Source organism: Trachypithecus francoisi, unplaced genomic scaffold (genome assembly GCF_009764315.1).
Source record: "Trachypithecus francoisi isolate TF-2019V2 unplaced genomic scaffold, Tfra_2.0 Lachesis_group1, whole genome shotgun sequence".
Classification (NCBI taxonomy): Eukaryota; Metazoa; Chordata; class Mammalia; order Primates; family Cercopithecidae; genus Trachypithecus; species Trachypithecus francoisi.
In genome coordinates this window covers 140164669-140453026 of record NW_022681454.1, presented here as the reverse complement: position 1 = coordinate 140453026, position 288358 = coordinate 140164669, and the positions used below count along the sequence as shown (strand labels likewise).

Sequence of the window (288358 nt, the reverse complement as noted above, 5' to 3'; positions counted from 1 at the left end):
ACGTTAAAAGAACTGACAGAGATGAAAACCATAACACGAGAAATACGTGACAAATGCACAAGCTTCAGTAACTGACTCGATCAACTGGAAGAAAGAGTATCAGCTATTGAAGATCAAATGAATGAAATGAAGTGAGAAGAGAAGTGTGCAGAAAAAAAAGTAAAAAGAAATGAACAAAGACTTCAAGAAGTATGGGATTATGTGAAAAGACCAAATCTACATCTGATTGGTGTGCCTGAAAGTGACAGGGAAAATGGAAAGAAGTTGGAAAACACTCCACAAGATATCATCCAGGAGAACTTCCCCAACCTAGTAAGTCAGGCCAACATTCAAATTCAGGAAATACAGAGAACACCACAAAGATATGCCTCAAGAAGAGCAACTCCAAGACACATAATAGTCAGATTCACCCAAGTTGAAATGAAGGAAAAAATGTTAAGGGCAGCCAGAGAGAAAGGTCGGGTTACCCACAAAGGGAAGCCCATCAGACTAACAGCAGATCTCTCGGCAGAAACTCTACAAGCCAGAAGAGAGTGGGGGCCAATATTCAACGTTCTTAAAGAAAAGAATTTTAAACCCAGAATTTCATATCCAGCCAAACTAAGTTTCATAAGTGAAGGAGAAATAAAATCCTTTACAGACAAGCAAATGCTTAGAGATTTTGTCACCACCAGGACTACCCTACAAGAGATCCTGAAGGAAGCACTAAACATGAGAAGGAACAACAGGTACCAGCCATTGTAAAAACACGTCAAAATGTAAAGTCCATCGATGCTAGGAAGAAACTGTATCAACTAGCAAGCAAAATAACCAGCTAATATCATAATGACAGGATCAAGTTCACACACAACAATATTAACCTTAAATGTAAATGGACTAAATGGTCCAATTAAAAGACACAGACTGGCAAATTGGATAAAGAGTCAAGACCCATCAGTCTGCTATATTCAGGAGACCCATCTCAAACGCAGAGACACACATAGGCTCAAAATAAAGGGATGGAGGAAGATCTACCAAGCAAATGGAAAACAAAAAAAGCAGGGGTTGCAATCCTAGTCTCTGATAAAACAGACTTTAAACCATCAAAGATCAAAAGAGACAAAGAAGGCGACTACATAATGGTAAAGGGATCAATTCATCAGGAAGAGCTAGCTATCCTAAATATATATGCACCCAATACAGGAGCACCCAGATTCATAAAGCAAGTCCTTAGAGTACTACAAAGAGACTTAGACTCCCACACAATAATAATGGGAGACTTTAACACACTCTGTCAACCTTGGACAGATCAACGAGACAGAAAGTTAACAAGGATATCCAGGATTTGAACTCAACTCTGCACCAAGCAGACCTAATAGACATCTACAGAACTCTCCACCGCAAATCAACAGAATATACATTCTTCTCAGCACCACATCACACTTATTCCAAAATTGACCACATAGTTGGAAGTAAAGCACTCCTCAGCAAATGTAAAAGAACAGAAATTATAACAAACTGTCTCTCAGACCACAGTGCAATTAAACTGGAACTCAGGATTAAGAAATTCAATCAAAACCACTCAACTACATGGAAACTGAACAACCTGCTCCTGAATGACTACCGGGTACATAATGAAATGAAGGCAGAAATAAAGATGTTCTTTGAAACCAATGAGAACAAAGAAACAACATACCAGAATCTCTGGGACACATTTAAAGCCGTGTGTAGAGGGAAATTTATAGCACTAAATGCCCACAAGAGAAAGCAGGAAAGATCTAAAATTGACACTCTAACATCACAATTAAAAGAACTAGAGAAGCAAGAGCAAACACATTCAAAAGCTAGTAGAAGGCAAGAAATAACTAAGATCAGAGCAGAACTGAAGGAGATAGAGACACAAAAACCCACAAAAAAATCAATGAATCCAGGAGCTGGTTTTTTGAAAAGATCAACAAAATTGATAGACGGCTAGCAAGACTAATAAAGAAGAAAAGAGAGAAGAATCAAATAGACGCAATAAAAAATGATAAAAGGGATATCACCACCGACCCCACAGAAATACAAACTACCATCAGAGAATATTATAAACACCTCTATGCAAATAAACTACAAAACCTAGAAGAAATGGATAATTTCCTGGACACTTACACTCATGCAAGACTAAACCAGGAAGAAGTTGAATCCCTGAACAGACCAATAGCAGGCTGTGAAATTGAGGCAATAATGAATAGCCTACCAACCAAAGAAAGTCCAGGACTAGACGAATTCACAGCCGAATTTTACCAGAGGTACAAGGAGGAGTTGGTACCATTCCTTCTGAAACTATTCCAATCAATAGAAAAAGAGGGAATCCTCCCTGACTCATTTTACGAGGCCAACATCATCCTGATACCAAAGCCTGACAGAGATACAACCAAAAAAGGGAATTTTAGACTAATATCCTTGATGAACATCGATGCAAAAATCCTCAATAAAATACTGGCAAACCAAATCCAGCAGCACATCCAAAAGCTTATCCACCATGATCAAGTGGGCTTCATCCCTGGGATGCAAGGCTGGTTCAACATATGCAAATCAATAAACATAATCCAGCATATAAACAGAATCAAAGACAAAAACCTCATGATTATCTCAATAGATGCAGAAAAGGCTTTTGACAAAATTCAACAGCCCTTCATGCTAAAAACGCTCAAGAAATTCGGTATTGATGGAACGTATCTCAAAATCATAAGAGCTATTTATGACAAACCCACAGCCAATATCATACTGAATGGGCAAAAACTGGAAACATTTCCTTTGAAAACTGGAACAAGACAGGGATACCCTGTCTCTCACCACTCTGATTCAACATAGTGTTGGAAGTTCTGGCTAGGGCAATCAGGCAAGAGAAAGAAATCAAGGGTATTCAGTTAGGAAAAGAGGAAGTCAAATTGTCCCTGTTTGCAGATGACATGATTGTATATTTAGAAAACCCCATTGTCTTAGCCCAAAATCTCCTTAAGCTGATAAGCAACTTCAGCAGTCTCAGGATGCAAAATCAATGTGCAAAAATCACAAGCATTCTTATACACCAATAATAGACAAACAGAGAGCCAAATCATGAATGAACTCCCACTCACAATTGCTTCAAAGAGAATAAAATACCTAGGAATCCAACTGACAAGGGATGTAAAGGACCTCTTCAAGGAGAACTACAAACCACTGCTCAGTGAAATAAAAGAGGACACAAATAAATGGAAGAACATACCATGCTCATGGATAGGAAGAATCAGTATGTTGAAAATGGCCATACTGCCCAAGGTAATTTATAGATTCAATGCCATCCCCATTAAGCTACCAATGACTTTCTTCACAGAATTGGAAAACATTGCTTTAAAGTTCATATGGAACCAAAAAAGACCCCACATTGCCAAGACAATCCTAAGTCAAAAGAACAAAGCTGGAGGCATCATGCTACCTGACTTCAAACTATACTACAAGGCTATAATAACCAAAACAGCATGGTGCTGGTACCAAAACAGAGATATAGACCAATGGAACAGAACAGAGCCCTCAGAAATAATACCACACATCTATAGCCATCTGATCTTTGACAAACCTGATAAAAACAAGAAATGGGTAAAGAATCCCCTATTTAATAAATGGTGCTGGGAAAATTGGCTAGCCTTTAGTAGAAAGCTAAAACTGGATCCTTTCCTTACTCCTTATACAAAAATTAATTCAAGATGGATTAGAGACTTAAATGTTAGACCTAAAACCATAAAAACCCTAGAAGAAAACCTAGGTAATACCATTCAGGACATAGGCATGGACAAGGACTTCATGTCTAAAACACCAAAAGCAACGGCAACAAAAGCCAAAATTGACAAATGGGATCTCATTAAACTAAAGAGCTTCTGCACAGCAAAAGAAACTACCATCAGAGTGAACAGACAACCTACAGAATGGGAGAAAATTTTTGCAATCTACTCATCTGACAAAGGGCTAATATCCAGAACCTATAAAGAACTCAAGCAAATTTACAAGAAAAAAACAAACAACCCCATCAAAAAGTGGGCAAAGGATATGAACAGACACTTCTCAAAAGAAGACATTCATACAGCCAACAGACACATGAAAAAATGCTCATCATCACTCACCATCAGAGAAATGCAAATCAAAACCACAATGAGACACCATCTCACACCAGTTAGAATGGCAATCATTAAAAAATCAGGAAACAACAGATGCTGGAGAGGATGTGGAGAAACAGAAACACTTTTATACTGTTGTTGGGACTGTAAACTAGTTCAACCATTGTGGAAATCAGTGTGGCAATTCCTCAAGTATCTAGAACTAGAAATACCATTTGACCCAGCCATCCCATTACTGGGGATATACTCAAAGGATTTTAAGTCATGCTGCTATAAAGACACATGCACACATATGTTTATTGTGGCACTATTCACAATAGCAAAGACTTGGAATCAACCCAAATGTCCATCAATGACAGACTGGATTAAGAAAATGTGGCACATATACACCATGGAATACTATGCAGCCATAAAAAAGGATGAGTTTGTGTCCTTTGTAGGGACATGGATGCAGCTGGAAACCATCATTCTCAGCAAACTATCGCAAGAACAGAAAACCAAAGACCGCATGTTCTCACTCATAGGTGAGAATTGAACAATGAGAACACTTGGACACAGGAAGGGGAGCATCACACACCAGGTCCTATTGTGGGGAGGGGGCTGGGGGGAGGGATAGCATTAAGAGATATACCTAATGTAAATGATGAGTTAATGGGTGCAGCAGACCAACATGGCACATGTATACATATGTAACAAATCTGCACGTTGTGCACATGTACCCTAGAACCTAAAGAAAAAAGATAAATAAGAGTCACCTCATTAGCATAAACTCATATATTGTTAACAGGGGTCTATTAGGAATAGCAAAAGACTCTTCACTTACTTCTATCACTCAGAAATTCCAAAGGTTTTACTAGCTCTATGACAGGAATCAGGAACAAAGACCTTAAATGATATTTCTTATTATATCACAATATCGCACTAGTAATTTCAAGACTATAGAAAAAGACTCCAAATTTGGAGCATGACTAGAGAATATATATATTCTCTCTCTATATATATATATACACATACACACACACATATATTATATATACACACATAAACGTGTGTGTCTCTATAGATAGATATCCCTTCTCTATATATTCCTCTATAAATCAAAATAAAATAATGATCAGATAAAGAACAAATAAAATTTGTTAATAAGAATCCTTATACCTTTAAAGAGTATTTTCAGAGCAGGGTCCATATATCCAGCTGTATCTCCAATTTTCCTTTTGTCTTCACTTATTCACCAATCTCACTTCTTGACATGAAGTTCACACTGTCAGTTGATGGACCAGGGCCTCAGACTCCTCCATGGTTGGTATTATGGCGTATCTTGACACTACAGTAGATCAAATGAATTTTAATTCAGAGCAAGCACAGATGTTGGACTTTTTACAAAGCTATGTCCTTTGATTCTACAATGGAGCATCGACAAGAGAAAGGTATGATAGGAAGTTATGAATCATCACAAGAGCTTACCTTCTCCACCGTACCCCCATTAATTTCATACATTTTAAATATTTTAAATGTAATAAAATATACTAAAAATCATATATATATACTTCCCTGGATTAAGCACCAGGACTATTTTATCACATTGGATTTGTCTCATTCTAAAGCTCCAGTTCTTTCCGGGTCACTCTGGTCCTCAATATTGTATTGTGCCATAATAAAAACCAAATGTAATGATGTCCCCCAAGTACTGTAAGATCCATAAGTGCCTTCTTATGGATAATTTTTATTGCTCTTACAATATCTGAAGCAATATATATCTCATGTATATTTTAATATATTACATAATATACAATATGCATATTAAGAGGTATCTTGAATTGTAAAAGTATCTGTTTTGAACAGAAGTGCTTAACTTAAATAGACAAATGCTATATTATGTGCTAAAATATATTAAGTGAGGAAGAACTTTGAAATTAAGCAACTCTTATACTCATTCAAAGAATGTTAAAGCAAAGGTATAGGCACATCCCCCCACAGAATGCACTCCTAGTGTCGCTGAGTGAGGTCGACAGCAACCTTTTCTAAGACAGAACACCCCACTGGTGAGACAGGGCCCAGGTCAGAGCAGAATGGGGTGGGGCTGCCAGTGAGGAGGAAGCCTGTGCTAACATTCATGAGCCCTAATGAATGTTTTTCACTGGGTCCAGACCCTGCCTCAGCTCTCCCCAGCTGGCTGGCCATGGTAGACACTAAGTATACTTGAGCTTCCACTTCTTTATTTTCGTAGGCCATTCTGAATAAGTAAAAATGTATTGTATTTTTTAACATAATAGTTAACAAATATGAAATAATTTCACTAAATATGTGTTGTGTGCATGTGTGTGTGTTTATGATTTTTTATGTCCACAATTACATCTTCCAAGGACTAAAAGAAATCTCATCAGAGGGTCTCCTAAGCACAACCATTGAAGGAAGAGCTCCACATGTTTTCACCTTGTTGAAGCAACAAGAAATTAGGCCACATTTGAACAAGGAGTTTTTTGAGAGAAGTACATGGATATCTCAAAAATCAGTAATTGATTATTATTAATCAATTTATTCCAAGTCTTTTTCCCTTATAATATAGAAGTCAATAATTTACAGAGATAGTTGTGTCAAGGACTCAGTTTTTCGCCTGCAAAATGAGAACATCTCCTTCATAGGATTATTGAGAATCAATATGATGAAATATGTATACTAGTGTTCACTAGGCACTCAGCAAACTGTAATTACTGTCCCTTGTTTTATTCTTATTATCTTGGAATGGCCAGTCCCTTATGTTTTCATTAGCATCTGTTCTCCCAGATCTGTCAGCCTCATCTGTCTGACACAGTGGGAGCTGAGCCTTTCTCAGCCAAGATTCAATATATGGTGCCCGATGATACGTTTACCTCAATTTTATCACAATCACTGTGATGATGCCGCACATGAATGATAGGTGTTACCACAAGACAAAAGGCACAAGCATGCATTCTCTGCGAGGAGAAGGGGGACCTCAGGGCCATGCCTCAGGCCACTGGAAGAACTGAAGATACAAGTAGGACCCAGTCACCCCATCCCCAAGCTCTGCCCTAGGCAGCCTGTCTCCCTGGGTTCCCAGAATGCTGCCTGTCATGTCCGCATGGCCTCTTGCCAATTTTGAGCTCCCTCTCAGCCCTGATGGCAGGCCATGTAGACACTAAATATACCTGAGCTTCCTTCTCTTGGGCAAACACTAAGTATATTTGAGATTCCTCCTATGTGGGCAAACCCAGTGCTCCAATCTTCTGGTGACAGCAAGCTCCACACCAAGGATGGCTTCACCACAAAGCATGCCAAGCACCTGGAAGTGCCCAGGCAGAGCCCCCCACAACAATGCAGTACCTCCCTGAGACCTGATGGCACCCTTTGCTTTCACTAGAACCTCAACCTGGAGGCCTGCCCCTGTGAATTCACCAGATATTATGACATGCCCAAACTGCTGACTGAGTGTGCTCCAGTGGCTCCTTTGGCACTGATGGCCAGGTATGCTTCTGACAGGAGGACTGATGGGGATGGATGGTGGGGGACAGCTGGAGCAGAGCAGCAATCCATACTTATTAAATGGGGACAGAATAATCCATTAAAGGCTTAGAGCAATCCTAAATGTGAGTGTAAATGTGAATGAACTCCAGATAAATCAAGTAATTGAAGAGGCAGCTCCACATCTGAAATTTCAAATGGAGCTTTAAATACCATCACATTCACTTTCAACAGTTTCCTTACTTGGAATTTACAAGACGCCTTCATATCCCTTTCTCATTTAATCGTCCTTTGTCCAATATGAGGTGTTTATTAATATCCCATAATAGAAACAAAAATACTCCTGAGTCATTCAGGTATCAAGGGGTGGAGCTAAGATTTGAGTGCACATCACCTGACTCCTAATTTTACATTTCTTCCACATCTTGCCATAAAAGCGTGAATTGAAGTACCTGTGATTTGTTGATGTGCTTATACTCATAGCTGGTAAGTATAGAATGATACAAAGAACCATGGAACCTGAGGAAACAGAGGCTTGAGTTGATTCAACTGAAATGTACAAGCAAAAGTGCTTTAAAATGATGAGCCCCTAGCTGAGTGTTGTGACTCACACTTGTAATCCTAGCACCTTGGCAGGCCAAGGGAGAAGGACGGCTTGAAGCCAGGAGTTCAATAACAGCCAGGGCTACAAACCAAGACCCTATCTCTACAAAAAAAAGTAAAAATTAGCTGAGTGTGGTGTTGTACACCTGTAGTCCTGGCTACTTGGGAGGCTAAGGCAAGAGCATCTCTTGAGCCTGGGAGTTCAAGACTGCAGTGAGCTATGATTGTGTCATTTGTACTCCAGCCAGCCTGGATGAGACCCTATCTCAAAAAAAAAAAAAAAAAAAAAAAAAAGATGAGCTCCTGTTCCATGTCAGCAAATTATTTTTCCCAGCATCACATTGGCTGTGATAGGGCTGAGACTATGACTCTATTCTCCTGACTGCTAGCTAGCCCAGTGCTTACTCCACCTAATGGCGGGTGATTTGAAAGATTTTTCCTAAGGCCTTTAAATTCCTTCCTTCATTAATTACCCAGTTTCAGGTATGTCTTCATTAGCAGCATGAGAATGGACTAACACAGTAGTAAAGCTTTCTGATGGGTTCAAGTGTGAAAGTCAAATGGATAGCCTCACCTGATCCAGAAGTATCACTACTGACGTGTACCTATGAGCATTAACATGAGCCCAAAGTTTCTCTATATCCTCCTTTGGGGCAAATAAGAAGCAGGTTAGACAGCTGTAGAAGAGAAAACAGACATATAGCCAAATGTAGAAAGCTTTGAAAATTGCTGTCTTAGTCCATTTGTGTTGCTCTAAAGGAATACCCGAAGCTGGGTAATTTATAAAGAAAAGTTGATTTGGCTCACAATTCTGCAGGCTGTACAGGAAGCATAGTACCAGCATCTGTTTCTGGTGAAGCCTCAGGAAGCTTTCAATCATGGCAGAAGGTGAAGGGGAGCTGGTGTGTCACATGGCAAGAAAGGAACAAAGGGGATGGAGGTGCCACACTCTTTTAAACAACCAGCTCTCCTGTGGAAAAACAGAACAAGAACTCATTCATTCTGTAAGAAATGCACCAAGCCATTCTTGAAGTATCCACTCCATAACCCAGACACCTTCAACCAAACCCTGCCTTCAGCACTGGGGACCAAATTTAAACATGAGATTTGGAGGGAACAAATATCCAAACTATATCATTCTACCCCTTCCCTCCCAAATCTAATGACTTTCTCACACTGCAAAAAAGAATCATCCCTTCCCAACAGTACCCCAAAATTTTAACTCACTCCAAGCATCAGCTCAAAAGTCCAATGTGAGGATGAGCATGGTGGCTCACACCTGTATTTCTAGCACTTTGAGAGGCTAAGGTGGGCAGATCACTTGAGGTCAGGAGTTCAAGACCAGCCTGGGCAACATGGTGAAATCTGTCTCTACTAAAAATATAAAAATTAGTGAGGTACGGTGGCATACACCTGTAATTCCAGCTACTTGGGAGGCTGAGGCAAGAGAATCACTTGAAACTGGGAGGCAGAAGCTTCAATGAGCTGAGATCATGCCACTGCATTCCAGCCTGGGAGACCAAGTGAGACCCTTTCTCAAAAAATAATAATAATAAAAAATTTAAAAAGTCCATCTGAGACTCAAGGAAAGTTCCTTCCATCTATAAGCCTGTAAGATCAAAAACAAGTTATGAGAATTAAAAACAAAAATAGTGTGATCATCTCAACAGATGCAGAAAAAGCATTTGACAAAACCCAGCATCCCTTTATGATCAAAACCCTCCACAAAATTGGTATGAAAGGGACATATCTCAAGGTAATAAAAGCCATCTATTACAAACCTACAGCCAACATTATACTGAATGGGGAAAAGTTGAAATCATTCCATCTGAGAACTGGAACGAGACAAAGATGACTACTCTCACCATTTCTATTCCATTTCTATTCAACATAGTACTGTAAGTCTAGCCAGAGGAATCAGACAAGAAAAATAAATAAAGGGCATCCAAATTGGTAAAGAGGAAGTCAAGCTGTCACCGTTCACCAATGATATGATCATATACCTAAAAAACGCTAGAGACTCAAGCAAAAACCTCCTAGATCTGATCAATGAATTCAGTAAAATTTCAGGATAGAAAATCAATATACACAAATCAGTACCACTGCTATTATACACCAACAATGACCAAGCTGAGAATCAAATCAAGAACTCAACCCCCTTTACAATAGCCACAAAAAAAAATAAAATAAAATACTTAGGAATATACCTACCAAGGAGATGAAAGATCTCTACAAGGAAAACTACAAAACACTACTAAAAGAAATTGTAGATGATACTAACAAATAGAAACACATTCCATGCTCATGGATTTGAAGAATCAACGTTGTGAAAATGACCATACTGCCAAAAGCCACTTACAAATTCAATGCAGTTCCCATAGAAATACCATCATCATTCTTCACAGAACTAGAAAAAACAATCCTAAAATTCATATGGAACCAAAAAAGAGCCCACATAGCCAAAGCAAGACTAAGCAAAAAGAACAGATCTGGACGTATCACATTACCTGATTTCAAACCATAGTACAAGGCTATAGTTACCAAAACGGCATGGTAGTGGTATAAAAATAGGCTTGTAGATCAATGGAGCAGAATAGAGAACCCAGAAATAAAGCCAAATACTTACAGCCAACTGATTTTCAACAAAGCAAACAAAAACAAAGTGGGGAAAGGACACCCTATTCAACAAATGGTGCTAGGATAATTGACAAGCCACAAGTAGGAGAATGAAACTGAATTCTTATCTCTCACCTTATGCAAAAATTAACTCAAGATTGATCAAGAACTTAAATCTGGCTGGGTGTTGTGGCTCATGCCTATAATCTCAGCACTTTGGGAGGCCGAGGCAGGCGGATCATGAGGTCAGGAGATTGAGACCATCCTGGCTAACACGGTGAAACCCCATCTCTACCAAAAAAATACAAAAAATTAGCTGGGCGTGGTGGCAGGCGCCTATAGTCCCAGCTACTAGGAAGGCTGAGGCAGGAGAATGGCATGAACCTGGGAGGTGGAGCTTGCAGTGAGCTGAGATCGTGCCACTGCACTCCAACCTGGGTAACAGAGCAAGACTCTGTCTCAAGAAAAAACAAAAACAAAAACAAACAAACAAACAAAAAACAGGAAAAGAACTTAAATCTAAGACCTGAAATCATAAAAATTCTAGAAAATAACATCAAAAAACTCTTCTAGACATTGGCTTAAGCCAAAAACCCAAAAGCAAATGCAACAAATAGAAAAATAAATAGGTAGGACCTAATTAAGCTAAAAAACTTCTGCACAGCAAAAGAAATAGCGGAGTAAACAGCCCCAAGAAAAAAAAAATACTCCTATCAAAAAGTGGACTAAGGACATGAATAGACAATTCTCAAAAGAAGATACACAAATGGCCAACATGGGAAAAAATGCTGAACATCACTAATGATCAGGCAAATGCAAATCAAAACCACAATGTGATACCACCTTACTTCCGCAAGAATGGCCATAATTAAAAAATCAAAACATAACAGATGTTGGTGTGGATGTGGTGAAAAGTAGAACTACTGTTTGATTCAGCAATCCCAGTCTTGGGTATCTACTTAGAGGAAAAGAAATCATTATATGAAAAAGACACTTGAACATGCATGTTTATAGCAGCACAATTCACAATTGCAAAAATATGGAACTTGCCTAAATGCCCATCAACCAATGAGTGGATAAAGAAAATGTGGTATATAGATACCATGGAATACTACTCGGCCCTAAAAAAGAATGAAATAATGGCATTCACAGCAACCTGGATAGAATTGGAGACCATAATTCTAAGTGAAGTAACTCAGGAATGGAAAACCAAACATCATATGTTCTCACTTGTAAATGAGAGCTAAGCTATGAGGATGCAAAGGTATATATAAAAGTGACATAATGGACTCTGTGGACTTGGGGGAAGGGTGGGAAGAGGGGTGAGGGATAAAAGAGTACACCTTGGGTACAGTGTACAGTGCTTGGGTGACAGGTGCACAAAAATCTCAGAAATCATCACTAAAGAACTTTTTCATCCAACCAACCAGCACCTGTTCCTCCAAAACTATTGAAATAAAAAAAACAAAAACAAGCTGAGCATGGTGACTCACATCTGTAATCCCAGCACTGTGGGAGGCCAAGGTAGGCGGATCACGAGGTCAGGAGTTCGAAGCCAGCCTGATCAACATGATGAAACCCTGTCTCTACAAAAACAAAAAACAAACAAACAAACAAAAACAAGTAGTATCTGTTGATATTGTAAAGAGCAAATCAAACTACCGTTATAGCACATCTGGTTTTCTAATGAGAAAATGCTTATAAAGTATGTCTAGAGGGGGAATCCTGCTCACTTAAATAGGATAAATTATATCTTCTAGAGGTCCTAGTAAGAGTGAGTGAAGAACAATGAGTCAGGGACCCAAAGAAAATACTGAGTTATAATTACAATGTCCATATTAACAACATACAAGAACACTTATAATTTTGATGACTAATAAGGCCTTTCATTCTCTCCTACCACTTTCAGGTTTCTCTTACTGTTTCTAGGGTGATAGTGTTGAAAATAATGACTCTTAGGTACTTTTACAGAATAGCAATATTTAGTAACCACGATTTGGTATAAAAGGTTAATTTTATACAATTTTACAAGAAAAGTGTGGTAACTTACTGATCTTTTTCTGAAGCATACACCAGCCACAAGAACTGCTAACAATTCTGTATAGTACAGCAGTCTGCCTCTCAGTTGTGTCTTATGCACTGCCATGTTTATACATGGGATCCTAACCTTTTAGACTGAAATACATTTAAAAAGTTATAATCTTCAGGTCTCAGAAACTATATATTTAGTTTACATATTTTCATTCCATTAAGAAAAGGTTTAGCATTTGAGTAAGAACATGACACATTCTACTTTCTTAATATCATATTGTCTTTAGCATATAACCACCTTTAGATTAAAAACTTGGAGGAAAATGGTTATCTGCCAAAAAGTAATTTTCTTCCCTCAATATTTAGGTGAAAACACAAGGGACAAAGTGATATACAGCCTGGAAGAATATGGGTTATCTTCAGGAATTAACTACATAAATATCAAATATCTATCTTACTTGGACCTGTGTAGACATGGCTTTAGATAAATTTAATCTTTCATCTGATATGATATGAAAGATTAAATTTGTAGAAAGACAGAATTGTATAGCAAGGTATACAAAGACAGGTATAGAAAGACAGAATTGCCTGACATAAAAATTATTCTAGAATATAAAACATAATTTTAGAAAATGATAAATATGATGGGGTATTATTTATTCATAATTCTGAAAAGTAATAAAAATACATTCACTATAATATTTAACCAAAAGCATAAACATTCTTTTAAAAAGTGGTACTTGTTATTCATTATGTGCCTTTTTAAATTAATTCAGTTATCTTTACTGTGTATGATTTTCTCTATATAGATTTTTATTCTGTATGTTACATTCTATTTTTTACTTATAAGCAAATCATTTTTTAAACTTAAATGTGTTAACTCTCTTGAAGTCATGTGCTATCAATAAATAATAAATAATATTGAGAATATTACCATGAAAAATAAAAAAAACAAGTTATGTTCTTCCAAGATACGATGATGAAATAAAGATTGATAAATATTTCCATTCCAAAATGGAGAAATAGGCCAAAAATAAGGGGCAACAGGCCCCACAGAAATCTGCAACCCAGTAGAGCAGACATTAAATCTTAAAGCTCCAAAATAATCTCCCTTGACTCCATGTCCCACATCCAGGCCACACTGGTGCCAGGGGTGTGCTCCCAAGGTCTTGGGCAGCCCCACCCCTATGACCTTGCTGGGTGCAGCTCACATGGCTGCCCTCATGGGTTGGAGTCGCATGCCTGTGGCTTTTCAAGTCTGAAGGTATAGCTGGCTCTTCCATTCTGGGATCTGGAAGGTAGTGGCCTGTTCCTACAGCTCCACTAGTCACTGCCTCGGTGAGGACTCTCCATGGGGGGCTTCAACCCCATATTTCACCTCAGCACTGCCCTATCGAGTCTTTCTACAGGGCCTTGACTCCTGCAGCAGGCTTTTTCCTGGGCACCCAGTCTTTCCACTATATCCTCTGCAATCTAGAGGAAAGTTGCCAAGGCTCCACCACTCTTGCCTTCTGCCCGCCTGCAGAACTAACACTATGTGGAAGCCTACAAGGCTTATGGCTTGTGCCCGTCAGAGCAGTTGCCCAAGCAGTATCTGGGGCCCTTTGAGCTGAGGCTGGAGCCAAAGCAACTAGGATTCAGGGAACAGTGTCCTGACTCTGTACAGGGTAATGAGGGGCCCCAGGCTTGGTTCCCAAAATCATCTTTCCTCCTAGACCTCTGGACTTGTGAAGGGAGAGGCTGCCTTGAAGATTACCTTCAATAATGTATAATATAAACAGGATTCAAATTTCTTACTACCTTTCTTCGTGGGTTTTCTGGCCTCTAAAATGGAAGAAAGATTAATTCTGTTCCTAAAGATATGTATCCAGCAAGAAGATCTGAAACAAGTCAGATACCAAGCAGAGTTAACCACACAGTAGAAAAATGTGCCCGTACATGCTGTCATTGGGTGCCAACATCAAGCTCTAACGTGAAATTTAAGTAATAGAAAGAGGAAAAGCATTTCTTTAAATGTACCAACACATGCAAACGTTTTATTGACTGGCAGACGTAAAGTTATAGATTTACCAGAAGGTAGGAATACTAGTTGAGGGTGTTGTTTCCCCCACCCTCCTACAAAATGCTGCTTCCACAGTTTCTCCAGAATTTGCAGTTACATTCTGACTCTACATATTCCCTACTCCCTGATTTCAGAGGAGGGTCCAAATCTCTTTATTTTCCAAACTGATCACTTTGAACCCTGACATTTTTAGGCCCCAGACTTTAACAATAAGCCTCAGTCCTCTTTACTAGCTCAATCATTTCTGCCTGCCATCTTTCATTCTTCTCAGAAAAAGCTCACTTTATGGGCTGATACCTGGAATCCTAGTGGTCATCAGAAAATGGGTTTTAATACTTGGCAGTCACATGCATGCTTGATATTTCCCAATCTCAATGCCTAGGATGGCATATCCCCTTTGTCTTGTAACCAGAAAAATGTCATTTGTCCTCAGACTAAAGAGATCATGGAGAACTGTTTCAGCAATAGATATGGAGCAAGGAAGCATTATTATTTCCTATGCCTGCATGGAACAGCAACTGAGGTTACAAATAATACTCCCTTGTTTTCAATCTTTCGATGGCTTTCTATCACAAACTATTTTGTGGACTTAGGGAAAAATCAAAACATATTTCCTGTCTACAGGATTGCAAAAGCTCTATTCACATGATGTGGCCCTCACTAAGTCTCCATTATTATTTCCCACCTCTCTCTCCCTCCCCCACTACACTCCAGCCATGGTGTCTTACTGCTGTTCTTCAAACATAACAAGCATTTTCCCATCACAGGGCTTTTGCACTTGCTGTTCCCCCACTCCTCCTAAAGATCTTCACACAGATATTTGATGGTTAACTCTCTTACATCATCCAAATGTCACTTCCCTGGAAACAATTTTGCTGACCACCCTAAGGCAACAACCCAATATCAGTATCTGCTTACTCTGTGTTGTCTTCACAGCAGTAATGACTTTCTGGATTTTTATATGTGTTTGTTTATGCATATGTGTTAGCATATAAACTCCATGAAGGCTGAAGTTTTGTCAGTTCTCTTTATTGTTGTATCTATGGTACCTAGAATGGTGTCTGACACAGAAAGGTTCTATATAAATGTATGTTAAATGAAGGATTTGACCAAGGAGTATCATCAAAATTCCTGTTGCCTGAGGTCAGCCAGTAGCTGACTTCTCTGTTGCCCCTTGCTTTCAAGCAGCTGGTTGAGTAATTGCAGTATACACATTGGGTGGCCAAGTGCCATTCTGAGAACTAATTTTCTAGTTCTAAAGAAACTATAAAATTGATCTGAAGAAACTACTAGAGCCAACAGTAATTCAGGAATTCATCCCACCATCTGAGCACTAATTTCTTGACTTTCCTCTGAAGATGGGTGCTAGACCTTTGGCAAACAATGGCAGCAAATGACAGCAAGAGTTAAGACCTATCTTGCCTTATCACTGCTATATTCCTATGGTCAAAAGTGTTTCATAGTATAATCACATCCTCTTGTTTAAGTGGCATATACTTAGGTTTGTTATTTTTCTTTAGCATACACATAAACAAGGGCCAAAATTGAACTCAACTGCTGTATATTGGCTACATCAAAGAATGTAGTAAGAATCTGGACTTTGTGGGGAGAGGCAGGGGGTTTGAATGGACAAATCTATATTACAATTTTCCTCTGATATTTTACAAATAAACTTTTCCATCGATGAGTCTACACACACTGGTTCTACATTTTTTTACCATCAAATTCTGTTTTAAACACTACCATGCCATTGAAGAAAACTGTTCTCTCCAAAGTCATTCTTCACTCACCTGTATCAGTCGTTAAAACCAATGCCTCTTTCCAAATTTTCCACAGCAACTTTCAAAACCTGTGACATTCTGGGTCTCCTCCCATAACTGACTGCCACTTTACAGGCAGTACAATGTAGAAGAAAATGCATGGACAATAAAATCATTCTGGATCAAGCAAATCTGTTCCAGTTTTGAATTCTCACTCAGCCACCTATTCACTACACAACTTCAAACTAGTGGGTTCACAAGCCTCTAAGCTTTACTTTCCTAACCTATATAATGGAAGTCATCATATCCACCAAATGTTGTGGTTATAAAAACTAAATAATAATATTGTCTTTGGCATATGGTAGACATTAAATGAATGTAAGTTTTCATCTTTCTTTTGTATCCTCTATCACTTCCTTGACTATTTTGTCTTCTTTCAACAAAGTCTCTCCTGTTATTTTCATTTATTCCATTAACTATCACTTTTTGAAGGGTTCATGTAAATATTCAGCTCCACACTTCTCACTGAAAATTTCTTAATTACTTACAAAATTTGTAAGTCACTGATATGTTCTTACATCACCCTAAAGTAATGCCCCACGGGGTGGGGCAGGAAGGTGGGCGCATGTGGTGGAGGCAGGATGGTACTCACGTGGAGGTGTCGGCCATGTCGAGAATGGTCCCTGGTGGCAGGGTGGAAGGGGTGAGCATGTTGTTGATGGTGATAGTGATGCGGAGGTGGGAGGGCAGGGGCCCCACCTGGAACAAGCTGCTGATGTCGGTGTCGAAGGAGAGATAGACCCCTCATGCTCTAGCGCGTCTACCCCATTCACCTACACAATGGCATAGGAGTGGGCACTGCCAATCCTCAGCACCACTCTTGTGTGCAGGTCCTGGGTCCATTGCTCCGGCAGGGTCACTTCCCGTTCGTACCACATCTGGCCTACAAAATGCCGCAGCCACCAGTCCTGGCCAATGTCGTTGAAGCTGAGGGAACCGGCATGTCCAGGATGGGGTCCGACTCTCCCAGCAGACGCGGATACCACTGCTCCTAGAAGCCACGACACTGGTTGTCGAAGAAGGCGCAGAAGCTCCTCCAGAGGCCGTCCAGCTTCTTGCGCTCCTGCAACGGCCTCTCTCGGGGGCACAGCATCCCGCCCTGCAGCGCCAGCACGTAGCCCCACAACAGCGGCCAGAGCGCCTACCAGGCGTCCGCCGCCCCCCAGACCATGCTTTCCGCTCCTCCGCTGGGCCGCCGTCTGCGGGGCTAAGAGCAGCGCAGGAGGAGCCCTGCGGACTGGTCGCGCGCGACGTGATGCACCGGTCGCGCCGAGGAAAAGTATTTTTTAAAAACCAAGAGATGGCCAGGCGCGGTGGCTCAAGCCTGTAATCCCAGCACTTTGGGAGGCCGAGACAGGCGGATCACGAGGTCAGGAGATCGAGACCATCCTGGCTGACACGGTAAAACCTCGTCTCTACTAAAAAAATACAAAAACTAGCCGGGCGAGGTGGCGGGCGCCTGTAGTCCCAGCTACTTGGGAGGCTGAGGCAGGAGAATGGCGTAAATCCGGGAGGCGGAGCTTGCAGTGAGCTGAGATCCGGCCACTGCACTCCAGCCCGGGCGACAGAGTGAGACTCCGCCTCAAAAAAAAAAAAAAAAAAAAAAAACCAAGAGATTTGAACTGAGGAACAATTACAAATACCCAAAGGGATGATTTGTCCTCCTGGGCTAAAAGTCTTGGTGCTAGACAATCAAGGATGTTTCCAACATGTACCTAGAAGACTCTGACCTTCTAGCACCACTGTTCAGGTGTTAAACCCGGCCCCGTCCTAAGTGACTGCCTGCACCTCTCCGTATTCTAGTCTTTCACTCCCAGCTGCAGCTGGTAGCTGGCAGCGTTTGAGCTGCGGTGGGAGCTGCAGCTCACCTTTGTTCATAACACCGCCATCCGTCTGCAGGCGCCAATCAGAGCTTCAAGGTGAGCCTGGGGAGACCTCTACAGGTGCCTGTGGTTTCACTGTAACTACTTAAACTATTCATTATCTTATCAAGCACCCAGTCCCAGTACTGTCCAGGTACAATAAGGAGCCCAATGATAATTTTTTAAAGATTAATTCCTGCTATGAAGAAACTAAACTCAGCGTGCTCTTGAAGGAGCTCCCTCTAACTTACGACTATTATGGGTGAGAAGAAAGCACTGTGGCATCTGCAGCACTTAGATTGGTAGGAGTATTCTGCAAGACCTGTGCCATTAATTTTCTCAAGTTTGCTCCCAGGGAAAGAGGTGGCTGGGGAAGAGGAGGAGCACAAAAAATAGGGGGCTGGGGGAAAGCCAGTAACCAGAGAAAAGACCTTTCTACAACTGGAAAGCATACTAAGAAAGCAAACCTATCCATCTGCTGGGATTAAAGGGAATATAAAATGAAAAAAAAAAGTTATTCCTTGCAAAGCTAGAATGACCCCTTGCCACCTCGTAGAAAGGAGTCTGAAAGTCAGCTAATCACCAGCCTGTTTGTGAGGAAGAGCCGTTAAGAACTCCGCCTTTGCACAGTAAATCTGTATCATCTATATTCTTCTTTTTCCCTCCACTCAGGATCCCTCCACCCAGCCAGCATCTGCATCTTTTTCCCTCCACTCAGGATCCCTCCACCCAGCCAGCATGCGCATCAAGGAAAGCAGGCTGGTGGTAAACTTCAGGGCAGAGATCCGCTTCTGAAGGCAACTAGTACTGTCTCACTCAGCTAAGCCTTGCTTCTAGACACAGCACTGCCTCACTCAAGAAAGTATCACTCTGCATCAGGCCAGACGCAGTGGCTCACACCTGTAATCTCAACATTTGGGAGGTCGAGGCGGGCAGATCATTTGAGGCCAGGAGTTCGAGACCAGCCTGGCCAACATAGTGAAACCTTGTCTCTACTAAAAATACAATAATTAGCCAGGTGTGGTGGTGCGTGCCTGTAGTCCCAGCTATCCAGAAGGCTGAGCCAGAATTGCTTGAACCTGGGTGGCGGAGGTTGCAGAGGTTGCCGTGAACCTAGATCGCACCATTGCGCTCCAACCTGGGTTACAATAGTAAGATTCTGTCTCAAAAGTCACTGGTCTGCATGAGACACAGGAGCTTTCCCAAAAATTCAAACAGCCATGGAGAAATACCTATGGTCTACAAAAGCAGTGCTTAGTCCATGCTAGAATTCTCTAGTTTTGAAACATGGGAAGAACTAGAACTTCCAGTGTGTCTGATGAGTAACCATGGTGTTTATTGCAACCGAGCTCTAGAAAGAGGCTGCTGTTGTCTATGATCTATCCTTTCCCCAACCACCCAGGCATCTCTTTGTCCACTCCAGTGATGTCTGCAGACCACTCTAATGTCACCTCTCGAGGGGTGAACCAACCTTCCACTGGCCAGCATAATAGCCCTGGGGTTTCATCTCAGATTTCACAGTGAATTCTGCTTGCAGGCCAGGATTTAGTTAGGGATGAAAAAGTGTTTCCATTAAGTATTGTATTTGAATCCTGGGTTCTTCAATGATCGAGGAAGACTAATAAAGAAAAATTTACAAATAATCACATGAACTAAATTAGGACTTCAAAAGTTTAATGAACTGAAATAATCTCTACTTATCTCTATTTCTTTTCCCAATTGATTCACCATCTATATACATCAAAACTCCTTTGGGTTGTATCCAACATCAAAAACAAGAATTTCTATAGTAAGCAAACTATATGCATAATTATTAATATTTTTGTCAATGTAGTGTTTACATTGTTTGTATTACAAAGTTTCCAACATTAACTAAATTCTGATAAACTTCCTTCTTGTACTGGAGATACATGATATGCAACATTAAATATTGGTGTCCTAGAGATAAGAGCCACACACCTTTATGCTGTAGAATTAGAGGCAAGCACCTAGATCCTCAATCTTCTCATAGCCTCATTACCCACCCCCTAAAAATCTGTCGTTAGAGCTAGGGAATCTCTCAGGACACAAGGGAATCTCAGTGATAACAAATAATGGAGACCCATGCTGCCAGTCTTGAGTATCTCAGGTGAGGTGCCAGTCCACTTCTGAAACAATGCTTTGCCTCCTATGCCTATAGAGAAACTATTCCACTTCTTTATTTTTTTCATTTAGAATCACATCATTTCGGTCTTTGTTCTTCAATTTTCATTCTTGTAGCATAGCTTTTTCTGGTAACTACTGTGAAGTTAATCCTGCAAAAGCCTATTGAATCATTCTAATGAAAACCTTAACAGATCCAAAACGATTCTGGGATGTACACAGGGAAGTTAATTCGGCAGCACTGCTCCACACCAAGAATATATTTTGCCCATTATCTGTCATTTGTGGGATGCCATCACCTTTGATCTTCATGTCAGATTCCAACAAGTAAGGATATATTTTGGTAACAGCTATGTACCTCAAACTTTCTACTCTGTTAATACTTGTCTTCTAGCATTCCATTCATTAGGATTTATGAGTTCATCAATCCTTGTGTCATTAATCTACTTTGTTTAAATTACCCTCCTTAGTACCTGTTTTTTTTTTAGCAATGTTCTACTCCAAAACAACTGGCTTGAAATATAGTAGCACATTCTTTCAAAAAGATTTGTTTTTAGATTAAAAGGGATAGGCCGGGCGCGGTGGCTCAAGCCTGTAATCCCAGCACTTTGGGAGGCCAAAACGGGCGGATCACGAGGTCAGGAGTTCGAGACCATCCTGGCTAACACGGTGAAACCGTCTCTACTAAAAAATACAAAAAAAACAACTAGCTGGGCGAGGTGGCGGGCGCCTGTAGTCCCAGCTACACGGGAGGCTGAGGCAGGAGAATGGCGTAAACCTGTGAGGCGGAGCTTGCAATGAGCTGAGATCCGGCCACAGCACTCCAGCCGGGGCGACAGAGCAAGACTCCGCCTCAAAAAAAAAAAAAAAAAGGGATAGAACAAGATGAAATTTCATTTTCACTCAAAATTTTCTGGAAAACTACAGGGGTGTTTTATAATGCTTTTTAAAATTGAAATTTTTAAGAAAGGCACTAAGCCAAAGATCATTTATGTAATTAAATCCAGATCAGTTTAAACAATCAGCATATATTAAATACTCAAAGAGCACACTGAGCAATCATCTGAAATGCTTGGATCCAGCAGTGTTTTTAGCATTTTCCAGACTTTAGAATACTTGCATTATACTTATCAGTTCAGCATCCCTAATCCAAAAATCAGAAATGCCCCAATAAGCATTTCCTTTGAGCATTCAAATTTTGGAGCATTTCTGATTTTCAATTTTTTGATTAGGGATGCTCAACCTGTACTCTATGCTTAGGATTTGCTTCTCTCAACTTTATGAAAAAATTAAAATGTAGGCCAGGTGTGGTGTAGGCTCACACCTGTGATCCCAGCATTTTGGAATGTAGGCTCACACCTGTGATCCCAGCACTTTGAAATGTAGGCTCACACCTGTAATCCCAGCACTTTGGGAGGTAGAGGCAAGAGGACTGCCTTAGGTTGGCATTTGAGACGTGACTGGGCAACATAGCAAGGCCCTATCTCTACAAAAACTAAGAAAACTTAGCTGGGCATGGTGGTGCACATCTGTAGTCCTAGCTACTTGGGAAGCTGAGGTGGGAGGATCACTTGGGCCCTGAAGTTTGAGGTTGCAGTGAGCTGTGATCGCACCACTGCACTCCAGCCTGGGTGACAGAGCAAGACCCCGTCTCTTAAAAGGTAGTAATAATAATTATACTTTATAATAGCCGCCAGCACTTTGTCAGATGTACAATTAAGCAATCTTTCATGCTTTGTTAAATAAAAAAAGAAGACATATATTCAGTATCATGACCAGATTATTAAAACATTTAGCAATCAACAGCATGGGTACAAAACAAAAAATGCTGCACTGAAACCCTGTGTTGGAATGCTTTACACTTTCCACAGAACAGAGACTAACCTATTACATAATTAGTCACAAATACAGTCATCAAGTTCTGTGATCGTGGTAGCTTTGGTGGCAGCCATGGTGGTGGTGGTGGATATGGTGGCAGTGGGGATTGCTATAATACATATGGTAATGATGGAAGCAATTTTGGAGGTGGTGGAAGCTACAAAGATTTTGGCAATGGCAACAATCAGTCTTCAAATTTTGGACCCATGAAGGGAGGAAACTTTGGAGGCAGAAGCTCTGGCCCCTATGGTGGTAGAGGCCAATACCTTGCCAAACCGTGACACCAAGGTGGCTATGGCAGTTCCAGTAGCAGTAGTAGCTGTGGCACTGACAGAAGATTTTAATCACTGCCAGGAAACAAAGCTTAGCAGGAGAGGAAAGCCAGAGGTGACAGGGAAGCGACAGGTTAAAACAGATTTGTGAGCTGAGATCCGGCCACTGCACTCCAACCTGGGCCACTAAGCAAGACTCCGTCTCAAAAAAAAAACAAACAAAAAAAACAGATTTGTGAACTCGGTCAAACACAGTGGCAGGGCCTAGCTGGTTCACGCTTTTTTCAAGTGAGTTTCCCTTCACAGTTTCCATTTGAGTCCCTAAGCATTCAGGGCTAGCACTACACTTGATTCATTTTGCATTTCCGTGTATCTCCCTCCCAGTTTCTCTTCTTCTTGAAAACATCACTTTTGTGACCTCCGTTTAAGTTTTCTTCAGCCTTACATTTTTTCAATTTCTTCCAAACTGAGGTCATAACTCGTACAAATTCTTCCTTTCATGAAAAAGGTAACCATTCCTCACACATTATTAGACCTTTAACTGTTAAGAATCTAACACAGTATTTAAAAAGTTAATTTTGAGGGAGCACTAAATTCAAATTACAATTGAACACTACGTTTTGCTTGATATTAACAGCAGCAATTCCACATTTCAAGAAATTAAGCAGTATTAGTAATACTGCAGGTATCAAAATTTTTAAAAAATCTTCAATTACATGTGGGCAGATGAAAACAACTACTAATAGAAATTTAAGGGAAAGATATCCAATTAAGGGAAAAGTGTCCTAAAGGAAAAAGTGAATAAAAATTGAGAAAAAAATTAAAGAAATGGAAAGACCACTTTACAGATTATAAAAGTTATATTTATTCACGATGCTACATTTATTGCATTCCCTTAGAAAAATGGAGAACTGTTTATGTACCCAATCTGCACATATAAAATTTTATACAAATTATGTGTAGCACATAAAGGCCTCTGGTACAGCTAAAATCCTGACACTATAATTTGGGTATTCCTGCTTTAGGGTCTCCAGTTTATCAAGTCTGTCCATAGAAAACAGAAACTGGAATTACAGTCAGTCTTGCTAACACTTAGAAATTACTTTAAAATACAATAAAATTTTCATTTACCCTAAAACTCAAAATGGGAGGGGATACATTTTGTTACCAATTTCAATGTAACAGTATGACAAATTCACACCTCATTTTGGCTGGCTCTTTCAAAATTAAAAAAAAAAAAAATCACCTTAGTTCTGACATTATCTAAGTTGTGGCTGCTTCAGAAGGTCATATGACAAAATATTTACCAAATAATTAAAAATAATAATAATAATATTCCTTTTACAAAATGGTACAGTAATACCTTAAGGAATCGTAAAATACTAAATGTCTTTGGCTATACAACTAAAAGGCCATTCTTTCAAAAGAATAGGGCGTATTCATTTCAGAATCAACTAAAAAAACAAAGCGTAACAGAAATATGCATAGAATTTAAGTATACTTTGTCTTGCCTTCTTTTCCCATTCTACCCACATAAGCAAGGAGAATGCAATTTATATAATCTTTCCAGATGAGACTCAATAGCACTACAAAGAAAATACCCAAATTTCTGCAAAGGCAAAGTGAATTAAAATAATTATACAACTAAGTGAAGACTGAAAGGGACAAATGTTATTTGCAATTTTCTTTTTAACTTGTTTTTAAACCTTACAAGTGTAGAAATTATAGCTAATAAACAAAAAGTCACAATCTTCACAAATGGAACTACAATAGAAAAATAAATCAAATGAAACACTTAGTAATAAATGAAGCCTATTTTATTACTTCAAGTGTTAATGATAAAAAAATTTCAGCACAGCTGTTGCATTTAAAAAAGTGAAACTACATACTATGTTTCTAGCTCAGTAAACAGATGAACCTGATGTCTTTAAATGACATAACAATTGAGCATTGTACAGTACATCTTATGAAGACCCGTAAATTAAAGAACTACTGGTTTAAAGTTAGTGATTATGAAACAAAAACATATTCATAGTTTCAGCTTCTTTTTTCTTCCTCGACCGTCAGGTGCTCCATCCATTTTACGTTTCTGTGTCTACAAACAGACAAAAGGATTACTTTTCACAAGACTCATATAAATACGAAATATAAAAAAAAATAGACACATTATAACACTTTAGTAATAACTACTACTACAAACTAATAGGTATATGAGATTTTTCTCCCAGGCTATATAAATCTTTCAAAGCAAACTATACAGCCTCCAAATAATCTTACCTACTTATTTTACTTACAGAATAAAAAAGTTTAATGTTAATAATGACATTATAAAAATAATGCACAATTAACAGTAGTAAATCAGAATCAAATAAATGCATGCTTCCCAAAAGAGTAATAAGAAACACCTGAGTTTTTAAAAGGCAGTTACATAAATATGAAATATTATCCAGAGATATTCATTTACTCATGACTTTATAAAGTAACCATTTTTTATTAAATTAACTATTATTAAATAACATTTTTTCCCTTAAAGTATTTGCCTTCACGTTGCTAAAACATCACTGAAACAATCAATCAAAGCTTAGAGACTAACAGTAAAAGTCATAATACCACTGCTTTTCCAATGTTTCCTATTCTAAAATTATAACTTGTATTCCCAATGAGATGTGTACACACTTGGCATTTACGAGACATACGTTCCCAGATTTTCATGAAGCCCCATATTAAGGACTACCATATCATCAAGATGTGATTTTTCCCACACAACCCAGTCAAGCTAAATTTGTACTTTTTAAGTATTTCAAGGAAGTCCTAGCTACAGCAATCAGACAAGAGAAAGAAATAAAGGACATCTAAATTGGAAACAGAAGTCAAATTGCCCTATTCGTAAATGACATAATCTTATATTTGGAAAAACCTAAACACTCCATCAAAAAACTATTAGAACTCAAACAAATTCAGTGACACTGCAGGATACAAAATCAACATACAACAAACAGTAGCATTTCTATGCCAACAGTGAAAAATGTGAAAAATAAAAAGTAGTAACTACACATGAAATAAAATAGCCAGGAATTAATCAAAGAAGCGAAAGATCTCTATGATAAACTACAAAACACTGATGTAAGAAATTGAAGACACAAAAAAATAGATATTCCATGTTCATGGATTAGAAAATTCAGTATTGTTAAAATGTCCATACCACCCAAAGCAATCCACAGATTCAGTGCAATCCTTATCAAAATACCAATGGCATTCTTCACTGAAATAGAAAAGAAAACCACTAAAATTTATATGGAACCACAAAACACTCAGAAATAGCCAAACCCACCCTAGGCAAAAGGAATAAAACTGGAAGAATCACATTACCTGACTTAACTTATAGTACAGAGCTATAGTAACAGCATGGTGCTGGTATAGAAACAGATACATAGATCAGTGCAACAGTGGAAAAGAACAGAGAATCCAGAGATAAGTCCATATATCTACAGAGAACTCATTTTTGACAAAGGTACCAAGAACATACACTGGAGAAAGGACAGTCTCTTCAATAAATGGTAATGGGAAAATTGGATACCCACAAACAGAAGAATGAAACTTGACCCCATCCCTAATCATATACGAAAATAAAAACAAAATGTATTAAAGAGTTAACTCCAAGGCCTCAAACTATGAAACTACAAGAAAACATTGGGAAAACTCTCCAGAACACTGGACTGGGCAAAGATTTCTTGAATAATACCCCACAGGCAACCAAAGCAAAAATGGACAAATGGGATCACATTAAGTTAAAAAGCTTCTGCACAGCAAAGGAAACAACAAAGTGAAGAGACATCCCACAGAATGGGAGAAAATATCTGCAAACTACCCATTTGTCAAAGGATTAATAACCAGAATATTTAAGAGCTCAAACAACTCTACTGAAAAAAATCCTAACAGTCCAATTTAAAAACAGGCAAAAGATCTGAACATATGTTTATCAAAGGAAGACATACAAATAGCAAACAAGCATATTAAAAGCTATTCAATATCACTGATCATCAGAGAAATGCAAATCAAAACTACAATAAGGTAACATCTCACCCCAGTTAAAATGGCTTTTATCCAAAAGTCAGGCAATAACAAATGCTGACAAGAATGTGAAGAAAAGGGAACCCTCATACACTGTTGGCGGGAACGCAAATCACTATGAAAACAATTTGGAGTTTCCTCAAAAAACTACAAATATAGTTACCCTACAATGCACTAATCCCACTCCTAGGTATACACCCCCCCTCCAAAAAAATCAGTGTATCAAAGAGATATCTGCACTCCCATGTTTACTGCAGCACTATTCACAGTAGCCATGATTTGGAAACAACCTACGTGTCCATCAACAGACAAATGGATAAAGAAAACATGGTATGTATACACAACAGAATACTATTCAACCATAAGCAATGAGACCCTATAATTTGCAACAGCATGGATAGAACTGGAGTTTATTAAGTGAAATAAGCAAGGCACAGAAAGACAAACTTGGCATATTCTCACTTATCTGTGGGAGCTAAAAATTATAATATTTAAACTCATGGAGATAGAGAGTAGAAGGATGGATACCAGAGGCTGAGAAAGGTCGTGGGGGTGGGGGAAAGTGGGGCTGGCTAATGGATATAAATAAATACAAAGAGTGACTTAAGACCTAGTATTTGATAGCACAACAGGGTGACTACAGCAAAAAATAATTTAATTATACATTTTAAAATAACTAAGAGTTAAACTGTAACAGAGGATAAATGCTGGAGGTGATAAATACCCCATTTACCACGATGTCCTTATTACTTATTGCATACCTGTATCAAAATATCTCACATAACCTATAAATAGATATACCCACTCATAACAACTAAAAATAAAAAATTTATACCACTACCTAAATTTGAAAGTGGAAGAATCTCAAATTATGACTTTGGGTTCCCCTTTAAGGGAAAAAAAAAAAAAAAGTAAAGGCAATGGATGGGGTGCACAGCAGGGACTAACACATCAATGACAGCCAAGCAGTGTTAAATACTTAGAAAGGAGAAATTTACATTATCCACATATTTACATATTCATGAATACTTACTGAAGGCTTTGGTCCTCGTTTCTTTTTCTCTGCCTTCTCCTTTTCTTCTAGTTCCATGTTTTCTCTTTCAATCAAAGTAATTAAGGTATTACATCTCCTCTGGAGCTCCTAAATTATAAACACACATAGTACATGTACTTTCCATCTACAAGTTTCATGATTTCAATTTTAAAACAAAGTATGTTTTAATAGGATAATATAAAACCACTAATACATCCCTAATTAAAAAAAAAAAAAGATTTTCATACACAATTCATGCTATGAAGATTAAAAGCAAGATATTTGTAAATAATGTTTTTACACCTTTAAAGCCAAACTACTGTGTATTCTTCAAAAATTCTTCCTTCACTTAGGAATTAAAGCAATAAAAATGAACAGCTCACAACATATGCAATACTGCTACTTAGTGTTTATGTCTGATAAGTACTGTGCTACTTATATCCAAAACTTAAATAGATTAATAGCGTACGTATGTGAGGGTCAAAAACAAGAACTTAATATTAATAGTGTACGTATGTGAGGGTCAAAAACAAGAACTTTAACAGGTGTGTATAATCTTTCCCTTCAAAGTATCACTAGAATTATGGTGGTCAATGAATCACATGGCACGTTTCCCAATTTTGGAAAACCAGCCACGGAAGTCTACGATAGGTTCTACCTCATCTCTCTCTGGCAAACTGGACATACAGTCTCCAGAAAAGATTTAAAGTATAACGTAGAAGTAGCAGATAACCCTGAAAGAAAGAGAAGTCCATTTGCATGGCTGCTGGTTAGCAGCTCCCTTTCTTATAGGGCAAAATTATTTTTTTCTTATACTAAGTGATACTACTACACACACAACTACAGTAAAATGATTTTAAAATACTACTCTATAGAATACACCACACAAGGCTTAGAAATAGTATATAGAGATAGAAAAATCATTTTTTGTGCATCTTAACATGGAACATGTTAAGAAGTAACAGAGTTTTAAGTTATAGTACTGTACTAGGTAAATTAACATGGCACTGTCTTGTTATAATCACTATAAAATTATTCTTTATTAACTCTATAAATTGTTCCCACTTAAGAAGAAACAAGCTTTCAGCAACTGGGTCTTTTCTCTAATTATATATTTACACAGTGTTTTATCTTCAAAGTAGCTTCATGTATTTAAGTTTAGTATATTTCTCAAACCTGGGTATCACAAAATAGTGATGTCTAGTGAAATAAAAATTTCAGTGGTCAAACATGAAAATACTGCTTACTATCCACTGTCTTACAAAGTGACATTTTACTTTAACTATAAACAAACACAAAGATGTTTAAACTTTGCTTATCCCAGAATATCCCAAACTTAAGACTACAGAACTTATTAGCATTATCCTCATCTGGCAGAAAACAAGTTGAAGCTCAAAGTTCAATGGTGGTGAAATAAGGAAGAAAAGGAGCAATCCATCAAAGCTAAACTTTTCTGTATTCAAATTTTAGGTTATTAGAAATGGGGCTATTTGGTCAGAAATGGTTAGCCAGACATTGGGAATAAAAACAAAACCTAGCATTAAATCAGTACAAAAATAGTGTTTACTACAATAAGCCATCTTAAAATAATCCATATTCAGCATTCTAGTATGCAGATGCCTGAATGCAAGGACCATTTTTCTTTATAGAAATATGTTCATTTGAAAAACCAAAAAGTCCTAACACTCAGAAGTTGAAACTGATACTTCCTCCCACTTAGAACTTGAAAAGCTAGTCTTATCATATAGTGATGTTTAAAGATGTAAGATATTAAAGGATGGGATCAATAAACTTGTAAGTTATCCCTGCTATTAGATTTTATGATACTAACAATATTGCAACAAAAGTCTACTTCATACATTTTTTTAAGGTCACCTTAAAGAATACCAAAAATGACACTTACTCTGAACTTGGCTACAGTACACAAAAAAGCCCTGAGCACTCACCATTGCAGTTCTGGACTTAAGAAACCAGTCAAATCTGAACTGAGGAGAGTTGCGAATACACTGTCGCAATTCATCATAAACATTTTCTTTGTCAAATCCAAGTTTGTGAAGCATACAAATCAGAAAACGATCTTCTTCTTCAGTATAGTTTTTTCCTTTGTTAGTACCATATGATATTCTCAGCTGATGAAAAGGTGCTTTGTACCGTCCAATCTATGAAAGTCAGATTTTGTATTATATAAAATACAAACGCTATATAATCTGTATTTCAAACGCAGCTTTAGTATAATTAGCTGAAATGTTGTATTTCAAATCAGAATTTTCTATCCAGAGCACCTCAATTGCTTTATATAACCTCTGTCTTGAAAGACCTTTATAGTCTTTATTATCATTATAAAGAGAAATACAGACTAAGACTTTCTGATTCTGCTTAGTAAAAAGCTAATCTTAGTGGCTCTGACTCAGATCTATCAGTCTAGCATACAGGTAAATTCTGTTGACAACACCATATTTGAATGCTACTCGAAGAAATTTTAAATTGTGAACTCTTACTTCTTTTCCTTTTATAAAAAGTCACTCTCTAAGTGACTGTATCACTGACTACAACACATTATATAAAAATAACTCTCAGCTAGGAGTTATTAACTACCCTAACTTATTAGCAAGCAAATTACCTTTGTGTCAAGTGCTTTCTTGATGCTTATTCTTCTTTGAATTCTCGCCTCTCCCCTTTCAATCTGAGCCATAATCTTCTCTATGTCCTGGAGCTCATTGCACCTTTCCCAGAACACAGCTGTAAAAATTGGACAAAGTAAACAAATCATGTATATTTTTATTTCTTTAGTGTAAAGAAAAATAGGGTCAACTAGATTATTTATCTTCTAATTCTTAAATTTCTGCTATTCTAAGCAGACTCACCACAGCATACCCTCATATATTAACCTGATAATACAACTGACTTCAGGAAACACAACACATAATACTTGAAGTTATGGAGAGAAATTAAGATAAAAACGCAAGGGCAATTATCCAGTGACTTATTCTGATTTTCTCTGCTGTGGCTAGAGTTAGCTAGGGTTAAAAATTTTTAAAAAGGAAACCATTACACTATTTTTGGGAAGGGGATATTTTCTAATTTGTAAAAAATAATGAAGAAGGTACTAACTACGTTGTGACAAAATTAGTTAATCACAACATAATTCAGAGTAAGAAAACAAGAACCTTCCAACAGCTCTTACTAAACTCCAACAGCCTGGTTAAAAGAATTACCTGAATATTCAATGACTTCTTCTGGAGTTTTGCCTTCTACTTCTCTTGCTATATTTTCAATATCATCACGACCCCACTTCTCATTAGCCTTGATAAACTGATTAAAATCTCTCTTATTCCAATTGGTAAATCCCTTCACAGGAACAGAAACAAAATATTTAATCACAGCACATTAAACTGGAAAACATGCTATTAAAACTTTAGCAATTCTTCTAAATATTACAACAACAAATTTTCAATTGCTGCTAGTTTATTTATTAAGTTCTTTTAGAGTGGTAACTTTTCGTGTACGTAAATGTACACTTTTGACAACACATTATACATTGCTCAAATACCCAAGCAATTAAATATGAGTGGGAGAGAGTAAGGAACACTGTATGAAAAGGTAACAGTTTCAATGAGCTTTGAAGGATTATTAGCAGTTGGCCAGAAAGAGTGAAAAACATAAAGGGCAAAAATATGAGCAAGTAGAAAAATGGAAGGAAAATAAAGCTTTAAAGCTAAGTCAAAGGCCAGATTCTGAAAGACCTTGATGAACACCAAAGGATGTTTAAAAAACACCAAGCCAAGATTTATAATTGAAAATGGTGACTGGGTAGCAAAGTGGAAAATTCATAGGAAAGATAAGAACATTCAAAGTAAGGTGATAAAAAGGATACCCACTCTACCGAGGCCAGAGTAATAAAATCTGTAGTCTTCTCAACTACCTCAAATAGTGACAATCAAATGGAGCATTTATTCACATGCCCATAATTGTCTCCAATTATTCCATCTTTAAAAGCACACACTTACTTATTTGTATGCCCCAACATAACCTAAAACAGTCCTTTACAAAAAACTGTTACTAAAGTTTGTACTGATTAAAGGCTATACCTGTGTTAGAAGCTTCTCTTTTTCCTCTAGCTCTTCATCATTAAGGGATTCAGCTTCATCAATTTTAAGCTGTTCTTCTTTTTGTGCCTGTGCTGCATTAGGCAGCTCAGGATTTCGAGGTACCTAAAAGATATTCCTATGCCATTAAATCAGTAAATTTTAAAGAGCATGTGATAAACCAACTAACTGACATTTCACAAGTTTCGATTCAACCAGGAAAGAAAATACACTGATACACTGCATTTATGACATTAAAAACAAACTAGATTGGTCATGAAGTCTTATTTTTTCTTTTTAAAGAACAACAGACCCAAGTTTACATATTTCACATATACAACTAGGCTAGGCTAAAGCAATTATTTTTCCTACTAGGTCCAAATTAAATAAATATTTATAACTAATGTTTATACCTTCCATAATTTCTGGATAGGAATGAACAGAAAGGTGGATAATTTCAATTACCTTGTACCCAATAGTTTTTCTGTAAAACAGAATTTCTTTTTCCAGTAATTCAAATAAACGTGGAGGAAAGAACTGGAAATCCTGAACATTGGGTTGTTTTGGAGGTCGAGGAGCCTAAAGAAAAAGAAAAATAAGCGTTATCCATAAAAAAGAAATTTTGTTTTAAATGTATTCTTAGTCTTCAGAAACCATGACAGCCAATTCTGCAAGCAACTGAATAATATCTTTCAATAAAACTGAATTGATATCTTTATTTTAAATGCACAGATTCAAAATTAATTTTTTTAAAATGTTAACTTAAAACAGAAAGGAGTACACTCCAAAGAAATACAAAATGTAGGCCGGAGGTGGTGGCTCACGCCTGTAATCCCAACACTTTGGGAGGCCAAGGCAGGCAGATCACGAGGTCAAGAGATCAAGACCATCCTGGCCAACACGGTGAAACCCCATAGCTACTAAAATTACAAAAATTAGCCAGGGGTGGTGGTGGGCGCCTGTAGTCCCAGCTACTCAAGAGGCTGAGGCAGGAGAATTGCTTGAACCCAGGAGGTGGAGGTTGCAGTGAGTTGAGATTGCACCACTGTACTCCTGGTAACAGAGCAAGACTCTGTCTCAAAAAAAAAAAAAAAAAAAAGACAAAATGTAATTATCAATCTTTTTGCAAGAATATAAGAAAAAAATTACATTTTCAAAAATTTTAGATATTTTTATGCTATGTCAGTCAACTCACCTTGGGGGCTTTAGGTTCACTAACACGAAGAGCTTCCCTGAAATATGCATCCACGGCATAGTTGGCTTTTCTTTCTCGTTTCGGTGGTTCAATCCATTCTGTGAATGCAATCTAGAACATGGGAAACAACTCAGATCACAGACTTTTATTCCACAAATCATCATTAACAAATCATCATCAAGAAGGATGTTTGTAAATGGAAAGATATTCACAAAATCCTAGGCTATAAGCTCTATGAGGGTGGGGAATATGATACTTTGCTCAATATTATGTATATAATTAACACGAGACAGTGTCCAGTCAACAGTGTAAGCATTCAGTATTTCTTGCTTAAAGGAACAACTGTTAAATGAGGGAGAAACGCTACTGAATGTTTTGTATAAATCTAAACTAGGAGAAAAGTGTAGACACAAATTAGCCTAGAAAAAATTCTGAAGATACAGACCTAAATGTTAACAAGAAAAACATTGGGTAGAATTATTTTTTTCTTGTACTCTATGGGTATTTTTCAATTTATCTCTATATTACCAAGTATTACTTATGAAGTTAAGGAAATTTTCCCTTTATTACCAGCCACTTCTGCTGTTTAAAATAAAATGAATCAGGTTACCATCCCACATTATTATTCATCTCATACAAGAATATATTTCACTGTAAACACAAACTTCATTACAAAAACTTTAAAAATAGTTCAGAGCTTCCCAACTGAAAAACCGGCATTACATTTTACATAATGATGAAAATATTCAGATGTGAATAAGCAAAAATGACTGCTGTTTTAAGCAAAATTACAAGACATTACAGTAACACTTAAAATTCCAGGTTTCCAGTAAAATAAAGCTTTCATGTAACCCAAACCTATTTCTAAATTACCTTTTGTTTTTCTCTATAGTCTTCTCCTTCGAAGTTATAAACACTCGACTCTGTATCCATTGTAAAGTTTCTAAGTGAGCTTTCGCCCATCTTGGAGAGCTTTTCATTCATCTCTGCAGTCTAGAGAACAAAACAATCAACTTCTTAGATTCACAACAAAGAAAGCATGAAACCTGCAGTCAAAATAAATTAACTTCAGGTACATAAAAGCTTTTTTGTTAGGGAAATAAAATTATTTATCATCAATGTAACAAATATTTCCTGTTTCTGGTCTAAAACATTCTATATTAAAAGCATTATTTAATCTACATCTCACCTTCTTTGCACCTCTTTCTAAAATACCATCAATATCTTCATCGGTGATCTCACTTTCCTTTGAAGCAAACACATGTGTTGCCCCATGTCTAATCATTTGAAGCATTTCATCTTTCCCAATTTTGTTCAGATTCTGATCCACCAGTCTCCCTGAAAAAAGATTGTGTTGTATAATGTCAACTGAACAGACTTTATTTTACTGGAAACTTGAAATTTTAAATGTAAGGTTTAATGCCTTATAATTCTGTCTCAAATGTCAATCATTTCTGTTTACTGTTTATTCGCATCTGATAATTTTCATTTTTGCACTAAATTTAACGCCAAATTTTCAGTTGGTAAGCTACAAAACATTCCTAAAGCTGATGTATTATATAATGAACCCTACACAGTATACTGTGTCAATGAAATATAATCTTTTGTGAAAGCTGCATATGACGAAGTTTTCAAAAACCTACAAGTTTCAACAGATGGAAGCATTATATACACAAGTTTCTGATGAGCAGAAAGGTGTTATTACTAATACTCCCCAAATCAGCTTTTTCTCCTTAGAAAAGTAAAGTGAAAAATCCTTCACACAGGCCAAACTTTACACAGAACTGAAATATGTAACATCAGTTTCTTTTTAAAGAAAACTTCCAGAAGAACTGAAACTCCTAAAAATTTATTTTATTTGTTTATTTCTTTGAGACGCAGTCTTGCTCTGTTGCTTAGGCTGGAGTGCAATGACAGGACCATAGTCACTGCAGCCTTCAACTCCCTGCTCAAGCCATCCTCCTATCTCAGCTTCCCAAGTAGCTAGGACTAAACGCATGCACTACCACACCTGGTGAGAAAATGTATCTGGATCATCAAAGAAACTCACCATTAATAAATTACTAAAGATTTTCAGTTGGCAGGAATTTGGACAACCTTGTAATTTGTGTTTTCAAAAATAGATTAAAAAAAAAAAAAAACCCAGAAAGACTTGTTTTCACCCACCTCAAGAGTCACTCACATACATCTAAACAAAGCTTTGATTTTTATATGCCAACCAACTTGTAATTAAGTGGAATAAGATCCAAGTTTTCAACAACTTCTTTAAATACTTGTATCATGGTTTGGGGCCCATAACAGAATATACAACCAAACATCCGTGACGTTGAAAGTGAGGCAATATCCAGAAAGTACGTTTCTTTGGATTGGATGCTGCCATTGCTACCAAAATGGTCTCATGCTTATACAAGCTACTTCCAAGTTGGGCAGAGAGGGAACCTTCAGATGTAAAGTGCTTGTGTACTCTCGTTTTCAATTATGTCTCTCAAATAAAAAACAGTAACACAGAGGTATGTACTTTAAGCCTTGCTGTTTGACTAACATGTCTACAAATGGCACAAGAAAGCTATTAGCCTGAAGGTTTGCTCCAAAAATTGCCACAGTAAATATGAAGTAAAAAACCTCAAGATTTCTAAATTTATGAATCAATTAAGGTTTTTTAATCTTTAAAAAAAAAAGTGTTTCTGACAGGCACGGTGGCTCTCACCTGTAATCTAGCACTTTGGGAGGCCGAGGTGGGTAGATCACCTGAGGTCAGGAGTTTGAGACCAGCCTGGCCAACAAAGTGAAACCCTGTCTCTACTAAAAATACAAAAAAATTAGCCAGGCATCACTGGTGGTGGGCATCTGTAAACCCAGCTACTCAGGAGGCTGAGGCAGGAGAATTGCTTGAACCCGGGAAGTGGAGGTTGCAGTGAGCCAAGATCGTGCCATTGTACTCCGGCCTGAGCAACGAGCAAAACTCCATCTCAAAAAAAAAGTGTTTCATGGATGAAAATAACTGAGAACAAGAAGCACATGGCAGGTGTTTTTCAAAACACATAGATGTGTGCAGAAAAATAAAACATTAGCCATTATATCACCCATGAGATAACCTCATGGGTTGGCAGCCTCAAGAAGCCCCCAAAGACCTTTCTAATTAAATGCTTAACAGTTAACAAAGTTCTTGATCCCCCTTGAGTCACTTCCCAGCTGTATGTACAATGAACTTAATTTAACCTCTCAAAAGCCTTTACCTCTAATGCTAACATCTCAAGCTGGCATGAAGACCAAAGGAGAAAATGAAATGTTCACACTGCCTGGCACAAAGTAAACACTTTATTAACGGAAACAATTTGTAAAAATAAGCAATAATTTATTGTCTTTAGGTACGCAAATGGCCAACACTATGAATAGCATTAGGGATACCAAAGACATGTAAAATACTCTCTTACATGCAAATAAGAGACTGACAAAATCAAGATACCTACATAATCAGTAAACAATGTAACAATATGCCTTTCAGCTTTATAGACAGTAAATATATGCCCACCATGCAGTTACAAAGGAAACTAATGCACATTTGAAGTTATTAAGTTTCCCACCCCTTTTCTTGAATTTTGTGTTTCCCATCATCAACTTTACAGTAAGTTTCACGAAAACATAAATTATGTCATCCTTAAAAGCTGATCTGGAATGAGAACTTAAGTTTCCTTCAATCGATTCAAAATAAAATCCCACTCTCACCCCCTACTCCTACTTATACCTTGTTTACTTCATCTGCCCTCCCAACTAAATTGTAAACTCTTTGAAAGTAAGAATACTTGAATGTTCCATTTACCACTGAATTCTCAACACCAAGAACAGTGCCTAGCATCTGGTGGGTACTCAATAAGTTGCAGACAAGAAAAAAGAATAAAATCAGGCTCTTTGATTTTTATTTCTTCAGTATTACCCACAGTAATCCAGAGTAATTAGTACATATAAATCATTAACTACCACACTGAATATCAAATATCTTATATATATTAGCCCCTTTAATCCTTTAAAATCCTTAAGTGTATTTTTATCCCCACTTAACAGATGAGGAAATGGGTTCATGTAACGAGAGAGAACTGCTAACTGGCAGTCATTATTCAAAACTCAATTGTCCTGAGCCCAAATAAATCTTCTTAAGGACAAAACTAAAGTTTACTGTATTTGCAATACAAGTCATCTCTACTGGCTGCAAGCTTGACTCAATGGATGCTTACTAACAAGAATCTTCTAAGACGATGTTCAAACAAAAACAGGTTGTGTCAATCCAACTTAGTAAAGTTTTAAAGTTCCATGGCTTACCTTGTTGAATGACTATTGAATCCAGTCTGAGTTTCATCTCAGCACGTTCTACTATTCTTTCTTCTACAGTGTTATCAGTTATAAAGCGGAACACCCTGACTGTCTTGGTCTGTCCAATTCTATGTGCTCGGTCCTAAATAAATTACCATGTTATTTTGAATTGAGTTTAAAAGTCACATAAATAACACTGAAATGGGTACAATGAGAAACAAAATTAAAATATTCTGAAGTACAAAACTTCTAAAAATTTGTAATAACAATGAATCTGTAAGGAATCAGATGAATTCTGCTAGGTTACAGAGATAAAACACACACAATGTCTCCAAACAATATACAAAATTGTAATTTTTAAGTCTGATGAGAAAAGATTTTAAGTCTTTTTCCCTAGGTTTAAATTCAAAATGTTTTTCTATCTAAATCAAACCCAAATTGTTACTGCTATCAGGCAAAAAAGTGACATGAAACAATGAACTTAGCAAACAACATAAAAATTCCAATCTTTAAATATTACCCAATTAACTACATACAAGTAGTCAAACTAGTTTGAATAGGAATTTCTGTTTCACTTTTGCTAACTACACTCCTAAAAGACTCCCTTATTTCGAATAATTGGTCAATTTTCCCCAGTCAACCTTAGTAAGAGCACAAGATGAAAGTGATTAATGGTCTGGGCGCAGTAGCTCACTCCTGTTATCCCAGCACTTTCGGAGGCTGAGGTGGGGGAATCATCTGAAGGTGAGGAATTCAAGACCAGCCTGACCAACATGGTGAAACCCCATCTCTAAGAAAAATACAAAATTAGCCAGGCGTGGTGGTGCACACCTGTAATCCCAGCTACTTGGGAGGCTGAGGCAGGAGAATAGTGTGAATCCGGGAGGCGGACCTTGTGCTCCAGCCTGGGCAACAGAGTGAGACTCCGTCTCAAAAAAAAAAAAGAAAGTGACTAATTACAGTTGGGTTTATAGTCACCAGTATCATGGATCAGGCCAATCTGCAGTATCAATTCTCTCAATCTAAAAATTATCTTCCTGATCTGACTGGTACTTTCACACAGGTGTATCTTTTAAATATCTAAAGTGGCAGACAGGCTAGTTGCTCATCAAACCCAATTCTCTTTCGTCCTGTGATACAACTACAATATAATTTACCAATTCCCTTGCAGTCAGTTATGCTACATGATTTGAGTTCTGTCCAACTGTCTAATCAAGAGGGTGGAGAGAAGGAGGCTCTTTCAAAGTCTGACCCATAAATTTCCTGGGAAATCTCCAACTCTATCCTTTCCCCTTCTGCCAATAGGATGCAGAGGACATAGCAGAGGACTCCAGGGTCCTAAGATATGGCAGATCTCTGAGATGGGAATACCCTTATATTTAGATGGAACATCAACTCAATATACTCTCACTGAACCACTGGATTGGAGAAAAATAAAATTCTATCGGATTAAGTCACTGATATTTGTAGAATTAGCTCACCTAACTAATTCATCTACTAAGCACAGAATACATTTATTTGTTATCTCTTACCATAGCCTGAAGATCTACTTGGGGATTCCAATCAGAATCATACAAAATTACTACATCAGCAGTCGCAAGATTGATGCCAAGACCACCAGCACGCGTGCTTAACATGAAAACAAACTTTGTGCTGTTTGGTTCATTGTATGCATTGATGGAGTCCTATGGATAAAATAAAATTATTGTCAAAAAATTTATGATTCTTTTTTATCTCCCTCCCCAAATTTTACTCACTTGTCTCTCATCATGGGGCGTCTGACCATCCAACCTGCAGTACTCATAATTTCTCCACATGCAATAATCTTCCAAAATGTCCAATACCCTTGTCATTTGACTGAAGATTAATACTCGTGAACCTGTTAGTGAATATATTAATATATTCAAAAGTAGAAAAATTTAAGGGTAACCAAAAGTAAGACTAACCAATTATCTTTAATTCCAAAGTTACCTACTTGGTTACGAGGGGGCAAAAAAATCTACACATTATTATCCAAGTCAGTCATTTCCCACTTTTTTCTCACCATGGCACAAATAAAAAAGGGTAACATTTGTACAGAAAAGCATATTTGCCTCTGGTATGGAAGGCTTTCCCATCTCAAAGGGTAAGATAATCATTATCTTGTTACCCCACATATGTTTAAAAATAACCTTCCACTACTCCACAACTCCTCTTCAATGCGTATGACTCCCCAAACCCCCAACACACACCTAATACTCCAGGTTTCAACCTGGTTCTGAAGACCCATTCCAGATCAAAGGACCGTTAATATGTGCCTCATATATCTACAATCACTATCCTTCACTTATCTGATGTGATTCAAACTATCTGACTGCCTTCCACTTCTTTAGGCAACTACATAATACTTTCAGTAGAATGCATCAAGACAAAGGATCATTTTGAAAAGTAATGATTATGAAATGATCCCGTCTTAGAAGCAGAGGCTGACAATCTGCTGTTGTCACACGTTCCTGCACCTCAAATGCGTAAGAATTTTTTTTTTTTTTTTTTTTGAGATGGAGTCTCGCTCTGACACCCAGGCTGGAGTGCAGTGGCGTCATCTCAGTTCTGCCTCCAAGGTTCAAGTGATTCATCTGCCTCAGCCTCCCAAATAACTGGGACTACAGGTGCATGTCACCATGCCCAGCTAAATTTTTTGTATTTTTGGTAGAGATGGAGTTTCACCATGTTGGCCAGGCTGGTCTTGAACTCCTGACCTTAAATGATCTGCCCACCTCAGCCTTCCAAAAAGTACTGCAACATGAGAACATTTAATAGTCTCCATTTTCCCTGCAGAGTTTTATATACTTTACATTAATATCTGAATATTCCCACCAAGTTCCTGCCACTCCTCCCCACCAATTCAATTCCTTTAATTACTTTGCTTTCAAGGAAAGCATTTTTTAAAAATCTATCTCTACAAAAAGCTATAAAAAGGAAAAAGTAAACCCATTCACTGACAACTCTTACAATATGCTTTTGATAGTATCATAGAGGAGATTCATCTACTGGTACAACTGTCATTCTTACTAAAATACAGAGAGAAACACAAACTTGAATCTGTACACTTAATAATGTATCAGTGATATTTCTTATCTTTAAGAGAGAGATAATTTATGAAATGCTATAGTGTCTGACGTTTGCTTCAAATAATCTGGGAGGAGGAAAAGTATAGTAGACTAAAAACATTTTTTATTAGTTAAAATTGGAAGCTGGCTTCTAAGTTCTTTCTACATTGGTGTAATTTAAATATACCCAAACACACACCACAGACATACCCCTTTTCATATAAAAAGTCAACATACTATAAATAAAAATGTTTCAGGTCCATGTACATAATACCTAATTAAACTAAACCCCACATAAATAATTAAAAAACAGTATCATGAACACACCACCACTGTCTAACAATGGATCTGGGACCCATGTGTGGGAGGGAGGTGCAATCTTCACATTTTATGACAGAAAGCTGTAATTTCTAGGAAAGTATATATAAAGTGTAAACTCTTCCCAAAATCAAGGGAGTATGGTTGCTCTAACTATTGCTTACCTTCTAAGAGACTTAAGGCCTAAAATCAGGAGTAGGGGTTAGAGCTCAGATAATGAATAGGTTTTTTTAATATTCTACACTTCAACTTTGGAAAGCATCAGAGCAGTCATTTCAAAGTATAGTGCTCCTTTGTTTTAACATGAGCATTTTAAAACAGTTTTGATAATTTGATACGGGTAACAGATACCTTGTTCTTTTAACTTAGGGAGCAGCTTGTCTAAAACCACCATTTTGCCACTGTTGGTTACTAGATGCATATCTGTTGTATAAGGTGGACCAGGTTCCGCTCCATCAAAGAGATATGGATGATTACAGCACTTTCTCAACTGCATCAGGATGTTCAATAACCTCATTTTGTCCATCTTGCCTGCTGAATTGAGTATATCTATATCCTTCATTAATATCCGAGTATACCTATTCAAAGAAGAAAAATATTTTTAGAGCTTAAACGTTTCTTGATCAACCCCTGCCACTTTACATATTTAACCCCCTTCCCCACCTGAACCCCCAAATATCTGTAAGAAACTACTAATCAACTTCTAGGGATGGTTAGGAATTTAACATCTGTAACCTCTTTCTTTTTGCTTCCATTTTTCTTTATTGTACATAGCGTTACAATGTTCACACTTATGCCTTGGGCCTTGAGGATATTATTTTAAAAGTACAAAAACAGTTCCCTTGGGTAGAATTAAAACGAAGCAGTAAGATATTATATTTTTAAGTAATAAAGCAAAAATTTAAAAAATATAAGTTTTAAACATAATTTTAGTTTGTAGTTTTTTGCAACAGAAAGTGCCACTACATTTTTATATACCCCATAGCTAGTGTAGCATTTAGGTAAGAACCCTAACATCTGAGAAGACAAGAAGACTAATGAAATGGTAAGGCATGATGATGAGAACAATATGAATACAACGTGATTTAAACATACATATAAATACATAGGGGGAGGGAGATACGTCTGTGAGGTAGGTCTGTGAAGCTACAGCCATAAGCTAAGGCCACATTATAAAAAGTCTTGAATGTACACTAAGAATTTAGACATTGTTATGAAAGAATGAATAATTTGTCTAAGCACTAAAGTTTTAGAGCCTTGGATCCTTTGAACAAAATAAGTAGCCTAAGCAATCTATGCTTAAACAACAAGGCAGACCTTTCCATCTCAATTCTGATATAAAGTTCACTCAAATGTTTAAAAAATATTTGTCTTCTCTTAGTACTGACTCATCTTAGTTCTGTTTCACAGTCATCCAAGCTAAGCCTAGTATCTGCTACTCTTTCAAAGTTTTGAGGACATTTAGGACCGACCACCTTCTACAGATAACCTCCTACCCAGATAACATGCCCAGTTCTCTATATGACATTAAATTCTTTAACCAAACAACTCTAGTCTCTTGCAAATACTTAGCAAAATTTAAGTATGCACTTAAATATACATGAAATATAATGAGACCAGTAAAGAAAAGGGTAAATTTATTTCCCCCCCTTTGAACACTACACTTACATAACAGTATCTTCTTCTGCAGCCACTTTACACTGCTGATCCAGTATTTATGAACTACTAAGTGAACTGTGTATTTCCCACACTGTGCTATCACAGTTTCCTTTTTAAAAAACCCAAATAGATGGCTTCATATGAAACCCATTTATTTAAATCCTAATTTTAATTTTGGATTTATAAGCCTTCCATCCTGATTCTGTCATCTAGTAGGTTCAAAATTTTCTATAACGAACTTCATGAACAAGCCCTCTACTACATGACAAGAAAACTCTTTTCAGGTTGAGTTCAATCCAGCAAACTGCAATTCCATGAAAACACAAATTAGGAAAACAAAATACAAATGAAATTTAGGGAAGAATCAATAGTGCTATCAAGTATATCTGAGAACACATACCATTCCCTTTGCATTTTGCTGAGGCCCACATAGATTTTTACTTCCTTCTTTGGAGGCAAACTCTTTTCAACATCAGCCTTAATTCGACGAAGCAGGAATGGACGCAAAACCTTTAAAAGGGACAAAAATAAATAGGTAATACCAATATTACACATAAGGTCATATTTCAGCATCTTAGAATTGTACATAAAATATATGAAAAAGAAATTTCTCTTCATGAGTATCAAGTGATTTCTTAGGACTTCTCCCTGCAAACAGTCATATCTCAGTATCTATGGGAGACGAGTTCCCGTCCCCTTCCCTTTGAATATCAAAATCCACAAATGCTCGAGTCCATTATATAAAATGTAGTATCTGCATATAACCTACAAACATCCTTCCATATACTTTAAATCATCTCTAGATTACTTGTAATAACAGTTAATAGAATGTAAATGCTATGTAAATACTTGTTACACTATACTGTTTAGGGAATAATGACAAGGAAAAGGTCAGTATATTTAACACAGATGGAACCATCCATTTTATTTTTATCTGTTTTGGGGGCAAATATTTCCAATCCATAGTTGATGGAATCTATGGATGTGGAACCTATGGATATGAAGGGCTAACTGTATATAATTTATTACTACTGGGTTCCTGAAGGGTAATAATACAAGATCATTACTTTACTTATTCAATACAGGCATACCTCAGAGATATTGTAGGCTCAGTTCTAGACTACCTCAATAAAGCAAGTCACATTTCCCAGTGCATCTAAGAGTTACATTTACACTATTAAGTGTGCAATAGCATCATGTCTTTAAAAAAGTACATACCTTAGTTTAAAAATACATTATTACTTTAAAAATGTGATACATCATTTAAAGCAATACATTATTGCTTTAAAAACAGGCCGGGCGCGGTGGCTCAAGCCTATAATCCCAGCACTTTGGGAGGCCGAGACGGGCGGATCACGAGGTCAGGAGATCGAGACCATCCTGGCTAACACGGTGAAACCCCGTCTCTACTAAAAAAATACAAAAATCTAGCCGGGCGAGTTGGCGGGCGCCTGTAGTCCCAGCTACTCGGGAGGCTGAGGCAGGAGAATGGCGTAAACCCGGGAGGCGGAGCTTGCAGTGAGCTGAGATCCGGCCACTGCACTCCAGCCCCAGAGAGCGAGACTCCGTCTCAAAAAAAAAAAAAGAAAAAAAAAAAACAGAGTAAACACAGGCCTTGGGAAAATGGTGTTGATAGACTTCCTTGACACGATTGCCACAAACCATTTGAAAAGTAAATTTTTCTTAAAAATACAGTATCTGTGAGGCACTGCAAAGCGTAATGAGATGTGCCTGTATACATAATGAGTATGTACTTGTTATACTACCATAAAATACTAAAAACAATAGTAAATTTTTAAAATGATGTTTTCAACAATTTGCTGCCTTTCAGGTCTAAAACTAGTTACTTGCATGCAGACTGTCTAACATTGCTTAAGAATGGGCAAGGGTCTCATTAAGATCTCTTTTATGGTTGGTCTTTAAACTTACTGTCCTAACTTACAGAAGGAATATACAAGTATACACTTCAATAAATCATGAGTGTACAGTTCTAGAAATTTTATTCAAGTACTGTAAAAGTACCCATGTTATTACCTAAATAGAACACTCTAGAAATCATTTTTGTGTCCCTTCCAGTCACTATCCCCTCTTCTCCTTCCTAAGGGTAAGCAACATTCTTACTTTTAGACACCATAAATTAATTTCGCCTATCATTTTTAACTTTATATACATGGACTCACTCAATAAGCACCTATTTATATCTGGTTTCTTTTATTAAACAATGAGACATTTCCACGTTATATATGTAATCCACGAAAATGAGTAGTTCGCTCATTTTCATAAAACAGTAAGTTTTAAAATTAACTATACAACTAAAAATACCCTTTTTTGTACCTCTGTTCTATCTACACTGGTTTTTAAAAACAGTGACTATATCACAAAACAAATTAGACATCACTGGGGAAAATATCATCAACACCTCTCTAATATCACCATGTAGAAAAGCTAGTTTAGCCCTAGTCGACAGGCACCAGCAACTGCCAGATGTGTTAAGTGAAGACCTTTAGCTCCAACTGGTTCTCTTCTAGCATTGTCCAGCTAAATAAATCTAACTGGATAAACCTAGGTGTAACCCACAAAGAAACCACCCGGTCAACCCATAAATTCTAGCGTTGTTAATAAACTATTAAGTGTTTTGGGGGTGGGGGAAATAAGGGAGTCTTATTTACCCCTAAAGGGGGGTTAAGGTGTTTTTGGGGGGTGGAGGGAATAAGGGGTTCTTTTGCAGCATTAGATAACTAACACATCAAATAAGAGTTATCTCATTCCTAAGCATATCCATACTGACTTCTAAACCTTCCTTTCATTATGAGACCACAGGTGCTACTCTAGAAACTTCAAAGTAAAGAGCAGGAGAAAATAGAGAGGTAGCTACAAGACCTCTTCTCCTTGACTTCATAAGCATTTTCAAAATACCCTATGAATAAAACAGTTTCCAAATCTGGTTGATTCTGCTCTGTGGGTTGTTCATTTGCTTTACCTAGATGTACCTACGTATTTACTACAGGAAAGCCAAGAGCAGAGGAATAAGGGGGAAAGAAAATGCATGAAAAAATTCACGTTCTTCTGCCTCCTTTTCTACTCCCAAGATTACATATACACTCCACAATCCTTGGTCTAAGTAAATACGAAGAGAGTGCTCAGACGCATGAATGCCATCTGAATTGAAATAAAGGTAGCTAGGAAATTACTACCTTCAAATATTTAACAAAACTCTCAGTATTTAAGAATTTTAAAGTACTTTATAATGAAATATTTGAACAATCATGAACTTAAATTTTTTTCCCTGCTCAAATATCCACTCTAACTAGGCATTGTGCCAGGTATATAAAGACAAATAAATATGTGCTTCCTGCCTTTGTGCTTACAATCCAGTATGGAAAACACTTGTGAATCATCTCAATGTCCTCTGCAAAGTCCTATAATGTTAGGGTGCTCAGATTGTTAAAGATGGAATACACAGATGGCTAGGCCAGCCTCAGCCTGGCTGGTTCAGTGGAGGTGATGTAACTGAGTCTTGGACTAGGCATTAGTAAAGAGATCAGGAAAAAGGATTCTAGATGTAGCAAAAATGATAAGCAAAAATAGATTAGAATTACCACAATGCATAGAGAAAACTGACAGTGGGGTCAGCAATCTATCTAAAGCTCAATATAAGTAGTAGTAAAACAGATGCCAAAGAACGTTAAAAAGGTTAGGTCATGGAGGGGCACAATTTTGTTCCCCAGGGGACATCTGCAATGTCGAGAAACTTTTGGTTGTCACAACTGGAGGAATGTCACTACTGCCATCTAGTGAGTAGAAGTGTCAGGGATGCTATTAAACATACAACAACACACAGGACAATCACGTTCTCCCCTCTCTGCTTACCCCTCTCAAAGATATACCCAGACCAAAATGTCAAAGGAGGCTGAAAATTCCTGAGTTAGGTCATTAAGGGCTTCATATGACATTCTTACAAGCTTCTGCTTTAACCTACTGACCAGGGTATTTTAATCTGGAGTCTGTTAGAGAAGTTTCTCTACCTACCAACTTTTACCTGAGAACCGTCCCAGGAAGCTGTATGTAAAAACAAAGCTATACAGCAAAGCAAAAACATACCAACTCTGCTCATTATGCAAGGCAGTTGCTTACACACAATGTCACTAGATTTAAGAAATCTAGTGCTTATGCCTTGGGCCTTGAGGATATTATTTTAAAAGTACAAAAACAGTTCCCTTGGGTAGAATTAAAACGAAGCAGTAAGATATTATATTTTTAAGTAATAAAGCAAAAATTTAAAAAATATAAGTTTTAAACATAATTTTAGTTTGTAGTTTTTTGCAACAGAAAGTGCCACTACTCCATTTTTATATACCCCATAGCTAGTGTAGCATTTAGGTAAGAACCCTAACATCTGAGAAGACAAGAAGACTAATGAAATGGTAAGGCATGATGATGAGAACAATATGAATACAACGTGATTTAAACATACATATAAATACATAGGGGGAGGGAGATACGTCTGTGAGGTAGGTCTGTGAAGCTACAGCCATAAGCTAAGGCCACATTATAAAAAGTCTTGAATGTACACTAAGAATTTAGACATTGTTATGAAAGAATGAATAATTTGTCTAAGCACTAAAGTTTTAGAGCCTTGGATCCTTTGAACAAAATAAGTAGCCTAAGCAATCTATGCTTATGCGCCTTGGGCCTTGAGGATATTATTTTAAAAGTACAAAAACAGTTCCCTTGGGTAGAATTAAAACGAAGCAGTAAGATATTATATTTTTAAGTAATAAAGCAAAAATTATTTTTTTTTTTTAAAATATAACAGATGGATCTTTAGCCCTTTCAAAAGTGAACTTGTTAGATTCTTCTATAGACTGTTAATTGAACTAAGCTTTAAAAACTTGTCTATAAGGCCAGGCGTGGTGGCTCATGCCTGTAATCCCAACACTTTGGGAGGCCAAGGCAGGCAAGTTGATAACTTGAGTTCAGAAATTCGAGATTAGCCTGGGTAACATGGTGAAACACCGTCTCTGTAAAAAATACAAAAAGTAGCTGGGCATGGTGGCGAGTGTCTGTAATCCCAGCTACTCTAGACACTGAGTGGGGAGAGACTGCTTGAGCCTGGGAGGCAGAGATTTCAGTGAGCCAAGATCAAACAACAAAATAACTTGTCTATATTAATTATTATGCAATTCTTCTTTCCCCCACTGTACTTTGTATAACTCTAAGAGATTACTTTTTCCCTTAAGTCAGGATTCCACTCTAGGTTCTAACACTGAAACAACCACACATCATCCCCTACATTGATTGTAAGATGTAACAGTTAAGTGTCAGAATTCAAGCAGATCTGATGCTTAAGCCATTGTGCTTTTTATTGGTAGGAAAATAATCTACTAGTTTAAACCTTTATCCTTTTTCCCATCAGAAATATGCTTTAACACTACTCCAAAATACTTACCATATGAAGCCTCTCAACTAGTTTTTGATCCCCAAGGCAGTTGTTTGTATCAAACCAGGAATCAAAGTCCTAGATTAACAAAAAAAAAATACTCAGATCAGAGATAATATTAATAAATACCCTATAATACCAGATATAGAAATGATTTCTAGAATTAGTAATTTTAATTGTAACCCACAAAAAAAAAAAACCACTTAGTCCAACCCCATTTTTCATGTGTCATTGTTATCAACAAATTTTAAAACAAGTAGATCAGAAATCACATTACCTTCTAAATATTCTTCTCAAAAACATCAAAATAAGTTTCACAGTAAAAAGAAAACTTGTAAAGCAAGTTCTATAGAATTAGAAAATTAATATTCTTGAAAAATCTTTCAATTTTCATAAAAGCTTGAAAATTAAAACATTTTATAGTTTGTTCTCTAAGACCATTCAGACTTCTCAAATACGAGTTTACAGAACAATGTCAATTTTAATCAAACTTACTAAATGAAATTGAAATTACCAGCATTTCATTAATATTTGGTTAGGATACAAGGACAGTTTCCCTAACCTCATCTCTTGAAAATATGTATTATATATGTGCTTTGTTTTTGAGTAAACATAACCTTAGAATTCATTGCTTTAACTAAAGTAAATGAAAGTGTCAATGTAGTGAGAAAAAAGGAATTATCTCAAGAACATCAAAATACGTAAAATCGAAACTAAAACTGCTTTTCGAGATGGATTAAATATCTTTTTACAGCACAAAATCACTATTCTTTCCAAATAATCTTCAACAGAAAAAAACAAAATTAATACCTTTTTATAACTTAACTGTACAAAAATATACTAACGTGGAGCTCTTCAAATCCCTCCAATACACACAAGATGCCAGCTATGCAAACAAAGCTTCAAAAATAAACGCTGGTCCAACAAAAAAAACCCCTGCAATTTCTAATAGCACAAACTCTTGACATAGCTATTATATTACTATTAACAGTTCAAATAGCTAATTAACCATTGCTATCATTTCTATGACTACAAATAATCCATAAAGATTAGGTTCTATTTGTTTGTTAGACTACAATAAAAGAAAAGCCAGACAGAGTTCACTAAATTTGACAGTCACCCTTGGGACTTAAAACATAAGCAGGCCGGGCGTGGTGGCTCAAGCCTGTAATCCCAGCACTTTGGGAGGCCGAGACGGGCGGATCACGAGGTCAGGAGATCGAGACCATCCTGGCTAACACGGTGAAACCCTGTCTCTACTAAAAATATACAAAAAATTAGCCGGGCGAGATGGCGGGCGCCTGTAGTCCCAGCTACTCGGGAGGCTGAGGCGAGAGAATGGCGTAAAACACCCGGGAGGCGGAGCTTGCAGTGAGCTGAGATCCGGCCACTGCACTCCAGCCTGGGCGACAGAGCGAGACTCCGTCTCAAAAAAAAAAAAAAAAAAAAAAAAAAACATAAGCAATGTGAGGTATACAAATCACTTCAGGAATACCTTGAGCAGCACCTTAAAACCATAACCAGTCAACCTAGAGCCACTGAAACAAAATCAGGCCAACATGACTTACCAAATAGAAGTGACACTTTATGCCATTTCAGATAGAGAAAACAATGATTTAAAGTAGACTGAGGCCTGGCGTGGTGGCTCACGCCTATAATCCCAGCACTTCGGGAGGCCGAGACAGGCAGATCACTTGAGGGCAGGAGCTTGAGACTAACCTGGACAATATGGCAAAACCTCATCCCTACAAAAAATACAAAAACTAGCCAGGCGTGGTGACACACACCTGTAATCTCAGCTATTGGGAAGGCTGAGGCACAAGAATCACCTGAATTCCGGGGGTGGAGGTTGCAGTGAGCCAAGATCGCACCACTGCACTTCAGTCTGTATGACAGAGTGAGATTATGTCTCAAAAAAACATAAAAGAATAATAATAATGAAGTAAGATTGAAACCAAAGGCACAAAAGTAAATTCCCATTATACAGAGACAACCTAGGAGATAATACCAGGCTAACTATGTAAATAAAAGCATAAAAAATTAATACTACTCTCAAGCCATGCTAAGACAGGCCACTTTCATTACAAAAATATATAGCATTAAGCAAAATATTATTATTACCAGAAAGCATCAGGAAATACTTACATCCGCTGAATTAAACACATCTGGCAACAGAAAGTTAAGAAGTGACCACAGCTCATGCAAGTTGTTCTGAAGAGGTGTTCCAGTCAATAATAGTCTATTTGTAGTCTTGAATTCCCTCACTATTTCTGACAACTGAAAGAAAAGAACCAAATACACCATGAGAATATTCTACATATTACATTATTTACAACAGCAAAGACCTGGAACCAATCCACATGCCCATCAATGATAGACTGGATAAAGAAAATACGGCACATATATATCAGGGAATAGTATGCAGTCATAAAAGAGAATGAGTTCATGTCCTCTGCAAGGACATGCATGAAGCTGGAAGTCATCGTTCTCAGCAAACTAACACAGGAACAGAAAACCAAACACTGCATGTTCTCACTCATAAGTGGGCACTGAACAGTTAGAACACATGGACACGGGGAGGGAAACATCACACACCAGGGCCTGCCAGGGGGTGGGGAGAAAGCAGAGGGAGAGCATTAGGACAAATATCTAATGCATGCGGGGCTTAAAACCTAGATGATGGGTTGCTAGGTGCAGCAAACCGCCATAGCACATGCATACCTACGTTAACAAACCTGCACGTTCTGCACGTGTATTTCATAACTTAAAGTTAAACGAAAAAAAAATCTGTACTTTAATCAAATTCTTACAGGAAAGCTTTTCACATCTAAGTATCATATTACCTTAGATTTTTCATTCTTGATCCTGTGAGCTTCATCTATTACTAAGTATCTCCAATTAAATTTTTTGAACACAGACTTCTCTTTAATAAGCATTTCATAAGATGTTACACATACGTCCCATTCTCCCGGTAATAAAACGTCTCTGACAAAAGCAGCCTGTGTAACGAGAAAAAATTACATCACACAGAAATAAACCACGCATTAAATTTACTGATGACAAATAATCTAATATGTAAAAGGAGGTGGGAATATCAAAAGGGAGTAGAGTAGCTATATTATGCAAACGTTTAGAATCAGTTTTCTTAACACTGAAGTAACGTCGTCAATCATTTAAATGTCAGAACCATTAAGTTTTAAAAAACTGACAAAGTTAACCCATGCAAAATTCAATAGACACTTAAAATGGCTTTCTGCAATTCCACTAGATATGGATATCCTTAGGAGACAGGTTTAGACAAAAAAGAGGGAGGTTTTAACATAAAGAAAGGAGGAGGGCGGAAAGATAGTTAGCAGTAGTAGGCATCTGCATTCCTTTCAGGTTTATAAATGTATTAACACATTCTTAATAGTATTATTTTAAAGGTAAGAAAACTGAAGCAAAGAGTGGTTATTAAGTAATTACCACTCTCTGGGCTCCCAAACAAACAAAAATTGATAATTTAAAATACCCAACGTAACTAGAAAAGGAACAAAAAAAATCTAGACTTATCACTCACAGGTAAATGAAGGGGAAATAAAAAACAAGTACACAGCTATTTAGTAGAGTCTGAAAAGATTTCCAAATCTGAACTTTACATACTAATGTTATTATTTCCATCTCTTCTTCCCACAAGGATGTTGTTAACTGATCGAAATTTTAACTTATTTTGTTAGATACCATAATAAATCACCAAATTACTATATATGACTCAACCGTCTTTAAAAATCGTAATTCTGTGACAATACCACTACACACGTTCATCTAAAAATGTGGCTCCTTAAATTCCAACCAACTCACATTTCAAAACATCTTTTAAAAACGAGAAAACACTTCTAATGAGAGCAAAACCACTGATTTTATACAACCACTCCCAAAAGGGAGAGAAACACAATATATTCTTACAGCTTTCTACAGTTTCCAGTGTCTTCTTCCCAGTATGATTTTCTTTTTTCTTTTTTTTTTTTGAGATGAAGCCTTGCTCTATCGCCCAGGCTGCAGTGCAGTGGCGCCATCTCGGCTCACTGCAACCTCTACTTTCCAGGTTCAAGCAATTCTCTTGCCTCAGTCTCCCGAGTAGCTGGGACTACAGGCCACGTGTGCCACCACACCCAGTTAATTTTTTGTGTTTTTAGTAGAGACAGGGTTTCACTGTGTTAGCCAGAATGGTCTCGATCTCCTGACCTCATGATCCGCCTGCCTCAACCTCCCAAAGTGCTGTTTTTTATCCACCAAGACGATGCTACATTTGTAAATAATATTAGCGAAGATCCCGTTGCTTTTATCCTTCCTTCTGCTATACCCATACTCAAGCCTGAATTCAAATTATTTTAGCATCAAAAATGCAATGAAATACTAGAAACTTACTCTTTGTTCTTTATCTCCTATCAAACAAACAGATCTAAGTGTTGGTACCCATCTCTTGAATTCACTCATCCAGTTGTGTAATGTAGACTTAGGAACCAAAACCATATGAGGACCAGGAATGTTTCTATAATGTTTCATGTACCCAAGAAGAGAAATTGTTTGAAGAGTCTTTCCTAGGCCCTAAAAGATTTCAAAATAACCGTGAAGCAATGAAAAACAAAAACATTATTTCACAATTATACCTCCCAACATACAGATAAATATTTAAGAGAAATACCACATATTTATAATAGTTAATAAATGGCAAAAACTTAACATATGTCAAAGTTTGTAAGTGTTATGTCATATAATCTTCGCAAGTCTCTAAAGGAGGTATTATTATCACCCACATAAGGCCCAGTTTAAGTGACATTCCCAAAGCCATCTAGCAGAGCTAGCATTGAAACACGTTTCTTTTGACTTCATACTTTCTTCAACCAATTAAACGTTTTAGCACTATAGCAATAAGGAAACTTTTTAAAACATTCATTACATAACTAGTAGTTAACAAAAGATAAAATGTTTTATAAGAACTGTACAAGCTACCACCTGGAAAAAATGCTTATCGTTTATAAACAACTAATGACCTCACTTGTGTTTTACAGAATTGGAAGGAAATAAAGCAGTGTACTATAAAAGTCATCCAAAAACATGTTTCTCAAATGTACTGTTTTTAAATTTATTATATTTTCACAGATGGAAATTTCTCACAATTAAAATATAGATCACACGCAATTAAGGCAAGCTGCTTATACCAGTTTCAGAGAGGATCCATTTGCTAACAGTTGGAGACTGTAAGAAACTGTTGTCAATTTAATGTATAAGATATTTTAAATACAAAACATACCCTTCAAAAAATCTACCAACACATACCATTTCATCTGCAAGGATACCATTGATGCCATTCTCATACAAAGAAATGAGCCAGTTTAATCCTCGGACCTGATAATCTCTCAGTTTACCCCATTTTACATCTAAGAACAAAAGAAAAGCACAATACGCATTTTAAGACAAGAAATACAAGGCAATCTCTTCATCTGGGCCTACAATACCTACTGACTTCATTTTCATTACTAAGGGATTCTTGAAGAATAGGAACTGTGCAAGTTCCAAAGTACTACAGGTAGCTGCCATGGTCTGAAGTGTATATGCTGGACATGGAAGATAACCAAGTGCGGGAAACATGACTGCAGGAATCAGAGTACCCACTCCAACAACTCAGTTCTTACGTTACCCATATACTGCTCCGAGAGACTCTTTGGCCTCTTGTCTTTTTAATGACAACCCAAGTGTTCCTAATCAAGTATTTTCGGCTTTCATAAAGACCAGATACAGGTTATCTGGGGATTTTATTTTCTTTCTAATAAAAAAAAGGAAATAGGAAATTCCTAAGTTACTTTTCCAATATATCTTACACATTCCAATGTGCTCTCTTTCAGGGTATACTACTTATTTTGCTCCCCAGAATAATTACCAAATATACATAACAGTCACCTGATTTTTCTTTTTTAATATGTACACAGCGTACCCCTCATTTCCTTTTGAAAAACACTTGAGGATAAAAAGCTAACCAATAAACAAATACATTTCACAAAATATTAAAACAAATTAATATAAAAACATCAGAAAATAACTAAGCAGATGTGTTCATGAAGTACCTTTTTTAAAATAAATTAGTTTTCTTATCTGGGACAAAAATAAAGCAAAATGATCCCTAGTTTTACATATACTTCAGGGCAATAACAAACACAATGACATTTTATATAACTTTGAAATACAGCACTACTGTCCTATAATACGCTCTCATCTCCATCAAAATCTGAAGTTTATTTCGCAACCAATAAACACCTAAGATTACTAAAAATTTGCTTCACAGATAGTAGCCTACACAAATCCAAAACATTAACCAAAGGATGTCTCAAAGGGCAATTTTTTTAAAAATCAGGTGTGTTTAACATACATGACGGAGAGTCTTCAAATCGAGTGCAAACATTGGTTGCTTTGGAGCTTTCTGTTAATAGTTCTTCATCCTCCTCTTGCTCTGTTCTACGGTGTCGGTAACTGTTAAGATGAAAACAAAATTACCTGATTTGAGTTTTGGCTTTAATTATCAGCTACTATTTCAACATCATAGTCAAGTGGCTGACCAAGATTCCACAAAATTAAATTTCTAACAGGCATCAACCAGTGAACAGTAGAAAATATGAGTAAATTTAAATCTGCAACATTTTAGATAATTATTTAAAATATACATTAGTTATTAAAATATAGCAGTATTATAGATTAACCACAACCCAATAAACTCAAATATGATAGTCAAATTTCAAGAACTATGTAGTCAGAAAATCTCAATATTTGAATTTTAAAGTGTACACCTTTTTAAAAATCTTTCTGCCAAGGGAAAAAAAGTTCCAGAAACCACATGTTTAAAACTGCAACTGTGAGCAAAAGGGGCAGCATGAGGACTCAGAAATTTAAGCAGTGACCAGGGATTAACCAAAAATATTTTTAAATACACATCTAAATTCTACATCCTAAGAGAATCAGATATACCCTCTTGAAAATTGATTTTCTCAAGTTTTAATACTGTCAATTAATCTCTAAAGGGCTCGGTTCAATAAAACTATTAATACTTACTCCCCAATTCTGACACTTTCAACAAATATTTTCATCTTATTTGGAAAAAGGCAGGTTATGCCTCTACTGAGACCCCTGAATCTAATTTGTAACTTCATTTCTACCAAAACTACATGCGTGGTAAAAGGATAACTGGCCTTCCAAGATAGAAGCATTCCTCAGAAATTCATGGGCCTTCTTGTTTGTTAGATATGCTTCTAATCATAATCAGTACATCCTAGTCTGTTATTCCTTGTACTTCTCTGCATTCTGAGCCTATGAAATTGAGTACAAAGATCTACTTCCATCCCCAACTTATTCTCCATAAACTGGGAGATAATTTTAACATTTTTATAAAATATCCTTTATAGTTACTCTCAAAATGCTTATTACAGTTGTAAAACTTAAAAGTTGAGTTGTCATTTATTGTTAAAAACTGAATATAATTGTGAATGCCTAAAAAAAAAAAAAAAAAAGAACAACGTATTCCTGGCCAGGCACAGTGGCTCATGCCTGTAATCCCAACACTTTAGGAGGCCGAGGTGGGTGGATCACTTGAGATCAGAAGTTCGAGACTAGCCTGGCCAACATGGTGAAACCCCATCTCTACTAAAAATACAAAAATGTGGCCGGGCGCGGTGGCTCAAGCCTGTAATCCCAGCACTTTGGGAGGCCGAGACGGGCGGATCACGAGGTCAGGAGATTGAGACCATCCTGGCTAACACTGTGAAACCCCGTCTCTACTAAAAAATACAAAAAACTAGCCGGGCGAGGTGGCGGGCGCCTGTAGTCCCAGCTACTCGGGAGGCTGAGGCAGGAGAATGGCGTGAACCCGGGAGGCGGAGCTTGCAGTGAGCTGCAATCCGGCCACTGCACTCCAGCCCCGGCGACAGAGCCAGACTCCGTCTCAAAAAAAAAAAAAAAAAAAAAAAATGAGCTGGGCTTGGTGGCGTGAGCCTGTTACCCCAGCTGAGGTACAAGAATTGCTTCAACCCCAGAGGCACAAGTTGCAGTGAACCGAGATCACACCACTGCACTCCAGCCTGGGTCACAGAGTAAGACTCTGTCTCAATAAAAACAAACAACAAAAAGATTTAAAAAAATGTATTCCTGATACTCAAAGACAATACTATCACCCTCATTACTTTAGGTAAATTAGCTTCCCATTTAAAATGGTTTGAAGAGTAAAGAAATCTGTTAACTAGGACTCTTTCTCCCCAGTAACAGTATATAACACATCAAGCCGAACAATGTATTATGTATTTCCAATTAGGATAATAATAAAATAGAAAAGAATAACAGAAGTGTTTCTTTTCGAGACATCATATTGACTATCTCATAACAATATTCATTACAGTAGTTTCCAGTTTCACGCCATGACACTAATGATATTTAAATATCTGCAAACTTCTGAAGTCTGAAATATTTTAATAAGTATTAAAATAGTGCTTTGATGGCCGGGTGCGGTGGCTCAAGCCTGTAATCCCAGCACTTTGGGAGGCCGAGACGGGCGGATCACGAGGTTAGGAGTTCGAGACCATCCTGGCTAACACGGTGAAACCCTGTCTCTACTAAAAAATACAAAAAAAGCTAGCCGGGCGAGGTGGCGGGCGCCTGTAGTCCCAGCTACTTGGGAGGCTGAGGCAGGAGAATGGCTTAAACCCGGGAGGCGGAGCTTGCAGTGAGCTGAGATCCGGCCACTGCACTCCAGCCCGGGCCACAGAGTGAGACTCCGTCTCAAAAAAAAAATAAAATAAAATAAAATAAAATAGTGCTTTGGTCACAATGGATGAGAAATAAGAGACACTGAATGAGTGAAATACCCCAAATAAAAGGTATTATGCTTACCACGATAACCCCTTCAAGATGAAGCTCATACTTCCCTTTCAACAAATTGTGTAGTGAATTTAACCTTGTTGATATTTCTTTTACACAATCTTTTGTATTTTAATTACTAATCACAGTTTTCACTTTGGGAATTTTACACAAAGCCATTTCAGGGAGCCAAGACTGCCCTAAATCTACTATTACTAATCAAACATCTTATTTATCCAACCAGGACAAAAATTCTAGAGAATTTCCAATTCAACATGTAAGAATTATTTTCAACCACCACCAAAGGACGGCATACAACCTGACACTTCAATTTAAATAAAAACAACTAAGTATGCAACAAAAAGTTTAAACAAGCTGCTGTGATGTAAGTCATCACAATATCCCACACACCACACTTTAGATAAAATACCGTCAACATCTGTATGTGATGGAGGAGCCTAGAGCACACCCAAGTCAGATTCAAATTCAAGTCTGGATCATTTTTCAATGTGATATTAAACAAGCCACTTACCCTCTGCATTTGGTTCCTCTCTGAGGAATGACATGACATCTAAATTCCATACTCAGTATGATTGTTACAATTCATAAACTGTGTAATGCTACAAAAAATAAGGCGTTATACAGTTCTATTGTTCTCTTTTTTTGTAGAGATGGGATCTCCCTACGTTGCCCAGGCTGCTCTCATACTCCTGGACTCAAGCAATCCTCCCACCTTGGTATCCCAAAATGCTGGGATTACAGGCAAGAGCCACTGTGCTCTAATCAATATGCATATTTTTATATACTTATACATTTATGGCTAAATCATGCCAAGTCAAGCAGGGCCAAATAAATAATGGCACTAAAATAATGTTTTAAGTTATTTATCATAGTGATTTTATGCTTCTACTGAAGACTATCAAAAATAAGTTTGGTTGAACTATGAAGTTTAAACTATTACTCACTCGCCAACTGATAGTAAGTTCTGCTTCTCATCTTTTTTTATTCGTGGGCGCCCTGGTTTCATCTTCAAAGGCGAAGTTGGAGTCTTCTGAGCAGCAGGTTGAATGAAATGTGCAAACAGTTCTGTCTGCTTTAATAAATACTCGAATCTATTTGCCCGGTCAGTTTGCTGAAAAAAAATTTAAGATACATTTTATCAGAGTATCCATTAAAACTTCAGAAATCATGCCTCCATACAATGAACTCAGCACCCCCCCCCCCAAAAAAAAGAACTACAGATACAGACAACAACATGGATGAGTTTCAAAAGCACTATGCAAAGTGAAAGAAGCCAAACACAAAAGACTACATGCTGTATGATTCCACTTAAATGAAATGCTAACTAGTGATAGAAAGCAGATCAGAAGTGGCAAGAAGGTGGGAGCAAGAACTGATTATAAAGGAGCAGGAGCAAACTTTTTGGGGATGATGGAACTACTCTGCATCATGATTGTGACGGTATTTAAATAAATATTTGCTAAAACTCATTGAATTGCAAACTTAAAATTATTTTATGTCAATAATACTTCAATATAGTTGATTGGAACAATTTTTAAAATATTAAGAGGCACTGTGCAACACAAGTGAATTTATTCAGAAGCTAGAAAAAATGTGACAAATTTTAAAACGATATTGGGCTTGATCTATTCCTTCCTTTTGTATCTGCCATCTGCCCCTTTGAATGTTCCCTATTATAAAACCGAGAGAATGAAAGACATTTACTTGGGCAAAAAAAAAAAAACCCTTAAGAGTCTTGAAGACAAATTTTCATAAAAATAATGAAATTGAGAGCCATTAGGCAGCCTTTATACAGAAACAATAATAGTTTGATGAAACAAAGGAGAAGCAAGACAAGACAAGCTCAATAAACAGGGAAACCAACTACTCAACATCTTCGTCTATAAATGTCTAAAATGTCAGTTTGGGAACGAATTACAAAAAGACAATTGCCTAGCAAACACAAGAAGTATCCAAATGCCATAATGTTGTAACAACTATGTATTTTTAAAAGGAACACAATCATTTTTTAAGGTCACACCAATGTAAAAACTGAAGCCCGACTTACTATTAGGAAGGCACATGGTTATAGTGTTCCATTGGGTCACAAATGGCAGTCATTGCAGCAAATGAATCTGCACAATAACAAGACTGAGAACATGCTAGAACCCCAGTAACGTCCTACAGATGACAAGCCTCCGCTATTTATGTTTCCCAAAATTACGGACTGTTTTTACAGTACTGAACAAGATACATATGTGAATGCAAATTTTACATAATTACATTTCTTAATTTATAGATAATGAAAGATAAGTCAAGAGCATGCATCTAGAAGATGTTTGGACTGAAAAAAATAATTATTGTGATTATGTTTGGAATCAAGAGAAACTGCTTGAGAGAATTAAAAGGTTAAAACTGAAATGTCTTGAGGGAGAAAAACTAACAGAACCTAAAAAGCAGAACAAGAGAGTATGATTAGCAACCTGGAAGAAATCAATTACAAAATCAAATGGAAATTAAAATGAATAGCTTTGGATTAGCTTCTTTCTCTGAGAGAGGAAGAAATGAGGTAGGACAGTAGAGCTATACATATGTTTGAAAAGAGAAAGAAAATAAAGACAGGCCTGCAATTCTTTGTGGAGGAAGACTGAAAATGAGGGCATGGGAGAAATGGAGAAGAAAGACTGATCAGAGTGGGCACATTTTAGAATGGCTAAATGAGATTGACAGGCAATAAATACTCAAAGTCCAAGAAAATAAAAACCATACACTTATTCTGGCACCAATCAGCACTAGTATTTAGTTTTCTGAAGTAGTACTCAGCATTCTGGGTTCAAGAATGAAGAGTGGATAGTGAACTTATCTATGGTTAGGAACTAGCAGATGACAAGGGAGCTTGCTGAGAAAAAAACTGTTCAGGTGAAGATGACGATGTCAAAAAACAAAATGATGCTGGGAGACTGAAAAACCTGGAAGAAATGAGAAGAGTTCCAATAAAGGCCACTAAGAAAATGAAAAGCATTGTAGAAAACCACTGAAAAACCTCCATTTCACAGTCAAATTTGTGTCCTAAATAATACTTTGCAAAACTGTTAAGAAACTCAGAAGGGGCCAGATCATAAGAAAGGGGGCAAATAAAGAAGCACAAAATAATCCATGCAATAATAGAAAAATACTGAACGAGGGTGATATGGAAAAAAGAATAAACTTGTAAGTAAACTTATTATTAAAAAGTATGCAGTAATGTCATGGACATCTTGAGTATACCTGAAGAGGAGTTTTCATTCATTGAGGTAACGCTAAGATATGTTAAGTAAAAATTATGAATACAGTTTTGGATATTCTCAAGTAAGAGGTATGAATAGGATTTTAAAGTAAATGAAAATATTGATAACAGGCTTCTGGGCTAGAGGTTAAGTATTTGAAAATATTCAGTTTAAATACACCAGGTAAAAACCAGTAAGAATCAAACTGTCTAGGAAGAAATGTTCAAATTTTAATAAGGAAAGACAAAGGAATAAAAAAGCAAAGAGGATATTATCAAGGGAAAAAACGTCTTCCAAGGCAAGTCAAGATTTTTGAGGAATGGTCAACAATATCAAGCACAAATCAAGAAACTAAAACTGAGCCTCAGAACTGGCAATTAGATTCACTGGTATAGTGTCAGAATCTAAACTATAAAGAGTTAAAGCAGTATTAAAATATGTAGACTGTATTCAAAATAGTATTCACTTTAAAAAACAGAGGCAAATCTATTTTCTCTCTAAATTTGATAGCAAAAAAAGTGACAGTTACATATATATATGTAAACTATGTAACAAATCAAACCTAAAGACAAATCATTTATAATTTACATAGTATTATATGCACATAGAATACATATCATAATTTTAAGATTTTGAAGTTAGATTCAAAAATATTTACTGATTTGGAAGAGAAAGTCAAAGGAAAAAAGTATGTTTTAAAAAATATGTAAGATCTGCTATGTGCCAGATATTGTTCTGGGTACTGAAGACAGAAAGAAAGATTAAAACACTGTTCTTACCCTACAGGAGCACACTGTGTAGTGGTATTCTTATTTAATACATTGTTATCTTAACTTTTTAAGATTTCAATACAATTAAATGAGTTTAATTCATATAAAGCATTCAGAACAGGGCCAGATATGGCATACATTCACTGTTAGCCACTAATATTATTATTAAAACTGAATTTAAATTTAAAGCTCTGTGTAGGTACCGTTTAAGTCAAGTCATAGTTTTGAGAAGTTTCTTAGACGGTACAGAATGTGAACTGGGACTTGAATGACTCCAGTATAATGTCATGTTCTTTTTGTAAAGATCGCATCTATAATATAAAAATGCTGTGAGCAAGGAGCATATTTCTTTTTTTGGTAACTAGCAGAGTATAATGCTAGCCAGGTGCAGAATAAACATACATTGAGGAACTATTCTGGTCACCTCACTTCCAAGGTTAAATTTTTAAAGGTGTTGTTAACATAACCAGATAATGACATCATATTATGTTAATTCATACAATACTTCCATTTGGTTTAAATAGACATATAAGATACGGAAGTTATAGTATTCCACATTACACATATTTCAAATGGATATCTGTGCCCTAATTACAAAATTGAACAGATGTTGCTATGGTTTGACTGTGTCCCTCTCCAAATCTCCCATGTTGTAATGTAATCCCCAGTGCAACAGTGTTGGGAGGTAAGGCCTAATAAGAGGTGATTAGGAAAAGATTACTGTCATTATCTCAGGAGGAGGTTATCACCAGTGGGCTTGTTATAAAAGAAAGTTCAGTCCTGTCTTGCTCTCTTCTCTTGGCCTTCCTCCATACAATGATGCTGCAAGAAGGCCCTCAGCAAATGCTGGCCTTGACCTTGGACTTCCCAACCTCCAGAACTCTAAGAAACAAATTTCCTTTCTTTATAAACTACCCAGTCTGTGGTACTGTTGTAACACAAAATGGGTTAAGATAGACGTTTAGTACATTTAATCACCTAATAAAAAGTTTTCTTTATAGACTCTATTCATAAGCCTAGAACATACCATTTTTTCTTCATAGGTAGGATCTGGTTCTTGGATTTCTTTTTGCTTTCCAGGTGACGCATCATCAAATAATTCCTGCTAGAAAGAAAACATTAAATAGAATTGGTCTTCACAAATAGTAAACTACCATTACAGACCAATTTCTGCCCAAACCACATCTCTAATAATATATTCTCACCTCAAACTTCCTAGAAACTTAAATGGTTGTCATCTAAACTAACAGAAAAACTGATAAAATGATATTAGATACTATGGGGATAACAACCTATTTAACCCATATAAACTGGATGGTTGTTGCAAAGATTAGAACACAAGATTATCTTCATCATCCTAAAAGAAAACTACATTTAATACAAACCAATCTGTTTCTCTTTTCTGTAATAACCATGAAACCAAATTAAACAGTATAAAATATGGGGAAAGTTCCCTTTTTGTCACAAAACTACAGTATCTACTGTGCTACTACACAAATGTATACAAAGAAATCAGGATTAGTCACCCTGATTTCCATCTGGAATATTACGAAAACTTTTTCTCCCAGCCTAAATTGAATACTCTAACTACAGTCTGAGTCCTAAACTAGTAATAAACGTTATTCTTGCAAATGTATTTATCCTGACATTCATATGTGACAAGCAACAAAATCAACAACTTCTACACTGCAAAGTTCTATTCATCCATTAAAAAAAATCAGCAGAAGTATAATCTTCATTAAAGATGCACAAATCTATGCTTAGCAATACACGCTATAATAAAACTATCTGTGACCAAGAGGTTGTGGGGAGGAGACCTGGTATGGTACTGGAATAAAAGGTAAAATGACCTTAAGTCAAGTATAACTTCATTGTAAGACCCTTGGCACTTGTGTGACCCTATGCTCGTCATAAATCTCTGGTCTCCATATGTAAGTGACAAAGCCACCTACCCAGTCGTTCACAAAATTCAAAAATGTCATGAAATGCAACCTACAAAAATAAATTGTGCTTTCCAACGGTAGTCATTATTTCTTCCATAGTTTAAAAAAAAAAAAAAAAAAACTGACTTCCAGGCATTTTGACATATTATTGGCGCATCAATCTAGTCAATAGAGATGAGGATGAACACAGAAGAGTTCCACATTGCCAAAAGGATAACTAAAAAACAAGTTGCTCCATTGACCTGTTAGTATCATGCAAAAAGAAAAAAAGTAACTGAATACATAGGGAGGCTATTTCTGGGAAAATCAGCTTTGCCACACACACACACACACACACACACACACACATACACACACACACAACAAATTCATGAATGCTGAGTTTATTCTGTGATTTTAGAAAAACACCTTAGATCATACTTCCAAACAAGAAAAAGGCATTTATAAAATATTCATTTTCCAAGTGCAAAACAGATTAAGTTGTGACATATATTAGGCATGTGTGCTCAAACTTAGTTTTTATCATGAATTGTAGTGATTCTGAATTTTGTTAAACAGGAAACTGACAGTACATTTTACGACAAAAAAATCACACTATGTCAACAACAAAAAAACAGAACAAAATGAGTCAGTCATAAGATGCATAAAAAATAAAATTCCTAATATTTCTATACTAGGAAGGTAAAAATAACTATGTTATTCAATAAATTGAACTGCCAAATATGTTTTTTTAGTAAGAACACGGCAGAGCAAGATGGGTGGGAAAAGGCTCACTCTGAAAGGCAGACCTGAGTTTTATCACAGGTTCTACCTAGCAGAACTCAATTTCCCCATCTGGCAAATGAAAATATCACTAATTTAATACGGTAGTGATAACATCTATACTCACATTTAAACTTAAAATCAATTTTCATTTAAAATAGCAACTTCAAGTCAAAAAAGTTGACTTGCTTTCGGCGTAACATTACTCTGTGTTCAGATATTAAGACCTCTGGTGAAAATTTATTTTTCCAAAGTTTGGATGGCAGACCCCCCTTTGAGAGGCTGAGGATAACTACAAACAGATTTTTGTCGAGAACTACACAGTTACACACAATTGCTTTGTATCAAACCCCTTAAGCCTTGGAACGGGAATTCAAGTTAAAGAGCCCTGGTAACCCAAAAGAACCACCTCCTTAAGGGAAAAAAAAGACAACACTGAATATATTTTAATTTGAAAGAAATCTTACCTTAATCACTCAAAACTACAGGAACTATCAGGAGTTCCTATGTCACTAAACCTACCCTCACACTAAAAGTTCTTTAAAAGATTACTAACATTAATGTTACTTAACCCCAGCTACCCAAATAAAACTACTGTGCCAAATGCCTCAATGGTAAACTACGCTCCCATTTCCTTACTGTACAATGTGCGTCAAGACTCATCTTCGGAGCAGTATTACTTTCATTCTAAGGATAGGAAAATCCCAGAAATCTTTGGGCTCCGACTTACAAAATATTTCAAAACAGGTCGAAGGCCAAGGATAACGATTGGAAGGAGTAATTACTTTTTCCCCAGATATTGCAAAGCCTGGAAGCATATCCAATTTACCCGCCTGGCAGTTTCCTCATCTTTCCAGCCCCTCAGTACTGTCAACATCCCCTGGCCAACCCAAACCCAGAAGTCTCGGCAGCCAAGTGGTACTATTTTTTTTTTTTTTAAGGCCAGAGGCCAAAAAGAGAAAAAGTGCCGGACTGAGAGCCAATCAACTGCGCCTGGTTCTCTAATTCATTCCTACACTTACTCATCCCCCCTAAATTCGATGGGGGATCCGAGACAGCTGCTGCTGCCTTGGTTGCTTCCCTTCCAGTGGAACAGTGCCTGGGAGGGGCTTCCTCTCCCTTCACAGAAGCAGCTGCGCCCCGCTTATCCCCACTGCGCACTCGGCCATCCAGCTCTCGCCATTGTTTCTGCCCAGAACAGATACCGCCCCCGCAAGGAACGGGAAGAAGAAAAGGAGGCCCAAGTCCTCAGATGCGCTGCTTTTAAATGCCTCCTTCACCCCGCCCGTGCATCCCGCTCCTAAGGGGTCATCTCCTCGCCCTTCCCCGAAGTTTGGTGGAAACTAAAAACCACATTCAGAGGTAGGAGAGGAAATTATGGGAGTCTAGTGAGAAAAAAAACGATGGGTCTCCCTGGGCCACGGTAACCAAGAACATCTGTTCATTGAGAGCGTTCAAAGATTTGTCAAGATTCACGAAAGAGACAAATAATTTCAATTTGAGGAGCCGGAAATCCATTTTGCTTGGCTCGAATAGGTTAAGAACAAGGGAGCAAGGGTGAGAGCATCATTTCGTATCCACAGGGTGTGAAGCTGAGTCTGGTACAGAGAGAGAAGCCCAGCTCTGCGTCCGATCGCCACGATCTGGCGAGGGAGCCAGCTCCTCCTCCCCGCTGCGCCCGCTCCCCACGCCGCAAGCCGCCCTCACCTCCATCTCGGCTTCTGCGGGACCCGCGCTGGCCGCAGACGCAACCGCCTGCGCAGCGACGCCCTCGGGGCCGCCTTTGTTGCTGCTGTTGCTTCCGCCGCTGGCGGTCGAGGCTGCGGGCTTGGAAGGCGCGCTCTCGGGAGGCGGGGGTGGCGGAGGCTCGGCCGCGGACGACATGATGTTCCGTGTGCGTCACCCGCTGCTGCCAGAGGCCGAGTCCGGCGGGGATGGACGCGGAGGCCTAGGCCTGGGTGGCTACGTCGCAAGAAACTGGTGGAGCAGCGAGACTCCCACCCGAGCGCTCCCCCGCGCCGCGCCTCCGCGACGGGCCTGAGCCGGGCCCAGGAGCTGCACACTCCCAGACGTTCTGCTCTTCCGCGGGGCTCTAGGTTCCACCGGCGCTTACCTCACGGCGGGAATCACGTCGACGAGGATGGGCGGGGCCAGACGGGTCACTGAGGTCAAGGAAGGCGGGCTGATTTAGAGAAGGGCGGAGGGTTGGGGGAAGGGAAAAGGAAAACGAAAGAGAGACTGAGGCTGGGAAAACGCTTCGCCGCCTCCTCCTCCTCTTCCTCTGGCAGATATCATCTATCTCGCCAGCATCCAGGACGACTACCTACGCCACCGACTTTCAACCCTCGCGAGATTTCTTATTGGCTCCCTGACTGGGTACCGAGTGCGCATGCGCACACTGTCCTCCTTACCCTTGGCCCCTCCTCCTCACCCTTGGCCCCTCCTCCTCCAGACCTCTAGCGGGTTCGGGAGAGAAGAGTAGGCGGGACAACGAGGGAGCGTTCGGAGGCGTAGGTTTGTGCGTCTGCTGCCTGGCAGGACGCGAGCTCAGTGTTTTAGGCTTTCGTAAGGGCTCACGGTTCTCGTTGTGTCTTCTGGGCCTGGCTGGGATCGGCGGCACGACTGGAAAACTTGCCCGAGTTCTGCGCTGCCCATTCAAACTTGGAAGTCTTGTGTCTGGCCCCAAAACTTCTGCCCTATCCGCTTAGAGGCGTGACGCCACAGCCTTGACGACGTTATGGTTACCCCAAATGACGTCTCAACTGTTTTGTTAAAAAAAAAAAAAAAGTCCGTTAGTTTTTTCTTTTTTGGTTTTTTTTTTTTGCCTTCTCATGTTAGCTGCGTCAATTATTTCTAAATATCCTCTTTAAGCACAGAGTTAAATGATATTTCTTCTGAATTCATGTGCTAAAGGTAAGCAAATAACATGCACACTACCATGTAAGTGAGAAACACAAATAGTATGTGGGGAAGATGGGTGGTATGATGTAATCTGTTCCTCAAGCATCAAACATTAAAATTAAAATGCACATTCTCCCTAAGTGTTCAGCACTAATTTTGTATACTGCCTTAGGCAGCCTTCAATGTAGCTTAAGGGCCTTGTGCATTCATCTCCTACAAAATTTAAATACATTGTAGTCTATTTGATAACAAATCTGCATACTACAGTAGATTATCTGCCCAGCATAGGGTCTTACTTATCTTTTTTTATTCGTCATATTCAGTATTCTATAAATGTTTGTTGAATAAAGGAGGCACGTTTTTCAAGAGTTGAGGTTTGAGCTAACTGGTTATGTTGAATTCCAAACAAAAAGAATCTCCTTTAAATATATAGCCTGCAAATTTTTTAACTAATGAAATAATTCCTTAATTGACATCTGGAAAAATGTCCCCACTCCACTAGAAATGCTAGTTCTTAGACTGTAAGGAAATGTCTAAGGATATATGCAAAGATAAATACCTACAATGGTGTTCATCATGCTCTTCATATGTAACTGCAAAAAGCTAACAGGAGTAGGCTGAATCCAGTATTTAAAGTTACGTCTTTAAAACTGTTGTACACACAGAAAATGAACTATTAACCTTTAACAACCGTTAATGTAGAATAATGGTTGTTTTGTTTTGAGACAGAGTTTCTCTGCCGCCCAGGCTGGAGTGCAGTGGTGTGCTCTCGGCTCACTGCAATCTCTAACTCCCGGGTTCAAAGGATTCTCATGACTTAGCCTCCGTAGTAGCTGGAATTACAGGCGTGCACCACCATGCCCGGCTAATTTTTTTATTTTCAGTAAAGACAGGGTTTTGCTGTGTTGGCCAGGCTAGTCACAAACTCCTGGTCTCAAGTGATCTGCTCGCCTAGGCCTCCCAAAGTGCTGGGATTACAGGCGTGAGCCGCTGCACCCAGCCCCAAAGAATGTTAATTTATAAAGTGTTAACTGAAAAAATTTTTTTAACAGTTCAAAAATGTAGGTAAAAGTTGGAAGCATATTTACAAAAGTATTGAAAGTGATTGTTGCTGGTATTTCCTAATTATTTTTTGCTTGACTGCAAGTTTTTCATTTGTATAAAATGAATTTGCCTTTTTTTTTTTTTTTTTTTTGACAGCAGCTTGCTTTGTCTCGTAGGCTGCAGTGCAGTGTCCCAATCATGAGTCACTGCAGCCTCAGCCTCCTGGGGTCCAGCAATTCTCCCACCTCAGCCTCCCAAGTAGCTGGGACTGCAGGTGCATGCCACCACGCCCAGCTCATTTTTGTATTTATTGTGTGTAGACAGGGATCACCATGTTGCCTCTACTGGTCCTGAACAACAATTAGAGCTCAAGCCATCTACCTGCCTCAGTCTCTCAAAGTGATGGGATTACAGGTGACAGCCACTGTGACAGACTGCTGAATTTGCCTATTATTAAGAAAACTTTTTTAAAAAAATTTCAGCTTTGCTAAGGTATAATTGACAAAAATTGTGTATATTTAAGGCATACAGTGTGATGTTTTGATATATAAACACGTTATGAAGTGATTACCACAATCAAGCTAATAAGCATATCCCTGCCAGCATGGTGAGCACATTTAAAATTTACTCTCATCAAATTTCAACGATGCAAACAGTATTATTAACAATAGTTACCATGCTGTACATTACATTTCCATAAATTATTCATCCTGTATAACCAAAACTTTGTATCCTTTGACCAACATCTCCCCATTTTTAGAAAACTTATTTTTAATTTTAAAAAACGTTCTTTCACCGAAAAAAAAAAAAAATATGTGAAAGGGTAAGAAAGTAGCATCTAGGGTGGAACCTGACACATACTTAATAAATACTTGATGAATAATTTTTTGTATTTACATTAAATAGACTGAAACATTAATTTAGTATTCAAAATGTTTCTTCACTTTTTATAGTCTTAGGTAGAAATCTTGGGTCTTGGTCTGGAAACCCTAAAGTTATACATAGGTATATAAATGGAAGGATCTTAAGTCTGATAACTATTTAAAGAAAGCAATGAATAGCAAGGAAAACAATGCACATAAATAAATAAAAATTGCATCCAAAATGGTGATTGTCTTTTAACATGTGCATTTATATGTGAGTTTCCCATATGATCATATGAAAGCTGTATTAGAATCATTTGGGGGGAAATTATAGAGAAAAGATGGAAACTAGAAAGGGGACACAGAATGTTCGGACTCAGTTATCTAGCATAAGTGATAGAGAAAAAGATTTTTGGCAGAGTTGAGAACCAGAAAGGAAAAGCAGAGAAGAGCTACGGAAAAGACAGGAAGCCTAGAAACAGCTACAGGGACATTAGCTGTGTTCCTCAGGCAGATAGCAGTACTAATATGGTGGCCAAATCACAAAATCCTGCTAAAAGGCTAAATCTAGCAGCTACTTGTTGAATTGATCACATAATATAGAATTCATGTGTTGGTAAAAGAGTGGGTTGGGGAGCAGGCAAGCCTAGATTCCAGTGCAGGTTCTAAAACTTAGTAGCTGTGTGAATGCAGACAAGTTATCTGACCTCTTTGAAATCAGTTTTCTCATCTTTTTATTATTATATTATCCTAGCTTTATTTTGAGTTAATATTCTTATTATGATGTCATAAAAATGAAATGAGACAGTACAAGGTTTATGATACACTGCCTGACATATAGTGAGCTCTCCGTTCAAGTATCAGATAGTCTTATCCTTGAGAATCATAAGCCTAACGTTCAGAGTCTAATTGAAAGAAGAAGAACCAAAGAAGGAGGAGGGTAAGGGGTTTGGTAGCAAGAAAACACCAGAAAGGATTAGAGCTTTAGCTATGTTCCCAGCAACAGAATGCTACAGTGTAAAATAATGTTAGTGTTCTATCTTCAATATCTATATACACAGTTTACACCTAAAATTTCCTCTGTTAGATTTAATGTGCTAGAACAGCATGTACAGTACAGAAATACAATGGAACAAAGAGATGTTGCCAGAGGACAAAAATGTGCCAAAGAGCCAGGGCGCTCTCAGCATTGTGTCCTTGAACCGTAACAGATAGGAATTAATGTTTTCTCAAGGACAAAGAAGAAATGCAGCACCTCTCTTCTTTGCAACTCCTTTTGTCAAAGCCTAAGAAAATAAAGTCTGATTACTGCAAGACAATAAAACCATATTGAGTTTGTATCTAAGAATGGGTATTTCCAACACCGGATACCAATGATTACACCTTGTATGTATCTTTTTTAGAGTTCTCCCACATAGGTCATTTGTCAGTGTACAGAGATTTCAGTTAAAGAGAAACAACAACTGTACTGTTAAATAGGTAAGGATATATTCCCTTAATTCCCCTCATATTTAGTCACCAACTAAATAGTGGGAGACTTTATAGCTGCTTGGTATGTACACATATGTTTATATAGTCAAAGTTTTTCAAGTTTTCTCTGCATTTCCTCCTGCTCATGAAAAAATAATTTCTTTTTTGTTGGACTGGTTATAGATAAAGTATTCCTAGAAACTCAAATATTATGATCCAAAGTTAAATTTTATCCACCATCTTTGAAACCTTTTTGAAAGAATAAACTACAAAACTTCAATTAAGAAATTAGAGATTTTTATTTAGTTCTTATCTCATTTATTAAAAGGAACTTCAGACAAAGGAAATTAGGCAGTCTTTTGCTCAAAATATTGAAAGTAAAATGATAGAAAAGATATATCATTAAAACATTAGTAAACGGAAAACAGGAGTGGCTATATCATCAGATAAAGTGGACTTCAAAGCAAAGAAAATTATGAGACAAAGAGGGACATTATATAATGATGAGAGTATCAAACCAGAAGACATAGCAATTTTAAATCTATATGTACCAGACAACAGCTGCAAAATATGTGAAGCAAAAACTGACAGAACTGAAATTAGAAATAACAAATCCACAATTATATGTGGAGACTGCAGCATCTCTCAACAGCTGATACTTACTAGGCAGAAAACCAGCAAGGGTATAGAAGAACTTAACAACAGCCAACAGGATCGAATTGACATTTATAGAACACTGCACATTTTTTTTCTTCTACGAAAGTAGGACTATACACATTCTTTTCAAGAACCCACAGAAAATATAGCAAGATAGACCATAAACCTTAACAAATTTAAAAGATTTGAAATCATACAGAGTGTGTTTTTTAACCACATTGGAATCAAACCAGAAATCAATAACAAAATGTTACCAGGGATATATTCAAACTAAATGACATGCTTCTAAATAATCTATGGGTCAAAGGGAGGTCTCAAGAGAAATCAAAAAGTACATTGAACAGAAAAAAATACAATATATTAAAATTTGTGGGACACAGTTAAAAGAGTGCTTAGAGGGAAATTATACACTAAATGCTTACATTGAGAAAAAAGAGTAGTCTAAAATGCAAGCTTTCACCTCAAAAACCCAAAAAAAGCAGAGCAAGAATAAATCCGAAGTAAATAAAAGGAAGGAAATAATAAAGGTAAGAGCAGAAGTCAATGAAATTAAATATGGAAAATAAAAAGCAAAAACTGGTTCTTTGAAAAGATACATAAAATTGGCAAATCTCTAGGAAGTCTGACAAGAAAAGAAGAAAGGAAAAGAGAGTGGGAAAGAAGGAAGGAAGGAAGAAACAAGGCTCAAATCACTAATATCAGGAATAAAACAGGATCTATCATTGTAGACCCCAAAAACATCAAAAGAGTAGTAAGGGAATACGACACACATAAATTTGACAACTTAAATAAACCACTTCCTTGAAAAATACAAGCCACTTTAACTCAAACAGTATAAAAATCATTTGAATAGCACTATAACTATTTAGGAAATTAAATTTAGAGATTAAAAACTCCCAAAAAAGAAATCTTCAGGCACAGATGGTTTCAATGAAAAATTCTACCAAATATTTAAAGATGAATTAATACCAATACTATGTCATCTCCTACAGATAATAGAAGAGGATGATACACTTTGTAATTAATTCTATGAAGGTACTATATCTCTAATACCAAATCAGACAGACACTACAAAAAAAAAAGAAAAGAAAATGACAGACCAGTATCACTGATGAATTCAGACAAATCCTTAACAAAATATTATCAGATACAATTAAACAATGTGTAAAAATAATTATGCAGCCTGACCAACTGTGATTTATTCCAGATATTCAACACTGATTCAATATTTCAGTATTAGTCAATGTTGTCTGCCATATTAACAGGCTAGAGAAGAAAACTCACGTGATTATATTGATTGATGAGGAAAAAGCATTTGACAAAATTCCAACACCCATTTATGACGAAACTCTCAGAAAAAAAAGAGAAAACAAATAGAGCAGAACTTCCTCCTCTTAATAAAGAGCATCTGCAAAATACCTACAGCAAACATTATGTTTAGTGAGATTGAATCCTCTCCCTCTAATATCTGAAACAGGGAAGGTTTTCTGCTTATACCATTGATATTCAACACAGTGCTGAAAAGGAAAAATAGAGATCACTGAAATTATCTTCAAACTGACAAAGTAAGACTTTTGTTGAAAATCATAATAATGACTCAATTTGGCCAAATACAAATTTATATTTTTCATAATCTTTAACCATAAAGTGGAAGTAATGCTAGTTTATTTGATCAATAAACTAGTATTAATTTAGGAAAAACATTCCCAACTAAAATTAGTATAGGATTGCATTATACTTAACATCAATAAATTAGATAAGACATAGATGACTTTATTAAAACCAAAAAATTAGTATTGTTTGCCAAAGATTCACCTAAACTTTGTGAACATGGCTTTTCTACTTGTTAGTTTCAGTAAGAATCCTTTTCTTTTAGATTTTAGCACACTTAAATTGTTAGAAGTTTATTATTTTCTGGGAATTTTTGGATTACTCAATCTGTGTAAGTGTCTCTATTAGTCAATCAGAACAGGCCCCTTTAACAGTTTGTAATTGAACTTACTGATAACATCCTGAGATGGAAAACATTACACACTCACACAAGGAAAGTGAAATTCTTTCTGAATTATAGACACATACACAGACAGACATAGATAGCACTTAGGGTTTTAATTCTAAAGTTTCAGCCATTGGTCAAGAGTAAATACAATATCACAATAACTTTCCAGTTCAGATACTAAAGAGCTGTTCTTTCCTGATAGGAAATTCTTAATTGATTTGAGCCCTAAATAGATAAATTGACAAACCAAAAGACTAACAAATCCAACACTTTGTTGTCTCGCACTCAGCAGAGAATAGATCTTTATTAGCCACAAATTCTTCTACAGAAATCAAATGGTCAGATCATAAAAACCAAATTGCCAGTTCTTGCTGCCACTAATGGGAAATAACTTACCAGCTGCAAAAGAACAAAAAACAAAACATAAAATTAGTAGAGAAGAAAACTAAAAATAGAAAAATATCATCAGCAAATTGCTATTGCTGCTTTGGATTTACCGTTGGAAGCCAAGACATGCTGGGCTTAAACTACTTATGAGATGCACTTCTCTGGTGACAGTTTACCTGGTGATATGGTTTGGCTGTGTCTCCACCCAAATCTCTTGAATCATAATCCCCATAATCCTCTCATGTCTAGTGAGAGACCTGGTGGGAGGTGACTGGAACATGGGGGCAGTTCCCCCATGCTGTTCTTGTGATAGCAAGTGAATTCTCACAAGATCTGATGGTTTTTATAAGGGACTCTTCCCCCTTCGCTCCTTTCTCTCTCTCTCACCTGCTGCCATGTAAGATGTGCCTTTTCCCGTTCCACCATGATTGTAAGTTTCCTGAGGCCTCCCCAGCCATTCAGAACTGTGAGTCAATTAAACTTTTCCTTTATAAATTACCCAGTCTCCGATATTTCTTTATAGCAGTGTGAAACAGACTAATACACCTGGTCTTGTTAAGTGAATCCACTGGACATGGTCGTGGAAAGCTCCCAAAACTGTTAAAAGAAATTTTTCAAAAAAGTAAAAGCATGATTCTCATACATATATAAAAAAGAACACTCGTTAAAGATATTATTTAACTCACTAATAAGGAAGTTAGTGAGGTGTTACAACCAGTTTAAAGATTAAAAAAGGAAAAACACAGATTTATATTGGGTAAAGAAAAGTTGAAATGAACGTGGAAGTGGAGGTAAAATTATCTTCCACACGAGGGGAAGGAGGTCAATTTACTTTCTAATGCATAGGACAACACTCACATATGTACAGACAAGAATTATTTTGCACTTGTATAAATTATTTACAATTTACAGAGTTGTAAAATAGCTCCCATAGAGTCAGAAAACCCAAAAGTTTGTCCTCTGGAGTCAAAACAATTCATGATTTTCTATTTAAGCAAATGTTTTCCCCTATGTGCTGTTGTTTTAGTTTTATTGTAAATGATTCTCATTTGGACTCTTAAGTAACCCACTAGTTAATTTGCCTTTGTTTTACGTCAAGTGAAAGAACTGAAATTCCACCCATATGCAATCTTGTAACCACTGCAGCATGTATTTTTGTCATTCTGCATCTCTCCAGAATAGCTTTCTTTGTTTTCTCTTGGTTTCTCTGCTTCTAAGTAAGTGCATTGTGTTTAGTCTGTTCCAACTCCAATTGGCTGTGCATTATGGTACCTCATAGACAACAACCAGTGTTTCAATTACAAATCTCAAGGTCGGAAGACAGATTAGTTCAGTTTAGGTCGGGTGCCAATTCCAGATTCAACAGGTGTGAATAGAGATCAGGACACTAGATATAAATATGGCTACCTAGGCCACCTCTTGAGCAGCAACCAAGAATGGTGGCTCTCTTAGAAGAGTAGATTAGTGTAAAGCATTGACTGGCATCTCTAGCATATGTTTATGGTCTGTTTATGTTGCAGAAAAGTAAACTATCTGTGATAGAAAAATTTATTAATGTTCCCTTCCCATTCAAGTATTATGATCCTTTTAATTTTCATTTCATGGTTCAATTTTCATCCAAGTTGCCAATTCTAAGCCCAGTTGCACTTGAAATTGAGGTACTCAGTTAAAATGTATTTGAAGTATGTTTTTGTGAGAGGTGGAGATTAATTTTGGCCTTTTGAAAATTTCATAACACTTGTAGGTGTGTAATTATTATTCTATAATAACTCATCATGAAAGATAATATGGACTTAGTATCTTATAAATTCAAAGAAACTTTTTTTAGTTTCTGATTCATCTCAAAGTACCTGTTCTTCACAACTGTTGAACTTAATCTTCTCTGAATGGTAAGTGCTCCAGAACGCATGTAAGGAGGAAGCCGTGTGACTCTGTTACCGGTCAGAAGACCCACTGAGTTGTGTTCTTAAAAAGAGTGCACTTTTGGTTTTGCCCTATCAAGACAGGCCACCTCAGGGTCTTAATTAGTGGAAAGAAGTGGAGATTTTGTAAGTCTTGCTTTCAGACACAAAAGAGAAGGATTTTAAGTCAATGGAATTTTCCACGTACCATTTTGTAAGAGAATCAGGAATTATAGACCAGAGACCTTGACAGTAAGAACTGTGTAAGACTAACCTTTGCAGCTTGCTCTTGCTTGTCACTTTTGTTACAGCTTGTGCTGAACATTTCAAACCTAAATTCCTTATCATTGAATTTTCTTTTATTACAGTTCTTTCAGTAATATGAGTTGATGAATAATGATATTTGGAAGTAGACTGAATTTTAATTCTAGATTTATAATTGAACTCAATGAAATATTTATGGAGCTGCAATTACCTTTATAAAACGAGTATATCTTATGCACTTTGATTCTAAACCAGAACCTATGGTATAGATTGCAATAGTATAATTTAGCTGTTTTGTGTTTTATTTACATATTGTGTTTGTGTCCCCACAGAAACAGACACCAAGACAGGGTCAAGCATGTGAGATATTTACTAGAGGGACTAACTGTTAAGAATAAAGGGGCTAGGAGTGGTGGCTCGGGCCTGAAATCCCAGCACTTTGGGAGGCGGAGGCGGGTGGATCATGAGGTCAGGAAATGGAGACCATCCTGGCTAACACAGTGAAACCCCATCTCTACTAAAAATACAAAAAATTAGCCGGGCGTAGTGGTAGGCACTTGTGGTGCCAGATACTCGGGAGGCTGAGGCAGGAGAATGGCATGAAGCCGGGAGGCGGAGCTTGCAGCGAGCTGAGATCGCACCACTGCACTCCAGTCTGGGCGACAGAACGAGACTCCATCTCAAAAAAAAAAAAGAAAAAAATACATGAATAAAAATAAAGGGAGGAAGCATGAGTAAGGAGGGAGCGACTCGAGACAGACAGGCAAAACTAACATTTGCAAAGACAAGGGAAGGATGGAGGATTGTGAAAGAAGAATTTCAGTTTGTAGCAGAGCTCTGAGAAAGTTTTGGCCAGGCAGATGGGGCATCTTTAAGCCAAAGTTGCTCATTACATGAGCAGTATGTTCCATGAAAATGTTCCTGCACTAGTACCACTGCCTGCTGGGTATAACCTGAGAAAAGTGGGCCCTAAGCACAAACATGGAGTAAGTGGGGAGTAGGGATGAGAGGATGGAGGGATGAGAGGTGGATCCAGAGGGGCTACCGCTGGGACTGCCATAGTAGATCTGAGTGTCATAGTTTCGTGGTCACCACAAGAATATATAGACATATTATAGAAAGAGACAGAAGTATAATTTCAACAAATTCATCATCTTTTAAATTTAATTAATTTCAGCTAATTTTACACACACACACACACATACACACACTATACAATCTTCAGGGTGAAAACTAAAATGTGTATTTATAATTGAACCCTGATTTTGGACTCACAGAGATCCCAGGTACTCAAATACAATTTAGATGAAAGAAGATTTGTATTTTGATGATCACAGTGATGATAATGATAATGATACCTAAAGTTTATTTGCTGCATGTAGTGTTTGAAGTTTTTTATGTTTTGACTCATTGGCACTCACATTAGCCCTTGTGAAGGGGATAATATTTGTCCCCATTTTGCAGACAGAGAAACAGACACAGAAGGTGGAGTGGCTTACATAGTATTATACAGTCAATGTATGATATGGCAGATTAATTAGACTAAATTGCATAAGAGTAAAAGACGAAACCGGTAGCTCAAGGATGGTAACTTACTGAGATCGTGGAAATAATTGAAGGTCACCCAGACAAGAACAAACAGATGCTATTTATTCAGAACTTGTTATATCAAGGGACTTAGCCACCATCACTTGCTCTCGGCAAAGTAGAACAGTGGTAGAGTGGGAACTGGAAAAGCTTTATAGTGTTGTGCTCTGAGTGGAGCTCATTGGCATGGAGGAACTGGAGGCAGGCTAAATACAAATAAGACATCTAGGATGACTGGTTTGGGAAGTATATTTGGCTTTCTCTAGTTGATCCTGAGTTGAAAGTTGTCCTGATGCAAAAAATAGGGAAGTAAGCAGTCATTGACCAAGTTGTGACCATACTGAGCTGTTGCTGCAGAGGTTGTGGTATAACTCCTGCTGTAGTTTGGGTGTCTGTGTCTCCTCCAAATTCATATATTGAAATGCTCACTCTCAAGGTAATGGTTTTAGGAGGTAGGCCTTTTGGGAGGTGATTAGGTCATAACAACTCCACAGAATGGGATTCGTTTTCTAATAAAATAGGCCCAAGGGAGCTCGTTTTTCTACCATGTGAGGACATAGTGAGAAGGCTCCATTTGTGAACCAGGAAGCAGGCTCTCACCAGGCACTAAATCTGCCAGCACCTGGATCTCTTGGCCTTCCCAGTCTTCAACACTATGATAAATAAATTTCTAATTTTCTTTTTTTTCAGTCTACAGAGTTCATGGTATTTTGTTATAGCAGCCCAAAGGGACTAAGGTAGTTTCTCCAACTAGTTGCTACAGACGTTGTGTGTCACAATTTTGTGGTCGCATAGAGTCAGTTTGTATATTCAGTCCCTCAAGGGGAAAATCACCCAACTTTTCTTAATAATTCTGCTAACAATAGTTTGCTTCTTTTTTTTTTTTTTTTTTTTTTTTGAGACAGAGTCTCGCTCTGTCGCCCGGGCTGGAGTGCAGTGGCCAGATCTCAGCTCACTGAAAGCTCCGCTTCCCGGGTTTACGCCATTCTCCTGCCTCAGCCTCCCGAGTAGCTGGGACTACAGGCACCCGCCACCTTGCCCGGCTAGTTTTTTGTATTTTTTAGTAGAGACGGGGTTTCACCGTGTTAGCCAGGATGGTCTCGATCTCCTGACCTCGTGATCCGCCCGTCTCGGCCTCCCAAAGTGCTGGGATTACAGGCTTGAGCCACTGCGCCCGGCAGAATAGTTTGCTTCTATTTAATAGTAATATCAATAAAATGCTATTTAGGTTATCTTAAATGCCAATAAAATTTAACATATTAATGTTTAATTTTTAATAAAAAGTTTAATAAAATATTAAACATATATAAATTAGATATGTATATGTGTGTATGCTGTACCATTTGTACATATGTATATATGTACTATATATACAATGTATAGACACACATATGTATATACTATATATGTGTGTGTATGTATATATAGTGTATGTAAATACAACAGTGAAGAAACCTGATGCTATGAACACTCAAAAGGTTAGTGCCTCTGCTAGTTCCTATATTAAATTTTACCTAATAAAGTGTTTTACATTGTGTGGTTATGACCAACTGAGAGCTGTCCTTCAACAACCATTCTCCAGTACTCTCTCAGTTAACCAGGCATCTGTCTATCCTGAATAAAGTCTTCATTTCTCATCCTCCCGTGTTGCCAGAGGTGGTCATGTATATTATTCTGTTCTCACACTGCTATAAAGAAATACCTGAGACTGGGTAATTTATAAAGGAAAGAGGTTTAATTGACTCACAGTTCCACATGGCTGGGGAGGTCACAGGAAACTTACAGTCATGGTGGAAGGTGAAGAGGAAGCAAGGACCTTCTTCACATGGTGGCAGGAGAGAGAAGTGTGAGTAGTGAAGAGGGAAGAGCCCCTTGTAAAACCATAGATCTTGTTAGAACTCACTCACTATCATGAGAACAGCATGAGAAAGCTACCCCCATGATCCAATCACCTCCTACCGGGTTCCTCCCTTGACACATGTGGATTATGGGGATTACAATTCCAGATGAGATTTGGGTGGGGACACAGAGCCAAACCATATTACCATGTGAGTGAAGGATGAGTGCAATTCCTCATGCAGTTCCTCAGTAATACCATGTTTAATTTTTCTCCTTTGAATAATGCTAGCCTTTGAGACTATGATTTTCAAAACTAACTGAGAAAATACTATTTGGAAACAGAGACTAAAAAATGTTTTTGCACATACAGCAGGTGCCCTTTAATGGAAAACAAAAGGACATCATTGACACATAAAAGTCATACTTCTCAAGCATCCAACAATTTTATTTTTAAAAATAATGCTTTATAGATAAATGTGTCTATGTCACCTGTCCAGACACAACGGCAAATGTTTGTTTAAAATAAATTTAATGTATCATAATTAAAAGGTTCATCAATTCCAAAAGTGACCCACTGTTTTTATATATACTGAAATCAAACTGTATTGACACTATATCAAAATATTAGATAACTTGCTATTTCATATATAATTTTAAGTAAAGATTACTTTACCAGGCTGAGATAAGTAGGAGAAGCTAAGCACATGGCTGGAAATCACCAATTTTTTAAGTCTTGGAGGGAAAAAAAAACAGTATAATGGCTTATATTAGCTTGTGAGCTTGCCCTGTGTCTGTGGCTTCTGTGGACTTAGAGATGGGGAAAATGGAGTTGGGGATAGGTGGACTTTTGAGACTGTCCCTTCCTCTTCTTCAGTAAATGATGGAAAGGTGTTAAATGACCAGTATTAAAGAGAGGAAAACAATTTTACCAGAAACCTGAAGGAGGAATGAGTCTCTGGAGCAAGCTTGTGCCTTCCTACTATGGGCTGGAGCTCCAAGCATGCTGTAGGGTTCCTTGCCCAGCTTCGTGCCACATAATTAGAAAGGACATGAATTAAAAGATGTGTTTCCAGGTTTTGGTGAGAGAAAAATTCAAGCACCAGAATGAGGAGGGTAAAAATACAGGCTCAGAAGAGAAATTGCTGAAAACAAGCACATTCACAAGGGCTTATCAACTGTGATCCAATGCAGAGTGAAGAGGGGACCCAGGAACCTGATCGCACCCTGGGAAATGTGAAGCTCTTTGTGAAATGACTATTAAAATGGCCTGAAAAGGCTGGGTGTAGTGGCTCAAACCTGTAATCTCAGGACTTTGAGAGGCTGAGGAGGGTGGATCCCTTGAGTCCAGGAGTTCTAGACTAGCCTGCACAACATAAGGAGATCTCCATCTCTACAACAACAACAAAAATTAAAAATTAACTGGGCATGGTGGCATGCACCTTTAGTCCCAGCTTTTTGGGAGGCTGAGGTGGGAGGATTGCTTGAGCCCAGGAGTTCAAGGTTGCAGTGAGCTATGATCCCCAGTGCACTCCAGCCTGCATGACAGAGCAAGACACTGTCTCAAGAAAGAAAGAAAGAAAAAGAAGGGAAGAGGAGGAGGAGGAGAAGAAAAGGAAAATTAATTGTAAGGGTACTGGGGCCTAACTAAATGTAGTGTAAATATTAAATTGCAACTGAAATATCCCATAATGAGTATGTATGGTTAACGTATCTTATGTTAATCCTTATGGAACCTAAGCAGTGTTCCAAAAACAGACCCACCACATTTGTTCTATTTAACTTTTTTAGATCAGGTTTTTTGAAAAGTCTTTGATGGCTCTTAATATCAATTAATACTTGATCTCAATTAGTTGTGTTTATGTATGCTAACTACTTGACATTTAACAGTGGAGCCAGCAGAGTAATAAGATAATAGATATCTGGATTTAAAATAAAGGCCTTGGAAACCATCATTCTTAGCAAACTATCACAAGAAGAGAAAACCAAACACCGCATGTTCTCACTCATAGGTGGGAACTGAACAATGAGATCACTTGGACTCGGGAAGGGGAACATCACACACTGGGGCCTATCATGGGGAGGGGGGAGGAGGGAGGGATTGCATTGGGGAGTTATACATGATATAAATGATGAATTGATGGGTGCTGACGAGTTGATGGGTGCAGCACACGAACATGGCATAAGTATACATATGTAACAAACCTGCACGTTATGCACATGTACCCTAGAACTTAAAGTATAATAAAAAAAAAAAAAACTTGGAATTCAACAATGCCACTAATAATAAAAGATAAACGAGAATATCAGTGTCCATAAAAGTAAAGAGTTAAATAAGAACTTAAGGCAAAATTTCAAAGGTTTGTTGCCTTTTTGGCCATTTCATTTCTATTTTATGTTAGTTTTATGGATTTCTATGTAAAGTATTGCTATGGTCTGAATGTTTGTGCCCTCTGAAAATTCATATATTGAAACTTAATCACCAGTGCAGTGGTGTTGGGAGGTAGGGCATCTGTAAGGTGACTAGGTCACGAGGTCAGAGCTTTCATGAATGGAATTAGTGCCCTTATAAAAGAGGCCAGAGAGATCTTGTTTGCCCCTTCCTTCATCTGAGGACAGACAGAAGGTGCCATCTATGAGGAATATGAGGATTCAGACACTGAATCTTCTGGCACCTTCATATTGAACTTCCCGGCCTCCCTAACTGTGAGAAATAAATTTCTGTCGTTTATAAATTACCCAGTCTAAGTTATTTCGTTATATTAGGTTGGTGGAAAAGGAATTGTGGTTTTGGCCATTGAAAGTAATGGCTTTACTTTACTTTACTTTACTTTACTTTCAATGGCCAAAACCATAATTACTTTTGCACCAACCTAATAGCAGCCTGAGTTGACTAAGACAAGTATTTTCTGTTTTTGAAATCTCCAGTGTGCTCTGTGGGGAGAGAAACACATTTTTCTATTTTAAAGTATGGGATGCTGTCTTTAGTTGCTAACAGAAAGCAAAACCTTGACCAATATGCTGAGAATCTGATTCCAGGATAATTTGGATTAAAAGATAAAAATGTAAAAAGCCTTGGCTGATTCAGGAACTAAGGCAGTAGCCTTTTTCTCCCTTCTCTCAACCTCCATTTCCTTGTTAAAAATAGTAACAAAGAACAGGCAGTTGAAACATTAGCGAAATCCGTATTAGTAAGGCCAAATCACATGCAGTGTATGAGAATGACAGATGAATTGATCTTGTTGGTAACATTTTAAATAATACTCTTGATTACATTTATGTTTTATGCCGAGTAGCTCTTTCTTGCCACCACCTCTGCCTAAATACAGATGTCTTCAGCCAAGTGGTACTGCTCTGACTGCAAACAACCCTGGGTCCTTTTTTTTTTTTTTTTTTTTTTCTGAGATGGAGTCTGTTGCCCAGGCTGGAGTACAGTGGCACGACCTTGGCTCACTGCAACCTCCTGCCTCTCAGGTTCAAGCGATTCTCCCACCTCAACCTCTGGAGTGGCTGAGATTACAGACTCCTGCTACCACACCCAGCTAATTTTGGGGGTTTTGTTTTTTTGTTTTTGTTTTTTTTTTTAGTGGAGATGGGGTTTCACCATGTTAGCCAGGCTGTTGTCGAACTTTTGACCTTCAGTGATCCACCCGCCTCAGCCTCCCAAAGTGTGGGAATTTCAGTCATGAGCTACCACGCCCAGCCAACGCTGGGTCCTAAATATAGTGAAAAGGCCCTTGGCTTGGTCCAAAACTTGCCCCAAACAAGTGTTATTTCACACATCATATTTCCAGAGTTGAGTACTGGCTGGAATATTGCACTGCCCACTCTCTTGTTAGAAGCCTTATTCTCTTTTATTATTTTCTTCTTGAGTTAGTGCTCCAATACCTTACTAGGTGATTTTTTGTAAGTTAGGCAACTGAGTGTTCTGGTAACCACCTCTCATTGGGAAAATAATCTATTGCTTTGAATTAATAGGGTTTAATTTCACATTACAGACAATTTTTATTGGAAGAGTGAAAACTGTAAATAAAAAATACACTCAAAGATACAATTGCAACTAAATCTTAAATTTCTATGAGTTTTCATGTTTTCCCTAACTCTGCTTTCAATTCAAGGGGAATAGGAAGACAACTTGTTTTATTTATTTTGTTTTATTTTAATCCTGACCTAGGCCACTATAATTTCATAAAACTAAATGAAATTCTGGATTTGTGCCCATGGTCTAGCTCATATGGATCAAGGCATGTTTCTTATCACTTCACTAGCCACATTCTAAGTCTGGGACCTAACTTCCTAGGTTTTCTAAGTATTTTGGTTTGTACTAAGCCACCCTTTTCTAAACAGTATGATATGACCTGTTATGAAGACTTTATTTTATAATTCAAGCCTCTAGATTTTCATCTCTAAATTAATTGTTTACATGTTAAATAGAATAATAGGAAAGACACTGTAGGAGTATTCCGCTTGCTTTTCAGCATGATTCCACAATGTTAGGACACTTAAGCTGACCTAGGTAGAGGCCCACTGGGTGAGGTACTGAAGCCTCCTGCCAACAGCCATGTGAAGGAGCCGTGCTAGAAGCAGATTCTCCAGCCCCAGTCAAGCCTTCAGGTAACTAGAGCCTAGGCTGACATCTTGGCTACAATCTTAAGATTGTAGCCAAGAACTTGCCCTCTAAGAGACTTCCAACTGCTGATCCTGAGAATCTGTGTAAGATGCTAACCATGTTGTTGTTTAAGTTTGCTAAGTTGTCAGGTAGTTAAGGAACAATAGATGACTGATACAGATATCTTAATTATTTCAGATGGTTTGTATAATTATAGTGATAATTTTCCAACAGATGGTACTAATGTATCTTATTCTAACAAAATCAGTGTATTATAATTTTCTAACAGATGGAAGGGCCATTTTCTAATCTGATTGATATTTTGCTTGTAAAAGAGGAACAATTTGATAAATGACAAATCTCACTGATTTAATATCTAAAATATCTAAAATAACCCATGCTTATAAACAAAGAGCTATTTTTCTGGCTGATGTAATGATTATCAAATGTCTTGGAAACTTAAAACAATCTCCTATTGGTACTGGTATACTGGCTAAATTTGACATTTTATATTGCAGCTCAGATTTTTTTCCATTTCTTTACTATACCAATATCCTATTGCTGGGTCCCAGCAGTAGTTTAAATCCATAAGTACTTCATGTAAAACAGATCATGTTATCATATTATTCAGGAGGCTGAGACAGGAGGTTCTCTCGAGCTTAGAAGTTCAAGGGCAAGCTTGGGCAACAAAAACCAGATCATCATTAATGAATCAAAATGTAACTATTATATCATTGATGGAACAGGTTAAGAATATATTTTCTGCTTTCATATCAACCGTAACAGAAGAATATAAAGAAAAACCTCATGGAGAAAAAAAGCCTCAGAGACTCTATTAATAATCTTTCTAGGTCATGGCCAATAATTTGAATGTTAAACAATGGTTCACTCTCTTTTTTTTTTCTTTTTTTTTTTTGAAACAGAGTTTCATTCTAGTTGCCCAGGCTGGAGTGCAGTGGCACGATCTCGGCTCACCGCAACTTATGCCTCCTGGGTTCAAGCGATTCTCCTGCCTCGGCCTCCCAAGTAGCTGGGTTTACAGGCATGCACCACCATGCCCAGCTAATTTTGTATTTTTTAGTAGAGATGGGGTTTCTGCATGTTGGTCAGCCTGGTCTCGAACTCCCGACCTCAGGAGATTCATCCGCCTCGGCCTCCCAAAATGTGGGAATTGTAGGCATGAGCCGCTGCGTCAGCCCTGGCCATTGCTGAAATGACACCAGCCCAGGCTCCGTGTGGTTCATGACTCAAGATAGCCCCTGGAACATGGACACACAGACCTTGTATCTCACACCACTTACACCTGCCTCCCATTCCACCTTCACCTTTTAAATCCCCTCTCCTCAGCCTAAAGTTTGGAATGGTCTTTTAAGGACATAAGCGTGGCCATTCCCCAAGCGCTGGCACTTGAATAAAGTTGCTTTTCTTTCACCCAAACTTGCTTCTCTTGTTTTTAGCCTCTGAGCAGCAAGTAGCCAGACTTGAGTCTGTTACAGTGTAAGAAATTTTAACTTTCAAAGGATAGCTCAGACTGGGATTTTTCAGAAACTTACTGTAGATACATTCTTCCTATTGGTGAGGGGACTAAGCAAGGATAAAATCTTGTTCCAAACAGGTTGAGATATCATGGATATGACAATGCCAATGCCATGTGTATTTGTGGGAAACATAGATTTCTTTTTTTAAATTTTAAAATGTACGATTAAGTTATTGACTATAGTCACCCTGTTGTGCTATCAAATAGTAGATATCCATTCTTCCTAAATTTTTTTGTACCTCTTAACCAGCCCCCACCTTCCCCAACCTCTCTCACCGCCCCAGTCTCCCACTACCCTTCCCAGCCTCTGGTAACCAATCTTCTACTCTCTATGTCCACCAGTTCAATTGTTTTGATTTTCAGATCCCACAAATATGTGATGTTTGTCTTTCTGTGCCTGGCTTATTTCACTTAACAAAATAATCTTCAGTTCCATCAGTGTTGTTGCAGATGACTGGATCTCATTCTTTACTTTTTTTTTCTTTTATTTGTTGAGACAGGGTCTCACTCTGTCACCCAGCCTGGAGTACGGTAGCATGATCATGTCTGTCTGCAGCCTTGACTTCCTGGGCTCAGGTGATCCTCCCACATCAGCCTCCCAAGTAGCTCAGACTACAGGTGTGCACCACTTTGCATGGCTAATTTTTCCATTTTTTGTAGAAATGGGGTTTTGCTATGTTGCCCAGGCAGCCCTTGAACTCCTGGGCTTAAACAGTCTGCCCACCTCAGTCTCCCAAAGTGCTGGGATTACAGGCCTGAGTCTGTTCATACTTCTGAGCCGCACCCAGCCTCATTCTTTTTTATGCCTGAGTGGTAGTCTATTGTATCTTTGTACTACATTTTCTTTATCCATTCATCTGTTGATGGACACTTATGTTGCTTCTGGATCTTAGCTATTGTAAACAGTGCTGCACCCAACATAGAGTGCAGATGTCTCTTCGATATACTGATTTCCTTTCTTTTGGGCCTATAACCAACAGTGAGATTGCAGGATCAGTATGGCAGCTCAAGTTTTAGTTTTTTAGGAACCTCCAACTGTTCTCTAGAGTACTTGCACTAATTTGCATTCCTACCAACAATGTATAAGGAAGGGTTCTCTTTTCTCCACATCCTCGTCAATATTTGTTATTGTCTGTCTTTTGGGTATAAGTTATTTTAGCTGGGATACGATGACATCTCTTTGTAGTTTTGATTTGCATTTCTTTGATGATCAGTGATATTGAGCACCTTTTCATATGACTGTTTGCTATTTGTATGTCTTCTTTTGAGAAATGTCTATTCAAATCTTTTGCCCATTTTTTGATAGAATTATTAGTTTTTTTCCTATAGAGTTGTTTGAGCTCCTTGTATATTCTGGTTATTAATCCCTTTTTTAGATGAGTAGTATTTCCTCATTTTCCCATTCTGTGCATTATCTTTTCACTTTGTTGATTGTTTCCTTTGCTATGAAGAAGATTTTTAACTTGATGTGATCCCATGTGTCCATTTTTAATTTCGTTGTCTGTGCTTGTGGGGTATTGTTCAATAATTTTTTGCCCAGACCAATATCCTGAAGATTTTACCCAATGTTTTCTTGTAGTAGTTAAATGGTTTGAGGTCTTAGAGTTAAGTCTTTAATCCATTTTGATTTGATTTTTGTATATGGTGAGAGATAGGGGTCTAGTTTTGTTCTTCTCAATATGGATATTCAGTTTTCCCAGCACTCTTTATTGAAGAGACCATCTTTTCCCCAATGTAGGTTCTTGGCATCTTTGTCGAAAATGAGTTCACTGTAGGTCTGTGGATTTGATTCTGGATTCTCTATGCTGTTCCATTGGTCTATGTGTCTGTTTTTATGCAAGTACCATGCTGTTTTGGTTACTATACCTCTGTAGTATAATTTGAAGTAAGATAATGTGATTCCTTCAGTTTTGTTCTTTTTGCTGGGACAGCTTTGGCTATTTTGGGTCTTTTGTGGTTCCATATAAATTTTAGATTTTATTTCTGTGAAGAGTGTCATTGGTGTTTAGATAGGGATTGCACTGAATCTGTAGATTACTTTGGGTAGTATAGACATTTAACAATATTTATTCTTCTAATCCGTGAACATGGAATATTTGTACATTTTTTGGTGTCCTCTTCAATTTCTTTCATCAGTGTTTTATAGTTTTCATTATAGGGATTTTTCACTTCTTTGGTTAATTTCTGGGTATTTAATTTTATGTGTGGCTATTGTAAATGGTATTACTTTTTTCACATTTTTTACTCTTGGCATATAGAACGGTACTATAATTGCTACTAATTTTTATATGTTGATTTCATATTCTGCAACTTTACTGAATTTATCAGTTCTGTTTCTTATGGAGTCTTTAGCTTTTTCTAAATGTAATATCATATCATCTGCAAACAAGGATAATTTGACTTCTTTCTTTCCAATTTGGTTGCCCTTTATATCTTTCTCTTGTCTGATTTACATCATTCTCTTGTCTTGTTCTCTTATACTATGTTGAATAAAAGTGATGGCAGTGGGCATCCTTGTCATGTTCCAGATTTTAGAGGAAAGATTTTCTTTCCTCTAAGCCTTCTAGCTGTGGGTCTGTTGTATATGGCTTTTGTTATGTTGAAGTATGTTCCTTCTATCCTCAGTTTTTTTAGGGTTTTCATCATAAAGGGATGTTGAATTTCATCAAATGCTTTTTCAGCACTAACTGAAATGATCATATGGCTTTTATCCCTCATTCTGTTGATACGATGTTTCACATTGATTGATTTGTATATGTTGTACCATCCTTGTGTTCCAGGGATAAATCCCAGTTGATCACAATGAGTGATTTTTCTATGTATTGTTGAATTAGCTTTGCTAGTGTTTTGTTGAGGATTTTTGCATCAGTATTCATCAGATATGTTGGCCTGCCATTTTCTTTTTTTTGATATGCCTTTGTCTGGTTTTGGTATTCGGTAACACTAGCCTTGTAGAATGAGTTTGTAGGTATTCCCTTCTCCTCTATTTTTCAGCATAGTTTGAGTAGGATTGATATTTATTCTTCTTTAAATGTTGGATCAAAGTTAGCAGTGAAGCCGTGAGGTCCTGAGCTTTTTTTTACTGGGAGAGTTTTTATTACAGCCTCGATCCTGTTACTTGTTATTGGTCTGTTCAGGTTTAGGACTTTTTCCTATTTTGATTTTGGTAGATTGTATGTATCTAGGAATTTGTGATTTCTTCTAGATTTTCCAACTTGTTAACAGATAGTTGTTCATAGTGGCCACTAATGATATTTTGAATTTCTGCAGTATTCATAGTAGTGTCTCCTTTTTCATTTCTGATTTTATTTATTTGGATCCTCTCTCTTTTTTTCTTAGTTGGCTAAAGGTTTGTCAATTGTGATTTTGTCAAGTTGATTTTCAAAAAATCCATTTTTTTCATTGATCATTTGTATTTTTTTGTTTCAATTTCATTTATTTCTGCTGTGATTTTTGTTATTTATTTTCTTCTGATTTTGGGTTTGATTTGCTCTTGCTTTTCTAGGTCTTTAAGATACATTGTTAGATTGTTTATTTGAAGTTTTCCCTCTTTTTTGATGTAGGCACTTATAGCTATAAAATTTGCTCTTAGTACTGCTTTTGCTGTACTCCATTGGTTTTGGTACATTGTGTTTTCATTATCATTTGTTTCAAGAAATGTTTCAATTTTCTTCTTAATTTCTTCATTGACCCACTGGTTATTTAGGAGCATGTTGTTTAATTTCCATGTATTTGCATAGTTTCCAAATTTTCTCTTGTTATTAATTTCTAGTTTTTATTCCATTGTGGTAAGAGAAGGTGCCTGATATAATTTCAATTCTTTTGAATGCTTTAGTGTGACCTAACATGTGGCATATTGTTGAGACTAATTCATGTGCTGAATAAAAGAATGTGTATTCTGCAGCTATTGGATGTAATGTTCTGTGATTATCTATTTCATCCATTTGGTCTACAATGCAGATTAAGTCTGATGTTTCTTTGTTAATTTTCTGTCTGGAATATCTGTTCAATGCTGAAAGTAGGATGTTGAAGTCTCCAGCTATTTTTGTATTAGGGCCTATCTCTCTCTTTAGCTCTAATAATATTTCCTTTATATATCTGGATTCTCCAGTGTTGGGTGCATATATATGTATATATATATACAATTATTATATCTTCTTGCTGAATTGACCCCTTTATCATTATATGGTGACCTTCTTTGTCTCTTCTTATAGTTTTTGTCTTGAAACCTCTTTTGTCTGATATAAATATAGACTCCTGCTCTTTTTTGGTTTACATTTACATGGAATATCTTTCTTCATCCCTTTATATTCAGTCTATGTGTCTTTATAGGTGAAACATATTTCTTGTAGGCAGCAGATCAATGGGTCTTTTTTTAAATTCGTTCAGCCAGTCTGTGACTTTTCACTGGAGAGTTTAGTCCATTTATATTTAATGTTATTATTGATAATTATGGATGTATTCCTGCCATTTTGTTATTTGTTTTCTGGTTGTTTTGTGGTCTTTTCTTCCTTCTTTCTTTCTTCCTGTTTTCCTGTAGTGAAGGTAATTTTCTCTGTGATATGATTTAGTTTCTTGCTTTTTATTTTTTGTATACCCATTGTATGTGTTTTGGTTTGGGGTTACCATGAGTCTTGCAGATGTTATCTTATAACCTGTGATTCTAACCTGATAAGAACTTAACACTATTTGCATAAACAAACAAGCAAAAAGAAAACTAATAAAAACTCTATGCCTTAACTTTGTCCCCCTGCTTTTTAACTTTTTCTTGTTTCTATTTATATCTTATGGTATTGACTATGTCTTGAAAAGTTGTTTTAGTTATTATTTTTGATCAGTTCATTGTTTAGTCTTTCTACTTAGATTAAGTGTAGTTTACACACTACAATTACAGTGTTGTAATAGTCTCTGTTTTTCTGTGTACTTATGTTTTTTTTTTTTTTTGAGACAGAGTCTCACTCTGTCACTCAAGCTTGAGCGCAGTAGCATGATGCTGGCTTACTTTGCCTCCTGAGTTCAAGCAATTCTCCTGCCTCAACCTCCTGAGTAGCTGGGACTACAGGTGCATGCCACCACCCCCAGCTAATTTTGGTATTTTTAGTAGAGACGAGATTTCACCATGTTGACCAGGAAGGTCTTGATCTCCTGACTTTGTGATCCTCTTGCATTGGCCTCCCAAAGTGCTAGGATTACAGGTGTAAGCCACCGTGCACAGCATAAAGTCAGTAACTGTTGGGGTCCGCGTGTTTCCTAAACAAAGGAATGAACACACAAGACAACACAAGATAAGACAAACATGGCAGCCGCCCCGAATGGCGCACTCTGTTTTATTTTATACAGTCGTTTGTGGAATGTTGCCAGGTCACAAGACACATTGTTGTTTTTCTGACCTTTCCCTGACTTTCTGGATTTTCAAGATGTTTACACATAAACAAGCCCCCAGGGTCTGCCGTTTGCAGCTGGCTCCTTTGTCCTCCCTGCAAACAGGGAAGGAACACCCTGCTTTGTTTGCAAGAGCAGGACTTGTCAGGAATGCCCTGCTTTGTTTGCAAGAGCAGGACTTATCGGGAACGTCTTGTTTGCGAGCATGTAGTCCTCTTATGTTTACCTTTTAGGGGCTATTTTCTAGATCCTGTAGGTGTGCTTCATTGTTTTTTATTCTTTTTTCCTTCATCTCTTCTGACCTATATTTTCAAATACCCTGCCTTCAAGCTCACTTATTCTTTCTTCCCCTTGACCAAATTTGCCACTAAAAGACTCGGTGCATTTATCTGCATGCCAATTGCAATTTTCAACCTCCAAAATTTCTGCTTGACTCTTTTATTTCAATCTGTTAAATTTATCTGATAGAATTCTGAATTCCCTCTCTGCGTTATCTTGAATTTCTTTGAGTTTCCTTAACACAGCAATTTTGAGTTCTCTGTCTGAAAGGTCACATAGCTCTGTTTCTTCAGAATTGGTTACTGGTGACTTACTTAATTCATTTGGTGAGGTCATGTTTTCCTGGATGGCATTGATGTTATTAGATGTTCTTTGGTGTCTTGGCATTGAAGAGTTAGGTATATATTGTAATCTTCACTGTCTGGGCTTATTCATAGCCATCTTTCTTGGGAAGTCTTTCCAGATATTGAAAAGACTTGGTTGTTGTGATCTAAGCTATATCTGCTCTTTGGGTCATCCCAAGCCCAGTAACTCTGTGGTTCTTGCAGACTCATAATGGTACCGCCTTGATGGTCTTGGACAAGATCGAGCAGAATTTTCTGGATTACCAGGCAGTGACTCTTGTTCTCTTCCGTTACTCTCTCCCAAGCATACAGAGTCAATCTCTCTCTGTTCTGAGCCACCTGAAGCTGGGGGTAGAGTAACACAAGCACCCATGTGACCAACCACTATGACTGTGTTGGGTCAGACCTGAAGGCAGCATAGCACTGGATCTTGCACAAGGCCTGCTATAACTACTCCCTGGCCATGGCCTATGTTTGGTCAAGCCCTAGGGCTTTACAATCAGCAGGTGGCAAAGCCAACCAGGCTTCTGTTCTTTTCTTCAGGGCAGCGAGGTCCCCCAGGTGCTGGGTGGGTCCAGAACTGCTGTCCAGGAGTCAGGGACTAGATTTAAAAACCTCAGAAGTCTACCAGGTGTTCTATTTTATTACAGCTGAGCAGGCACTCAAACCACAAGATGAAGTCCTTCCCACTCTTTCTTCCCCTTTCCAAAGACAGAGGAACCTCACCTCATAGCCACGGCTACCCTGGCCATGAGGAGTACTGCCAGACTACCACTGATGTTCCCTTAAGGCCCAAGGGCTCTTAAGCCAGTTTGTTGTGAATGCTGCCTGACCTGAGATGCATCCTTCAGGGCAGTGAGCTCTCCTGAAGCCCAGGGCAGGTCAAGAAATGCTGTCCAAGAGTTATGTCCTGGAACTAGGGACCCCAAGAGTCTGCTTGGTGCTCTACCCACCTGTGGCCAAGCTGGTACCTAAAGTGCAAGACAAAGTCCCTTACATTTCCCTCTGCTTTTTGAAGGAGAAGTTCTGTCCCATAGCCACCAAGGCTGGGAATGTTCTGAATCTCACCCAAAACCAGGAAGTCTCAGAGGCTCACCCAAGGCCCTCAATGTAGTACCTGTTTATTGCTACTGATTATTCAGGGCCCAAGGTCTCTTCAGTTAGTGGGTGATGAATGCCGCCAGGACTGGATCCTTTTCTTCAAGGCAGCAGATTCCTTGTGGCCCAGGGTGTGTCTAGAAATGTTGTCTGAGAGCTAGGGCCTGGAACAGGGGCCTCAAGACTTTGCTTGGTGCCCTTTCCTGCTGTGGTTGATTGAGCTGGTATCCAAGATGCAAGACAAAGTCTTCCCCACTTTTCCCACTCCTCAAGTGAAAGGAAGAGGTCTCTTTTGAAGCCATGAGCTGTGCAGCCTGGAGTTAGGGGATGGGTGATGCCAGCACTCCCTTGGCTGCCCTAGCTGTTGTCTCAGTATGTCGTGTGCTCCCCTCACAGTCCACTGTTTCTGGATCTAGTTCAGCACTAGGACTTGCTCAGGGCTGCAGTCCTTATGGCCTAGACTGCCTTTCAAATGTACTTGGAGACACAGAGTGCCATAGCCCTTGGTGTTGTAGTTTGCAGGAACTCAAGTTCAGACAACTGGGATGGGATTGGTGATTTCCCTTTGGCTAGGGCCTGGTTTAAATGCTCACTCCCTGTCAGCTGAGTTTGGTCTGGTTTTCCTTTCTGTTCTAACAGGACAGCACTGAGTTCAATGCCTCACAATTGCTGTATTCTCCCTCCTCCAGCACCCAGAGTTGCTGCTGCTGGGGGGTGGCGGAAGGGTGGTGTTGGCGACTCAGGACTATTTTTTTCTGTCTCTTTGGTGCCTCTTTCTGTGATAGGAAATTGAAACCAGGTGCTACGAGTGCTCACCTGACTTTTGGTTCTTATGAAGGAGTTTTTTCTGTGTAGATGCTTGTTAGCTTGGAGTCCTTGTTGGGGGAATGATCTGTGGAGCTTTCTATTCTGCCATCTTGGTCTGCCTCCCTATCAAACACAACAGAGTTCAAAGCAGGATCCTCCAAAAAACATTCTAGAGATTCTATACTCTTTGTTCTGTTCACTCTTTAAACTTGGTAATAGATGAAGCAGCAGAAGAATCTGTTTTGACACTAAATTTCTTTATTTTACCCAATAGCTATGCAATTATTATAATAAACAATACATTTTTGTTTCAACATGTTGAAATATGTCAGAGAAAACATTTATTGAACATAAATTTGAAGCTATTGTCAATATCTATGGGAAAATTGAGATGATGCCATCAGGCCACTAAGAACTGAATTGTAGGTAGTATAAAATCCTTTTGTGGAAAGTATTGATAATATTAATAAAGATGTAGAGTCTAGAAGTCAAGATATAGGCATACATTGAAAATATCCACTTTAAACCTACTTTCTTAGGACTAATTTGGCATATTTTAAGTCAAAATACAGGTATAATGAACATGATGCAGGACTAAGTTCAATGTAAATAATGGCCTTGAAAGCATCAAAGAAACTAAGAAATTCTATAAAGATAAATAAAGTGATAAACTTACAAAAGCACACGTTATTGTGCTTGCTTTGGCAGCACATATACTAAAATAGGAGTGACAGAGATGTTGTTTAATGTGTATACAGTTGCAAGATGAAAAAGTTCTGGAGAACTGTTTCACAACAATGTGAATATACTTAATATTGAACTATATATTTTAAAATGGTTAAGATGGTTAATTTTATGTGTTTCTTACCACTTTAAAAAACATGTTACACATTCTAAATAAAGTCCCTTGATACTGATACTGCAAAGACAATCTAGAAGACTAAGAAGTCTCAATTTGACTCCAGATGTCAAAATCAAGCCCTCTTTGATCCAGCATCAAATAACATGCTCTTTTCTTTGTTTCTACATTAGCTAAAACAGTATTATATTTAAAAAGAAGATTGCAATGGTGATTTCCTAGACGTGTACATACATTGAAACTCATCAATTTATATGCTTTAAATACATGCAGTTTCATATTCATGAATTATATCTCAATAACATCATTTTATTTTTTCAAAATAAGAAAAAACAATACTGAGGCATCACGACTTTTCTGTCCCGACCTGCAGGACAGTCGAACGGGCCCTGGAAGGGGGAGTGGGAATGGAGGAGACAAGAAAACACAAGAAATGGAGACAAGACAAGTAGCCTGATCAAGTCTCGTTTATTGAATGCAGGGTCATGCCTTATATAGGCTGGCAGAGGAAGAGGTTGGGCCAGGGCGGTGACGGGGGGCCGGGTCTTCTCAAATTACAACCGCGCATGCGCCGTGGGTTTGTACTTTTCCCGGGCGCGGGATCGCGCCTGCGCCCTAGGCTGCATATCTTCCTGGGCGGGAAAATGTTTACGCGCGCGCGGGAACAGTTTGGGCGTGCGCGGGAAAAACTTAGGCGCGCGCGGGAAAAGCTTTGGGCGCGCGCGGCAACAGTTTTGGCGCGCGCGGGAAAACTTAGGCGCGCGCGGGAAGGGTTTGTAAATAAAGAACCCGGGAATGTGCCGTCCTGTCTCCGCTTTGCGGAGATCAAGCAACAGAGGTCGGCTAATTCCGGGCCTCATGGCTCCGGACAGGTCCCCCTTTTTTATATATAATTACGGCTAGAAGATTGTCCCTCGGGAACTGCGCCTGTCTTAGGTTGGAGTAATGCATCTCATCACTGGTACCCGTCATGGGATTAGGCAGTAGCTTATGACGGCCCTCCTGTCTTAGGTTAGTGAGAGATGATGCTCTCTTACCCGTCATTGGCTGTCCAGTTCAGCGCATAGGGAAGGTGGTCATAATGGGTGTGAGTATGAACCACCGCGATCTTCTTGTTCTAGGCGATTATAATGGACCTGTATAGGCTTCGCTTGGATAGCCTCGACTTGTTGCTTAATGAATGTCATGAGCTTATTGAAGACCAAAGGTCCTACAGAGAGTAAGAGCAATAGGCAAAGCAGGGGGCCCAGGAATGGCATAAGATAGGGAAGGAGTCCATGGAACCCAGTCCAAAATGGGTTATCGGTTATTTCTTTTCGTTGTTTTTCTAGGTCTTCTTGTAGACGCCTGATTTTATCCCTGACGATCCCGGATTTGTTGGCATAGAAACAGCACTTCTCCTGTAAAGCCAAGCAGATGCCTCCCTGTTCTGCAGTTAGTAAATCTAGGCCTCTCCTATTTTGGAGCACTACTTCTGCCAGAGAATCTACCTGATCTTGTAAATCTTGTATAGTACTTGAAATGGCCTGCATATCTGAGATCAGTTGGCGAGACAATTTGGTGTATTGAGTAACAGAAACCCCTAGGCCTGTAGCCCCAGTTGCTACGGCAGTAGTTATGCCTAATCCTGCAAGTAAGGGGATAAATTGTATTGCCCTTTTGTTTCTTCCTAAAAAGTGATCTATAGCTGGGATAGGTACAGGTTCATCTCCAGGGATAATGTCTATGTCTGGCAAAAGTGTGGCTAAGACACAGCGTCCTGTCCAGTTAGTAGGTAAATAGGTATAAGCCCTATTATTGCCACATATAAAAACTGAACTGTTTGGGGCACACAGCGATTGGGAAATATTTACTATGGTGGAACAATTATTGAATTGATTGAATCCTACATCAAGGTCATAAGTGTTGTTAAGGGGAGGGGAGTAGATGCAAGAGGAACTAGGAAATTCTAAAGGCTGTACTTTAAGGGGAGGAATTATGGTGCAAGGGGTATTGGATGTATAATTTAAGTTATTACTGGGTATGGCAAGAGGAACAGGATCTCCTGATTGCAGACACAGCCAGCAGTCATTAGCCAGACTAGAGTTGGAATTGTTAAGCAGGTTATGAGTAGCCGTGAGGAGGGCAAAGGTCTGGGCATCATAATAGGGGAGTAATACCTTTTTGGGTGATGAAGGCAAGTGGACCCACATAATAGGGTTATTTTGCCAGAATAAACCAGTGGGTGTTAGTGTTGTGTTAAATATTAAAAGGGTTAAGGGCTGTGAATAGTCTATGTACAAAGTCTGCAAATGGCTCATCAGGTCCTTGTTTGACCCCCGTGAGCGAGGCTCCTGGATCCCCCTTAACAGGAAGTTTTCTCCAGGCTTTGGTAGCTGCTGCTTGAATTTGAGAAAAGAGTCCAGGATCATACTGCATCTGAGCATCGGTTTCTGTGTAATTACCCGAGCCAGTTAGCATATCAAAATCCCAACCATTTCCGGCTTGTTGGTTTCTCTTGGCCGTATCTCTACAATTCTCATAAAATTCTGACTTCCAAATCAGATGGTCGCCTCCGGAAAGAACTGCTCTAACTAAGGTATTCCAATCTATGGGAGTGAGCCAATTTTCGGCCACAGATTCGACTATGGGCAGGGTGTACGGGGCAGTAGCTCCATATTGCGAGACAGCGGTTTTTAGTTCTTTTATTACAGTAAATTTAAACCCATTGTGGTGTCTCCAGGCTTGGCCCTGCGCATCTGTAGTTTCAGTTACTGGAAAAATGTCTCGAGGAGAGGAATCCTCCCTATCCCTAATACCAAGCGACCTTCCTTTTGGGACATGCTGTCCGGGTCTTTGAGGGTGAGAGTGTTTCTCTATTCCTTTAGGGTATTGAACGCTCTTACTTCCTGTCCTTAATTTCTGCAATCTAGTGATTAAAGACTGATGTAGTTCTTTGAGCTTTATTTTCTCTTCAAGTTGTGCAATTTTTTCTCTAAGCTCCTCTTTTGGGTCTATTACTGCCATAACTGTGGGGGCAGAAGCCTTATTATAGGGAGGGGGATAAGTAAGAGTTTGTGGCCAGTCAGAATTATGATATTTTGCTGCCTCTTCCTCAAAATTATCCCAGTTTACTTCTGAAGGGTTAAGATTATTTTTACTTTTGCTTTCATTAGTTGTAGGTAAAACTGGGTATTTTTTAGCCTTTTCCTTATTTGATGTTTCTATGTTTGTTATTGAGGGGACCCCAGCCTCTTCCTCGTCGCTTTGTAGCGATATAAGGTCTGTTTCTTTATTAGGTATGGATTTTTCGAGGTCGGTTTGGGAACTGCCTCTTAATATTTCCTCAGTCTGAGTAACCACCGCCATTACCTCAGGATCTTTTTCTTTTTCCTTTTTATCTATTATATCTTTGATTAAGTTCCAATAGGAAAAGGCTGTCACCGGGACCTTCTCTGGTCCAAAAGTACTATAATAATCCTGAAAACAATCTCCGACTCTACGCCACCTGTTTACGTCAATGGTCCCCTCTTGTGGAAACCAAGGGCAGGTTTCTTTTACAAAATCAAAAAATTTAAACAAATCATTACTTTTAACCTTTACTCCTCGTGTTTTTAAAGCCTCTTTTAATTGCCCTACATAAATTTGATGCTGGCTCAATTCTTGTCCCATAATCAGACACTATTACTCACCTCTGGTTCCAACGCGGCAGGCTCCCGCGACGTCCGGAGGAATTTCTTCCACTTTCACTTTCGGCCGACTTTAGTGCCTTCTTCCTCACTATTTCCCCTGTGTCCAGGTCCCTGTTCGGGCGCCAGGTGTCCCGACCTGCAGGACAGTCGAACGGGCCCTAGAAGGGGGAGTGGGAATGGAGGAGACAAGAAAACACAAGAAATGGAGACAAGACAAGTAGCCTGATCAAGTCTCGTTTATTGAATGCAGGGTCATGCTTATATAGGCTGGCAGAGGAAGAGGTTGGGCCAGGGCGGTGACGGGGGGCCGGGTCTTCTCAAATTACAACCGCGCATGCGCCGTGGGTTTGTACTTTTCCCGGGCGCGGGATCGCGCCTGCGCCCTAGGCTGCATATCTTCCTGGGCGGGAAAATGTTTACGCGCGCGCGGGAACAGTTTGGGCGTGCGCGGGAAAAACTTAGGCGCGCGCGGGAAAAGCTTTGGGCGCGGCAACAGTTTTGGCGCGCGCGGGTAAACAGGCGCACGCGGGAAGGGTTTGTAAATAAAGAACCCGGGAATGTGCCGTCCTGTCTCCGCTTTGCGGAGATCAAGCAACAGAGGTCGGCTAATTCCGGGCCTCATGGCTCCGGACACTTTTCTATGTCAGTGCTTCTCAAACTTTAATGTACACATGAGTCATCGGGGGGGGTCATGTTATAATAAGAAGTAGGTTCTGATTCCATATATGTGATAGCTGTGGTTCATTGATGTATGAGTATCTGGAAACCTTATTTTCCAAAGACTAGTATTAATTCTATTTAATTATTGTGATATATTAATGGAGATAATTTACTGAACATGTTCCAAAATACTTTGAAATTCTCAAAGATGTATTTTCATTTCTAGTATCATTTTGTGCATGAAAATGTAGCCTCTCGAAATCAAAAATTTTTTAGAACCACTTAAAGTCTACAATATCACAAGAAAGACTGGCAAATCTGGTGATTATTTCTGAAGAAAACAAGATATTAGAGTAAGCACTGGAATGATCCTAAAGAACTTTACTTTTATAATTTTAACAAAGTTTTATTTTAAAAATTGATTCCTTCATAGTGACTTTGAGTTCCTGCTCATTATAATTCATTTTTATCAGTTTATGATGACTTTGAGTTCTCAATGATTTTGATAATTTTAAACTTCCTATAATTTCATGTTTACATCTGATACATATAATTTATTCAGATGCTATATTGACTTTACATATGACATTTTTATCATTGTTATTGTTGAGAATTAAATAACATATTGACTTAAAATTTATTGTTACCCAGAGGTGCCTACCCAAAGGCACCCAGAGGTGCAGCTCTAAGTGTAAGGTTTGAGGAAAAAGTTAATGAATGAATTGGATTTTACTTTGAAGGCTGTGGGAGCCTCTGAAGGGTATTAGGCAAGTGAGTTATGAGATCAGATTTGTGATGGAGAAGATTCATTTGGCAGTCATGAAGGTGAATAGAGAGCGTGGATTCAGAAGGCACAGGAGACACTGGGTGGGGAAATAATTAGAGATGACAGCAGTCGGGAGGTTACCAGCAGTGATATATGTGATAAAAGAGGTAGGAGCAAACTAAGGCAGTAACAGAAGAAAAGAGAGAAGAGAATGAGAATATTCATTATCTGAGGAGAAAGAAAAGACTGAGGATCATAAAAATTTATTAATAAGAAAACATGCACTGATAAGTATGAATGTGTCATTAATATATTTCTATTCTTGAATACTTTTCCATCTTCACCACCTCTCTGCCCATCAATCTTACCTCCCTCTGGGATCAGGCACCAGACTTGCTGTGTGCTGCCTAGCCTCCTTTCCAAGTTTTCTCCATCTTTTTGCTGGTGCAGCGTTTTTCAGCTACAAGAACAGAACGATCAGATCAGAAATGAATTGCACGTTCCTTAAAAGCTGTTGTGAAGATGAAGTAACACTATTCAACTAAAATGTCACAGGAAATTATCAAAAGCTATTAAATCTATTCCATCCAATGTGGAGTACAGTGGTAAGCTTTATTAATAGTAACAAATATTAAAGTATATTCTGCCAATTGTTCATTTAGTGAATTGGCCTGATTCCACAAGTTCTAGGGAAGAAACTTCACGGTGGCTGGCTGGCTGTAGTAGGTGGAGGAAAAGGTCATTGGAGTTCAAAGAACACGGAGAGGCTGGTGTGCTGTACACATTGCCCTGAAGGATGTTAAAGTTACCCAGAAAATTGCAAGAGATATAGAAGAAGGGAAGGCATTGAGGCATGGGGGATGAGAGAGAGTGACCTCTGAATGAGAGGGAGTAAACAGACGTCACTAGAATATAGCGACAAGGATGGTGGTGTCTTAAGCTCCTCTAGTTACAGTTTGGGGATGAGGATTGAGAACTTGTTTGAAGTAGTGTTGGAAGAGCAGGAAGGGGACTTATGTCCTGCTCTTAGGGTCTAGGGTATGACAGGAAAATACTTGCACTTGAAGGAGATGGGAAGTGGTATCCTCAGGAGAGCTCACGTTTAGTGAAGTCAGTGGGAATAAAATTGAGATATAGCTCTTCCTTTAGAGAACCAGAGGAAAGGCTTAAGGCTTAGGAAGAGGTGGGAGACTGTGGCAAGTGATGGGATGGTCATTTTGAGGGTAAAGAATTAGAGATGATAGATGACAGGACTTAGGTGAATTGGAGATGTGGGGGATACCACTGTAGTTGGAGTGCTTTTGGTAATGGTGGTGGCGATGGGCAAAGTCGAGTCCTCTTTTTGTGAGCCTGTGATCATCTCAGCTCAGGAGAGTTCCATCTTTGCAGTTGAAAAAGGAGGGCAGTCGGGCACGGTGGCTTACGCTTGTGATCCGAACACTTTGGGAGGCTAGGGTGGGAGGATCACCTGAGGCCGGGAGTTCGAGACTAGGCTAGTCAACGTGGTGAAACCCCGTCTCCACTACAAATACAAAAATTAGCTGAGTGTGGTGGCTCGTGCCTATAGTCCCAGCTACTTGGGAGGGTGGGGCAGGAAAATTACTTGAACCTGGAAGTGGAGGCTGCAGTGAGCCGAGATTGTGTCACTCAACCCCAGCCTGGGTGACAGAGCAAGGCTCTGTCTCAAAAAAAAAAAAAAAAAAAAGGCCAGGCACAGTGGCTCACGCCTGTAATCTTGGGAGGCCGAGGCCGAGGCAGCTGCATCGCCTGAGGTCAGGAGTCTGCGACCAACCTGACCAACATGGTAAAACCCCATCTCTACTAAAAATACAAAATTAGCTGGGCGTGGTGGCGCATGCCTGTAATCCCAGCTACTCGGGAGGCTGAGGCAGGAGAATTGCTTGAACTTGGGAGATGGAGGTTGCAGTGAGCCGAGATCGTGCCATTGCACTCCAGCCTGGGTGACAGAGTGAGATGGAGTTCATATTTTAAATGTGCTATTTGTGCCTAAAATGTCTTAAAAAAATAAAATAAAAAGGGGGCCAAATATCTAGAGCAGCGTTTATTCATACTGCCTTGAAAGTGGAAACAATCCAAATGTCCATTAACTGATGAATGGATAATTAAAATGTAGCACAGCCATAAAATGGAATATTATTCAGCAATAAAAAGGAAAGCAGTACTGATACATGCTACAATATACATGAACCTTGTATACAGTATGCTAAAGAAAAGAAGCTAGTCGTAAACGGCTATGCCACATATTGTATGGGTTCTATTTTTATTAATTGTCCAGAAAAAGAAAATCTATAGAACCAGAAAATAGGTCATGATTGCCTAGGGCTGGGGCAAGACTGGGGGAATTGGTAGTGATTGCTAATGGGTATGGAATTTCTTTTTGGACTGATGAAAATGCTCTAAATTAATTGTGGTGATGGTTGTACAAGGCTGCAAATACACTAAAAATCAGCTATATAGTTTAGATGGGCGAGTTGTGTGGTATGCGAATTATTTACATATTTCAGTGGAAAAGGAGGACAATAATTCAGGTTGTAATCAAACAAAATATTATGGATGTGAGAATGTTTTGGAGATCAAAAAACACAAAATATATGTGAAATTGGTAAGGCAAGTGTGGGGACACCTTCTTCTGAAGATTTAAAAGAAAATGACTAATACTTTAGGGCTGGCCATAACTGATTTATTGAAGGTAAGGGGGCAGACCATATGGCTTCAAGGAACTTTTACAATTGTAATTCCGTGAGAGAATATTCATGTAATTTATTCTCCTTTTTGTCAGAGTTCCCTTGAAAATTCAGTTCATGCACAAGAGGGTGCTGTCCACCAAATAACAACTTGTTCATGGCTGCTGGCAATGTGCATATATAATCTTAGAAGAAAAAACCAAAGAAAGGTCAAGAAGAACCTAAATTTAAAAGTCCCTTAATACATATGAACTAGTGTATATGAGTTTGCTTATGAGTGTACAGCATATCTCTGGAAGGACATATAGCATAGGCATAGGAGAGAGGGGGACTTTTTTCTGTAAAATTTTTTATGCTTTTTATGTTTTGAACCCTATGATTGTATTATTTATTAAAAACATTGTAGAATAGAATGAAATATATACCTTATAAAAATTATTCTGTGATGTTATTTAGATTAACATGTGAAATTGAGAAAAAGGATGTGGAGAACATACGCAACATATAGAGATATTATTCGAATCAATTTTTTAAAATCATTGCCAATTCATACTAATGGCTTATTTTGTTTACTTATTCTTCTAATGAATCCAAGCATTTTCCCATGTATTATATGTGTATTCTTTCCTTCCTTTCTTCCTTCCTGACCGCCTGGCTTCTTGCCTGCCTTCCTCCCTTCCTTTTTTTTCTCTTCCTCTCATTTTTTCCAGGTATAAAAAAGATAATTAAATTGTTTGACTACTTTTCAACTTTCTACTATAAAACTCTTCAATAGAAAATTTGAAAGAATAGTACAATAAACATTTACCACCTTGATGGAATAATTATTAATATTTTGATTTTAACTTATATCTTATTTTTTTAAAACACAGAGTCTCACTATGTTGCCCAGGCTGGTCTCAAAAACTTCTGGGCTCAAGCAATCCTTCCATCTCAGCCTCCCAAGTAGATGGGACTGCAGGCACATGCCAACTATTTTGCTTTATTTATCTCTGTACCTATATGTATATGGGTGTGCATTTTTTTCCAATATTATTTTCAGATGTTTTAACCCTACATAATTCAGCAGCCATATATATAAGAAGGACATTCAATTACATTGCCATAATGTTATTACACCAGAAAAATTATAAGTAATTATTTAATGCCATTTATTATCTAGTTCATATTTTAAATGTGCTATTTGTGCCTAAAATGTCTTAAATCACTTTCTTCCCCCATGAAGTATTATGGTTGCTATGCTTTTGTCTCTTTTGTTCTGGAGCGTTCCCTCACTTAAAAAAAAAAAAAAAAAAGACTTCATCTTTTTGTAGAGACCAGGCAAGTTGTCTTATATAGAATGTTCTATATTTTGTCTGTTTCCTGGTGGTGTCAATTAAATTGTCCCTCTGTCTTCTGGATGTTAGATTCAGGTCAAACATTTTTGGCAGTAGTTTATTTTTAATCTTTTCGTTATGAAATAAAACACACACAGAATTCACAAAACAAAAATATGCAGCACAATGAATTATTACAAAGTGAACACACCTAGGCAACCACCACCCAAGTGAATAAATAGAACATTGCCACCACTCCAAAAACCACAGGCGCCCCTCCCAACCTTTTACCTGTCCTTCCCATCCAGTGTAATTACTATCCTCATTTTTAGGAAATTAACTCCTTACTTCCTTTATAGTTTTGCCATCTAAGCATGTGTTAAACACCATGGTTTAGTTTTTGCACTGTTTTTGAACTTTATTTGGGTAAAATCATATGTTTTCTTTTTTATCTAGCATCTTTTAGTCAATCTTGTATTTGAGAAATTCATCTATATGCTTATGAGTGGCTGTAGTTTATTCATTTAAATATCTGAATTATTAAAATAAAACAATTCACTTATTCTTTCTACAGTTGATGGGCATTTGGATTATTTTGCTCATTTTGTATTTATAAATAATACTACCATGAACATTCTTATGTCTGTCTCTTGGTACACAGGTTGCATGCATTTCAGTTGGGTCTAACTCGGTAGTATGATTTTTAGGCCATAAGGTATTCATATGTCTAACTTTTGCAAATAATGACAGTCTTTCAAAGTGATCGTATTTATTTGACCCCTACTAGCACTGCATGAGATTAACTCTCACATTCTTGGCAATGCTTGGTATTGACAGTCTTTTTAATCATTTGAGTGGATGTGCAGTAGTATAACGTGGGTTTTGTTTGCATTCTCTTCTCTCCTGCCCCTTTTTGAGTACTGCATTTTTGTTACTGATCTATAGGAGTTCTAAATATAATTAGTTTATGAATCCTTTGTTAATTTTCCCACTGTGTGTTTTGCTTTTGGTTATTGTAACGGTATCTATTGATGAGTAGATGTTCTTAACTTTGATATAATTCAATTTGTCAATCTTTTATTTTTTGGTTAATTCCGTTTTTGTCCTCTTTAAGAAACCTTTTTTTTGAATCATATGATTATCCTGGATAAGCTTTGTTATTGCTTTGCCTTTCACAGTTATATCTACGGTTCACTAGGAATTGATACTTGCTTATGATGTGAGTCACAGGCCAATTTTCTTCTTTTATTTATATGGATATCCGTGTGGTCCACATTGCTTTTCCACTGCTCTGCAGCTACTATGTCATAAATCAGTGTCCATATATATGTAGTTCTGTTTCTGTGTTCCCTTTTGAGTTCCATTGGCGTACTTTTTCTTCCTGGTACCAATATTACTTGCTACATCTTTATAATAAGTTGTAAATCCTGTAGAATACTTCTTCCACATCGTTATTTTTCAAGAATATTTTGACTATACTTGGTCTTTTGCACTTCCGTGGACACTTAAGAATCAGCTTCTCAGGTTCATTTAAAACAAAAACAAAATAAAAACAAAAAACTAAAACCTCCTGGGGTTTTGAATGAGATTGCATTGAACTTAAAGATCAATTTTGGGGAAAACTGGTATCTTCACATCATTGAATTACCCCACCCATGCACATCATATACTCTTTTTTATTCCTCTGTTTTGACTTTATTCTTAATATTTTATAGCAGAGGTTTTGCACATACTATTTTAAATGTATTTCTGATCGATTCTTTGATACTATCAAAATTTCATATTCAAATTGTTATATACAAAAATTGATTTTTGTATGTTAACCTTATTTCTAACAACCTTTTACCTGTATATTTGTTTCAGCTTTCTACATACACAGTCATATTGTCTGTGGATAACAGCAGTTTTATTTTCTCCAATTCTTATAATTTTCCCTGCATAGGTCCTTCAGTACAATGCTGAATAGAAGTGGTGATAATGGACATATTTGTCTTGTTCCAGGTCTCAAAGAGAAAGGTGTCAATATTTCACCATTAAGTGTGAGGTTTGCTGATAAATGTTTAAATATTTTTTTTCATAAATTTCCCTTTTATTTCATGTTGCTAAGAGTTGTTCTTTAAATCATGAATAGATGTTGAAGTTCATTAACAATTTTCTGCATCAATTGAGATCATGTGATTAATTCCCCCTTTTTATTGATAAGAACCTTGCATTCTTGACTTATCAGGATTTATTTATTTCTTAAATATTTGGTAGAACTATTTGTTTCTTAAATGTTTGATAGAACCCATTGAGATGTTACCTAAGCTCAGAGTTTTCTTTGGAAAAAGGTTTTTAATTATAAAATTCATTTTAGCTGATACAGAACAATTCAATTTTTTTTTCAGTTTTAGTGAGTTGTCTTTTCTAGTGATTTGTTCATTTTATATAGTTTTCAAATACATTGGCCTAAGGTTGTCCATAATTTTTCTTGTTATCATTTTAATGTCTGCAGTATCTGTAGAGATATCCTGCTGTTTTAATCCTGTTAGTTATATGCAAAAACAGGATTATACTCAGGTTATATAGTCTTAATTTTTACACCAATAGTCTTGAAGAACCATTCATGACATCAAATATTCTTTTATTGCAAGAGTTAGCATTTTTTTCAAGTAGTAAAACCTATTTTCCAAATAAAATCTTAAACTTATCTTCCAGTGTACAAACAAAAATGTGAAGGTAGTGTAATTTAAACAAGGATAAGGTGGGACTGGATCTCTCAAATACTTGATCTACCTTTCCTTTTTGAGGTCTCCTCTGTTGGAAGGACATGCTTTTAAAAATTATTATTCTATATTATAAATTGCTATATACATGTGTATGTACAACTTAATCGCCTCTCCATTGTTGGATAAGCCCCTGATTCATTGGAGACAATTTTTTGTGATTAATTCTTTAATGCCAATTGCTTGAAATGTAATTGCTAAGTTAAAGGCTAACTACGGTTTCAAGACTAAAATCATGTGTATAAACTGCTCTTTGAAAAAGTTGAGGCTGGGCGTGGTGGCTCACGCTTGTAATCCCAGCACTTTAGGAGGCTGAGGTGGGTGGATCACCTGAGGTTAGGAGTTTGAGACCAGCCTGGCCAACATGGTGAAATCCCATCTCTACTAAAAATACAAAATTAGCCAGGTGTGGTGGTGCATGTCTGTAATCTCAGCTACTTGGGAGGCTGAGGCAGGAGAATGGCTTGAACTTGGGAGGTGGAGATTGCACCTTCTGTCTGTGAGATTGCAATAAGCCAAGATCACGCCACTGCACTCCAGCTTGGGCAACAGTTAAAGTTCCATCTCAAAAAAAAATAATAATAAAAATAAATTAAAAAGTTTTACCAATTTATGCTCCTAGTGGTGTAGATGATAGTGTTTCTGTGTTCCCTTTTGAGTTCCATTGGCGTACTTTTTCTTCCTGGTACCAATATACTTGCTACATCTTATAATAAGTTGTAAATCCTGTAGAATACTTCTTCCACATCGTTATTTTTCAAGAATATTTGACTATACTTGGTCTTTTGCACTTCCGTGGACACTTAGAATCAGCTTCTCAGGTTCATTTAAAACAAAAACAAAATAAAAACAAAAACTAAAACCTCCTGGGGTTTTGAATGAGATTGCATGAACTTAAAGATCAATTTTGGGGAAAACTGGTATCTTCACATCATTGAATTACCCCACCCATGCACATCATATACTCTTTTTTATTCCTCTGTTTTGACTTTATTCTTAATATTTTATAGCAGAGGTTTTGCACATACTATTTTAAATGTATTTCTGATAGTGTCCTATCACTCACATCTATATCAATATTTGATATTATCACTTAGTATTTCAAAATATTTGAAGGGATATTATGCAATCTTTAAAAATAATTCAGATGCTTAACACCAGGAAAGCATTTATGATAATAGTTAATGCAAAAAGTAAAGTTCAACTGCACATTTAGGCAAAGGTAGGGAAGTAACACGGTTTGTGGGCATTTTTCTTGTTACTCTCCCAGATTGTCTTTAATTAGAGTTTTACAATGTGAAAGTAGAAAAAAAAATTCAGAATGCAACAAGCTTGGCTCAAGAGAATTAATCCACGCTAGTCATTTTTAAACAACAGATAATTTAATGCAGATTAAAATCACACCACTCACTGGTAGGTATGAAGGCTCTTTAGGAAGGATTCTCAGAACAATGCTACAGAACTGCTAGACATGGGAACAATCAGGAATCTGGGTTTAGGAAACCACTGAACCAATGGTTGAAACCGTAATACCTTCAGGGTACAGTAATCTACCATGGCAAGTATTGGCTTCAAGCATACACCACTGCAGGAATTCCTTAGCAGGAATCCATTACTTCACATCCTAAATGCAAACTGCGAGATTTAATATTGATGCCTCACAGACTTCTGTCTCTCCACTGAACTCAGTTTCTGAGTTTAAGCAAGTATCACTGGTGAAAAGTTCATTACAAGCAGTGCCCTAGTTGCAAGGAAGTCTGGGAAATGTAGTTTTTATCCTTACAGCTTAAGTACAAGAGGGTACTCCAGAGAGAGGTTGGATCAGCTGTTAAGCAACCCAGTCTTCTACAGATGCTTTATTTCCATGAGGATGATCAATAAAAGATTAATTGACTTATTGGTTTGACATGATGACAGATATGAAGATTGTTAAGTATTTTCTCTGTTTGCTGTACCTGATGTGTCCTCCACCCTTGTCTGCCTACCCATGTGCCCTGGGAGACTGACTTCTATGTATTACATATTCTGGGTTCCCAGGCTCTCTGGCTGCTGGTTGATTTTAGCCAATGGCAAGCTGTGAGAGAGGTACCCTGGTTTCTTCACTGCTGGTCAGCATTTGATAGTGTGTGTGTCCCTTTACCTAAGATTAAAGTGTCTGTTGGCAAACTGTCTCCACCTGCTACAGCGCTTGCTGGGTATAACAGCTTCCTCCACTTGCCTCCGTAGTTCTAGAAGTGGTAATGGCTTCTCACTGCTGCTAGTCACTTACCGTTGCTCAGGATTTTATTTTTTAAGAGCTGAGGTCATTTTGCTCTGTCACCAAGGCTAGAGTGCAGTGGTGTGATCATAGCTCACTGCAGCTTTGAACTCCTGGACTCTCACAATCCTTCTGCTTCAGCCTCCTGAGTAGCTGGGACTATAGGCATGCACCACCACATGCAGATTACTCAGGGTTTTTAACCACTCTTTGTTGGTTCCCTTAACCTTGCCAATGCAATAGTCCCTTCATTCAACTGTCCTCAATTACTCCTTTGAGTGTGCCATCTTTTCCTGCTGGGAAAAGTTAACATAGCCAGGTAGATGAGATATAAACATAGCCACAAGCTCAGAATGTGTCAGTTTTTTTGGAGATAGGGTCGTTAAAGAAGTAATTAAGGTAAAATTATTCATTTTACCTAATCTAGTATGACTGATGTCTTTATAATGAGAGAGCAGAACCAGGGGTGTCAACACAGAAAAAAAGACCATCTGAGGACACACTGAGAAGATGGCTATCTACAAGTGAAGAGACCTCAGAAGAAATCAAATCAACCCAGCCTTGATGCTTGACTTCTAGCCACCTGACCTGTGATAAATTTGTAGTATGAGGACTACATATGTATTATATTGAACAGCAACTGTTCAATAGTTTAAAAGCACACACAGTGAAACTCACAGACCTAGGTTTAGAACTGCCTCCTGACTTCTTGTGGCCTACTCTTTCCATGCTTTGGGTTATTGTTCTGACATTTTCAAAGGTCTGCCATCCTTGGCCTCATCTCTCAACTCTTAATTCTGCCTTTGTGACAGCTAGCATCTTAAATGGCTCCCAGTGATCCTTGCTTCCTGGATTCATACCCTTGCAAGTCTCCTCCCACAGTGAATCAAGGAGTGAACTGTAAAACCCATTACTGCACAGCAGAGATGACAGTGTGTGACCTCTAAGGCTAGGTCATTTGTTTGGTCTCTGGGATCACTAGCTTTGGGGGAAGCCAGCCCCTGTGCTACAAGGATACTCAAGCAGCTCTGTGAAGCAGCCACATGAAGAGGAACAAAGCCTCCCAGCAACAGGCGGCACCAACTTGCCAGCCATGTGACTAAACCACCTGAGGCAGATCCTTCAGCCCTAGATAACTGCAGTCACAGCTGACTTAACTGTAATTTCAGTAGAGACTCTGGACCAAAACTGTTTGGCCAAGACACTCCTAAATTTCTGACCATGGAAACAATGAGAATAGATGACTTTTTTTTTTTTTTTTTTTTTTTTTGAGACAGAGTCTGGCTCTGTCGCCCAGGCTGGAGTGCAGTGGCCGGATCTCAGCTCACTGCAAGCTCCGCCTCCCGGGTTTACGCCATTCTCCTGCCTCAGCCTCCCGAGTAGCTGGGACTACAGGCGCCTGCCACCTCGCCCGGCTAGTTTTTTGTATTTTTTAGTAGAGACGGGGTTTCACTGTGTTAGCCAGGATGGTCTCGATCTCCTGACCTCGTGATCCGCCCGTCTCGGCCTCCCAAAGTGCTGGGATTACAGGCTTGAGCCACCGCGCCCGGCCAAGAATAGATGACTTTTTAAAGTCACTACATTCTGATTATACAGCATAACTGATACAATATTTCATAAGCCTCCACCCAATACATAGTTCTCCATATTCTGCTTTTGTCTTTTTCTTTACCTCTTCTCATGAAACAAACCAACAGCAAGCTAACCTTCTTGCAAATCCTCCCATGTCCAGCTCAATCTCCATCTTTATGAAGGTTTTCTTGACTATAGAACTTTTTCTTTGGTAGCTCATAGTTGGTACCTCAGAAATAATTACTTACCGTCGTGTATTATTGTTTCACACATATTTGTAAAGATAAAGATGAGGTAGATTTATTTCATGTTTCCCAAAGCATGTTGAATAATTCAACATGTGTAGCAGCTACCTTAGTGAAATGACTAAATTATTAATAAACCACCATCAAGTAGAAACAAAATTTGGGACAACAGTATTTTCTTCTTAGTGTGACTTCCAAAATTACTGTTTTGTCTAAGGACTGGAATAAGCAACTTTCAAATGCAGTGTTTTAACAAGGCTGACAAAAAAAACAGCTTTAGAGGTACACAGGGTAATATATTTTACAAACAAAATGGAAATTTAAAGCAGGGAAAACTAAATGTGTAGGGTCATAGCATGTGACAAAGGTGAAGAGGTGAAGACTACATCCCAGTGTTACAAATGAAATTCTGTCCTTAATAGTATCCTGTACCCTATGTGACGAGAATCCAATAATCTGTGTTCTTCTTAGAATACTGTTTTCCATCATTGGAGGTGTTAATTTGATGGTTCCTAGAAGATAAAAAGTTATGGCCAGAAGTGGAAACAAGGTTCACTGTCGGTAAATGGCTTCAAAAGAAACTTTTGGAGCAGACTGCTAATACATTGCAAATTAAACTTCAAAACCATTGCTTGGTATGAGAGGCACACAGATTAATGATTCAATGTTTATCAGTCATGTTTCTCCAGAAAAACAGAACCAATAAGATACACTATCTGTAAGATATCTATATATTCTTACATACCTATATGTTTTATATGTGTGTTTGAAGATATATACATACACACAGACACACACACACACACTTGGGGGAGACAGAGAGAGAGACAGAGAGTGAATTAGTTTTAAGAAAGGCTCCAGGATTGTAGGAACTGGCAAGTCTGAAATTGGTAGGGTAGGCCAGCAGACTGGATCAGGTAAGAGGTGATGATGCAGTCTTCAGTTCAAAATGTACAAGGCAGGTAGGCCAGCAGGATGGAAACTCAGGCAGGATTAATTTGTTATGATCTTGAGGCTGAATTACTTCTTTTGGAAACCTTGGCTTTTGCTATTAAGGCCTTTAGCTGATTGAATGAGGTTCAACAACATTATGGATGAGAATCTGCTTTACTTAAAATCAACTGATTGTAAATGTTAATCACATCTACAAAATATATTCACAGCAACATCTTGGCTAGTGTTTGACCAAACACATGGGTGCCATAGCCTCACCAAGTTGACACATAATATTAACCATCACAATACCATATCTGATAAAGTGGGATTTTTTGGGTATTATTTGAATTTTAAAATTTCCTATACCACTGTATGTCCCCCGCACAAAGTACTCCAAATGTTCCAAGCACCACATGGAACACAAAATCAGAGGAGATACGTTAAGTGTTAATCACCACTAATAACCGTAAGGAATAGTAATAAAATCTTTTCTAATGAAGTATAGAAACATCTTAGAAACTTAATTTTCTGTAGGTGTTCCTTTGTTTTATCAAAAAATAGTTATTTTGTGTAATTTTAAATCAGGAATCTAAGGGGACATGTTACCCAATCACAACAGTTAATAAAATGCCTCCCATTACAGACTCAGCTTTTTAAACATTCAATAATATTCACAGAATTGGCAAGTTAGTCTCCAAAAAATTCTAATAGAAACTGCGACTCAAAAAGTGTGTCTATATCAGAGATGGTGTTAACTTCCTCAAAGAAGTTACATGCAAATACCCAGAAGTCTCATGGTTTAGAAGGTGATAGACGTATGAGAAAATAATCTTGAAGAAAGCCTCACCCTACCCAAACTTCCCAAGTATGATTCAGTGACAGTCAGAGTTGCAAGTGGGCTGGGTGGGCTGAATGGACCAAAGTGCTGACTTACAGCAATTGTTGAGATTTTATAAAGTACTGGAGACGTTTGAAACTCTCACAGAAATGAAAAATCCCAGCCAGTTAATAAACAATCATTTCCCAAGTTATATTTTACATATAAAACCTAGTTTCTGAAGATAAAGGTTGCATGCAGGCCCTTATTTATTTGGCCTTTTACTCAATAACACGCTGGCAGCACTGGCTGGCTGGAGGAGTAACAGGGCATGTGCATGTGGCAACAGAGTTTTTCCAGGGAGCTTTTCCTATTTAGTTAGAGAGGATCATGACTTGTGTTTCAACATGATTTAGTGAGATCTTTGTTGCAGAAAATGAGTGACATATAGAGGTGGCACTGGGAAGCACAGTTAATGGCAGAATTGGGTTTTTGATGCAGACAAAGACTCTAAGGAAGGGTTGGAAATACAAATTTAAATGTCCTTATCAGTTCACAATCTTAGTATCCAAACTGTCTATTTAAGGTCTTGAAACCAAATTGTTTGAAAAGTTTTATTTGGTAGCAGAAAAGATCTACAATGGACCTTTACAAAAGATGATGAGCAAGAGGGGAGAAATAAATTTATACATATGATTTTGTTGTCAAAATTTGGGATGATCATCAGTAATCAAGAACTTACATAAAACCACATCTTTTTAAGCAAAGGAAGTAGAAGTTATGTTAATACCTTGACCAATCAGTTTGCTGAAACTCTGTTAACAGAGATTACACTGAACCGGAATAAAATTAAGTCTATAGAAGACAAATTAAATTATTTTTAACTGTAGTAATGCATAAACTATTTAGACAGATTAAAAACAACTATCTGAACCTGACAATTGATTTCTATCATATCAAGTCCATGATGTCTACAATATTCATTTATACCATGGCTTCTTATAGTTCAGTTTTTAAAATTATACATATAAAAATGTGCATGTAACATCAGATGTTATTGACAGTAGTTGTTACCACAGAATGTATGTATCTTTCTCACTGTGTGTATCCACTTAATTTGTTCCTATGTCCAATCCCTGTCACGAACCTGATTGCTTACCTGACAGTGGAGGAGAAGACCTACCAGAATGATCCGAAGACAGAAACAGGAAGGATCAGCCCACCTCAGCATTATTAGAGGGCCAAAGGCTCTGTAGTGAAAGTAATAATACCAACACTTTCAATGGGCTAAAAAAGAGGCACTAGGAGTGTTTGTGAACACCCAAGAATTATGATCATTATCTACAGCATAGTGTGTAGGCATAAAGTAGTTAATATTTTAACAAAATATAAAAATACTGTTTTCTCTAAAGGGGGAAGCAGACAATGCCCCATAAGTAGAAAAAGAAAAACACTGGTGTTCAATTTCCGGTTTAAATGCATTTATGAAGGAAGACTATAATCCCCATTAATTAAATATAAAAGAGTCCAGCAGAAATTATGACCTTAATGTACAAGTAAAGTAATATTTCTATATCAAATTAAATTTAGTCTATGATAAATACAATGCTATATATACACACACATACAGACACACTCATAGTACCTTTATGGAATTCTCTAAAATGCTCACAGTAACTTATATAGTATTGATAATGATAAAGATGTATAAACTGAAGTGTAGATTTAAAAAATCTTTTACATCTTACTAAATGATATCTTCCATGGGTTAAACAGCTTTTTCAAGTTTGAATTTTAATGTTTGAAAGCAGAACTGTGCTTTGGTATTCAAACCTTCATAAAATCTTACAATTTTTCAAAATAAGGAATTAAGGTAAAGAACTCTAATGTGGAAGAAAGATTTCCAATCTCCAACATCATAACTGTCACATGGTGAACCAGTGGTTTTTAGCCCATTCTTGGCCAAAGTATAGCTTCTTGGAGGTGAGTTAAAAGGGTGTGATTCAAATTTAGTTTTTATACTTGCATATTTTAAAACTTAATAAAAATGCACATCCTGATGTGTTACATACCCTACTTTACCATACTGGAGACTGCTTATGTATTAACTTGCACTACCAGGATAATTTATCTTTGTATAGATCTTGAATAACTTTAGCTATCTCTAATTTAAAAATTTCCTGAGATGTATGTTTAAAACCTATTATTTTTGCTTACATTTGTGTGAATCAAAATTTTCTTGATTAAGTATACATATAAAATAGGGCACAGCTATAAATTGGCTGCTGGTTTCATCAACTATGTATAACTCTACATTTGTGTTATTCAGAAATAATTCAGAATCTTATTATGCTTAGTAATGAGCCAAAATGAATAAGCATCATGTGAACCTAAAATACATTTATATTGATAAAATTGAGTTTTCAGGCTTTATGTATTGGAGTTATACATAAAATTTCATCTAAAGAAGATTTTAGTGCTAAAAACTTTTGGAAAATACTGCTCTGTAAGAAACTTTTAATTTAATTCTTGAATACAATGTTCAATGCGATTTAGTTTTCTAAAGCAAACTGCCTTTCTAATACATCACCATTTAAAAATTATTCAGAATGAAAAATTTTCTGAAAATAGGAGTGCAACAGATCTTCAAATATGGTGACTTGTAAAAAGTCAATGATAAATTAGACTAAAAACATTCATAAGTGCTTTAGACCCTTCTGATAGGCAGCTGTAAAGATTTTTATTTTTGAATGAATCATGTACTTATTATTGTGTTTTAAGTCTTAAATATTTCATCCTCCAAGTAACAGAATTTAGTATCTTTACACATTAGCTGTATCGTGTGTTTTGATAGTTTAGGCACATTTCAGTGATTTTAGATTTTATTTTGTGGTTTCATTATAAAACAGCTTGCACACCAAACTCAATCAATCTTGTTTATTTAAAAATCCACCTGAAAATTCACTTCTGGGTTTTAGTTTTTGTTTAAAAAGAAGCAAACATTTAAAAAATTAATGTTAAAGCAAATATAATATTTGATGTTAAAACATCAAATGTTACTAGTCTACAATTCATCTTGTTATGAACATTTTTAGTTTGTGGATTGGGAAAATAAACCTATTACAGTGATTAGGCACAGTACTATGGCCAATGGGCCAGAAATCAGGGCACATCTGTGTACTCAGGCAACAGTTAGAGGTCTGAATGGAGGGAATCATGCCTCAACTGTGGGCACTCCTTTTTCTGTGCCCCCTCCAAAAATTGTTGTAAGTCTCAAATCAGTACATGACATTGTATGTAACTTGGTTAAAAAACAACTATATGTGCTTTCTAAATTAGGTTGCAAAGCCAAGACACATGAATATAATTGTAGCCTCACTATAACTTGTGGTCTTAATATCTATGTCACAGGACCATGTTATAGGTGAGACAGAATTATACCATCCCTCTGGTGGTTTCAGAAATCTGGTTGGAAGGAGTCCATGGCTAATATTTCACATTGTAGCAAGGCTCCAATATTTCTTGAATTGGGGCAGTGAATATAAATCACAGTACAAAATCTGTAATTCTTTTAGTGGAAAAGCAACCGGTGCTACATATAAGAATCACTTATATAACATCTATTTTTTTTTTAAAATGCAGATATAAAATATTAATTGCATAGGGATTTAAATATAAGGCCAAGAAGAATATTAAGTAAAAAAATCATAGAAAGGGCACTATGGTGTCAAGACAGAATTTCATAGAGTAATAAATCTGAATTACTATCTAATTAAAAATCACAGTATGTTGCTGTAACTAACAGTGAATGTCAACTGCTTTATTAATTCCAAACTGAAAACCAATATTAGGACTAACAAGAACACAACCAAAGCTCATTGTCTAAACCTGATCCGTGTATTAGCACATCACTGCCTGGTACGTACCTGATTAGTTACATAATCTACCTTTTGCAAATAACACTTAATACATGTTAACAAGTGTGAGAGCACATCATCACTGCATGCCATCAATGATTTGCAGGCTTCCTTGGTAGTGTAATTATTCAGTCTTTCAAAGGTGCAAGATCCCACCTGGCGGAATCTTCACTCAATGAACCAAAAACACTGTAATTAACAAAATATAACAAAGTTCCACCATTAAAAACTAAACGTACATTAACCAGAGAACTAGGTCCTGACACCAGTACATACATTATCCTCAGCATTTTGGAAGGCAACAAATGATGAGTCCAAGTATAAGCTAATGGTTATCACCTGAAGCTTCAGGTAGAAAGCTAACTTGTGAGTCTACCTCTCATTTTAATGTAGACTGTAGTTTAAACAGCAATTTCCAAATCTAAAAGTAGCTTAGTTGACTTAGTATTGTTATATAGAGTAGTGTGACAACAAACAAGAACTCCCAAAGGAATTATGGTAAGGTACATTGGGAATACCCAAAACAATGTTTTAGATGAAAAAGTGCATAAATACAGTAATACTACGAGTGTGTTAACTATGGAACAAACGTTTCTCTGGGAGCTAAACAATACTATTTTCCCACATTATTTACATGTTATGAATTGTTCAGATACCACAAAGCACCACTTAAGTCTAAATTGCTTGATTATGTCAGAAAGGTCCTTTGACTTCAACTCTACTCATTTGAGGATCTACCTACAGTAGAAGTGTCAAGTCATTCTTCAAAAGGGATTTATCTTTACAATTCAGTTTTCTTTTGTTCAGAAATGGCAAGGCAATATTTTCATTTCACACTCTTTGTTGGCGTTTCTGATTCTGTGGACTGTCTCCCGTCTGTCCAGGCTTCCCGGGTACTCTTTAGGGCCAAGGTCTTCTGTTGGTCAACAACAACATAATCCACTCTCTCATCTGCTACACTGCTGCCTGAGCCACTGCTCTTTTGCTAAAACACAAAAGAAAAAACAAAAAGTCCAACATATAAAGGAGTGTTTCTGAGTACAACTCAGTCTTAAAACACAAACACACATGCACTGTGAATACTTTTTTTTTTTGGAGAAGGAATTTTGATCTTATTGCCCAGGCTGGAGTGCAATGGCGTGATCTCAGCTCACTGCAACCTCCGCCTCCTGGGTTCAAGCAATTCTCCTGTCTCAGCCTCCTGAGTAGCTGGGATTACAGGCATGTGCCACCATGCCCGGCTAAGTTTGCATTTTTAGTAGAGACAGGGTTTCACCATATTGGTCAGGCTGGTCTCGAACTCCTGACCTCATGATCCGCCTGCCTCAGCCTCCCAAAGTGCTGGGATTACAGGCGTGAGCCACCACGCCCAGCCATGAATACTCTTAAAATTCTTCTGGGTCATACACAAAAAAATAACACCAACTACCTCAACTTAAAAATGTCTCTCTCCTAACTATATACTATTTTTGCCTTAAATTTAAAATTATTATATTTAAGAATTCAAACTAGGCCAGGTGCAGTGGCTCATGCCTGTAATCCCAGCACTTTGGGAAGGCGAGATGGTTGGATCACGAGGTCAGGAGTTTAAGACCAGCCTGGCCAAGATGCTGAAATCCCATCTCTACTAAAAATACAAAAATTAGCCTGGCACGGTGGCATGCGCCTGTAATCCCAGCTACTTGGGAGGCTGAGGCAGTAGAATCTCTTGAACCCGGGGCGGCAGAGGTTGCAGTGCGCTGAGATCGTGCCACTGCACTGCAGCCTGGGCAACAGAGCAAGACTCCGTCTCAAAAAAAAAAAAAAAAAAAAGAGGCTGGGCGCTGGTGGCTCAAGCCTGTAATCCCAGCACTTTGGGAGGCCGAGACGGGCGGATCACGAGGTCAGGAGATCGAGACCATCCTGGCTAACACGGTGAAACCCCGTCTCTACTAAAAAATACAAAAATCTAGCCGGGCGAGGTGGTGGGCGCCTGTAGTCCCAGCTACTCGGGAGGCTGAGGCAGGAGAATGGCGTAAACCCGGGAGGCGGAGCTTGCAGTGAGCTGAGATCCGGCCACTGCACTCCAGCCGGAGCGACAGAGCGAGACTCTGTCTCAAAAAAAAAAAAAAAAAAAAAAAAACAAACTAATGCTTCCATGACAGATGAAATTCATATAAAATAGGGACAGCAAATGCCGTTTCATCTTAACATAGCTTGATTCTTCTGTCGACTTAAGCTTGACTTTCTCTCAAGCTCTGAGAACATGAATCAGTGTTTACTTTGAGAGCTAACAAGAAATGTATTTTGAAAAGTTATACTTCAAGAATGACAAACTACATAAGCTGATGCCTTCTTATTCCTAAAATTCAACAAGACATAGATACTTAAATAAAATTATCAATGCACTGCTGCACTCACTAGAAAGTGAAATGTCTACAGTATAAGAGAAGCAGAGGGAGTGGTGAGCTTCTAAATGTAAACGTGGTGTTGGCTTTAGGATGAATGTCAGTCTCAAAAATGCAATCAGGATTGGAGGTGATGCTGAAACTGAGACTATCCCATCAAGCTAGGGACCCCTGAAGGGAAGTGATGTAGTCCTAGGGTGGTAGCACCTCCTGGTCCCTAGCAGAAGCAAATACAAATAGTTTATGGAGGAAATTTAGGTCCTCAGAAGATATGTTCAACAAAATGAGTTTGCAATAAAAATACATAAAACGCACAAAGAAACAAGCTGTAGAGAGTGTGAAGAGAAACAATATACACAGACTCAGACCTCCAAGGACTTCAGATATTAAAAGAGGAGCTATTAAATTGGCCAGACATATTTGAAAAAGACCCAAACCGAACTTCATTTTAGAAATGGAAAAGCAATATTTGATTAGTGACAGATTTTCCCAGAAATGATAAAAAATACGAATCCAAAAAGGGAGCACTTCTAAGCAAGATAAATAAAAAGGAATCTATGTCTAGACATATTGTAGTGAACCTGTAGAATACCAAAGATATAGAAATGACCTTAAAATCATCCCGTCAGAAAAGACATTACCTACAAGGGAATTACAATTAGACTGACAGCAATTTTTCCATAGGAATAGAAGCAAGACAGTAGTGGGACAGTATCTTCCATGGGCTGAGGGAAAATTATTGCTAAGAACTGTAAACTCAAGAAAACTGTGTTTCCAAGAGTGAAGGCAAAATAAAGACATTTCAGTTATACAAAAACTGAAAAAAATTATTACCAACAGACCTCCACTAAAGGCACTTCTAAAGGGAGGCTATGTGCTGCTCACCACGCTGCACTTGCCCACAGCACAGAGCTCTGTCACCCCAGTGCAAGCACCACCTTTTAATAATTTGCAAAAAGGTTCCATACCAGCTATTAGCAGCCTTGCTACGAATGAGGGAATACTGTCAATATTTCCCTAGAAGTGTCCGTTCACCTTCCTTTCAGGTGGAGGGAAAATTATTGCAGAAAGAAAGTCTGAGAAATAGGAAGGAATGATAAGCTGGTAAACATGTAGGAAATGTAAATAAACATTGTTATATAAGAGCAGTAATAATACTGTCTAATTTGTGGTTTTAACAAAAAAGATAACATTAAAATTTTGGACAAAAATAGCACATAATTTGAACATTTTAAGGAGAGTAAAGACACTATACCGGTTAACGTTAGAATTCATTAAATAATGGCTGGATGCAGTGGCTTCCGCCTGTAACCCAGCACTCTGGAGGGCTGAGGTGGGTGGATCACTTGAGGTCAGGAGTTCGAGACCATCCTGACCAACATGGTGAAACCGTGTCTCTACTGAAAATACAAAAATTAGCCAGGAGTGGTGGTGCACATCTGTAATCCCAGCTATTTGGGAGGCTGAGGCAGAAGAATCATTTGGACCTGCGAAGCGGAGGTTGCAGTGAGCCAAGATCACACTACTGCACCCCAGCCTAGGCAACAGAGCAAGACTCTGTCTCAGAAAAAAAAAAAAAAAAAAAAAAAAAAGAATTTGTTAAATAATTATTTCAATGGTAACCACTAAAAGAGTAGAAAGTATAAAACTTCTAACCATCAGAAAGGAAAAAAAAAAAATCACTTTCCATAACTATGTTATTTGTGATTTATGAGACAGCATCAAGTAGCAGACCAAACTAAATTTATATTAAACATAACTTAATAAAATTATCCCAAAGGAGATAATTCTTCAGGTTTGAAGTGTGAACTGTGTACACAGAAGAGGCATGTCACATGTCACTCACCTTACGTGGTGGTGTGGATTTCCCAGAATCCAAGTCGAGATCTAGGTATTCCACCTGTTTGTCTCCTTTGGGCTTGATCATAGGGCTGCTTCCTCCATCAAGACTGTTACTGCCAAAGAGATTCTGAAAGTATTAGACAACAAAATCAACGGTCAGACATTCACCAGACATACCACTCATACTGTTGGACATCTACGGAAGCCTAAATCTTTGCTTTCAAGAGGACATAGCTTAAAAAGTTAAACAACCTTTTAGGATAGAAAGAAAATAAGTAATATTTAAAAAACTGATTAAAGCCTAGCTTAGAGCAAGCTAAACGTAGTTTCAAAAGTTAAACTTGGTTCACACTAAGATTGAGACATCAAGAGATAGTTCGCTATGATAACCCAACTTGAACATTATTAAAATTATATCTGTACTCAATTATGCGTTTACAGGATCTTTATATTCCTTGCTTTCAAATTAAATTTTTAAAAAACTTTCTGCATTTTATTTAAAGGCTTTCACACTAAAATTGTTTGACTCCATTGGCTAAGTCTATTTTGTTTCAATCATCTGGATTTTTTACCACTTAATTTCCTTAGCCTGATCTTTTCCTTCCTGAAAGGCACTCATTTTAAAGAACGTATTTAAGAGAGAAGGAAAATTATTACCTAAGGAAGGCCTGAGATACAAGAAGAAGTGATAAAGAAGCCGCTAAACATGCAGAAAAAGGTAAATAAGCATAGTTTATATAATAAGAGCACTAATAATACTAACTTGTGGGTTTAAAAAGAATTAAAATTTTGGACAAAAATAGTGCTAAGAGTTTAAAGAGAGTAGAGTGAAGACAACTCTGGAATTTGTAAATAACCATTTCAGATGATTGGTACAGTAGGACTACTCTCTAAAAAAAAAGGTAAAGAAGGTAGGAAGATAGATGACAGCAATAAACAACAGGAACAAAAAACTTGAGGCAGAAAAATGAAAAATAGGCACTTGAAGATCAATGCTAAATAGAAAGGAAAAACTGGCATGAACCTAAGTCCCTATATATTCCCTCCACTCTAATTACAACAGGGTTCTATTATATATGTGCTCAAACAAGTGACTTGTTTCCATGCCTTACTCCTTTTAACCCAATCTAGAAATGTTCTTGGCTTCTCATATGCAAGACTGTATTTCTCATTAGGGATTTTCATCCTTGTGCACTGTTGATATTAATGCTTATATATTATCTCATACTTTTGAAGAAAACCATAATGATTTAACAAAGTTAAAAATTTGTACATGTTATGATGAATAAAACAGTTTGAAAACTGCATACATCTGGTGGTTCTGTTGATTCTTTTTATGTTGCTACTTCATTTCTTTTTGCTTAGGTTAAGCAGAAAAAACTGTGCCTTAGGGAAAAGACACTTTAGGGAAATATTGACAGTATTCCCTCATTCGTAGCAAGGCTGCTAATAGCTGGTATGGAACCTTTTTGCAAATTATTAAAAGGTGGTGCTTGCACTGGGGTGACAGAGCTCTGTGCTGTGGGCGAGTGCAGCATGGTGAGCAGCACATAGCCTGAATTTCATATAATCAGGTATGCAGTATGTTTATGCAGTAAACAACCTGCACAACTAAATGTAATGTTCTTATTTGAAGAAACAGATTTTTTAAACCAAATTTATCAATTACTGCAAATAAAACATTAAAAAAATATAGAAAACGGTTAAGTGCGGTGGCTCAGGCCTGTAATCCCAGTACTTTGGGAGGCTGAGGCGGGTGGACCACCTGAGGTCAGGAGTTCGAGACCGGCCTGGCCAACATGGTGAAACCCCATCTTTACTAAAAACTATAAAAATTAGCCAGGTGTGGTGGTGGGCGCCTGTAATCCCAGCTACTTGGGAGGTTGAGGCAGGATAATCACTTGAACCCAGGAGGCGGAGGTTGCAGTGAGCCAAGATCACGCCACTGTACTCCAGCCTAGGCAACAGGGAAACTCTGTCTGAAAAAAATAAAAAATCAAAAATAACATGTAGAACACAAAAAATGTAAGCAAGTTTTGGTCCTTGATATAAATAGCAATCCCTCCCTTTTTTCTAATTCATGGAGAAACTGAAATCATCATGAAATTTTTTACCCAAATGACTCTATATATCATTGTCACATAAAATCAGCCATGAGTGTGTGAAAAATTCTATATTCAAATGTGATCAATGAAAGACCCATAACCTCCATTTCTCTGATTAGAAATATCTAGAAGTGTTCACAGTATTCAAGGCTATAAAAGAAATGCATAAATTCAAAAGACCTGCATGCATTATACCAGTAAGCTGCTCCTAAACAGAATTTCTCAGGGTGGCTAGTTAATCTATTTTATGTCTGCTATTACTAGAGCTGAACATTTTTCCATCTTTAAGTATTGTTAACATTTGTGTGTCTACAAGGAAGTCTATTTGCTCTTGATTTAATCTCCAGTGGGAACAGTCTGTCTGTATTCTAGCCTTTCACCCAGTATTTTCCCAAAACAGTTTAGAGAAACTCTAAGATTCTATAAGGTATTATAAGTGCTCTTTGAATTAAATAACAAACCAGTAGTGCTAGATTTTTTTTTTTTTTTTTTTTTTTTTGAGGTGGAGTCTTTGTCGCCTGGGCTGGAGGGCAGTGGCTTGATCTTGGCTCACTGCAATCTCTGCCTCATGGGATCAAGCAATCCTCCTGCCTCAGCCTCCTGAGTAACTGGGATTACAGGCGTCTGCCACCACACCTGGCTAATTTTTGTATTTTTAGTAGAGACGGGGTTTCACCATGTTGGCCAGGCTGGTCGCACACTACTGACCTCAGGTGATCCGCCTCAGCCTCCTAAAGTGCTAGGATTACAGGTGGGAGCCACCACACCTGGCCTAGATTTTTAAAAAATTATATAAAATCATTTAACATATTTTTGTTGTTATTATCACATAACAATATGTATGCCTTTAGTTATGGTTTACCATCATTTGAATTTCAGGTGTCACATTCAGAATTCACTTGATAATGCATGAGTTTTGATGCAAAATTAAAGAAGTTTGTTAAATATTTGCTATAATTCTCATATTCTTTTCTAAGGGAGAGTTGAATGGACTATGATGAGTCCTTGTATTTGGCAGCATGAGGAAATGGAATTGGCACTGTTGACTTTTCTGTTGTACTTGGTAGATAGGTATGTCCTCCTGGGTCATTTGTGCTTTTTTCTAATACATAGGACCTAAGTACTTCAGAAATTCATCACAGGCCAGGTGCAGTGGCTCACGCCTGTAATCCCAGCACTTTGGGAAGCCAAGGCAGGCAGATCATTTGAGGTCAGGAGTTTGAGACCATCCTGGGCAACATGATGAAACCCTATCTCTACCAAAAACACAAAAATTAGTTGCGAGTGGTGGCGCAAACCTGTAATCCCAGCTACTCAGGAGGCTGAGTCAGGAGAATTGTTTGAAACCCAGGAGGTGGAGGCTGCAGAGAGCTGAGATCACGCCACTGCATTCCAGCCTAGGTGACAGAACGAGAATCTGTCTCCAAAAAAAAAAAAAAAAAAAAAAAAAAAAAGAAATTCACTACATTGTGTTTATTTAGACACCTCTACTGGTGGCAAGTAAAAGTACCTTTGTGGCCAGTGGCTCAAGCCTGTAATCCCAGCACTTTAGGAGGCCGAGGTGGGCAGATCACGAGGTCATCCTGGCTAACCTGGTGAAACCCTGTCTCTACTAAAAAATACAAAAAACTAGCCGGGCGAGGTGGCGGGCACCTGTAGTCCCAGCTACTCGGGAGGCTGAGGCAGGAGAGTGGCGTAAACCCAGGAGGCGGAGCTTGCAGTGAGCTGAGATCCGGCCACTGCACTCCAGCCTGGGCGACAGAGCGAGACTCCATCTCAAAAAAAAAAAAAAAAAAATTGTATTTTGATTTCCTTTGATTTCTGATTGTAATACTCTTCTTTTTCATCTTTTCCCTTCATCTAACACTTACCTATGACAAATCACATTTTTAAACTTTCCTATTATATGGGCCTTTCCAAATTTTTTATGGCTATTTACTATTTTGGGCAAAAAGACACAGTCTTTAGTACCTCCGAAAAACTACTTTACAATAAAAAACAGTTCACTTAACTCCCCAAGGTTGGAAATAGGTGACAATATCTACTCTGAGAATTTAGGATCTAGTTTTACTAGAGTCAACTTACTATACTGAGGAAACTAATTAACTTAAATAATAAACTGAAAAGTAGTGAATACAAAAGCAAAAGTCAATAAAAATTACCCTGCCTTGAAAAATCAGTGAAAATATTACTGATATATTGATTATATTATTTTTGAATACTTTATAAATTTGATATTTAAAAAAGTTTTATAGACGAGGTCTCACTATGTTGCCCAGGCTAGGTGTGAACTCCTAGGCTCAACAGATCCTCCTGCTTCAGTCTCCTGGGTAGCTGGGACTACGGGCTCATGCCACTGTGCCTGGCTAAGATTTGGTAATATTTTAAAGTTAAGTAATTTAAGCACAAAATCAAGTTGTTCATATCACTTAATTATGTTTCCTGACAACATATAGTTGTAAGAAACCTGGTTCTGCCTAAAGTCTATAAAGGATGAAAAACCAATTCATTGATAGAATTGGGCTTTCTATTTTATACCTCTAAATAGGGCTATTTTAAATAATATAGGGCCACTAAAATGTTACTCATTCCAAATTTTGACATTAAGTATTTGCTTATCCTGGTAGATACGGCCTGACTGTCCCTCAATACCTGCTCTCCCTGCTCCCATATGCATGGGATTTTCAGGTGGGCTCACTGTTCCTCGGATCTAAGGCCATGTTTTCTAGCTCCTTTGTGTCTCAGTGTGGCCATACAGGCTAAGTTCTGGTTAATGGTTTGTATACAGCAGTTTTGAGGAACTGTCCTTATGAGGCAGTTGGGCTATACCCTTCTTTTTCTCCCTTTCCTCCACCTGGAGTTGGCATGTGACTCTGTTGGCTGGAGCGTCATCTTGTCCAATGAGCATATGTGCCACACCCAAGGAAAGCAGACCGGAGAGCTGGAAAAGGTCTGAATCCCTGAAGACTCTATGGAACAGAGCTGCCACAACAGCCTTGGATTGACTCTCTCAAGACTTTTCCATGAGAAAGAAAGAAAAAATTCTCTCTTGAGTCATGAATATTTATTTTCTTTTATTCAGAGGGGAATGTAATCCTAACAGATATACTTATCTACTAAAATACAAATAACAAAGCAAACATTAAATCTGACTTAAGGAAAAGCTAAAGCCAAATATTTTTTAAAATTAAAATTGGTTTGTATTCTTAAACATTTGAAGTATTTTCTGGCAACTACCTGATTTCTGAGGAACAAAATGCTCACTACCATTAGAAAATTCTCATGCTTTATGATAGTATAGCCAACCTGAAACATGTTACGTTTATAAGAGGTCTTCTTTAATCTTTACACCTATCTAAGGGTATATTACTTATTTATAAGACCATTTCACCATTAGAGTGCTGTGACATGGCCTTAGAGAACTGTATTATAAAATGCTGCCAGTGTATTTTCTTGAAGAGTATCAAAAATCAAGTATCTCTTAAATGACATATAACTGAAACCTTTATTTTTTTTTCTAATTAGATATGGGGTGACATGTTGCCCAGGCTAGCCTCAAACCGCTGGACTCAAGGACTCAAGTGATCCTCCTACCTCAGCCTCCCAAATAGCTGAAACTACAGGGCTGTGCTGCTGTGCCAGGCAACTTTTTTTTTTTTAAACTCATTTACAGTTTACTTTCACCTTTTATTGTTTTTAGAGTTTATGACATTATTTTTAATAAGCTTTTAAAAAGTTGTCTTTTATTGCTTTTTCTTAAGTATATAAAGCTATGAGGATAAAATTTATAGACAGAACAGTTCTAGCTTGAATTGACTGAAAAGGGCTGCTCAGAAAAGGAGAAGTTAAAACTTTACATACTGGGTCTTCACTGGACAGGTTTGGGTTCATGGGAACATAATTCTCTTCACTGTCATGTGAGTCACTGCTTGAAGTTGTGCTATGCACTGAATCCGGTCGGGGAGACATGGGAAACCTAGAAGAGCTAATTACAGAAACATGTTATCACAAACATAAGCCTTGACAACAACACCTAAAATTATTCCCCAAATAAAAATGATAGTCTGCATTCTTTCAGAAATATTCCCTTATGTTTACAATCATTCATTGTACAAATTTATAATGACATAATTTTTGTGCACAAACACATAACTAATATTTATAACTGTATTATAAAAGTGTATTTTGGACAGCAAAATATTTTGTGTAAAACAAGCCAAAAAAAAAAAAAACCCACTACCAGTGACTTGGTGATAAGTAGAAAGTTACAGACATAAAACAGAAGACAAGAATTTCTATTTTTAAAAAAACTATATATATTTTAATATATATAATATAAATATATAATATATAATGTACATAATATAATATATAATATATACACACACACGTAAAACATGAACATATGTTCAACGTAGGTTTGTAACTTCATAAATTCCTCTCATTTCCCTATATACATTTAAATAAGTCTCGGTTAAATAATCTCCACAAGAGACGACCACATTTTCAAGATTAGTAATCCTCAGAAATGTTTGGTTTCATAAACCTTTACACTCTTAAAAATTATTGAGAATCCCAAGAAATTTTTGTTTACATGAGTTGTACCTATTCATTTTGCCGTATTAGAAATGAGAATAGACATATTTTTAAAACACAAGTAGTACACAAACACACACATTCTATTGGGTGTCATAACGATATCATCACTTATCATGTAACCTCTGGAAAACTCCACTGTACACTCAGTAGGAGAATAAATACAGCAAATAACATCTTAATATATTAATGAAAATGGTTTTGACTTCACAGAACCCCTAAAAAGGGGGCTCTTCAGATCATCCATTGAGAACCACTATTCTAGATGTTTTCCAGGATAATGAACAATTCTAGATAGTCACATTATTCATACAAACTACATATTTTAGACAAAGGACTTACTCTCGAGCAAAACTCCTAGTGATGGGAGATCTTACTGGGGCTTGTAATTCTTCCCATTCTGGCAAAGGTTTTATTTCTAAAGGTGCTGGCTTGACTGAAAAAAAAAAAAAGAAAAAGAGATTTTTAGTGTACAGAACTTTGGAAAACAAACAAGATTCTCTCTCTGTAACTCTATATTTGACAGAGCAAACCTAAGACCACCTCGTTTCACATATGAAATGAGGTTCATGAATGTTACATGATTCGCCCAAGGTTACATAGCTAAGTAATTAGTGGTAAAAGCTAAATCAAATGTTTCATGATTGTTACCTCAAAGCCTAAACCTCTATTACAACATGTTGCCTAAGTACATGTTTTATGAATATAAACTAAATGAGATGAAGAAAGAGTAATGTGACCCAGTTTCTCTATAGTTGCTTTATACATTTCATTATTTGATAAATTATTTCACCAATTTCATACTCAATAAGGAAATTTAATCATCTATGTAAATCATTCCTATTCTTCAATACTGAAGTATATAACTATATATATATATAAAATGATGCATAGAAACTATTAAAAACAAAACTTTGTTAAAACCCCAAACCAAAAAAATGTTCGAAATCTTTTAAAATAATTCATGTCCAGTCTGGAAACAAACAAAACGAAACAGTATTTATATCTTTAGATCCAAACTCTACTCTGAAAAAAGGCCACAATTATTTTACTTCAAATTGTTAGTGTAATGTAACCAACAAATCTCTTGCTAAATTATATACAATTATGTAAATGCTAATAATAATTTTCATTTATAAGTTATCTTTATTTACCTCACATTGCAGTAGACAATTAAACCAGTATATACCAGAGTTCTTAGCCATTTTCTTAAAGTCAAAACTGAGATTTTTTCAGAAATTTGTGGAGTGAGCAAAAGAACTAAAACAATACTATTTAATACTAGATATTTTAGGAGACTATCTAAACATATTAGGTAAATATTTCAGTTATGTTTCATTCTGCCACTCTTAACAAAAAATTTCATCTTTCCAGATTTATTTATAGTCTTTGCCCATGTATGTTCAATTTTAATCAATTATGGCATAATTACCATTACACTATAAAATGAATGGTCATTTTAAAGGACCATACACATTGAGGCTCATAAGTATTTTGTCAACTCACATATAATGAAGACCAAATTAACTTATTAAATTTTAGCTAAAACCATTTTGCTTGTCTATATTCTTAAAATAGACAGATACAGAATATTCCACTGACTGAAAGTATTTCTTTAACTGTTAATGTTTTACTTTTTGACACCCAAAGGCTAATAGCAGTTTAGCTGTCAGATTTTAAATAATGGCACAATTAATCCATGGAAATGATTCTTCTGTGTCAGAACAGAATACATATACATAGACAGAAGACAACAGAAACTCACAAACAGTTCACAAATTTAAAGGATAAAATGTTGTCTAAAAAGTTAAAAGAATAATGCAAAAGGACAAGTCTGAATATCACATATTATCAAATATTTAACATGCTGTTGTTAATGGCATACGTGGGAAGCATTCACTTTAGAAATAATGTGCTGGAAAGTTTTATTTACAACAGCAATAGTATTTAAAGTTCTTCTTTCTTTTAGAAAAAAAAAAGAACATTACAAAATAAATTCCCAGTGCCCCATACCACATGCGGTGCTAAAGTACATACCCTTTCTTCTTGTAGCAAAGTCACCTATGGTTTGTGAATCAGTTCGCTCTAAACCATGGGGTTTGAGTCTTAAAATTTTAGGACTTTGACCTAATTGGTAAAAAGAAGACTCTCTTAATATAATGTTATTTATTAATTGGAAAATGGATTCTGTAAAAAAAGCAACAGAGCCCTGTGCAAAAATGTTACATCTAAAAGCATGAACAAAAGTTTGTTGTGGAGAATATTTCAGTCTTGCTACACATAAAATTCATGCTCATGCTCAGCACAATGGAAAAGACGAATTTACATGCAACGATATAAGCAGCAAGGAGGTATAAAAGATGGTAGGATTTTAGTGCGATAATCAGCCTGGTTAGTTGTTATCTTCATTTGGGGGAACAGAGGGAAAATATGTGCCATGTTAGTTTTTCTTCTAACATGTCTTAGAAAACTGGATCAAATAAAAAATTTGTAGAATACCCTAGTCAGATCTCAATTACATCTTTCTTTTCTTTGAAATCTGGTGTCTCATATGAAAGCCTGAAGGCCTACGTCCTTGTAATATTACTTTTCTAATTTGGTAGAGATGTTTTTAAAACCTTAATCTTTTCCTGCACCTCCTAACCAAGACTCTTCTAGAGAAACAAGTGGCCACTACTATATTTACTAATCTAAAACCAATACAAGACCAACATTTCTTTCCTCTGGATACTAACTCGTTGCCCAATGGCTTCATCTGCAAGAATTAGATGTTTAGATTCTGGTTATACCGATTGCCTAGCTTCAGTTTAATTAAGTATATGAAAGCATAAATTCAGTTACCATTGTCTTCCTTTCATTTAATGTCTGCCACATAAAAGCACTGCTGAAAAGCCTATGAAAGGCATCTTTCCCATTAGAAGCCTGGATGCCAGAGCTGCAGTATCATTTGAATCAGTGATTTAAGCTACTCCATTATTAGTGGCACTAAATTTTCTTTTTTCTTGGAATTTACAAAGTTGAGTTGACATCTATTAGGTGGCAGAATCAGAATTTGCTGGTTAAATGCTGATATCTAGCACCTTACCTATCGAAATCTCAAAGCTTCTTAAAATATAATTCTGTAGAGGTTATAAAAAATAAAAATTTCCTAACCAATTTTCTAAGTGAAACAATACATTCAGTTTATTCAGAAATGAGGCAGCCTGATTTTAAAAGGTAAATACTAAAATTTTGGGCAAGAGTCACTCCCTACCGCTAAAACTCCCTAACCCAGGGCCCACACTGGCAGGACCCTTTTCTAAAGCAAAGGAAGACGACAACTTTTTGTTTGTTTTTTTTTTTTTTTTTAGACAGAGTCTCCCTCTGTCTCCCAGGCTGGAGGGTAGTGGTGCGATCTGAGCTCACTGCAAGCTCCGCCTCCTGGGTTCACTCCATTCTCCTGCCTCAGCCACCTGAGTAGCTGGGACTACAGGCGCCCGCCACCACGTCCGGCTAATTTTTTGTATTTTTAGTAGAGACGGGGTTTCACCATGTCAGCCAGGATGGTCTCGATCTGCTGACCTCGTGATCTGCCTGCCTCAGCCTCCCAAAGTGCTGTGATTACAGGTGTGAGCCACCGCGTCCGGCTACGATGACTTTTTAAACTCCCCCAAATAGTGTGCTACCCTTCAAAAAAAAAAAAAAAAAACAGAGGCAGAGGGTAAGTCTTACTATTAAAATAATATGATTATTTTGGAGTGAAAGGCCCTTACAAATCTAGTTTCTTCATTTTATGAATGAGATTCACCCAAAGAAAGGGGTTAAGTGATTTGTTCAGGTTACACTTTAACCGGAGGCAGAGTTAAGACTTCCTCTAGCCTGCCACTTGCTGGTGTGGCACTCCTGTTGTATACCACATTGTCTTACCTTTCCAGACCTTTACGGATACAGAGAATCTTAGGAAATTCAGCTGGATACTATGTTGGAGCTGCTTGGAGTTCAGTTTTGAACTCTCCATTGTGGCTGGAGATCTTGCAGCACTCTGTGCTACACAGTCACAAACTAAGGAACCCAAGTAGAGGAAAGAAGAAATGTGCTCATTCCTACACTTATGTCTATAGTTGATACTACTCTGGATTTACAGATGTGGCTTGGGGGGGGATGTCAACGTGAATGCCACAGAGAGTTGACACATCAGTGATGTCAGGTTTAATTACAAAATGCTCTTAGAACTACTTTTGGTTTGCTGGTCTTGACCTAATGAGATACACTTCTCCTTTTCTGAAGGATCTGTTTTCATTAGCTCTGCAGCTCCCTCCTGATTTTTTTCACCATAGTTATCTCCCAGTGGTCACTCTTTGCGTTTCTCAGCTTTGTGCCCCCAGTATCTTATCTATGTTTGTAGTTAAATAATCAAGGTCACATGACTGCTAAATCTTACCAAGTTATGGTTTCTCACCTTTTTCTCTAGTTCTACCTTCCAAATGCCTGACAGGTCACCTCCAATTATCCTTCTGAAGCTGAAACTAATTGTTTCTCCTCCAAACCAATGCCATTTTCCACCTCCAACGCCCTTAGTAATGACACCATTTCCTGGATCCTTAGGTACAAATTCTCAGAGTTATGTAGTCCATCCCCTTTGAGCATCTGCATTTGGTCTCAAAATGCTAATAATTTCCCAATATGACAACAAAAAGAGCTTTTAAAATGGGAAGGACTGAAATGGAAGGAGCAGGGAGTCAAGGTCAATGAGAAAGTTACCCGAGCCTGTGTGAATGCTGGTGTGATGATATAATCCAGAATGCTCACGGCCTATGAAAAATTACATGGAGGGTCTTTTAAAAACCTATTCCTAGAGGAAGAGAAACAAGGCAAGAACAAACGTGTTTGGGAAGAAAAACTAATAATAATAGATTAAAAAAAAAAGCAACAGAAACTCAACTCCTATCTTGCTTTAGTCCTCTCTAGCTAGGAGAATGATTTTAAAACTGAAAAGGACAGAAGAAAGATAGCAGCCATTAAAGGTCCATTATGTGAGAAAGGTGTGTGAAAGTGGATTATACAAATTGGGTCATTCTTGTTGTAGCCAACTAAATTAGGGTTGAGGGCCGGGGTGAAAAAGCACTCACAGCACAGAGCAGCTGATCCAAGAATTAACATTTCCAGAACCCCTGGTGCTGAAACGGCCTGCTGCAACCCTAAGACCGGTTTTATGTAGTAGCTGCTGAAATGACTTGCCATGACTCTAAAACTGGTTTCACCTACCACCATCATTCACCAGTCAGATCTTGCCAGTTCCCAAGAAATTCTCTAGTGCCAGTGAGCTTTCTTTTAGAATAATATGTAAGATTTCTCTTTCTAATAAAACTCCCAACCTCCTCCTTGTTCTTCAGACATAACAAAGACCACTTGGTCTGTGTATCTCAAATTGCAGTCTTGCTTCCCAAATAAAATGTTAAAGATTCATCTGTGTATTTTTATTCTGACTTCAACAAGTGCAACATAGTATCCAGCAACTTTCGAGTGTTCTATTCAATGAGTTACATTTCAAGATAGCAATGATTTTACAGACAAGAACACAGAATACATATGACTTATTTGGAGAAGTCATGGAGAATATGGAAATGCCACAAGAATAAACTACGGATGTGTTTACATCACATTCTTCCCTTGAATTGTGCTCTGCTCTGGCTAGACCATTCTCTATTTCTCATGTACATCTTTAAAATTTCAGCCCTTTTCTACATTCTTTTACTATTAATATCCATCACTGCTTTATCAATCGGTGACTTTAATTTCTACACAAAGCTCAAGTTAGAACACATTCTCTAAGACTGCCCAGAGAAATTCCATTGCACTTAATTATCAATCATGAACATTTATTGAGAAGTTCTTAGGTATTAGACATGCTAACACCTCTCAACAACCATGTCAGGAAGGTACAATTTAAAAGAGATTTTAATAATTGTATCACCAAGCTGGTTGGGGTTTATAGAACTTAAGTAACTTGCCCAGAGTCACACAGATGATGACTGGTAGAGCCAGAATTTAAATCCTGTGCATCTGGAGAGAGGGTTCATGTTCTTCATCCCATATCCTTATTTCAAACCTACAGTCTTTACTATAGTTACTCTTATAAGAGTATTTGTATTGCTTTGCTTTTGTATATAGTAAGTTATCTCAACTAAATTTTAAGTACTTCCAACATCAGAGATGTAAAATCGTTACATTTCTCTGAAGGGTTTACCTTCATGACCAGTAATTTCCTCTTGGTAACAGTGAAAACATATATAAAATGTAAGTGATTGTAATGATGAAGATAATGTGGATTAAGTAATTTTTAAAGATGTCATATGTTCCAAGGAGACTCGTATGAGCCAAAATCAGATGCATGAAATCAGTAAGCCTTTCACTCAAGTTCTTCCTCATCTCCATTACCTTTTTTTCTGGGGTGGGTACTAAAAGGATACTCCTTTTCTAGGGTATTCCTTGGTTTTCTTAATAGAACAATATGATATAATCATATTGAGATTTTTAAAAATGCATTTATAAAATTTACATGTATTTTCTACTCTGTGCAAAGCTTAAGGTTAATTTTAGGGCAGTAGCTACAATGTGGAAATGTTGCACTGAATCGTACTATGTCACTTAGGCATTTTGTTAGCTTGATTTCTCTATGCTTCCAAACTCAATTTGACATTTATGTTCCAGACAGACATGAAAATCATACCCAAAGAATAGCCCTATATTACTTGAGAGAAAGGAGAAAAAAAGTCCAAGGTGTAAGGAGGCCTGTCTTAGCCTTTTCTCCTCCTTTACTGCCTGTAAGGCCAAAGTTTTACTGATTGCTGAAGAAAAGTATGAAAATAGATAATAAGAAATAAGAATATTAAAGCAAAGGCAAAAATAAAACAACTTTGGTGATTCTCAAATTCTGAGAGTAAACAGAGAACTCATGTGAACCTGAACCTTTAAGTCCAAGGCAGTTACAACTTGGCTTTTGCTAGACTTGGTTTGAACAAAGAGTGCAACATAATTTAGTGAAGAGCACTGACAACTGGGGAAATTTCTATCTGTGCTTTAATTCTTAGGAGGGTTGTTAATGTCAATCTCTTGATCATGTGATCTGCTCCCTAATTGGGAGTACGATTAGAGATGATCTAATTTTACATTTTAAAATAAGAAAATTTATGTGAAGAAAAGTTAATGGATTTGTCCAATGTCATTTAATGGGAAGGAGTGGTTGTTAATAGTATTACCAGAAATGAATTCTGGCTTTTTGTATTCTTGGTCTAACATTTTTCTAATATACTGCTGTACACTGTAACCTCATCACTGTAAATTATTTTAATGGTTTTTAAAAGAAAAAACTGAAAACACGCTAACTAGAACATATATGCCATCTAGAAGAGCATGCAGCATATGATTCATACCCTCCCTTTGCTTTGCTCTCTTGTATCACGTGAATTCTCATAGAGGAGGACACTTTTAAACCCTTAAAAGCTAAAGCCTTTCAAAAAAAAAAGAGACAGTTTTGACTCTAAGGAATTGTCCCCAAGTAGAAAGAAATGCCAAAGAAAACAGCACTGCAGGCCAGGCACCGTGGCTCACGCCTGTAATCCCAACACTGTGGGAGGCTGAGGCAGGAGGATCACTTGAGCCCAGGAGTTTGAGACCAGCCTGAGCAACATAGTGAGAACCCGTCTCTAAAAGAAAAAGAAAGAAAATAGCCTTGCAAACTGCATAAAATCTTTCTGTGCAAACACTGATGTCAAGGCAAAATGTAAAGCTAGTCTTAATGTAGCACCACCATTTCATACAACCCTAAGAAACAGAGCAGCAAAGAGCAGGGTGCTCTTTTAAAATGAAGGCCCTGACATGAATCAGACATTCACACCAGAAAATAAAAAATTCTTTGTCTGATATCTTTTTTAAAAAATGAGCACTTCATTTACCTGTTTTGTCTCTCTGAAAGTGATGAACTCACACTGCATGGCTATATGAGTTCCACTTATGCTCCAAGTGCCTCAAAACTTCCAAAAATCACTGTAAGTTCCCCAAGTTGAGGGAGCCAGACAGGGGGACTTTTGCTATGCCTTTCCTGTTTGATCCTGTCTTAACAAAGGCTTCAAGAACCCTGGATTTTGGAAAACTGGGCAAAGCACTCTCTGAGAAAGAAAAGTGATTTTTATAACATCTTACATTAAAGAATACAATTATTTTCTCTATTGTATTCTTAAATCAGAATGAGCTTTCTAGGGCCAACCTGATTATGTTATGTGCCTGCATAAAATTCTTTAATGGTGCACTCAGAATAAAGTCCAAACTCATTACCATAAATTATAACTCCTTCAGGATCAGGCAACTACAAGGCATCTGGCATTCGTCCCTCCTTTGGTACTTTCCTCCCTCCTTTTTGCCCGCCCACCTACCTCCCCACGACTCTGGGCCTGTCTCATCTCCCCTCTTTTTAAAGGACCTGGGCATGTTGTTTATTCTAACGAGAAGATACTTTGCCAGGCTGCCCTCCCCTAGCATCATTTAATTGCCACTCACACTCTCAGACTTTCCTCAGGGGAGCTTCCCTAATAGTGCCAAGAGTTTACTTCAACCACAGCCCCTTCCACGGTAATTATGATAATGTGTTTACTTCTCCACGTCCTCTCCTAGACGGTGAGCTTCTTCAGGGGAGCAACCTTTTCCTTGTTTGGAGAATTTATATCCTGTAACCGATAGGTGCTTAAATCTGTGTTGTATGAATGTTAATGAACTGGCTTTCTCTTAAAGCTAGTGGTGTTTAATCTGATCAATCTCACACACACAAAAAAGACATTTTTGCTTGTCTTTTTTTTTTTTTGAGATGGAGTCTTCCTCTGTTGCCCAGGCTGGAGTGCAGTAGCACGATCTCAGCTCACTGCAACCTCCAACTCCTAGGTTCAAACAATTCTCATGCCTTAGCCTCCCGAGTAGCTGGGATTACAGGCACGTGCCACCATGCCTGGATTTTTTTTTTGTATTTTTACTAGAGACAGGTTTCACCAGTGTTGGTCAGGCTGGTCTCAAACTCCTGACCTCAGGTGATCTGCCCACCTTGGTCTCCCCAAAGGCTGGGATTACAGGCTGAGCCACTGTGCCCAGTTATTTTTGCTTGTCATTTAAATGGAAAAAGGGAAGAACTAAATTCTAAGGGTATTTCAAGTCGGTCATCTCAAATACAGTCAAGGCAGTCATGCGAGGTCATATTTCAAATAAACAGATGTGATCTATTAATGCATTATTCTAATAGGTAACTACTTACATAAATTCCACACAAAGTAGACATTCTATTTTCTGTATTATTACAGGCTTTACAAAGACTAAACTTTTTTTAAGCCTAAATTTTTTACTCTTCCAAAAGTTTTGCAGATTATTCTACTACTTCCAGTAAGCATCTCCAAAATCAAGAAAGAGTAAAAGTAATTCACATTATCATTTGTTAATTCCAGAAAGTAATCGAGGCAGAGAAGTGAAAAATTGTTATACATTTTAATGGTCTCATGGTATAAAGAGAAATGTAATAATGATAATTATACTTTGAAGTCAAGAGAATATTGAGAGGAAGAAACCCCATGTTAAGGCTATCCTGTAAAAATGCGCTCCATACTTATTTCCTTTAAATGGTAACAAATCTAACCCAAAGCTTGACTTAAGAGTTAAACTTTAATACTTGTTTATCAAAATTTAGTTACATGTACTGGTATTACTCATACATTCTCCAAACACTGATTATTGTATACATGTAGTTTTTAAAAAGCATGTTAATGATCAAGTAGGCTTTACTCCTAAGGTGCAAAGTGGTTCAACATATACAAATCAATAAATGTGATTCGCCATGTAAACAATTAAAAACAAAAAACATATGATCATCTCGATATACACAGTAAAAGCTTTCGATAAAATCCAACATCTCTTTCTGATAAAAACCCTCAAGAAACTAGACATTATGACCAAGTCTTCAAAAGCAATTGCAACAAACCAGAAATTGACAAGTGGGACCTAATTAAACTAAAGAGCTTTTGCACAGCAAAAGAGACTATCAACAGGGTAACCAGACAACCTACAGAATGGGAGAAAATATGCACAAACTATGCATCTGACAAAGGGGTAATATCCAGAATCTGCAAGAAACTCAATAAGCAAAAAACAAGTAACCCCATTAAAAAATGGATGAAAGACATGAACTGACACATCTAGAAATGAGACATACAAGTGGCCAACAAATATATTTTAAAAATACTCCATCACTAATCATCAGAGAAATGCAAATCAAAACTACAATGAGATACCATCTCACACTAGTCAAAACAGCTATTACTAAAAAGTCAAAAAACAACAGATGCTTGGGAGGCTGTGGAGAAAAGGGAATGCTTATATACTGTTGGTGGGAATGTAAATTAGTTCAGCCACTGGGGAAGGCAGTTTGGAGGCTTCTCAAAGAACTAAAACAGAACTACCATAAAACCCAGCAATCCCATTACTGGGTATACATCCAAAAGAAAAAAATCTTTCTATCAAAAAGACACATGCACTTGCATGTTCACTGCAGCAGTGTTTATAATAGCAAAGACATGGAATCAACCTAGGTGCCCATCAACAGTTGACTGGATAAAGAAAATGTGGTACATATACGCCATGGAATACTACACAGCCATAAAAAGAATGAAATCATGTCCTTTGCAGCAACACGGATGCAGGTGGAGGCCATTATCCAAAGCAAATAAACGGAGGACCAGAAAACCAAATATCACATGTTCTCACTTGTAAGTGAGAGCGAAACATGGACATAAAGATGGCAACAACAGACACTGGGTACCACCAGAGAGGGGAAGGAGGCGGGGGAAAGGGTTGAAAAACTAACAACTGGGTGCTATGTTCAGTTCCTGAGTGACAGGATCATTTATACCCTAAATCTCAGCATCACATAATATACACAGGTAACAAACCTGCACATGCACCCCCCTGAAACTAAAATAAAAATTGCAATACAAAAGAATAAAAATTTTTAAAAGTGCATGTTAATTTTTAATCACATTCAGAAACTTTAAAGGATCTCTTTAAAAAACGTTTAGAGCAAATCCATCACTGTGCCAAAAGAGCCACCCAGGGAAGCTCTCAGGATTAGTCAGTCTTCTGTATGCTCCCCACACAGTATTAAGGATCTAAGCCTGAAGGTACTTTAACCAAACTGGTGTATAAAAACACCATACAAAACCTTGCGCTGGCTTAAAAGTCAGTACAGCAATTAATGTTCAGACTGTTGCAGAAAGGAGTGAATGGACAAGGCCAAACATAACAACACAAAAGACACCACGTGGGGCTCACACAGCTGCTGCATCATGCTAGACAGGGACTAGACAGAGATAGGGGGCCTTAGATAAGTTTAGCGATTAACTATAGATTTATGTCATGACATAAAGAGAAGTTACAACAGATAGATACATTTCCCAAACTTTACAAAATCCCCTTTCCATCAGAAATATAAAATTTTCAATTGAAGAGGTCAAAATATAATTTGTCCTGTATTTCCAGTGACTCATCTGCTTTCCCAATATTTAATACAGTATGCATAAAATACGCTTCTATTAATACAGACAACATGTAGCTCAAAACAAACACTACAGTGACAGAAACAGTATGATGAAAATATCACTATCATGAATTGGGTGATAGGCAAAGGGTCTAAGATAATTATGTTTAAGTGTTCAGAACATCTATGTATTTCTGCAGCTTCAGTTACTCAGAAGTATTTGAAAAGTTCATCTGTACGCAAACTACAGCAGCTGACATCTATAACTGGGGATATAAAGAAGACCAGAATGTTACCGGTTTCTTATAGATCCTTCCAAAGACAATCTCAAAAACCAGACATACAGGGCAATGAACTAGTTATATGGAGCTCTGAAACTAATCAAGCCATATTTGATAGAATTAGATTTGCTTATTATGAGTTTTACATAAGAGATACTGAAATAATAGATTAAGTCATTTATCTGACGTCATGAAATTTGAAATGAAAATAGATTCACCTGATGCTATGAATACTGAGAAAAATTATAGGACCAAATGAGACATTATTTTCGTTTAAGTGTTTGTGGGTAAACTGCTTTGAGATCTGAATTTGGATTTTAAAATGTGTTTTTCTTGAAGTTATAGCTTTGTAAAGTGAGTTTATGAAGTCATAACTTTGTAAAGTGAGTTTACAAAGTTTGCCTTGTAATGTTAAATACATTCTCAAGCCTCCTCTCCTGTATCATAACTATTTAAAAAGTAGAATAGTACTAAAGAAAAGCAAATTTTTTTGAATACTATGACTTTAGGAACCTCTTTACTGTTTTGCTGAGTCTATTCTTGATTCTAGCAAAAATTATATGGGTATTTCAATCTGGGTGCTCTTTTTTAGTTCATTTTGTATCTAAGCAAACATGCCAAATAAATAATGTGGCCAATGAACTCACGATAAGTCTCTGGTCAGTTCAGTTAAATTTTAAAAGAATGAACACAATCTCTAGAAATAACTAAGAACCTACTTTGTTCTGTTCTATTAAGTTCCTTTACATTAAAGAACTAGTGCGGTTAGTCTCTAGTGTACTAGAATAATAGTACTTTCACTAAATACATAGGGATGTATAATTATAAAATATGCAGCATACATGATATGTAGTATATATTGTGATATATACATAAAACGTGTATCATCATAATGTGGGATACATGAGTGATATCAGACTTAGAGGATACTAAAAGCTAATCACTATGATCTCAGGTCTTTTCTAACTTATAAACAAGGATGTTTCCTGATTTCATATTATGCTTACCGCATGGAATCACAACTGTGAAATATACTGGAGTTTTCAAACTGTTCTACAGAGCTCAAGGGGAGAAAAGAGCAGCAGAGGAGCAAGGGAGGTAGGATTTAAGAGCTTTGCACCCTCACCCAAATCTTACTCCCTCCACATTTATGCGAGACCTCAAAATATAAAACTGTTAGGTTTGGAGTTGAAAAGTAGAGATCTGCCACTAACATGCACTCGTTACTGGAAAACAAGGAAAGCACCAGTTTAACATTAAAAAAGATATTCAATATTTCAAAGAGTTCATGACACTTGTATCTCAATCCTTCAGTGATCTGTGTGAACCAATTATAAAGCTATACATGTCCAAACATATTTTTGCAAATTATATGCAAAGAAAATGACCAGTAGTGTCTAAAATAGATTTAGAGACAAAGAAAAAGAAAAACAAAAGGAAGCATTATCCAATAGAGAGTCTCTGATGCTCACATCCTTTCTGAGATCCACATCACAATCACAGCCCTGCTGCCTGGGCAGACTGGGTTGTTGTGGGTGTGACACACATAGACCAATCACATAATCTCTAAGCAATCTAAAGTGAGTAAATAATAAGTAAGGCAACGAGAAGCTGATGCAGAAGCTGCAAGGGCACCTAAAAAGGAGCTAGGAGGCAGAATTGAGGCCACAGAAGGGGAGCATTGGAGGCCAAAGCTCTTGGAAAGCAGAATCCATTTAAGTAGGGGATACAGAGTAAGAAACAGAAAAGAATTAGAAAAGAAAACAGAAAAGAAGGTAAGAATGCGAAAGAGAACAAACCAGATGCAAAGATTTCCTGTAAAACAGAAATGCAGAGAGAGCAGGACATAGCAACAGTCCCCTGGAATTGCCTCAGTTCCTGATCATCTCCTTGTTGAAGGAGGTTAACCTCCTATTGAAACAAGGAGGTTATCTTTACTTACAAACAAAACCAAATCCTTTTTCTGAAGATACTCTGAGCCTCAGTCTCTGTTCCTCACAACCAGGACTTAATTAGAACTACTATTAATTATCTAAGCCCAGGTTAAGGAGAAACTGACACAAACATTATGCGGTCTTAAAAAGCTACATATAGCACGAGAGTTTTCAAATGTGCTGAAACACCCTTAGGTAAGCCAGATATTGTATCATTCATCACATTTACATTTACACGAATTTACTTGGTTGTCAGGATTAAGCCACACTAACAGCATAGTGCAACAAATCAAATTGTCTGTGTTTTAACCACTTAAACCCCAATTTTAAAAACCTGGGTAGATATTACCCAATTTGGCTGAACAGTTTCCTTTACAGACTTCTTAACAAACTATGTTACCTCAGAACTTAATGTTACTTATGCAGGCCAGCATGAAAAAAAAATGATAGACTAGAAGCATTTATTACCCCAGCAAAGGCAAAGTAATTCTTAGGAAGTTGTTATAGGAACAGAATGGAAAGATTATACAGTCTCACTGTTCTTAAATAATTATGACAAATACATTAATAATCTTAAGTCTGATTTGATATTATATACTCTAGAGAAGAGGTTACTCAATAGCGGCTGAAGGCCATTATCTAGCTTGCAGAAGTGTTTGGGTTGGCCTGTAATATCTGCTTAAAAATAATTAAATTAGTTGATAGAACTTTAAAAATCGAGAGATAATACATATAAAACCTGAAATCTCTGGCTTCTCCTGAAATACCAGAAGATTTGCCTGAATGGGTGCATCACTTCACAAGTCAACAAAGGATTGTAGCTGAGTAGGTTAGTTAATCCCATTAGATGGGGCTAGGGCAGTCCAGTTTCTTCTAATTCTCCCCAGTTGTCCGCTCACTCTATGAGTATTTTAGCTTGTAACCTCTGCTCTGGAGATAGGAGACTTATAAATATCACCTCACATCAACATGTGATATAGTAACTATTAATTTATAAACGGCAGTACGGCTTTGCTTAAATAAGTTGGTGGCTATGGAACTATGAAATATTTCAGAATTTCTAGTCCAAATTCTGTTTTGGATTTAATGGCAGTTAAAAATAGATCTAACTTGGCACTCCCCAAGCCTTTACTTTGCCATGCTCTCCTTACCTTTTCTGTCTGGCTTGAGGTTCCTATCCACGGGGGGTGGTTCACAGTCTGCAACAGGAACTGGCCTTCTGGGAGGGGTTTTTGGGCTGGACCTGAAGCCCATATGAGCAGGAGGAGGAACTTGCATTCCAAATGAGGAAAAATCAAATGTTCCTGGAGTCATTGGCACATAATTGGCTTCTTGAATTGGTTCTGTAAAACTGCTGGAATGTTGTCGTGGTGGTGAATTGGGATTCATTGGGACGTAATTTTCATCCAGTTCTTCACTTGAAACACTTCCCACTGTCAACACATTTTTGACTTTCTAAAACACATATATATTTATTTTAATAAAAACTCTTATTACACATGAAAACACAATTGTAAGTCAAACCCATTCATATGGATCTCAGCATACTTTTATTTCATGATATCACTTAGTCCCATGGCACTAATTATGAAGATTTAGACAATGAAATACACTTGATGATGCCAAGGTCAATTATACTTACAAAGTGGTTATGGAAGCCTTCAAGTGAACTAGATCTATCACTTGGAAATGTTCGTGGAATATCATAGCAGTCTTGAGAACTAGCATCTAAAATAAAGAACAAACTATCAACATTTCTTCCCATCTTTGCCAGCTGTCAGGGTCATTGGGATGACCTATTCTCTTTCTCTCATTATACATATGCAGACACACATGCACACACATAGATTTTAAAAAGGATGCTCATAGAATTGTATCTTGAATTGGCATATTAAACCACTAGAAAATGCAGACACTCACTCCTATGCTAACCAACACCAAATTTTGAGTGTGAGTGAATGTCTAAGTCTGGGATAAGATAGGTTATCTAAAGATGAAGAGAAACACCTCTATTTTCTCATTGTTTGCACCACCTTGGGCCTAACTTACATCTCACTAACTTATAACTAGGTTATACAGTCACTTCAAGAAAGGAGTTAGAAATTGTTATTGAATGGTGAAATAAGTACTGATTTAAGTAGTAATCACAAATACATTAAATATTTATCTTCTTGGAGATAGCTGGGGAAAACTCCACCACAAAATACAGAAATTTTAGCACATAGTATTTAGAATATGTGCATTAAAAACTTTAGCTTTCTATTTTTAGGACTTCGAGAATCTCAGAGAATCACCCAGACTCATTTTCTCTTCTCCTCTTAAGGTGTGTAACTTTTGGTTCGGACTCTAGGAGACAGTATAGGAAAGTATACTCACTAACAATTAGTGAAGTAGTAGTGATAAGGGGAAAGAAGATTCAGCTCTTTAAACACAAGTAAAAATCAAAGAGAAAGCAGAATGGCTTGAGTAGAACAGAATATCACCTGTCAGACACAACACAAAAACTGCTTATATAGGAAGGAAGGAAATAGAGTCCAACAGATGTGACTTAGAAGCGGCCATAATGGCACACAAATACAGGAAAGGGTATGACTCGGAGAGGCTTTGTGGCTGGTCCATTTCCTGCGCTTCTGTCCCAACAGAGGGCCTATCCACCCAGGATTATAGAAAGTGGGAGAGAGAAGGGCACACTTCCTGAGGCAGGAAGGCATTACTAAGGCCATACTTCTTCAGGGGTGAGAAACTCCAACTATCTTTCCCTTTTAGCAGAGCATGAATGCACATATACCCTTCCAGGTAACTGTAGAGCTGGAAAAAAAGGGACTGTATTTTGTAGCATAATATATTTAACTACACTTAAAAGAACAAATATTCAGAAAAATCGATTTTCTATCATTAACCTCTAATAGAGAAGAAGTCAACTAGAGCTGACCTTTTCGCAATTTGTTTAAATCCACAGTGGAAATGGTATTACTACGTGATGGTGGCATCCCTGCTGTAGGGATACAGTAACTACTGTCAGTGTCTGAGGCGGTGCGTGGGATACTACACGTTTCCACAGGAGATCGGTCATGAGCTGGATGTGGTTTCGGTGGCCGAGGTGGAGGAATATCTGGAATAGTGTCTAGCTTTGATGTCTGTCCCAAGGTTCCTTCTGGAAATGTTCGTGGAATCTGATAAGTATTACCAGGTGTTGGAGGAATGTCATAACTAATAGATACATGCCTCATTTGAGTCTCTACACTCGATGTCCCAGAAGGGGTATTAAAAACATAGAGTTCTCCATCTGCTTCAGTACTTGACGGAGACACCTTTGGTAACACATCATGGGAATAACTCCTGGGCAGGTTATAAAGGCTGGAGTCAACTGAAGCACATGTGGCACGTGAAGGTGGAGAGTCGTATATCATTTGCTGCTGAAAAAAGCCATTCATTCCATGTTTGCTCTGGGAGGAAGCAGGATTTTTATGAGAAGGGACGTTATCATTGCAGTCTGTTTCAGAAGAGGTGGATTTTGCAGAATCAGCATGTGTTCTAAATAAAAATTGTTAATGACAGAATAAACAAGGTGAAGACTAAGAATACATTTTTTATAAACACAGCTTAGCAATCAAAAGATAGGGCTTTTCTCATTAGATTTTTTGTGTGATCCATAGGATTTAAAGCACAAATGTTCTTTAGCTTTTATGATTATACACCAGACAACAAAACCGCCACCACAAAACCAACAGAAGCATTCTCTCTAATTCTGTCCTATATCTGCCCACACCCCCAACTCCACCTATTAAATTTGCACATAAAAACACAACCCCTGAAGCACTGGAATTAAACATTACAAAACTCTGGGAAAGGTAAATGATTAATGCATAGACACAAGGAAAAGCATTTCCTCTGAAGAGCATGCAAAAACCTAGTGCTAGTACAGTTTATATAGTTGATCCATTGGTCTTAAACCTCCCCGTGGCAAATTTGCTGTTCTGTAAAATTAAAAGTCTAATGATTACTTGGTATTGAATAAGGTCAATGTGACTTACAAGAAGGTGACATCTAATTGTTTTTCACATATCTTCCTTTCCACTACTTTTCTTTAACAAACATTTAGCCAACATTAAAGAGGATCGAAATACATGATACAGAGTTAACCAACTCCAAACAATAACTCACTTTGAGAAATCTCATTAAAGTACATTTATGTACATTTTCAGTCTCTGCATTTTGAGGTATCACAAAATTTGGGTATATGACAAGATGAAGCTAACAACACAAGCACACTCTCACTTCCTTAATGCTAAACAAGATACCTGAACTACTTCTGCATGTTATCCAAAGTCCTGTAGGAATTTAAACAATATTTCTTTAAATAACTATGATTTTTTGGGCTTACCTTTCCTGACTTCTTAGTAACATCCGGCACTATGCATAGTAAAGTCTCCTCCTTTACTATGAGAAAACCCACACTGTGCCATATTGTGCTTTTGTTTTCTCCATCATAAAAACATCTTAAAACCCTCCATTTTAAACCCTTCTCCCTCGCTGATTACTTTCTTGTTTCACTTACTGGCTCCTTCCTGTCTCTCTACCAGCGTATGGCCAACAGAGATTAGTCCTAACCTTTTACCACACATGCTATTAGAGATCATCCTCCTTTTTCAGAACTTCATTTTCTTCTCTGAATGCTGACAACTTCCATCATCTTATCAAATTCCAAGTCCCATGTTCTCAAACTAATATTTCTACTTGGTTACTCCAGTATTACCTTGCTTGTGTGCCTCAAATTGAAATCCATTTACCTAAGTTGACTGCTTTTCTGGCTTGCACTGAAAAAAATGACTTTATCCAGATTCCCTAGGCTCAAAACACAATCAGCTTGATTCCTTCTCTTTGATCTCCAGTCATGCAGGCATCGAGCCCTTCTTCTTAGCCGCGTACTTATTCCCTTGCTCTATTCCCATTGCCACAATCCCAAGTTCAGGTCCCTGTCCCTGCTGAGATCCATATGACTGAACCCTCCTTAGTGAATTTCCTCTACTCTCTGCCTCTTTCAATCTATTCATGGGGCCAGACTTCCATAAGATCAATATTTTCAAAACATAGTTGTTATACCACTCACGTATTCAAGAGAAAAACCTAGTAAGGGCCCCTACAGGGTGTGGGAACTATAAGGCCTCACACGAATCCACGCGACACTGAGGCTACTAATAACCTGGTTCCACCTTCTCCATCCTATCCTCTAAGACGCTCTCCTCCTCATTATCTTCCTCCCACCATGCTCACTCACATCTTTCCTTTCCCTCAAGCTATTTTTGCACAAATTACTAATGATTTTCTTCTCTTCTCTCACCAACTAGGTGTAGTTCACATCCTATTCTTCCTATGAAGCTTTTGTTTTCTCCATCTTAAAAACACTTGCACTGTCCCTTTGTGGAATTTCTAATGCGCCTATGCATATTCTAAAATTTGTACTTCATTTAATTCAAATGCAGAGTTAAGAGACACTAGAGGAATTATGAGTAAAAAGTAAAGCTCCTTGCTCTATCTTACAGTTAGTGAAGAATAAGTAAAAACATCAAGCCATTTCTAACACTGCGATAAAACAAGATATGAAGGCGTAACTGGGATACTATAAAAACCCAGAAAGATATTTAAGCTAACTTGGGAGTTTGAGAGGAATGCTTCCTAGAGGAGCACATTCTAACCAAAGTCTTGCAGAACAAACAAGAGTTTGCAAGGCAACTCTCATATATTATCTTCATCTCTAAATATTTAATGCTTGCATGTTTTCACTTAACTCTTACTTGTAAACTCCAAAGGTGACTATATCTGAGTAGACTCTATTTTATATAGTTTGTACCTTCATAGCACCTAGCATAATATTGGGCACATAGTGGTTACCTCATAAATATTTGCTATTTAACTGTCACTTTTGTAAAATATAGATAGCAAAATACATCTGGGTGATGATTTTGAGCATAAGTTGTACTGCAAGAGGAAAGCTGTGATACCAGTGAAATTATGAAATACACTATATAAAAATAAAATATAGAACTGTCACTTGGCTGTTGGCTTCTAAAAAGTTGCTACTGAAAAATAATTGTGAACTTTTATAAAATAAAATATTAGTTAGTAGCATAGGTAACAAAGTTGCCAGTGTATAATTTTTAAATACTCACAGCAAACAAGCAAAATCAAGTTAGAATTTGATATTAACAAATGTTGATTTATAAATTTTTTTCTGCTCTTACAGGTAAAATCCCATTACAACAAATACATAGAAATCCAGCTTTGGAATGCATGTGAGCTGTTTCCATCATCTCAGGGCATGGTTCAGAGAAACTATTTTGTGAATCTTAACATATTCTACATCAGAATTTTTGAACAAGTACTTTGTCTGATCCTAGTCCAGCAATAATCACTTTCTGCATTTAAAAAAATCTTTTTGTCATAAAATAATGCTTAAAAAATATAATAATCTTGTTTAAAAAAACATTTTTCATGTCTATCAAGAAATATACTCTCTATCCAGACCCCAGCTGATTAATACATAAATAAAATATACTTAATTGACTGGTATCACTAGTTGTCACATAGCTATTAATGGCAGAGACTGGCCTCTCAATCATTTTTCTGCTCCTTTTAAAAACAGGAAAACAATTGCTTCTTGACTCTTTACTGCCTTAACTCTTCCAACTATTCAACGTCAAGGAACAAGGAGGATCCAATTAAAATGCCTTATAGCTTAGAAGAGGAAAGGGATGTGGGGGCAGGGAAGGAGATGGTAGAGAAACTAAGAATTTGGGACAGGCTTGATGATTCCTTCAGTCAAGTGCTGTACTCCATATACTTCTTTCTACTTAAAAATTTGTAAAGGGAGGCCAAGTGCAGTGGCTCACACCTGCAATCCCAGTGCTTTAGGAGGCTGAGGTGGGAGGAATACTTGAGCCCAGGAGTTTGGGGTTACAGTGAACTATGAGTGTGCCACTGCACTCCAGCCTGGGCAACAGAGCAAGACCTTGTCTCTTAAAAAAAAAAACAGAAAAAAAGAAAAAAAGGTTAAAAAAAAAAGGGTAAGCTCTGCTTCATTGCTAGATATGAAGACTAAAAGTTTCATAATTTTTTAGGAATATATTTGATCAAATTTCACTAACATCCAAGTTGTATATTCCATGGAATTTGCTATATCGGGATTTTACCTGTATGATTAATTTCTCACACAGATCCAAAACCACCACAACACACTCACTGCAATGGAATCGTTTTGCTTTCAAAATCTTCTAGTAGAAGGTATTCCTCTCCTTCTTCAGAAACAAAAGATGACCCTTGGCTGGTTTATAATCACATAAGAAATGGAGCAAGATCACCATTTATAAATCAGTGAAATCTGCTAAGCAAGTAATACTGTGAGTCTGTAACAAAGACTACAAAATAGTAGACAGACTTCCAAAAGAGCCTTGTAGGGAAAACTGCTCTTTGTCAAAGACGGCAGAGATTGTGTCTCTTCGATACAATCTCCTGAATATCAGAAATCAATAGGGGAATGTAAACCTGAAATATAAAGCCTAAACATATGCCTATACAGATGGTTTCTTTCAAGCCTGCAAGTCAAAATTTAAAAAGTTTAAAAGGTAAGAATCTTAATGTGTACACACATACAGACGCCTCTATGTCTCTCTCACACGGGCATGTATAATTTACCTGGTGGGTTCGGGTTTCTTGCTTTGACAGTTGATGAGCAACAGGTAGTCTTGAGGATCCTCCTGAAGGCCAAGAGTTTCCAGGTGTGGTGGAACATTGATTAGCTGATATGGAGGAGGTAGAGTAGCAGAGGATGAATCCGCCTGGGTGGATGGTGGTGCTGTATTTATAGCTAAAGGTAAATCAGCTGGTGCTTGTAAGGAGCTGCCAGGTGGCTTTACAGGATCTGCAACACAAAGTTTAACTATCACGTCTATCACAGTTAAAGAATTTTTGGAAAAACAAAGCTACTTTGGAGACAAATTGTTTCACACACAAAAACAGAATAAATCATGACAATGTCAGTTAAAACAACACTACCTAAATGGCGACCTTTATACAGCAAGTATTTTTTATTCTTGTCAAAGAGATCTAAAGAGTAGGACTCCCTATATATTCCCGCTCCTCTAAAAAAGCCACGGTTAACCTTGCCTTGAACAGTCTTCAGTTTTGAGGCTACGAGAAGGAAGCTGTTCTACAACCTTAGTTGAAGAGAAAGATACTTTAAAACTCCATAATAAAGTGCTTCCCGAGCCAACCCAACCTTCCAAGGAGACCCATTTAATTACACAGTTTCTTTTTCTTTTTTTTTGAGACGGAGTCTCGCTCTGTCGCCCAGGCTGGAGTGCAGTGGCGCCATCTGGACTCACCGCAAGCTCCGCCTCCCGGGTTCATGCCATTCTCCTGCCTCAGCCTCCCGAGTAGCTGGGACTACAGGCGCCCGCCACCACGCCTGGCTAATTTTTGTATTTTTAGTAGAGACGGGGTTTCACCGTGTTAGCCAGGATGGTCTCGATCTCCTGACCTCGTGATCCACCCGCCTCGGTCTCCCAACGTGCTGGGATTACAGGCCTGAGCCACCACGCCCGTGGTCCTGTGAGTAGCAGGGTCAGCTCTTTACCCTGTGTTTATTTCGATGATCATTCTTTTCTTTCTACCTCTTAGCAGACTAGAGAGAATTACTTCTAATTCTGGGATGGTGAAAATACAGTCTATTCATGTTCAAGGAAAGAGCTTCTTTAAGGCATCACCTCTTCCCTCAGCTCATAACTTCATTTGCCATGTAGTGGATTTTTGTAGTATTTTCATGAAAAGAGGCCCAGCAAGTAAAGTAGCAATTTATTATTCCCTTAACTATGTTTTGAGAGAAATACGAAAAGAGCTAAATTGTACAGAATGAAGCAATTTGAAAACCAGGTGAAATTCTAGAATAAAATCCCGCTGTAGTCACTGCCATAACCAAGTATATTAAAGGCCCAGAAAAAAATGCTCTGTTAGTCTGGTTAGCCACAGAAGGCCATAAATAATCCAGAAAAAGGCAAATGTTCATACATGAATAAATCTGTTCAAATTTATATTGTTATTTATATTATTACAGAACAGAAAAGGCTGGGTTGAAACTGAAGCCTCTTCAGTTCCCGTGTGGTGGCCTCGTATTCAATCCATGAGGTTGGGGAGCCTGTTAGAAGGACCCCATCTCGCTTTGCTGGAAGTTTATTTTTCTTCTTTTCCTTTTTTGCCCAATAAATTCCGTTCCCCTCAAAGTGTCCTTCAATGTGTTCCTAATCCTTCCAGGTCATGTGACAAAAACCCAGTTTTAGTTGAACTAAGAACAAAATTCTGCATCATTTTTGGTGCCCAAATGTGGGGCATGAGAAAGGGTAAGATGAAAACCAAAAAATCTTTTCACCTTTCATTTCTAAGCCTTTTTGTCCTCAGACTTCTGAGGGTGGAGTAAATTACGCCTCCCCACAACTCCTGTCACTCCCAGGGATCGAGAATGTCGGCCTTTTCCTCCTTTTTTTGAAATACACAGTGGTGGCTAAGGCCAAAAGGCCTCTGCGCAGCGGACTGGCCAGCATTCCCCACCATGTCTCTCTCCTAGTAGACACTGAGAGACCTATTTGCATAAGAATGAGAGGTTCTTCATCAGGCATCTTTTTCTTTTCTCCACCCTGTTAGCAATTAACACAGCCTTGCATTTCAGCTGTCTTCCTCTTCTCCACCAGGTCAGGAGTTAACTTTAAAGCGAGGCCCTTTATTTATTTATTTATTTTTTGCAGATGTTTTACTAGACTAGGAATAAGGATAACTGTTTATTTCTCTGTAAAGTTTTAATTATGAAAAAGGATTTGTGAGGTTTGTCTTAAGCTTTAGCCAATCTGGTGTGCTTTGCATGTCTTTCTGTATGGTCAGTAGCAAACTTTGCTGCAGGCCTCCATCTTGTTTTACGTCCTTGGAAGTGTGACCTATAAACATGTAGCAATGCTTTCTTTAGTCTCTGCCATTTTACAGTGGCGGCCCAGGCTCAATCCTGGCTTAGGCAGAGTCCTTTCTGGTTTGATATATATGTGACTTTTGCTATTTGTTTATTCTCTTCCTCTCCACAAACTGCCTTGATTTTCCTTTTCTGAGCCTTTAGTAAAGTTTAAAAGCCAGAAATATTGACCACTTGGTGTAGTTAAAGTTGGACAACAAGGAATTTAAAAGAATTTTCTTAAACAGCACTCAGCTTAATTAAAAATGGATATCCAAATTATAGGTATATTTAAAAGGCCTTTATGTTTTTCTCTTCCTGGATCTTGCTTTGCTGGAAAAGGGTTTTTTCTAGTCACCTGAATTATTTTTCTCCATTTTGCCTTGCCACCCTTAATGCTTGCATGAGAAGGGACAGACCTCTGTTTTCCTCATGAAACCCCAAGAATTAAAAGTGAACAGATCTCTCTCAAAATCTGTTTTTGCCTCCCAGTTATGCCTGCTTATTAGGCTTTAGAAGCTGCGTGTTTTCCTAACCCTGTCTCTTTATGGGCTCAACCCGGAGGCAAATCATCCAATTAGGAAGTTGGCAAATGAAAAACTTGTGGTTACTGGGTTTTCTTCTGCCTGTCTGTGTAGTTATATATGTGTTGTTATAAGTGATGTCTATAAAAAGAGCTCTAATTAATTATAGAGAAGGATAGGTGCTTGGATCAAATATTGAAAGGGAAGATAAAAGCTGTGGTACTTTTTAGTTCACATGACTTTAATCTTTGAGACATAGAAACAGCCTAAAGTTCATTGGTAAAATGCAGATGTCAAAATGTAAATTTTTGCCTGGGGTTAAAGGATTATTTTGAATTTGATAAGATAAAGCTAAAAGTTCAAACAAGTTGTGAAAGGATTGTAAAAATTAATCTTGCAAAATAAATTCCAAGTGTGAACATATTAACTAAATTTAAAAGTGTATAATACGGTTTTTCTGTAAATTGAGCACTGAAATAAAAGCACAATAAGGTACTCTTAAGGCACTAATCTCTTTGGCAAAAGTTTTAAGGGGTTATAAAAGGTTTCTGCTTTTCCAAAAACTTCTGAGTCATCATTTTGGCAAAATAAATAACTTAAGGTAATCTGGAATTCTATTTCATAATATCAAGTGCTTTAACCCTCTAACATAATTAACAGGCTTCCCAAAATCAAACTTCAGTTTCAAAATTGTCTTTGCTGACACCTGGCTTTTTGGATGCTACAGAGGGCCCCTGGAGCACCCAGAAGAGAGATAAACAGAACTATTTGACATGTTTAGGTACATGGGATTGCCAAAATGATGTTTAATCTTCTTCAGGTTATATCTTAGGGAATAATATTATTATATGTTCCAAAATTGTATGGGATTTCTAAAATTCTAATACCTGAGTATATGCTATCAATCACAATTAAGGTTATGTTATTTGTAAACCAGAGATAACCAAATTTCTTTTTCAATTGTGTTTCTGACTGTAACTACCCTGACATTTCATTACTCACAGACAATTGTCTTGTTTTGATCCTCTTCAAAAGATGGCTTATAATCAGCTACAGAACTTTGACACGTGCTTTCAAACGTAGGTTTCTGATAACTTGGGAGATTGTGACATTGGAATAAAGGAAAAATGTACACAACTCATGGAGAGCTGAAATGTTCACAAATATCAAGCAAAACAAGTGTTAACTAAATGGACTGAACTAATAGAAAACTGAAGTAACCTTTTTGACTTTTGCCTGGAACACTGCTGATCCTTGTTTATCAGACTCCAAGGAAACTTATTTTGAGCTATTCACAGCCTTTAATAATTGAGTAAGGTATAATCCTGTGAACAAAGTTTGGAGCATATTTGTCTCTCTGCCTCTCTTCTCCAGAATTTGGAAACTAGTTGTGAGTATTCTTAACTTATGGCAATATGATTGTTTGCATCAGTGCAATAAGAATCCATTTTCTTTTGCAACAGGATGCAGTTGGAGAAACTGGTTGTTTTACCAAGGCTTTGACTGGAAGGGTATGCTTCCCTTTAAGGAGTCAAGCTCTACTTGCAGAGCCGAATAAAGCCCGTTGGGAAAATTGGCCTCATAGCTCATCTACACAGTCCTGTACAGGGTTCCTAACCTGTGGTGAGTAGAGAATGTCACTTTCCAACAGGCCCGGGAACCACATGTTCTTGGGATCTCAAGAAGAGTGGAGTTTACCCAACTTACAGGTATTTGAGGGTACAAACTCATGGGTGGACTTGGCTTTAGAAAGTCCTATCTGAGATTCCTTGTGGAACCGAGTTCCATCAAAGTCAATCTAAAAGGCCTATGTTAAATTAATTATTCGGGCTGGGCACAATGGCTCACACCTGTAATCCCAGCACTTTGGGAGGCCGAAGCAGGCAGGTCACTTGTGGTCAGGAGTTCAAGACCAACCTGGCCAACATGGTTGAAACCCCATCTCTACTAAAAATACAAAAATTAGCCAGGTGTGGTGGTGCGTGCCGGTAGTACCAGCTACTCAGGAGGCTGAGGTGGGAGAAGCACTTGAACCTAGGAGGCGGAGGTTACAGTGAGCCAAGATTGTCCTACTGCACTCCCACCTGGACAACAGAGTAAGACTCCATCTCAAAAAAAAAAAAAAAAGTGTGTATGTATATATGTGTATATATATTTATATATATATATTTTTTTTTTTGGTGCACTTTATGCAAATGGGGTGAAGTATAAGACTAAAGTCTATCTTGCAAACAACTCAGTACTATCATGATTTGTTTTTAACAAAAACGAGAACTGGAGAGAGACAATGTTTCAAAACTTGTCATACACTTGTCATTATATTCTAGACTCACTTGTTGTTTTTAAGTTCTTGTCTACATTTTAAACTAACCCTGCTTATTCCTGTGAACCAACCAGTAATCTCTGGCTGCAGCTCAGAAGGAGCTAAGGGGATGGATAATGTAAAAATCTGGAGCAATATTCTAGTTCTCAGTAATTATCCTGCAATTCCTGTTAAGTGATGGGAATAAACAGGATGCCCATCACCCGGAGGTTTCCTTTTTGGGAGAGTAAGACCAGGGGAGCTAACCAAAGCCAGGTCCCATGCACCCAGATCTTAGCAAGCATAACTATAGCCACCAGTTATCTGGGTGTGTCACAAGACATCCTTTTCTCTCTTGTTGGAGGAGGACTAAATTCCACAGCTTCACCTTAGCATTCGGCTTATGATAAGGAGTCCACACAACCCCCAAGACACATTTTTGTCTCAAACTCAATTCTAAGCTTTGAATAAAGGCCCTAGGAAATAAAACTAGATCTGAGAGGTCCACAAGCAGACAATAATGGAAGTTTAAAAAAAAAAAAAAAAAGGCACAGCGCAGGTGAGCATGACTTATTCCTACCAATTAAGCCAGGCTTCTCCTTTTATGCATAAAGGCTATGCCAATATCCATGGCATAAATGCAGTCTAGGGAATTCAAAGGCTACTGACAGCAGGGAGGATAGGGCATGTGTGGGTAAGAGCAGATATTCCCACCCTCCTAGGCCCCCCTGTTAACATAGGTGAAGGCCACTTTGACACCCATGGGTGGCACCCTGTAGAGGTTGCGGGGACTTGGGGATATAATGATAGAAGAAAGAGATGCTTCACTTTCTCTCCCTCACACACCCTGGGTATTCACTAGGAAGAGAAGGGAACTTGAGATGCCTCGCTCCCCTCTTTCTAGATGAGTAGCCATTCACCTTTAGTCTGTACCCCTTTCAAATGCATTCTGAATCCCTAGGACTCCTTTGAAAAAAAATCTTCTTTTTCCTCCTCTGTCCTCCCTTCACTGATAGGTAATTATGTCTCTGTACAATGGGACCCTCCCCTCTGATGCATCCTCCAAACTGGGAAAAGTTAATTTCCCAAACCTTAAACTAGTTGACTTAGGATTGTGCTTGGGGGAAGGGAACACAGAAGCCTGACATGCAGGAAAAAGGGTAAAAGTTGTTTTTTTTTTTTTTTTTAACCAGTCGGGCTTTGGCCTCCCACTCCCTGTGCAAACCAATAAAAGGCCTTGGGATTTTTGAGCTGTCTTTATCCGCTACCCCGTTCTGTTTTGATACATGTTTTCTAATAACCCGGTTTGTTTATTCTCACCTTCAGATCATCAAACTCCAAACAGTCATGCAACCGGAGCCTTGAATGATGGCCCCTTTTGCCAGGGACCCTAGATGGCCGCTGAGGGGGATCTGACTGCTGTTTTCCCAAAACAGGTACCCTTGTCAGCAGGAAGAAGTTAAGATTGGTCTTCGTCCTTATCCTTACTCCAAAGGCAGTTAGATGTACTTCTTTAGAGCGGGGAGTGATAGATAGGGGGAGGAGCCTGGCCTTTTCAGTTCCTGGGTGGTGGCCTGGAATTCAGTCTGTGAGGTGGGGAGCCTATTAGGAGGACCCCCTCTCACGTTACTGAAGGTACTTTTTTTCTTCTTTTCCTCTTTGGCCCAATAAATTCCGTTCCCCTCACCCTTCAATGTGTCTGTGTTCCTAATCCTTCCTGGTCTTGTGACAAGAGCCCAGTTTAGCTGAACTAGGGAACAAAGTTCTGCATCAGTAATGTATGTCATTTGGCTTGTTAATTTACCACAGAGAGGTTAAATATCTGCTCTATTTTCTCTAGATAATAAATTATAAGAATAAATCCACATGCTTTTGATAATGCCTTTATGTATTTAACTGTAATATTCATAAATGTACCACAATCATGTTTATTTAGCTCATTTTACAATCTCTTGGACCTAAGAAGTCATATCCTAATTATGAAGCCTGAATAATCACACATTAATATGGCTAAATATGAGAGTGTATATCTAATCCCAGTAACAAACAAGAAAGGATCAGAACTCCTATGCATTGTGTTACATGTTGCAGATGCTGAAAAAATGTTTCATTCACAGGGCAGACACTCACTGATCGCTCTATTTGTTTTATTATTTTTTATTATTATTATTATTTTTGAGACAGGGTCTCCCTCTGTGCCCAGGCTGGAGTGCAGTGGCACCATTTTAGCTCACTGCAGCCTGGAACTCCAGGGCTCAAACAATCCTCCCCTCGTATGTAGCTGGGGCTACAGGCACACACCACCACACCTGGTTAATTTTTTAAACTTTCTGTTGAGACAGTATCTCACATGTTGCCCAGGCTGGTCTCAAACTCCTGGGTTTAAGAGATTCTCCTGCCTCAGTCTCCCAAAGTGCTGGGATTACAGACTTTGTGTCAAGTCAGAAGAAATTACGGCAAGCAGCACTTCCAAATCTGTTAAGACCCATTCATCTGCATGTGCAGTTTTGGGATTTGCTCCTCAAAAATTCTGAGCACTCCGAGATGAATCAAGTTCAAAAATTTTCTGTTAGAGAATCTGGCCTGAGTAAAGAGAAGTTGAGCCAACTTCTAACTTTATCTTTACTATGCTCCATGTAATGTCAAGTCTTCATAGCTCATCTAACAAAATCTAACACCTTATGCCAGGAGTTAATTTTTTGTTTTTTAAAAATTTTTTTATTTAGATACTGATGTTTATTTTCCATGTTGCTTAAGAGCCCGTGCAAGAACAGCTTAAGACCATTCAGTGGTTGCTCCTACCCATTCAGTGGCCTGAGCAGTGAGAGCTGCAAGCCAGTCTTCTATGGCAGGCTGAGTGCTCCAGTCTTTAGTAGGGAACTGCTGAAGAGGCACAGAAGGCACCTGCATGCCTTCAGACCATTGTGCAACCTCAGGCTGAGTAGCAGTGAACTCAAGAGCTGGAGCAGTCCATTCACACTGAAATTCCTCCTTGGTCACTGCCTTTTCAGCAGTGCTGCTCTTCTTTTTCAATCGCTTCAGGATCTCTGTAGAAGTAGAGTTCAGGCATGACCTCCAATGGGTGTTCACGGGAAATGGTGCCACGCATGCGCAGAACTTCCTGAGACAGCCTCCACATCAAACCCACGGAGTGAGCTCCCTTGTTGTTGCATGGGATGGCAATGTCCACATGGCACAGAGGAGAATCTGTGTTACACAGAGCAATGGTAGGTAGGTTAACATAAGATGCCTCCATGAAAGGCTGGTGGTCAGCTCTGGGGTCAGTAACCACAAGAAGCCACGGCTCCCAGAAGGCTGCTTGCATCTGGTTACTGACACAGAGCAATGGTAGGTAGGTTAACATAAGATGCCTCCGTGAGAGGCTGGTGGTCAGCTCTGGGGTCAGTAACCACAAGAAGCCACAGCTCCCAGAAGGCTGCTTGCATCTGGTTACTGAAGGTTCCAGGAGTGAAGCAGTCAGCAATTGGATCAGCTCCAATAGCAACAGCAGACTTCAGCATGGCCCTCTGGTCGGTATTCCTGGAGGATATAACACTGACATCTGCAGGGTTTTCAACGGGGACAATGGTACGAGCTGCCAGCAGAAGCTTCTCCCAGGTCCTCTTCAGATGCATGATGTAGATGCCATCACTCTTCCTTTTATAGATGTACTGTTCCATCTGGAAGTCAAGATTGGTGCCACCTAAGTGGGTTCCTGCTGCAAGGAACTTAAGGACATCCTCCTCCTTCATCCACAGGCCATCAAGGGCTCTGGACATTGTGAAAGTTTCCCTTTAAGTTACGATGGGAATCCAGAACAATGCCGTATGGACCCCTCTGTGGGTAGCACAGAAAGGCCTTTTTTTTTTTTTTTCTTTTTTTTAAAGTCGGAGTCTTGCTCTGCCACCAGGCTGGAGTGCAGTGGCACAATCTCGGTTCACTGCAACCTCCAACTCCCTGGTTCAAGCAATTCTCCTGCCTCAGCCTCCCGAGTAGCTGGGACTATAGGCATGCGCCACCACGTCCAGCTAATTTTTGTATTTTTAGTGGAGACAGGGTTTCACCATGTTGGCCAGGATGGTCTCAATCTTCTGACTTCGTGATCTATCTGCCTCGGCCTCTCAAAGTGCTGGGATTACAGGAAGCCACCATGCCCGGCATTTTCTTTCTTATGTATAAACACAAGAATAGAAAAATGAATTTTTGCATATTTATATGACATAATGCCATAATTTCAGTGGATGCTCATAAATACCTGTTGTGGTGTCTAAAAATGTTGATTATAAAATGGTCATCAGACCCTACCCTGTGAAATGTTTTACTGTTTTGATTCAGTTGCAAATATACAGATTTATTTAAAAAGATTTAAAATACCACAAATTGTGACTAAGAGTTAATCCTTGAGGATTTAACAGAAGTATGAAAAATATTTATCTTTTAAAGAAGAGCTTAAAAAATATATATACAATATTGAGGAAAAACGAGCAGCCCACTCAGAAAACTGTTAATGTATCCTACAAACTGTATTCACAAGTGTATTCCATATACTTCCCCTTTCCTCTACAGTACAGGCATGGTAAAATGGAATAAACCAGCTCAATTTTTAGTTCTGACCAAAAAACACTACTCACTGGAAATACTTCCCTATATGAAACAGTATAAATTCTAGCTTTTCACTGTAACTACTAAAATAACTTTTTCAGGTGGTTGTTTTTACAGATACACTTTTAACACTTTTTATAAACTTCATGGCTATACACTAAATGCACTGAGTAGAAAAGAAAATCACCTAGCCAGGCAATTACGTTTGTCTGACTTTGTTTTATTAACACAATGGGACCATCTCATTTTTAACCTTCCACTTCTCCCACCTGTAAATGACAGAAGTATCTTACCCTCTTTATACCTGCAAGATCCTCTCAATTTTCTGAAAAGAGGACAGAGATTCAAAGGTTCCTTTTTTGAGAAAAAACAAAAAACCAAAAAAAAAACTTTCATAGCACATGAAGACATATATATATATATATATATATATATATATTTTTTTTTTTTTTTTAAAGACAGAGTCTCGCTCTGTCACCCAGGCTGGAGTGCAATGGCATGATCTCCGCTCACTGCAAGCTCACCCTCCCGGGTTCACACCATTCTCCTGCCTCAGCCTCCTGAGTAGCTGGGACTACAGGCACCTGCCACCACGCCCGGCTGATTTTTTGTATTTTTAGTAGAGACCACTCCAAACCACATTAATATACAGAGGACTTTAAAAGGGAAGAGGGAACCACTCCACTACTTTGGCTCAGACAATGCACTATCTTCAAAGCTGTAGTCTTTGGGATTATTTTACTCATGTTAATTTGACTATGTACTCATCTCTGCATATTTTAATACAAGCATTTCACTGTGTGTAAATATTCTCTAACATTATATTTCTGACCAAAGTTAAGCAACTGGTCTGAAAAAATAAACTTCTGTTCTATTTTATAAAGACATGTGATTTGCCTCTATTCTATACTACCATACCTGTAATGGAAAAGGCCATTTTGCTTTCTGCCTTGAGTTTCTGACTTACTGCTCTTTCTAAGTAATGCTGGTATCAAGCTTCTAAGAACCAAACATTAGTTTAGGGTTTGCTTATGTGTGTAAAGTTATTTCCCATTTCTTAAAACAGAAGGCATGAAGAGTATAATTAACATCCATTAAAGGCCAATAAGCTGTGGGAGCAAACTCCTAATCGAAATTTACTTAGGAAGTTATTAAGTACTGCTAGGAAAAGCCTTTCAGTGAACAAGCTTCCAGTGAAGAGTAGATCATCATGTGATGAAATCCACAAATAATAAACTGGCCCACATGACCCCTAACCTCATGCCCGGTTTATTCTATTTGAAACCATAATGCCCTCGTGTTAGTATCCCTCACAAAAGTTGGGATGCCAAGACAATGACTCTAAACATTCAAAATAATTACTTAAAGAAACCCCAAATGGCAGAAGAGTTGAAGCCCGAGGAAACAATTCTACTCTTTCTTATTCGTAAGGTAGAAGGTTTCAAACTTGACGTGACAGGCTCTTTGATTTTGTAACCACTAACTTACTGTATCTGAGCATACCATAATAAAACTGTGGTGAGCCCCATGTTCTTTTCAGGAGACCAGATAGGATTCTTTTCCCTGAAGATGGGCTACATCTACTGATAGAATAATTTTTTTGGTTTCTAGTGTAAAAGTTTACCTTCGTGTTCACAATTAAATGTAAACAGGTCAGGGTTACTCTGCTTCTATTGATTAATGATTTATCTGGTGTGCTTAAGAATGTTTCTTTCTGTAAAGAGAAGCATTTCGAATAGAACGGTCTAACTTAGCAAATAAGGGTCTACAAAGAGCATGCATTATCATTAATGCTAACATACCATTTTCTCACTTCTAAATACACCATTTTTTATGGAAGAACATTTGAAAAAGGCAAATCTAACAAGTGGATACAAATAAGACATGGCAGTAGTTGCAATTTTCTGGGAAGCAGCCTGCATTGCAGTTTCTTCAATTTATTCACTCAACTACTGAAGATCCTTAATATAGCATGATCTGTTTAATCTGTTTCAAGTAGAAAAACTTTTTATTTGTCATGACTCTCTCTTTAGTAGATTGTGAAATATTCTTGGAGACTTTAAAATAAACCTTTAAGAAATGCTGACAAATGCCGTAATTCTTATCTAGAGGTTTGAAGGCCTAAGAATCACTTGTGGGGAACTGTAGATATCTAATTGACTGGGCCCCACCATAGGAGACTGAATAAATCAAGATCTCAGGAGCAGTGGCTTGAAAATGTGCAAAAAAAGAAAAAAAAAAGAAAAAGAAAAAAGAACTAAAAACTCTCTAGATGAATTGGTTCTCAGGAAAATGCAAATTAACACCACAAGATACCACTAACATCCAATAGAATAGCTAAAATTAAAGACTGACAACATCAAACATTGATGAGAATGTAAACTCTCACACGCTGCTGGTAGGTAGGCAACTGGTACACTAACTCTGGAAAACTAAACCTGTTCAACCTATTAAAGCTAAATATACGTCTGTACTGTAACACAGCAGTCATACTCATGGGTGTATACCCAAAAGAACTAAGTGTTTATGTTCATCAAAGACATATAAAGAAATATTCACTAGAGCTTTGTGTTAACTAAAAATTGGAAACAACCCAAACATCAATCAACATTCAAACAGATCCATAATTTGTGATATATTCACACAATGAAATGCTACAAGGAATGAAGAACTGTTGTTACATGCTACAACATGGATGAATCTCACAGGCTTAATACTGGAGAAAATAATGGTTCCACTTATATAAAGTTCAAGAATAGGCCAAACTAATCCATAGTAATAAAAGCAATTTTTAAAAAAGTTAATTTGGGTGGAGGCTTTACTGGAAAGAGGCACGAGAAAATTTTCTAGGGGAGGAGGGAAGTGTTCCATTTCTTAATCTGAGGGGCAGTTATACACAGACATCTGTATCTACATGTAGATACAGATCAATATATAAAACTACATTGAACTGTATGCTTAAGATTTGTGCCCCTCACAGTAAGTTATACCTCAATAAAAAAAAAAGTAAATAAAAAGAAATTTTAAAAAGCCCCCAATTGAGAAAGACTGCTTTACAGGAAAGAAAGTGTATGTATATTCTTACATGTTAGTTTACACCTACTTGACTCAAGCGGAGAATATCAAACAGATAATTTTACTTATTTTTTATTAAGCCACCATGATCTGTGCATTTTGAGAAAAGCAACTCAGAGGCAACTTTCTAATCCTGCATCTAATTAGACTAGAGGCCTTTATATGAAGTTAGTGAGCTGCTTCCCAATACTTGTTTAGCAGATCTAACAGCTTCTACCTTGTGTTGTAGAAACAAAAATAAATCTGTACATTTCCAAGAAAAACAAAGAAATTAGTTTCTACCCTCAAAACTACTAAAGAAAAGCATTCATAGGAATCACACACAGTTTAATGAGCTAGGACTTAAAAACAGATACAGCCTGCCAGCACTTTGAGTATTCAATAATAGCAGTGGTCACCTGGGGCAGCGGAAATAACATGGTAACGATATTTTGAGAGGTTCCTGGAATCAAAACACAGGTCAGATTTTTCCCTTTTCCTTTTGTTTTCAGGGGAAAATTAGTTATTCTCACAGGGACTGGGGACAGTTATTTTCTTAGACTGTGATAACCAGGCATGGTCTATTTCTTCTCACATCTAGTCTGAAATTAGCATAGGAAAAAAATTATCTTGTGCTGTTAGCTAATTTTCAAGCCAAGAGTAGGAGGACAGTCAGCTCTCTGAAACAGGAAGAACAGAGGGCTTGGGACAGATCTAGATAAAAACAAAAATATCTATTATTTAGTGATTGGTGGTGATAATCTATCTGGACACAAGAGAATATAAAGCAGGTAGTCAAGTCAGTGGAAGAACAAAGGCATTTTGATGTTTACCCTGTCCTATTAAACTGTATGAATATGATTACAAAGGATAATAGCAGTATTCTGCTGTTTAGAACTTAAATGTGTGAAATACTTTCAAAGTCTTTTTGCAGTTTTGCCATTATGGATCAAAAACCAAAATTACAGAATAAATATGATTTTGGCTGCTTAATACTACATAATGAAGAACTGTTCATGCTTTACAGATTTATTCCAAGAAACTCAACAAATACTTCAACACAGTATATTAAGACACTTCTAAATGTGGCTATTTGGGGAAATAACCAGGATGAAGTTGTGAAAAATCTCAATCATAGAATTTAAAAAATAAATGCAGTTGCATTTTGATATAGCTCATGACCTCAATGTAGAACGTATTGGCAGATTAAAGTCCTTAGATACTTGTTTTCTCTGTTAATGAACACATAAAACTGACTTGTGATTAACACAGCTGTACTTGGTAGCCAACTCACAGACTATATATAAGAAATCTGATTAATCATACTATGAATTTTCTTACAACCCTCCCCCAACCATGGATATTGTAAAGATGAAAGTTCACAAATTGAGAGTTGTATTCAACCTAAATATACCTCTCATCTATTTTGTAAGGAACTGGGAGTTTTGCCACTGAAAAGATCACTGCAGCTTCTAAGTTTTGAAACTTCACCTCTATTTGGTAGAAATTTTATAACATGAAAATAGACATTGGGATAGACTGATTCTGACTTCTAAAATTGATGAAAATGTTCTGCTAAGTACAAAAATAAAGCTCTCAGTACATTATCAGTTATAATCACAGAGCCACTGAAAACTACCTAGGCTTTTCCTGACCCTCTTAAGATTAAATCAGATGCTGCTGCTAACTATGCTTATCTAGTTCTTCTTTAGCAGAGCGCTTATGAATCAGTGGTATAATTCCTGGATTATTTGTCTCTCCTACTAGACTGACTGTAAGCTCTATGAGCACAAGAACTATATTCATAAACTTCCACATAATTATACTTGTACACATATATATACACTGTATATACATTTTAATGCATAATTTATATATACATGTGTATATATAAACTTGCACTCGTCAATTATTATTATGAATTATTTTGGATATTTCTCTTAATGACTCCTCTCCCATTAGATGCTCAGTCTGTGATGTTTACCTTTTGGCTCCTTAACTAATCACCTAATGTGTATCTGTTGAATGAATTCCCACAGCCTAGTAGAGTGTCAGCAAACTCAAATAATTTGTTGACCTAATCAATCAATTTTCTAAAAGCACACCAAGCTTTCCTTCTCAGAGCTGAGTGGGTGTCTGTCAGGCTCCCAAACGATAAGAATCATCCTAAGGTGGCCAAATAGACAAGACGCTGTGCCTTAAAACTTGCAAAGTTAATCTCAGACACTTGAGAATTAGAAATTCTTATTCTGGGTTCTCAACTCTACCCACCCTTGAATGGGCTTCAAAAAATCAGACTCACATTCCTTGACTGAAGAATGCACGTTCTCTATAAGAACATCCCATTTCCTTTGTAAATATATTTAGGAGCATTGTAAAAAGAAGTAAGAGCGGTGGAAGAACATCTACGATTTAGCTTTTTGGATCAGCTCAATCTATACAGACAACCAACAGAGACAAAAGTCTGCCCTTATGTCACCCCAAACAAATTCTACATCGCAAAGGCAATAGGCAAACAACAAGAAGATAATAAAATGACAAATTATTTTAACTGAAAATCCATCACATAATAAAACTAATGTGCTGTCTAAATCCAATAATTATCATTACTGACTAGATGTTAACCATTAAAAAGAGCTATCTCATTTGTAATTTTAACTCTGAAACCCTCTGCTGCACTCAAATACAAACTATAAATGCAAACAGGAAAGGACAGGGTTTTAACTGAAGTTAGAAGTAGCACCCCCACGCCCACTTACACTGTGATCACATTTAGTAACTTCACAAAAACAACTGAAGCCTTAATTCCTCCTGTGAAACAATTTCTTGAGGTTTTTAATCACTAGGGCTCTGCTGAAGATCTCTATTTCATCAGCCCCTCCTAGCGAAGCTGGATCCTTCCTTCCCTCTTAGAGTGCTGTTCCCGTGAGATTCTGAACTCCCTCATCAAGGGGTTTCCCCAACCCCACTGGGCAAACCCCAGCCCTGGCAGGCTCCTTTCCCCAGGGCTGCTGACTGGCCAGAGAGGAAGCAGCATGCTGGCCTGAGCTCATTAGAGATGATTAGTTCTACTTCAATCCGAATCTTGGTGTTGATTATTAACACAATTTTACTCCTTATGGTATCTACAGCACTCCTAAATGTAGATGTTCGGAAATGCACACTTCTAAATGTGAGTATAACCACAAAGACAAGAAGGTCAAAGACCTCGGTTCACCTTTATTTCTGATTCTTGGCTCTACAAAGCTACTTTGTACTGGAGTCCCCTACCTACGTGTTTAGCGTTTGTTTAAAAAGGAAGAGCAGAGAGAAGAAGTGGTCAGCCAGCTATAAAAAAGTGCCTGGGGTCAGGTGCAGTGGCTCACACCTGTAATCCAGCACTTTGGGAGGCTGAGGCGGGCAGATCACTTGAGGCCAGGAGTTGAGACCAGCCTGGCCAACATGGTGAAACCCCATCTCTATTAAAAATACTAACAATTAGCCAAGCATGGTGGTGCACACCTGTAATCCCAGCTACTCAGAAGGCTGAGGCACGAGAATCGCTTGAACCTGGGAGACACAGGTTGCAGTGAGCAGAGATCACGCCACTGTACTCCAGCCTAGGTGACAAAGTGAGACCCTACCTCAAAAATAATAATAATAATAATAAAGTACCCGAGGTAGAATTCCACTTGTAAAATTCTTCTTGAGCCCTCTAGTCACTCAGCTCTTTCTAGGATAGGCACCCCAAATCTCAGTCCCTCATTCAATATCTGTAAGCAATTGTCCCTGGGCCTTTTCCATTCAGAGCCATCCTGCCCCAGTCAAATAAAATTCAATTCCTTCTTTGGGTCTGTTCTTTCCCAAGTCCCCAAGCCTGGAGGGTTCTGCATCCCTCCTCTGATTTATGCAGAAATACTATTTCTTTCAAAAGCCTACATTTTGCAATTTATTTTCCTTTCAGAAGCTTTCCTTCACTACCTCTTACCCAAACCTTGAACCCCTCTTCCTTCCTCCATGCTCCTTGTAGGACCTGTGCTAAGTAATTCATTTGTTTGGTACTTGTTCATTGTGTTTTGTGACTGATTCTCACTTGCATTTCACAGGTAATGATAATCTCCTTGGCTATTTCCCAACTTCATAACCCATTTATGCTTGAGGTTGCAATTTTTTGAATGTTTACAATCAGACCTTGGCAATAACCTTGAGCAGTGGGATATAAATAACTCCCACATGCTTGGCGTTCCAATAATGGAACACTACACATAAATGGGATAATCTAATGCAGTTTTTTGAGACGGTGTCTTGCTCTGTCACCCAGATTGGAGTGCAATGGTGCAGTCTTGGCTCACTGTAGACTCCACCTCCTGGGTTCAAGTAATTCTCCTGCCTCAGCCTCCTGAGTAGCTAGAACTACAGGCATGTGCCACCACGCCAGGATAATTTTTGTATTTTTAGTAGAGATGGAGTTTCACCATGTTGGCCAGGCTGGTCTTGAAGAACTCCTGACCTCAAGTGATGCACCTGCCTCAGTCTCCCAAAGTGCAGGGACTACACGCATGAGCCACTGCGCCCGGCCATAATCTAATATAGTTTTAAATACGTTTTTAAATAGCACCTAAAGAATTGGGTTGAGTTCCATAAAAGTGCTTTTTTTTTTTTCTTTTTTTTGAGACGGAGTCTCGCTCTGTCGTCCAGGCTGAAGTGCAGTGGCGCCATCTCAGCTCTCTGCAAGCTCCGTCTCTTGGGTTCACGCCATTCTCCTGCCTCAGCCTCCTGAGTAGCTGGGATCACAGGTGCCTGCCATGAAGCCTGGCTTTTTTTTTTAGTTTCCTTTTTTGTATTTTTAGTAGAGACGGGGTTTCACTGTGTTAGCCAGAATGGTCTTGATCTCCTGACCTCGTGATCCGCCGCCTCGGCCTCCCAGAGTGCTGGGACTGCAGGCATGAGCCACCGTGCCCGGCCAAATGTGCTATTTTTAATAGGTGAAAAATAGTAAAATATCCACAGTGTTATATGGTTAAACTGAATATTTATATTGGAACTCAATAAATGTTCTTAAAATGTCTTCTTGTCACCTTCTACCTCAGGATATTTAAAAACTGCCCCAATATGTCTAAGTCTGTCTCTCTAAAACTTGTCAACAGTTTCTCCCCAAACTAATTAAGGGATTCAGTGCTTTTTCCAAATGTCAAGTTCCTATTATAAAAATAAAACATCATATTGTGTAACTAAAATAACAAAGAATTGTATGACATTTCTAGAAATGTAGCAGAAAAGAAGAATTCAGGTTGAATAATATCTTGAACTCACCTTCTTCTGTTGGATTAAACCCACAGATGTCACAAATACAACGAACCCACTTATTCATCTCCTCCTCGCTGTCTGCTACCAAGTAGAAAATCCGGTCAATAGTGTTGATATCAAAAATGTAGCTGTTTTCAAACTCTTTTTTGTTAAATGTCAATCCAGCATCTACTTGTTGACATAAATTTAAATCAATAATACGAATAGGCTTCTTGGCATGATCATTTTTGTAATATTCCAAAACATCTGGATCTCCAGTTAAACGGCCACTGCGTAACACGAACCATCTCCTCTTCCATGCCTAGAAACAAAACAAAAATATCCATTCAGTATTAACTTGAGATAATATTTTCAAGAAGATGCACATTTATCAAACTGATTTTACAAATGCATTGTTTAGAGAAAGTCACAATATGTGTGTGTGTGTTTGTGTGTGTGTTTTTACCACAGGATATCTGCCACTCTGCGAAGCAATGTTTACTAATAACTCAATTAACTTAATAATGTATATATATTCAGTATCTTCTATTAAATCTCCTGCTATATAATATCAAGGCAATAAATCAAGGAAGATTCAGTTTTTACTAAATATGAAAAAGTCATAGTTTCAACAAATGGTGTTAGGAAAACTAGAAATCCATGTGCAAAAGAATGAAGCTGGACATTATGTTAAGTAAAACAAGCCAGTCATAAAAAGACAAATATTGTATGATTCCACTTATATGAGGTAGTTCAAGTAGTCAAATTCATACAGACAGAAAGCAGAATGGTGTTTGTCAGCCCCTGTGGGGAGCTGGGGAATGGAGAGTTATTCTAGCATCTAATGGGCCTAGAGTTTTAGTTGAAGATAAAGTTCTGGAGTTGATGGTGGCCATGGTTGCAGTGGCGCTGTGATTGTATTAATACTTAATGCTAGTGAACTGTATATTAAAAATAGTTAAAATGATCAATTTTGTTATGTATATTTTGCCACAATTTTTTAAAAAGCAACAAATTTTCATGCGTTAGTATCATTCCATAAAGAATACACATAAAGCTGCTTCTTCGTAAGACTCCTACAGATTTTAAACATTTAAAAGGCTTCTCGTTTTTTTAGGTATAGTGGTAAGGAGTAGGGAGGGGAAAAAGGGTTTTGAAGCTTTTCTGGCTTCCTGCCTGGGAAGCAATCGATTGTGTCTCTCTTTTAGCCACACAGCCTGTTGTTCAAAGACTACACGAATAAGACCTGTATTCTTGAGTATGGGATTTAACTCTTTTTAATATTTCCCCTCCTCTTCCCAACAAACACACATGGGCAATCTGTACTACACTCATCATACACCCCCTCCACAGGTTCTGGTAAATTTTGAGTTTAATACTACACCTAGAGAAGAAGCCTAAAAATTATTTTACTATCACCCTCCCTAAATCTATGTTCACCAAATAATAAAAGCAGAACCAAATGACAAACAGTCTTCCTCATCAGCTTTTAACCCCAACATGTGTGCCTGGAAACAAACTTACACCTTACTCCTCTTTGAAATTCTTCCTCAGCTAGAGGAAGAGGCAGCTAGACAGAAAGAGGCCTATTTTAGCAAGTCTCAGTCATTTACTGAGAGACATTCTCTGCTCCAGATTCAACATTCTAGGTAAGATTGCCTCAAGAGGACACTCTGGGGCTGGGCACAGTGGCTCATGCCTGTAATTCCAGCACGTTGGGAGGCTGACGTGGGCAGATCTCTTGAGGTCAGGAGTTTGAAACCAGCCTGGTCAACATGGTGAAACCCGTCTCTACTAAAAAATACAAAAATTAGCTGGATGTGGTGGCAGGTTCCTGTAATCCTAGCTACTCAGGAGGCTGAGGCAGGAGAATGGCTTGAACCCGGAGTGGGAGGTTGCAGTGAGCTGAGATCACTGTGCTCCAGCCTGGACAGAACAAGACTCCTCCTCCTCAAAAAAAAAAAGAAAAAAAAAAAAAAGAAGAAGAAAGCAGGGCGGGGGTAGTGGGGACACTCTGGGAAGTGGAAAGACTCAGAAACAAGACATCTTATGAACCCCAGTGGAATAAAACATTCCCTTTGCTACTTGTGGGAAGGAAAACAAGTATATAATTCATTATTCCTACCTTCAAAGAATTGACTAATTGTGAAAAAGAAGTTTAACATACATGAAAATACTTGAGACTATAGCAACCCAGGCAAAATGTCTGCAGAGGTATTGCTAAATGAACAGGTATTCCTCTATAGAAAAATTTAGGCAATCCTTTAACAAGAGGATTACTAGAGAGACCACAAAGACCTAAAAACATTATATAGGTCTTTAATATCATCAATATTTTAAATTAACTTCTCATTCTTTGCCGAGCTCAAAGGAATATGTAAATAATTCGTGTCCGGGGGAAGGCAGGGTAGAATCCTATGGATGTTTTAGATAATATTGAAAGTCATAAAGTGTTGGATTCACATGATTTTAGCACTGTGTTCTGGAGTATAAAAATCCATTCATTGAATATGGATCTACTCACTGCAAAATAAATAAATATTCCCTCTTAGTAAAATTATGCCTCTATGGATACTTCCCTATCAAGCAGTAAGCTTTAAAAAGTAATGCAGAAATAAAGCAAAAGAATATAGAATATGATGTTATTTATGCAAGGCCCTCAAGAAATCGTATCTTTCAGTAAGTGATTTTTCCAGACAGTGAATCTTCATTTAAAGATGATGTATTTAAAGATACAGAAATGACTTTTTAAAACTTTATTGTCTTGCATGCAAATCTTTCTAAAATGCTTTACTACATTCTTCACCACACATAATCTATTCCCCAGTGATTCAGACTAAGTGTTCTAAGCATCCATTTCTTACTGCACTTTAAGAGGCTGTCAGAGGCTATTGTACTGTGTGGAGTGTCATTTGCCCCTATGGTATTAAATGGTACCATATTGCTGTGCTTGTGTAGCTCATCTTTTAAATACAGTTTCCTGTCTTTTTTCTCTCAATTTTTATCAACTGTCACTTTTCCCCTCCAATAATAGGGTTTATAGGAGGCTAACTCTTACCTGTCTCAGGGACTTTGCACATGTTTTCTCCTAAATACATTTTATTCCTTCCCTCACTTTTTGCCTGGCCAACTCCAACCTTCAGGGCTTCTCTTTCCTGACTACCCTCAACGCAACCAACTCCAGGGTAAAGTAAAGTAATAGCATAGTTTTAGAGATCCTATTACTTACCTACGTAGTGATTGTGTAATTTTGCAATTCAATTTTTCCTTGTATTTATTTGTGTAGTATCTAACTCCCCAAACAGACTGAACAGTTTAGTAAGATAGCGACCATGTCTGCTTTATTTGCCATAGCACAGGGCCTGGTACATAGAATATCTGTACAATAAATAAATAGAATTCTCCTGAGAGAGTAGACTTGTAAAATTTTTGAGATTACATTTGATACATGGGCCACAATGAAGAGAGTGCTTTCAAAGCATCTTCCATTTGAGAAAAAGAACTCCAATACTGAACATATACATAATAAAATAAACATAAATAAGATAACTTTACCAAAACACATGCACAAAACATCTTGGGAAAATGGCAAAAACAGAAAAGCATGAAACATGTCCTTTTGCTACAGCTTATGTGTCACTCTTTGTTTTCCAGCTAACTCTGGCTCCCCCCATTCATTCCTTGGTTTCCCTATTGAAATCACATTGTTAAAAATCAAAAAGTCCTTAGGAACTAAAACAAATAATCAAGAAATGAGTAGCAATGAATTGAGGTGCACTAGATATATTGGGCTAGCGATTAGAGGCTGAGTAGACATTATACAAGACGTGAACCCTTACGGCAGGAAATTACAGCATTAAAACACAGAACTTAGCCAAGCAGCACCTGCCATTTATTTATTTATTTTTAACATGGTCCAAATGTGACTGTTTGTCTCAGTCACAAAATGAGTCACCCTCATTGAATCTGGCACAGATTAAACTGGAAAACAAAAGCAATTACATAAACTACACACTTTAATAAGGCAGATACAAAGGTTCTCTGGATTATGGTACAAAGCACAATTTAGCCACAGAATAAAGCTTGATGCTCGACAAGAGAACTGACATCAGCACCCTTGCTAATCTCAGCACAAAAGCGTCTCTGTTTTGTCAGAGCACAAAACGGGCCCACATAAATCAGTCTTTGTTATCTGAAAATATCTGAGATTCTTAAAGTTTGTCCTATTTTTATCCTTGCTGCCTTGGTAGCTTGAGAGAAAGCCATACACTGCCTTGCCAATCCTGCAGAGCAGTAGCAGACAAAAAGGACAGACTTTCTAGAAACCTTCAAAACCAAATACTCAAAGTAATTTTAAAAGAAACTCAAACAAAAAATCATTTTAACGATTAGACTTCCATTACGAGCAGGTAATGAAGAAGCTGAAATTTGCAAGATGTCTGCATAGTTGAGAAGGACTATGTAAAAACTTATTTTGTAGCCATTTCTTATATGTAATAGTCACTCCAATTTTGAGTTGAACAAATAATGTTGTTAACAAGAAGTAAACAGTTAAGTCTGGATTTGGGGGTAACTTAAAAGTACCAATATCCGAAGCCAATTCCCTATGCTCCTGTGACTGCCTCCTGTGCCTACAGGTTAAAAGCCAAACTCTGGCAGGGTACACAGGGCCCTCCAATCAACTCGTGCCCCATCTCCACCCCTAAATCTTTCCAGCCTCACTTCTTGCCTCTCTGCCTTCCAACCACATTGGAAATATTTGTAGTTTCCCAAACACTCCACTCTGTCCTGCCTCTGACCTCTTGGCACAAAATCTACTCCCTAGATTTTAGCTCAGCCCTCTGGGGCACCATCCCTGAGCTGGCTCTGAGCTCTCCATTTCCACCTTGTTCCTACATCATTTGACATCTCTACATTTGAATTGTTACTGAGGGCTGAAGGCATTTTAACCTTTCTTCTTTCCTTTCCCATTGCCTAGCACTAAGGAGGTACTCGGTCAATGTCTGCTAAATATGCAATCAAAAATATTTGAGGCAAGGATTAAAAATACAGAAGTTCTCATTACTATTTATGCATTACAGGGATAGTGATATAACTGCGATCTGCCCAGCACATTCAAGAATTGGTCAGGCAAGCATAGAGGTGTGTATTTTAAAACTCTACAGACATAAAAGAGATGTTTTTAAACATCATTTTAAAAGAACTATTCTTTTAAACATTTTCTGTATTTAGCAAATTGGATATGCTAACCTGTAGAACTGTCACACTGAAGCTGGGTCTTAAGACAGGCTTTTCACACATCTTAGAGTATGGGTAAGAAAGTACTTACTGGCAAGAAAGTACAGATAGAGTCCCACTATTTGGTGGGAAGGAAATATATTTTAACCTGGATTAACCCCAAGCCATTAATGACTGTAACATTACTAACAAATTCACAAATTTTGCCTAATTAACCTAACTAGCAAATTGCTTCAGCTTTAAAGAAAAACATTGTAACTGCTGTACACCCCATTTTGTGAGTTCTCTGTGGTATAAATGACAACTCACATGCCTGGTGTGATGCTTGCCAAAATTCCCTAATCTTTTCCCTGTACCTTTACTGGAAGAGCTAATTATTGAGGAAGTAGCCAATATATGGGCAGGCAAGAGAGAAGATCAGAGAAGAGGTCGGGGCAGTCCATGGGTTCTCTAACCTGAACGCACATTAGAAATATCCGGAGAGCTTTGCTTCAAAAAAAAAAAAAAAAAAGCTTGGCGCTTCACTTCAGGCCAACTAGATTATAATGTAGGGGGGTGGGGATGAAGGGAATAGGCTGCTTTAAACACTTAACAGATGATTCTAATGTGCCACCAAGATTGAGAACCACAGATCCAATCAATAGGATTATATTGGTCATTAAAGTAAAATTTCCAAAAAAAAAACACAGGTCCTATCAAGCCTATGTCTCATTCTTCATCTTCTTATATTAATACCTTCTGCCCATGTCAGTGCTGTCTCTATCTTCCTATTTTTGTTCACAATATTTACCCCACTAGCAAATATCTTTCAAACCCAATTCATTCTTCAAGGTTCTTTTTTCCCAACCTTCCCCTTTCCTCCCCACACCCTCCCTTTCTATCACTGACAATCAATTACTGCTCTGTAATACCTCATGCATTGCTGTAGAATAGATTGGAATAGTCTATTATTTAACATTTTCAAACTCTCCAAACACTTACGAATTATTTTCCCAACTGGACATTAAGCTCCTTGAAAGCTAATTCTTTTTTTTTTTTTTTTTTTTGTATCTGCAACAGCACTTCACACATTGTAAGTGCTCAAAGCCTTGGTGAGATGTTGTCCATCAGAATAATCATCACAGAGAGCCACTGAGATTAAATAAAAAGACTTCAGATGGGAAAAAAAAGTTCAAAGTTGTTATTGAAGTCCACACTCCTTCAGTAAGATGGCATACATGGTTCTTCCAAACCATACTTACCTGTCTCATCTCTCCAATCTCTTACCTCCACAGATGGCCTCAGATAGCACCCACATGGTCCTTGTTGCTTTTTCAGTCTGAAATACCTTATCTCCCTCACCATGAGCTCCTACTCATCCTTCAAGAACTAGCTCAAGACCTGTTCTTTAAAGCTTTCCTCAACTCCCCCTGAGATAAGGCATCTGCTCCTGTTGCTCCGAGCTTTCAGCAATATCACACAAGTAGTCCATTAACAAGCCCATTCCCTTAAGCACTTGAAAAAGAACTCTGCTGACTGCATCTTGGGGTCTCTTGGTAGTTGTCAAGCCCTAACAAGGTATACCTTGTCCAGATAGCTGAAGAGCAACACTTTCTACATTCCTGAGCCAACTTCCCTTCTACCAGGAAGCCTCACCACTATAATTTTACTAACCCTTTCTTTTCCTGAGAAAGTGTGGGGGAAAAAGTACAGCAGAATTTTTTATTTTGAAATCTCTTGCCGGGCGCGGTGGCTCAAGCCTGTAATCCCAGCACTTTGGGAGGCCGAGATGGGCGGATCACGAGGTCAGGAGAACGAGACCATCTTGGCTAACATGGTGAAATGCCGTCTCTACTAAAAATACAAAAAAAAAAAAAAAAAAAAAAAAAAAAATTAGCCAGGTGAGGTGGCGGTCGCCTGTAATCCCAGCTACTTGCGAGGCTGAGGAAGGAGAATGGCGTGAACCCTGGAGGCAGAGCTTGCAGTGAGCTGAGATCCGGCCATTGCACTCCAGCCTGGGTGACAGAGCGAGACTCCGTCTCAAAAAAAAAAAAAAAAAAGAAGTATCTTAAAAGGTATTTCACAACGGATATTTAAGGAAAGACCATTACTGTGACTTCTTTAGTAGAATTCAAAATTTCAATATACTCTCAGAAATCTGTAAAACGTTGGGGTTGAAGATGTGTGTTTCACAAGATGAAAATGCTATTTTTCATAAGATAGGTTGTAATCTAAATTTTACCAGCAGAATAATGGTCAAATAAATTATGGAACAGCTACACAATAAAGCTAGGCAAGTCATTCAAAAAGTGACACAGATCTATACACATGAGCAATGCCCACAAGATAGCTGTTAAATAAAAAAAACAAAGTGCGGCATTGTACATGCAGTATATAATTCCATTTGTGTGAAATAACTGTGTGTTTGTACAAACACACACTATGTTTAGAGAACAGGTCTGGAAGGACACACACTAAGTTGTTAACTGTGATGACTAGGAATGGGCCAGATGAAAGGGCCAGATGAGTCTCATATTTTTATTTTATATACTTTGTTTTTCAAAATGTTTCCATTTATTGCTTTTATAGTTTTAAAAAATTATATGTTTAAAATAATCTAGGAATGATGTGCACAGAACAAAAAGTTTATGTGTATATGGAAATGCTATTTTATTGTTACTCTGCAATTAGTGAATGGATATTTAACTTTTCTTTTAAATATAGAATGCCAGGATACATGTGGAAGGAGTCTTAGCCAGGAAATAGCCTAGACAGATAAAGAGTAACGACTTTAAAGACTGGCACTTAGGGGGTTAAACAAATAAACAAGGAAAGTTGGGAACACTTAAAATAGAGGAATTAATTTATTTTTCTTTCCTTAAAGTCATTATAATATATTGCTTTAATTTTCTTTAAAAACCATGCAGTTAATGGTAATACATTTAGATATTTAAATATCTAAAAAAAGTACTTTGGGAATTACTTTGCCTATTAAAAATACTTCCATAATACTATTACTAGGGTAAATAAAATAAAGAAAAACAAATTAACCATGAAGCAGGGACAAAGGAAAACCATTTGCTTTAAAATACTTGAGTTGTTTTCCAGGAAGCACCATCTTTTCTCATAGAGCAAAATAAGGAAAAAACAGGCTCGGTGGAAGTTTCCACTCCACTGGCTCTATCATTATGATCATCTGTTCCAAACACACAGAAGCCTAAAATTTCCTGTTTTCAAACTATTGTCACCATTTTCTAGCCTTGTGCTATCTGAGCTAACTTTAGCTTAGTAATATAAACAAAAGAATACACCGAAAATAATGCAGAACAATGCCTAGATCTAAGCTTTCAACCATTCCATAAACTTAAGATATTAGAGTTTACATACATTGCCTGGATATAACAAATTAGTTGGAAATAAAACAATTTCATAAGAGGAAAAAAAATCAAATTTGACTCAGAAATACTACACTAGCTAGGGAAAGACTTAAGGAATTTTGACTTCTCAATAATAGTGCATATAATTTACTTGTTGAAACTACTGCTAAATTAATGTCTACCTCAAAGCCTAGGCATAAGCACTACATAAAATAAGCAAAAAGCCAAAAAAAAAAAAAAAAGCAATGACAAAAAACCCTTAGTATTTAATATACACAGGTGGTTCTTAAACCTTTTCTGCGTCATAGACTGCTTTGAGTATCTGATTAAAGTAATGAAAACTTTTCTTAGAAAAAAGGCATATAGGTAATATTGTACAGTTTTAAGGGTTCACAGGACCCTTGTTAACACGTTAAGAACCCTGAAAATAGGACTTGACTTTAATACATCTTACTACCGAGAACAATTTGGTATGAGGCTGGTATGCCTTGGACCCCAATTAGGAAAATTTATTTATTAAGTTCCACAGGAAAGTATGTCACCTCATGGCTGTATTAATTCTCATTACCGCATTGTGGGGCAAGCTGAGTATATTTTTACTTGAAAGTACCATTTCATTTCTCTCCTCATATTCCCAATTGTTGGGGCTGTGCCCACACTCTAACTCTGGTGGTTTTGCAAGCTTCCTTACCCTAACCAAGAGGAGGCTGAAAAAGTGAGAAACTGGCTGGGAGCCAAACAAAGTTAAACATGCAATGTTCCATGTGAGTAGGATGGTGGCCTGGGGTGACTCACAGCTCAGTGTGTACTGGGAAGAAAGGCCACTGGCCTTGGGTCCACTGGAGCTCACCCTTTTCTTACCACCATGTGCAGTCAGTCAGTGAGCTCAGGTCAGGATGTGGGCAGAGGAAAATGGGGACACAGAGTTCACTTCATCTTTTGAGACTGGCTTTTGGCCTACTTCTGGCCAAGACAAGAGTTAGTTGGAGTTTACATGCAATCTGGCCAGCTAGAGATTTGGAACATGAGTTGCAGCTAGTGAAGAACAAGTCTTCTGCTCATTTCCCTAAGAACTTGTGGAGGCAGAAGTGGTGCAAATGTCCAGGCAGATTCCTACCAATCTAGCTGAGTACAGCAAAAAATGCAATAAAAAACCCTGAGCACTGCCATGAGCTCCAAAACATGTCCACAGTCATTGAGCTATTCCATTTCTAGGACTCTCACCTAAGGAAATAATGAAAAAAAAAAAAATGTGGCTAAATACCTAGGCACCAAAATATTCTATAAGTAAATATTTGAAATGATCTAAATAGTCAACAGAAGGTAGGATGATCAACTATCCCAGTTTTCCTGAGACTATTGTCGTTTTAGCTCTGCAAGTGCCACATCCTAGAAAATGGCTCAGTCCGGAGCAAACCCAGATGGTTGGTCACAGTAGGAAACTGAGTAAATAAACGATGATATACCACCACACAGGAGTCTTACACAGCCATCAAAGTGATGCTTAGGAATGTCTTTTTTTTTTTTTTTAAGAGTTTTTTTTCTCCCCATGGTTTGCAAAATTCCCAAAATACTGAGAGATCATGGTAAGAAACTCATATTTTCCATTTGGAGTAGATGGAATTTGGTGTGAAGGAATACTGACAACACCTTTCTTTCTGCAAATTCTGGCTCCCCTCTCACCTCGGCCAGGTCCAGCTGACTACTCCAAAATGTTCACAGTACCTTGTGCAAACCTCCATCATAGCACTCTCCCTTGGCATTTCAATCAACCCTTTGTACAGCTGCTTTCCTCCCCCAAGACTCTGTCTTATTCCTCTTTAAGTGTTCAGCATAGTGTACAGCATGCAAGGACTTGGTGGTTAAAAGGCATGGGTAGTAACTGTTGCCTGAATAAATGAACAAATGAATGAATGTCTTCATTCATTTGGTAATGATGCTGTCTCTGTTCTTCACTAACTTGGCCTTCAGGTATAATGGATGATGTAACAAACCAATAGTGGGTTTTCTTATTGTTGTAAGAATTCAGCCATAAACTCTCAAATCTCCAGCCCACAAGGCTCAGTGAACAAAAAGTGAAACTAACTTAATCAGGGAATAAGTCAATATGAACCCTGGGAGACTGAAACCGTGCCAATATGTTAATATTAGGTGCCTACAACTTCACAGTGCCTACAGTACTATGAGAAGGCCCACACATTTTAGTCATTGAATATTATCTGATAGCATTTTTATGTATATATACATATACAGTCTCTCTCTCTCTGTATATCCATACATTTGTGTGTGTGTGTGTGGTGTGTGTGTGTGTGTAGTATGTGTGCGTGTGTGTAATGACTTCCCAGTCTCTCAGAGGGCAGAATGTAACATCATCACAGAGAATAAGGATAAAATGGCATATGGTATGAAGTATAATGTCAATGTCCATTTGACGTTTAATAACGTCTTGTTTAAATAAAGAACAAGACCATGAGAAAATAAATGTTTTTTATGCAGCAGAAAATTCATGTCATCTCTCAAATTAAAGACATAATCTTCCTGCAGAGAGGCAAATTCTAACTGCAGTTTTAGAGCAGTGCTGTCCAACAGAACTTTCTGTGATAATGATAATGGCTGTGCTGACCATCACAGGATTCATTAGCCACATGTGACTACAAAACTTGAAAAGTGGCTGATGCAACTGAGGAACCGATTTTCTAACTTATTTAATTTAAATTTAGTCACATGTGGCTAGCAGCTATCATATGGACAATGCAGTTTGTTTTTGGTTTTGAAACAGGGTCTCGCTCTGTTGCCCAGGCTGTGTGCAATGGTGCAGTCACAGCTCACAGCAGCATCAACCTCCTGGGCTCAAGCAATCCTCCCACCTCAGCCTTTCCGGTAGCTGGGACCACACGTGCATGCCACCACGCCTGGCTAACTTTTCAATTTTTTGGTAGAGATTAGGTCTCAGTGAGTCGCCCAGGTTGGACAGTGCAGTTTTAAAGGATATTTCTTCAGCTTAAGAGACAAGCAAGATCAATTGCTGAAGAAGGTACAGCTCTAATAATAAAATCCACAACAAATATTTAAATTATGTAATGCTATTGTAAGCAGTTGTGCCTGAGATCCTAACAAGTATGTGGGTCTATTTCCTAATTTCACCGTGTTCCACAAACTTACTCTTTCCTAAAAATATGTCTCATATGTTGTTATTATCATGATTAGGAAAGGAAATGCTTACTTAAATAAAATTGATTATTAATAAAACACCAATGACAATCTAGAATTTCTCAATGAAAATTTATCTTCAAAAAATGAACTGATTCTAAATTATATTTCTTGTTCAGCTATCCAATCCAAAATAATTATTTCTGGGTTAGAACTACTGTTTTGAGTCTCCAGCAAAACAAAACATTCCCATTTTCTTTTCTGAGTTTCTTATTGAACATTCACCACAATTTACAACAAAATAAAACGCTGCTATATTAAGATTTGGATCACTGTTTAAAAACAACACTTTCACATTAAGAACTAGAGGGAAAACACTGAAGTGTTACAAATCAAATTTCAAATTTCCATAATTACATTTATATGTAAAAAGCCAAAATAATGCTTAAATATCATTTTCTTCTGAACATAAAACTCAGTCTAAAGCTCCCAGAACAAGATATATGGCAATGAAAAGTTTCTTTAGAAAGACATCCTTCCAAGGAGATAAATTATGCATTCTGGAGCCACTGACTATAAACTACATTAAGTCCAATAAGCAAGAATGAATAACTTCATCTAAAGAGAAGGACTAAGTACAAGGTTGAATGCAAGAAAAAAATTATGGCACAGATAATAAAATCAAGATGTCTGATGCAAATGTGGAAGGCTCAGCCCAAGTGCCCATAATGACGTCTCCCTCTTTCCCCATGTGGGCTAGGGGTGTCACCCTTTCATAAAACATGATTCTTGGAGGAAAATGATTCTTCATGCATGCACCATGCAGAAAATCATCTCACCATACAAGAAAAATGATTGCCTATTTATTTCTTTTTGTTTTCAATAAATCCAAGTGCCATCTTGCCTTTTTTATGGTGTTTTGCTCCTAAAATGAGCCCAGCTTTCTTTTTTCTGTCAACTTTTCATCTCCCTCTACACTACCCAAGCCTCATAACCTTTGGTCAACAGGAAATAGATACAATGGACTGAAAAGAACAGTGGTTGTAAGGATTTGTATTGTATATGCATGATTTAATGCTTGAGGACAAGGAGAGAAGTGTTGAAGGAAAAGAGAAAATGACTTGCTACTTCTGCCAGAGAAATAACAGTGCCATCTGGCAGAACCCAACTCATCTTGTGCTCCAAGCAAAATTGTTACCAGTTCACAAAGCTTAAAAAAAAAAATAAAGAAGAAGAAAAAAGAAAACAAGTACACATACAATCACCCATATAGATAGGTTAGATTAGATTAGATTAGATAGACCATGTGCAGTTGACACAAGATAACTTACACACTCATCTGCTTTCAACATGTTAGAAACCCAGTGAGACAACCCGAGTCATTCAGAAAGTGCTGGCATCTGAGGTAATAGACAACAACCAACTGTGTCTGACTTGCCAACTTGGAAGTTCACTAAAGTCTGTAAAAGCTAAAAATAACCACATAAACATGTTTACGGCATTTTAAAAATACAGGATCTGCACTGTCTTCTAAATATAAACTTTGAGTTTGGAGCACAGGGATTGGCTTTGGGTTTAAGTAGATGTCATCTGGACATCCCACATTTCACCACAGAATTTCACATTTCAGTATTTTACTTTAAATATACAATTGTTGGTATTTAACTAGAATGAAGAAGGGTAGGACAGGGGAAGGTGAACAAGAAAGGAAAAGATGGTACCTATTCCCCCATTTAATTAGAGGGCTTCAAAATACCATACATCTCCAACTCTTTGTGGTGGAACCTGACCTTCATGAAATTCTGAAGGAAGTTATCTGGCCTGTATTTTTCCACTCAACACATCCCCTCTCCAATCCAGTGATCTCTTCCCCATTCCTCATTCCTAAGACTGTAGATGCTGGTGAAATAGAGAAAAGTAGGCCAGAAGTCAAGTGGAACACAGATACATATGCTATGAACACAGACAAAAGTCCTTATATCCCAAATGGTACATAAGGGTAGGCATGTTAAAGACAACAATTCTATTTGTTGTTCTGTTCCTGGAAAAGCTAGATAATTCTAAATCAAACACAGGGAAAATTTTCCAACTAAAATCCGTAATGCTTGAATCAACCTGGATTGCCTAGGGCAATTATTCTAAGATTATGAAGGATTCAAAGGAATATTTTATTAGTGTAGACAAAAGTCTATTTGGTCCCTATAATTTATGTGAAATCACTCTTAGCACTGGATAGCATTGGTTTAAATTTTATCTCATCTTTAATTCTAAGAAATCTTTTTTTTTTTTTTTTTTTTGAGACGGAGTCTGGCTCTGTCGCCCAGGCTGGAGTGCGGTGGCCGGATCTCAGCTCACTGCAAGCTCCACCTCCCGGGTTCACGCCATTCTCCTGCCTCAGCCTCCCGAGTAGCTGGGACTACAGGCGCCCGCCTCGTCGCCCGGCTAGTTTTTTGTATTCTTTAGTAGAGACGGGGTTTCACCGTATTAGCCAGGGTGGTCTCGATCTCCTGACCTTGTGATCCGCCCGTCTCGGCCTCCCAAAGTGCTGGGATTACAGGCTTGAGCCACCGCGCCCGGCCAATTCTAAGAAATCTTAAAATTTTAGCAGCTGTTAAAAAGAAGAGGAAAAAAAAAACCCTGCAAACATAAGCTTAGCTTATACTTATATATCATAAATTTTAAATGTCTTTGCCTCTTAAAGTACTATGGTGGAGTCTATTATTTCTGAAGGTTGTCCGATATCCAAGCAAAGTGTTCTCCAGAAAAAAAATCATGTAAGCTATATGGGCATTTACTTTAACAAATTTATTTTTAATAAAAAGCTAGCAACAACGTCAACTGAAAAGTGAGGGGGAAAATTATACATAATCCTGCCACCATTAAAAAATCTATTTCTCCATATTTTCATCTAATCTTTATTCATATCATACATACTTTTAAGTAGCTAGTTTTTAAAATAAGGATGAATATATCTTTGGTTTCATGAGCCACACAACCTTCTGAAGCAGGTTTAAAATTTTAATTCCTTAATTTTCCACCTATTGTGACTTTTCCCAAGTCTTGCTTATCATTCTAGAATTATGGAGGAAAAGATGAAGCCCTCACTGAAATGCTTCCTGAAACCCATAAAGAAAATGCATTTCATGATTATAAAAACACTAGATATTTATTTACTTCCTAACTCAACAAAGCATCCCAAAAACATTCTAGCATTTAAGATATTTAATTATGGCCGGGCGCAGTGGCTCAAGCCTGTAATCCCAGCACTTTGGGAGGCCGAGACGGGCGGATCACGAGGTCAGGAGATCGAGACCATCCTGGCTAACATGGTGAAACCCCATCTCTACTAAAAAATACAAAAAACTAGCCAGGCGAGGTGGCAGGCGCCTGTAGTCCCAGCTACTCGGGAGGCTGAGGCAGGAGAATGGCGTGAACCCGGGAGACGGAGCTTGCAGTGAGCCAGGATCCGGCCACTACACTCCAGCCTGGGCGACAGAGCGAGACTCCGTCTCAAAAAAAAAAAAAAAAAAAAAAAAAAAAGATATTTAATTATAACTCAATGAATGTTCTGTTAGGCCTTGCCCAGTCTGGTATAGAATGCAGTTGATGCTCTAAGCAAATAATGACTAAAACAAATCTGTATAATCCTCTCAACAGAAATGTTATCCCCTTGTTTACCAACAATTGCAATCTCACAGTGTGTGGGATGATTTATTAAATCTAATAGATGAATAATTTATTCCAAAAAAAAGATCTCTTGATACTTCAATTTATGTTAAACATTGTAACCTAAAGACAGTCTCAGAAAAAAAGTCAGCTTCACTCCTAGACAATTTAAGTGTTTATACTTTAAAACTTTACTAGACAACCTATTTATAGTTATCTACAAAGATAACTGTTCCAAACTAGAGAGAAACTTGAGAAAACAAAACACATCTGTAGTTAAAATAAGTTTTATGATATAAAAAAAGAAATAAAAACAAAAACACCCTTCTGTATTTTGCTGAATAACTGACCACAAAGAGGCAAAGCAATGATTTTTTTTTTTTTTTTTTTGAGATGGAGTCTTGCTCCGTTGCCCAGGCTGGAGTACAGTGGTGTGATCTAGGCTCACTGCAACCTCTGCCTCCCAGGTTCAAGTGATTCTCCTGCCTCAGCCTCCCAAGTAGCTGGGATTACAGGTGTGTGCTGCCACACCCAGATAATTTTCTGTATTTTTAGTAGAGATGGGGTTTCATTGTGTTGGCCAGGCTGGTCTTGAACTCCCAACCTCAGGTGATCTGCTTGCCTCAGCCTCCCAAAGTTCTGGGATTACAGACGTGAGCCATTGCGCCCAGCCATTGCTTGACTTTCATTTAAAGAGTCTGTAACCCCAGGTTGGCTAAAGTAAATACATTTTTGGTAACTGGAATTGATTCTTGCTGGAGCAAAGATAAAGGAAGAATTAAAAATAAAAAATAAAAAGTCTTCAGCTAGCCTCCCAAGACATGGCATAGATTAAGAAGGGGAACATATTCTCTCACAACTGAAGCCTCAACTCCAGCTCCATATGGCATTCTAATCATTATGAGCTGTTATAAAGGAATCATTAGAAATAAAAACCACCCAGCATTAGCCATCAAGAATCTCTTCTGTTTCCTTTCACAGCCTAGTCTTTTCACCAAATGGCTTAGGAGGCAGCCATAACTACCCCCTTTCTATACTCAATCATCCAGGCTCTTTCTCTTCGCTGCTGTATTTTCAAAACTTAACACATGGACACGTGCCTGACAAAAAGTAGAGACTCAGGCCAGGCATAGTGGCTCACGCATGTAGTCCCAGCACTTTGGGAGGCCAAGGAGGGTGGATCATTTGAGATCAGGATATCAAGACCAGCCTGGTCAACATGGTGAAACCCTGTCTCTACTAAAAATACAAAACAATGAGCCAGGCGTGGTGGCACACACCTGTAATCTGAGCTACTGGGGAGACTGAGGCATGAGAATCACTTGAACCCAGGAGGCGGAGGATGCAGTGAGCCGAGATCACACCACTGCACTCCAGCCTGGGTGATAGAGTGAAATCCTATCTCAAACAAACAAACAAACAAAAAAAGTAGAGACTGAATTTAGTGTGGATGGGTAAACAAAATAGGGATCGTCATTACAGTCATAAATACACAACTAAGTGTTCGTTATTACGTGGTTCACTGGTAGACATACCAGAAAAAAAATAAAAAATTACTATGACAACGAATTTTAAAATTACCATTAAACTTGTGGAAACGTTTATATTTTACATGTAAAAATAAGTGTGCTAAAAATCACTTTGAGTGCCCTTATAAGAAGGACAAATGAAGGAAAAGACTTTCCCCCACAGTATGGAGAAGGAGCAGCAAACATGTCACATAAATGTATACTGGATGCAGTGTATTGATACGGGTTTCTTTTCTTCTCTATTATTTTGTCTGCCCCCTAGTGGAGTGCTTATGAGCAGGGAAAATTTCAAAAAAGGCAAAATGTGGGAAAACAAACAAAAACACAACAACAATATAAAACACAAAGCACAAAGAGGTTACCTGTACTTTGAACTGCAAATCAGTCACTCAAAAACAGAAAGATTACTTATGAATTCCTATTAAACACTTTTGTCCTAGAAACAGAACTTTTGTTTAAACTTGGGTAGGTCAACTATTTCCTTGTGCACCTTTGGACTTTTGATCATTGCCTTTTAAGGAAAAGCTGACATCTTTGATTGCATCTAGGTAGTATATTGCTTTCTTAATATTTAAGAAGACAATTTACTGGCTGCTAGTTTCTAGATTGACATGGTCTGGCCACTTTTGGTTTTCAGATGTCCTAGACATGAATAACAAACAAAATCATTTCCATAAAGACAACTCTGAAAAATCTAAGATTTCATTTCCACAGTATTTCAAAATCAAAGAACAGGTAAAGTAAAAGACACATGGTTCAGTGATGGCAGACTGTGTGACTCCTACCAGAAAGCACACTCATCTAGACAGGGATCTTTCTGTCTAGAAAGGGTGTGGGTTTTGTCTGTCTCTCCTCTAAACCAGCTGCCCATTTTACTTAATTTATTTTTCTTATAAAGATGAGATTTCCTCATGTTGCTTAGGTTGGTCTCGAACTCCTGAGCTCAAGCGATCCTCCTGCCTCAGCTTCCCAAAGTGCTGCCTCAGCTTCCCAAAGTGCTGGGATTACAGATGTGAGTCACTGCACCCGGCCAGCTGCCCATTTTATACTAGAGTTTTGTACTAACATACACAGTTATTTAAATATAAAGATAACAGACACTACAACTAATTTATGTAAACAACCAATCAGATGGCCCCCCTACCCACCTACCCCCTACCATGATTAGTGACATAAATGTTCAAGACAGACAGCCAGGGTTACACAAATGACACACACTGAACAAAACATCAGAAAATCATCCCGAAAGGGAGATACAAGTAGTGGATATAGTTTCTGGTCTTAAATGATTCAGTGTTCTATTTCTTGATTTCTAGAGCAAACAGAATGCATAAGTCATGATTATTATAAACAAAATGATTTGTAGAGGCAATTCTACATTTTCTCTCATATTTAAGTACTTGAACATATAAAACTTCCCCCTGCAACAGCAGAAATTCTGCTTCTAAAAACTGTGTAAAAATCAAATGAGAGAGCCACACAAAAAAATATTCTGAAATGAATAAATGTACTAAAATAAGCAGAGTTTATTTTCTTAATTACCATTTTAACAGCCTTCACAAAAGTGCATTAGTGTGGTAATTTTGGCAGGTTCTAAAAGCAGTGAGCTTCCAATGATTCATGACTACATCTTACATGTATATAGTATCAGCTTCAAACACCCTCACCAGCTTTTTCATGGAGGAAAGAGAGTAGCCTGAATCAGAGTAGATGAAGTATTCAAAGGTTTATTTTAATAAGCAAATGCTCAGGATAGAGGAACCCAGGACTTGAATGTGTCTGTTCTCAGACTGTTGTGAATGGTACGGAAGGTGGGAGGGATGAGGAATGAGCCTACATCCATCTTCCTCTGTTCATTTATCTTTTCCCTTTGGACAAAACCCTTCAGCCACAGAAAGCCTCAAGGAAGACAGAATAACTCTTCTGCTTCTAAGTCCTTTTTCCTGTCTCTGCCATTGCTCGTATCTCTATTAGAAAGGCTCATCATCACTTGCCATCAGAGAAATGCAAATCAAAACCACAATGAGCTACCATCTCACACCAGTTAGAATGGCAATCATTAAAAAGTCAGGAAACAACAGGTGCTGGAGAGGATGTGGAGAAATAGGAACACTTTTACACTGTTGGTGGGATTGTAAACTAGTTCAACCATTATGGAAAACAGTGTGGCGATTCCTCAAGGATCTAGAACTAGATGTACCATATGACCCAGCCATCCCACTACTGGGTATATACCCAAAGGATTATAAATCATGCTGCTATAAAGACACATGCACATGTATGTTTATTGCAGCACTATTCACAATAGCAAAGACTTGGAATCAACCCAAATGTCCATCTGTGACAGACTGGATTAAGAAAATGTGGCACATATACACCATGGAATACTATGCAGCCATAAAAAAGGATGAGTTTGCGTCCTTTGTAGGGACATGGATGCAGCTGGAAACCATCATTCTTAGCAAACTATCACAAGAAGAGAAAACCAAACACCGCATGTTCTCACTCATAGGTGGGAACTGAACAATGAGATCACTTGGACTCGGGAAGGGGAACATCACACACTGGGGCCTATCATGGGGGGGGGGATTGCATTGGGAGTTATACATGATATAAATGATGAATTGATGGGTGCTGACAAGTTGATGGGTGCAGCACACCAACATGGCACAAGTATACATATGTAACAAACCTGCACGTTATGCACATGTACCCTACAACTTAAAGTATATATATAAAAAAAAAAGAACTCCAAAAAAAGTTAAAAATTAAAAATAAAAATATATTTAAAAAGTGGAACTAAAAAAAAAAAAAAAGAAAGGCAAGAAAAGTCAAATTTCATGCAGGGACCGCAGAAAGATATATTTTAATTATCAAGGTTCATATGTCAGGAGGAAGAAGGTGGGGGAATTTCACAGCTCTCTACACTTGGATATGGATGCTTGGGTTGATTTTTAGCCCTTGTCTGTTTTACTGCCAAAGTACAGAGGATAAAATAGCTCAAATAATTTGTTTTCTTAAAATTCCCTATTTTTAGATAATGACATCACCACTAAGTTTTAAATACACCAACATTATGATATAATTCTTAAAGTATGTTTATACATCTAATTTAATGTTTTGGAGTCTGTTCAAATTATTCATTAAAATGAGTAACAGGAAAAAAACAATGAAGCAGCAGCTGTTTCATCTGTACATCTGATTTGTAGCATGTAGTGTATTTATAGTTAAATAGAGCAAAATGGGCTACTCAAAAGAATTTTTCCCACTCCCAAATAATTAATTATATTGTAAAAATCACTGCAGTATCATTATTATAGAATTAAGTTTATACAAGCAGGACTAACCTTTTTGTGTGCTCTGAAATTAAATTACAGCATTAATCACAACGTGTAATCATATTTTTTGTTTGTTTTTTTGCTAGTTTTGGTAGCATTTTGTCTTTCCAATCAGACTATAAGCTACTTGAAGGCAGAGATCTTGTTTAAGTCACTACTAGTCCACCAAGCTCCTGTCACATTAGATGAAATAGTAGGTGCTAAAAGCAAATATTTACATTAAAATATTCCATCTCCTTGCAAGAGATTATCAAACTGTATAGAAGAGTTTATCAGGCAACATAATAACCCCACCCCAAGCTCTACCTACCTTCCCTGCTGGTTATTCTTGTCTTACCCCTCCCCACTTTACCTAACCCCCACTCAATCTCTGCCTTTCTCTGTGTTTGGGCAGAGGTGGGAGCATTTATTCCCTGTGCTTCCAGCAGTGCCTCCTTACATCCCTGACCACTGCACCCCTGGGTGGCCACTCTTCCACTGTCTCAGGGCTCAATGAGCCTGTGGACACAGTTTTTAAAATTAGTATTTATTATTTCTTCCTCTGTCCCTCAACCCCAAGAATGTAAACCACCCATAACACCATAAGTAGCCCATTCATTATAGTATGCATTTGAACTATCTGGGCTGAATCCAGTCTCTTATCAGGACACTGAAAGAGAAACCCCGCATTTCCAAATAATATGCTTATATATGACTTATCTCTTTTAGATATTATTTACTGAAGTCCTGTCTTGACAGCTTACCCACCTCCTTTACCCCAATGTAGTGGCACCACACATTCCAGTCCCTCAACCAGAAGGACATTAAGCCACACGATCGAGCTGCTGTTTTTAATCAGTCTTAGAGTACATCTTCTAGCTCCTTGGAACAGTTTTCATCCTTTCCCCCCATCTTTCCTCATGCCCTTCCACTCCTAATTTCCATCTGCTATATCTATAGTTTACATTTTCAAGGTTCATAACATTTACAGTCTGTTCTGTAACCAGCTCAACTTTCTATTGTTTTTCACTCCAAGGGGTGAGTTAAAGAGCTTAAAACCAATAAACAGCATTTACAGTATCATGACCATGGATGAGTCTTTCCTTAAGGTCCCAAGTAGGACTAGGAGTACATTTGCTTCTCTCCTTGTCCAGGGTCAGTATCACTACCCCATGCCATTTGGCAGAGAATGCTCCTAGGGTCAAGTTTTAGTGGAGTCTCCTTTCTTCACCTCACCAACTACCTTTATCAGATCTTCAACTTCCCCAAGCTTCCCATTACACTTCCTGTTGTCACCATCCTCTCCTTTCCTGGGTCCCCTCTGCTGGAATCCTCCCCCCTCATCCACATGCCCTTCTCCTTCAACAGGAATGGGTGCTGCCAAGACTGGCACACGGATTTCATCCTGCAATTTCCTATGCTGCTCTCCCGGGGGTGGGAGGCAGTCCATCAATCTCGGCAAGCTGTGCCTTCTCCTTTCTTGATTTACTCCTCATTTTGTTACCCGCAAGTCTTTAGAAAGGGTATGTGGAGGGCATGCTTTAAAAGAGGGAGCACAGTATAATGGGTAATAACAGAGTTCTATAATTCACCTCATTTAAAAGAACGTGGTTTCAAAACTTCATATTTATTATAATGCCCTTTTATAATAGAATAAAGGGAACAACATTTTATAAGCTCTCACAAACATTTTAGGGAGAGTTACAATTAAAGGTCTTTAACTTCCAGTGTTATTTGCATCTAACAATCTTATCATTCACCATTTAAGCTGCAAAAATACGAATCCACGAAAACATGGATTTCATGTTCAAAGTCCCTTTTATGTACTCATCTGTGTATTTGTTAAATAGAATTCATTCAAATTTTAAAATATTCTTTTTACAAAAAGAAATCGAAAATGCCATCAACTGGCAACTTGTATGTCTCTGGAAAGGATAGTTCATTAAAAAATAATGGTTATATTTAACCTGTTCATTCATTCACTTATTCAAAAATATTTATTGAACACCTACATGTTCCACTGTTCTAGCTGCTGGAGGGATAGTGGTTCAAGAAACAAAATTCTGCCTACCTCGGCAAACTTAAATTTTAGTGGAGGAAGACAAAAACAAACAGGATTAATTTTAGAATTCTATAAAGGCTAAAAATTAAAACTCAAGTTGATCTGAAAGTCCTAACCTTATCTAAACAATTCAAAAGACATGGGGAATTGTTCTAACACTCTCATAAGATGTGTTTAAGTAGACTAAGCCACGACTGTTCTTAACATGGTCCCTATGGGCAATGATAATGATCAAGCTCTTAGGATCAAATCCTGGGAGCTGTATAGGCTTGAAAGCCCAGCAATCCTGTCCTCTCAAACATCTCCATCAGCTAATAAGATGAGGTGATCAATGTGCAGCTTTACTGTGTAATCTTCATGCAAAGCCATTACTTGAGTCCCCTGACATCACGAAATACCCATCCTAGAACACTCATCACTCCAGTCCAATATCCATCAACAGAATAAAAAACCTGAGTACAAAAGAAGGAAAAAGAGAGAATGAATTGCACTTCATTAAAAATTTTCCTGTTTTTTAATCATTGTCTACATTTTGGATATAATTAACTTTGTCCTTTCCCTACTTGAAAGAACAAGTAGAATAAAGAAGCATTAAACATGAAGAAACGTATTTAGGAACCCAACAAATGTTTGATGCTGACAATGATGATGATTAAACTAAGTGGCTAAGGGGGACAGAATTGCTTGACCTAAAAACAAAGATACAAAATATGATGCTTTTGTATATACATGATCAGTTTTCTGAGGGAACACAAGTTACATATAATGTATATTCAGTTAATACTACTTGATGATAAAAATTTATTTCTGCAATAGAAAATAAACAATTCAGGCTTTTCTTCAAATGGAAGTATTTAAATTGGACACACAGATTAACTGAGGTGGGTTCTCAAGGGAAGGAGGGATGTCAACACTGGACTTCCTTGAAAAACCTCCAGCTTCCCTTTTGATCTGAATCTTTCTCCTCTTCTGCTGACTACCTTTGTTTTTTTGTTTTGAGACAGAGTCTCACTCTGTCGCCCAGGCTGGATGGAGTGTAGTAGCATGATCTCGGCTCACTGCAATCTCCACCTCCTGGGAGGAGTGTTTCTCCTGCCTCAGCCTCCTGAGTAGCTGGGACTACAGGCGTGTACAATCACGCCCAGCTAATTTTTTTGTATTTTTAGTAGAGACAGGGTTTCACCGTGTTAGCCAGGATGGTCTCGATCTCCTGACCTCCTGATTCGCCTGCCTTGGCCTCCCAAAGTGCTGGGATTACAGGCGTGAGACACAGCGCCCAGCTGCTGACTACCTTTCTTATTCCTGTTTCCCCTTCCTTCTAACATTATCTTCCACATCTTTTATTTCCACTTTATTTCTTCTTCTGCTTGTCCTAAGTATATAAAAGGATTTTTGTGCTTGCCTTTTTTTAAGTGTCATTTAATTTAAAGAGCTTTGACTGTCCTTTTCTTAACTTAAAAAGCAGCTGTGGTTAAACTTTTTTATGTTTTCAAGCATTTTTTACATTTGACTATGGGCCTGTCTTTTCTTTTTTTGGTAAAGCAGGCAGCATTAAAAAGAAAATGACCCTCCACTCTTGATGCAGAAATCAGAAAAATGGTCTTTAATAATTTGGACATTCGCCACTGGAAAGCAAACATTAGTTTCGATGATCTTTCAAGATTTTTTCCAATGCAATAACAATTATTAACATTTACTGAATACTCATTAAGCACCAGACATTGTTCTATGCACTTTATACATTAACTTAATCCTCATCACAGACCTATGAGGTAGGCTGTAATTTATTCTCATTTATAGATGAGAAAATGAGTCACAAAGACATTAAGTAACTTAACCAAGGTCATACTGGAAACAGTAAAGCCAGGATCTGAACCTAGTAGTCTGGCCTCACCCAGAGCCAGTGCCCTTAACCACTTAACACTGTACTATTTATCTATGACAGGGGACAGCAAATCTTTTTGTGAAGGGCCAGGGCATACGTATTTTAGTCTTCGTAGGCTACACGTGCTTTCTGTCTCGTACTCTTCTTCTTCTTCTTCTTTTTTTTTTTTTTTTTTAAAAAAAAACCCTTTGTAAATGTGAAGAACCTTCTTAAACAGTATCAGGCCCACAGGCCATAGTTTGCTACCCGTGGACTACGATTTTATCATTTCATATGAGCCAGTCTGGTATTTTTCATGTAGACAAATTCGGACAGAAGCAAAACTGAAAGATTCCATGTAAGCAGGCTTACAGCCCACAGTCCACAAATGCCCAAGAACTACCAGTTGTGCGTAGTCACTGAAATAGTAAAGAAAATGCAAAATTCAAAATCAAAGAACTGCAAGTACTTTGTGGACATACACATGGAAATATAGCCCATAGATATGAAAAAGGTACAGCTATCACTAATGGAAAGTAAAAATCTCAGTAAGCTTTAACAACCTAGCATTTCAGAAGTAAAAAACTTCACCTATTCATCTTCTTTACAGATGGAGAGCGATATACAATAGGAGTTGGGCCCAGCTACTACCATAATCTGCTCAAACTGAGGTATAGTAACAGCATCTGTATACCACACAAATGCATTCTTCTTCAGAGTCCCTCATAAATACAAATTCGTTGTTGCATTGTCAAAATATTCATTATCTTCAGTGTCAGAAACTAGAGAGTAGGTTATCAACTATTAACTTAGGACTCCTGAGGAATTCAGAAATCATAAAAATATTAATGTCATCAACCCATATTCTTTCTGATCATCTGGCAAGATCCTATTCTTAACATGTCACCACCACCACTTACCACCGTCTTAAGATTTCCAAACTTCTGAAGTAAGTTTTGGTGGGTTTCACATATCTTACCACAATCTAATTGTCTTTTAAAAATCAAAAGCTCTGTTTCAACAATGCAGCAATCATTTTGATGAACGCTATCAGAAAGTAGAAATTTAAGCGTTAGATTGGCCTTCAACTCTACCACATCAAATACTTCAATTTACAAATCCCCTCTCTCAGAAAGAGTACCTTAGAAAAAAGCATTTTGACAGAATTTGGTTCAAATTATATACTGTTAATTATTTTTACCATTTTTGTGGGGTAAAAATAAAAACTGGGGAAATAGACTCACTTCTACTTTCTTCCCTATTAAACTTGGGACCATCTGTTTAAAATAACTGCAGCTATTTTCGGTAGTTAGGCAATGAACTACTTATAAAAACAAAAACAGATGCCTCCTCTTTAAGATCACTCCGTTATCAAACATCTGAGCATTACTTGCACACAAAAGCATGTAGTGTATGTTACTTGTCAAGAATAAAATTGCAGATTTTAAAAAATATCATGTGGCAGCTCAGGACATTATTTCATTTCTTATAATTGTTTTTGGCAGTTGCTAAAAACACAAGAATAAAGTAATGTAAGGAGGTAATTCATACATGTATTTAAAAATATCTGTTTTAACACTAGCTCTCTGACTCACAACTTGGCTGTCCTTAAGAATTTGGGCATTTCTTCTGTTGAGAAAAGTTGCTTAATAGTTAATTTTTACCTGAAGTACTTTCTTCTGAATGCAGAAATTCATGTATTTTACCTTTGTTTTTTTCTTTGGCAACAGTGACAAATCAGATAATCTCCATGAATATCTATGTAGTTTTCCTCTTTACATGAGACAAAGTTTATCTTTTAAAAAGAAAAGCCAAAATGAATGTTTTACCTGTGCAACTGCCCCCACCCGCAGCACCTTCTCTGTGCTTCTCTGTGCCCCTTTGCCTTTTTCTGCACTTTGAAATAACTACCTTGCTCCCAAGAAAAAGTTTCTTCAGAAGCCAGTGTACTTTGTCCTTGCCAGGTCAGATAAGGGGTTAAATTTATTTAACTTTAGCAAGCCTTTCTTGTTGCCCAGATGGCTGGCTGAGAGGAAGGAAGAGCATACAGCTAATTAGCATTCACTCCTTTTAACACTCCTTTCCCATCCCTTCTACTGCTTATTATCCACTCTTTCTTTTCTTCCTCAAGGTTTACCTTGATTTGTAGTTCAATACTTAAAGGGCTCCCTTCCAAAAAATAATAACACTTATGAGAGATATGTGGTATGTAGCACAGACTGTGTTACAGAAGCTCTTCGATTCCTCTTCCCCTAGAACAAAGACATTTAGACCATTACTTGAAATGTTATTTTGAATAAATAAATAAATAATGGTTGCATTTATTAAGCACCATGGGGCAGACCATTACCTGCTCACCCAAATCTGTTCTTCTGTTCTTCCACAATGAATCAACTGTAACTGAGCACATGGTCATCCAGGTAGAAATTACACTACTCAGTCTCTCTGGCAGCCAGATGTGGGCGGCCATGTGACTTAATTCTCCCCAACGCAAAGTACATGGCAAGGATGCATGGCTTTTCTAGGTCTGAGCATAAAGACAATGGGAATGCTGCCTCCACACTTCTTCTTGTCCCCTCAAGCTGGGACACAGACCTACCGACCATCTATCTTTGACTATGTAGATGAACCCTGAGATGTAGGAAGCAGGGAGCAACAAGATGGAAGAAATCTGGGTCCCTGAATTTCTGCAAAGAACATGATTCTTTGCAAGCCTGGAATACTTACCCTTTTATATGAGCAATATTAAAAAAGTTGAATGCTCCTTAATTCACTGTATTTTGGGGGCTCTTTGGCCCAGCAGCATAGGCTTAATCATAACTGGCATAAACACTATTATGTAGCACTGTTCTGGGTGTTTTACATGAATTATCTAATCAATGAGTCTTAGAGGAAAGTACTGTTACTATTCCCAGTTTCCAGGTGAAGAAATAAAGATTTGGAGGGTTGAGAGAAAAGAGTAGTGAGGTTGGTAAAATAATCAACTGCAGGTCTCTATGATGCAAAGTCAAAAACCTAACCACTACACTAGTGTGCTTCCTTAAAAAAAAAAAAAAAAAAAACCTATTTATTACTTCACAAATTATCTCACTCTAATTGAGATTTTTCTTCTGTGATATCTCTTATACACCCAGAGCAGAAATATTATGAGCTCAAAATTAAGAGATATAAATTATATTTGGTTTGCCCACAAACACCCTTAATCTTATTATTAGCTGAACACCTAAGTTCGTGTTAAACTCCAAAACTTTGAAAGAAATCAGACTGCAGGCCAATGAGAAACAGCTTAGTGGATGAAACGTTTTACTCTACTTCTAAAATTCTATTCTGTTGCACACAAGGCCTAGATCTGTACCTCAAACCAGCACTGTGAAATATCGGATTATTAATTCCAAATGAACTTACTTTGGCTGTGTCTAATATTATGTTTATTATGAAAGAGCCCGTGAAACACTGTTACACAACACTGGGGTTTTTCTTTTAGTAATATGAGGACACACACCTTCACTCCTCCCGAACTTTTAAAGCTAAATCCAGGAGAGGTGCCAGTAAGGCAAGTATTGAAGGGGGCTGGCAGAGTCAAGGGAGGAAGGGGACTGGAAGACAAGCTTCTTTTTTATCTTTACATCTTTAAAAAACTATTTTGCTTAAGAATCTTTTCATCTTCCAAAAAACTCTTATAATTAAGTGCCAGAATCCACTTATTTATTCATTCAACAAATATGTACTGAGCACTTACTGTTTGATGAGTACGCTGCTAGACACTGGATATGGAATAGTAAATAAAAGTAGAGTCAGGAGAGGGAGGTGAAGCAGTAATGTTCACACAAAGGTCATAGTTTTTATCTTAAGCTTGAGTAAAAATCCCAGAATAAATTGTCTTATGCTTTAATAACTTCAAAATGCATAAACCACAAGAAAAGAGACCCCTGCACTTTCCCTCCTCATCTCTTAGACATCCCTAGGTCAGAGGGGGCTGGAAGCACTACTATATTTTATGCTACAAGCGCCTGCTGTTGAACTCACAGGTTCAACCCCCGACCACATTGCCTGCTTAATATCTTTCCTAACAATCCTTTCAATTTTTGTAAATACACATTTGAAATTTATGCTCATCCATCTGCTTCCCAACATTGCCGCCAATCTCACTAGGTTTTAATGAAAAGGAGATGAGTGAATGACATAAATGCTTTTCCAGCGTAAGCAAGTATTAGATCATATATACTGGTCTCCTCATTCTATGCTTGGGTAAAAAGACAGAGGAAGGAAAAGGATTAGATTGGTACTCCATAAGCTAAATCATTCCTATAAAAATAAAAGCTCTTCTTACATTTGATTACCAACTGAGGAAAGATGAAGCTGTGAAAATACCACCTTCTGTGAGTAGAATGTGAGTGATTTTAGATGGATCTTTGTGCAGTCAGGTGTGTCCCTGGCAGGCTGGTGTAGAAAATGCTCCAATCCTTCTCTGCAGAGTGGACTGGGCAGTTTTTCTGCAGGTGGCCCAGCTCTTGCACTCACAGGGGGTTCTGCCCACATGCTCCTCCTTATGCCTCGCAAAAGCTCTGTCTGATTTCTGGCTCAGCCTTGGCTTTTCAAGGAACTGTTTAAAACTTCTAAATATGAATGTATTTAAATACTGCTTCAGGTCTGAAGAAAACAGTTAAATATATATACATATACTTTTTTTTTGCTAACAACTACCTAAAAATTGGTGTTTTTAAGATCTTAAGTGGTACTTATTTTCAACAGAGTTATTAGAACTTTAGGCCGGGCGCAGTGGCTCATGTCCGTAATCCTAGAACTTTGGGAGGCGGAGGTGGGTGGATCACCTGAGATCGGGAGTTCAAGACCAGCCTGGCCAACATGGTGAAGCCCCATCTCTATTAAAAATATAAAAATTGGCTGGGCATGGTGAGGCACGTCTGTAATCCCAGCTACTTGGGAAGCTGAGGCAGGAAAATTGCTTGAACCCGGGAGGTGGAGGTTACAGTGAGGAGAGAGTGCTCCACTGCTCTCTGGCCTGGGCGACAGAGCGAGACTCTGTCTCACACACACACAAAAAAATCTATTTGCATTTGCACTTAAATTCCTCCAGGTGTTAAGTTACATTTTTAGTGAAACACACTAAATTGTAGGTAGCACTGTTGGTAGACAGCATCATTGCAACACTGATCAACAAAATAGCCACTAGGTACCTATTAGATGAAACTGATCAGTCAGATCTGGACCTGGCCTCAGATTCTGTCTCTGCAAGATTAGAAACATATATGGAATAACTATAATCCCACACAGAGAGCAGTAAGCACCTCGGGAGTTATATATAGTGCTTGGTATAATTTTAAAAGGGGGCATTCAAAAAGGGAGCACTTATCCTTAGGTTGTAAGGGTAGGGGGTAGGGGCAGGAGAGGGAAATACAGATGCTGAGAGGTGCCAAAATGAAGTCAGAAACCCCCTGTGCCCAGCAATGAACGTTCCACCACGTGCTAAGCCATAGTCCCAAATCCCCAAAGCCTTTGGACAGAAGCAAGGAGACAACAGCAAATACGTGGTGATGGCAAAGTACAGCGCAGGCACAAGGTGTTTCTGTTGGGCTGGAATCTATAGCGTGTGTAAGTTTGTGAAGGAAGGCAGGATAGGATCAAGATCAGGATCAAGGAGTGGGAGGACCTTAGGGGCTTGGCTTTATTGAGTAGGTAATGGGGACTCCTTGGAAGTTCTTTAGATGGGACTAATGTAAGAGCCACACTTAGAGGAGATGACTGTGGAGAAGGATGAATGTCCAGGCAGGGAGACCAGTAAGAAGTCAATGGGAGGAAACAGTCTGACCTACCAGAGTGGCACTGCTGATAAGCAAGAATCGAATGCAAGACACAGCAGTGAGCTGCAGGAAGAGGGAAAAGTCCAGGAGTTAGGATGCTCCACTTTAAAGATGGAAGCTCACGTCAGTAAGCAGCCTTCTGTGCCTTCTTCCCTTCACCTCCACCAGGCTACTTCATGCCTAGCTCCTCAAATCTGTCCCTGAACCTTACTTCTTCAACAATCACTTGCCAGGCATGGTGGCTCATGCCTATTATCCCAGTGCTTTGGGAGGCCAAGGCAGGTGGATCACCTGAGGCTGGGAGTTCGAGACCAGCCTGACCAACATGGAGAAACCCCGTTTCTACTAAAAATACAAAATTAGCCAGGCATGGTGGTGCATGCCTGTAATCCCAGCAACTCGGGAGGCTGAAGCAGGAGAACTGCTTGAACCCAGGAGGCAGAGGTTATTGTGAGCCAAGATAGCATCATTGCACTCCAGTCTGGGCAAAAAGAGTGAAACTCTGTCTTAAACAAACAACAACAACAACAACAAAATCACCTGCATACCAACTCACTGCCCCATGGACCACTAGTATGCCTAAGTACAAAGTTCTAACTACATTTCCAAGGTAGTGATTCACTCTTCTTACTATTCCCTTTACTGTGGCAGAGACTACCAGTTGCTCCTCGCATATTCATTTCCCCGTTGTCTATAGTAGAGGTCAACAGAAAAATATTCTGTAAAGGGCAATATAATAAATACTTTAGGTTTTGCAGGCCATATGATCTCTGTAGCAACTACATGTTGTGTATTACTAATCTGAAAACCCAAAGTCTTCTAAAATCTGACACTTTTTGGGCACTGACACAACACTACAAGTGAGAATTCATATACCTGACCACATGTGACAGGTTGCTGTCAAAACACAATCAAAATTTGTTTCATGTACAAAATTTTGTAATTTAAAATATTGTATAAAATTGGGCCAGGAGCAGTGACTAATGCCTGTAAACCCAGCATTTTGGGAAGTTGAGGTGGATGGATTGCTTGAGCCCAGAAGTTTGAAACTAGCCTGGGCAACATAGCAAGACCTCATTCCTATAAAAAATCAAAAAATTAGCTGGGCATGGTGGTGCATGCCTTTAGTCCTAGCTACTGGGAGGCTGAAGTGGGAGAATCGCTTGAGCTCAAGAGGTCAAAGCTGCAGTAAACCATGATCACACCACTGTCACTCCAGCCTAGGTGACAGAATAAGACTCTGTCTCAAAAATAAAAAATATTTATACAAAATTGCCTTCAGGCTATGCATATGGTGTACTTAAAACATAAATTTCATATTAGACTTCACTCTCATCCCCAAGATATCACATTATGTATTCACAAATATTCCAAAAGTCCAAAAAAATCTGAAATCAGAAATACTTCTGGTCCCATGCATTTTGGATACTCAACTCTTCCATTGTCATGTGAAAGCAGGTAATTTATACACAAATGGGCACACCTGTGTTCCAATACACTTTTATTTTTATTTATTTATCACTCTGTTACCCAGGCTGGAGTGCAGTGGTGCGATCATGGCTCACTGCAGCCTTGACCTCCTGGGCTAAATTGATCCTCCCACCTCAGTCTCCCAAGTAGCCAGGATGACAGGTGCACACAGCATTTTTTTTTTTAATTTTTTGTATAAACAGGGTTTCACCATGTTGCTCTGGCTTGTCTTGAACTCCCGGGCTCAAGCTATTCTCCTGCCTTGACCTCCCAAAGTGCCGGGATTACAGGCATGAGCTACCATAACCGGCCAATACATTTTTACTTACAAACTATAGTTAATTTGTAAATAATTTGTGGCTGGCTGACTTGGCACTCAGACCACTGTTTGCTGATCTTGTTCTATAGTAACAGAAGCTCTAGCAGGGTGTCTTCTAGCTAATAATTGTATTTCCCAGCCTCCCTTGGAGCTCGCTGTGGTCATGTTCTGGCCAATAGGATGTAAATGAAAATGATCTGTACAACTTGTAGATCATCTCCTTTCCCTCGGGCTGAAATAAGAACATGATGAGGCATCTTTGACTGTGAAGATGAGGGCAACTCTTTCAAGACGGCGGAGAAACAAGAGGAAGGAATTTTTCTATTGAGGTACCATGCTAGTCCTGAATCAGTATGGATCCCTTGAGCTCTTCTGAGAGGAGGAAAGCACCAACAACCTCTTAACTTGTTTAAGTCACTGTATTTTGGGCATCTTTTCACAATGATTTGCATATTGGAGTTAAGGTCAGTACATGAGGCTGTAATTAATTCAGAAAAGAAAACACTGTTCCAGGGCTGCAGAACCCCAGTGATCAATCATAAGCCTACACAGCAAGGTCAGATGACTTGGTACCGATCTATCATTTTCATAGGAACTAATTAATATCTAGTGAGGAACTAATAACTGTGCCACATACTTATATAAAATACAAGCTCTCACTTATGTTTAAAGAATTGTGATTATTTTTACAGAGGAGATTCAGAGAGATTAGGAAGTATGTCCAAAGTGATACTATACTACTCCTAAGTAGCTATGCTGATATATAAACTCAGGACACAGGACTCTCAAACATGTTCATTTCCTCAAATCAAACCCCTTGGGTCAAGGACAAGCCACTGGTGTTATTACGAGTCAATGGCTCTGTGACTGCAGGTTTCCATTTTTAAACTGCAAACTGCCACTAAGAGCCACTGACTAATGGCTCCCATTGGTTTAATTACTACTCCCCCTTAAAAGCCAAGTAAACCAAAATGACACAAGGTTAAGTGACTTAGCCAGATTCCTTTGAAAGACTTCAAGGATGCCAAAATGTGGATTTCATCAGACAGCCCCACTAGCTGCCAACTCAGTCCCAGCTACTGCCATCACCTCCTCCATCACTGCCCATTAGAAGTTAACTGCCTGGATACTTGCTACACCACACTGAACAGAGCCTGCAAAAACTAGCTGCAAAATACACCAGCAGAAGGGAAGAGTTCTCCCCTCTCCAGGAAAGGGTGAGCAATCACCCTAACATGTGCTGCTGCCCTAGTCTGTCGGGTGTAGCATTTGTCTCTGTGGGGAGCTTGGCATCCATCATGAGGACCATCTGGTTCCATTTCCCTGACAGCCACTGCCTTTCCTGTCCTATCAAGGAAAGTCAAGTTCACCCCGAAATTACAGCACAGCCAATAGCACCAACTTACCATGGCAGACGAACCCAAAATTTAGTTGCAAAAAACTTGAATCTTACTTCAAATTTAAAGGAAAGAAATGTTTCAAAATTATTTCACTTATTTTTAGTGGGATAAAAGTTGATGTTTTGAAAACTTCACGAACAACTAATTAAAAACTAATTATTATAACTAGTTATTGCTATGCCAAGGATTACACAGTTGAAGAAAATGTTTTGTTATAGAAATGCAGTAAAGAATAAACAAGCCTATCTTGAATAAAGCACAAAGTTAGCATGTTCTCAATTTCCCTTTTAAGCCAATTATTTCTATAATTTAGAAGGAAGACCTTATCACCAAAGTGGACTTTTGAATTTCACATATATTTATATATATATATATATATGTTTTGTTGTTGTTGTTGTTGTTGTTGGAGACAAGGTCTTGCTCTGTCACCCAGGTTGGAGTGCAGTGGTACGATCATAACTCACTGCACCCTCAAACTCCTGGGCTCAACTTCTACCTCAGCCTCCGAAGTAGCTAGGACTATGACAGTGTTACCATGCCTGGGTAGTTTTTTCACTTTTTTGTAAAACAGGTCATACAAGGTTGACCAAGCTGGTCTCGAACTTCTGGCCTCAAGTGATCCTCCTACCTTGGCCCCCAAAAGTATCAGAATTACAGGTGTGAGCTATTGTGCCACGGCTATTTAGCATACCTTGAACTTTTTCCAGAGCCAAATTATAATGGGTACAAAACTATGCAGACATTTAAAAGAAATATTTTTCAAAAATATTTTGGGATGTGGAAAATGTGCTCACATATATTGTTATGTTAAAAAAGCAGGTTTTAAAACAGTTTATAGTCATTCTTACAAATGAATAACTATATATAGCTATATAAATATGTATAGAAAAATGAGTCTGGAAGTAAATACCTCAACATTTTAACAGCAGTTTTTCTCTGAGCAGTAGAGTTACAAGTAATTTTTCTTTTCTTACACTTCTCAGAATTTTCAAAATCTTCTATAACAAATGATAAAAGTATACATTTTTTAAGGACCTAAGTATAAAGAACATGACATTTAAGGCACAGCTTCCTCCTTTCATTGGGTTCTATAACAGGACGAAGAATGTGGTTTTGGAAACAGTGCAAGTTATTCTGTGTCCAAATCATATATATAAATCTCAGAAACACACATTTTAAACTGCACATTAAGTCTCAGTGATCTGATGGTGGCCATTTCAGAAAGATCAGAAGGGTCTCATAACATATTGAAATACAGAGCCTCTGGGGAGCGGGCCCAAACTCATTAAAACACACAGCTATTATCTACATTTTATCTCCCCTAAATTGACTTAAAAATGGAGAGGACAGTGTGTGTAGCACTCAAACATCTGTGACATATCATTAGGGAAGAAGAATATTTCTAGGAATTCTTATTCATAATTAGTACTTTCAAACTGAGAAAGCAGCAGAAAACAACTGTTAAATTAAAAAGAAGTGCACGCATGTCACAATTTAGCAATAGCCAAAGTCAACTAGCAATCAGTTTCTATTTCACAATAGCAGTTACAAAAACCATAAAAATCCTCACGATTAGGGAACAGAGTCAGAATAAAGTTTAAACCTGGAGAATGTTACTTTCTCTGCACTCTCACCCATCATAAACCATAACAGGGTCTGAGGCCACATATTTACTTGCAGACATTGAAAAAGAAAAAAAAACTTAACTGCTCAAGCTAAAAAATCAGTGTCCCAAGTTTCACACTATTGGTCATATGATCCTCCAACTGTTATTTCTCAGACTATCTTCCTCTGACAGTCTCTTCTTTCTTTAAAGACAACAGATCAACAAAATAACCTAAACTAACCAAGCTCTTTCATTTTTTGAATGATGGAACCTCCTAACAGAGCAAAACAGGACTTTGAAGGTAGTATTTCAGGAAAAAGAGAAGGTAGGGAGTTTCAGGAAAATGTCTGATAAAATTCCATTCCTTTTCCAAAATAACAAAAGCATAGTTTCCCCAAGTCCCAAATACAAAAGCAAAGCAGAAAATAAAAGCATGTTCTTTTTACACTATTCCTGGGGGAAACACATTTTCACTTGCTATTTCAATGAATACTTTCTCCACAGTATTATTTCATTTCCACAGGAAAAAAATATGTAAACTGAGTAATTCCTAAATGTTTTAGAATATATCTGTAATACCTAAAGAAATATACAGCTTCACTGAGGAATTCTCCCTGCCTTAAATAAATATTTAGTTAACTGAAGAAGAGATGTTTCAACAATGAAATAACAATGAAGAAAGTGCATAACAAAACAGCATTAGTCTGTCTAACCAAAGAATAAGCAAATGACAGCCCGGCAGCATAAAGGTTGTAGAGTAAAAGAAAAAATGCTACCAAGATACTGAATAAGATTCTGATCTATTAGAATAAAAATGATGAAGAAAGCAAACACACCTTTCATGTGAGCGGCCTAAAAAGGCAGCTTCTCTGTACCTTTGACTTCCAACATCCCGTTCATGACTAGAGTCTAGGAAAGTAATATACGACCTCAGTAATGCTGGCCTGGCCTGCACCCAACTCAGTGACTTCAACTGCTCCACATCAATAACAAAAGCCATACAGAGCTGACGTGCAGGGAGGGTGGAAGAGATGGAAGACTCCAGGGCAGATTTCTAAAAGCAAAGCCATCTCCTGTTAAAGAAACTGGCCAAGTACTATTCAGAAACAAGAGCTTCCTCAAGTGGACATATCGGTTGTCTTTATAATGCCTATAGCTATTCCACTCGGTTTTAAAAAACGGTCTTCACCGAACTCTAAGAACAAAATGCTCCCCCTATAACAGACTGGAGCAAAACACCACCTCCCAGGGACTTTATATCAATTAAGGTACTTGATCTCCAACAACCCAATTAGGTAAATGCCATTAGTCTCAGTTTACAGATAAGGAAACTAACCTAAAAGTAGCAGACATTTCAAGAGCACAGTTAGTAGACCCGAACACAGGCTCTTGGGCTACAGAGGCCAAGGGCTGAACCACTATACCCAGTGATACCGTGCTGAATCTTTCTAGTGCTTACATCCCGTCTGCCTAACACCTTAAAGACGCTGCAGACACAGCAGCTCCCAGGGCTACAGTCTTGTTGCTGTCACATGTTCCCTGGATTTGAAGGGAAGGGCAAAAGCTAACTTGCACTGAGTACCTACTATGTGCTAGCCCTTTCAGAAAAGACAAATTCCCTAGTGATAAAAGCATTATCATCATTATTCCTATATGACAGATGAAAACTAGATTCTGAAGGTTTCAGTAACTTGCTTAATGCAAGGGAGAGGTAGCGCTGGCATTTGAACTAAATCTGTTCGTACGTGGCTTAGGTTCCTCCCACTACAGAAAGTGTCCTACCTCCTCAGTTACAGGCTGATCCCCTAAATGGGTGACTTCTCCCACAGCCAGAGATGATCTCCCATATTTTAACCAGTCATTTTACATGTGAATGCTATTTGAACTACTGGGAAGAACGTGGAGAGGGAGGAAAGATAGGTCAGTAAAATTCCAACACAACAGCAAAAAATCTTTCAACCTACAGAAAATCCCCACAATTAGTTAACGAAAAGCATATCTGGCATACACCCAGCACTGCTGCAGAGAACCATCAACTGTAAATACACGTAACTATTTCTTTCTGGTGTATATAAACTAAACATCTGCAAATCATATTACATTTTCAATGCACTAGAGGAATTCACTACTGAAAAGAATTCTGTCGGCTGGGAGTGGTGGCTCAAGCCTGTAATCCCAACACTTTGGGAGGGCAAGGAAAGAGGATCACTTGAGGCCAGGAGTTGACCAGCCTGGGCAACACAGTGAGACTCTATTAACAAAGAAAAGAAAACTGTGGTTAAATTCCTTTGTAGGGTCCAAAGTTCTTTTATAATAAACAATCCTCTAATTTACTTTCTAAGTCTCTGAATTTTCCAAAGCAATTATATTTTATTTTAGGCAGAACTATGGGAATATGTAATAATCCAAATTATTTTACATAAGCTTGGATGTAGGTCTGTCTTAAAATTGAAGAAATGAATCATTATATATGTCCAAACTTTCTCTAGCCTGTGGTTACATGAATTGCTAAGTTGCCTGTCATAACAGCATATAAATTAATTTGATTTTATAGCTTGGCTAAGAGTATCTTGAAATAAAAAGAGTACTAGAGATTCAAAATCTGATAAGTAAAACAAAGATAGTACCATGAATCTTTTGTACACAGAATGTAAAAGTAAGAGGGTTTCAAGATTCAATATTTTCATTTTATGAATAAAAAAACCGAGGCCCAAGATTTAAATGATCTCTTAGACTTAACCAGGGTCCATGTTAGAAATTCAATGGAAAAAACAAAATTAGAATCTAGGATGCTAACACCTAATTCAAGGTATGGTCCATAATGGACCCCCTCTGATGATCTAATACTGTATTGTAAGCCCCCAAAAAGCAGAAACTGTGTCATATTGCTGGTTCTCTCCAAGCTCCTACAAATTACCTTGCTTAATACATATTCCTGGCCAGGCACAGTGGCTCACATCTATAATCCTAGCACTTTGAGAGGCCAAGGCAGGATAGCTTGAGCCCAGGAGTTCAAGGCCAGCCTGGGCAACATGGCAAAATCCTGTCTCTAACAGACAAAAAATTAGCCGGGCACTGTGGTGTGCACATGTAGTGCCAGCTACTCAGGAGGCTGAGGTGGGAAGATCACTTGAGCCCAGGAGGTCGAGGCTGCAGTGAGTGGAAATCACTGCAGTCTAGCCTGGGTGACAGAGCAAGACCCTGTCTCAATCAGTCACATCGATCAGCCAGTCAATCTAATTCTCCCTGTGGTGGGAGAAGGGAATCAGAGGTGGCTGATACTGTAGGCTACCTCCTATTTCATTTCTAGGCTTTATAGTTTGTTAGATCCTAGGGTCCCAGCACATAGTTATGCAAAATCAGTGTTAACAGTACCCAGGGAACAGAGCATGGCAAAACCCAGATGCATCATCTTAAGGATATCCTTAAGGACTCAGGATAGGAAGGCAGGAGACACCTGCAAATCAGTTAACCTATCCAGCTTAAGATTTCTCTGCTCCAGAATGAATAAACTGTATTTTTTGTATCTCTAAGTCCTCTTCCAACATTAAATGTTACTGCTGTGCCTGTTTCCTGAATTTTATACATTTGACACAAACATTAATGCTTTAATAAACCCTTTTCAACTTGCCTCTTTGTTTACTGAATTATATGCACAACTCTGTTACATACATAACTCTGAATTGTGGTCCCCAGCAATCCCTACACCAACCTCAATGAATGAGGCTTTGGTCTGCAATGGCCAGTGAGTCCCCCTTTTTTTCATAACACAATTTTTACCAGAAAAGTTCCTCGGGTTTGGGGGATTTGGCCCCTATCACTTCTAGTTCCTGGCATCAGGGCCTAAGGCTAGGCCAGTGACATCAAAAATACTGTTGGGAGGCCATGGTCTCTCCAGAGAGGCTGCCTCTGTTTGGTCTCTAGTGAGGCCTTGAGCAAATGAAAGCTGCTCAGACTACTGGGAGATACAAAGGGTCAGCTGCAGGGTCTGGCAGTGAGGAGCTGGTCCCAGGCCAGAGATACAAGGTCAGAGAGAGGCCAGGGCTTGGAGTATTAGCTCTGTTGTATAACCTGAAACTTGAGAAGGTGGTTAAGAAAGAGATACTCAGACAAGGAAAAAACAAGAGAGGTTTAGAGACTAGAAAAACGAGAGAGAGAGAGAGAGAGAGAGAGAGAGAGAGACTGACTTTGGAAGTTCCAATAGGCTGTATCAAAAAAGCAAATGTTTGTATTATCCATGTGAGTCAAAATAACATGCATTTATTATATTTGTGAGCGAAAAAGGACCTTACTAATTGTTGTTAAGCATAAAGATTTTTATTACTAATGTACAAGTGTCAAGAAAAAGAAAGGCCAGGACACAGGATTTTCATAATTAAGAAAAGAACCAGAACATATATTGTATATCTGCATAGGACTTTACAGTTTGCAAACCACCTTCACACAAATTCTGCTCTGATCCACACAACTAGCCCCATGACATTAAAAGAAACAGGCTTGTGAGCATGATTTACTTGTCCAAGATGTCCAAACTGCTATACATCTACACATCTACACATCTACAAGATGCCCAAACTGCTACACACCTGCTACATCTTTAGGTCTGCTGGGAGTTCTTCTACCACACCACTAAGTCTCTTTAAAACTACTTTTCCTCAGAAGCAACCCTTTCAGAGAAACAAAATTTATCCTTATTCATTTTTACAATTTTTCAATTTTATTTCATTCCTAGTACTGAAAGTTGCTGTAGGTTTAGTATCATTAAACAGTGTTTTTATATGCTATACATCATTGCCCCCTGTATGGCAAAGCGTGTGAGTATATGATGAGTTAAATAATCTTTGAGGGCTAATCTGGAAACTTTGCCACCACATGTACTATACTATTATTTCTATGGGACGTTCTGTACCAAGTTCCATTCAACAGACCTAAAAGAGATTGTTTAAAACACACAAACGTGGCTAAAAATAATCACCACTGCAAACCAGAAATTTCTTGGATTTCACTTCTCTTTTTTATTTCATTTAAACATATACAGGCACACACAGCCTGTTTTCACTGAGCAGCACATATGGCATAAAAAGCTAAGTATTTCAGTATAACAGAAGAAATTTCATAAAACTCCCACATTATGATGGTGGATTACATAAAGAAGTGGGAAAGTCCCCTCTTTCCCCAAACTGTGCCAAGACATCTGACATGCTCTTATCTGCCAGGACTATACAGTTATTCAACTTAGTATCCATTTTTTAAGATAAATTAGCATAATATCATAATGATCCAAAAAAGTTCAAAAAAACTTCTTGCCAGAATAATTAACTTCCTGAGGTCCTCCAAAATATCTGTTTTAAGAAAAAGTCTCCCTGCCAAGGGATTTCAAATACTAAAAGCAGAGTGGCAGGTTTTCAGTTATAAATTTCAACAAATCACCAACCATACATGGTTGAAAGTTTTTTCAATGAGAATCAAGGTGTCAAATTTAAGTTTAAACCCTCTCCCCCCCCACCCCCGACAAAAGTCAGCTTCCAAAAAGGAACTAATCAAAGGATTGTTGCAACCACTACGTCTATTAAAAGAAACAGGTGACTAGAACAACATAGGATCAGTTCAATTAACAAGTTCTTCTGATGCTTTTTATAGTACTTGGCTTATTAAAGATGGATTCATCCACAACTTTTCGGAAACATTTTTGTTGTGTAAATTCAGATGTGACTGTATTGAGCTTAAACCAAAGCAAACAAAACAAGAAGAAGAAAATAAAAACAAAAAACACCAGACTAAATCTAAATATTATTCTGGAAAAAATGCATCAGTTAGCTTCTACTCTACCTCAAAGAGCAGGTATGGTGAGGCCTGGTGGCTCGAGATCCTGCCATTTTCTCCTGTGCCCTCAACTCACAAGTCTTTCCAGTAGAATATTTGAAAAGACAGACTAAGAATGATAGGGATCACAATAAAAGCAGCTTACATGCATGAGAAACTCTGAATTGCCTAATTTCAGTCCCAATGCATCTCAGTCTGCAGATCCTCTATAATTTTTGATGAAGTACAACATAAACCTGTTTAAAGCTGTTTACAATCAAAAGGTACAAAGTGTGAGAACCAAATTCTCTTGGTTATTGAGATGAGTCTTAAAATAACCACGAGAGCTAATATTTAATTTGGTGTTCTTACCTTTATGTGAGAATTCTTAGTAAGACACAAAATGCCCTTATAAAACATAATAAGCTATAGAGGAAATATTAATATCTCGGCTATTTCTCCAGTATCATGATGGCTATTTTTCAGGTTTAGAAAACAAGTCATTTTTTGAAAAAGACAAATTATCATTACTTTAAATACTCTTCTCTATATCTCTTTTTTGATGCATGTACTTAAAAATAGCCTGAGCTGAAGCCCAGAGAGCTACACAGGGCTGTACCAGCAATCCAGCCACATTCCAGTGAGTTCTTTTTAATCTGAAAAATGTTCAACATACACCTTGAATTCTTTTTTAGTGGTGCTGAACATTACTTTTTCTGTGTTTTTCTCCCTGACCTATTTCTGTAAGCTTATGCTTTCTTATTCTGAGTAACTTGAAAGTAGACACATGTTCATGATCTATAAGCAAACTTAAAACAAAGAACCCTACAGGCCCCAAACATTATTAGCTCATATACTTGTATTTTTTTCTTTTTAATATTCACTCCTCCCTTAGGTTATAGTTCTGCAGGTATAAAGCATAGGTATAAAGGGGGGGTTGGGGGTTGGGGGTGTAGGGGGTTGGGGAGTGGTGCTGGCGCTGGTGTGGGGCAAGGAGTTCTCCAGGATACAACATTCCAGATGATTTCTAAGTTCCCTTCCAAAGCCACATTTCTATTACTTGCTGGTTTCTCTGGTCTGCATTTGTCCCAGACAGGAGCTCCTACACAGCAGCGGTTCTCAATCTCAATTAGGGGACGGCTATTTTGCCTCCTGGGTACATTTGGCAATGCCTGGAGACATTTTTGTTGTCACAGCTGGGGATGGGGTGCACTACTGGCATCTAGTGGGCAGAGACCAAGGATGCTGCTGCTAACTAAACACACTACAATGCACAGGGCAGGCCACACAACAAAGAATCATCCAGGCCACGATATCAACAGTGCAGAGGTTGAGAAGTCCCACTACAGAGTAACAAGCTTAGGAAACTAAATGATTTGGAAAACTGCAGAGGCCATTTCCTAAAATACTTGCTTTCATTCTCCTAAACAGGTAGCTGAAGAGACTTCAACTCCTACAAATGAAGCCCAGAAAGCAATGGCTTATTCACAGCTCCCTTTCTTCCCTTATCTCCCTCTTTCTCAGCTACACCTACTGCATGATCAATGTTGGGAGGCAAGATAAGTCAGCAATGATCCCTGACTTCCAGGGGCTACCATTTAGTGAAGGAGATGGAATGGTCTCCTTACCACCAGGTGGCAAGTGCTCAGATATAGCAAGAAGCAATGGGGTTTGCAAGGCCACACGTTCTTTAAAAGGTCCGTTAGGTATAAAAACTGCATTTAATTAGCAGATACTACTAATGAGCTTTCATTGGCAAGTTTTAAAATAGATCCATTCAGCTAGAAAAGTTTAGTCACATTAAGAAAATGTGTTTTCAGGCCAGGTGTAGTGGCTCATGCCTGTAATCCCAGCACATTGGGAGGCCGAGGCGGACACATCGCCTGAGCTCAGGCATTCGAGACCACCCTGGGCAACATGGTGAAACATTGTCTCTAGTAAAATACAAAAAATCAGCCAGGCATGGTGGCAGGCACCTGTAGTCCCAGTTACTCGAGAGGCTGAAGCATGAGTATCCCTTGAGCCCAGGGGGCGGAGGTTGCAGTGAGCCAGGATCACACCACAGCACTCCAGCTTGGGCTACAGAGTGAGACTCCAAGAGCATTCCTGGAGGAGCATTCTTGAAAAAGTATTCCAAGAATCACTGGGTTTACCAGCCTTACAAGTCATTCTGGATTCTTTTTGTAGCAAAGGTAAGTAAGGAAGGCCAGATGTCAAAGCAATAACTGCACAATGGGAATGACTTGCTTTCTAGAATACTTTGGGACATATCCATAGGAGCTATACAATTTTTCCTCCAAACCCAGACACTCATGAAAGTAATTCTTCCAGGACAACGGTAAAACATAGGACAAGTGTTCATGAGGACCATGACTGTATGGCAGCACTTCAGAAGCAACTTTGGTTGGACAATGATGCCCATGTGAACCCTGTGATAGCCACAGATAGTAAACCTAACTGTGACCTACTACTTTTTTAGTCAACTAAAAGTCAGCTATTGTCAAAAGGAAAGAAATTTGACAGTATAAAATACACACCGAACATACTCAAGCAAATGCCAAATATAGCAAATCTGAACATACTGTGTTTATGAATCTAAAGTATAAGATTCCCACAATAGTGTGCACCAGATGGGATTTAGCCTTTTCTCTGCAGCACATGAAAAGCAAGAAAAATTGTTGAACAGGTTTTCCTTTCCTTTGACTAATAGCCTGATTCCCCAATCGGCACAAGCACATTTCTGGTACTTGCAACCAATACAAACCCTCAGTGACAAGTCACCTGACTTGATGTGTTTAATCACATTCTGATCCATGGACACTTTTGTACTAAGCAAGAGAAGCAAACCCTCTTGAAAGTCATGCTGTCACCAAAATGTAAGGGTTCTTGGGCATCAGAGTGGAGTCAAGATGTCATACATATAATCTAGAAAATCCTGTAAAATACGACACTAAACTCCTTGGAAAACAAGAAGATCCCCAGGAAGAATGAGGTCAATACTCCCCCTGTCTTCACTCCAACTCATAAATAAGAAGGCATCTGACACAAAACCCACTATAGTCTTACATGGAGCTTGCAAATTAAAAACTAAACCAAAAACATATACCAATGCTTTGGACACATAACTAAGACTGAACAAAAAAGAAAGGTCACTCCCTGCAAGGTTAGAGAGGTAAATATTTATTTATTTATTTATTTATTTACAGAGAAAGAAAGAGACAGGTTTTCACTCCCGTCACCCAGGCTGGATGGAGTACAATGGTGCAATCTCAGCTCACTGCAACCTCCGCCTTCCTGGCACAAGCAATTCTTGTGTCTCAGCCTCCCAAGCAGCTGGGACTACAGGCGCATGCCACCATGGCCGGCTAATTTTTGTATTTTTTGTAGAGTTGCACTTTTGCCACGTTGCTCAGGCTGGTCTCAAACTCCTGAGCTCAAGTGATCTGCCCGCCTTGGCCTCCCAAATGCCGGGGTTACAGGCATGAGCCACCAATCCCAGCCTCTAGTAAGTTTTTTGTTAAGCCTAGTACCAGATGGAAATGCCATCATGAAATGAAGACTGTATCTTCATTTTTCAAAATGTTTGGATAAAATGCAGAAATATAAAATGGATGACATATTAAGGCTGTTCACAGTTATTTGAACTGTCATACTAAAACAGGATTAATTATTGAGCTGCTATAATCTGAAGGAAAGGTCTGGTGCTATCACTCTTTTTTAATTAAACAATTATATTAAACACCTAGATGAAGTTGGAGAATATGCTTGTTAATTCTGTAGATGACACAAGTTAGATGAAAGACAATATTCCAAAGGATCTTAATGTAGAATATTGCATAGACAGCGATGAGATGACATTTTAATAGAGATGTTGGCTAATATATTTATGTATATAAATTGTATGAACGGAAGTGCTGGAGACCTGGCTTTACAGCCTAGCTCAACGCTAAGAGTCAAGTAACACAGCTGTTTTTTTTTTTTTTCTTTTTTAAAGGAAATTCAATCCTCAGATGCATTAGTAAAATTAAATAACTAGATCAAGGGAAGAAATAGTCTAATAAGCATTACCCAAGTTGAAACCACATCTGGAAAGATGAGTTGAATTCTGGGAGTATCATTTTAAGAGGAAATTAATTATCTGGAGAAAGACCAGGACAGTTAAGAGTATAGAAATCATACCATGTGAGAAAACTGCTGGCAAAACCAGAAAGGTTTGGCCTAGGGAACACTCCATCCAAATATGATGGCTTTCTTCAACTGTTTACAAGGCTATCATGGGGATGCCCCTGAACAAGTTTCCACTTGCCAGTGTCTCTCCAAAATGTAAACGCTATACACCAGGCTCAGCTTGACAATAAGAAAGCAAACACAACCTCCCTAACGTGGTCATTTGATTCAAACAGTCTAAGATGGATTTAGGCTTTTTGGCCACTGCATTACACAGTTGACTCAGAACGACTTCAGAACCAATTTAAGCCACAGTTTTCTCTTGTGACCATGGTTAACTGCTGTTAATCTCAGTAGTTATCACCTACAGAGATCATATAATGTATTCGCTCAATGTCTGTCTCTATCTACTACTATGTAATTTTCATGAAAGCAGAAGCTTTGTGTTGTTCACAACTGAATTCCCAGCAGCAAGAACAAGTCCTGGCCCATAGCAAGCATTCAATAAATAGATGTTGAATAAGTGAGTGCCTGTTAAACAAATACCAAAAATGTCATAAAGGGGTCAAAAGACACAACGCAAGAGAATAGCAAACGAAAGAACTAGCAAGCAACAGAAGGTACAGGAAGGCACATTTCAATGCAAGAATAACCTTCCTAATAATTACAGTTGTTCAACAACAGAACAAGATGCATTTTCTTTTTCTTTTTTAATTAGAGATGGGGTTTCACCATGTTGGCCAGGCTGGTCTTGAACTCCTGACCTCAAGTGATCCACCCCACCTGAGGCTCCGAAAGTGCTCAGATTACAGGCATTAGCCACCGTGCCCAGACAAGATGTTTCATAATGTAAAACTGTGTTCTCCATAATTGAATAAACTAGATGCTGAATGAACAGGAAGTCTGTATTTTTTGATGCTTGAACTGGGTAATCTCAAGTATTTTTGAAAGTCAATGATTCTTTTTTTTTTTTTTTTTTTTTTTTTTTTGAGACGGAGTCTCGCTCTGCCGCCCAGGCTGGAGTGCAGTGGCCGGATCTCAGCTCACTGCAAGCTCCGCCTCCTGAGTTTACGCCATTCTCCTGCCTCAGCCTCCCAAGCAGCTGGGACTACAGGCGCCCGCCACGTCGCCCGGCTAGTTTTTTGTATTTTTTAGTAGAGACGGGATTTCATCATGTTAGCCAGGATGGTCTCGATCTCCTGACCTCGTGATCCACCCGTCTCGGCCTCCCAAAGTGCTGGGATTACAGGCTTGAGCCACCGCGCCCGGCCGAAAGTCAATGATTCTTTATAAAAATGAGTTCTGTAAAGAGCACTCAGAAAAAACACCACACATCTACAACCATCTGAAATTTGACAAACCTGACAAAAACAAGTTATGGGGAAAAGATTCCCTATTTAATAAACGAAGCTGGGAAAACTGGCTAGCCGTATGTAGAAAGTTGAAACTAGAGCCCTTCCTTACACCTTATACAAAAATTAATTCAAGGTGGATTAAAGATTGAAATGTTAGACCTAAAACCATAAAAACCCTAGAAGAAAACCTAGGCAATACCATTCAGGACACAGGCATGGGCAAAGACTTCATGACTGAAACACCAAAAGCAATGTCAACAAAAGCCAAAATTGACAAATGGGATCTAATTAAACTAAAGAGCTTCTGCACAGCAAAAGAAACTACCATCAGAGTGAACAGGCAACCTACAGAATGGGAGAAAATTTTTACAGTCTACCCATCTGACAAAGGGCTAATATCCAGAACCTACAAAGAACTTAAACAAATTTACAAGAAAAAATCAAACAACCCCATCAAAAAGTGAGTGAAGGATATGAACAGACACTTCTCAAAAGAAGACATTTATGCAGCCAACAGATGCATGAAAAAATGCTCATCATCACTGGCCATCAGAGAAATGCAAATCAAAACCACAATGAGATACCATCTCACACCAGTTAGAATGGCAATCATGAAAAAGTCAGGCAACAACAGGTGCTGGAGAGGATGTGGAGAAATAGGAACACTTTTATACTGTTGGTGGGACTGTAAACTAGTTCAACCATTGTGGAAGACAGTGTGGCAATTCCTCAAGGATCTAGAACTAGAAATACCATTTGACCCAGCCAACTCATTACTGGGTATATACCCAAAGGATTATAAATCATGCTACCATAAAGACACATGCACACATATGTTTACTGCAGCACTATTCACAATAGCAAAGACTTGGAATCAACCCAAATGTCCATCAATGATAGACTGGATTAAGAAAATGTGGCACATATACACCATGGAATACTATGCAGCCATAAAAAAGGCCGAGTTCATGTCCTTTGTAGGGGCATGGATGAAGCTGGAAACCACCATTCTGAGCTAATTATCGCAAGGACAGAAAACCAAACACTGCTTGTTCTCACTCATAGGTGGGAGCTGAACAATGAGAACACTTGGACACAGGATGGGGAACGTCACACACCCGGGCCTGTCGTGGGATGGGGGCTTGGGAGAGGGATAGCATTAGGAGATATACCTAATGTAAATGACGAGTTAATGGGTGCAGCACACCAACATGGCACATGTACACATATGTAACAAACCTGCACGTTGTGCACATGTACCCTAGAACTTAAAGTATAATAATAAAAAAAATGAGTTCTGTAGTATCAATGAGGACAGCAAGGTTGTCCCATTCACTGTAACATCTGCACTGGACTGTTTCAACTTAACTCCAGTCTACTCCCCACCTATTTGTATTCTTTGAGCCTGAAGAGTCTGATCTGTCAAGGACTGCATCAATTCTTGTCCTCCACTGGTTAGGTTTGGTCAAAAGGGACAATGGCTGGAGATAGAGGAGCCCAGGGTCAGGGAACAGAACTGCTGGCTGTGTCCCCGTATGTTCTCAGTAGACAGTCTCCCTTGACTGGAGACCTCAGCTCCTATAAGGCAGCCATTTGTACACAGCCAGTGGTTTGATAACATTCCCTCCACTTTCTTCTTCACGTACAGATACTAGCCCCTGCCCCATACCCTCTTACTTGCCCTTGCATATTCTTACTATTCCCTACATTTTTATTTTTTAATGAAATGTTCTCCAAATTATCCAACTTGTGTGTGCCATCTGCCTCCCACCAGGTCCCTGACCAATGCAACACCTAAGTGAGTGCTTATGCCATTTTTGTTTGACCACTTACAAGGACCAAGAGGGAGCACACTAGGTTTTGGAGAACTGTAATTGTTAGACATATCTCCTTTATATTCAGTCAACTCTGTTAACTCTTATTCATTAATGTTAGTGCTGCTATGGAAATAACACTAGGCCTTTTGCTTATTTGAAGACAGTTTTCAAAACAGTTATGATGATGGGGAGACATGCAGAAAGCACAGGTCACAATACATGAGTCTCAAGTCTCAGCACAACTACACAGGCAGCTTGACTTCCTATGCATTCTGTAATAGCAGCTTCCCGGTTTAGTAAGCACGTTAGCTTCAAATTCAATCATTCCTTCAGAAGCAGGAAGCAATGTCAGGTTATCATGCAACAATATCAGATTTGGGGCACCAACAGCAGTTATGAGGAAATCATATATATATTGTGTTCCTTCTCCAAATATGAGTTTATAAAAGAGCAAACACCACAAAACTTCTTTTTTCATCTTCTATTATTGAGGCTGACGTTCTGTGGGAATTACTAGAGCAACAGGATATTTTCATCCTACATCGATTTTTATCTTATAAAAAGTATATCAAGTGTAAAAATATTGCCTTTTCTCACTATAGCCAGAGTGGTATAAAATGAATTAGAGCGCTTGTAAGAGTTGGTATTTCTTGGCCAGTTGAGGTTGCTCACATCTGTAATCCCAGCACTTTGGGAGGCTGAGACGGGAGGATCACTTGAGGTTAGGAGTTCGAGACCAACCTGGCCAACATGGTGAAACCTTGTCTCTACTAAAAATACAAAAAAAATGGCCAGGTGCGGTGGCTCACACCTATAATCCCAGCACTCTGGGAGGCCAAGGTGGGTGGATCACCTGAGGTTAGGAGTTTGAGACCAGCCCGGCCAACATGGCAAAACCCCGTCTCTACTAAAAAATAAAACAATTAGGCCGGGCGCGGTGGCTCAAGCCTGTAATCCCAGCACTTTGGGAGGCCGAGACGGGCGGATCACGAGGTCAGGAGATCGAGACCATCCTGGCTAACACGGTGAAACCCCGTCTCTACCAAAAAAATACAAAAAACTAGCCAGGTGAGGTGGTGGGCACCTGTAGTCCCAGCTACTCAGGAGGCTGAGGCATGAATGGCGTGAACCCAGGAGGCAGAGCTTGCAGTGAGCTGAGATCCGACCACTGCACTTCAGCCTGGGCGACAGAGCGAGACTCTGTCTCAAAAAATAAAATAAAATAAAATAAATAAAACAATTAGCCGAGCGTGGTGGTATGCACCTGTAATCCCAGCTACTTGAGAGGCTGAGGGTGGAGAATCGCTTGAACCCAGAAGGTGGAGATTGCAGTGAGCAGAGATCACGCCACTGCACTCCAGCCTGGACAACAGAGCAAGACTCCATCTCAAAACACAAACAAACAAAAAAAATTAGCTGGGTGTGGTGATGGGCACCTGTAATCCCAGTTAGTCGGGAGGCTGAGGCAGGAGAATTGCTTGAACCTGGGAGGCAGATGTTGCAGTAAGCCAAGCTTGCGCCATTACACTCCAGCCTCTGTCTAAAAAAAAAAAAAAAGAGCTCATATTTCTTTATATGGCCTGCTGTCACAGAAAGCACCAAGTATTTCTTTATACAGCCTTATATCGCAGTAAACAAACAAAAGAGCAGGTGAGAAAAATACACATAAAATTGAATGAGTTTAGACAAAAGAAAATAAATATAGCTTTATAAGTATTATAAGCAAGAGGAAAATATCTGAAGAACTCTATAGAATATGAAGAAAAATCTCCATAGGAATCTACTGCAAAGAACTACTTGTGTATTACAATTGAAATATTTTAAGTTGCATATATTTATAGAAATTAGGCATATTTGTAGTAACTTGGAAGAGTGGGAATGGAGAAGATAATGAAAACTATAAAGCTTTTATAATTCCTACTCCAACAAGTTTTCAAACTGTTTAAATATCTAAGTTTTAGACAATCACCACCAGTGTCATCCACTCCAAATATAGCACAGTCTAAGAAACTGACAACTGTTATGAAGAAAACAAAATTAAGTGATTCCCAAGAGCGTGGTAACAACATTGGGCTGCTGTCCTGCCTATGGCTCCTTTCTCTGATCTTTAACCACATAAAATAATTATCATTAGAATAGAATAATTATTTGTCAGGTAGATAGGAATGCTTGTTTGTTTTTTTCCTCAAAAAACAGGACCTATCAATAATATCTTTTTTCCCTTTCAAAGACCTGTAGATGTGACTAAAAATACTAGTCCAGAATCAAAGTCCTTTCCACCCTGCACCTGAGAAGAGTGCTCTGTGGACCGCTCCATGATTAGAACTCAAGGACCCTGGCTGAGCTCAAGGACCCTGAGTGAGTGGTGGCTCACACCTGGAATCCTAGCACTTTGGGAGGCTGAGGCGGATGGACTGATTGAGGTCAGGAGTTTGAGACCAGCCTGGGTGAAACCTCGTCTCTACTAAAATACAAAAAATCAATCAGGCATGGTGGTGGGCACCTGTAGTCCCAGCTACTTGGGAGGCTGAGGCATGAGAACTGTTTGAACTCGGGAAGCAGAGGTTACAGTGAGCCAAGACTGTGCCACTGTACTTCAGCCTGGGCAACACAGCAAGACTCTGTCTCAAAAAAGACCCTCATCTGATTTGCACTTCTACGTCTCACTGAAGGTTGATCCAAATAGGGCATCAAAAAACATGGAAGATATACCCTCAGCCTTTGCACTTACAGGAGAATTTATTACAGACTGTTTCATTAAGGTACTGGAACTTACACCTCTGTAAAGAAAAAAAAAAAAAAGCAAACATTTACTGACCATATCCAAATATGGCATGTCCAATATAAAAGTTAAAAGCGATGGCTCTGGGGCTTTACTGCAAAGAGGTACTTTATATACATTTTCCTCATTTGACCAACGTATATTCTCACTCTCTCCCTTTTAAACTTAGGACTTCTAAGTGTGTGGTATAAATAAATATCGAATTTCCTTTCCAGGGACATTGAAAATGCCCCCAGTCCTACTACCAGATATTGAGTCCATTTCAATAAGCATTTATTGAGTTCCAACTATGCGCGCAACATTAGGTCACCGTACCAACGATGGGAAGACAGGTTTTCTCCCTCCTTAATTCCTGAGACAAAGTTTTGTAGCTTCCCAATTAGAAATAATAACTACCAATTACCCTACGTTACAGCCTTTGCAAGGCTATTTCTGATACCAACAGAAATGTCCCTGTCTCATGGTTAGAATCTGAAATGAGAGATAATTATACAAATTACAAAAAGCACAAGCTAAAACTGTGGCCTGGACAAAATACAGTAAACACTGTTATTCAATGAATCAAGGGAAAAAATTTTGGGAAAAAAGTACCATTTGAGATTGTCCTTAAAGAAGGAATGGCACCCGGCCAGGCGCGGTGGCTCACGCTTATAATCCCAGCACTTTGGGAGGCCGAGGTGGGCGGATCACGAGGTCAGGAGATCAAGACCATCTTGGCCAACACAGTGAAACCCCATCTCTACTAAACAAAATACAAAAAATTAGCCGGGCATGGTGGCGGGCGCCTGTGGTTCCAGCTATTCCGGAGGCTGAAGCAGGAGAATGGTGTGAACCCAGGAGGCGGAGCTTGCAGTGAGCCGAGATCGCGCCACTGCACTCCAGCCTGGGCGACACAGCGAGACTCCATCTCAAAAAAAAAAAAGGAAGGAAGGAATGGCACCCAACCATGAAAGGCATGAGATGTGGACAGAGACAGGGAAGAGAAATGAGCCTGGGAAATTAAGGAGGGCCTTGAGGACCATGCGATTTTCAATTCAAAAATTAGTGTAATTCAGGCAGGCCGGTGCTTCACACCTGTAATCCCAGCACTTTGGGAGGCTGAGGCAGGTGAATGGCTCGAGCCCAGGAGTTCAAGGCTATCCTGGACAACATGGCGAAACCCCGTCTCTACAAAAAACACACCCACAAAAAAATTAGCTGAGCATGGTGGTGCATGCCTATAGTCCCAGCTACTTGGGAGGCTGAGGTGGGAGGATGCCTTAAGCATGGGAAGCAGACGTTGCAATGAGCCGAGATCATGCCACTGCACGCTAGCCTGGATGACAGAGCCAGACCATGTCTCAAAATAATAATAATAATAATAATAATAAAGTGTAGTCCATTTTGGATAAAGTGTGATATATCCATACAATGAGATATTACTCAGCAATAACAAGGAATGAATGTGCCTGCATATGTGTGTATGTATATGAGGTGATAGCGAGGGAATAACACATACCTATCACATAAACTTTGAAAACCACAGAAACGCATTTAGAAAAAAACACAAAAATATTTGCAACCCCAACACCCATATATATTATCCTTATAGAATACTTAAACTTTTTTTTTTTTTTTTTTTTTTGAGACGGAGTCTCGCTCTATTGCCCAGGCTGGAGTGCAGTGGCTGGATCTCAGCTCACTACAAGCTCCGCCTCCCAGGTTTACGCCATTCTCCTGCCTGAGCCTCCCGAGTAGCTGGGACTACAGGCGCCCACCACCGCGCCCGGCTAGTTTTTTGTATTTTTTTAGTAGAGACGGGGTTTCACCATGTTAGCCAGGATGGTCTCGATCTCCTGACCTCGTGATCCGCCCGTCTCGGCCTCCCAAAGTGCTGGGATTACAGGCTTGAGCCACCGCGCCCGGCAGAATACTTAAACTTTTAAAGTCAAGTCTCTGTCATTCTATTTTTACGTCAATTTCATAATGTATGTGGCTCTACTCTTTTTATAATAAAAAGCTAGAATTAAATGGTTTGTTCCTGGGTTTTTCATTTCTATAAATAACAAATTTAGAATTACTTAAAAGCTATAATGGTGGGGTTACTTAATTGTTATTAATGTAAATATGCTTTCTCTATTATTACCTAAAAATAAATTTGATAATAGAATCACATACAACAAGGAAAATATGCAAATGAATAGAGCATAAAAATCACAGAATTACTGAATTTCAGAGCTGGAAGTGACCTTGTGGACTATGAGTCCAATTTCAATTTAAACGGAAATCTGACTATGACCTCACCAGGATAGGGTCCCTATTTTATTTACATATGATTCCTCTGTACAACGCCCTACATGTGCTGGGCACTCTATAAATACATTTGAAATAAACTACCAACGTTTGTTGGATGAATGAAATTCATTTTAATGTAATGATTTATAATCTCAGAAGGAAAGACTTCTGGCTCTGGTCTTTCTCCAAAGAAATGGCTTATTGTTCATTTATATACTAGTAATGAATAAAAGCCTGACAGGAGAACATGTAATGGTAGTCCCCAACTAATGGAAAAGTTTTAATCCAAAAGTTTGCATGTAAGTAGATTCATTTGAACTCAATGCATTTTCCCATAAAAACCATATTGTACGTTACGGGTACTATATCCAGCCAAGAAAGCTCCCTTAAGTATACAGTATAGTTCCAACAGACACTAACCACCATGCAGAAAAATGCTCTATGGGAAAATGTGTTCAGCACCCACTGTGGGATCCATCTTCTTGCTGCTGGCCAGGAGGCAGGCCCCTTCAAGATCAGAGATTGGGGGACACAGGTGAAAAATCACAACTGGGTAAAGTTGTCAAGAGGGGTATAGAGAAAAATAGTGTACTCCCCCAATCCCCCTTTTTTTTTTTTTTTTTTTTTTTGAGACGGAGTCTTGCTCTGCCACCCAGGCTGGAGTGCAGTGGCCGGATCTCAGCTCACTGCAAGCTCCGCCTCCCGGGTTTACGCCATTCTCCTGCCTCAGCCTCCCGAGTAGCTGGGACTACAGGCGCCCGCCTGGTCGCCCGGCTAGTTTTTTGTATTTTTTAAGTAGAGACGGGGTTTCACCGTATTAGCCAGGATGGTATCGATCTCCTGACCTCGTGATCCGCCCGTCTCGGCCTCCCAAAGTGCTGGGATTACAGGCTTGAGCCACTGCGCCCGGCCCCCAATCCCCCTTTCATGCCTCACTCATTCACCAAGCAAGCATATCTTGGTGTCTTCTATATGTCAGGTCCTGTACTAGACATTGGTGGGGCACATCAGAGACCAACATTGAAATGGCTTTTATCCTTCTGGATCTTACAGTCTAATAGGGAAGAAAGATACTGAAGAATTAGAAAAGGGAATGGGGATGTGGGTAAATGGGGAGGGAGCAGGGAGGGGTATGATGAACAGAAAATGTTAGTAATGTTAGGTATCATTTCCCCCTGCTTCTTCCTCTATCTGCATCTGCTTCACCATTGGGGTAGAGAGGATGAGGAACAATTAACTAAAAAGGAGATGCAGGGAGAGCTTTAATTTTTGTCTCCCCTGCTTCCACTCCTTTTCACAGATCTCAATGCCAACTAGTGCAGGGCAGAGTTGATTGACATTGATGTGGGATGCGGGGAGTGAACAAGCAAACACTGGGGCTGTAGCAGTGAAGAGAAAGGAATGAAAGGAAGGAAATCCCCATCCCCCAGAACAAAGGAGAAACATGCTGTTGTGATAAGCATGCACAAGACGAGGCTGCACCTATGTCAGGAAAAAGCTATTCTGTTGAAGGCCCATCCAAGACAGACTCTACTCTGGACACCTAGTCCCACAAACACTGTCTGTTTCAACACATATCCAGTCTTCCCCACAATTTTATGTGAACTACTCAGGTATACTCTCATTCTTACTTGCAACTAAATTTGTATGTCTATGTACTCTATAAGTTCTCTAAAGAGGGAGGAATTAAATAACGAACCGCAAATAAGCTAAACTGTAATCACTCATCCTTTCTTTACCATGATGCTTCAAGGTGACATTAGGCTCTTTTGATTTGCAAAAAGACAAACAAATAGCATAAATGGTCAGGAGATTTCACAAGCCCAGGCAAGTAGGAAGGAGAGTGGCAGATTAGCAGCAATGTGGGCAGATACAAAATAACAGACTGAGAGGGAATCAATCTAAGTCATTCTTTTCTCTTTTTTTGGAGACAAAGTTTCCCTCTTGTAGCCCAGGTTGGAGTGCAATAGTATGGTCTCGGCTCACCGCAACCTCTGCTTCCTCGGTTCAAGGGATTCTCCTGCCTCAGCCTCCCAAGTAGCTGGGATTATAGGCGACTGCCACCATGTCCAGCTAATTTTTGTATTTTTAGTAGAGATGGGGTTTCACCATGTTGACCACACCAGTCTTGAACTCCTGACTTCAGGTAGTCTGTCCACCTCAGCCTCCCAAAATGCTGGGATTCCAGGCCTGAGCCACCATGGCCAGGATTAATTTAAGTCATTCTCAAGGGATGACAGCCTCTAACGCAACAGATGTGACTCTAGGGTGGGATGTAGGGAACATCCTAGTCCATCTAGGCTGCTCACTGCCTGGGTGAGGCCCCAAAGACCACCAGAGCCAAGGCAGCATTAAAAACAAGAAACTAAAAATTCAAACACAAAATTGCACGTGTCCACCGAGTATTTGAACCTAAACTAGTGCAGGGGTTCTATCACTGCACCTCATGGCACACTTACAGAGAATGTAAAGATTCTGCAAATTTGATTTCAAACTACAAAGGCGAGCATAACTTCCTACTTGGTCATCCACTCCAATGGCCTATTTTCCACCTTATCCTATTTTGGTTCCTGGCTCCCAACCACACTTTCCTTCTTCAGCTATGCTCTTGGGCTCCCCTAACAGGTTCCTGTTCAGGTTTTCCTTCTAGCAGGTAAAAACCACTCTGTCTCTTTCTAACTCACCTCCAGCTCATGTTTTGTCAGGTCCTATAGCACTGCTTCTCTTACTCTGCAAGTTCTTCCCAGGACCATCTCACCATTGCCCACAGCACCCAGGGGCTCGTAAGGTCTTATGACTCCTGAGTCTGTAGCTCTGGTCCCAGTCACTCTCCTGAACCTAGCAGGATCTCACAGCTCATGATAAATGATAAGTAGTGGATTATTAAGGCAAACAATTCAGTACTCTCAAAAATTTCTAGTTTAAATAAGGAGGTTATCTGTGCTTTTTCACAAAATTTCTATGAGGAGGAATGCTGGTATGATAGCAAGAAGAGAGGTGTTGAAACAGATACATGTGGGTTTGAATTTCAGCACTGCCATATGTGCTGTGTGATTTTGGGAAGTTACTCTGAGCATCAGCTCCTTTACCTTACAAAATGGGGACAATGTCTACTTTTCAAGGGTGTTGTATGAATCAGAGATAACATTATAAAACAAAGAACTATCAAGCACACAGCAACTGTTCAACAGAGTATTATGCCTATGTGTCAGAGGCATTTGAACCAGAGTGACTCCATCTTGAATGGGGCTGGGTAAAATAAGGCTGAGAGCTACTGAGTTGCCTTGCCAGGAGGTTAGACATTCTTAGTCACAGGATGAGACAGGAGGTGAGCACAACATACAGGTCACAAAGACCTTGCTGACGAAACAGAAGTCAGTAGAAAAGGCTGGCCAAAACCAAGATGGTTACGAAAGTGAGCTCTGGTCATCCTCACTGCTCATTATACACTAATTATAATGCATTTGCATGCTAAGAGACACTCCCATCAGCGCCATGACAGTTTACAAATGCCATGGCAACATGAGGAGTTACCCCATAGAGTCTAAAAGGGGGAGAAACTCTCAGTTCTGAGAATCGCCCATTCCTTTCCTGGAAAACTCATGAATAATCCACCCCTTGTTTAGCATATAATAAGCATAAAAATAGCCAACCAGCAGCCCTCAGGGCTGCTCTGTCTATGGAGTAGTCATTCTTTATTCCTTTACTTTCTTAATAAACTTGCTTTTCTCTCCACAGATTTGTCTCAAATTCTTTCTTAGAGGATATCTAAGAGCCCCTCTCTTGGGGTCTGGCTCAGGACCCCTTTCTGGTAACATATGGATGCTGCTATTACGAAAATACTGAGAAACTATAGGTTTTGTTATAACATTTTTCTCATAACTATTATTAGCATTTTAAGTACTGAAGGAAGGTAACTGTTGTTCTTATTTTTCTATGCTTCCCCCTCCACCTCCAGTATGCCATGTATAGTGGACTTATGTGATTCTTTTCGGTTACCCAGCATCTGAACTTTCCTTCCTATGTTTGGAAAATCATTAACAACACTACAGGCTAGGCGTGGTGGCTCACACCTGTAATCCCAGCACCTTGGGAGGCCAAGGTGGGAGGACTGCTTGAGCCCAGCAGTTCAAGACTAGCCTGAGCAACATAACAAGACCATGTTTCTTAAAAACAAACAAACAAAACAAAAAAAAACAAAAAAAACCACACACACACACACACCACTTCAAAACCTGAAAACTCCAAGTCACTGCTTTTTCAACCACCCTTGCAACCAGAGTGCAGTCACATTACCAGGTACACTGGCTCCACCAAATAATCCATCCCACATTTAGAATCTCAAGCAGTTACAAATAGTAAGAACCGTACAGAAACCAAGGCCAGAGGCAGGGGCAGTGAGGCAGTTCCCAAAGGCAGCGGTGGTGGCATTTGGGGTCTCGCGTGACTGGTGCTGGTGGTGCAAGAAGCAGGGCCTATGATCATGTGCCAGAAGGCAGTGGCAATATATTCCCTAGATCAGTTCAGCATCATTGATCCTAGCTGATAAGCTGCCAAAGTGGGTTCTCAGCTTTCCCAGAGAAACTGTGGCTACCTAACATCCTTAATAAACTCCTTTTATGATTAAATTAGTCAGAGATGTCTATTGCTTGCAACTGAGAATCCTGACTGATATGCCAAGTCAGATAACATTTCATTGCCTTTGGTCAAAGGCCACTGTAAGATTTGCAGAGCAAACAAGTACAGTGAGATCTCCCTAGTAAGTCCGGGTGTCAGAGTGAGCTGCTGAGCAAGATGTTACTAGCATTTCTGAAATATATTTCTTAAAAGGAAGGACAAGATGAATACATCAGCATGCTATTTTAATAGTAATCTAAAATATGACTTATTTTTACCTATCAGACTGAAAGATGCAATACGACACTGGCTACACCCTAAAATGCATCCACAGTTACTTTCTGGCATGTCTGAAGGTTGTGTATTGCAAAAGAAGTCCCTCCAAAAAAAACTCCTTCCCAAAAATTTGAATTTTTTAACTCCCTGCTTAACTATTGTGACAGAAACAGTGATGTCATTCCATTAGGTTGGCTCAGTCAGTAGCAGCACTTTATGTTAACTTGATATCAAAAATATGCCTCGATGGGGAAAGGATGAGGTAGAAATTGAAAAATGTAAGTTTTGAAACTGGAAATAAGCACTCACAGTTTATGTTTAATTAGAATTGATATTTCTCCTACAATAATCTAACTTCAATTACCTTGGACAATGCATTTGATTTCCCCTAGTCAGTAAAACTAAATTGTATAGAAGTTCACCTTAAATTTTCCTTTTGGCTTATTACCAATAACTTTTACCCCATACTTGAAAAAATATTTTCAGTAAAACCAAAATTGCCGCAGAAGTCATATGAAAAACAAAATTTTGGCACATGAAAAAAAATTTTATTAACAACAAGCATCAAGATTCTGAGAAAAATCAACCCATGAGACAACTTTTTTTAGCATGATGGCAAGAATTTGGGAAAAGGGAACTTACAGGAAAAAGAGTTTGTTTTGCCAATTATTCATTCACCTTTTTTTTCTTCTATTTTTGTAGTGTCCAAGTAGGATTCCTTATCCCAAACCTAATTTTATTTTCCATTTTGTCCTTTAAAGATCTCAATCTTCTGATTATAAAATCTAACAGTTAACCACTGAAAAGGCAGTAATTCCATGAATGCAGGGTTTTTAGCCTTTAGTTCAAAAAACAAAACTTAGAATGGAAACAAAGTATTTTTTATCTCAAATAATAAAAGCAAATTTAAAATAGAAAAAGAAAAAGAATGTAAGAAACAAAATCAGAATCAGGAGAATGTAAACTGAAAAATTTCCCAGTTCTTGAATTCTGATTTTTTAAAATTGATGTGCTATATATGGGATTATTCTCCCCCTCATTATTTCAGAGTAGGACACAGAGTAGTGAATCTACTTATACAAAAGAAACTTCTGTCTTCAAGCCAGGATTCATATAAAGTTAGATCATTTGCACAAGGCCATATAGTTTTATGCAACATTCAACAAAGAGCCATTTCCTCTTCTACTCTGTAAAATCATTATAAACCAAAGACTAAAAAATCACGCAGGCTGCAACTTGCCCAACCTACAGAAATGAAAATGTCTTTTTGGGTATTTTGAACTAAGAGTGACTCACGGAAAAAGGCAGGTTGCTGTTAAATTGAGATCTTCAAAATTAGGGTTCCCCAGCATCTTTGAACCAAGGAACCCTGAAATTGGAGCAAATGAGAGTGAGAGTCTGCACAGTGTAACATGATAGGGAGAAATCATCACCATCATGTTAGGGGTTAACAAACACCCTTTGGCACTGGGAACCCCAGAAAATCTCAGCGAGACCAAGTAGGGAAGGACGAAGTATTCTAAGAAAGACTTCGACATCCACCATTAGATTCCAATCTTTGGCTGGCCTGATTATAAATGAATATGAAAAGGACATACTCAACAATGACCAGCGCACACAGCCTTACAGAGAGCTTACAGCACTCACACAGGGGATAAGGCACAACTTTTCATAATGTTAAACACTGAAGAGCAGTGGATGTTTTGGGAAACCCAATAATCCTACAACTGGACACAGTATGATGCAGCCATTAGAAATCACAAAGCACATGGAAATGTTCCCTCATTATACACCAAAGGAGGAGGAGAACAGGACTTGTCTAGCCTTTACTGTTTTCATACTAGGTAAAGACAGAAAAAAATGCTTCCATGGGTTTTTTGTTGATTTGTTCCGCCTATATACAAAACTCATTAATGGAAACAGTTAATAATCTACTTTTAGTATCAAACATTTTCAGTATCAGATCCGGCATGCTGCATGTCATCTGGATGAGGGGGTCATCATCTGACCAGACTTTGCTATAGTTTCACATTTATTTCCTGTTACTCAGAGAAAACGGAAATGGCCCCAAAGGAGGCCAACCCTGGGGCACCTGACAGCTGGGGTTCTTTACGACATCACTCCTTTAGTACTGTTTAACTTCTCATACCATTTAAAATGTTATCACACATTTACTTAGCTCTGCAGTTTATAACCAACCTACCAAACGGGACAAGCCAGTCTGGATTATACAACATGTAAATAAGCCAAGGAGCTAAGGAGCAAGCTGAGAGTAGGACAAGTTGGAACAGGGATACAAGTTAAACCTTACTACACCTGAAGGCAGCCTCTTCATTCACTTTCTCCTCATAGTGCTTTATAACTAAAACACGGAGAATACAAAAACCAATTCAAAAAATTCTACATATCCCCACAAATACCAACTAGTAAGTCACCAAAATTAATTAAAAGAAACATACAAGTCAGTACTTAAATTTCATTTAGCTTTTTTAATCTGATGAACCTACTGAATACTCATATTTGGGCCTGAAAATATTAATGCATTCTAAAGAGATTATCAGTAATTTGTATCTTCTTCCCATACACACATGCTATCAGCTTAAATGTAGGCCCAGTGGCAGAACTGAAGTTTCATTAATGTTGTTTTAGGACTTGAATAAATTGTTTTAGTTTCATGTATGTACTTGTTTGAAAAACAGATTTTGTATTCACCACCTTCAGAGATGTTGAATGCATATCGTGAAACTGGTAACAAACACTGCATGAATACTCCTATTGTGTCAAATACAACAAACCGACACGAGAGAAGCTCCACAAATGACATATTTAACATTTTATAATAAAAAAGAAAAATACTGAAACGACATTCAAAGGTATTCATCAACTCACATTGCTTCATGAAGATTACAATTGCCTATAAATTTGTCTTTTAAACAGGCTATAACAAATCAACTGGAAAAAAAGTTATGAAATTTAAAATTGTGTCTATACAATTAATTATGAGTAGATGGTGATCATGTAATGTAAGAATCACTGACAAAATTACGAGTAAATCATTTAAGTTCAACAAAAGAGAGCTGAAATTTAGTAACTTCAATCTAAAAACTTAAAGCATACACACACGTACACACAATCAACGTATAAAATATATACTCATTAAAATGTCTGTTGAAAATTTAGGGCTTGGTTTAATGTACTCGAGTTCTTTCCCAGGTTCTTAGTTTTTAAAAGTGTTTTTTTTTAAAATAGCAATTTACATAATAGACCTTTCTCAGCATAGCTGCATCCTCTTTCCCTTCCACTAAAGGAGAGATTTACAAAACATGTATAAAAAAATAGGAATGCTCAAATGTATTCTTCCCTGTTTCTGATAATTCATATATATATATGTGTATATATATATATGATTTCAAAATAAGTCTTAAGAATCATCTCTGAAGAGATAAAGAAAAGGAAAAAGTCCTCAGATAGAAGGAATCATTTCGTGGAAATGCTACTAAATACACACTTAAGGAGGGGTAAGAGTTGGCATCATGAGACTGTATCTTTCCATTCCAAAGGGTAAGTACAAGACAGGTTGCAAACTGGCCCAAACTACCACACTGTGGTAAGCACCCACAGCTTCCGCAGCTTCTAGATTCAAAACGCCACCTCATCACAGTCATCCCTACCCACCCTTCACCACAACAGGTAAACAGGAAAAAAATAATCAAGGTGAATGATTTTCAAAGAGTTCCCTGGTGATTTTGATACTCCCCTCACCTGTCCCCCAGAATGAAAACTAGAGAGCTAAGTATATGCTGCCTCATGTTCTCACCCCTAAAACCCTGTATATTAAAATATCTGAGAACCCCTGGTTCCAACGGACTCCTCCCTTGCCCAGTTTTAGAGCCCAAGGTTGTGGTTTCAGCCAGACAGGTGTCAAAGTCAAAAAAGTATTTCTGAACAGATACAGATGTCAGGCCACAAAACTGGAGGCTTGCAAAAACAATTTCTATACTATATAGAGTTGAACCAGGCTGGCATCTTTATGATCTGAGCATCCACTAGGTAGGAGTTTACAGGCACCCTAGTTTATCCTATCTGTCCTGTTCCAACCACTGGCATTCACACAGTAAGTTTGCAGAAGAGGTTCTCCAGCTAGACTCACAGAAAGAGCTTCAGGACTAAATTCTGCAAAGACAAAAAACAGGCTGAGTAGAACCTCAAACCCACTCAGGATAGATTACCTAAAGGTATTTCTGAGACATGCCTTATGGTACCTCTTTTAAAGATATATAAAAGGGTCGTAGAAAGTCCAAAATTTCTGCAGAATTAAAAAAAAAAGGGGGGGTGCTCTTTTGAAAGGGTATGGAAAGTATTTTAAACAGCATCTTGCCTCTCAAGAAGAAAAAGTAGAAAGTTTACAGGCTCAAATCTCTACACTCCACTCAGAAACTCCCAATCCGTTCGGAAGGCCTTCAGATGGCCTAGCTTAGCTGGCAAATATTCAAATACAGTTATTCAAAATATGTTAATGAGGCTAACGTGGTATTTGCATCACATAACCCAATCCTCCCTTTCTTTGTGTGAAATGAACCTGTGCAGGTTAAAAAACAGGCGTGCCAAACACTTGCTAACTGAGATTAGTGACTGTTGGCTGAGCAACTGCCAATTTAAAATAAGCATTTAGGGAGAAAGGCTTTGCTCAAATGCATACTGTATTTAAAAATGGATACAGAGTTTCATTTTGATATTCCAGTCAGTCCCACTCCCATATTCCTCCATGGGCATGAAAGCAAGTATTAACCATTTACATTATTTAAGCACCATGTTCAAAGTATCCTAAAGATTCCAATGTACTTTAAAGTACTTTTTTAAAAATAATTTTCCAGTGAAATGTTTTTCATTCCACAAATGAAGAAATGGAAATAGCATTTACGCATTGTATAGATAAGGATAACTGGAATCAAAACTAGAACTCAGTTATTTTATCTGAGTTAATATACCTATTCAACATTATCTTAGGCACAGTATCAAGTATTTCTTTTGTGGGTAAAATAAAATCACAAAGCAACTAACTGCTCGTCTTTGGTTTGCACATATTTTCAAAATCTGAATGTTTCCCCCATAAAATCAGACTATCTTAACATTTTCATTCATCGTTCTCCCAGCCTCCCCCCGGCCCCGACCCAAAAAAAGGCATTGGCTTGTTTCTTCATCCACACAGACATTCCATACATAGCCTGAATTTCAGAAGTTAGGCCATGCAGCTTCATGTTCAGCAGAACAGAAAGCACTGGTTCCAAAAAAAAAATCTCAACACCTCGCAGTCCCAAAATTAGTTTCCAAATCACCAGCCCTTATGTAGGAAAGCAGGATCCAGTAACATAAATTTAAAAAATTAAAGGGGGGTTGGAATAAAGGTATAAATGAGATTACACACTTACCCATGAGTGACTCATTCTCATATGCTCAAGATTAAACAGAGCACTGAATCTAGGATCAGGAAAGAATTTTTTCCTCAGGGGAAGAAAGGGGTGTGGGATTTCCAAATGTGCACTACAGTAGGATCATCTGTGTGGATCAGGTGAGCAAATCCCACATAATTAACTTCCTATTACTGTGAAGGAGCAAACACAGGTGAGGCACACGCCTTCCTGAAAGGTGTTTGCATAAAGCCCCTTCTGTTGTTTCCAATGCTGCTGAGATTGAACAGAGAAGCAGGAGAGATTGGGCTGGCACAACAATCTGAATACTTAACCTACTGTGCCATACACTTAAAAATGATTAAGATGATCAAGTTTATGTTATGTGTTGTTTTGTTTTAATTACAATTGAAAATAAAAATTAAAAAGGCAGCAATTGGGATGAACTGCTGCATGAGACAGCTAAAAGGCTCTGGAAATGTGCAAGGGTTTGAATGCTGGAAATCACAGCAACCCACTAAAGATGGAGGTGGATATAGAAATGGTAATGAGAACAGCTCTGGCCTGGGCATCAGGAAGCATGTTCTAGTCTTATCTCTGCATGCTGAAACCAGCTGGCCTTGGACTCAGGGTATTTCCTAGGCCTAAATTAAGAATAGAAAGAGTAAAAAATGTTTTTTTTCTTTCATTAAGAAAAATTAGCCTTTATCCTCTTTTGAGTCATGTTCTTCTTGAGGTATTTCAATAGAAATCTGGAAGAAAATCTATTCTGCTTTGGAAGTATATGGTTTAGAAAAACAACAGATCCTGTTTGAAAACAAACAGATGTTTTCAAGGCTAGCACTTAGTTGAAGGATGAAAAATATTTCAATATCTCTGTTTCAATTTCACTTAGTAAAAGCATGGGTTTCTCAACATATAACTAATTCTCCAACTTGGAGCAAAGTACATTTGCTAAAAAACTTAGTGTGCATAAAAGCTACTATAAGAGTATCTTTTAGATATTTAAGAATCACTGGCATAAGTAGGTAGATATTAAAGATTTGGAAATCTCTGGGTATTAAAAATTATAACTTAAAGAAATAATGAATACCAATATACTAGACATTTTAAGTAAATCTATGCACATTTTCTACTCAAATATAAGTAAACAAAAATATTACAAGGTCAAATATATATTATAGTTTAATGATAAATCTTCTACACCAAGTTTTTTTAAAAGAAACACTTCCCTTTAGTAACTTAGGCAAAGGGCAATAAATCTGCTTACCTAATATTTTATAACCGTTTTTTTCTCTACACGTTAAACTCAAAATGAAAACTTTAAGTTAAAATACTTCCACCGGGCCGGGCGCGGTGGCTCAAGCCTGTAATCCCAGCACTTTGGGAGGCCGAGACGGGTGGATCAAAAGGTCAGGAGATCGAGACCATCCTGGCGAACACAGTGAAACCCCGTCTCTACTAAAAATACAAAAAACTAGCCGGGCGAGGTGGCGGGCCCCTGTAGTCCCAGCTACTTGGGAGGCTGAGGCAGGAGAATGGCGGGAACCCAGGAGGCGGAGCTTGCAGTGAGCTGAGATCCGGCCACTGCACTCCAGCCTGGGCGACAGAGCAAGACTCCGCCTCAAAAAAAAAAAAAAAAAAAAAAATACTTCCACTGAAATTTTATGTGATTTCTTAATGTTGCATTTTGATAGCTATTTAATGTTATGCTTCTAAGAGCATTTACACTTGTTTTCAGAAAATATAAATATTCACTGGAAACACCCACCACTATGTTAAACAGTATATGAGTTAGAATAAATCACAAGGAAGAAAAAAATCTGAAAAGTTAGGAATACTAAGAGGCTCATAAAAAGGAGATACACCAAGATATACCAAATATATGATTTTAAAAACAAAAGAAAGCAAGAAAATAAGGTCACCTGAAATGAAGACAGCAAGTCCTAAGCCCAGTCTTCAAAGTGCAGGGTAGAAGACACAGGAGTCTAGCCTTTCTTGATTGCCAGAGTAAATGGAAGAAGCTGGTTTTGGGTCTCCACCAGCATACAGCAACAACCCTTCTATTCACTTCAGAGCAAAGTGATCTACTAACTACACTTACTTGGACTCTTAGTGCAATGAGAGGGTGTGGTAGACACTTCACACAATAACAATAATGATCCTCAACACTTACAATGCAGGTATGAAGATTCTATAAAATCTTGTGAGCAGATGGCAGGGAGAGAACATGAAAGATGGTAAAAAGGATTAGCAAGCTAGTTAATACACTATAGTGGTGAAAGTTCTAAAGTACAATCTGGGTTTCCAGAGCATGTATATGGAAAAGTGAACACTAATACAGAGATAATTAGAATAAAGAAAGAATGATTTAACAAATGCTGGTGATACTCATCACTTTATAATTATCTTCCAAAATTCTTTTTTTTTTTTTTTCGGTCAGGATCTCTCTCCAAGGTTACTGAATCAAACTATAAAGTTCCCCTATGGAAATAATATGTCAAAAAAAAAAAAGGAATAGCTGTCCAGAAGCAGAGCACATTCAATAGGTAGCTGGAAATCAAGTACTTTATTCCTCTGCTAGGATTAAGTAACCATTCCCAGCTGGTCCACTTCTTGACCAATTTTCTAAAGTGGAGTCAGTCTGTCTCTCTTGCGCCTTCTCTAACGTGGGCTTTAAAATCAAAGTTTAGGTTAAAAGAGATAGATTAGAAAATATACATTTAACACGCACATACACAAACACAGAGCTGGAAAGCAAGAGAGCTTCCTCAGTCAAGTAGGCCCACTTTTGTTGTTCTTTTACACATCAACCACATCTCAACTAACCAAAAATTAGGGCAAAACAGACATGTGTTATAAAAACAATGGGAAAGAATATTAGAAATGTGAACTAGTCCAGGAAATCCAGACTATACTTTAATAATATGCTTTCAGATCCAATAACCAGAATAACCAGAACTTCTGGTGAACAGCTAATCCTCCTTCATCTCTCTTCATCTTTAAGCCATTCATAAACTCTTGATTCAGGAATGCACATTCTTCTTTAAACAGACACCTACAAAATACTTTCTTTGATTTAATCATGTCTTTTGAGTTTCTCAGCAACAGGTACTTTCTCATATTCTAACCTTTCTAAAAATTCCTTTTCACTTTTGTCATCCTCTAAATATGTCCTCTTTGAAGGACAGTTTGATCTCGTTCACTGCCAGAAAAAACTAAACACTTATCTTTTTAAGTAGCACAGCATACTCACTCCCTTCATCTCACAGAAGAGAGATTAAAGTTACTCCCTCAGTTTTGGTTCTTGCTTTCCTATTCCACTCTTTATAAGTATTTACTTCTATTGGATTTTCTTTCTTGTCTCTTTTTCCCTCTGTGCCCAACTCAGGATTTCTCCAAGAGTAACCTAAGGACCATCTACATCAGAATCAGCAGGGGTTCAAGTTAGAAACTGCAGTTTTCTGGACCTCTACCCAAACTTAATAAAAATATTAGAAGGAGGGTAGAGCCCAAGAATCTTCACTTTAGAAGTTACCCAGTGATTGTTATGCACACTGAAGTTTAAGGACCACTGACTGCTCTAGACCCTTGTTTTTTCCCAACCAAATGACACAAGGACTCTGCCAAGCTATAAGTATCTTAGGATCATCTGAAAAGAGAGAACACCTTAACAGTTCTCTCTTTGCATTCCTTCTATTTGCCTTCCTTCTAAAATACACATGGAAGAGGAAAGAAAGCTTGCAGAGTGGGCTGAATATGAGACATCAGCATAAATGCAGACTTGTCAGCCCTGCTCTGTGGCTGCTGCCAATTACAGTAGCCAGACCTGAAAGAGGACTTGATTACATGTAATTTATAAAAAGTAAACAAGCTGGGTGGCTTGTGAACAATGAATGGTGATATTGCAGCCAAGAGGTAAGAAAATGCATGAAAAAATGACTCAGCATCCCCCTACCAGACAACAATCGGCTGTACTCTAAGCTAGGAGAGCAAAGGAAAAAATGAGTGTCTTGGTAATGATTTAAATGACAACAGATCCTTGGAGAGAGAATTTGCTTATCACCTAAACCCTCTAGTGATCAAAGGCTCAGCCATCTCAATGACTGTTTTTCTCAAACATTATTTTGGTCAGAAATATAAATGCTTGCTTCCGGTGCTATGACACAATCCAACTGGAAACACAGGGAAATATACTAAATGAATATTTAATGATGTCTCTTAATAAAGAGACAAGAAAGAAAATCCAATAGAAGTAAACACTTACAAAGAGTGGAATAGGAAAGCAAGAACCAAAACTGAGAGTAACTTTCACCTCTTTTCCGTGAGATGAAGGGAGTATGCTGTGCTGCTTAAAAATTGCATAATACTAAAAGAACCAAGCTTTATGAACCCCTCTACATGAGGATTTCTCCACTTCAGCACACTAATATTTTGAGCCAGATAAATCTGTGCAACACAGCGTGTTTAGTAGCATCCCTGCTTCTTCCCACTAGATACCAGAAGCATTCCTCCCCCTAGCTGTAGCAACCAAACTGTCTCCAGAAATTGTTAAATTGATATGGAAGTGCTGGGAAGGAAAGAGCGTGGTCCCTTTAAATGATATGGACGGGAGGAAGGCGTGGTCCCTGACTAGGGATCCACCCCTACGATCCTAGGTGAGGCCTGGCACTCCAGCCTTGGCGCCCGAAGGTCGCCTTTCCCAAGACCACCGTGGCCGGCCATGCCCCCATCTGTGTCTATAAAAACCTCCCCCTCCAGAGACCCTAGGAACAGGCGGCTGGAGGTCCTGACGAAGACGTTCGCGGGAGAAGACACAAGCGGCTGGTCGTCCAGCGAGCACACCGTGTAAGAGCACCCGCAGGCAAGCTGACCATGGACCGGCCGAACAACTCAGAGTATGGCCGGAGACGCTGGAGAAGAGTCAGGCGGCTGAGTGGCCCCACTCCAGGAGAAAACCATCTCCCTTCTGGCTCCCCCATCTGCTGAGAGCTACTTCTACTCAATAAAACCTTGCACTCATTCTCCAGCTCCACGTGTGATCCAATTCTTCTGGTACACCAAGGCAAGAAACCCTGGGATACAGAAATCCCTCTGTCCTTGTGATAAGGAAGGGGGTCTAACTGAGCTGGTTAACACACGTTGTCTATAGAGGGCAAACTAAAAGAGCACCCCGTAACACACGCCCACTGGGGCTTCAGTTGTAAACTTTCACCCCTAGACACTGCGGTGGGGTCAGAGCCCCTCAGCCTGCTTGTCTGTATGCTCCCCTAGAGGTTTCAGCAGTGGGGCCCTGAAGAAGTGAGCACATCCCCATTGCATGCCCTGAGAGGGGGACAAGGGAACCTTTCCTGTTTCAAAATGTCCCGTGGAGGGGGTCAAAATCACCTACCCATGTCTACTAAAAACTGCCGTACACAGAAACATCGTGAAGAAATGTGCATATTAAACAGCTCATAGAACACATTTTTTACATAATCAAATTTTGCTCCTAAATACATATTTTTAAATATATTTTATATAAATATATATATATACATATATTTTTCCATTACCAGGGACTAAAATACAAAGGCTTTTTTTTTTTTTGAGACAGGGTTTCACTCTTGTTGCCCTGGCTGGGGTGCAATGGCACGATCTCGGCTCACCGCAACCTCCGCCTCCCGGGTTCAAGAGATTCTCCTGCCTCAGCCTCCCAAATAGCTAGAATTACAGGCATGCACCACCACACCTGACTAATTTCTGTATTATTAGTAGAGACAGGGTTTCACCATGTTGGCCAGGCTGGTCTCTATCTCCCCACCTCAGATAATACAGCCGCCCCACCTCCCAAAGTGCTGGGATTACAGGGGTGAGCCACCATGCCCAGCCTAAAACACAAAGTGTTAAGAGTGTTTGCCACATGACAAAATAACTGAGTAACTCCTCCCTTTTCTTAGTCCCAATCAATCAGTTAATATATGCTGTCAACTTTTATCTTAAAAGTATTTCTGGGCCGGGCGCGGTGGCTCAAGCCTGTAATCCCAGCACTTTGGGAGGCCGAGACGGGCGGATCACGAGGTCAGGAGATCGAGACCATCCTGGCTAACACGGTGAAACCCCGTCTCTACTAAAAAAATACAAAAAATTAGCCGGGCGAGATGGCGGGCGCCTGTAGTCCCAGCTACTCGGGAGGCTGAGGCGAGAGAATGGCGTAAACCCGGGAGGCGGAGCTTGCAGTGAGCTGAGATCCGGCCACTGCACTCCAGCCTGGGCGACAGAGCGAGACTCCGTCTCAAAAAAAAAAAAAAAAAGTATTTCTGTTCATTTAACAGGGCCAACATATCCATCAGACAGAAGGCACAGTGCTTGGGGCCCACGATACTTTTAGGAGCACACAAAAAGTGTCTTAATATTTCCTTTTAAAAATCAAAATAAAAAATGAAAAATAACTACTCCAGGTTAGAATATATTCATCTTTATACTGACATAGTTGCAAAATACAATTTTTAATTTTTTTAACCTAGGGAGGGGGGGGACCTATGAAGGCACATGTACCTGGGGCTCACAAAAGTCACAACATGGCCCCACCATGGGAGGGGAAATAAGCAAGTAAACAAGCAAATATCAAGTGTGGCAAGTGCTATGCTATGAGAATAACAGAGCGTGACAGGAGGACAAAACAGATGCTCCCAGCACAATATGTCTGTGTGTACATGTGGCAGTGGTGGTGGAGTTCAGAAAAGGCTCCCAAAGTTAGCCTGGTTGTGAGACAGAAAAGAGAGGGTCAAGGACTCCTGGAGGAGAGGAGAGCATGTGCAAAGGCCCAGAGAGAGAGCGATCTCAGAGCTGATCTGGACCATGAAAGTTCAGTACAGCTGAAGGGGAGAGACTGAGTGGAGAAGGGAGCAACAAACACTACTGGATGGATGTGCTGCTGCCACATAAAGGGCCATGCAAGCCAAAGGAAGAGGCAGAGGCACTCCGAAGAGCAAAAGAACGCCGCAGAACAGCTTCGAGCTATGGAATGGCATTATCAGATTGGTATTTCAGAAAAGTCATTCCGGCTGCCTTGACAAGACAGTTAGGAGGGGACCAAGAGGAGGCAGAGAGCAGCAACTGCAACTGGCTATTGCAGCAATCCAGAAGAAAGGCAAAGATCGCTTAGGCAAGAGTGGCCAATAAATCGAGATACTTGGGAGGTAAAACTGACAGGGTTTGGTCATTGGGTGTGGAGAATGAGAGAGAGAGAAAAGTAAAAGAAAATCTGGCTAAGCCACTGTACGAGGAACAGCCAAGAAGACCAGGTTTAAGGGAAAGGATGATAAGATCTGCTGTGGGCATTCTGACTCTGAGTTGCTGTGGGCTATATAAGCAGTTTTGGATTTAAACCGTTAGATCCATAGATCTATGGAATGAGAATTGGGCTGAGAAAGAGTACTGAAATTATCAACATATAATTCAGGACATTTAACTAGGTGTTAAGAGCCATACATGAGATTTAAAGGTCAGAAAACATCCAAGATTATAATAATGTTTGTGTCTAAGTTGGTAAGAATTCTTATGGTAACTGAGAGCCTCACATTTTCAAAGGAGTTCACGATCTCACAACAGATGAAGAACCAACTAAGAGGAAAAGAGGAGACCAACCAGGGCTAGCACTGGAACCCTCAAGAACTCCAACACTTAGGAACATCAGAGACTGGTGTTTAAATAAGGGTGATGGAAAAAGGACCCAGCTGTATTCCATTATGAAATGAACAGCAGGTGGAAAAAAAGGGATAACCAAATGTAAACAGCAATGCAAGAGTCTGGCTGGGAAAAGGAGAAACAGAAATCAGATCTTATTCCAGCTTCATCTTTGAAAATTGAATCCATCTTTTAAGGTCCTGGTGAAACGGCTCTTGCCACTTTCATTAAGCCTTCACAGAGTACCTGAATTAACCTATCTTTGCTGGATTCTTCTACCAGAATGTCTCACACATCACTGATCATTATGTAATTTGTAGAACTAAATGCAACCTGTGTCCCCTAGCAGCACACAGCTCTCAAAGGTGAAAACAGTGTTCACTTGGTCCTCTTCTTGTGCATTCTTCACAGTGCCCGGTTCATGTGAGCATTCACTCTGACAGTAAGGATTTTATCTGGGAGGTGAGAGATGGGCCCTGACAGAACAACTGGTTGAGTAGTATGACTTTGGACTAATCAATTCATCTCCCTTAGGCTTATTTTCATTCCCCATAAAAGGAGTGGGTTGGGTTCTTTTGGGTGGAGAAGGAGATATGTGTAATTAGCAAAAAGTTTCAATATAGCTATTGTTTTTATAATGCAAATCATAGAAAATAAAACTGGATTAAAAGCCAAAGGACACTCAAACAATACATGAGAGAGGAGTGGGTTAGAAAAGGTTAAGAAACATTGGACAAGAGAATTTACAATTTTAGGCTCAAAATTCTACATTTGATCGTGCTGTTTAACAGCATGTGCAAGGCACTGCACTATATATCTGAGACAGAGAAGAAATGCCATCTCTGTCCTCTGGAAATTAATATCCTATTACAAACACCAAAGAATGATAAGTGAAGCCATAATTTTCACAAATTCCTGTGTATACACCTTTTTCTCTGTATACTGTGGGTCACTATGAAAATCAACTAGAAAAATTTATTAGGCTTGCTTTTCCCATTTGAAACATTCAGCATTTATAAATTTGTCTCTCAACTATTTGACTGCTTAAAGGAATAGAAAGAAAAATAATACCGTTCAATAGCGCCAGTTTAATTGTGTGCCTTTTTCTTTGGAGGTAAATGACCTACATACCCAGCAAAGATTACTCAGAAGGCTTTGGTTTTATGTAACAGCATCACTAGGAACAAAGTACCTTCCCAAATATTTTACATTCTTAGGAGTTCAATATTTCCTTTTACCTTTTCTCAATACTTCAAACATGTAAACCTGAAACTGTCAAGAACATGTAAAGTAAATACTCCTACATAACTGTGGGGTCAATTATAACTTTGCCAGAGGGTAGAGGGTTCACAAAATATCCCCCTAGCTGAATGAGGTAATCGTTCCTCATCAAGCTCTACACAACAGCACTGGAATTCAAAACGCCGAAGGTAGCTTTTACCTAGTATCTCTCTTACAAAAGTCAAAGATTAAAGCACTTCTCTCTCGATAATCAAAGAGTCATCGTCCCTCCACCAGCACCTTAGTCTTGGCAACTCCAACTCTGGCCACAGCAGTGATGGGAATGTGCTAAGGACTGGAGCTGGGAAGGCACACAGGCAGGTAATTCTTTCATCAGGTAGTCATCTCAGGGAGGAGTTCTGCCAGTCAGAAAGTGGCCTAACCACATTTCCCAATACAGCAGTAACTAAAAGCTGCATTTCAGGAGAGAAAAACAATCTACATGCTGGGTGGAACATTATTATTTCTCTTCTTGATTACTACATAAGAGTGACACAAATTAACACTCTCTTTTTAGAGAAAAGGTGAAAGAATGTGTGTGTAAAGATTGGGACACAAATATTTTGTGATCTTGATATCTAGGCTTATATCACAGAGAAGTAGAAATGAATAGGAAAAGAGTGGGTAGGGAATTATGGCACAGAGTGCTTTTACCTTCCTCTCATTTAAAGAAAGTTAGCAAATAAAATGTTATGGCAACTGGCTGGCTAATGCATTAAATACAACAATAAAAACTACAACAATGAGGCAGAAGATCACTTGGGGCCAGGAGTTCGAGACCAGCCTGGGGAATGTAGAGAGACCCTGTCTCTATTTCCTATTTAAAACAAACACTACAACAAAATGAGTTGAGTTCTTCCCATGCTTATGTCCAGGACTTCATTTCACAAAAGCAAATATGAAACTTGCTTAACTTAAATTGCATTTACCTGCTTATTTCACATTTAAATAGCTAAATATCTCTAGTCAATAATGGTAAATAACTTAACCAAGCAACATAAAAGTAAGTTATAAAACCTTGGTATTATTTGACATTTTGCCCCTCTTCTGACAGGAGGATGGCCTCCTCTCACGTTTCTCTTGAAATGTGAAATGGAATTTTGATGCTTTCCCCTACGTGCAGTAGTCTTAAGTACGTATAAAACTGTTTTCGAAATAAATTTAAGCTACATGAGTCAAACCAAAAGAAAATAAATAAAAAAGGAAAAGGAAAAACAATCAACAGGATAGTTAAAGCAAAGTTTAATATTTGTCTTCCTAAAAAAAGAAAGGCTTAATATTTTTTACATTGAAATGTTTGGACTCTTGGTATATTGTTTTTAATTCATGGGACAATGTGGCCATTTGTTTTTTTCCCCTTAGGACATTGTTTTTTGAACACATAACTTAAAAGAACTGCCTAGGCCAAGTATGAATTCAAAGTAAAAAGCTGGGAGAAAAGAAAACCACCATCAGAAAAACACTTGGTAAATGTGGCATTCTTTTGAGTATATAAAAATAAAAGAAAACTCAGTTTAGAAAGATGATAAACATTACTGAAACACACTAAGAGGTGAGGAAAGAACGATTAAATGGTAGAAAAAAGTTAACTCACATTTCTCCTTCTAGAAGTTCTATTCCTTTATAACTTATATCCTCCACGTGCAGTTTGCATATAGTAGCTCTGCTAAAAACAACCACATGGAAAATTTTTGTTCCAGATAACACTGCAGGACAGGGCTTGGCAGCTACAAGTTGTAATCAGAATGCTTCAAGAGCTAATGTAACAGAGATAACAACCAAACATGCATTACAGTGCATAGTCTTAATTCTTTTTAAAAACGGCTGGGAGAAGGTCAGAAGCTCTTAGGTTATAGTGTACTTTATTCAGCAATGAGAACTTTTAAACTAGGGAGAACTTTGCTCCATGAATAAGTGAATTGCTTAAAAGAGAAATGATTCTTTTTTCCAGTTAGGGCATTCTTCTATTATTTAAGATGCTCAAACATACAAGTCTAGAATGAGCAAAAATTTCCAGTTAATAAAAATGACTTTCCCCAGCAATTCTACTGGCCTAAATTGTCATCTACAATTGACTGAGGCTCCTATAGCCATCCCACTGGCAACGGAAGAGCCTAGTTATTTAATAAAGATGGAAATCCACAGTACAATGGGCCACTTTTTGCCAGGGGTAATATAAAAAAGAAAGAATGCTAATTTTATGGGTGTTATACCCCAAGAGGGGAGAATAAAGAGACCTGTGACCTGATAAGTGTTCTGTATTAGTTGGCAGACTGAGATAAAAGGAGTCACAGAAAGATCGTGACTTCAATCCAAGTTCAAATGGCAAATTCAGATGGAGCTCTAACTTGGTGGAAATTAAGCACCATGTTGATGCGAGGAATGTGAAATGAGAGAAACCCCTCCATCCACAGTGAGAGGGGGTTTCATGTGATCCGTTGGTGTTATTCTCTCCCCCCTCAACACAAGCTGGCACTCACACAGCTGGGCTAAGATGGCTTCCAAAGTCCAAAATAAGACGCTAGCCCAAGGCAGCCCTGGCCCTGCTGCTGGAACTCAGAAGCAAATGAATCAAAGGCTCTTTTATTCTCCCTCCCACCAGAACATGCTCCCTCTCTGTTGTAAACTAACTGCTTGCCAGAATGAATTACTTAGCTTAAAACAGACATAAAGAAATCTTAAACAACTCATGTCCCTTGGAATTTTAATAAGTTCAGGTGACCAAACAAGTTGTTTTGTTCGTTTCTAGTTTGATGCAGAAAATTCAGTTGTGCTCAGGAGCCCATGAGGAACAATAGATCTTAGCAGAAACAAAAACTTCTCAAACTAGAAGATACAACTGACAGCCACACTCCACACATGAAACTGGGGTGTTGGGAAGCAGTTTTTTTCATGAGGACATCTAAACTCAACACAAATGTTTGTTCTTCCTTTAAAACCAGCCCTCCCTTAAGATTCTGCTGTTGCTGCCGGCAGTACACCAGCTCTTACAAGAGCAAAGTGTAAAATTCATTTGCAGAGTCTTCCCTGGCATCTCCCACCCCTCCATCCCCTGTTCTCACTCTAAACTCTTAGGTAATAGTACTTCATTTGGCAACTAATCATATATGGCCGTATAACATATCTCCTATAAAATGACTGACAGCTTGTCTTCACAAACAGATCAGAAACTCCTTAAGGGCAGGGAGTGGGCCTTTCCTTCCTTGCATTCCACACATGGCACATAACAAAAGCTCCTGCGATACTTGTTTATTATTCAGTCAACAGGCATCTGTTGAGCTCCTACTCTGAGCCAGGCATTGCACAGGGGCTCAAGACACAGAACCCAGCCCAGGAGCACAGCAGCCAAAGGCCCTGCACACAGGTCTGCCTTTAGTTAAAAACCAAGAGTCCCCAAAGAATACTGCTTAAGCAGTCACTAAACTATTTAAGATAAATAATAAAGATTTCCCCAAAAGGATGATGTCCCCCAAAAATTTATGTTGTAGCTTATTGAAGAGCTCCCCATTTGTCCCTTCCACCCAAGAAAATGTCTAAGAGGAATGCTAAACTGCAACAGAGCTTCTGCTGAAGATCTATAGCTCTTCCCTCACCCATTTTACAGATAAGGAAACTGAGGATCAGAATGGTCAAATGCTTCTGTGGGTGAGTAGTGGGAAAGCCAAGTAGAATTGGGGTCCTCACTCAGTTTGAGTTTCCTTCCACTATAGCAAAACATCCCCAGTAAAAGCATCAGTGGTTGCATCAAATTACATTTTAAAACAAAATTCTTCAGAAGTAAAGTAGTAGCCCACCTACTACAATGCTCCTTCTGGCTGTCAGTATCTGTAAGAAAATTAGGAGTGCTGAGTACCTAATACATGTTTTCAATCTATCACCTCTGGCCAGGCACGGTGGCTCACGCCTGTAATCCCAGCACTATGGGAGGCCAAGGCGGGCGGATCACCTGAGGTCAGGAGTTCGAGACCAGTCTGGCCAACATGGTGAAACCCCATCTCTACTGAAAATACAAAAAGAAAATTAGCCGGGCGTGGTGGTGGGAGCCTGTAATCCCAGCTACTTGGGAGATTGAGGCAGGAGAATCAGTTGAATCCGGGAGACAGAGGTTGCAGTAAGCCATGAGCCAAGATCATGCCATTGCACTCCAGCCTGGACAAGAGCGAAACTCCGTCTCAAAAAAAAGAAAAAAAAAAAAAGAATCTATCACCTCTGAAACTTTCTCAGTCTGCAAATTATCAATAGCTTATCTGCATATTTTTATGTTAAGTCCAAGATATGGAATTTTACTTACTCTCAAAAAATGCTGTGTGTTTTACTCCTTACATTTTTAAGCAGATTATGGCAAAATACACTGAAATAACCAGTCACTTGTCAAACAGATTATCCAACTATAACTCTTGCCATCTTTTGTTCCAAGATGATCTCTTAAAAAAAATTTTTAAAGAGCCAGCAGAATTCTCTACCCTCCAAACTAATGCACCTTCCTAACAGCAATTTGGAATCTCAAAAGGTAGCAGTCAGATTTAGAGATTCAGCAAGTTTCACATGGACAGTTTTGCACTTATCATTAAGCCCAGGCACAACAAATGAACTATCATTAACTATCGTAAAGGCTTAATGTAATTGCAAGTTGATGATCTCTGTTAATAGAAAAAACGTTCTTGCTACACTTTAAAAGGTAAAAACACCGGGAATCTGAATTATGTTTACTAACATGAGGATGGCAAGAACAAATTTCCTTCAATAGAATAATTATGCTTATTCAGTCACTGTAAGCAGAAACATCAGAATCCATTGATTGCTAGTGGTAACTGCCAAAAAGGTGTAGGAAGAGCTTCTAGACATGACAGTCCTCTTTGTTGTAGTGACACTACAGAGCAGGGCTTTCATGCTTAGCACAGGTCCTGGGTTGTCCTTGAACCAAGGAGATGCTGACACTTGGCCTGCCCATGCCCCCCTCCTCCATGTCAGATGTCAGGTGCCCACCCAGTAGGAGAGGCTATTTCTGTTTCTAGGCCCATTTCCAGAACCAGGGGTGTGTTTTCGAAGTCCAGACAAGAGTTGTCCTGTTAATTGACAGCTGCAGAGCAGACGGAGAGCCCACGCTGGGTACAGATTACCCACCTAAGAACTGGCTGGGGCCTTGCTCCCAGGCTGACTGTGAGCTAACAGGCCACCTTGCTCTGGCCTCAGAAGCAGGTTCTCCTGCTGAGATTGTGCACCTGCCCAATGCTGACAGCTGGGCTATGGAGGAGCCCAAACTTAGCGTTCAGGCTTCAGGCAAGGAAGCCCCCCCTGTAGAGCTAGCTGCGGTAGCCAGCTGTCTTGAAATAATACTTTGTTTACAGACTTGCATCTTGTTTCAGCTAAAATTTCAGGTTCTGATGAAAATTCCACCATTATTTCTTTAAATAATTCTTTAAAAATCTGAGCACCATTGTTGAGTGCATACTACCAAGACTTTACTTGTTTTCTGTAACCCTAGTGACAGTAATCTGTTTATGATTCCATCAGATCCTTAACAGAGTAAAAAAGCAGCTGTTTAATATATAACACAGGATGAAAACTGCAACACCACAGTAGCAGCCCTGAAAATAAGCATTAAAAATTTTCACCTACATTTTAAGTAGATTTTAAAAACTTCCAGGAGAATGAAACACATGCAAGAAGAAAGAACCCTTTTGTGAATATAGAAAAAATTAAAAAGAGAAGGAAAAGCTGGGGAATCTGCTGACTACTCTTGACTTTCATTTTCTTTTGTGTCACTCTTTAGAAAATTCAAGAAAAGCTTACACATCAGACTAACACACTAGTGTGTAAAAAACCAATCCTGCTTGAGTTGACTATGAAACAGTAAACATAAAACGGAGTTGTAAATGGAATACATTGGGGGCCATATATGAGATGGCTTTAAAGATAAAATTAAAACAATTTAAGGCCAGGTGTGGTGGTTCATGCCTGTACTCACAGCACTTTGGGAGGCTGAGGCGGGTGGATCACCTGAGGTCAGGGGTTTGAGACCAGCCTGGCTAGCATGGCGAAATCCCATCTCTACTAAAAATACAAACATTAGGTGGGCGTGGTGGTACATGCCTGTAATCCCAGCTGCTGGGGAGGCTGAGGCAGGAGAACTGTTTGAATCTGGGAGGTGGAGGTTGCAGTGAGCCAAGATCGTGTCACTGCACTCCAGCCTGGGTGACAGAGCAAGACTCCATCTCAAAAAAAAAAAATTAATTAAAAAAAAAAACAATTTTTTTGTCACTTAAAAGCCCTTATGAATCATCTTAATCAGTGTTCAGACTACCATAAATGCTGTAAACAGTGAGATAATTGTCAAAGTCCCATGGGCCAAATATTCCAAACAGAATCATGATGCTCAAACTCCCTGAAGTCTCATTTAATAATTATAGTACCAAGAATTCAAGATACCTTTTCATAGCGAATCCATTCATTACAAATCATTATCCAGAAACATTTTGCCTACTGGGTGGCCAACAATGTTTACTTTATCCAGAAAAATAAACATTCTACATGAAAAAAATAAGCATAGGAAATGCATGTATACATGCCTGTATCTTTGATGGTCAAAGCTACTTTAGCAAAAACCACCTAAACTGGACACCAATGCCAAAAGATCAATAATCTGGGAATGTCAGAATCTTCTGGGCCACCAACCTGACAGCTAAAATAAAAGCCTTATTTAACCTAACAGTTAAATAAGCCTTATTTAACCTAACAGTTAAATAAGCCTTATTTAACTCATTATACTCCATGCTGGTTTCCTCTATTCTGACAGCCACCCTGTCCACTGTCTTCCCAGACTATCTCCATCTACTTTATTCATGGGTAAAGAAAACACCAGTGCTACACCAGGCAAAGAAAATTCTAGTTTCCCCCAAGCTGTTAGGCATATTCATCCTCCTGTGGAAAACACAATGTAGGCAGCCCACTGTCTCTCTCAAATGTTCCCATAGTTTCAGTCTACATTAAACTTGTTCCTCAGAACAGCCAGAAAATATCCATACCACTCAACTTAGACACACAGTCATATACCACTTTGCATTGTTGCCTTTTTCACATATGCTTGTCTCATGGTCCTAAAGACTCAAAGAGCTACTTAAAGGCAAAGACCAGGTCTTAACGTTTCCTTAGCATTGTGCACCTGATCCATAGCCCACCTCATTCTTGTATTCTCAACTAATACTCAGAGTCAGGAAAAGTTAAAATCTGAAAAGAACTTTATTTTGTTGTTGCTTGTTTTTGAGACGGAGTCTCACCCTGTCATCCAGGCTGCAGTGCAGTGGCACAAACTCTGCTCACTGCAACCTCCACCTCCCGGATTCAAGCATTTCTCCTGCCTCAGTCTCCTCAGTAGCTGGGATTACAGGCGCACACCACCACGCCCGGCTATTTTTTGTATTTTTAGTAGAGACAGGGTTTCGCCATGTTGGCCAGGCTGGTCTTCTTACCTCAGGTGATCCACCGGCCTCGGCCTCCCAAAGTGCTGGGATTACAGGTGTGAGCCTGAAGGACCTTTAGAGATAACCTAGTCTAAGCTCCACATTTGAAATGAACGAGGTGAGAGTCATTAACCTTTTACAGTCGAATCAATCAGGCAGATCTGGGATCAAATGCAGGACTGTTTTCTGTAAAACAGAGATGACATCTACCTCAGAAAACAGTTGTAATGATCAAATTATACTTTCCTTTTTGTTTGTTTTTCTTGTTAAGACATAATCTTTTTGGCTGATTTTTTTCCTGGTTAATAGTTCAACTGAATTCTAAGCCCAAGAGGCAGGGCTTTTTTCCTACTGTATTTTCTGACCTTATGGTTGGTGTCTAATACAGTGCCTGGCGTCTTTTGAGTTAGTCATGAATGAACCATGTGAAAGAATGAATTAAACCTATATTATCACTTTCTCGTTCAGCAAATGTCCTATTCTTTAGTTCCTCCAAGAATCTGTCTTTCCTAAATTGGGCCTTCTCAAAACAAATATATATATCTCCCTACCCCTTCCTCCCTTCCTTCTGTCTGTCTCACACACACACACACACACACACACACACCCCTTTCCCTTTAGAACAGCTGGAAAAAAAAAAACACTGCCTCCCTCATATTTTTGGAATAAAGTTAGCATTTTTACTAGGATATTCAGGAAAACTGATAGATGGACAGGATTTGGAGGTATTACACATCTCTGGAGAGCTTTCTTATGATTTGTGGCATCGAGTCCTTCAATAAAATTACTTGTCTATAATAAATTCTGGCAGAAAATAAATCAGAAATTCACTGGTGAGTTGTCAGTGAAGTTAAATACTTCACTCTGTTCTATATAAGCAAACAGTGACTAATAGGATTAACCTGAGCTCTAATACTGGGTGTAGATATTCTTCAACGACAAACGGGTTCCATTAGTACAGGCATTACATTTATATATTTAAACGGGCACAAAATTTGTTTTTGCAAACACTTTTACTAGAAAAATATTTGGTCCAGGTGTCAGGACAAAAGTGTGATTTCTTTCCTTTGCAAGGGGGCAGTAAAAAAACCACCAATGGGGAGGAAGAATAAGATCCCAGACCTCTGAAGAGGCCACAGGTTTCCACTAAAGCAAGGTTGATACTTTCAAGGAATATTTTTCGTAACAGCTTTAAAACGGTTTAACACATAGCATCTTGTATCAATTACACAAACACCATTAAAGTCACTCTGGTTCCCTGGGAAAGGACCGCAACTGAAATCCCTTCTGGCTTCAGCTGTCCCCTCCTGCCGAGTTTGACAGCACATCCAAGGCGCCCAAACACCAGCCACTAGGCTCCCCCCAGCGCCCTCCTCTCGCAGCAAACCGCCAAGGCTCCCGGGCCAAACTCCAAAGTCCCTCAATTCAAAACCGCGAAAATGTGAACCCTGCTAAGCAAACGGCAGGGCGCGTAATAACTTTTCTTTCTTTCCCCTTTGCGCGCATTCGATATGCTTGTCTCTACTACAGCCCGCTTCCCGCAACCCATCTCGAGGGGCGGAGGAGAGGGAGCGCCCACCAAAAAGAAAGGGCTAGTGAGCCCTAAAACCTCGGCGGTTTTCCCGATGCGGGAACTTTAGCACCCATCAGCCCAATAATCAGATGCAGGGATAAAGCAGGAAGAAGGCTCCTCTCTCCATCGCACCCCATCCTTCCTAAGGAAGAAGAAAAGCACGCAGCAGTTTAGCTGGAAGTCTAGGCCCTTTTATGGGGCGAGCAGGTCCGCAAAGCAGGCTGTCTGGAACCTGGAGGAAGAAAGTTGTCTGGCCAAGTGGATGCCTGGGGGTGAGGGAGTGCAAGGCACCCGGTCCCGAGCCCGCCAGGGGTAGGGGCCAAGGGGAAAGAGACCCGCATTCGTTTAAGAACCAACCCCGCGCTCGGCCAGCTGCAGCCGCCGGCGAGCCGACTGGGGAGGGGTGTGGACGCCGAGGCCCGCGGAGTGGTGCCCACAGCTGTACTTACATAACGCTTCAACTTTTTCTCCGGGGGGGACTTGCGGAGCCATCCGGAGCAGACCACTTCACCACCGCTCATGGTGCGCGCGTCTACGGCTCCGGGCCGGGCAGCTGAGGGGCGGCGGGCGCGCTCCCGACACAGCCGACGCCTGTCCAGCGCGCAGCGGCAAGAACCTAGCTCTCCTTGTCGCGCACCCCGGACGGACTGGGCGGACAGGCTCCACGGTGCGTGGGTTCCACGAGTTCGAGTCTCTCCTCTGCAGGCCCACGAACCTGAACAGAACGCGAGCCGGGGCCGCAGGCTCGCCGGCCTCCTTTCAGTGCGCCCGCCTCGCCTCCAGACGTGCTGTCTCGCCAGCTGCCTCAGCAGCGCTCGGACTCAGCGGGACTCTGCCCCGACTCGGAGCCGGAGCCTCGGTCCCTGGCGCTCCGCCCCCTAGGGACAAGACCTCCCCAGAGCGCTTTCCGAAGGAGACACAGTGCTGCTCACGCACACATACACACACACACACACACAATGCCCCGCGCGGTGCCCACTCTCGCTCGCCCGCCTTCGGTTTCGGTGCGCCCGGAGCGATCCTCCTTCCCTCTCCTCGGGGGAGGGTGGGTCACTTCGCGGCACTCGGGGAACGCCGAGGAAAGGGGAAGCCGCGAGCCGCCTACGGGCAGCGGGCGCGGGGCTGGTCCCGGGTCACAGAGGGAGCCGCAGGGTTGGCGGCGAAGCGAGGGGCGTCTCTGAGCGGCGGGCGCAGGGAGGTCGCAGGTCAAGCTGGAGGGTGGGTCCGCTCTGGTTGCCGCCGAAGAGGGCGGGGAGCGGCGGAGGAACTAGGCGCTTGGCGACTTGGCTCCTGGGAGGGATCTCGCTGTCCCGTCCTCTCGCGCTCCTCCCCCGCCGCCTCCCCCACCGCGGGGCGCGCGGCAGGTTCTGAGCGGCTCGGCTCCAGATCCAGATCCCGATCCCTCCCTCTCCCGGCCTCCGGGATCCCTCTTCCTCCCTTTCCTCCTCCCCTTCCCACGTTCAGGCCCGGCTCCGGTTTCTGCCCAGACTTTCTCTGAAACTCCGCCGGAGTGCTTCCAGCCAAAACAACAAGGGCTGGGGGAGGAGACGGACGAAGGGAGGGAGCAAGGGAGGGAGGGAGCGCGAGTCCGAGAGGCACCCTGGGATCTGTAGTTCGGAAAGCAGGAGCAGGGTCCTCCGCCGTCCGGCGGCCCCCAGTCCGCTCCTCGCCCGGGAAGACCGCAAAGGCCTCGGCTAGGGCGGAGGCACCGGGGCTCGGGCGTGGGGAGTACCGAGGGACGTTTGAATGTTCAGTCCGGGGCTTGCCATCTTGACTCAGCCCGGTGTCAGTTCGGAGCTTGTGCTGTGCCCGAGATCAGGAGTTTCGGGGGTTTTCTTTACTTGAGAGCATGAAAAACAAAACCGCCAGGAGACCACCATCCTGCCGGTCCCCGCCACGCGAGATTAAAGGACAGAACAAGAGGGCGCGGGCGCTACCAGCTTGGAGGGGAGGACAGATGGGAACCCTGGGCTGGTCTGGGCTGGTCTCTGGAGCTGTTCTGCCAGAGTGATGGGGGCGCTTGGCGGGGCCAAGGATTTGATTGGGTCCTATCTCTGGGACATTTTGAAGTCTCACACTCCTTCCATTTGTTGTCTATTCCACTTAACTTTGTATTTGTTTGAAATCTACTGTTGGGATGCTGGACTAAAAGAGGGAAACTCGGTCGGGCGCGGTGGCTCACGCTGTAATCCCAGCACTTTGGGAGGCCGAGGCGGGCGGATCAACTGAGGTCGGGAGTTCAAGACCAGCCTGACCAACATGGAGAAACACCGTCTCTACTGAAAATACAAAAATTAGCCTGGCGTGGTGGCGCGCGCCCATAATCCCAGCTACTCGGGATGCTGAGGCAGGAAAATCGCTTGTACCCAGGAGGCGGAAATTGCGGTGAGCCGGGATCGTGCCACTGCGCTCCAGTCTGGGTAACAAGAGCAAAACTCCGTTTAAAAATAGAGAGAGAGAAAGAAATTTACTGGGTCCCCTAGTTCTATTTGCCTACTTGTGTGTTACACAATTATTATACCTGGTCCTGAGTTTTAACATGATTCTGTAATAGAAACATCTCCAATTTATTTGTGAAAAAGCCCCAAAGCAAATTTCAGCAGATAATATAATCAGATAAAAGTGCTAAAAGTATGAGGAGATAAATGAGCATTCTGGAAATACATAACTTCAGTCATTTTCTTATTAACAACATTCATATTCTGAAGCTCCTCTGAGTTTGAAAATGTTAGATGATTGTAATACGAAATTAGGTGCCAGAGTAGTGACAAGACAAAGGTCCCTGCATATATGGAGGTGGTGGCATAGGGTAGTAAGCAAATAAAGCGTCAACAAAACTACAGATTGAGACTCAGTCTCAAAAAAAAAATCTGAGAAAGGCTGATTCCCATTGGGATTTAGAGACCTTCATCTTTTGGCACATACTTAACAGTATCACAAGGGCTGAACTTCTTGCAGATCTGGATGCACTTTTCGGGTCATCAAGTGAGTAGTCGTGACCTTGGGTAAGCTACACAATGTCTCTGAGTCTCAGTTTCCTGATATGTGAAATGGGAATTGTAACACCGATTTTGCAGAAGTTTAATGAATAGAAATGGTAGTGTTGGCCGGCGGTGGCTCACGCCTGTAATCCTAACACTTTGGGAAGCCTAGGTGGGTGGATTGCCTGAGCTCAGGAGTTTGAGACCAGCCTGGGCAACTCGGTGAAAACCTATCTCTACTAAAATACAAAAAATTAGCCGTGGCGGCGTGCGCCTGTAGTCCCAGCTACTCGGGAGGCTGAAGCAGCAGAATCGCTTGACCAGGGAGGCGGAGGTTGCAGTGAGCCGAGATCGCGCCACTGCACTTCAGCTTGGGCGACAGGGCGAGACTCCATCTCTAAAAAAAAGAAAGAAAGAGGCCGGGTGCGGTGGCTCAAGCCTGTAATCCCAGCACTTTGGGAGGCCGAGACGGGCGGATCACGAGGTCAGGAGATCGAGACCATCCTGGCTAACATGGTGAAACCCCGTCTCTACTAAAAAATACAAAAAACTAGCCGGGCGACATGGCGGGCGCCTGTAGTCCCAGCTGCTTGGGAGGCTGAGGCAGGAGAATGGCGTAAACCCAGGAGGCGGAGCTTGCAGTGAGCTGAGACCCGGCCACTGCACTCCAGCCTGGGCGGCAGAGCGAGACTCCGTCTCAAAAAAAAAAAAAAAAAAAAGAAAGAAAGAAAGAAATGGTAGTGTTGCTCGGTTGGTCCGGTGCGATGGTTCGCGCTTGTATTCCCAGCACTTTGGGAGGTCTAGGTGAGCAGGTCACTAGAGTTCAGGAGTTCGAGACCCATCTTGGCCAACGTGGTGAAACCCAGTCTCTACTAAAAACACAAAAATTAGCTGGGTGTGATGGCACGTGCCTGTAGTCCCAGCTACTCGGGAGGCTGAGGCAGGAGGATCACTTGAACCCAGGACAGGGAGGTTGCAGAGAGCCGACATAGGGCCGCTGCACTTCAACTTGGGTAACAGAGAGAGACTCTGTCTCTAAAAAACAAACAAACAAACAAAAAAAAGGAAAATGGTAGTGTTGGTTGGGCGTGATGGCTTGCACTTGTAATCCCAGCACTTTAGGAGGTCTAGGTGAGCAGGTCACCTGAGGCCAGGAGATCGAGATCATCCTGGCCAACGTGGTGAAAACCCAGTCTCTACTAAAAACACAGAAATTAGCCAGGTGTAGTGGTGCGTGCCTGTAGTCCCAGCTACTCAGAAGGCTGAGCTACAAGAATCACCTGAACCCCGGACAGGGAGGTTGCAGAGAGCCGACATAGGACCACTGCACTCCAGCCTGGGTGACTAAGAGTCTGTCTCGAAAAACAGAACAAAAAAAAAAGAAAGAAAGAAAGAAAAAAGAAGTGGTAGTTTTAAATATCAGGCACATATTAGATATTGTAGGATTTTTGCTGTTTGTTGCTGTGTTTCTTAATATTCTTTCTGAAACATAAGCAAGTGTAATTTTTATGGCAGCTAATAAACCAAAGCACTTCTTTTTAAGTATGTGAACATAAATCATGCCACAAATTTTCCAAATGAAAATAAACCATCAAATTTGTTTTCCACTTCTCCCATAGACAGCGTGTATCTACATTAAGCCAAAAGTATTTATAATTAGCATTAGTAAGACTAGTATTGTTGAATAGTAAACTATTGGCTTTAGCGAACTGACCACTTCCTACACTCGTGTTATAAAGTCCTTTGTAAATGGAAAATTGTAATATATCTTGTATTATTTAGCTTTGGGAATTTCCAATAACTTTTTCTTTATTTCAAATAAGGCATTCAGTTACCTCATTCCTATGTAAGAAATCTTTAAGTGTTTTTCCTATCTTCTACTGAGTTGTTTTAGGCTTGTATTTCTGGAAATTAAATCCGGGTTGAAGAGAGGTTGAAGATAGATATGTCTCCGTGTTTATATTTTAGAAATGAAATTTGGCGTATTTTTATATGTCATGTTTAGATTATTTGTTAAATCATGTTTGACATCTTTATAACTTAAAAGGCATGCTAGAAAAAGTTATTATATATATCTTAAATTTTATTCATACAACAAATATTTATGGGATGCCTATTATATGCCAGTCCCTGAGGACCCAGGATACAGTAGGGAGAAAAGCCAGACCTGTCCCTACACTCCTCTTTCCTAGAGAAAAGCTTTTGTAGATAATCAGCCCCATCATTTCTGCAATACAGTTGCTAAATTCTATGGAAGAAAATATAGTATTGTTTGGGCATATAATAGTGGATGTACCCGCCAGGAGTAGGGTGGTAGGTTGGGAAGGACTTTCCTGAGGAAAAGACTTTTTTTTTTTTTTTTTTGAGACACATTCTCACTCTGTCTCTCAGCCTGGAGTGCAGTGGCACAATCTTGGCTCACTGCAACCTCCACCTCCCGGGTTCAAGCTATTCTCCTGTCTCAGTCTCCCAAGTAGCTGGGATTACAGGCGAATGCCGCCACGCCCGGCTAATTTTTGTATTTTTAGTAGAGGTGGGGGTTTCACCATATTGGCCAGGCTGGTCTCGAACTTCTGACCTCAGGTGATCCACCCGCCTTGGCCTCCCAAAGTGCTGGGATTACAGGCAAGAGCCACAGCGCCTGCCAGGAAAAGACTTTAAGTTGAGATCCTCGGGATAAGAAGAAGTTGGCCTGGTAGACATAGTAAGGGAGAGTATTCCAGACAAAAGAGAAGGTGCTAGGTGTGCAGGTCTTCAGGCTGGAAGGAGCATTTAATGAACTGAATGAAGGCAGCAGTGAGGTGAATAACAGAGATATTGGCACTGGCTGAGGTACAGAGGCAGGCAAGGGACAGATTATGCAGGTCCTTGGAGATCATCTTCAGATTTAGACATTTTCTTAAAGCAAATGACCATTTCATCTCCTGTGACATTCAAATCTATCCAAATCAGGCAGGGCGAGGTGGCTCACACCTGTAATCCCAGCACTTTGGGAGGCTGAGGAGGGCAGATCATGTCGGGTTGGGAGCTCGAGACCAGCCTGACCAACATGGAGAAACCCAGTATCTACTGAAAATACAAAATTAGCTGGGCATGGTAGCACATGTCTGTAATCCCAGCTACTCCAGAGGCTGAAGCTGGAGAATCGCTCAAACCCGGGAGACGGAGGTTGCGGTGCGGAGCCGATATCGCACACCGTTGCACTCCAATCCAAACAAGGTGAAACTCTGTCTCAAAAAAAAAAAAAAAAAGAAAAAGAAAAATCTATCCAAATTACCTCAAGCAATCACTTGTGTGCATTTTGTTATTCCCTTCCAGCATCCCACACTTTAGCTATACATCTTTCAACTTCATTTGTCAATATCTCCCTATGTAATTATTCCTTCTTCTCAACAGCTTTTCTAGTCTATTAAGACTTGTGCTTTCCCGTGATCTATCAGACGTCTCCTTTCTTCACTCCCTTCCCCTTATCCAGCTTAAATTCTGTGGTCCACATTTTCCATAAACATTCCTATCTCACAAAACCCCAACTCTGGACAAACCTAACTGTCCTTTCTTTTTTTTCCTTTTTAGAGGTGGGGTCTCACGCTGTCACCTAGGCTGGAGTGCAGTGGTGCTATCTCAGCTCGCTGCAACCTCTGCTTCCCAGGTTCAAGTGATTCTCCCACCTCAGCCCACCCAGTAGCTGGGACTACAGTTGCACACCACCATGCTCAACTAATTTTTGTATTTTTTTTTTGACAGAGACAGGATTTTGCCATGTTGGCTAGTCTGGTCTCAAACTCCTGGCCTCAGGTGATTCACTCGCCTTGGCCTCCCAAAGTGCTGGGATTACAGACATAAACCACCATGCCCAGCTTGACTGTACTTTCTTCTGCACCCAACCAGCCAAGTGCTGTTGGAACAAGTCACAGAACAGGATGAGTGGCGTCACTGTAAATTCATGTTCAGTGACCTCAGATAGATACACAATTATTCTGCAGGGGCAAATCTTCATGTCCTGGGACCAGAAGTTTATATAGTTTGGGAGTCTTTTTAAAGAAAAAAAATGCAATTACAAATACAAAATTATGATAAATATGTATTTAGAATGAGGAAATAAATCACCAACAAATTCCTGAAGCCCTGGAGATGCAGATGTCCTTCTTCTAAGATTTATAGGTAATTTACCAGAATCTTTACATACATATGCTTCCTGAGTACAGCTTGACATCCTCTCCCCACTAGGACACTCCACTTCTCCCAGAAGCTCCCCACTCTCATGAGAGGCCTGTGCAATGACAGGGCCCTGAGCTGAAGCTTCACTAGCTTTATGGATGTCTCTGCCACCGAGTGACCTAGACTGTTCAAGCTGCTGTAACAAAATACCTTAGACTGGGTAATAGATAAACAATAAACATCTATTGCTTATAATTCTGGATGCTGGTAAGTCCACCATCAAGGTACCAGCAGATTCAGTGTTTAGTGAGGGCCTGTTCCTCACAGATGGTGCCTTCTTGCTGTGTCCTCATACGGCAAGAGACACAAACAGGCTGCCCTAGGCCTTTTGTATAAGGGCACCAGTCCCATTTATAAGGGCAGAGCTCTTATAACCTATTTGGTTGGTGCAAAAGTAATTAGAGTTTTGGACTGCAAATTTTAAATCATCATAACTAGTCTCCAACACATCTTCATTAATCAAAATAGGAATCATAACGACACATTTTTGTCAACAAGAAATGTGTTTGTTTATTCCTGTAGCATAAAAATTCGTGCTTCAGGATTTGACGAACTCTTGGAAAGCATTTTCTGTCTCCTGCTGGTGTGGAAGCATTTTACCTGCAAGAAGTTGTCGAGATACTTGAAGAAGCTCGCCAGGAGTCAGTTGGCAAGAGGTCAGGTAAATATGGTGGATAAGGCAAAACTTCGTAGCCCAATTCGTTCAACTTTTGAAGCGTTGGCTGTTTGACGTAGGGTCAGGCATTGCTGTGGAGAAGAAGTGGGTCCTTTCTGTTGACCACTGCCGGCTGCAGTCATTGCAGTTTTCGGTTCATCTCATCCATCTGCTGAGCATACTTCTCAGATGTAATTGTTTTGCCGGGATTCAGAAAGCTGTAGTGGACTGGCAGCAGACCACCAAACAGTATCCATGGCATTTTTTTGGTGCAAGTGTGGCTTTGGGAAGTGCTTTGGAGCTTCTCAGTCCAACCACTGAGCTGCTTGTCAAATGGTTGTATTCAATCCACTTTTTGTCACACATCACAATCCAATTGAGAAATGCTTCGTTTTTGCATAGAATAAGAGAGGATGACACTTCAAAATGATGATATTTTTTCATTTTCAGTCAGCTTATGAGGCAACCACTTATTGAGCTTTTTCACCTTTTCAATTTGCTTCAAATGCTGAACGACCATAGAAGGCTCAATGTTGAGTTCTTTGGCAACTTCTTATGTAGTTGTAAGAGGATCAGCTTCAATGATTGCTCTCAATTGGTCATTGTCTACTTCCGATGGCCAGCCACTGCACTCTCCACCTTCAAGGCTCTTATCTCCTTTGCAAAACTTCTTGAACCCCCACTGCACTGTACCTTCGTTAGCAGCTCCTGGGCCAAATGCTTTGATGGTGCAAGTTGTCTCCACTGCTTTATGACCCATTTTGAACTCAAATAAGAAAATCACTTAAATTTGCTTTTTGTCTGACATCATTTTCATAGTCTAAAATAAACATAAAATAAACAGCAAGTAATAAGTAATTAGCAAAAAATAAATAAATAAATGAAGTGAGAAGTGCCCGTTAAAATGATGTGTAACATAACCACATTTATTTAAGAATGTATTTCAATATCAAATGGCAAATTCCAACAGTGCAAAAACCACAATTACTTTTGCACTCACCTAATAATTATCTCTCAAAGGTGCCATCTACACTTTAGAATTTGAAATATTTACACATTTAATCATTTATAAGGAAGTTGTGTTTGAGTCTCAAAATGAAAATATCCTTGCAATAAGATTTATATTGGTATAATGTGAAAATGGTCCTTTGCAAAGGAACAAAATATTGCTTGTTTTTAAGATATTTTTGAGGACTAAGCTCTGATTTTTTATCTTGCCCAAATTCCTACCTAAGGAGTCTAGGGAGTTATGCCCTACAAACCATCAAATCGCATCAGACAGGTTTTATTTGACCCTATATATTGTGACTTACTTTTCAGTCTGACTCTGGGATAACATTATGAGACAAGGAAAAAAATATTTACCCTCCAAAATATATTTCCTTGCCATTCCTCAAAATTGCCTTGCAAAGTCTCTAGTCGGCAACATCCACATTCTATAGAGAATTCCTTTCCCCCTTTGTTTTCCTTCCTTTCTTTCCAGATCTACGAGATAATCAGCTAAGAGCCAGGCACCCTTTTAGGTCCCATGAGAAACATTTTACTGCCGGGCATGGTGGCTCATGCCTGTAATCCCAGCACTTTGGGAGGCTGAGGAGGGTGGATCACGAGGTCAAGTGTTCAAGACCAGCCTGGCCAACATAGTGAAACCCCATCTCTACTAAAAATAAAAATAATTAGCTGATCATGGTGGCAGGCGCCTGTAATCCCAGCTCTTTGGGAGGCTGAGGCAGGAGTTTCACTTGAACCTGGGAGGTGGAGGTTGCAGTGAACCGAGACTGTGCCACTTCACTCCAGCCCGGGGTACAGTGTGAGACTCTGTCTCAAAAAAAAAAAAAAAAAGAAAGAAACATTTTACAACCTGATATCTCTCTCTGAAATCTGCTATCTGAGAGATTCCTCTGCACAATAAAACTTGGCCCACACAGTCCTTTATCTTAACCTGAACATTCCTTTCCATTAATCCCAGGTCTTCAGGTAAACTCAACCAATTGTCAACCAGAACATGCTTAAATTTACCTATAGCCTGCAAGCACCCCTTCTTACCTGCCCCCAGCTTTGAGTTGTCCCACCTTTCTGAACAAAACCAATGTATTTCTTAAACATATTTGATTGATGTCTCATGCCTCCCTAAAATATATAAAACCAAGCTGTACCCTGACCCCCTTGGGCACATGTTCTCAGGACTCCTGTGGGCTGTGTCACGGACCATGGTCACTCATACTTGGCTCAGAATAAATCTCTTCAAACATTTTACAGAATTTGACTCTTTTCGTCAACACTTTATTTACCATCATTACAGGGTAGATTATGATAAATGTAAACACATTATGGAATCACTGCCTAAGCTACATAATTTTGTCTCTAAACTTAATTTTCCAAATTTAGGTTATGAAGTGGGCTAAAAGAGAGTTTTTATTTAAAAACATAAACTAATCCCTTTGTAATTGTGACATGAAAACACTATATATAAAATAGAATTAGAGCTATTTTATTTGGTTATTGCCTTTTCACACTTCTTGAATTTAAACTATTCTTTCTCTTTTGCATCAGCAAAAATATTCCATTAAATTAGAACTTATATTTACTTAACTCAATTTTCTTTTAAACTCAAAATTATGAGCCAGACATGGTAGCTCATGCCTTTAATCCCAGCACTTTGGGAGGCCGAGGCAGACAGATCACTTGAGGTCAGGAGTTTGAGATCACCCTGGCCAACGTGGTATAACCCTGTCTCTACTAAAAATACAAAAATTAGCTGGGGGTGATGGCACATGCCTATAATCCCAGATACTTGGGAGGCTGAGGCCTGAGAATCGCTTGAACTCAGGAGGCAGAGGTTGCAGTGAGCCAAGACCATGTCACTGCACTCTGGGCGACAAGAGTGCAATGACACGGTCTGGGCGACAAGAACGAGACTCTGTCTCAAAAAAAAAAAAAAAAGAAAGAAAGAAATTTAATTTGGGTCTTCATAATATCTTCCGTGTCTCTACTTACCATGCTAAGTCGTTCCTCTAGCTTTCTGAACATATGGGATATAGCTATAATAACTGTTCTAATGTTTTTGACCACTAATGTCATCATCTGTAATTTCTAAATTGGCTTCTAATTTCTAAATTGGCTTCAACTGATTGATTTTTTTCCCCACTCATTTTGGGCCGTATTTACCTAACTCTTGCTAATCTCTGATTGGATATCACACATTCTACATTTTATCTTGTTGGGTGTTGGATATTTTTGTTTTTCTATAAATGTATTGAGCTTTGTTCTGGGACGTAGTTACTTGAAAACAATATGATTTTACGGGGTGTTGCTATTACGTTTTCACGTTTTCTTAGGCAGGACCACAGCATCATTTAATCTAGGGCTAACTTTACCACTACTGAGACAAAATCCTTCAATGAACTCATGAATGCTCTGTGCATTATGGTGTTTTCTGCTCTGGCTAGGGAGAAGAGGAGCTATTTCAACACTGTGTGATCCTTAGTGAGGATTTTTTTGTACTAAAACTACAAAAATATATAAAGAACTATACAAATTACAGTGGCTCACGCCTGTAATCCCAGCACTTTTGGGAGGCCAAAGAGGGTGGATCACTTGAAATCAGGAGTTCGAGGCCAGCTTGACTAACATGGAGAAACCTCGTCTCTACTAAAAATACAAAATTAGCCAGACATGGTGGCGCATGCCTGTAATCCCAGCTACTCAGGAGGCTGAGGCAGGAGAATTGCTTGAACCTGGGAGGTGGAGATTGCAGTGAGCCGAGATCACGCCATTGCACTCCAGCCTGGGCAACAAGAGCAAAACTCCGTCTCAAAAAAAAAAAAAGGACTATAAAACTCAAAAACGTAGCAACAAACAATCCAACTTAAAAATAAGTAGAAGATTTGTACAAGCAACAACAACAACAAATACAAACTGGGTGTGTTGGCTCACGTCTGTAATCCCAGCACTTTGAGAGGCTGGGGTGGGAGGATTGCTTGAGTCCAAGAGTGTGAGTCCAGCCTGAGCAACATAGTAAGACCTTGCCTCTACAAAAAAAAGTTTTTAAATTAAACAGGTGTGGTGGCATGTGACTATAGTCCCAGCTACTCGGGAGGCTGAGGTGGGAGGATTGCTTAAGCCTAGGAGTTAGAAGCTGTAGTGAACTATGATCATGCCACTGCACTGTAGCCTGGGTGACAGAGCAACACCCTGTCTCAACAACAACAAAAAAAGCAGATGGCAAGCATATCAAAAGATGTGCTCAAAATCACTAGTCAATAAGAATATGCAAATTAAAATCACAATCAGATATAATTTGACATGTGTACACACATTAGAATGACTAAAATTTTAAAAGATTGATCATATCAAGTGTTACTGAGAAGACTGAGCAAGTAAAACTCACTGTTTTTGAGAATGTGAAATAGAAGACATTTTGACAGTTTCTTTTTTTTTTTTTTTTTTGAGACGGAGTTTCGCTCTTGTTGCCCAGGCTGGAGTGCAATGGCACGATCTAGGCTCACCACAACCTCCGCCTGCCAGGTTCAAGTGATTCTCCTGCCTCAGCCTCCCGAGTAGCTGGGATTACAGGCACACACCTCCATGCCCGGCTAATTTTTGTATTTTTAGTAGAAACGGGGTTTCATCATGTTGGTCAGGCTGGTCTCGAACTCCCGACCTCAGGTATCTGCCCGCCTCAGCCTCCCAAAGTGCTGGGATTACAGGCGTGAGCCACCATGCTCGGCTGACAGTTTCTTATAAAGTTAAACACACACCTACCATATGACCTAGACATTCCACTCCCAAATATTTACCCAAGGTAAATTAAAGCATATGTCAATACAAAGACTTGTGCACAATGTTCATAACAGCTTTATTTTAAATAGCACCAAATTGGAGATAACCCAAATGCCCATCAGCAAGTTAGTGGATAAAAATAAAGTGTGGTATATAATGGGATGCTACTCAATAATAAAAAGGAATGAACTTGTGCTACATGTAACAACATGAATGAATTTCAAAATCATGATGCTGAATGAAAGAAGCCAGACAAAAATAAGGACATATTGTAGGATCCCAGTTACATAAAATTTTAGAAAATACAGACTAATCTGTAATGACAGAAGATAGATCAGTGGTTGCCTGAGGTTGGGAGGGATAGATATATTTGCTATATTGATTGTGGTGATGGTTTCACGGTAGGTATCTATGCCAAAACTTATCAAATTATATGCTTTAAATACTTGCACTTTATTGAATGTCAACTATTCCTCGATAAAATTGCTTTAAAAAATAAAAAGATAGTCAACCCAACTAGGGGAAAAAAAATAAAAGATTTAAACAGGAATTGTAGGCAATGCTACTCTCTGGAAATCTGGAGAATGTTTACTTTGGGTGTGTGGATGGGCTGGGGAGTTGCTTCTAATAGGATGGTAATGTTGATATCTTGATCTGGGTGCTGGTTACATGGGTTTGTTCACTTTTAGAAAAATCAGCCAGTTGAACACTTACGATTTGTGCAGATTTCTATATGTTACACCTCAATGAAAAGTTTGTTCATAATAAAAATTCAGTTATATTTACATCTGTGATCATGGTGGAGAATTTTGCAAATGTTGTCAGCTCTATTTCAGGGTAAATTCTCTGCCACTCCTATTCTGGGAGATGAATCCTCTTACTGTGCTTTTCCAGGTGGTAGGAAAATTTCCTTAGAAGTTTCTCAGAAAGCTGTTTATTATTTTTATAAGTGAAGGATGTGCCTATTTTAGCTTCAAAGAAATCAGCAACCTCTTCCAGACAGGAAATTGCTTTGGAAGTGCAATTAGATTGTTCAGAATGTTAATGCAGTTAGATTCCAGTGGGATGGTGCCTTGGTGTGCTAGCCAATTTGCCTGTTCAGCCCGTGTGCGTCCTCCCTCAGAGCTACCTCCCTTCACGAGCCCAGCAGGGTGGACCCTTTGGTCATGGTTTCACTCTCTGATGCTGTTGTCTCTGGTGACAGCATCACTTGAACTATGGGAAAGCAATTGATAAGCTGTGCCAAGCCAATCAGTGAACCTTGAATGTAACCATTGATCCCAGAATAAGAAACTCTGAAACTTGAAGAATTTGGAATTGAGACAGAGAGTCTAGTTTGTTAGTGATGAGTCCAGGAGCTGGGAAGTCCTGTGGCTCTCCAGTAAGGAGAAATGAGATGTCTGCTGACAGGAAGAAATGAATGCTTATGAAGCACCAGGACTGAGAGGCCCTCCTGGTTTCAGCCCTGCCAGGGAACACACTGGAGTTTCTACCCCTGAGTCCATGAAATTTCACATGTTAAGTTAAAACCTCTCTTTGTATTTAATGTGACCTGAGTCAGTTATCTTCCTTTCATGTAAGACATGTGGCAAGCAATAAATCTAAGTAAAAATCTGAGTTATGATAGAGAAATGAAGAGTCCTATCATTATAGAATCTTAGATTTGCAGTAAAACTTTGAAGTTATCCAAGCCATACTTCTCCCCATTTTAGGAATTCCTTCTCTGTGAAAGCATTTCCTTTTCTGCTCAACCACTTGCAGTCTTCTTTCCCTTCCTCTTTACTTTGCTCTATTTTTCTGGCTTACTCCACTTTTCTTCCTACCTCCCTCCAACACAGGTCCATTCAGTGTTTACTATCAGTCAGACACTATTCTAGGTGATTAGCATTCAGCAAATCAGACAACAAATTCAATGGAGTTTACATTCAGGTTAGAAGAAACAGGTAATAAGCAAGACATCAGAAAGTAATTTACATTAGTATGTTAGAAGGTGATAAGTCCGGTGGGAAAAAGGAAGTGAGTAGAGTAAGTTGCGTGGAGAGTAACAGTGGTGATTGGGGAGGGGGATTGCAATTTAAAATAGGGTGAGCCTCACTGAGAACATGCCATTTGCAAAGACATAAGGAAGTGATGGAATTTAAGGAACAGAGAGGAATCAAAACGAGCTGGAGGGAGAGTTACAGGAGATGAGGTAAGAGGCATAACAGAAACAAGTTCATATGAAGCCTTGTAGGCAAATGCAATTTGGCTCTTACCTTGAGTAAGTTGGACAGCCTTGGCAGGGTTCTGAGTAGAGAGACTTACTCTGACTTATGTTTTAACACAACTGACTTTTGAGAACAGATTATAGTAGGGCAAGGATAGATACAAGGACAATGTGATTATTCCTGAGACAACCTGTACCATTGAGTCACAATCTGTGTTCTTGTTAACTCCACCCACTGTTCTAAACTCCATCTAGGACAGTTAAAAACTTAGTGTCTTCTATTTAAAAAATGCTTTATCTCATTTTAAAAGTAGTCAGATGTGTTCTCAGGAGTATAATTGGAAACCAAGCAAAAAAAAAAAAAAAAAAAAAAAAAGGAGTCATTCATTATACCACTTCCAGAGAGAACCACGTTTTCATTTTTACATAGCATTCCAGTTTTTTTTTTTTTTACTATGCATACATTTCCAAATTGTCATCACCTTTCCCAATAATTCTTTAGCTATTTGATTGAAGGTAATCATATTTTCTCCCTTAAGTATTTCATTCTGTCGGTCAGGGTTTCTTATTCTGGGATCAATGAATACAGTTCAGGGTTCTAGGAACCTGTTATAAAAGCACGGACCAAATTGTGTGTTTGTGTGTGTGTGTTTTGTGTGGAGGAAAAGATAAGTTTCTCCAACTTCTTTTTTTTTTGTTTTTTTTGAGATGGAGTCTGGTTCTGTCTTCCAGGCTGGAGTGCAGTGGCACAATCTGGGCTCGCTGCAACCTCTGCCTCCCTGGTTCAAGTAATTCTCCTGCCTCAGCTTCCCGAGTAGCTGGGACTACAGGCACCTGCACCATGCCCAGCTAATTTTAGTATTTTTAGTAGAGATGGGGTTTCACTATATTGGCCAGGCTGGTCTTGAACTCCTGACCTTGTGATCCACCTGCCTCGGCCTCCCAAAGTGTTGAAATTACAGGCATGAGCCACTGCGCTTGGCCTTTTTTTTTTTTTTTTTTTTTTGAGATGGAGTCTTGCACTGTCACCCAGGCTGGAGTGCAGTGGCGCAACCTCAGTTTACTGCAACCTCCGCCTCCCAGGTTCAAGTGATTCTCCTGCTTCGGCCTCTCCAGCAGCTGGGATTACAGGCGCCCGCCACCACGCCCAGCTAATTTTTGTATTTTTAGTAGAGATAGGGTTTCACCATGTTAGCCAGGCTGGTCTTAAACTCCTGAGCTTAGGTGATCTGCCCACCTTGGCCTCCCAAAATTCTGGGATTACAGTCGTGAGCCACCATGCCCGGCCAAGTTTCTCCAACTTCTTAAAGGGGCCTGTGACATCAAAGAAAATTAAGAAACTTATATAAAAAGTTTTGGGGTATTTAGCTGCCATGGAATGACTGTGTTAATCATCCCCATCTCAATCCACAGGAGTGGGTTTCTAGCAGCCATATTTACCTAAGGTACTCTACCCACTTGGCCACTGTTGATAGGGGAAGACACTTGACCCATACTCTGCCAGAAAAATTTCTTCTATTGGGAATTTGGAACCAGGATCGAGTGAAAGCCAGGTTCTGACAAGCGGAGTAGGGTCTGGAGAAAGCTGTCTCATACAAACAAAGAAGAATAAAACAGAAGGGAGAAACCAAGAGCCAATATTGCCAGCCTTCCCAATGACATTCCGTTTCCTGGCTGTCACCTTTACTGAAGCTCAGCAATATTCCTAACTTGGATTGTATGAGACATTCCTGTTTCCAGGGGTGATAGTCAAAATATTTAAAGCCAGCACTCTATGGGAACCAAAGAACCGGAGCAGATGCCAGAGATAAACAACGAGCTCAGCAATACCTGTGCATTTCATCTGAATGGCAGCTCTTTCTATATCATTAGGATCCACGCCCCATTTTTGCCTAAACCAACTAAACTATTTATTGAACCAAAAGAGTTTTAATTTTGATATAGAGTCATTGCTCTGGCTAAACAGTTATCCCAACAATTCCCTGTACAATGGAAAGCCCAGACTTCTCCTTCCCCTGTGTTGTCTGTGGTTGTTAATGACCCTCTTGTAGAAAGGAGGTCACAACAGAATAGTCAGCTGCTGCCTGACTAGTTGAAGGTGAGTATATTGAGATTATTGCCTTAGGTGATTTGGACACAATCCTATTAATGCAGCCTACAGGAGGATTAGCTTTTACAGCAACTACGTCACTTTATACTGAACTTATGATCAACAAAAACACCCAAGCCTCTTCATATAAAATAGTCAAGCCATTTTTCCATCATCTGTATTTATGAGATGGTATTTGGAACCCAAACTCAGGGCTGTTAAATTTCATTCTGTTGCTCTTGAGCCAGACTTTTAAGCTCTCAAAAGCCTTTAAAAGTCTCCATCATATTAGCCATCTCTTTTAGCTTTGTTTCATTCACGTATTTGAAAATTTTGCTCTATTGATTAGGCTTATTTGAAACCTAGTCTGGAGTTATACTCACTCAGTGACCAGAGTTCTAGTTGGGTATCAGATCTTGCCCAATATCTGGAAGGCTGTATTGTGGTGAGGCAGCTGAACTGGCAACATCTATTCTTATGAAAGGCTGTTTATAAATCTATTTCTATTTTCTCGGAATTCCTTTTAAAAAATGTACTAACATCATTTAAACTGAAATAGATTTTAGGAGGTATCAGAAATCTGTAGCCAGGAGCAAAGCTAAATTGCAAACCAAATGGAATAATTGAGATTGGGGTAATTGATGATATAAATTTCAGTGACCCAGGAGGTAAGAATGGGGAACCCAGTTATACAGATAGAGGGCTCAACCCAGAACTGCTCTTGTCTACTTGAGCAGGTGACCTCCACTGCCTCTGGCCTCACTGACCTGGCCATCATGGCATAGCCCTCTCTTGGATCATGGTGTGGACCTTTCTTAGCCTTCCTCCAGGTTGTTTAAAACAAATGCTGATCAGAATAGACCTGGATATTTGTGGACCTATAAATCTACAAAAAGCTCAGGTCAGGAACCATGAGAGAAAATGAGATGATAATTCTAAATAGGAATGAGAATCCAAGGTGCAGAATGAGAATCCAGAAGTGCCTGCAGAAGATCCAGCAATATTTTGTTGCAATGGGGACACTTCTTTTATTTTTATTTTTTATTTTTTTCTTGAGACGGAGTCTTGCTCTGTCGCCCAGGCTGGAGTGCAGTGGCCGGATCTCAGCTCACTGCAAGCTCCACCTCCCGGTTTTACACCATTCTCCTGCCTCAGCCTCCCCAGTAACTGGGACTACAGGCGCCTGCCACCTCGCCCGGCTAGTTTTTTGCATTTTTTTTTAGTAGAGACGGGGTTTCACTGTGTTAGCCAGGATGGTCTCGATCTCCTGACCTCGTGATCCGCCCGTCTCGGCCTCCCAAAGTGCTGGGATTACAGGCTTGAACCACCGCACCTGGCCTGCAATGGGGATACTTCTGAGTGGCAGCTCTTTCATCCCAGACTTCCAAACCCTCCTGCTTTAAAAAGTATAATTTCCTAAATCCAGTGCCTAACCGTCTTCACTGCAAAAGTTATTTTGCACTAATTATAGCTAATGGCCGGGTGAGGTGGCTCACGCCTATAATCCCAGCACTTTGAGAGGCCCAGGCAGGTGGATCACCTGAGCTCAGGAGTTTGAGACCAGCCTGGGCAACATGGCGAAACCCTGTCTCTACTAAAACTACAAAAAAATTAGCCGGGTGTTGGGGCTCAAGCCTGTAATCCCAGCTATTTGGGAGGCTGAGGCATGAGAATCGCTTGAACCTGGAAGGTGGAGGTTTCAGTGAGCTGAGATTGTGCCACTGCACTCCAGTCTGGGCAAAGAGCGAGACCCTATCTAAAAAGATAACAAAACAAAAAAAATTGTAATTTATTTATATTTTGTCAGGATTTCTTTTTAGAATTTTACTAAGGTCATTTAAACTTAAGCAATAACATATTCCACCAAATATCATTCTTTTTTTCTTTTCTTTTATTCCTGCACTTAGATACCTAAATAAAAATGTCCAGGCATGGTTGCTCATTCCTGTAATCCCAGCACTTTGGGAAGATGAGGCAGGCCGATCCCTTGAGGCCAGGAGTTCAAGACCAGCCTGGGTGACATAGTGAAACCCTGTCTCTACTAACAATACAAAAATTAGCTAGGCATGGTGGTGCATGCCTATAGTCCTAGCTACTTGGAAGGGTGAGGTGGGAGGATGACTTAAACCCGGAGGTGGAGGTTGCAGTGAGCCAAGATTGCACCACTGCACTCCAGCCTGGGCAACAGAGCAAGACCCTGTCTCAAGTAAGTAAGTAACAAACAAATAAATAAATAATTAAAATGTCTAGTAAGTTGATGGAAACACCTACAATACCAACAGTATACAAAGTCAAAGGAGATTCAATGAAGAGACTTGGTCCATCTCCTTTTGGTGCCTGGGAGAAAAGTAGGAACTCCTTTTGGAGTCTCCAGATCGAGATCAGGAATTTCCTTCTGGAGAACACAATTTATTCAGTTATTAATTTACTTTCTTGTACAAGACACCACCCTAGGCACTATGTGAGAAGATACCACAAGGAAATTTTATGAAATAATTTCCATCAAGAAGCTTATAGTCTAGTAGGGTTAACCTCCAGGTTGTCTAAATTCTAAGGAATGTAAAGAGTGCCAAGATATTGGAAAAGGGGCCCATCTCTTCCTTGACTGATTTGTCCATGAGGCATCCACTGCACCAATTGTTTTTGCATACAGATTGCCACTAAGATGTCCTTCATTCCTAAAGGCTCTGCATGGCCCCTTCAGGCCCTACAAACCTCTGGAATACTCCTGTGCTATATTTGGAAGGCCCAGGAATTATTCGGCTTCCTTCTTGCCAAACCAAGGTTAAGAGTATTTGTGATGTTCATATCCTTATCTGCTTAGACACATATTGCAGACAAGTTCTCTGGGACCTGACTGTCTCCCTGGAGCTCTGTCCAGTAAGCATCATACAGACACCTGTTTCTTTCCATCCCCACACCTCTCAGAGGTCCTGGCCCCTCTGTAGAGATCTGCCCTGAAACAGGTTGAGAAACTGTCAGTGGGACTGTCAGAGAAATTGGTTTCTCTTGGCTCCATATCTCTCTTTCCTTACTTCTCTCTTCTCCACCCAGTCTGGGGGAAACTTCTGTTAGTCTCTTCCTCCCTTTGATCTAATTTTAAAAATTGCTCTGGCAATTCAGGCTTTTGGGACACAAAACACAGATTTTTTTTTTTTTTCTTGCTTCCTTCTTTGTGGCCAGAACTTGGCCCTGACTGCGTTGCAGGGAAAGGAAAGAAGCAAGAAAATCTAAGGAGAAAACAGTAGTTAATTATTATACAATAATGTTCTCCACAACTGTGAAACAAGACGACCATGAATGCTAGGTGTGTTATCACTGGCATACACTTCTGGTGGTTTACAAAGTATTCAGAGAAGGGAGAAATTAGTGTTTACTGTAGGGGTAGGGCAGGCTCCTTGGAGGAGGTTGAATCTGAGCTAGGCTTTGATGGGTGGTTCTGTTTTGGGCTGATAAGAGGCCAGAATCTTACATTCTAGATGGAGAAAATAACATCCCTGAGGCCCAGATGCAAAAAGATGAGACTAGGGATCATTGATTAGGAAGGCTGGGAAGATTCTGAAGAGCCTTGAAGCCAGATAAGGAGATTGGGCTTAATATGTGAAACTGTATATGTACATATACTTTTTTGTTTTGTTTTGAGACAGAGTCTTGCTCTGTCACCCAGGCTGGAGTGCATTAGCATGATCTCGGCTCACGGCAACCTCTACCTCCTAGGTTCAAGCGATTCTCCTGCCTCAGCCTCCTGAGTAGCTGGGATTACAGGCATAGATCTCTTATGTACTTTGAAGTACCACTTTCAACAAGAAAGAACGCTGCATACCCTAGGACCTTAAGAAATATTCGTAGGAATTTGTGAATTCTTTGAATTAATTTGACCATATAAGTAATTATTTATTTATTTCTTTATTTATATTACCCTAACCTGTATTTAAAAATATTGTTTTGGCAGGGCATGGTGGCTCACACCTGTAATCCCAACAGTTTGGGTGGCCGAGGTGGGTGGATCACCTGAGGTCAGGAGTTTGAGACCAGCCTTGCCAACATGGCGAAACCCCGTCTCTACTAAAAAATACAAAAATTAGCCGGGCGTGGTGGAGCTTGCCCATAATCCCAGTACTCAGGAGGCTGAGGCAGGAGAATCACTTGCACCTGAGAGATGTAGTGTGCAGTGAGCCAACATCGTGACACTGCACTCCAGCCTGGGTGACAGAGTGAGACTCCATCTCAAAAACAAAAAACAAAAAAAATTCATTTCCAGGGATGAATGTGATGACAGGAGACGTGCAAGGGCATCTGTGGGAATCTATAGCCAGGAGATGTAATCTGACCTCCAGGTCATGGTTGAGGGAAGGAGATTTTCAACTGAAACCTGAAGGATAAGTTGGAGTTGGCCAGATAAAGGAGCTTAGGAAGAGTGGGCCAAGTGGAGTGAATGGTATACAGAAAGATGGGGAGGACAGATGGAGCAGAACATTGGAAAATGTGAAAAGATTCCTATGTGACGCATGTGGCATATCAAGGGTTTTAGGCCAGAGAAAGGGTCTGGGCCAACTTAGGGATTCTGGACTTTGTCTTAAAGGTTTACATAATGAGGTGATTTACATATTTAAGATCATCCTTGATATAGTATGGGGAATAGATTAGAGGAGGGAAAAGACTGGAAGCAGGTGAATCCAATGAGTTTGCTGCTGCAGAAGGGCTATAGTGACAGAAGCCAGGTGACAGGCAGTGAGTATGTAGAGATGGGCAGAAATATAGTATGTGTGTGGCAGGGAGAAGAGAGGCTGGGCGGTGTGTCTGAAAGTTTCTGATATGGGTAATTGGATGGAAGATAAGATAATACCATTTACTAAAACAGGGAATATTTTTTAAACATGCTTTTAAACTAAATTAAACCAAATTATTTGCTGAAGGCTTTTTGTGCACTGAGAGTATCAAGGAAGGGAGTATAACATGCTGTATTTTCTAAAGGCAATTGACCATTAAACCTTTTTTTGTTTTCTCTAGAGAATGAACAATGTGACACAAAGCACTACCATCATATCATGATTTTCCTTATCAACAGATACTAAAATCGTGCCTGACGCAATAGTTCTATAAGAAAATAGAAGCAAGGATGCTGAGCAAAACTGGTGGAGAATTTCTGGGTCTTGGCCAAGTCAGGTGGCCTTTTTGAATCTCAGTTTATCCACCTCCCAATGGGTCAGGCTCATTTTTGCTTCACCCAGAATCCAAGGGAAGGGCATGGAAGCTGGTCCATGGTTATAGGGAAGAGCTAAGGCCACAGAAGGAGCCTGACCTCAGCTTCCATCTTGGCTCTGCCACTTCCTAGCTGAGTGTCCCTGAGCAAGTTATCTAACTTCTCCGATCCTCGGTTTCTTAATCTATACCTTAAGGGTTAAGAATATCCACCTCACTGTTGTGAGGATAGCGTGATATAAAGAATATAAAGCTGCAAACACCTTCTTCCTTTAAAATAGGCAGTCAGTGTTATTTTCTTTTCCTCCTCCTTTCAGGAAGAAAGAGGCTGTTCGAAGCCCTTTGAGGGAGTGGTAGAGCCAGTTCAGACCCAGAATTCTTTGTCCAGGGTTTATTTGACAGTAACTGCCTTACAGGTGTTAAAAAAGTACCAGCTCAGAGTGGACAGTGGTACTGAGACATGTTCAAATTCTACTCTCTAAAATTGGGAGAACTTTGTCAAATCAGGGCCTTCGTTTCCTGCCAATACCCTTTTTCCTCTGTCTCTAAAAATCATATTGTATTTTCATACCAAGGAGATTTGACAGGTCTCCTAGATTCAGCTCTCTTCTGGCCTTTCTGGGTGACCCTTCCTTCTCTCAGGACCTCAGAACTCAGGTCCTTTAGAGCTCCAAGCCTTTGCAAAGATTATGTTGGGGAAGGAGAACGGCTCTTGTTCTAGAGGCCAGAGCTGCCTATCAAAACCTATTCTTCTTGTCTTCCTCAGTCAGATAACTTTTTTTTCCCTTCAGACAGGGTCTCAGGGTCTCCCTCTGTTGCCCAGGCTGGGGTGCAGTGGCGTGATCACTGCTCACTGCAGCTTTGACTTCCTAGGCTCAATTGACCCTCCCACCTCAGCGCCCCCAAGTAGCTGGGACTGCAGGCACACACCACCATGCCTGGCTAATTTCTGTATTTTTTGTTGTTGTTGTTGTTAGAGACAGGGTCTCACTATATTTCCCAGGCTCATCTTGAACTACTAGGCTCATGGGATCTGCCTACCTCGGCCTCCCAAAGCTTTTGGATTACAGGTGTGAGCCACTGCACCCTTCCAAGAGAACTCTTAAAAGACTGTGTTTCCAGCCTACTTTGCTGCTAGGTGTGGTTGTGGTCATTTGACTGTGTTCTGGCTAATGAACACGTAAACAGAAATTTTAGCTGAGACTCTAGGAAGGTTCACTGAAGGAAATAGAGCCTGTCTATGATCTGTGATTCAGACGTAATGGTTGGAGCTCCATCTTGCATTATGAAGTAACCTTAAGGAAGGAAGCCACATGAAAGGAAGCATGAGCAAAGAGTGGCAAGGCTCTGGGATCCTGATGATTGTGAGACACCATACCTACCCTGGGCTGCCCACCGCTACTCTTATTTTTAAAGCTGGGACTGGCTATGTTGCCCAGGTTGGCCTTGAACTCCTCGGTTTAAGCAATCTTTTGCTTCCTGAGTCGTTGAAATTACAGATGTATGCCACCATGGCCAGCTCACTCTTCCTTAGAGAAAGAGAGGGAGAGAATATGTCTTCTGTTTTGTTTAAACCACTGTCATTTTGAGTCTGTGTTATCAGCAACAAAACACAATTCCTGATGCCAGCTAGCAGCCACACCCATGTTCCCACCTAGAGAGATGGTGTTTTCAAAGGAATAACAGATAAAACCTATAGAAGGATTAGGCTAAGCACTTGACATGCATTATTAGCTCATGTAATTGTTGTAACTGATAATAATAATGAGTTAAGCATTGTTATCTTCATTTTACAGGATTAAAAAACAGAGATTATGGAACTTTCCTGAGGTTATATAGGCATTAAGTAGTAAAGCTGTGGTTAAAACTCAAGTTCTATTGGACTATAGAACTCATGCTTTTAATCACCATAACCAGAGTATACTACCTGCCTGCAATTATACTGATTTGATATTTATAGATCATCCAGATCATAACATCTTTCTCTTTGTGTACTTTATTTAGAGGAAAAAAAAAAAAAAAAAACAACACTTTATCAAGAGATGATCTGGGTATTTTTATTTTTTATTTTTCTTCATTTTTTTTAGGCTAGTCAAGTGAAGCAGGGGGAGTGGAGAAGGAACAAAGAAATCTGTACTTGGTGTGGTCAATTACTTGCAAACACCACTGCACTCAGACCAGATAATCTGAGTATTTCAACACGCTTGGCAATCATATTTTATATTGCAAATTAAGTAGGGCTCTTGGGTTTGTAAACGAAAAATAAAATTCTAAGCCCCTGAACCAACTGAATGGACCCCCCTCTAGGCCAAGAGCATTATAAAGTTAACCCAAAGAATTAGTTCAGGCCATGATGGGAATGGGGAGTCAGACATGACTCATTATACCTTCCTCCCTGTAGAATTCAGGCACAACTGACCTACATTAACCCTAAAACAGTCCGGGCGAGGTGGCTCACACCTGTAATCCCAGCACTTTGGGACGCTGAGGCAGGAGGATCACCTGAGGATAGGAGTTCGAGACCAGCCTAGCCAAATAGTGAAACCCCGTCACTACTAAACATACAAAAATAAGCCGGGCATGGTAGCGCGCGCCTGTAATCCCAGCTACTCGGGAGGCTGAGACAGGAAAATTGCTTGAACCAAGGAGGCGGAGATTGCAGTGAGCCGAGATTGCACCACTACACTCCAGCCTGGGCGACAGACAGACTCTTTGTAGCAATAAGATACTAACATGACCAATAGCAGGTCCTGAAATAAATGGAAGTATTTTACCCCAAAATAAATTTATTTCACACGTTTTGAAATAGCCCTGCAAAGCTGTCTCTTGTGGGGAAAATCTATTTTCTGTAGAGCATCCCCTTCCCATTCTAGGTCTTTTCCCTTGTCCAGGAGGGAATTAACTAAGAGTCTGGCACCTTTTTAAGTCTGATAAGAAATTTACAATCTATTCTCTTTGAAGCCTGGCTTTATCTGCATACCAACCTTGGTCTCCATAAACCTTTATCTTTACCCAGACACTCTTCTGTTTATTCCAGGTCTTTAGGTAATAACCGAACTTTTTCAACTAATTGCCAATCAGAAAATCTTTGAATCCACTAGTGACCTGGAAGTCCTGCACACCTTTGAGTTGTCCTGCCTTTCTGGACCAAAACAATGTACACCTTACATGTGTTGATTGATGTCTTATGTCTCCCTACAAAGTATAAAACCAAGCTGCAGCACAACCACCTTGGGCATGTGTCCTTAGGTCCTCTTGAGACTGTGCCTCAGGCCATGGTCAGTCATATTTGGCTCAGAATAAATCTCTTCACATTTTTGCAAAATTAGACTCTTTCTGTCAACAGATTAGCCATTTGGTTTCAAGATTATGCTTCTCTGATCATGTGGAGTGTTGACTGTACAGATAGCTGAGGTCTAGTCCCTGGATCTGTTGCTGTCAAGTCAATGCACTGTGTCTCAGAAGTCCTAAGTTAAAGAAAAGTCCCCACACTTTCTTCTCTTTCCACCTCTGAACTGTAATACCTAGATCTTTTTGCTATTCTTTTGTATTATCTGTGGACAAAGTAGTAGGTGCAAATCTAAGTAGCAACAGAAACCCCAGGATTAAACATCATGATAGAAAAATGAAATAGAGAAGACGATTTTCTCAGAACTCTGAGAGCTTTCAAAAAGGCAGACAGGCTTGGCCAGGGATCCAGCCCTCACCTCCCAGGAAGCTTCCTCTTGTGCGAGATGTCCCTGAGGTGGAGTGTGAGGGAGAGGCTGTGGGAAGGCAGAAGGATCCAGGGTGGAGGCTGCGCAGTCACTGCTCTTGGTAATTACTGAGTGAACTCAGGAAAGGTGTGGCATGAGCAGATTTGTTGGTGCCCCATGAGCAAGGGGTGGAGCTTTGAGCCCAGGCCAATAGAGTATACATGCATTCATTTACTAGGGCTGCTGTAACAAAGTACAGAAGCTACACGGCCTAGGACAAGAGAAATGCCTTTTCTCACAGTTCTGAAGGCTAGAATTCTGAAATCACGGCATTGGCAGGGCCATTCTTTCTCTGAAGACTCTAGGAAAGGACCTCTCTTAGTTTCTGGTAGCCTTAGGCATTCCTTGGTTTATAGGTGACTGTCTTTTCCCTTTGTCTCTTCACTTCATCTTTCCTCTATGTGTACCTGTCTCTGTGTCCAAATTTTGTCTTTTCGTAAGGACCGCAGTCATATTGGATTCGAACTCACCTTAATGACCTCATCTTAACTTGACTGCCTCCAAATAAGGTCACATTCTGAGGTGTTGGGGGTTAGAACTTCAACACATCTTTCTTCAGGCACACAATTAAACCCATAACAGGATGAAACCCAGTTTACAGAAGCATGTGTAGGAGCAAAGCAGAGGAAACCATAGAGTTAAAAGGTCAGGAATTCTTGGAAGTGTGTTTAGGGGCATTGGACTCACACAAGCTGCTACTCTAGAAGTTCAGGCCAAGTTTACCTAAATCTCTAAGGGTCAGGGAGGCTTTCATATGAAATCTGGACTGCAGAAGAACAGGAAGAGGCAAGGACACTGCCCCCGGAAGGGAACACCCTCTTTGATGGAGCTGTGAGAATCCTCCACCGTGAGGTGGATTCACTGTCCACAGGAAGGCCTCACAATGCAATTTCCAAGTATTTTTAATACAGATATTAAGGTGCCTTTCCAGCTGCCACCAGGAAACGCGAACCTAAAATATAATCTTGCATCATGTTACAACAACATTAGAGTGAAGAGGGGAGATGTAGACGGTATTTTGTACTTACACAAATAGAAGAAAATCTTGAAAAAAGACAGTCAGAATATGATTTTTTGTTGTTTATTTTTTGAGATGGAGTTTGCTCTTGTTGACCAGGCTAGAGTGCAATGGCACGATCTCAGCTCAGTGCAACTTCCGCCTCCTGGGTTCAAGCGATTCTCCTGCCTCAGCCTCCTGAGTAGCTGGGATTAAGGTGCATGCCACCACGCCCAGCTAATTTTTGTGTTTTTAGTAGAAACCGGGTTTCATCGTGTCAACCAGGCTGGTCTCAAACTCCTGACCTCAGGTGATCCACCCACCTTGGCCTCCCAAAGTGCTGGGATTATAGGCGTGAGCCACTACGCCCGGTCTGGTTTTTCTTTAATGCTATCAAAGGTAGGGAGTGATGATTCTAGATCAATAGTCTCAATTACCCCAAATTGAAATGGTTAAGTTCATGCAGCACCCTAGTGTTCATTTTCTTCCTCTACTGATCCTAGTGATTTTCAGATGTGCTGCTGATCTTGCCACACATGGCTCAGCTCCCCTCACTTGCCAAAACAATTTACTTGAGGCAGGAATCATTTCAGTCACTTTAGGTTGCTCTCAAACCAGTGAAACACTATTATTTAACTCTCTTGCAGGTTTATCCCAAACGTAATACACAAAATAGGGCTCTGTGCTATAAATCTGTGTTGACCACTAAGTTTCCCTTATTTGTAGTGTGCTCATATTTGGTGCTCTCACCCTAATTATGGAGTCCCTGCCTTCAGTGTTTGAATTACACACAGATGAACACACACACACACACACACACACACTCAGACACACTCACACTCGCACACTCACTCACCCTTGCCTTGTTCAGATGCTTATTTGGAAGAACCATGCATCTACCTTGGCTTTCATTGTGACATCTCATCCAAGTCACCTGTTTAATCCTCTAATCCTGCTGTGAACTCTGAATTACAGCCCTACCCTTGTGATTTCCTTTCTCCTAGTGGCCACGGCCCTATAACTTTGTAGATGCCTATGACCTTGTGCCTAGATTTTAGGGCACATTTTTTTTTTATCACCTTGCTTTGGTGGTTGGGACCAGCATAGGGATCAGCAAGTTTTTCCAGGATGGGCTCGACTGCAAGCATTTAGGTTTTGCAAGCCATATGGTCTCTCTTGTAATTAATCAATTCTGCTGGTAGCACACAAGCAACCATAAACAATGCATAAACCAAAAAGCATCACTGTGTTCCAATAAATCTTTATTTATAAAAATAGGCAGCAGACTGGATTTGACCTAAAGTCTATAGTTTGCCGACCTCCTTGTCTAGTCTATAACTTATCTCTGTATTGCTTCTTTTTTTTTTAAAGACAGAGTCTCACTCTGTTGCCCAGGCTGGAGTGCAGTGGTGTGATCTCGGCTCACTGCAGCCTCTGCCTTCTGGGTTCAAGCAATTCTCCTGCCTCAGCCTACCAAGTAGCTGGGACTACAGGTGTGTGCCACCATGACCAGCTAATTTTTGTATTTTTAGTAGAGATGATGTTTCATCATGTTGACCAGGCTGGTCTTGAACTCCTGGCCTCAAGTGATCTGCCTGTCTCTTCCTCCCAAAGTGCTGGGATTACAGGTATGAGCCACTGCACCCACCCTATTGCCTCATTTTCTAGTTTCTTTTTCTTTTTTTTTCTTTTCTTTCTTTTTCTTTTCTTTTCTTTTCTTTTCTTTTCTTTCTTTCTTTTTTTTTCTTTTTTTTTGAGATGGAGTTTTGCTCTTTTTGCCCAAGCTGGAGTGCAATGTCGTGATCTTGGCTCACTGCAGCCTCCACCTCCCGGGTTCAAGTGATTCTCCTGCCTCAGCCTCCCAAGTAGCTGGGATTACAGGCACGTGTCATCACTCCTGGCTAATTTTTTGTATTTTTAGTAGAAACGGGGTTTCACCATGTTAGCCAGGCTAGTCTCAAACTCCTGACCTCAGGTGGTCCACCTGCCTCGGTCTCCCAAAGTGCTGGGATTACAGGTGCGAGCCACTTTGCCTGGTCTCATTTTCTATTTTCTTACTCCCACCTCCTCCAGCTTCGTTCCTTTCCCTTAGATTGCTGAGAGTAAAGCATCATGACTTCCATGTAAAATCCCAAGATAAGATACAAATCACCACTGGATAAACCAATAAAAATTAGTCCATGTACCTGAGTAACAAGTCTGCTTCGGTGCCCATGGGGGCTTCTTAGAAGAGGCAGCACGCAGATTATGGTCTCAAGTGGCTAATGCTTTAATCAGATGCTATTTCGGCAATTTATGCTATTTCCTTCCTAAGAATTAGAACCTTGTCTTGGCTTTTTGCTACACTCTGGTGTTAGTCTCCGTTTGTTGCTTTATCCAGTACTGTTTTGTCCTTATTCCTTGCATAAGAACTCTGGATTTTCTTCAGCTATAACAACAGTGTGTGCAGGGAAGACATATCTCTCACAAGTTCAGGGAATGCATTTTTGTCTGGAATTTGTATTGGATATATCTGGGACACAGTTCTAGGCAATAGTATCTGAGGGAAGTCTCCTTGGGGCTTCTAGGAATGAATTTTTCTCCGTGATAGGAAAGAGAAACATGACATGAAACCCCAGCACCTTTCTCCTGGCTATTGATTATCACTGAATGAAAACAATATTCTTCTATCTGCTGTACCCATCGCCATCTTGGGACCATGACAGGGGACATGATCAACACTTTAACATTGGCAGAAGAAAATAATGAAAATAATTTGTTTAGTAATAGGATGTTTCCCCATCCTCTCTCTTAGTTATAGAGTATATATACCCTATATTAATATTTTAAATGCTAATGATCATCTGAGCCTTCAGCAAGTCTCTTTTTTTTTTTTTTTTTTTGAGACAGGGTTTCACTCTGTCGCTCAGGCTGGAGTGCAGTGGCACGATCTTGGCTCACTGCACTTCAACCTCCTGGGCTCAGGTGATCCTCCCACTTCAGTCTCCCGAGTAGCTGGGATTACATGTGTGCACCACCACACCTGGCTAATTTTTCATATTTTTTAATGGAGTCAGGGTTTTGCCACATTGCCTAGGCTAGTCTCTAACTCCGGGACTCAAGTGATCCTCCTGTCTTGGCCTCCCAAAGTGCTAGGATTACAGGCATGAGCCACTGCTCCAGCCGTAACTTCTAAGAATTGGAAAGATTCTATTTTATTTTAACATTTTTAGAGATGGGGTCTTGCTCTGTTGCCCAGGCTGGAGTGCAGTGGTATAATCATAGCTCACTGTAACGTCAGACTCTCGGGTTCAAGCAATCCTCCTGCCTCAGGTCTTGAGTGCTGGGACTATGGGCGTGAGACACTGTTCTTGGCCTTAAGAAATGAAAGATTTCAAATTCTGAAACACATCTTGCCCCAAGGGCTTTAAATAATGGATCCTGGACCTGCACTATAATTTGTATCCTGTGTTGTGTAATAAAATCCTATTCTAGGGGACTAGTACCCCATGCTCCAAGAAAAGCGTATTTTCCAAAGGACAAGATTTCCTCTATCCAGCACCTCCCTGGAGTCTCTGCCTCACTGAGGTCAAGTCTACAACAACAACAACAAAAAATCACTGGCTTCTACCCATGAGAATTTAGTGGTAGCTTCTCTCTCAGTGCACATTTGTTTTTATGTAGAATATGCCATACAAAGGTACAACAAGCCTAAAGTCTTCTTCCTTCTTCAAGATACTGGGGTGGAATGTGGTGAAGCCATGTGGAGATACAGAGATCAATGTTCCTCTCTCTGCTGTGACCCTATGTGCAAATGCTCATCAGAATATGCCATGACACTGTGCAATTTATCATTTCTCACCAAAGCTGCTCATTTCATCAGATTTCCCCTATTTGATAATAAAAAACACTCTATCTGATTGGCTGATAAAAGCTGCTTTAATAAGGCCTATGTACTTTGGGTGGCCCACACAAACCTCTAAGGTCAGTAAATTATATCTTGGAAATGCAGGCTTTTTGGAAATGTGTCTGCATCAGGACTCTGGGGGATTTAAATGCAGAGGGATTTGCAAGGTTTGCATTTTTCATTCATTAAGGCAGTGTTGCTGCCAAACTTCTCTTCCTATTGGTCATACAGGGGGGTGGGCTCAACACAGCGGGCTGGTTGTAAATTACCCTGTGGCTTGGAGCAGCCCAAATGTAATACCAAGGGAATCATAGATTTTGGCACAAGTTTTGTGAACAATTTCTGAGAAATCCAAATGTATTGAAAAATCACATGTTTACAGAGGAATGAAACACTGAGCTTATCTTAAGTTCAGCAGGCCAAGAATTAAGTTTGTCCTTTACCTAAACCAGTGTGAGAACCCCAGAATTAGATGACTGTGAGTACTCTACTTTTGTAGCATTCCGTAGAAAAATTACTATAATTCAATGGTTATTTAGTCTTGATCTGTGATTCTTCATCTTTTCTTTTTCCTTCTTCTTCTTTTTTTCTCTTTTAAATCCTTTTGAGAATCTGAAGAAAGCTCTGGACATTCTGAGTAGAAATTGCCCACAAATACACACACAATTGTGTACACAATTTCTGGAGGTTGGCGGGTCCTTCAAGGCTTGTCCATAATTCTCAGGTTAAGAATCCCTGCTCTTTATACCAGAAGCCTTTTTTTTTTTTTTTGAGCTGGATTTTCGCTCTTGTCTAGGCTGTAGTGAAATGGCACAATCTTGGCTCACTGCAACCTCTGTCTCCTGGGTTCAAGCGGCTCTCCTGTCTCAGCCTCCCAAAGTAGCTGGGATTACAGGCATGCACCACCATGCCCAGCTACATTTTGTATTTTTAGTAGAGACAGGGTTTCACCATGTTGGCCAGACTGGTCTTGAACTCCTGATCCCAGGGGATCCTCTTGCCTTGGCCTCCCAAATTACTGGGATTACAGGCATGAACCACCATGCCCGGCCAGAAGCTCCTCAATGGCAACAATTATGTATAATCGCTGTTTCTAATTATGTCCAATTGGCACAGCATCTCTCCTGTTTGTACCTAATATCCCATTACATACTCAGAAATTCTAGTTAGTGTTTCACATGAACTTACAATAATAAAGTTATTCTTTATTTTTATAGTGTTCTTTAAAAAATTGAGGTGTTTATTTGGTTACAAATGCAAGTCTGTACTTTAAATAAGTTCTGCAATGTATCACTCCCTTGATGCAGGAAAAAAATATTTTTAAAAGTTTTTGGCTGGGTGTGGTGGCTCATATCTGTAATCTCAGCACTTTGAGGAGCCGAGGCGGGATGATCACTTGAACCCAGGAATTCAAAACAAGCCTGAACAACAAAGTGAGACCCCTTTCTCTAAAAAACAAACAAACAAACAAAAAAATAGCTGGGCATGGTCATGTGTGCCTGTCATCCCAGCTACTAGGGAGACTGAGCTGGGAGGATTGTTTAAGCACGGAGGCCGAGGCTATGGTGAGCTGTGATCCTATCACTTCTTTCCAGCCTGGGCAACAGAGCAAGACCCTATCTCCAAAAAAGAAAAATAATATTTTCTTCTCTTTATCTCCAGAATTTCCCCGAACCAACTGTATGCTTGGTGTCACTGCTAGGAATTGCCCACTCTCTGTCTAACTTCTGCTTCATGTAAACTTTTAAAGGTCCTCATCTTTACTTACATCTTCCCAGAACTATGGGGTAAAAGATTCCTGCAGTCATTGCACTGAGCAATTCCAGGGAGCACCATTAACACATATGACCATGTAGACCTGAGTCTTCACCCAGTACGGGTAATATCTGCCATCGTTGAATACTTACTGTGCTAAGGACATGTAGAAACATGTATTATCGTCACAGTACCGGGCAAGTTAGCTATTATCTCCTTTATTTACTTGAGGAAATGAAGGCCAAGAAACCCAAAGTGATATGCTTACAGGCATAAAACTATATGTTACAGAGTCACAGTTTGAACCCAGACTTTTCTGACTTTAGAACCCTGCACTTAACCTACTATACTAACCTTCTTCACCCTGGATTTGCAATTTTGTAAAACGAAATCAGATTAGAGAAATGGATAAAGAAGAGATCTATTATTCTTTCTTTTGTGCCAAGGAAAATCTCCCAGGAGATGTGTCTGAGGAGCTTCAGGAAATTGGCATGCATGCATATGAACCAGTGTCCCCACTGAAGTGTGGAGGGGCACCTGGGTGCATAGCTTTTTTTTCTTTGTTATGAACTGTTATATTTTATTTTATTATTATTATACTTTAAGTTCTAGGGTACATGTGCACAACATGCAGGTTTGATACAAAGGCATACCTGTGCCATGTTGGTTTGCTGCACCCATCAACTCATCATTTGCATTAGTTATTTCTCCTAATGCTATCCCTCCCCCAGGCCTCCACCATCCTACAGGCCCCAGTGTGTGATGTTCCCAGCCCTGTGTCCAAATGTTCTCATTGTTCAGTTCCCACCTATGAGTGAGAACATGTGGTGTTTGGTTTTCTATCCTTGTGATAGTTTACTGAGAATGATGGTTTCCAGCTTCATCCATGTCCCTACAAAGGACATGAACTCATCCTTTTTTATGGCTGCAGAGTATTCTATGGTGTATATGTTCCACATTTTCTTAATCCAGTCTATCATTGATGGACATTTGGGTTGGTTCCAAGTCTTTGCTATTGTGAATAGTGCCACAATAAACATACGTGTGCATGTGTCTTTATAGTGGCATGATTTCTAATTCTTTGGGTATATACCCAGTAATGGGATTGCTGGGTCAAATGGTATTTCTAGTCCTAGATCCTTGAGGAATCGCCACACTGTCTTCCACAATGGTTGAACCAATTTACACTCCCACCAACAGGGGTGCACAGCTTTTATCATTAGAGAAGGGTTGAAGATAAACTGGTGAGGGGTACATAGCATGGCCTCAGGAAAAACTGTGTCACAGGTGAGAATTTTCTTGGGTCCCCCAGTTTCTCTTTCATCCTTCTCACACCTGGGTAGCCTCACTCTTTTCATAGGTGAAAGTAGGCGGATATGAGAATTTCAGATGTTTTCTCGCCAACCGGTAAGAAAGTGGCAGCAGCTTGCTATTCTGGCTTTCATTGACAGGTAACAAAGGGAGGGACATGTGCAGAAGGATATTGAAGCTGAGAAGTTCAGAAGCTAATTCAGGGTAACACGGAGCTGGGGATGCAGGAGTGGCACATGCAAGCTAGCTAAAAGGAATCATTTTCTCTTTTTTCAGGTCTGATTCACCCAGGAGGTGTCCCTGGGGACTCCTCATTGGAGACATATTCCTTCTCTCAGGCTGAAATATCATCTAGGTCTTCCAACTATGCTCCTTGAGCCTCTAACTGGACTGTTCCCTAGGATAAGTAAGAAGTCATAGGCAGTGACTCAGTCTAGACAAGTGAGTGAAGAAGCTGAAGAAGAAACAGGTTCTATTCAGTTTTATACTTCCTAAGTCAACCTTAGATAATAACAATATACTACTGAGATTGCCCTGGAATTTACAATCTAACAAAGGGGTAGTACAAGAGAGTTACCTGGCAGAGCCAAGGTGGGCAGGGCACACAGGACAGTAGGAAAGGAAGAGGAGGGAGGATGTCTTGGAATACACTTACTGACCATGTCCAGGCCAGTGCCATGGCACCCAGGGCAAGTCTTTCCTTTTTTTTTTTTTTTAATTCCCCAGGCTAGAGTGCAGTGGCGCCATCTCGGCTCACCGCAACCTTTGCCTCCTGGGTTCAAGTGATTCTCCTGCCTCAGCCTCCCGAGTAGCTGGGATTACAGGCATGTGCCACCATGCCCAGCTAATTCTGTATTTTTAGTAGAGACAGTGTTTCTGCATGTTGGTCAGGCTGGTCTCGAACTCCTGACCTTGGGTGATCCACCCACCTCGGCCTCCCAAAGTGCTGGGATTACAGTCGTGAGCCACTATACCCGGCCCACCTTTCTTTAACTTCACAGCACACCTGGAGAGGCACCAAAGTCTCCAGAAAACTGCCATACCTTTGTGCAAACTGCCCAATGGACGGTCTTCATTGGCAGTTAAGGCCATTTGTGAACACTTCCCTCTCTGCCCAGAAGGCTGGGACCATGTCCTCTGATGGGCAGTAGTGGCACAGAAAGAAAAAAACCTAAGCAGCAGTACTTGGGTGAGGTTGGCTGGTGGGAAAAATTCCCTTGCTGTAGAACAAACTCTCAAGTGACTTAGTAAAATGAAAATGCCTCTAGAGTATTTAGGCAAAATTTAAAAACTTAGCATGGGCTGGGCATGGTGGCTCACACCTGTAAGCCCAGCATTTTGGGAGGCCGAGGTGGGTGGATCACCTGAGGTCAGGAGTTTGAGACCAGCCTAGCCAATATGGTGAAACCCTGTCTCTACTAAAAATACAAAAATTAGCCAGGTGCGGTGGTGCATGCCTGTAATCCCAGCTACTCGGGAGGTTGGGGCAGGGGAATCACTTGAACCTGGGAGGTGGAGTTTGCAGTGAGCCGAGATCACGCCACTGCACTCCAGCCTGGGCAACAGAGTAAGACTGCATCTCAAAAAAACAAAAACAAAAAACAAAACACACCTTAGCATGGAGAACCTTCCAGATTGCTACCTAAACCTGCTTTTTGATTGAGGCTTAAAAAAATATGCTGTTCTATACCATTGCCCAGAGGGGACTATGAAACCACAGGACACTAGACCCTATCTATTGTTGATGGTCTCTCCAGATGTTAAAAATGTCATAACCTTTATTTTTTTTTTTGCACTAGATATAAGGCCTTAATATAGAAAGTGACCTACAAAGCCACCAAGCAGGTCAGCATGGGAGACGAACAAACAAGCCTGCTTGGCCGGGCTTCTGGTCTCCTATTACTTATTTTTCCTCATGGTGGGCTATAGCCTGTGCCCACTCTTATCCCTCTAGATGAGGGTTGTCATCTCCTGGCAGGATCACAGCTAACTGAAGGCAAAGTGTGAGAACACAAAACTTAACCTTGTATTCAAAGCAAAGCAGGGGAAGCGTCCAGGCAGATGGGAAGTTAAAAAACTCAAGAAGGAAATATTTAGGGTTATTTATTTTCATTGCCTGTCTGAAATTTTCATCTTATTTTCATCTTATTTCCATTGGAAAACACATTTATTGAACACCTCCTCTGCTCTAGACACGGTAGCAGCCCTTTCTAAAAGTACAAGCATAAATAAGCTGTTTCCTTTTCTGGTAGAAGTTCTAGTAGGGGGAATCTGTTATGGAACACAAATAACTATCACACAAGGCCCACTCAGTAACACAAAGCTAATACCTGAGAGGTTCCAACAGGGAGAAATGTGCCACCCTTGGGAAGCCACAAGAAAGGGACCTTGCAAAAAGGAGCATTTCAAATGGACCTTGAAAAAAGCATAAAATTTAATTAAAGATTAATCTACTATTAGTTTAATTAGGAGGGAGATTGAGGATTGGGTGAGTATGTGTTTGGAAGAGACAAATGGCTTGAGCAAAGGCCCACGGACAGAAGGGCCAGGGTTAAGGCGGAGAAATAGTGGGGTGGCCTGTGGACCCGAAGTGATGGCATGTATAGATGTGGGCCTGGGAGGAAGAGTCTGTAACTATGTCATCACTGACATAAACTGTCCCCTATAGTAGATGCCCGAAGAGTGGTGATTGGGAAAAATACAGATCTATATTAGGTGATAAAGAACAGATGGCAGGGTTCTGAAGGCCTCACCTACTTTTTTCTTCTTTCCACTATTCATATTTCCTCCTCCTTCTATTTTCAAACATTGTAGAAAAGGCGAATTTTTAAGCAAGGAGTGTTTGTCTAAGACCATTAAGGCAAGCTTGACCTTCCGCACCAGTAAGGGAGTCTCCATCCATCCTGCTTTGGAAAACATAGCATTGAATTTTTAAATATACAGGCATTTTTTTCTTAATAACAGTCAAAGATACTTTATGTAACTTTTGCTTTGAAAGCAAATATATGGTTTAATATTTTAGTTTCTTAAAATTGCTATGGCTATATGTATTTTGATGCTAAACAAGACAGGACTTACCAGCTATTCCACAATCCTAGGCAAGTGGCATGTCTGAACAAAGAATATTTTGACTACTATACATCAAAAAAATTAATTTCTTTTCTTTCTTTCTTTTTCTTTTTCTTTTTTTTTTTTTGAGACAGTCACTTGCTCCAGCAGACTCACTGCTGCTGGAGTGCAGTGGTGTGATCATAGATCATTGCAGCCTCGAACTCTTGGGCTCAAGTGATCCTCCCACTTCAGCCTAAGTAGCTACGACTACAGGTACATAGCACCACATCCAGCTAATTAAAAACAATTTTTTTTTTTTTGTAGACATGGGTGTGTTGCTATCTTGCCCAGGCTTGTCTTGAATTCCTATGCTCAAGAGACCTTCCTGTCTTCTTGGCCTTGCAAAGTGCTGAGATTACAGGTGTGAGCCACCACACTTGGTTTAAGTTTTCTGATATATAATACTTAGTGACATATTTTCGGGAAAATTACACATTTAATTCTTCTAAAATTTGGGCAAGTCACATAGGTCTTTGAACTCTGATAGGTTTTCTTGGTGCTATTTTAGTCCTAGGTAGAAGATTATGGAAATATTAATTTTTTTTCTTTTATTTAGAAGAAACTGCAGCAGCAAAAAGGCTAATCAAATCAAAACCTGGTAATGTTAGATCACACTTTGGCAAACTTTCACTTTTTTTTTTTTTTTTGAAGACAGAGTCTTACTCTGTCGCCCAGGCTGGAGTACAGGAGCATGATCTTGGCTCACTGCAATCTCTGCCTCCTGGGTTCAAGCGATTCTTCTGTCTCAGCCTTCCGAGGAGCTGGGACTACAGGTGTGTACCACCATGCCCGGCTAATTTTTTGTATTTTAGTAGAGATGGGGTTTCACCATGTTGCCCAGGCTGATCTCGAACTCTTGAGCTCAGGCAATCTGCCCGCCTCGGCCTCCCAAAGTGCTAGGACTTTAGGTGTGAGCCACCGCACCTGGCCTTGGCAAACTTTCATATGGGGGACACTAAGTCCATGACTGTTCCCTGATTGATTGAGAGATAAGAGTGAACCATGATAGAATCAGAAAGAAATACATCTAGAAAAACTTTCCAGCTCAGGAAAATTTTCAGTGTTCAAAATTCATTAAGAACTCTTCCTTTAAAATACAGATACCTCTGAATAGTTGAACCCATTTGTCATTCAAGTGGTGCAAATTATTTTACTCAGATAGCATTTTACTCTTATTTCACAAATTGAGCCCAGGTATATGGAAGCATTGGAAGTACCGAAAAGAGGTTGCTGGTAAGAGGGGAAAGGTTAATTTTTAAGCAAGGGTGTTTGTCTAAGACTAGTATGAGATGGGTTTCTTCTTGTACAAAGGACCTCTCCCCTGTACACTGGTACAATTACATGGTCTTTATGACATTGGATGGGAGACCACATCAGGATTCTGGAAAACTCCAGGAGTGAGAGGAGAGCTCTGATGAGGGGCTAATGTAGGCCCTGGATGGTAGAGGAGTAGTAGAAGTACAAGAGAGGGAGGCTGGGATATAGAAAGGTTGTAAACCAACATCACCTTTTTCACAATGTTGCAATGTTGCCCAAGAACCTGGTGGTGGGAATCACTCCTTGATATTGAGAAAAACCTGCAAACTACTTATTTCCCACGCCGTGTCTGAATGGCTTAAAATAACATAATAGTGTTGAGCTGTTTTGAACTTTCCCCTTTTCTATAGTTAATTGGAGGAATCCAGTGGAGAAGATGGTTACTTTAGTATAAAACAGGCTCTTGTCCCTATCCCAGTTCTGTCACTAATGTGTTATGTGATGCGGGGCAGATGACTTAGCCTTCCTGCTCACCCTTTTCTCCCCTGGTATTATAGAAAAGGCAATAATATCTGTCTTGCAGTGTTAATGCAAGAACTAAATAACATATGTTTTAAAAGCTCAGCAGGATACTTTTAGTAAATATTGTATTTCTTTCTCATAATGCTAAATTCCATTCATTCCATTTTGAAATTCTGGAAGGACAAGCTCACAGTGCAGAGCAGGGCATCGAGGCCATTCTTCAAATTTTTTTTTTTTTTTTTGTAGAGACAGGGTCTTACTATGTTGCCTAGGATGGTCCCAAACTCCCAGCCTCAAGCAATCCTCCTGAAGTGCTGGGATTATAGGTATGAGCCACTGTACCTGACTGAGGTCATTCTTAACAGGGTCCTCCAGGTCTCCTCAGCTGTATCTCATTTCTCCAGGGCTCTGAAGCCAATTCATTATCTCAGGGGACCTGGGAGCAAAAGAAGAAATGGACTTTGGTTTACTGCCAACTAGAGCAGAGCCTTTCCAGAGCTCTCCCAAGCCCAAGGCGTTTCCCTGGAACTGGACCAGCCATGGATGGAAGAGGCCTGGTTTCCCTGTGCTTGGCTTGCCTTGGAATTTCCAAAGAACCGTGCCAGGATCCTGCCAGACTTGAGATGCTGTTCTCTTTTTCCTCAAAGCTGTTTATGCTAATTAATCAAGACATTTTTGAGCAGAAATCCTTCATGTAGAGGACATTTCCCACAAACATTCCACCCTGCAACACATCTTCCAAGCTAAAAATATTTTATGTGTTCTAGCCTCTAAAATTTTATAAATGACGATTCAAGCTGGAAGGAGTGAATATTTGTACATATTAATTGAATGCCATTTGAAGTGAAAAAAATCAATAGCTATCCCAGTAACTATCTAATGCATTATAAAATTAACTCTAGCCTCTCTAATTTGCATGGTTAAAAGTGCTTTAAGTGGCCAGGCGCGGTGGCTCACGCCTGTAATCACAGCACTTTGGGAGACCGAGGCGGGCAGGTCACTTGAGGTCAGGAGTTTGAGACCATCCTGACCAACATGGCGAAACTCCGTCTCTACTAAAAATATAAAAATTAACCAGGCGTGGTGGTGCACGCCTGTAATCCCAGCTACTCAGGAGGCTGAGATAGGAGAACCAGGGAGGCAAAACTTGCAGTGAGCTGAGATTGTGTCACTGTACTCCAGCATGGGCAACAGAGTAAGACTCTGTCTCAAAAAAAAGCACTTTAAGAAACCATAGGTCTTAAAGAGAAAAATAATTGGGAGGTTATTATGTGTTGATCACTTCTGTAGCTGTTTCTCTAGGATGGCCAAATAAAATGTCTGTAATATTTTTATTGGATGTGCCAATTTCTTTATTTTATGGTAAATATTTTTGCAAAGTGTAGTTCAGCTGGCAAAGCATGTGACTATAAGCCTTGTTAATTGCACATCTAAGCATAACCTCATTTTTCCACAAAAGCGATGATCAATAACTTGGTCATCATGATAGGGAGTGGAGTTTCTGGGGGAGGAGCAAGGGGGTTAACATGTTTTTATTACTGCTTAGAATACCCTTTGGAGGGAAGTGGGACTTACTTTGCTTTTCAGACTGTCTTTTCAATTTTGTTTTTCTTTTTTTCCCTATATATCTGGTGCAATGAGAGATGGGCCTGAGGTAGCCTTTGGAAGTCCTAGGAGGATTCAGGTAGGACTCTGGGGAAAGGAGGGGTTGGCCAGCTGTTTTTGCCGTTCTGTAGAAGTGCATTTTCTTGGAACCCGCCTTGCCTCCTCCTGCTTCTGTAGCTGTAGGACCCTGGGGACAAGCCTTGAGTGTAGGTCTATAATAGTCATTTTCAGTGTGTGATCCACAGACCAGTGGCATCAACATCGTCAGAGAACTTATGAGAAACGTAAACAATTCTCAGGTCCCACCCTAGAAAAACTGAATCAAAATCTCAGTGGGTGGGGCCCAGCAGTCCAACTTTTAACAAGTCCTCAAGGTTACTAATGCAGAGCCACTGGCCTACAAAAGTTCACCTGCTTCTAGGCTAAGTCTTAATTAGGCTAGTGGTGGGGTTGTGTTTACGCAGCTCAACAGAGGAGGAAATATTTGGGGTCAGAACCTCCACTGATAACAAAGTATGTGGGCATGGGATGACTCTATGTATATGCCTTTTTGGGACCTGTAGCAAACGTGTCTGGCTGAGGAATCAGGATTTTGACTCCAATTGTTTCTTGAAGACACAATTTAGATACTAGCCCTGTCTTCTGAACGGATTTTTATATTAGCAGCTGGGCCCTCTGAGTTCTAATACTACATTAACCATTGCCTTGCTAAAAAATCTTATACAAGTCATTTTGCATGCATCAGATGGGGAGTGCTTCTAGCAAGGGCAAGCCATGGTGCTACAGTTGGTTTTGTTGTTGAGGCTGAGGCCATTTTCTACTTCTCCTGGGTGTCTAATGCCCTCCTTTTTTCACCAGTAAACTGAAATCTCTCTTGAGTGTTTCCCAGGACTTTGTCACCAACTTAGTTTGTTGTTATGCTATTCATTCTAGCTTGCTCTTGCATTTGACTGGGTTTTCTCATTGGCTGACTGAAAGTGTGAATTTTTAGGCACTAAATCCAGTGGTGACAGTTTCTGGGCGTTGGCTCTATTCAGATTTCTCAGTCTTGTGACTTTCCATCATCTAAGAATTATGAGGTACTGAGAAGTAATTATGTGATGAGCTACACATACAAACAGTTCTTAGTTATAAACGTTAGTGCAGTTAGGAAGGCTGCAGGCTTACAAGT

At 39.1% G+C, this 288358-nt stretch overlaps 4 protein-coding genes, 1 long non-coding RNA gene and 1 pseudogene across 9 annotated transcripts; 1 reads left to right on the top strand and 5 right to left on the bottom strand.

The window, feature by feature from the left end:
- Positions 1 to 15928: 15928 nt before the first annotated feature.
- LOC117084954 (putative inactive beta-glucuronidase protein GUSBP11) lies at positions 15929 to 18007 on the bottom strand (the record flags this gene model as incomplete). Its single annotated transcript, XM_033213340.1, has 1 exon — positions 15929 to 18007. A coding segment is annotated over one exon (504 nt), but the record flags the coding sequence as incomplete, so codon positions are not given.
- Positions 18008 to 23725: 5718 nt separating this feature from the next.
- Positions 23726 to 66468, bottom strand: SMARCA5 (SWI/SNF related, matrix associated, actin dependent regulator of chromatin, subfamily a, member 5). Of its 2 annotated transcripts, none has more exons than XM_033215361.1 (24): positions 65408 to 66468; positions 62023 to 62100; positions 57925 to 58091; positions 54489 to 54589; positions 53402 to 53502; positions 52490 to 52669; positions 50926 to 51081; positions 50228 to 50359; positions 48092 to 48160; positions 43043 to 43152; positions 41335 to 41561; positions 39334 to 39455; positions 39109 to 39261; positions 37586 to 37718; positions 34458 to 34606; positions 34142 to 34261; positions 33269 to 33379; positions 32539 to 32652; positions 32077 to 32199; positions 31204 to 31336; positions 30609 to 30727; positions 29935 to 30147; positions 27989 to 28096; positions 23726 to 24979 (listed from the first exon to the last, which is right to left on the bottom strand). In XM_033215361.1, the coding sequence occupies exons 1-24, from the start codon at positions 65582 to 65584 to the stop codon at positions 24914 to 24916; spliced, it is 3162 nt and encodes a 1053-aa protein (XP_033071252.1). In that variant the 5' UTR covers positions 65585 to 66468; the 3' UTR covers positions 23726 to 24913. The 2 variants fall into 2 exon arrangements, with proteins under 2 accessions (XP_033071252.1, XP_033071253.1); XM_033215362.1 differs by having other exon boundaries at positions 62023 to 62097.
- A 48555-nt stretch (positions 66469 to 115023) lies between these two features.
- Positions 115024 to 247672, bottom strand: GAB1 (GRB2 associated binding protein 1). 4 transcript variants are annotated; one of them, XM_033215356.1, is made up of 12 exons: positions 247305 to 247459; positions 165604 to 165898; positions 147534 to 147759; positions 147082 to 147162; positions 142774 to 143375; positions 141484 to 141569; positions 140993 to 141296; positions 128119 to 128208; positions 126424 to 126517; positions 125347 to 125470; positions 119385 to 119507; positions 115024 to 116136 (listed from the first exon to the last, which is right to left on the bottom strand). In XM_033215356.1, the coding sequence occupies exons 1-12, from the start codon at positions 247374 to 247376 to the stop codon at positions 115978 to 115980; spliced, it is 2256 nt and encodes a 751-aa protein (XP_033071247.1). In that variant the 5' UTR covers positions 247377 to 247459; the 3' UTR covers positions 115024 to 115977. The 4 variants fall into 4 exon arrangements, with proteins under 4 accessions (XP_033071247.1, XP_033071249.1, XP_033071248.1 ...); XM_033215358.1 differs by lacking the exon at positions 128119 to 128208; XM_033215357.1 differs by lacking the exon at positions 147082 to 147162.
- Positions 155377 to 156541, bottom strand: LOC117085966 (annotated as a pseudogene).
- On the bottom strand, positions 187441 to 201294 carry LOC117085967. The gene is made up of 3 exons (XR_004438154.1): positions 201212 to 201294; positions 191588 to 191784; positions 187441 to 188346 (listed from the first exon to the last, which is right to left on the bottom strand). It is a non-coding gene; the product is annotated as an uncharacterized LOC117085967 (long non-coding RNA).
- LOC117084953 lies at positions 247412 to 248353 on the top strand (the record flags this gene model as incomplete). Its single annotated transcript, XM_033213339.1, has 1 exon — positions 247412 to 248353. A coding segment is annotated over one exon (942 nt), but the record flags the coding sequence as incomplete, so codon positions are not given.
- Positions 248354 to 288358: the final 40005 nt, after the last annotated feature.

What these genes read in the sequence shown, in the direction of transcription:
- SMARCA5 (XM_033215361.1), bottom strand. Translation starts at nt 65,584, where the DNA reads ATGTCGTCCGCGGCCGAGCCTCCGCCACCCCCGCCTCCCGAGAGCGCG. An exon ending in AACTTACTATCAGTTGGCGA is followed by an intron (nt 54,590 to 57,924) that starts GTGAGTAATAGT and finishes TCATCTTAACAG; the next exon opens with TTACCGACACCGTAGAACAG. An exon ending in TCAAGAATGAAAAATCTAAG is followed by an intron (nt 50,360 to 50,925) that starts GTAATATGATAC and finishes CTTTTCTTTCAG; the next exon opens with TTGTCAGAAATAGTGAGGGA.
- GAB1 (XM_033215356.1), bottom strand. Translation starts at nt 247,376, where the DNA reads ATGAGCGGTGGTGAAGTGGTCTGCTCCGGATGGCTCCGCAAGTCCCCC. An exon ending in AAGAAACCCGAACCCACCAG is followed by an intron (nt 147,163 to 147,533) that starts GTAAATTATACA and finishes ATTATAAACCAG; the next exon opens with CCAAGGGTCATCTTTTGTTT. An exon ending in AATCCACACCACCACGTAAG is followed by an intron (nt 116,137 to 119,384) that starts GTGAGTGACATG and finishes TTTGTGTTTTAG; the next exon opens with CAAAAGAGCAGTGGCTCAGG.